At 47.6% G+C, this 288,358-nt stretch overlaps 1 protein-coding gene and 1 pseudogene across 1 annotated transcript; both read left to right on the forward strand.

Moving 5' to 3' along the window:
* The first annotated feature begins 59,623 nt into the window (after positions 1 to 59,623).
* Positions 59,624 to 240,916, forward strand: MVB12B (multivesicular body subunit 12B). The gene is made up of 10 exons (XM_030817828.1): positions 59,624 to 59,804; positions 73,433 to 73,555; positions 114,794 to 114,901; positions 120,299 to 120,395; positions 125,848 to 125,977; positions 129,356 to 129,478; positions 155,451 to 155,545; positions 215,071 to 215,126; positions 217,685 to 217,744; positions 237,066 to 240,916. The coding sequence occupies exons 1-10, from the start codon at positions 59,724 to 59,726 to the stop codon at positions 237,150 to 237,152; spliced, it is 960 nt and encodes a 319-aa protein (XP_030673688.1). The 5' UTR covers positions 59,624 to 59,723; the 3' UTR covers positions 237,153 to 240,916.
* On the forward strand, positions 160,469 to 160,546 carry LOC115836492 (annotated as a pseudogene).
* Positions 240,917 to 288,358: the final 47,442 nt, after the last annotated feature.

The following is a 288,358-nucleotide window of genomic DNA, read 5'->3' on the forward strand; positions in this document are numbered from 1 at the left end:
TCTACAGATGCTGTCTCCCTCATCTCCACACTTGCTTTTGCTGCAAAGTTACTCTCAGCAGGTGCTTGAACTGACGCAGTGAGTGTGGCTTTGGTAGCCTTTTCCCCTGGGGTCCTACGGGGGCCCAAGATCTCTGCCATGTGCTTCTCAGAGCAGGCTTTCTTTGCCTTGGAAAGTTCCAGGCCTTGAGGATCCTTCTCACTTTGTCTTATTCTGCAATCATGGGGCATGTCCCTGAAGTTTCATGCTCCCTCGGGGTTCCCCTTCTACCAGGAAGGCACTGTTTTTGTCTTGTGGTATCTCCCAGAGTGAGAGACAACAAAATCAGAACGTTCTGGCTATGCTGAAAGCATCCATTGAGCAAATATATCTTTCCCCATCTTTACTTCCTAAATCATATCATCTTCCCAGGAGATCTTCTCCATCATCCAGCATCGAACCAAGGCCTGCCTCCATCTGCCATTGTCCTACCTGACCCTCGTTTATTCAGTTCTATCTTTACAGTGCCTTTCCTTGGAAAAAGTGGTCCTCAAAGTGGGTCCCTAGGCAGTAACCCGAGCATCATCTGGGAATTAGTTAGAAATTCAAAATTCTCAAGCTCCACCCCAGACCTACTGAAGCAGAAACTCTGTGGGCAGGACCCAGCAATTAGTGTTTTATCAAGCCCCCCAGATGATTCTGATGCCTACTCAAGAACCCCTGCCTGAGAGCATCAGATGCTGATTAATTTGACCTGGGGTGGTGGTCAAGCATCACTACATTGAAAATATTCCCCAGGTGAATCTTATGTGCAGCCAGGGCAATGAACCACTGCTTCAGAGGGTCCTAATTCCTTAAGTTAATAGGCCATTTCTCAGGGACCAAGTAATACCTTGATCTCCAGCTACAGTGGTTCTAGCACCTTGAAACTCACCTAGTTAGTGATGCTTCCAGTATTTTATACTGATCTTCTTCTTAAATTTGTCTGGATTTTCTGTAACTCCTTGGATTAGATGCCCCAGTATCTAAGGGGAGGGTCATCATTTGCTCCAATGGTATGTGCTCACTCGCTCTTTCTCTTTCTCTCCCTTTCTCTCTCTTTCTTCTCTTTTTCCCTCTTTCTTCTCCCATTCTGTCTTTCCTCCCTCTCTCTGTCTCTCTCTCTCTTTGTGTGTGTGTGTCTGTATGTGTGTGTGTGTCTGTAAGAGGTTTCCTGGATATGGTTCCCTTGGGGAGAATCATTCTAGTCTCCTCTCTGAGACCTTGCTTCTCTTCCTTAGTGAATTTCTGTGGCCTCAATTACCGTTTCTGGTCTAGTAACAACTGAGACATGGCCCCTTCTCAAATGCTATGCCTACATTTATTTCCTTTTCCTGTAAGTCTATTCTGCCTTCAAGATCACATTTGCCATTTCATATCCATCCAGTCTGTTCCCAAGATCTCAATGTTTCTCTTCAGAAAATCTGTCTCTTCCTCCAGCTTAGTGGAGCTGTTTTTAATTCTGGTTCCTTTCTCCTACCGCGTCTGTTTTGATCATCTGAGGCATACTTTGCTCCAGACACCCTCATTTCCTGGACAACTTAATTCTCAGAGACAGAGTCCTTCAAGTACGAGCTTCCTTAGCTCTTTTTGTAATTTTTGGGATTTGCGATGTTACTGAGTTGTTCCTCTGTGAACCTAAGATGACAACACATCTCTTTATAACAGATTCTCTGTTCCTTCTTTACATTAATAAAATATGCTATTTTGACAGTGAAGCCTGGAGTTGAATCTCTAAATCCAAGGCCATGATTATTCCAGAGGCAACTGTAGACCATATGGTGGGGTGTGTGAACCCTAAGAGCCTGTGGGGAAGCCACATTAATTCCCAGCTCTCCTTAGCCCTGTACCACAAGGCAACATAGAAAGACGTAGGGTTTTTGGCAGCCTCCCTCCACTGTCTACCTCAGCCTCACACTAGCAATACAATGGTGCAGGCTCACACTTGGTATTGTAGGGCATGGAACTTGGGTGCAGTATAAATTGTACTGAAAAATCATAAAAGCGATAGGTAATCGTTCCTCCTCTTAATGTATCAAAGGTCTGTGTGGCAGGATATCAAAGAGATATCTGCACTCTCATGTTTATTGCACCACTATTCACAATAGTCAAGATTTAGAAGCAATCTAAGTGTCCATCAACAGACACCTGGACAAAGAACATATGGTACTTACATGCAACAGAGTACTATTCAGCCATGAAAAAGAATGAGATGCTGCCATTTGTAACAACATGGATGGAACTGGAGGACATAATGAAGTGTTAAGTGAAATAAGCCAGGTCCCTACTCGGGAGGCTGAGGTAGGAGAATGGCGTGAACCTGGGCGGCGGAGCTTGCAGTGAGCTGAGATCGTGGCCATTGCACTCCAGCATGGGTGACAAGAGTGAGACTCCATTTAAAAAAAAAAAAATAGGAATAAACCAGGCACAGAAAGACAAACTTCACATGTTCTCACTTATTTGTGGGAGCTAAAAATTAAGACAATTGAACTCACGGAGACAGAGAGTAGAAGGAGGGTTACCAGAGGCTGGGAAGGGTAGTGTAGGGGAGAGGAGGGATAGCTAATGTGTACAAAAATATAGACAACAGGATGATGACAGTCAATACAAATTTATTATACATCTTAAAATAATTAAAGGAGTATAGTTGAATTGTTTGTAACACTAAGGACAAATTCTTTTTTTTTTTTTTGAGACGGAGTCTCGCTCTGTCGCCCAGGCTGGAGTGCAGTGGCGCAGCCTCGGCTCACTGCAAGCTCCGCCTCTCAGGTTCACGCCATTCTCCTGCCTCAGCCTCTCCAAGTAGCTGGGACTACAGGCGCCCACCACCACGCCCGGCTAATTTTTTGTATTTTTAGTAGAGACGGGGTTTCACAGTGGTCTCGATCTCCTGACCTCGTGATCCGCCCACCTCGGCCTCCCAAAGTGCTGGGATTACAAGCGTGAGCCACCGCGCCCGGCCATGACAAATTCTTGAGGTGATGACTACCCCATTTACCCTAATGGGATTATTATGCATTATATGCCTGTATTAAAGTACCTCATCTACCCCATAAATATATATACCTACTATGTACTCATAAAAATTAAAAATTAAAGAAAAAGGTCTATGTGGTAGGCTGAATAATGATGTTTCTGTCCAAAGATGTTTATGGCTTAGTCTCCGGAGCCTGTGGCTATGGTAAAGGGATATTGAAGACGTGATGAAATTAAAGATCTTGAGATGGAAAGATTATGCTAGATGACCCCAGTGGGTCCTAAATGTAACCACCAGGGTCCTTCTAAGAGGAGGCAGGAGGCTCAGACTGAAGTAAAGTTGATATAACAACAGAACAGAGAGGGATGAGAAGATGCTACACTGTTGGCTTTGAAGGAGGAGGAAAGGATCACCAGCAAAGGAAGACAGAGGGCTTCTAGATGCTGCAAAAGGCACGGAAATTGACTCTCTCCTAGAGCCTCTGGAGCGAGCGTGACTATGCACCTTTATTTTCAACGTGACTATGCACCTTGATTTTGACCCAGTGAAACCCTTTTGGACTTCTGACCTCCAGAACAGCAAGATAAGGAGGTTGTGTTGTCTTAAGCCACTAAGTGTGGTAATTTGTTACAACAGCAGTCAGACACTAAAAGAGTCTATATATGGTTAAACTTTCTTTTCCCTATAATCAAAGCATACTGTCTGCAATGCCTGTCCACAGGGGCCCTAAGGCCTACTGGCATCTTCAGAGAACCTGGTGGCCCATGCTGAGGCAGGCACTGTTTTGCCCAGGGTGAGCTGCAGCAGCTCTTAGCCTAAGGCCTCAGGAACCAACTCAACCCACTTTTGCCAAGGCCTATGCCTGTATAAAAATAGCAGCTTGCCTGTAAAAATATAAAATAAAATGAAATAAAAATCTGATGGCCTGGTCCCCTCAAAAGCCTCAGTCCTTGAGTATTAATTTGCTCCCCACGTTCCACTGCTTGTTCACTAGGCACTAGGCCCAATGTTTCAGCTAGGAACACTATCCTGAAAGTGCAGACTTAGCCACCCTAACTGGGGCCGCCTTCCCCAAAGGATCCAGCCTGCCCCTGTACATTTATGGCTTATGGGGGGTGACCAGAATCAGTGCTTCCCATAGACAGCTGGCTCCTGAGAATGGAAGAGGAAGCAGCTGAGCCACCTAGACCCAGCTCCTGCCCTCAAGCTTCCCTACCAAGCACATCACCTCCCACTTCCAAAGGCAGAACCCGGGGAGCAGACAGAGAGGCCGGAGTGGTACCCAGAGGGACCCCTCTCCTCCTGGAAGGAAACACCGGAAGTGGGGAGATGAGTTACTCCCAGCATGCTCATTGAACACTGTGCACCAATCATGCCCAAAGCTCTACAGAATCTATCTCATTGAGTCTCCACAACGACCCTATGGAGATCAAGTCTATTCGCTTATCATTGAGTTCTACACTGAAACCCAGAGAAGTGAAGCAATTTGCAACAACTACTAAAATAATTTTGTGCTTCCAATCAACTAATTCAGCAAGCATCTCTGTTCTGCCATGTTCTTAAGTTGATCCCAATGGCCCTTCCTCCAGAAACAAGAGCAATGCTGTGGTTGAGTGCCCGTGAGCACTGGTGGGTAGAAAGGTTAGTTCTTCTTCCTCTGTTTCTCATTTGCTTGGAGCCCCCATTGATCTGCACCTGGTCTTCAATATTATCACCCATGTGAAGCTTTGCAAGGCACAGTGGGCCCAGACATCTCCCACAGGCCAATCCTGGGAAATTCTGGAAAGTCAGCCCCAAATGTGGCAACTAGAAACAAAATTTTGTTTTAGAAAAATAAATCTGACATTGTAACTCCCCTACTGAAAACCCCTCTATGGCACCACATTGCTCTTAGGGAAAGTTGCAACTGTTTAAAATGGCCCATGAGGTTCTGCCACATCTGGTACCTGTTCACCTTGCTAGTCTCATTTCAAGCCACCTCCTAGTTTCTTTTTTTAATTGAATTTTAAAATGTTTATCAAAGTACACGTATATGGTTTAGAGTCAAATAACAGCATGAACTTACAACAGAAACAATAGTCCCCACTATATCTTCAGTTTCCTCTCCCACAAGACAGCCACTTTACATGCTTTCACTGGTCTCTTCTGCTATTTACCTTTGTACTTCAAAATAATGATTTATACTGCTAGTTTCACATTTTTAAAGAAAAATCTGTTGACTTTCTAGTAAACAAGAAGAGTATTTAGTTATCTTACACCACACCACACATATCCCCCTCTTCCCATCCTTCCAACATAGTTACATCACAATTTTTGTTGAGTACTCAATATTTATATAAGAACTGTATAAATATTGATCATAGCTGAGCCATGTAATGTACTATTAATATATGCTTTTCTTGTACAATTTTTGTTTTTTCCAGAGTTAATAATTGCTTTGTTTTTATCATTTGCTAGTTTTCACCCCAGTTTTTCCCTTTGCCTTTCTGTGGGATCTCATTTCCTGGATCCCATGCTTTTCTCTTCCTTGATTTTCTCCCTCATTTAGCTGTAGGCATATGTCTTGTAGTAGCATCTTGAGAAGGAACACATAAAAGCTAACTTTACTTTTAATCTTGCATATCTGAAAATGTGTTTATTCTACTCTTAGGGACCATTAAATTATAGCTACATGAGCTTCAGAATTCTTGGTTGGAAATAGTTTTTTCTTATAATTTTTAAGTCTTTGTGTCATGTAGCTTCCAGGGTTGCTATTGGGAAGGTATACTGTTCTGGTTCCCAATTCTGTGTATGTAACTTTTTCCTTTCAGGAAGTTTCCAGGATCTTCTCTTTATACTTGGTGTTCTGAAATTTCACAACAATATGCCTAAGTGTGGGTCTTTTTTCACTGGGCTAGAGTGTTTCCTTCCTTCCATCCTTCCATCCTTCCTTCCTGCCTTCCTTCCTGCCTTTCTTTTTTCCTTTGAGACAGAGTCTCACTCTGTCACTCAGGCTGGAGTGCAGTGGCATGATCACGGCTCACTGCAGCTTCAACCACCTGGGCTCAGGCAAATCCTTCTGCCTCAGCCTCCCGAGTAGCTGGGCCCACTGGCACATGCCACCATGCCCAGCTACTTTTTAAATTATTTGTAGAGATGAGGTCTTATGTTGCCCAGGCTGGTCCTAAACTCCCGGGCTCAAGCAATCCTCTCACCCCAGCATCCCAAAGTATTGGGATTATAGGCAGGAGCCACTGTGCCTGGCCTGGAGTGTTACCTTTCAATCCTGAAATTCAAGTCCTTCAATTCTGCGAAATTTTCTTGTTTTTTTTTTTTTTGATAATGTCCTCCTTTTTGCTTTCCCTTCTCTTTTTGTAGAACACTTACTAGCATCATTCTAGAACCCCTGAATTGATTTATTTCTTCTGTCTTTCTTGGTCTCTGATAGTTGGATGTTGGACCTCCTGCATTGATTCTTTAATTTTCTCATACTTTATACCCTACTTAACAACAAATTTTCTTAGCTGGGCAACATGGTGAGACCCTGTCTCTGTAAAAAATACAGAAAAATTAGCCAGGCATGGTGGCACATGCCTGTGGCCCCAGGTACTTGAAAGGCTGAGGTGGAAGGCTCAATTGAGCCCAGGAGGTCCAGGCTACAATGAGCCATGATTGCACCACTACACTCCAGCCTGGGTAACAGAGCAAGACCGTCTCAAAACAACAAAACAAAGCAAGACCGTCTCAAAACAACAAAAAAAAATCTGTTTTTATTCTAACTTCTGAGTTATCTGAACTTTGTCTTCCAACCCTTTTGTGTTATCTCAACATTCCCTTAAAAAATATATATGTAACATTTAAATCTTATTTTATGACTGCAGTGCCTTCTTGTATCTTTCAGAGGATGCTATTTATGGGTGTTTATTTAAATGTATTGTCTCTTTTTCCTCCTAGTTGCCTTTTTCTATTTTCCGGAATCTTTGCTCTCTGGCTTGCATTATAGAGTTTTCCACAAATATCTGGCGACTCTTGACTGTCATTCATGTTTAAAAGTGTAGTGTAAGAAGCCGACTGGGGGCCGGGTGCAGTGGCTCATGCCTGTAATCTCAATACTTTGGGAGGCCAAGGCGGGTGGATCACCTGAGGTCAGGAGTTCAAGACCAGCCTGGCCAACATGGCGAAACCCCGTCTCTAGTAAAAATAAAAATAAAAAAAATTACCTGGGCATGGCGGTCCTTGCCTGTAGTCCCAGCTACGGGGGAGGCTGAGGTAGAAGAATCGCTTGAACCCGGGTTAAGATCACACTACTGCACTCCAGCCTGGGCAGTAGAGGGAGACTTCGTTTCAAAAAAAAAAAAAAAAAACAAGCTGTATGCACCTGGGTAGGGCCAAAGGGTGACCAGGCCAAGACTGGAGATTTCATTAGAGGATTTCAAATCTCAAATCGTGGTCTCCGTAGACCTTTTCCCCATGCCAGGTGGTTTCCCCAGAAAAGAATTCTCTAGTCTCCTGACATGGAGAGGGAGGGAGACATGGGAACAGCTTGAAGCCCAACTGCCCACATCCCATAAACAGCATAGGAGGCCAAAGTGGGAATCCCACTCTTTAATTCTTTAATTTGTTTTCCTCCCAGTTTTAGTCTGGGTCTCACTCTTTCCTTCGCGAATGCCCCAAATCCTGAGTCGCCTCCAGTCAGCTTCTCAAAGAGTCGACTTCTTGTCTTCTGCTGTGCTGGGAGGTATAGTTGGTCGCCTGGCTAAACGAGGCTTCAACCTGTCCTCTCCTGTCACTCCCTCTCTCTGCCCTGTGGTCCATGCCTGTGGTCCTAGCTACTCAAGAGGCTGAGACAGAAGGATTTGCCCGAGCCCAGAAGGTTGAGGCTGCAGTGAGCCATGATCCTGCCACTGCACTCCAGCCTGGGTGACAGAGTGAGAGTCTGTTTCAAATAGAGAAAGAAGTGCCAGGCTCCCATGTCTGAGCCTTTCCCAGATCCCCAGGTCCCAGGGGCTGGTTGTTTTGCTCCTGGCAGTCTCCCCTTCCTGCAGGCTGAGATGTCAGCTTTCTCTGCTTTGCAAGTCCCTTACCATCATCCATCTGCCCTCTAGCTTCCAAAATCTTGTGAAAATCTCCTGTCTGCTTTTGTCTCCTCTCTTGTTCTCTTTATTCTGTGGGTTTATACATTTTAAAATTCCACTAAAGTCCATTTTGGTGAGGTTTCAGGAATGAGTAGGAAAAACACATCTTCAACCAGCCATTTTATCTAACGTTCCTGACATTTCTCCACGGTTTTCTTCGTGTGAGCAGGATCAGCTTCCTCTCCAGTTCTCAAGCATGCCAGCGTCATCCTGCCTCTGTGCCTTTGTGTGTGCTGCCTCCCATCCTGGAACACGCTGCCCTCCTTTCACCTGCTCATCACCTGGCTCACAATGACTTACCAGACATGCGTCAGCTTAAAAGTCGCCCCTCAGAGAGGCTCCCCCAATCCCGGGCCTCCTGCCTACCTAAAGCGGTTCTAGTGACTACCTTGTCACACACCAGCGCTGCTGCTCCTGAATCTTCTGTGACCTATTCTTTCCCTCTCAGACTCAGGCGGTTTTCAGAAAGAGATAGAGAAGCCAGGAGGGCTTCCTTCCCGGAGCCCAGAGCGCCCTGAGGGAAGCCCCTCAGGCCTGGACCTAGTTTCACTCACCCTCTGCACCAATGCCTGGCTGCTGCCCTGAGTAGCTGAGCCCATCCCTGGGATCCCTTCCAACTGCTGGCCAAGAGCGAGAGGTCAGCTGAAACAAGGCCTTCTCTTTGTTCTCCCAGCCTCCCCAGGCATCCTGGATCTTTTCATTGCACTCTCTTTTTCTCTGTTCCTGTCACTCTCTGTGTGTCTCTCTCTATCTCTGTCTCAGTGTCTCTCTCCCTGGCTCTGTTTTCTCCTCTCCTCCTCCTCCCCACCCGCCTTCTCTTCTCCCATTCTCTCTCTTCTTTTCTGTCCACCCACCTCATTTCCCCTTTGTCTGTCTCCACGTTCCTCCCACGCCCTCCCTGGCTCTGGCTCTGAGGATCCCTCTCTCTCTCCCTGGCACCCATGCACTCAGAAGGCACCTCCGCCTCCTTCCACTGCCTCTCTTCAGGTGCATGGCTGCCAGGGCCTTCCTGCAGTGAGGCCCAGGTGTAGTGTGGCCCGGTGGCCGGACGGACGGCCTGCTGTCTCACACCCTTGTAAGGTTACTATTTATCTAGTGCAACCGAAGTTGGCGCACACATCTGGCGCCTGGTACTTAGTGCAATTATTTATGATTTCCACCAAGATTTAAAAGCTCATCGCCGGCCTTGTAATGCAGTAACTGATTGCGCTGCTAATGTAATTAAGAAAAGATTATGATGTCCACGTGGCGTACCAGATGGTGGCATTCATAGTAATCGGCGTGCACAACTGGCAGACAACTGCACAAGGGCAGCCGAGCGGAGGCAGCTGGAGACCAGCATCTTCCTCCAGTCACTCAGGAAGGAGAGGAGGCTGCTGGGAGTGCTGGACAGGGAAGGGTGGGGAGGGGAAGGGGAGGAGGAGAACCCAAGAGGAGAGGAGGGGTCCAGCTCCCCGATCTGTGGCTCCTAAGTGTGTTCTGTTATTGCACACACACACACATGCACTGATAAAGTTTTGCTCATACACATGCACTCAAAGGCACATGCAGACACACAGACATACACAGATCTCCATGAATAAGGGACTCTTGCCTTCGTGTATTCAAAAACTTAGACTAAGTGTCTAGTTGTGCTAAGCTCTGAAAATATATCAATAAATAAAACAGTGATTCCCTTCCTTGTGGAGCTCAACAGATTAGAGAAGGAAAACCCATTGAGCAAATAACCACAAAAATACATGAAAACTTGAATTTCATTTAATGTTACAGAGAGAGGTAGGTTGTGTTATGAGGGCTTCGTGGGGTGTTTGACTGGGTCGGGGAGTTCAGGGAAAGCTTCTCTGAGGAAATAACAACTGAGGTGTGATCTGAAGAATGAGTAAGAGCTAACAGGTGATAAGAGAAAGGAAAGGTGTTTCAGCAAAGGGAGGATGTGCAAAGGCCCTGGGGTTAGGGGGGACAGCACAGCTAACACACGAGTCTAAGAAAAATCCAAGGCAATCTTGAAGAAGAAAAACAAAACTGTATGCCAAGACTTCTAATAAAGCTATGGTAATGAAGGCAGTGTGGTATTGGTGCAAGGGTGGACAAACTGACCAAAGGAACAGAGGAGAAAGTCTGGAAACAGACCTACACATACATGATTCCTGTATGTATGACAAAGACAACACCATCATCCAATGGGAAAGGAGTGATCTTTTCAGTAAATGGTGCTGGGTCCATTGGATATCCATAAGAAAATAAGTGTGTCTTGACCCCTATCTCACATCACACACAAAAATCTATTCCAGATTATTGTAGAACTTTGCAAAGCTAAATGTGAAAGGTAAAACAATAAAGTTTTTTTTTTTTTGAGATGGAGTCTCGCTCTTTCGCCCAGGCTGGAATGCAGCAGCACAATCTCAGCTCACTACAACCTCCGCCTCCTGGGTTCAAGCAATTCTCCTGCCTCAGACTCCCGAGTAACTGGGATTGCAGGTGCATACCACCATACCCAGCTTATTTTTTATATTTTTAATAGAGATGGGGTTTCATCATGTTGGTAACGCTGGTCTCAAACTCCTGACCTCAAGTGATCCACCTGCCTCAGCCTCCCAAAGTGTTGGGATTACAGGCATGAGCCACCGTGCCCGGCCCAGCCAACAATAAGGCTTTTAGAAGAAAACATAGGAGAACAGCTCTATGACCTTGAAATAAGCAAACGTGTCCTAAACAAGTCACAAAAAGGCTATGTAAGAAAAAAATTTATAAATTGAACATATTAAAATTTAAAAATTCTATTCCTAAAAGATACCAGCAAGAGAGTGAAAAGCTAACGGAAAGAGTGGGAGAAGATGCTTACAACTCATTTAATGAAGAACTTAGATTCATAAGATGTAAAATTTGCTACAACTCAATAAGAAAAAGACAAACCACATTTTTTTAATGGGGGAAAAAAACTTTAACAGGCACCTCACAAAAGAAGATATTCAAAAGGCCAATACACATATGATAAGGTGTTTGACTTTAGTCATAAGAGAAATGCAAACCAACTAAAATTACAAGATGCCACTGCTACCCACCACGATAGTTAAAAAGACAAAATATCAAATATTAAAGAAGACATGGAGAACAAGAACTCCCATGCACTGTAGGTGGGTACTTTGGCAAATTCATTATCTACTAAAGCTGAATATATGCATAGCCATGGCCCAGCAGTTCCACTCCTTGGTATACACCACACTAAATGTTTATCATGGACATGTACTAAAGTGTCCATAGTTGTACTATCTATAATAGTCAAAAACTCAAAACTACCTAAATGCCCATAAATAATAGAATGAATAAATTTATCAAAATAGATAAATTGTGGTATATTCACACATTTAAATATTATACAAATAAGCAAATTACAAAAGGGTCTGATATCGTAGAACCTTGGAGAGACTTGGCCTCAAAGACGCCATGTGTAAGGGAAAGTGGGAGTGACACATGGGGCTTAAAACAAGAGGGTTGACTGAAGGCTGGTGGATAATGCTATCTACTCCTAGACCTCCCAACCCTACTCCTACACACAGAACACCCAGAACTCCAGTGTCTAGCCACCAGGCAAGAGGTCAGAGGGTTCCTCACTGGAGAAGGCCCCAGCAAAAAAGGCTACCTCATTCTAGCCTTACCTCATTTGGGGTCTTCGGCTCAACTACTCATGTACACAGGACTCCCAGTTAACTTTTCATTGCCTGCCTCTTAAATATAAACAGATAACCAAGATAAAATAGAGAAATCAAGTGTATAAACAGAAAACGTGACCCCAGAGGAAATCAAGATAACATGCAAAGTAGAAGAGTATTTCAAAAGAATCAAATTAGTGTGCTCGGAAAAATTAAAGATGAAAAACTTGTGACTAGACCGTACTGTCTATGAAAAAGGAACTATCAATAAGAAAGGACTCTGAGAAATCAAAAATTGAAGTGCTGAAGTGAACAATTCAATAGAATTAAAAGATAAATTTAAGGGATTTTCCCAGGAGGTAAGATCAAGATAAAGGAGGCAGAAAGCACAAGAAGAAAATAAGAAACATAAAGGATTTATTTAAGGGTTTCAATAGTTGACTAATAGTAGATTCAGAAAAAATTTTAAAAGGGGGCTTGGAGGAAGAATTAACAAAGATATAATACAAGAAATTTTCTCACAGCTGAAGAATACAAGTCTACAGAATAGACAGAACCACTGAATGCTCAACAAAGATAAATGCAAAGTAATCAACATACAGATACACTGCCATGAAATGTCAGAACACCAAAAATAGGCAATATAAAAAGCTTCAAGAAAGAAAAATATGTCATACATAAAGGATTAAGTACCAAAATGCCATAAATTTTTCAATAGTAGCATTGGATGCAATATTTTCAATATCATCAAAATTCTGAGAGAAATCATTTTCAACTGAATTTATATGCCCAGCCAAACTATTGATCAATGTGAGATTAAAAGAAGGAGTCTCACAAAGCTTACCTCCAGTGCACTCTTTTTAAAGGAAATTATTCGAGAATGTGCTCCAGCAAAATGAGGGAGTAAACCAAGGAAAAGGATACATGGTATCTAAGAAACAATGGGCCAACCCAGAAAAACAGCAAAGAGAAATCTCAGAAGAGAAGCAATGCACAGAGCCAAGGAGGAGCCAGACCACATTGGAGATGGAGTCTCTAGAAAGGGAGGGTATAATAAAATATGAAACTGGATGGGAAGGCTGGAAACAAATGAAAATATGATAATGGCAAATAGCACAAGGGGAAAAGGGCAGGTAGAAATTCCAGGTTGGGGGTTGGGGTGTGCAGAATCGTATTAAAAAAATAAAATACAATCATAATACTACTTGGCTCTTCAAAGGAACAGTATTTAAATAGTGTTTTTTGTGTGGAGGGGTATAAGCTATCACAGCAGGAATACAATGACTAATGAAAGATACATAATAAATCAAGAAACAGAAATGGAAGCATATTATTGCAAGTGATCAGACATACTGTAACTAGGAGCTGTAAAGGAGCTGAAAGTAGCTTCTAGGATGAGAACTAGGGATTCGGGTGGATGTGGGCAGAGATGTATTTTTTTTAACCAATGTATATAATACACTGATGTCTTTTTTACATGGCCTTTAACTCTGGTTGCAGGGTAGAACTCTGATTACAGGTGGTCAAGAACAGATTCAGGGAAACTGGTTAGGAGAGTATTGCAGCAGTACTGGCAGGAAACAAAGGTTTATTGGATTAGATTTGTGGTTGGTGGAGATGGGGACAAGATGATAGAAAAAATGCCATTAGGAGACCAAATTGACAGGCCTTGCTGGTGGGTTGGGTGAAGGGATGGTGAGAAAGATGGGGATCCAGGGAGGAGCCTAGTTTCCTGCGTGTGTATGTGGGTGGACAGTAGGGCCCTCCGCTGAGAATCCTGGTCAAGAATCAAGTTGTTAGGAGGAAGTAGTGGGCTCAGATGGAGACAGGTAGAGTTTAAGGTGCTTGGGAGGCATGGAGGAGAAGACGCTAGGCAGGAGGTTATAAACACAGCTCTGACTCCCATCACATATCCAGGGCTAGACAACAAGCCTGTTAATGCAGGTGAGCTCTCCTAGGAAGGGACTGAGGACGCCAGAGAGAAGTAGTTGATGGTGTAATGGTGACACTGGTCTCACATCAGATATATCCAGCACAGAGACCTGAACTGGTATAGATCTCAGCATAGTCACACAGTCACAACATCCTTACAGGCACATTTATAACTCAGACCCCCCAAGGATTAGCCCTTACTTTAATTTTTTTTTGTTTTCAAGACAGGGTCTCACTCTGTCACCCAGGTTGGAGTGCAGTGGTGCGACCACAATTCACTTCAGGCTCTACCTCCCCAGCCCAATCCATCCATCCACCTCAGCTTCCTCAGTAGCTGGGACTACAGGTGCATGCTACCACGCCCGGCTAGTTATTTTTTCTTTTAACTTTTTGTAGACACATGGTCTCACTATGTTGCCCAGGCTGGTCTCAAATTCCTGGGCTCAAGTGATTCACCCACCATGACTCCCCAAAGCACTAAGATTACAGGCATGAGCCACCGTGCCTGGCCTAATATTAAAATAAGATAGTTCAAGCACTCATCCTCATGCTGTGGAAGACCTCCTCCAATATTTCCATCCTTGGTTCCAGAAGACTCTCCTGAGTCAGATCACACTGTAGCTACCCTCAGCACAAGCTCCAGCCCCGAACTGTGGCCCTGACTTCCAACTTGGCTGATTGTACCCACATACCCACCCCATTTATTTTCCCCAAATGGCACCAACAAAGGTTGTTGTGTGTAGCAGACTTCTGCTAAAAATTTGGGACACAACATTTTTACAGGAAGCAAATTAAAACTCAGCATCAGGCATCATCATTTCTAGAAATTTATCAGCTGTAGCGCACCATAGGGAATTCTGTACTGGCCATGACTTTCCATGGAATCCCTCCCTCGCTCCCTATTAGGGTCCTCTTCATTCCCTCTGGCCTTTCCTCCCACCTCCCTTTGTCTTGTCTCTGCATCCTCCATCCCCTGCCTCCCAGGCTGACCCCAGAAATTATGCAAGAAATTCAGCTCTCTCTTTGTTCTCCCTCACCTTGCAGACCTTGTCAGGCCACTTACAACACCCAAGGGGGCCAACAATTTATTTCACAAAACAAAGAGCCATCTCTCATGAGATGAATGATGTCTGTCCCCTAGAATGGTAAACTGGCTGCTTCTGGCCATTCTTTATTTTTATTTTTTTTTTTATTTTTTCAGAGGCAGGGTCTCACTCTGTTGCCCAGGCTGGAGTGCAGTGGCATGACCATAGCTCACTGTAGCCTCTAACTCCTGGGCTCAAGTGATCCTCCCACCTCAGCCTCCCAAGTAGCTGGGACTATAGGCGTGTGCCACCACACCTGGCTAATTTCGTATTTTTTGTAGAGATGGGGGTCTTGCTATGTTGCCCAAACTACTGGTCTCAAACTACTGGGCTCAAGTAACCCCCCTGGGCCTCGGCCTCCCAAAGTGCTGGGATTATAGGCATGAGCCACCACACCCAGCCTGGCCACTCTCTGAAAGCACCCCTCACATACACTCATGTGCAGGCATGTACATTTACTTTTACATTTGCTCATGCGCACACATGCTTATAATTGTATGTACACACTCGTGCACACGTTCACACTTATACACACTTGGACATGCAGTTGGGCTAAAGGCTTTTCACAGTGAGCATCTAGGAGTAGATGGAAATCACCCGCTCAGGTTAACCCCACCCCCAGTGCGAGTGTGTGCATGCGTCTGTGCGTACACTGGCTCTCTGCTGCTTTACGCACTGAGCCGTATTAAGGGAGTCTGCTCCTGAACCCGTGCCTGTCACCTGGGGAAAGGTCTCTCCTCTGCCCAGCAGCTAGAATTGAGCTGGTGAGCCTGAGTTGGCTGGGACTGTGCTGGGGCTAAAACATGGCTCTGTCACAATGTCACAGAGGCGGCCTCACCCTGGCCCAATGTAACCACGGGAGTCATGAGCTGAGCAGGCCCAATGTAACCACAGGAGTCATGAGCTGAGCAGGCCCAATGTAACCACAGGAGTCATGAGGGAAAGGGAGGCAGGAGTGTCAGAGAAGCCGACAGGACAATGGGGGAAGAGGTCAGAGGGCTGGAACACGGGCTTTGAAGATGGAGGAAGAGGCCCCAAGCCAAGGAATACAGCAGCCCCTAAAAGCTGGAAAAGGCCTGGGAAGGCTTCCTGGAGCCTCCGGAAGGAACACAGCCCTGGCTTCCCCTTAATCTTAGCCCTGTAAAGCTCCTTTTAGACTTCTCCAGAACTGCGAGGGACTATATTTGTATTGTTTAAGCCACTAAGTCTGATGCCATTTGTTTTGGGTTGTTTGTTTGCTTGCTTGCTTGCTTGTTTGTTTTGAGACAGAATCTCACTCTGTCACCCAGGCTGAAGTGCAGTGGCACGATCTTGGCTCACTGCAACCTCCACCTCCCGGATTCAAGCGATCCTCCCACCTCAGCCTCCCGAGTAGCTGGGATTACAGGCACGTGCCACCAGGCCCAGCTAATTTTTGTATTTTTAGTAGAGACAGGTTTCACCATTTGGCCAGGCTGGTCTCGAACTCCTGACCTCAGGTGATCCACCCGCCTTGACCTCCCAAATGCTAGGATTACCAGGTGTGAGTCATCACACCCAGCCTGCTGCCATTTGTTACTGCAACATTAAGAAACTAGCGCAGGTGCCCTGAGGTGCTGCCAGCTCTTGGAGGCCAGAGATCAGGATAGGGTGAGGTCCTGGGAGGTGTTGCCTCCAGTGGGACTCAAGTTCAGGCCTCTCTGGGTCACTGCCCTGCAGCCATGTGGGGAGCTCGCAAAGACTAAGGAAAAAGGTTCTGCCCAGGCTGCCAGGGAGCAGGGGCTTTCCGGGACTGCATGGTGTGGCAGCAGGAGGAGTAGGAGGCTCTGGAGAAGGAGTTAGGCCTGATCATGAAGCAGCCCCTCCCCAGAGGCCACTCCTGCAGGAAGAGAAGCTGGAGGCCAGAGACCCGCTTTCTGGAACAGCGGCCGTGAGCCCCTGGGTCTGTGGCTGAGGAAGGGGCAAACGCTGCCACCCTACAGTCTCCCTTTGGAAGGGATTCCAGGTTCTTTAGGCTGATGATAGCCAAGCCCCCAGCCTCAGAGGGGAGCCAGTCAATCCCAGCTTGTGATAATTGCCAGACCAGGCAACTCAGATGCAGGTCTGCTCCAGCCATCTCTGGACCCCACGCCAGAGCAACTGTCCAGCAAGCACCAATGAGCATGTGTAGAGGGCAGCAAGGGACAGGAAGCCCAGACCCATCTGGGATTGCTACAATAAAGGGGATCCTCTTGGGCCCATGAATCATCCAGCCATGTTCCTGGACCTCCTGAATGGAAAATTCCAGAGCATCTTCAACCTTAGTTCCTCACACACTTGGATGAGATCCTAAGTGTCTCTCTTGACTGTGTGCTCATAATTCCAGCAGAACCCATGGTTCTCCTGGGTTGTGGCAGCACAGCCTCCAGTATAATCCCAAGAAATGACCCTGGATGAATGTCTTGAGTTCTGTAGTCCTCAGTCTCTTTCTCTGTGAAATGGATCATGTAATAGTTATCAACCTCACAGTGCTGTTGTAAGCATTAGGTGAAATAATGAGTATAAACTTCCCGGAATAAAGCACAAGAAAAGACCTCTTTTTAAAAAATCTTTTAAACAGTAGGGACCAAATTTCTGGGTCACATTCTGGCCCATCACCATCTGATGCCCACCAAGCACTGGCTATCCTAAGAAAGCGAGTACTCTGGGCCATCCAGAATTTTCTGGGTTTTGCAAATTATTAGACCCCAGCCCCCCACTGGCCACTTTTCCAACTCCACTTCCCTGTTGATAAAAGTTCTCAGAAATGGGTGGAGAATCCTAGAAATCCCTTCTAAGGATTTATCTGTGAATGCTAAAGGACAAGAGAGCAAGAATGGTGTTTATTATTTATTATGTATCATTAAATATATAAAATGGGCTTGCTGACTAAAATGTTATACATTGATATAAAGGTATTTATATATTTTCTGAAAATTATGATGATGTATCTGTATGGAAATAGAAATATGTTCATGATAAAAAACTCATTATTTAAAACTATTGTTAAATAATTATATATGTAACATATAATACATACATTTTGATTATGTGTGTTTATGTCAGATACACACAAATATCTTCGATTTATGCACACATCTTATATACATATATACATATATATAACTTATATTTTAAAACATGTATATGTGTATATCTGTGTGTGTGTGTATGAATCTATATACACAGAAAATGGAAAAATAAATAGACCAAAAGTTAGTGATTGAAATGGTTATTACTGATAAGTGGAATTTCAGATGGCTTTTATTTTCTTGTTTATAGCTTTATGCATTGTGTGAAAAAAATGCAATATGTATAAACTAGTCTTTTTCACAATGTTAAAACATTTTTACACAAACAAACAGTATTGACAATGTAATAAAATATCATGAAACCACCAATCAACTTAAGACATATGTTACTTTTACTGAGAGGAAAATTGGTTTATTTTTCAAAATATGTGATCCATGTCTTTGCTATTGCAAACAGTGCTGCAATTAACATATGCATGCATGTGTTTTTTTAATAGAATGATTTATACCTCTTTGGGTATATACCCAATAATGGGATTGCTGAGTCAAATGGTATTTCTGTCTTTAGGTCTTTGAGGAATTGCCACACTGTCTTCCACAATGGCTGAACTAATTTACACTCCCACCAACGGTGTATAAGCACTATTCACAATAGCAAATACATGGCATCAACATAAATGCCTACCAATAATAGACTGGATAAAGAAAATGTGGTACATATACATCATGGAATACTATGCAGCCATAAAAAAGAATGAGATACTGTCCTTTGCAGGGACATGGATGGAGCCAGAGGCCATTATCCTTAGCAAACTGACACAGAAACAGAAAACCAAATACCGCATCTTTTCACTTATAAGTGGGAGCTAAATGATGAGAACACATGGACACATAGAGGGGAAATGAAACAAAATGGGGCTTTTCAGACGATGGAGGATGGGAAGAGGGAGAGGATCAGGAAAAATAACTAATGGGTACTAGGCTTAATAACTAGGTGATGAAATAATCTGTACACCAAACCCCCATGACACAAGTTTACCTGTGTAATAAACCTGCACTTGTACCACTGAACTTAAAAGTTTTAGAGAAAAGTTTTCTATTATTATTCAAATAATAAGGAATATATAAAAACAAAGTCTCTAGTTCACCTCAATTTTATTGAATTATGAAATTTTATTGAAAAAACTTTAAAATGTAATATGAAAAACTGGAAAATATATACCATATTTTTGGAGGGAAAGGCCTAATGTAAAATGTCAATTCTCCCAACAGTAATGTATAAATGTAATGAATTACATTATAGTACCATTATAACTCGTTATAATGAGTTACATTATAATACCATCTGATTATAGAACCATTTCTAATTGGATGAAATGATAATAAAGTTCATGTAAAAGAATAAATGTCTAAGAATGGCCAAAAGAATTTAAAGGGAAATATCTTGCCTTGCCTTATAGATATTAAAATATACTATAAAGCCACTAGAATCCAACAACATGGTATTGGCATAGAATTAGTGGATTCACAGAAAAGTTTGGAACAGAATAAAGAACCCAGAAATATGTCCTAGTGTGAAAATTTAATACATAATAAATACTTTACCTCATTAAGAAAAAAATTAATAAATAATGCTAGCAAAAAGCAGCTATTTGTTTGTAAGAAAATGAAGTTGGATCCTTCAAACCATATAAAAATTTAAACTCCAATGGGTTAATAAGACTTAAATGTAAAAGCAAAACATAAAACCTTAGAAAAAAATTTAGGTGAATACGTGTATAATGCAGTGTGTAGGGGAGCATTTTTACCTATGACAAGAAACCTAGAATCTATAAAGAAATAATCATTTTTTGACTACATAAAATTTAATCTCATCCAGTTAATTTTTATTTCAGATTTTGCATTTTTTGGTTCTAGAACTCCCATTCGCTTATTTTTATAGTCTATTTCCAACTGAAGTTTTCTGTTTAATCATTCATTGCTAGTATATTTTTCTTCATGTCCTTGAGCATAGTTATAACAGCTACTTTTAAATTCTTGTCTCTTCATTCTAACATCTAGGTCACATTAAGGTTATTCTCCATTGATTGCCTTTTCTATTAATATGGCTCACATTTTGCCATTTCTTCATATGTCTAGTAGTTTTGGATTGTATCCTGGACACTGTCAATGATAAGTTGTAGAGACTCTGGATTTTATTATGTTCTTCTGAGTGTCGACTTTTTATTTTAGCAGGCAGTTAACTTGGCTGAACTCAAACTCCAAACTCTCCCCTCTGGTAGACAGCAGCTGAAAGCTCTGTTCAGTTATTTTAGCCACAGTTAGGATTCCAGGAGCCTCCCAAATGAATTCACAGTTCAGAAAACAGCCTGAAGTTTGGGTGGAGAATTCGGAACATGTCCTCCAGGGAGTTCTCCCTGGAATTTCCTCCTTTACTTTTCAATTTCTGTGGAAGTCCCAGATTCTGCCCTGTGATTCCTAAACAAGTAAGAATGCAGATTTCTAACCAACTTGTAACTGACTTACGTGGTGCTATGTGGGGCCCACAGGGCAGTGACCCAGGGAGGCCTGAACTTGATGGCAGCCAAGCCTCCGGCCTCGGAGCGGAGCCAGTCATGTAAAACGTAAAAATAAAAAACACCGTCATTCCCTTCTTACAAACGTCAGATGTTATAACTTCTGCCTGGTTTGGGTCACTTTTAGTGCCGCCACATAGCCTTTTGTCCAGAATTTATCATTGCTATCTGTGGGAGAGATTGTCTTTTACAAGGTACTCTGTCATTATTGGAAGTAAAACTCTCTGACCACATACAATTTAAACTTTTTTAGGCCGGGCACGGTGGCTCATGCCTGTAATCCCAGCACACTGGGAGACTGAGGCAGGCGGATCACCTGAGGTCAGGAGTTCAAGACCAGCCATGGCCAACATGGTGGAACCCCGTCTCTACTAAAAATACAAAACTTAGCTGGGTGTGGTGGGTGCCTGTAATCCCAGCTACTCAGGAGACTGAGGCAGGAGAATTGTTTGAACCCAGAGTCGGAGGTTGCGGTGAGCCAACATCACGCCACAGCACTGCAGCCTGGGCACCAGAGTGAGACTCTGTCTCAAAAAAATAAAAAATAAATAAATTTTACACATTTTTAAATGGCTAAATGTTCCCATAAACAAAGCTAAAAGACAAGCACTGAATTTGGGGAAAATATATTCGCAACGCCTACGACAGAGAAAGAGTTAATTTTTAGCTCTTACAAATTGTTAAGCAAAAGACAAAGCATCCAATAGAAAAATATTCCCAGGATATGAATAGGCTCAGAGAAGAGTAAACCCAAATGGCCAATAAACATATGGCTCAACCTCCTGGTACTCAGGGAAATGCAAATTAAAGTAACAACGAGGTAGCACTTCTCACCCATCATACTGGCAAAAATTCAAAAGAATGTTAACACCTACTACTGATGAGAGTGATAGGAAAAGTATATTTTCATACATTGCTGGTTCAAATGAGAGCTGACACTGCCTTTTTGGAAAGCAATATGGAACAAATGTATTTTAAAGATCTAAGTATACATAGGCTTCAACCCAACAATCCCACTCATAAGAAATTTGTCCCAGAAATAAACAAAAGCACTCAGATGTAGGAATATATAAAGGTGTTAATGTCACAATATTTGTAGTGGCCAAAGAGCTAGAAAGAATCTGTCAATAGAAAAGGGTTTAAATAATTACACGGTCATGCCATGGAACAAGATGCAACCATTAAAAAAAATAGATTCAGCCGGGTGCGGTGGCTCATGCCTGTAATCCCAGCACTTCGGGATGCTAAGGTGGGCAGATCACCTGAGGTCAGGAGTTCGAGACCAGCCTGGCTAACATGGTGAAACCCCATTTCTATTAAAAATACAAAAAATTATCTGGACATGGTGGTGTGCGCCTGTAATCCTAGCTACTCAGGAGGCTGAGGCAGAAGAATCGCTTGAACCTGGGAGGTGGAGGCTGCAGTGAGCCGAGATCGCGCCATTGCACTCCGGCTTGGGCAACAAGAGCGAAACTTTGTCTCAAAAAAAAAAAAAAAAAAAAAGAATAGATTCACTTGGATGGGTTTCCACAATGCATTGTTAGTTGAAAAAGTCAAGAAATATATGTAATGTGATCTATTTGGTCAAATAAAGATCAGCAAGCCCTATATGTATACGATGCACAGGCACATGGAAGATATGGGATACACGCCAGGTTATTAACTTTGGTTTGGGGAATATCAAGGAAAGACCAGGGAGATGGAAAAGAGGGTCAGACAAAACAAAAGTGTTTCAAAAGTTTCCGTGAAAACAGCAATGTATGTGATATATTTGTGGACAAACGTGGTATGAAAGCAGAGAAACAAAGGTGTTTGAGGGCCAGGCACAGTGGTTCATGCCTGTGATCCCAGCACTTTGGGAGGCCGAGGAGAGTGGATCGCCTGAGGTCAGGAGTTCAAGATCAGCCTGACCAACATGGCGAAACCCCGTCTCTACTAAAAATATAAAAATTAGCTGGGCATGGTGGCAGGTGCCTCTAATCCCAGCTACTCAGGAGGCTGAGGCAGGGAGAATTGCTTGAACCCAGGAGGTGGAGGTTGCAGTGAGCCAAAATCATGCCACTGCACTGCAGCCTGGGAGACAGAGCAAGACTCCGTCTCAAAAACAAAAAAAAAAGTAAAAGGTGTTTGAGCGTGATCAAAATGTCCATGGTGAGGTTTGGGGAATTATTAATTTGTTCTTAATACAATGTTATATACTTCTTTTTAACAACCTTTATATTTACGGTAGAGATGAGGCCTTGCTATGTTGCCCAGGTTGGTCTCCAACTCCTGGCCTCAAGTGATCCTCCCATCTTGGCCTCCCAAAAATGGGGAGAGTTTGAAGTTTGAGTTCAGCCAAGTTAACTGCCTGCTAAAATAAAAAGTTGACACTCAGAAGAACATAATAAAATCCAGAGTCTTTACAACTTATCACCTAGGCTGGAATGCAGTGGCGTGAACATAGCTCACTGCAGCCTCAAACTCCTGGGTTCAAAGGATCCTGCCTCAGCCTCCCAAATAGCTAGGAATACAGGCAAACGTCACCATGCCTGGCTAATTTTTTGTAGAGATGGAGTCTTGCTATGTTGCCCAAGCTGTTCTCAAACTCCTGGCCTCAAATGACCCTCTCACCTTGGCCTCCCAAAGTGCTGAGATTACAGGTATGAGCCACTGCACCTGGCCTTTAAATACTATTTTTTGAAAAATCTTTTAAGTATGTGTTAACTACATAAATAGAAAAATTAAAGGTATTTTTATCATGAAGAAAGATTTTTTTAACTCCAGAAGTATATAAAGTCAAAAGTGAAAACTAAAAGACCAACTCCATTTCCATTCTCCAGAGCTAATCACTTTTAACATTTTGATGAGGACACGTCCAGATTATATAGATTACATATACAGAATACATATATATGCATACTACATACATACACACACGCACGCTATATATAGATATATAAATCCTATTTTCTTTTTTAATAAAAAGTTCAGAAAAATAATAAGGGGGTGGGAGGAAACTTTGGGAGGTGATGAATATGTCTATGGCCTTGAGGATGATGGTTTCACACGTATATACTTATCCCTAAACGCATCAAGTTGTATAGATTAAATATGCACAGCTTTTTATACGTCAATCATGTCTCAATAAAGCAACGTTATAAAAAAACAAAAAGAGTCAAAAGAAGAACAGATGAAAATGTAGCCTGCTGGGAGTTTCAGAACCCGGGTTACAGAGTCTAACCTGCCCCTCCTCCACTGCGTCTCCTCCTGCCTCTGTATTCCTGACACAGGTGCCTGGGGCACTGTCACAGGAGGTCCTGGGCCCGGGACCTCCATCCTCATGCATTCTTCTTAAGGAAGAATTCCCCATTGAGAAGCCCTCCCTGACTACTTTTACTTAAATAGCTTCCCCGTTCCCACCCAGTCGAACTCTGTCAACCCAACTTAATTTTCTTCTCAGCACTTGTTTTGTTTCTGTCTCCCCTGCTGGAATGTAACTTGGTGCTCCTGTCAGCACCAAGTGTCCCTAAAAAAGGCGCCATCTCAGCAGCTGGAATGGTGCAGCACTGGCACAAGCACCCCCGGCTCAGTCAGACGAGGGGACCCCGTCGTCCCTGTGGCTTGAATACTTCTCCATACACCATGGATGGTGCTAGGACTTAATTCTGTTCTCCACAAATTCATATGCCGAAATTCTAATTCCCAGTAGGACAGTATTTGGAGATGGGGCCTTTGGGAGACAATTAAAGTGATAGCAGATATTATTGGATCAGTGTTGAACTTCTTGGGTTGACCATGGTACTGTGGTTATGTAGGAGAGTGTCCTTGCTTTTAGAAGATACTCTGAAGTATTTTGAAGTGAAATGTTGTGATGTCTGCAAATAACTCCCAAATGAGGCTGGATAGAGGAGAAAACCAATGTTACAAGATTTTAATAGGTTGGTGAAGCTAGGGGATAGTAACTATTCTTTTCTTTCCATTTTTTGGTGAAGTTGAACTTTTTCAAAATAAAAGTTGTGGGAAAGCTGGGTCCATGTCTGGTCACGGGCCAGCTCCCCACTGCTGCTGTGTTGATCCTCCCCATTCTCCCTCCTGATCCTTCTTCCCCACCCACCAGTCTGTTCTCACAGAGCTGCCCAAGAGATTGTCTTAAGACTTGCCATTCCCATGACTAATGCTTTCTTTCTTTTTTCTTTTTTTTGGATACAGAGTCTCACTCTGTTGCCCAGGCTGAGTGCAGTGGCACGATCTCAGCTCACTGCAACCTCCACCTGCTGGGTTCAAGTGATTCTCCTGCCTCAGCCTCCTGAGTAGCTGGGATTACAGGTGTGCGCCACCACACCTGGCTAATTTTTGTAGTTTTAGTAGAGATGGGGTTTCACCATGTTGGCGAGGCTGGTCTTGAACTCCCGACCTCTGGTGATCCACCTGCCTCAGCCTCCCAAAGTGCTGGGATTACAGGCGTGAGCCACCATGCCCGGCCCTCCTAAGGCTTTCTTGACTCCTAAAACAAAATCCAAATTCCCTACTGAGGTCGCTAAGTCCTTCCACGGTCTGGCCCCGCTGGCCTGCCATCCTCCACACTCATTGTACCCCAACCTCAGGGCCTTTGCACAGGCTGTTCCCTATGTCTGAACCCTCTGCCCACAGATTTTCATGTGGCTCTCTTTTTCTCATTATTCACACATCTGCTCAATGCCACCTCCATTGAGAAGCCCTCCCTGACTACTTTTACTTAAATAGCTTCCCCATTCCCACCCAGTCGAACTCTCTCTGTCAACCCAACTTAATTTTCTTCTCAGCACTTGTTTTGTTTCTGTCTCCCCTGCTGGAATGCAACATGCTCCCAAAGCAGAGGCTTTGTCTAGTCAATGATGTTCTCTTAGCACCGAGAACAAAGCCCAGCACATAGCAGGTACACAATTAACACATCTTGAATGAAGATATAGACAGTCACTGATACAAACACATATAAATGAATGTGCTTACACAAACACACACTGTCACACCGGAAGACACACAGCTGCTCAGTGAAGTACACGTAGAGAAATAACCACAGACACATCTGTGAACAGCACACAATTATGTAGCTCATATAAACACATAAACACACATTCATACAAGACATCCGGATGGACTCACGCACTAACACACACGAATCTTTACCTATACATCTACTAATCCACACACATACAAACATTGACACGCACAGTCACATATACCCAGACAAAAAAGCATGCTCACACAGCCACACACGTATGAAGAGCCAGGAGTACAGTCATGAACGGACACCTACACACACACACTCACCCTTGCCTGGCCTGGGACTGAAGCCCTTGCTAAACCTGGCTTGGGTGTGCACCACTGGGCCGCTCTGCAACCCTTGGCCGGGAGGACCCCAAACCTCCTGGCAGCACTCACCTCCCAGGATAAACGATCTGAGAAGGGGTGGAGGCTGCTAGGCACCCCTAGAATTATGACTGCTCTGAGGCTGCCGTTAGGAGAAGCAATGTCACCGAGGCCATTAGCTGCCTGGGCAGGGCCATAAAACACACCTAGCTCAGCACCCTCTCCTCCAGCCACGTCTGTGTCTGTGGTCACCCTGCCTACAGGGCAGTGCCGAATGCCAGAGACAGTGGCCTCTCATGGCCAGCTGCTAATGAGACGAGGTCAGCAGGAAAAAGCTCCCCAGTGACCCCAGGTGGCTAATCACCTGGCCAGTCGGCTGACGACCCTATGGGGTCAGGGCAGGCAGCAGGCAGTGGTTCTCAGCGAGGTAAGGCAAACCAGTCTACGCTCTGCCCAGAGCCAGCTGGAGCCAGCAGGGACTGGGGCTAGAGAGGGCTATGGCCACCAGGGGAGGGGCTGAGATGACACCTGGCCCCCCAGGTGGGCTCTGTCAGTGCTTGGAGCTCCCAAGGCACACTCAAGGCCAGACGCCAGGCAGCAAGCCAACCCCACAGCCCAGCAGCTGGCATAGCCGGAGCTGCTGCAGGCCCCCTGCCTGGTGTGCCGAGGATGCCAGTCTGAGCTCCTGAAGTCTTCTGGGAGCTGGATGTGCCCATTGCCCCAGCACCCATGTGGGAGACCCTGAGGAACCCTCCGTGGCCATCCTCCCCAGCTCCTGCTGATGGGGAGCCTTTGGGTGATGCCCCTGCTGGGCGCAGGAGTGGAGGGACAGCTTCCAGAGGGGTCCCTACCACACGTCTAAAAGCCTAGAAGCTGAAGAGAATGCAGTTTGTTCAGGAACTCAGTGACATAGCTGTGAAGAGGGACCAGCATGATGGAGGGCGGCGGTTGGAGGGGACATGGTGCATTCAGGGCTTGAGAGAAACCTAGGCTGGCTGGAAGGGGGTGGGGAGCTGAAGAACAGGTGATGCCCAAACCATGCAGCCCCAAGACAACGATTCGGGGCTTTAGCCTGAGAACACTGGGAGCCACAAATGGGTAAAGGAGTGATGTGATCTGATTTGACACAACGTCCCTGGCCGTCTCCTGCAGCACGTGGCCATTATTCCAATACAGAAGCGCAGAGGTGGACTGGGACAGGAAAAGGGGAGGAGACATCTTACATTGTGTCAGGGACTGTGCACCAGCAACCCATGTTTTGCCAAAAGAATGCTGCTTGCAACCGGTATTAAACCAAGAACCTGGATTCCATTCATTCATTCATTCATTCATTCACGCATGAATGCATTCTTGTATCTTCCATCATGTAGGCCTCATAGAGATAAGAAATAAACCAGCTCCTGCCATTCAGGGGTGTACTGTCCAGTAGAGGAGGAGGATAGGGAAGGGGCAGGAGCTGGAACCAGCATTTATGGAGCGCCTTCTGTATGCCTCACAATCACCCACTGAGGGAGGTACTTCCCAGGCCATTTTATAGACAAGGAAACTGAGACTCGGCGTGAAGCCACCGGTCCACATTCTCGCAAAGGGCTCCAGCCCTGGGGGCAGAAAAGTTTCAGAGTGACAGAGAGCAGCCTGAGCTCCTCCAAGGGTAATTTCAATCCTTGTCTTCAGGCCCAGCAAGGTTCTGAAGTTCCCAGGAAGGATGAGACCCTTGGGGATTGGTCTGAGGGCCCAGCGCTGCCTCCCCCTCAGCTGTGATTAATGCCTGACAGTCCCTCCACTTGCAGGGAACTCATCAGACTAATATTTCCTGATGTGAACTCCGTGTTGCCCTCGAATGAGAAATCCCAGCCCCTTCACGTTCCGTGCCCCAGATGAATGGGCTCCCGTCCCGGGTCCTGTGAATGATGCAGCCCACATCTGCAGAGGGAGGTCGATAAAGGCCCTTTATCAGCAGAACCACGGCTCCCCATGGCCAGCCATCGGACCCCAGCTCCCCTGTCACGCTGCTCCCCTGGAGCTGACCCTGGACTGCCTGCCAGAGACGGGGAGGCAAGGTCAGTGCCCAGCAGATGGGAAGAAAGGGCTCTGTAAAGGAGGGATAGGCCTTCTCCATCCCTCCAGTCCCAGCTATGCCTCCCATAGCTGGGACTCTGGGGGATCAGAGGGAAGGGGCGGGGTCTGCCAACATTTTGCAGTGAGCCCAAGGAGGGCGTGAGCATGTAGCCAGGCTAGGAGCAGATGCCTGCTGAAAGCAACCTAGAACCTCTGAAGTTCTGTGGAGTGGAAATGGAGGGTGTGGAACCAAGTGGTTCTAGGAACAGAAACACCAGTGGTTGGTCTAGTGGTAGGAGAAAGTAGAAACGATACCCAGTATCATTTATTGAGTGCTCAGCATGCGCTAGGCATGGTGCCAAACATCAGTATGCGTTGTTGCACCTGATCCTCACAGAGCCTCGTGTAAAAGGAGGTATGATCCCCTTTTACAGGAGAGAAAAGTGAGGCCTAGAGCAGTTAAATGATACTCGGAGTGGAGGTGTCAAGATTCAACCTTAGATTTCCCTAGCTTCCAAGCTGTGCTTTTAGCTATTCATCATTCAGACATTCAACTGCTATTTGTAAAATGGCATCTCTGTGCCTGGCATTGAACCAAGTGCTGGGAATACACAAGGCAAACATGGTCCCTGTCCTCCTGGAGCTTGCAGTCCTGTGGGGAGCTGACCTCCCACAAGGGGACAGTGGTGCTTCAGTGAGAATGTGGGTGAGGCCTGGGTGCTCAAGGAGAGTCTCGCCAAGGAGAGGGAAGCAGCTATCTTGCCCTTAGTGCAGTGCTTCCTAGGGAGAAGCCAGTCCAACCCCTAGTGTGGGTCCCGAGAACAAGTCCTCCTTGAGGTGGCCAAAGGTGGAAAGAATCCAGGGCTGAAAGTCAAAGCACTGAAGGCCAAAGCCAGGAAAAAGAGAGTAGTCATCCTACCCAGCAGGTGCCCATGGGCTGATAGCAGAAGTGGAGTTGGAGTGTGGATGGGACAGAATCAACCAGAAGGAAACCAGGGGTCTCCTGCTTGAAGGAGGCAGCCAGAGCTGTGTGGACCCTGGCTGTGGGGCAGCTTGGGCTGGCCTCCAGATGGAGACGGAGAGGATGGATGTCCACACCCGAAAGGGATCTCCCCACTGAGGGTGCCCCCCGCCCCGACAACAGGAGAAACCTGGAGTCAGGTACACAGCAGGTGATCCATCTGTGGGAGGCCCCGAGCCAGAGGCTCAGGAAGCAGGTGTGACTCAGGGGTGAGCTGGCATGCGTGATGAAGGCAGCTCAAGCCCTAGGTGAGCAGGGTGGGTTCCAGCTCAAGCTCCAGGCCCTGCAGGAAGAGGGACAAGAGTAAGAGCCAGATCTAAACGGACCCACAGCCAGAGCCGAGGGTGCTAAGAGTAACATTGAAGGTCACCTGCTGATGGTGCTGTGGCCAAGTGGCCACTCTCCAGTCAGTCAGGGTGGGCCTGGGGCTCCCACTGGGAAAGGCAGGGTAGGCAGAGCCACCCACCCACGCCTGGGGCTGCCAGGAGCTGGAAGGAGGGGGTGGGAAGAGCCTCAGTCCTGGCTGCGGAGGAGCTAGTCTCTCCCCTGCATTTTTCCTGTAGTTTGGCTCTAGGACCTCATCGTGTGCAGTTTCCTGTATTGTAAAGGATGGACACATCACGCCCTCTGACCTGCTCCCTCCCTGGGCCCCACCTGCGCAAGGCTCCACCCTATTTCTGAAGCTGCCTTGAACCTGACCCTCAATTCATCCTTGACCCTTACCCTGTCCCTGACCCCATTCCTGAGCCTCACTCCATCCTGAAATTTCTTCCATCTCTGGGCTTTAGCCCCTCCCTGTCTTTTCACCCCTTCCTCAGTCCACTCCTGTTCTAAGCCTCTCTCTTCCCGCATCTGGTTACCCCATTTCTGACTCCTGCCCCAACCCTGCCATCCCACACCAGATCCTTCCCCAACCTTCCCACCCACACAGCCTCTGGAATGGGGTCGGGATTCAGCAAGGCTCTGGGAAGAGAGAGGAAGGTATCTGTTGCTCATATGCCTTATAAATTATTTCAAAGCTGACTGGGCATGGTGGCTCGTGCCTATAATCCCAGCACTTTGGGAGGCCGAGGCAGGCACTTGAGGTCAGAAGTTCGAGGCCAGCCTGGTCAACATGGTGAAACCCTGTCTCTATTAAAAATACAAAAATTAGCCGGACAAGGTGGTGGGCGTCTGTAATCCCAGCTACTCGGGAGGCTGAGGCAGGAGAATCGCTTGAACCTGGGAGTTGGAGATTGCAGTGAGCCAAGATCATGCCACTGCACGCCAGCCTGGGTGACAGAGTAAGACCCTGTCTCAAAAAATAATGATTATTTCAAAGCTGAGAGGTTCCTGTTTTCTTTGGTTGGGGGTGGGGGGGCAAAAAAAAAACAGGTGGGAATTTCAAAATCTACTTTATAAAACAGGTGGGAATTTCAAAATGTCCTCATTAAAATGCCAGATATGGTATCAATCCACAGCTTGAGATATCAGAATAGTGGTCCCCCTTGTGCGAGGAGGGAGGATTGAGACTAGAGCAGGACATAGGGGAAGGGGGACTTCTGGGGGCGAGTGATGTGGTTTCTGGAGTTGGATGTTGGAAACACGGGTGTATTCAGTTGGTAAGATTCATCAAGCAATATATTTATTATTTGTGCACTTTTCGGTATCTATGCTATACTTCAAAACAAAGTTTTTCTGTAATGCTCTGTAGCCTGGGCAGATTGGACCCTCAGGGCAACAGAGCTGGCTGTTGGGTCCCTGTAGCAGTGGGGACATGCCACCCTGGGGGCCTTCAGAAAAGCATAGTCTGGTTCTCTGCTCCCAGGACAGTTTCATCCCAACAGGACGCTGACGAGGAGCCCCCGCCCCCCCTCTGCTCAGCCACACACCCCATTGTCCGCTGGGACCCTGCCTTGGTACCAGCTGCCTTTCCTACCCTAACAGCTGTATTTTTCAGGTACAATATGACAGGCTCAATCTATTCCTGTTATATATTTCCCAGTAAATGGACAAGGTGAAAACAGTGTCAGTTCAAATCACTATCATGACACTTAATTCTGATTTACTGTACCTTTTGCTGCAATCTTGAAAGTGCCTGCATCTGTGGTGAGCTGGATTGCCCAGCCAGGCCCCACGGGGTCGACGTTAAGATCAGCTTCAATAAAAGAATTTAGGGTAAGGCAGCCCCAGGTGGGTGGGGGGCAAGCTGGGGCCCAGAGGACCAGCCAGCGGAGACGCTGAAGCTGCTGCTCTTCCATACCTCCCTCCCTCGACTCTTTGTCCCCAGCCCTGTGTTTGCAACAGCTGGGAAATTTATGGAGGCTCCATAAACGGGTTTTACAGACAGCTGTTAGAGCGTGCGGAGCAAGGCTTGGCTGTCGGGGGACCCAGTCGCAGGCTTACAGCCAAGACACTTAAATATTATGGCCCCACATATATAAAAAGTGTGCTGCGCACGTCCTCGGCTGCCTCCCTCCTCCTGACCCAGGAGCACGGGGTCTGGCCAGAGAATAGCAATGCTCGCAGTTGCTGGCTCGGCAGAGACAGAATGCCCGCGGTAACCCCTTACCGCAGCCCCTGCAACCACCACCGGGAAACTCTGGCACGGCTGGGAGCAGAGAGACTCATCCAAACAGCAGTGCCAGCGCGTGCTGGCCCCCGCCTGCCCCTGCCCTCCCGGCCTACTGCACCAGGCTCAGCTCATCAAGTTCTCTTAGCCTCAGGGCCTTGCTCCAGCTGTTTCTACTGCCTTGAAAGCTCTCTTTCTTTCTCCCAATCCCCCAGCCTTTTCTTGGCCAATTCCTACCTACCCTTCCAGAACCTGGCCTAAATGGTGCTTTCTCAACGGCACGGTCACCACCCTTCAGAGTCAGGTCTCCTCTTAGAAATGCCCATAGCCCCCCCTGGACTTCTTCATAACATTTATGACAATTGTAATTAAATAATTATTGGTGTCATTATCCGTTTAATGTCTGTCTTCCCCACTGGACAATAAACTCCGTGAAAACAGGGACTCTATCTACATGTATCCCTACTGCCTTGTGCAGGGCCTGGCACTCGGTGAATATGCAATGAATGATGGCATGCCTGAATGAATGAATATGCAGAGATGAATTCCACACAACCCTCAGACAGAATACAGTGAAATGTGCTCAGTTCCTAAGAGCAGGAGAAGGATTCCTCAAAGAGAAAGCACTCTATAAGGGGGAATCCAGACAGGCTTCCAGGAAGAGGCGCCATCAGATCTCATAGTATAAGTAAAGCGCTTTCATTCAGAAGCCCCAACCATGAAGCTTAAAATGTGAGACAGTGAGTGAGTCCCTTAGTCTCGGTGAGCCTCAGCTTCCCATCTTTAAAATGGGACTAATGATGGTTCCTACATCATATGGTTATTGTGAAGGTCAAATGTACTTAGTACAGCACATGTAATAAAAGTTCCTTAAACTATATCACTAGTAAATATAGCTGGAGCTTGGTAACGCCAGGCAATGGGAACAACATGTATGAAGGTATTGATGAGGAATAAAAATCACTCTCTGCTGCCTCAGAAGCCATGGCTTGTATCTCAGAAATTCAGCCTGAGCTATTTGACCAGGGGAGAGTGTCTGACCTGATAAGAGCCAATCATAGGCGGCTGGTCAGTGACCTATGACCTAAGGTCAATGAGATTTCCTCTCATGGGTGATTGATTGAAGAGACATGAGAAGAATTGGCAGGAAGAGCAGAAACTGTAAGTTCCATGATGAAAATATCATGGCATAACAAAATAGAAATTAAGTAAATGCAGGGGTCAGAGAGAGCCAGTCCAGCCCATCTCAAGCCTTATGATGGAAGTCTTATTTTTTTCTGTTGGAGGAGGCAGCATAGTAGTGCAATTAAATTTGACTTCTCGCTCACAAGCGTACAAGCTGTGTGACCTTGGACAGAATACTTAACCTCTCTGAGCTTCATTTCCTTGTTTGTAACATAGGGATGATAAAAGCATTATCTCAGAAAGTTGTGTGGATTCAATGAAATAATGTGGTGGACTATATTACCATTCACTGGTATCCCCACCAAGACCAACCAGCCTGGTTTCAAAGATAATCGTGACTGCTTAAGACTTGGCACTACTCCAGGGCCTCTAATCTTTTGTGGATAGAAAACAGGCTGAGAGGCTGGGCGTGGTGGCTCATGCCTGTAATCCCAGAACTTTGGGAGGCCGAGGCAGGTGGATCACCTGAGGTCAGGAGTTCGAGACCAGCCTGGCCAACATGGTGAAACCCTGTCTCTACTAAAAATAAAAAATTAGCTGGGCGTGGTGGCGCGTGCCTGTAGTCCCAGCTACTCAGGAGGCTGAGGCAGGAGAATCACTTGAACCCAGGAGGCAGAGGTTGCAGTGAGCCGAGATTGTGCCACTGCACTCCAGCCTGGGTGACAGAGTGAGATTCCGTCTCAAAAAAAAAAAAAAAAAGAAAAGAAAAGAGGCTGAGAAATATGCCTAACCCTCAAACTGAATATATTCTCCAACATGGAGAAAGGATAGGTGGAGACTATGAAAATTGCCAATATTCAACCATTTTGGTTCACAAAAGTGGTCCCATAGAGTTCAACATTAGAAGAGGAAGGATCCCTCAGGATCGAAGAGCCCTGGAGAACACAGGACTAGGGCATTCCTCCTGGGAGACAGAATCAGGACCTGATCAAGGAACATTCCCCATGCCCAGTGAAGGAACACTTTGAAATGTGTGTCCGGCCTGATTTCAGAATTTCTCCAGTGCTCTGACTGCCATGTGTCTCCCATTCTGGTCCCTTCGAATAGAAGTGTTTAACTGAGCTTGCCCTGTTCCATTTTACCACAGCATATTGAGTCAGTGGGTGGGAGGTAGCTGGTCTTTTTGGTTCATAGATCTCTGAGCCAAAATGAGCCAGTTATTTCTTCTCCCTGATGAGTTTCAACTTGATCACAAGATCACACAAGATCCTGGACTTTGGGCTTCAGCCTGAACTAGTGGCTGGATGGAACTTTGGATCGCTTGCTTGGAGGTGAGCACGTTCTACATGTAGGAGGTAGAGGGAATTGAACATGTGGTGACCAGAAGAACAGGGCCAATCCAGATTTTTTTTGGCCACTAATGCCCCAGCCCCTTGAAGTCAGTCCTTGCCATGTAACTCATTTTGACCAACAAAATGTGAGTAGGAGTGACATGTCACTCTAAGCAGAAACTGCTAGAGTCAGTTTGTATTTGGCCACATTTTCTTTCCTACTAAAACAACAAACACATTCAGCAATGGTCCAGACAGAGAATGCTCCAGCGGCCTTGATTCTGGAAGAAAAAAAGTGAATTGCCAAACCCTAGCCAACTTGACCTGGACAGTAGCATGAGTGAGAAATAGACACTGTAAGATCCTGGGATTTTTGAGGTTGTTTGTTACTGCAACATAGCTCGGCTTATCCTGACTGATCCAATCACTCAGCACAGAGCCTGGCTCAAAATAGGTGCCATCATGACTTTTTCCCTATCTCTTGAAAGCCAGATTATCATATTAAAATTCCTGGAGACATACATAAAGTATGAGTTTGGTTTGGTAAAGAATTAAATGGAACCAGAGTGAAGCCTACATGGAGGGGAGTAGTTAACAATAAAAGTGAGAAACTGAGGCCGGGTATGGTGGCTTGTGCTTGTAATCCCAGCACTTTGGGAGGCTGAAGTGGGCTGACTGCTTGAGGCCAGAAGTTCGAGACCAGCCTGGGCAACAAAGCAACACTCCTTCTCTACAAAAAAAAAAAAAAAAAAAAAAAAAAAAAAAAATATATATATATATATATAAATTAGCTGGGAGAGGTGGCATGCACCTATAGTCCCAGCTACTGGGGAGGCTGAGGTGGGAGGATCACTTGAGCCCAGGAATTCAAGGCCACAGTGAGCTATGATCACACCCTTGCACTCCAGCCTGGGCAACAGAGACAGGCCTCCTCTCTAAAAAATAAAAATAAAGCGAGAAACAGAGGCCAGATTATCAAGAACTTGCAATAGAAGCCATATGTTTGGCTGAACTTATTTTGGAGAGGGTACAAGTAAAATCACCTTTACAATTCCAATGTTAATTTCCCTATCAGAAGAAAGAGTATCTTTCTTACCCTCTCACACCAAGTGAAATCTGAGCTCCCCAGCGGGAGTCAGTTGAGGTTACTGCTATCTCACAGAGAGGAGCAGAAAATCCAATCTGTCCACCAGAGGGAGGGCCTGTGTTCCTGGCTGCTGGCTTCTCTGCCTTTCAGTGTCACAGCTGAAAACAGACCCGCCCAAAGCAAGCAGCATAAAAGAAACAATTGATAGACCTCGCTAAGCTAAAATGTAAAACTTCTAAATGACCGCAGACACCATAAACAAGCTAAAAACAAGCTATAGCCTGGGAGAAAATATTTGCAATTTATATAACAGATAAGGGATTAGCATCCAGAATATATAAAGAATTCTAGCAAATCAATAAGAAAAAGACAAATGGCCCAATAGAACACTCAGCAAATGATAAAAAACAGTCGATTTATAGAAAAGGAAATTCAAATGGCCAATAAACTTGAAGAATGTTCAATTTCACTAGTAATCAAGGAAATAAAACATTAAGCGACCATGAACTATATTTCACTCATCAGATTGGAAAAAAGAAAGCATTAAAGCCTGATATGAAATGTTAGTGAGAGTGTGTGGAATTGGGGACTCTCGGATCCTGCTGGTCACGATGCAAATTCGTATCACCACTTTGAAGAACAAGAAATCCACTTGCCAGTATCTCCTCTGGAGAGAATGTTTGCACATGTACACAAGGAGACCTCTGTGAGGGTTTTTACTGAAGTACTTTCCACAAGAATAAAAAAATTGGAGACAGCCCAAATGTCTATCAACAGGGGATTTGCTGAATAAGCCATAGCATGGCCCTACTATGAAGTTTTATGCAACCATTTAAAAGAATGGGGTAAATCTATGACATCACCTGCAGAGATATTGTTGGGCAAATAAAGCAAGAGGCAAAAAATACTTAGAGTAGTACCTTTTATGTAGAGACAAAGAGGATGAGAAAAACACCCAAAGTAATTTTTTTAAATTTTGTATGGATATGGATGCATAAAAAATATTTGAAACAATGATTCAAAAGGAAATACGAGTAGCAATCTCTGAGACTTCGGGAAAGGACTTTGTGTGGTGGCGGTGGTGGTGGTGGTGGTGGTGATGATGGTGGTGCTGGTGGTTATGGTTGAGAGAGTGGCAGGAAAGAATTAAAGGGGACTTGAGCTTTATCAATATTTTTGCATTTTTTACAGAAGACAAAAAGGAGAAAGTATTTATTTATGAACTGCTTGTATAATTGAAAATTAATTATTCATAAAGAGAAAAACAGGCTGTCTGGCAGCTCGGTGAACCCCCTCCCACTGACAGAAAGACAGTGCAGAGCTAGGAGCACACACATCCCACCACTGATGGGGGACAGTCATTTTTCAGGGCACAGTGGAGGGAGAAACAGTGGGTTAGTCAGGACAAGCTAACTGCTGTAAATAACAACACCAACATCTCAGTGCTTTAACACAAGTTTTTCTCTCACTCACTTCACAAGTTAATGCAGGGTTGGGTGGAGGCTCTGTTCCACACAGTCACTCAGGTGCCCAGGCCCCTTCCATGTTATGGTTCTGTCATCTCATGGCGCTTTGCCTTTCAGGCCTAGAAGTAACCATACCTCACATTCTATTGGCCGGAACTGAGTCAAATGGTTTCACCTAACCGCAAAGGAGGCTGGGAAATGTAGTCTAGCTAAGTGCTAGGAAGAGGAAAATGGCTTGGTGATCGTATAGCAGTCTCTGCTACACTCAGCCCTGGTGGCTCCAGCTTCTATTTACACAGTTGTTTTAGGACATATCCCAGCCTGTCTTCTCACAATAAAATGGAACGGGGACCCATTACCTATAAGCCATCTAAAAATTCAGGTCTTAAACGTAAACTGCCCAATTCTCCTTGCTTGGCACCCTGCAAGTAAATGCCTTCCTTTCTCCCACTACAAACCTTGGTGTGGATATGTTGTCCTACTGTGCCAGGCAAGAGCACCCCAAATCAGTTTGGGAGTCACTCGACTCCCAACAGCCTCTCCCCCAACCTCCCTGTACCAAGCCATTTTCCCCAAGGCACCCTCAAGGGGTCAGTTTAGGAGGAGTTTCCAACTCTGACCATCCTCTGAGCCTAGACCCACCCTCCGTCCCCATCTCACTGTCTTGGTAGTGGAGGAAAAAGGAAATCCCTCCCCAACCCCCACGTCCAAATGAAATGCCCACCCTATTTGTATGCCCCGAAGACTACTTTCTCCAGGAGGAACGTTCACCTTTTGCTACACAGGGCAGGGGAATGCAAATTCCACTCAGAAGCAACAGGAAACTTGGAAAAAGTTCTGAGTGGGGCACTGATGTGACGAAATCCATGCCTCAGGAATTGGTGATGGGGCAGCAGTGAGGGGGGTGAACCAGGTTTGGAGATGATAACGGGGTCCTGCTGTGGTACTTGATGCGACAGGATCACTTAGGCAAGTCTGGGGCATAGGAAGAAGATGAAGAAACACTCAGCTCTCCTCAAGATGTGTCCTTGTAGCTCCCAGCGTCCGGAAATTAGGTCAGCTGAGGGGATGGACTTCCAGACACTGCCCAGTCTCTGACACAGGGCAGAGGAGCTAGGACAGGTGGGAGAAGCACTTGGCAGAGGAGGGAGCCCTGAGTGAGCCCCCATCTTTCTGAGAGGGAGCGGCTGGGCCATGGAACCAGAAGCAGTCCAGGGGAGGGGAAGTTGCATGCCAAGGCTATCTTGAGGGCAGGAATGTGGCCAGGGCAGGCAGGGCCAGGTTCATGAGTCGGTACCTGTGAAGTCACACACAAGCTCCAGTGGGCCCTGAGCTTGGTTTAATGCTCTGCTGTGGCTGTTCTGAAATTCTTAGCAATTTTATCTTTGAACTGTGTTCTGTAAGTAAAGATAATAGGGGCAATGGAGCATGCCGTGAACAGAGTAGATAACATGCAAAATGCACATCCCTGTTCCCCGTTCTCAATGGTTTCCATGCCCATGAGCATGGAATTCCAGTGGACCCGCCATGAGTGGGAGTCCAGTGACTCTCAAAGCAATCAGAAGGCAAGCGTGTTACTTCTGCGGCTAAGTGGGATGCTGAAAGCCCCAAGAGGCCACACTCCCTCTGCAAACCAGAACTTGCTTCAAACAGAAAGGAGGTGTTCTGAGAAACGGGAACTACCAAGCAACCCTAGCATATCCTTTCCTATCCATGATACTTCCCCGCATTAGCCAACCACTTAGCCAAAAACCATGATGGGAGCAAAGGAACAGATAGCGCCACCATCGTTCCTTTTCCTTTCAGACATTCCGTACTCATCTATAAGCTGGAGGTAGACAGTGTTAGGAGAGTGTGCGTATATCTAGAAGTGGAATAAAAGCAGGGAGTGAGTGTTGTGCAGTATTTCTACGTTCTGGTGAGGACAAAATGCATATGTCTGTGTGAGCTATGAAATACGTGTATTGGTGGCGGGTGCCTGTAATCCCAGCTACTCGGGAGACCGAGGCGGGAGAATTGCTTGAACACGGGAGTCAGAGGTTGCAGTGAGCAGAGATCTCGCCATTGCACTCCAGCCTGGGCAACAAGAGTGAAACTCCATCTCAAAAAAAAAAAGAAATACGCGTATAATTTAGGTGACTCTGCACATGAGTTAAACGCTCTAATGTTTGCATTTAAAACTGACTTTGTAAAATACAGAGTAAAATTTGTACTAATAATCTGAAATTATGTGTTTTTTATTTTTACTTAGAGTGACATTACATGGCAAACTGAAACCATTATAAGTCAAGAGAGAGACCACTGAGGAAAGGAGAAAACTTTTTATTTTAATATTTTGTTCGTGGCACTTTTCTCCTGCTTTTTGAACAGGGACTCGTTTTCATTTTGGAACTGGGCCCTGCAAATTATGTTGCCAGCCCCAAGGCATTTTTTTTTTTAAATGGAATCTCGCTCTGTTACCCAGGCTGGAGTGCAGTGGCACAATCTTGGCCCACTGCAACCTCTGTCTCCCAGGTTCAAGTGATTCTCCTGCCTCAGCCTCCTGAGTAGCTGGGATTACAGGTGCCCACCATCATGCTCAGCTAATTTTTGTATTTTTAGTAGAGATGGGGTATCACCACGTTGGCCAGTCTGGTTTCAAACTGCTAACCTCAAGTGATAAGCCCGCCTCAGCCTCCCAAAGTGCTGGGATTACATGGGTAAGCCACCTCGCCCAGCCTGGGAAAGCATTTTGACTTGCTTTATTCTTGACCAGGGATTTGAACTCTTCTGTAATATGGCTCTATCTCTGATCCTGGTAGCAAATTGTCCCATGGTTTAGAGCTAGGCTTGAGCCAGGCTGCCTTGATTCAAGTTCCGGCTCAGCTTTTGCTGGCTGTGTGATCTCAGGCAAGTTACTTGACCTCTCTGGCCTCTATTTTGCCATCTCTTGAATGGGGATTTCGGTAACAGTACCTACCTCCGAGGGTTGTTGAGAAGGCTGGATGAGTGAATACCTGCAAAGTGTTTGCACCGCCCTTGAGATCTCCAAATGGAACTCGGCTGTGTGAGCTATTATTGCAGCATTTTCCACAATTCCACTGCCCAGTGGAGGAAGCCCCCAGGTGCCATCTCCTCTTGTATCTTGGTGCCACCAGGAAATTGGGCCAAACTCAGGCTGAGGAAGGCGCTGTGGGAAATGCGGCCCTGGGCTTCATGTCTGCAGGGGTCCATGCTGCCTCCTGGGCTCTGTGCAAGGCTGTGAAGGTGATAGTGGGTCTGGGGTGGCACTGGGGGACATTGGGGGTCTCTTGGCCTCCACGTCTGAATTCATTTGCCAGGGCTGCCGTGACAAAGGACCACAGACTGTGGCTTACACAACAGGAATTTATTTCCTCAGAGTTCTGGAGGCTGGAAGTCCAAGTCAAGTTGCCAGCAGGGTTGGTTTTTCCTAAGGCCTCACTCGGCGTGGAGATGGCTGTCTTCTCCCTGTGTCTTCACGTTCTTCCTTCTGTGTGTGTCTGCGTCCAGATCTCCTCTTCTCCTAGGGACACCAGTCCTATTGGATTAGGGACCTCACCCCAGTGACCTCATTTCAACCTTCATTACCTCTTTAAAGGCCCTCCCTCCAAACACAGCACGTTCTGTGGTAGTGGGTGGGGGTTAGGACTTCAACACATGAATTTTGAGAAAGACACAATTTGGCCCACAACAATGTGAATGCGTGGCCATTCCTGGGCCCCTGTGACTGTGTGATTGCACACCTGCGCTTCTGTGTCAGAGTCTGTGTATCTGTCTGTCTGAGCGTCTGACCGTGGAGAACTCTGTCCTTGTGAATTTTTGGGGCTGGGACTCCTGGGTCTCGGCTGCCTTTGCTTATGAGACCTCAGCAGGGTTCTGCGTGGACTTGACCATGTCTGTAAGTTGGCATGCAATCCAGGATGTCAGAGGTCGGGGAGACTAGGACCTGTGAGAACAGGATCTGTCCCTGTCTGGGCCCCTGTGAATGTGGGTCCTATCACGCATCTGTCTATGATCTGAAATCCAGCCATCTCTGGGCATGTGGCTGTAAGGCAGAATTTGAAAGGAGAGGGGAAGCATCACATTAATTTGAGATTTGAAAGGAGACAGAGTGTTTACAAAAGCAGAGGAACAGCGGGTTAAACATCTGTTGACGATGATGGTGAGGACAGCAGCTGAGGCTGGGCCGGCTCCAGTGTGAGCTCTGTGGCATGTTGACATCTTTAAAACTGTCACAAAACCAGATACAGAAGCAAAACAGTGGGACTGAGGGAATCTGCTGATGGGTGCCGGGGCGGGCAGCGCAGGAAGCAGAAGGGTCTGGGAGGGGGACTTCATGAAGAGGCCTCTTTGTCTCGGGACCAGGGCAGCGCACAGCTGACCCCTCCAACACTGACCTCTTTCTCTCTCTCCACCCATTTTCTCTGCAGCTGAAACAAATCTGTGTGCCCCAAGGCCTGGGGCTGTCGGGTGGGCGTGGCCCTCCCTGCCAAGACGCCACCCAGACTGTGCTCGGGGCTCTACAGGAAGCTTCTGTGTTCCTCCCTACAAGCCTGCAAGGGGCAGAGGGCAATCATTATTCCCATTTAAGAGTTGAGGAGGCTAGGCACAGTAGCTCACACCTGTAATCCTAGCACTTTGGGAGGCCCAGGTGGGAGGATCATTTGAGCCCAGGCGTTCAAGACCAGCCTGGGCAACGTGGCAAAACCCCATCTCTACAAAAACACAAAAATTAGCTGGGCTTGGTGGTGCATACCTATAGTCTCAACTACTTGGGAGGCTGAGGCAGGAGGATTCCTTGAGCCCAGGATGTTGAGGCTGCAGTGAACTATGATTGCACCATTGCACTCCAGCCTGGGAGACAGAGACCCTGTCTCAAAAAAAACAAGGGAAACTAAGACCCAAAGAGACATGATGACTTGGTCAGGCTGTAGCACCTAGGATTTCAGTGAGGTCTAATTGCTCTAGTCGCCCAGGCTGGAGTGCAATGGCACAATCTCAGCTCACTGCAACCTCTGCCTCCTGGGTTCAAGCGATTCTCCTGCCTCAGCCTCCCCAGTAGCTGGGATTTCAGGCACCGGCCACTACACCCAGCTAATTTTTGTATTTTTTAGTAGAGACGGGGTTTCACCACGGTGGGCAGGCTGGTCTCGAACTCCTGACCTCAGGTGATCCACCTGCCTCCGCCTCCCAAAGTGCTGGGATTACAGGCATAAGCCACCATGCTCGGACTGTAATTTTTGTCTATTAACTCACACTAAGCAGGGCCTGTCTTCCCTGAGTCTCCTGTGAGCGCTGGGTTGCGTCTATAGAGCTGTTTGAAGCTTGCCTCCACGGGGATCCGAGATTTTCCTCTGGTCCCAGGTGAGATTGCTTACTAATTTCGCAGGGTAAATGCCAGTGGCTCCAGGCTTTATACTGGGGCATGCTGTAGCCCTGGACTCCCGTGTATTTTTTTCCATTCCTGGCCCAAGAGATTGGCAAGACTTTTTGCCTCCTTTGCAGACCACCAGGCAAAATTTTTCCCCACAAGTTTTGATAGGTAGAGCTGCTGTGTTTGTTTATTTGTAAGCATGGTACTTTCTAATTTCCACGCTATCAAGGCTTTGGGCCCCATCTATGAGTTTTGACAAGGAGCATTTTCCAACCCAAGCATCCTAATGGCCCTTGAACTTTTGGCTTTGACCTGTCATTGATTTACAAATCTTTTGTTTAATTTCCAAAGTTTCCTTTTTCTTCTGATCTTTTGTCAGTTCTAACAGATTTTTAGAGTGGATACTAACTAGAAAGGTTAGAGCTAGAGAGGTGTCTAGAGATGTTATTTTAGTTGAATGTTTAAATAAATTGACAATGCCTGATTATCAGCATGCAGGCCAGTTATGGAGCGGCCAGGTCAAATCCTTGCTCCAGGCCTGACTTAGCTGTGCCACTTGGATGCCCCACTCCACTGATGGTCTCAGGCCACTGGCTGCTCACTGGGAGGACAGTGGGAGCCGTGGGCAGAGTTGTTCTGTCCCTCTTCCTCTGTGGCTCCTGGCTCTGTGCACATAGCTCTGTTCCAGCCCATTGCATTCACAGGGCCCAAGGCTCCCAGCACCCTCCCTCTCCCCAGCAAGCCCCTCAACCTCGCATTCTGCTCACTGTCTCAACCCTGAATTTTCTCTTTCTCTGGTCCCTGGGGCTTCCTTTTTCTTGGCTAAGAACTCAACCATGCATTTATATTTTTTGGTTATATTTTATTGAGTATTGTAATGTATATAGAGCAGGAGGGGGGATTTCCCCTATTGGCAGTTATGGCCTGAATGTGTCCTCCCCAAATTCACATGTTGAAACCTGATCACCAAGGTGATGATATTAGAAGGTGGGGCCTTTGGGAGGTAATTAGGTCATGAGGGCTCCATCCTGTGACTGGGGTTAATGCCCTTATAAAAGAGGCACCAAAGAGCTGCCGTTCCCTTCTGCCATGTGAGCACACAGCAAAGAGCCACCTATGAAGCAGAGAGCCCTCACTGGAAACTGAATCTGCTGGCACCTTGATCTTGGACTTCCTGGTCTCTCGAATTGTAAGAAATAAATGTCTTTTGTTGTAAATTACCCTGTCTGAGGGATCTTGTTACAGCAGCCTGAATGGACTGAGACATTGGATCAGTGCATTGCATTAGTTAGAAGTCCCCGACACACTTAGCTACATGACTTTGAGCAAGATACATAACTTCTCTGAACCTCAGTTTCTTCGTGTATAAAATGAGTAGGTCCTACAATAAGAATATCTATATAATAGGTTTTGTGGGTTTTCTTAGGCAGAGTCTTGCTCTGTCACCCAGGCTGGATGGAGTATAGTGACGTGATCTGGGTTCACTTGGTTTACTGCAACCTCCGCCTCCCGGACTCAAGCGATTCTCCTGCCTCAGCCTTCTGAGTAGCTCGGATCACAGGTGCCCACCACTGCCCCTGGCTAATTTTTTTGTATTTTTAGTAGAGACGGAGTTTCACCATGTTGGCCAGGCTGGTCTCGAGCTCCTGACCTCAAGTTATCCGCCCACCTTGGCCTCCAAAGTGCTGGGATTACAGGCGTAAGCCACTGCGCCTGGCCCCAAAATAGGTTGTTATAAGGCTTGTGTAGACAGGTGTGCCAAGAGTTTAACATACATGGTGTCTGGAACAGGGTAGGTGCTCAGTAAGTGATAGGTGCTATTGTCATTCCTGCTTCTGTTTTACATATAAAGGTCTGGGGCTTAGAGAGATTGAGTAGCTTGCCTAAAGTCACACAGCTGGACAGTGGTATAATCCCTAGATGTTTGAGTTTTCCCAGACCAGGAGCCAGACATGGCAGTGAATAGGTCTTCAGAATGACCTGGGCCCCAGTCACTGTCTGAATACAACTTCATGAGAAACCCCAATTGGGAACTGCCTAGTAGAACCCAGCCAACTCCCAGATTTGTGAGCAAAGCAAATAATTCCTGTTATTGTAAGCCACTGTTTTAAGAAGGCTTACACAAAATAGATAACAGGAACAGCATCCTAATGCTTACAGGGCACAGTTATCTCCTCAGCAGATGCAAGGAAACACAGAGCTGCATCATTTGTTCATCCATCCTGTATTAGGCCATTCTTTCATTGCTATAAAGAAAAACCTGAAGGCCGGATATGGTGGCTCTTGCCTGTAATCTCAGCACTTTGGGAGGCTGAAGCGGACAGATCACCTGAGGTCAGGAGTTCAAGACCAGCCTGGCCAACATGGTGGAACCCCGTCTCTACAAAATTTAGCCAGGCATGATGGCTAGTGCCTGTAATCCCAGCTACTCTGGAGGCTGAGGCAGGAGAATCACTTGAACCTAGGAGGCAGAGGTTGCAGTGAGCTGAGATTGCGCCATTGCACTCCAGCCTGGCAGACTCCATCTCAAAAAAAAAAAAAAAAAAAAAAGAGGAAAAGAAAAAAGAAACAAAAAAACCTGAGACTGGGTAATTTATAAAGAAAAGAGGCTGAATTGGTTCACAGTTCCACAGGCTGTACAGAAAGCATGATGCTGGTATCTGCTCGGCTTCTGGGGAGGCCTCAGGAAACTTACAATCATGGCAGAAGGCAAAAGGGAAGCAGGCATGTCACATGGCCAGAGCAGGAAGAGAGACAGGGGAGAGGTGCTACACACTTTTAAATGACCAGATCTCATGAGAACTCACTCACTATCATGAGGACAGTACCACAAGGGGATGATACTAAAGCATTCATGAGAAATCCATCCCCATGATCCAATCACCTCCCACCAAACCCCCACTCCAATGCTGGGGGTTACAATTTGATATGCGATTTGTTGGAGAAAGAGATCCAAACCACATCACATCCACTCACTCAACAAACATTTATTAGCTCTTGTGTGCCCTTGGCTCTTTGCTAGGCACTGGGGATTCAATGGCAAATAAGACAGAAACACTGGAAAGACGGGAAATAAACAAAAATACCAGGTAGTGAGGCATCAAGATTAAAATAAAACTTGGTGAGATAGAATGACAAGTGGGGCTTTTCAACTTTTAGATGATCAGGGAAGTTTGCTCTGAGGAGGTGGCATTTAGGTTGAGGTGAGTGTTAAGAGGAAATATGATCTGGAAGCAGACTATTCCAGGCAGAATGCAGATGCCATTGGGGGAGTGAGCTTGGTGTGTTTGAGACTCCTTCAAGGGCCAGTGTGGCTGGAACAGGGTGGATGTGGGAGCCGAGGAAAGGAGGGGGTACCTGAGAGGTAGGCAGGGGCCACAACACAGAGTGCTTTGTAGACCACAGAAAAGATTCTAGATTTTCTTCTACATGCAATGGGAAGGCACCAGTGGGCATTTTTAGCGAGTGGTATATCAGTCAGAATGGGATAGGCCATGCTACAGTAAAAAATAAACCCTAGAATCTCCGTGGCTTGCTCCAATAGACATTTATTTCTCTGCTACATCACAGTCTACCAGGTTTCTGGAAGGTTTCTTCTGAATGGTAACCCAGGAGCCCAGGCTGCCTCCATCTTGTGGCTCCATCACCTTGTAGCTTCAAGGTCGCTCTGAGGTTATCTACGTGAGGGCAGGTAGAAAGGGAAGAGAGAACAGGGAAGCCCACGAGGTACTTAACTACTGTAGCCTGGGATTAATACACAGCACTTCTGCTCACATCTACATTGGCCAGAACCAGTCACATGGCCAACCTAACTGCAAGGGAGGCTGGGAAACATGAAGGAGCACACCAATATGCTCAAGGGCCCCAGAAGCCTCTACCACAGATGGCAATGTACTCTGATTATATTTTAATTGGCATTCTGGTTTCTGTGTGAGAAATTTAAATCGTCACTAGTGGGAGTTTCAGCCACATCAAGCTCTGAAATGACATCCTAACTCCTTCCCCTTTGGGTTTGTCATTTGTGGCCTTTTTTGCCAGGTAAATTTTACCTCCTGGAACAAAAAAGCAAATGCTGAAAGTTGTGTCCTAAAGGGACGTTCAGGTCAAAGCTGTAGTAAAGAGTTCAAAGTCAAATGTTGAATCAGGAGGCCCTGATTCTCAGACCTTGGGATTTCAGGGACTGGAAAATTCTAAAAACAATTTGGAAACCAACAAAGAGTTGCCTACAGAGAAGCCAACAAAGAGTTAGTCTGTCTCATAAGTATCTATGCTGTCACCATAATTTCATAAAATAAAGTCCATCTTAATACTTATCAGTTGGAAGGAAATAATAACACAATGAAGAACATTCCAGCCGGGCACAGTGGCCCATGCCTGTAATCCCAGCACTTTGGGAGGTGGAGGTGGACGATCACTTGAGCCCAGGAGTTCAAGACCAACCTGGGCAACATAGCAAGACCCCATCCATTAAAAAAAAAAAGAAAGAAAAAAGAAAAGGAAAGAAAATAACACTCTTTTCATTGAAGAGACATTTGACAAATTTACACATATCACACACACATGCACATGTACCACACACTTGCCAGATATTCACAGGTACTATACATTAGTTGGCCTTCTGGAATTGCCCATGAGAATTTTATCATCATTAAATAAGTGAATCTGTGCGATGACCCACTGTGGAAATACATGGAGTTGCCTGTGTGAGAAGCTGCTTGATGATAAATTACCACCTTTCATTCAAAGAATCACCCTAAAAACTTTCAATTTGGGAGTTATACTTAAAATCAGTTTGTCAGCCAGGCACAGTGGCATGCACCTGTAGTTCCAGCTCCTCGGGAGGCTGAGACAGGAGGATCACTTGAGGTCAGGAGTTCCAGGATGCAGTGTGTGATGACTGTGTCTGTGAATAGCCACTGCACTCCAGCCTGGGCAACATAGCAAGATCCTTTCTCTAAAGTAAAAAATAAATGAAATAAAATCATTTTGGCTTCTTTTACTGGGGCATCTTAATATTCACCTCGTGTCCCTCTCAATTGGTAGCCATCTAGGCCTCTTGTGTTAATAACTGCTTACCTATTTGTGGTGTCTTTCCCCTTGGTGCCCCCAAAGTGAATTTTGTGCATACCGTGTAGCTTCAGTTTTAAGCCAGAGTATTCCAAACATCATCCACTTACATTCAACATGTCCGGTCATTTTCATGCACTGTGGTAACACACAGACAGAAATGCAATTCTGTTTCTATCATGCCACATTGTCCCTATTTCTCATTTCCCTACTTGCATGTCCATCTCATTGACAAGCGCTGGTCTGTGAACTCATGTTTGGAGGCTATAGGGCTGGGTGTGCAACAGGAGCCAAAAGCCAAAGCCAAACACGGTGGTCTAGGAACTGTGGTTCTGAGAGTCAAGGGTGGCCACATGGGCAATGGGCAGAAGCCTGAGTGAAGACAAGAAGAGTAGGCACAGGCCTTAGTGCTTAGTGAGAGGCTATGGAGGACCTCGAAGGGTAAGCTAGGAGACCTAGGGATCTGTCAGGACCTGCAGGAGCTGGCCAGACTCCATTCACTTCTGGAGCCTTCCTTCACCAGGTCCCCTTGAGTCCCCATCCCTGCAGTCAGACTGGCTTCCCTGCCATCCCCGCACAAGACCTCTTTCTTATATTTTTGTGCCCTTTGCACATGACCTTCCTGCCTGAAGCATCTCCTTCCTGGGCCCCTGCCCCACCACTTCTGCTTGGCCAATGTGTATGTATTCTTCACAAGGAACATGCCTGTTCTTCTTCCACACAGCTAAAAATAAGTTTGGCGCTCAGTAGAGGCACCTTCTTTACTGTCCTAAGCCTTGAGGCTGACAGCTTGGAGGTGAGGCATAAGAGAAAAAGAGGAGGAAAAGATGGCACCCAGGTTATTGGCTGAACAACTGGAAAGATGGAGCTCCTGATGGACGGGATGGGGAAGACCGAGGGAGGAGAAGGTGTGAAAGGGATGACCAGAGCTGAGGTCTAGATGTGGGATGCCCATGAGCTATTCAAATGGACATGTCAGGTAGGCTGTTGGATATACATGTTTGGGGTTCAGGGAAGAGGACCAGGCTAAAGGCATCAATTTGAGAATCACTAGCATAAATGGATTTAAAAGAATTTTTGGATGAGATTATGTGGGATGTGGCTCCCACTGGCCCTCAGCCTGGGACACTAGATCCTTCCAACTGGGCGTGGTCCACCACTTGAGCCCCATGCCTTCCCCTCCCAGCTGTGCACCCTTCACACTGGCCCCAGCAAACCTCTCATCCTTCTGCGCCCTGCACATGTGGACAGCTTTCCTGGCTTGTCTGCCTATTGACTGCCCCTTGTTTCTCAAGGACTGGCTCATACCTTCTTTTTCTCTGTAGCTTCTTCCTGGAAGAGTGAATATTTCTATTCTTACTTTTCCCACAGCATTTTGACTGTATGTATTGATACCCTTGGCAAATGACCTCACACTATGTTATAATACCTGTGTTGTGGATAAATATTTTGAAAGAGTGTTTTCTCCTTGGCAATTCCTTCTAGCACCTTAACCTGGTTCTCATCCCTCTTTGAAAGTTAGGCTTCAGCCGAGTGTGGTGGCTCACACCTGCAATCCCAGCACTTTGGGAGGCCAAGGTGGGCAGATCACCTGAGGTCAGGAGTTCAAGACCAGCCTGGCCAACACGGTGGAACCCTGTCTCTACTAAAATACAAAAAATTAGCTGGGCATGGTGGTGGGTACCTGTAATCCCAGCTACTCAGGAGGCTGAGGCAAGAGAATCACTTGAATCTGGGAGACAGAGGTTGCACTGAGCCAAGATCACACCATTGCACTCCAGCCTGGGTAACAAGAGTGAAACTCCATCTCAAAAAAAAAAAAAAAGCTAGGCTTCATATCTCAAGGAAGAAGTGATACAAAAGAAAAACAAAAAATAAACAGCAAAACAAAAGGTTAATTTTGTAGCTTTGAGTTTTTACATTTCACTGCTAAAAATCTATGGCATCAAGAGAATGAGAAGACAAGCCACAGATTGGGAGAAAATATTTGCAAAAGATATAACTGATAAAATATGTAAAGAGCTCTTAAAACTAAACAATAAGAAAAAAAATTGATTTAAAAATGGACCAAAGGCCTTAACAGACGCCTCACCAAAGAAGATGATAAAATAAGCATATGGAAATATGCTTCACATCATATGTCAGCAGAGAAATGCAGATTGAAACAACAATGAGATACCACTATGCAGCTATTGGAATGGCCAAAATTCAGAACACCGACAATATCAAATGCTGACAAGGATGTAGAGCAACAGGAACTCTCATTCATTGCTAGTGGGAATGCAAAATGGTACAGCTACCTTGGAAGACAGTTTAGCAGTTTCTCGCAAAACTAGACCTACTCTTGGCATACAGTCCAGAAGTCAGGCTCCTTGGTATTTACTCAAAGGAGCTGAAAACATGTCCACACAAAAACCTCCATGTGATGTTTATAGCAGCTTTGTTCATAATTGCCAAAACTTGGAAACAATCAAGAAGCCCTTCAGTCAGTTAATGAATAAATCGTGACACATTCCAGTCAATGGAATATTGTTCAGCCCTAAAAAGAAATGAACTATCAAGCCATGAAAAGACATGGAGGAAACTTAAATGCATATCACTAAGTGAAAGAAGGCAATCTGAAAAGGCTACATATGTATTGTTGCCGGCATTGAATCCATAGCTGTACAGGTCTGCAGCAACCTCAATTCTTGCCTCCTCAGAAGAAAGAACACGACTGAGGGGCATAAGGCAGAAGCAGAGACAGAGGCAAGTTTTAGAGCAGAAGTGAAAGTTTATTAGAAAGCTTTAGAACAGGAATGAAAGGAAGTAAAGTACACTTGGAAGAGGGCCAAGCAGGCAACTTCAGAGATCAAGAGTGCGGTTTGACCTTTTGACTTGGGGTTTTATACGTGTGTGTACTTTCAGGGTCTTGCTTCCCTTATCCCCTGATTCTTCCCTTGGGGTGGGCTGTCCACATGCACAGTGGCCTGCTAGCGCTTGGGAGGGGAGCACACGCACTGTGTTTACTGGAGTTGTACTTAGTCTCGCTTGAGACGTTCCTCCCTTACCAGTCTAGCATTCCTAGAGGAAGATCATTTACCAGTTAAACTCTGCCATTTTGCCTCTTAATGCTTATGCTTGAGCCCACTCGCCCAGCTCCTGAGATCTTACTGGGAAGCTGCTGATCACCAATTTCAGGTGTTCTCTATTAGAAGACTACCTTTTCCTAGCAACGGATGTTACCAATTATTATTTTAGAGAGACAAGTCAACAACCACCTGACCATCACCTGATGGTCGCCTGACATTCCTGCTGTATGTGTGTGGGTGGGTGGGGGGAACCCTCTCCTGCCCTGCTCATGCCTGACCAGCTACCCACTGTAACAGTATGATTCCAACTAGATGATATTCTGGAAAACGCAAAAAGGTGAAGACAGTAAAAAGGTCAGTGGTTGCCAAGGGTCAGGAGGGAGAGAGGAATGAACAGGCAGAACACAGGATTTTTAGGGCAGTGAAACTATTCTGTGTGATACTCTAGTGGTGGACATATGTCATTATACATTTGTTCAAACCCATAGAATGTATACCATAAGAATGAACCCTAACGTAAACTATGGACTTTGGGCGACAATGCTGTTTTAACGTAGGTTCATCTGTTCTAAAAAATTTACCACTCTGGTGGGGGGTGTTGATAGTAGGGGAGGCACAAGGGGGCAGTAGGGTGGCAAGGGTGACAACTCTCTGTACTTTCTGTTCAACATTGCTGCGAACCTCAAACTGCTCTAAAAAATAAAGTCTATTAACAAAAAAATAGTTAAGACCAAAAAAAAAAAAAAAAAAAAAAGCCATGGCAGAGAAATAGTCTGAAAGACCATATGCTTTTGACTTTTTTTAAAAAAAAGAAGGCTTCCTGGAATGGGTGTGAATGTGAGGAAGGCTCGGAAGATAAAGCCAGAGGGTTTGGATGCTAATTGTGGGATGGGGTGAGCTTGGGATGGGGCGAGCTGGAGATGGCACAGCCATGCTCCTTGAGTTCCAGAACCAACTGAGGTGGGGGTAGGGGCTAGCAGAGGAGATAAGCAAACAGAATCATAACACAGCTTTGGGCCAATATATGGGTTGATTTTCCCAGGACCACCCATTTTCTTGGCAACCTGCTCTTCCTGCAGGAGCAGTTGTGTTCTTTAATGACCCTGACCCTCTAAATTGCCTTGATCAGGCCAGAGTGGTCACTGGTCATAGCTAGGCCCATTGGAATCTTTTCCCAGGATTTTTAAAGTGAATCTTGGACAGCCAATTTTTATTTAGTGGTAGAAGCAATAAGAGGATATAAAACTATCAGCAGTCTGATCCTGCCATGTGGAAGGAAAAGGTCTATAATGAGAGAATGAAGCTGAGATAAAGGAAGCTCTGGGTTTCTGGTTTCAGTTCTTCCTGAGTACACCTGCGGCCCTAACCTTCCTGAGGTTTGCCTGGCTCAGGGAAGTGGGCACATAGATGTGATGTGACCCTGCCCTCTGTCCCATTTTATTGGGTCCGGGGTAGTTCTGACCTTTACTGGGCCTGTCAGATCATCTCTCTGAAAGTCTGGAATTGGAGCTTAGAGATGCCTTGTCAATGTCTGCAGGCCACTGGGACTGATGTGATATAGACTGTGGGCTGAGAACACCATCATGGCAGCAATTGTTAGACTGTGGACAGGGAGGAGAAGAAGAGAAAAGTGGTGTGTTAGAAAGGGCAAAAAACAAAGGCAGACACAGGGAAAAGGGGAAACAGGAGGAAACACAGCCCCGGAAGAGGCCTGGAAATGTGTCTGCCGTACGAGACTGCTTCCGTGAGAGAATCCCAGTTTGTTCCATGAATTCTGTTTTATGCCTAACTGGGTTTGACAGCATTTCTGTTATGGAAAACCAAATGATCACTGAACAGCATCTGAATCTCCCTACAGCCTGTGAACATCTTGAGGGCAAAACTGACTCTGTTTATCTCTCTAAATCCAGAAGCTTGGCCCGGACTCCCAGTGAGACAGTGAAGAAACAACCATTGTCCTGAGAATCAGGGCTCTATCCAACACAATGTGCTTCAGGACTCTGGAAACCCTGCTCCAGAGTTTTGTAGGCCGGGTGCAGTGGCTCTCGCCTGCAACCCCAGTGCTGTGGGAGGCTGACGGGGTAGGATCGCTTTGGGCCAGGAGCTCAAGACCAGCCTGGGTAACACGGCGAGATCTCTGCCTCTAAAAACAAAAATCTAAAAATTAGCCAGGAGTTCAAGGCTGCAGTGAGCTAGGATTGCACCGCTGCACTTCAGTCTGGTCAGCAGAGTGAGATCCTGTCTCAAAACAAAAAATAAACAAAAAACAACAACAAAACAAAACAAAACAAAAAAACAACAAAAAAAGAGTTTTGTAGAGTGAAGTTCCAAGCATCGACTTTAGAGTCTAACACCTCCAACTCCTACTTTCCATGATATAACTTAGGAAAGCCACTTTATCTCTCTGAGCCCCAGTTTTTGTAGTTATAATATGGCAATCATACTCCCTGCTTTACAGGATCAATGTTGGTTATTGAGTGAAATAGTTTAGGCAGAAGGACCTAGCCCAGTGCCTGACACAGAAGAAACACTCTGTGAATGGCAGTGATCGTGATTTCTAACAGTTGCGGATAAGGACCGACATTAATTCAAGAATTATTTGTTGAGTGCCTGCTAAGTCCTAGAGTGGTAAATAAAAGAGACAGGGCTCCTCAGGTGCCTGCCCCTGTGAAGCTTACAATCTAAAGAAAGGAAGTCGCTTTTGCTGAATGCTGTCTTTGTACCAGCTCTCTGCGGCACAAAGGCCCTCTCTATTAGGGAAGGTGTTGAACGATCACAAGTTGGATCCGTTATTCTGTGGGGCCTCAGTGTCATAAAAGCAGGTCTGCATGTGTTTATGGCTTCTTCATTTCAACAGCACTGTTTGTGGGTATCCTCCGTTTATTTCTCACATCCATCCAGTCAAAGTCTTGTGAAAGAGAGCCTGCCACATTTACACACCTGTCCCACAAACATCTAATTCCACCTGCCTGCTTTCTGCTCCTACCAGCAGGTCAAAAACTGTGCAGATCAGGGAAAAGTTCTGTTTAGCCAGCAAGACTCATAACTGATGAGATTTTACCCTCACTCTTTCAAGGCAGAATCAATCCATTCTAGTTCCTGCAGATCAATACCAGAAAACAGCCCTAAGAGTAATGATGTATTTATTATCATAATTGAGAAAGCCCTTAAGGAGGGCCAAAAAGGAAAGAAGTGAGTGGTGGGGATCTGAGCTCCAGGAAGCTGCCTGAGTTGGCCCTGGACCTGTGCAGGTGAGGCCTGACAAGCACGAAGACCTGCTTCGCACGGATCTCCACACTTAACCCATCTCTTTCAGAACAAGTACTATTTGTGGCACTGAACACTTTCTGGGATCTTATCATGTATGAAATGCACTGACATTTTTTCCCCTGACTATAAAGGTCATATAGTTCATTATTAATTTTTTTTTCAAATTTAATTGCCTTCTTCCTTGATAATGAAAGAGTGATTTTTTTTTTTATTGGCCTGGAAATATGGCCAGTCTCAGGAAGTGACTGCCATTGACAAAGCCAATTTCCCATCCTCCCTTGCAGTGAGGAGGGGCAATGTGACCCATTTCTAGCCAATGGTATCTAAGCAGGCCTGGTGGGGAGTTTCGGAGAAAGTTTTTGCTGCCAGGCCAAGACATCTGAAGCTGGGGGAGCCATCCTGCACCCATGAGGCAATGATAGAAAAGACATCAAGCATGAGCAGAAAAGACATCAAGCTGAAGGCATCAAAGAAGTATGGATGGACATGTATTCTTAATGGCTTCATTCTTTCATAACAAGAAGACTGAAGATGATTACTGGCCAGTAAAATAAACATCTACTGTTCAAGCTACTGTTGGTTGGGTTTTCTGTTACTTGTATCTATATTCCTAAGTGATGCAAATATGCTAAAATAAAAAGTGATAATCTCTGTGTAAATCATTCCCAAGATGTAGCCACTGTTAAACAGTTAACATTGGGTATATATTTTTTTCAAGTATTTTATGCATATATGAATACATATAAATAATCACAAATACATATAAAATTGATGGGCTCATATAATAAATGCATTCTGTTCTAGAACCACTTTTTTACTTAACAAGATACCATGATATATTTCTATGTCGGTACAGCTTTTTTTAATGACTCAATCTACTGCTAGACATTTAGGCTATGTCCAATATTTTCCCATTACAAGCAATGCTGAAATAATTATCCTTGAACATACATCTGTGTGCACTTGTCTGATTGTTTACTGTGGATAAATTATTAGACATGGACAAAGGGTACACACATATTAAATGTTGACACATCTATCTAGAAAATGTTTATTGAGGGGCTAGTATGTGTGGCACATTTATGCTTAGTGAACAGAACAGATATGTCTCCTGTCTGGGTGGAGCTATTTGTATGCTGGGAAGACTGACAGTTGAACAGGTTAACAAATAGTGGATAGTTCCAAATTGTGATGAGTGATAAGCAGGAAATGAACTAGTGGGGTATGGAAATAAAAGGGACCTACTTAGATAGATGACCCGTGAAGGCCTCCAAGAGGGTGACATTTGAGCTGAGAGCCCAAGGATGAGAAGAGCCCAGACCCTATAAGACTGAAAAGAGTGCAGTAGGCAGAGTCACCCAGGGAAGAAAAGAGCTTTGATGTTTAAGGATCTACAAGGAAGCCAGTGTGGTTAGAATGGCTGAGAGGAGGATGGAGGGGAAGCTGGGTCCATATAGCATGGGACCTTGAAGGCTGTGCTGGAGCATTTAAATCTTATTTTATTTTATGGAAAGTCATTGGAGGGCTTTAAGCAAGGGAGCACCTGCTGCATTTTTATTATTTATTTATTTTATTATTTATTTATTGAGATAGGGTCTCACTCTATTGCCTAAGCTGGAGTACAGTGGCATGATCACAGATCACTGCAGCATCAACCTCCCAGGCCCAAGCAATCCTCCTACCTCAGCCTCCCGAGTAGCTGGAACTACAGGTGTGCCACACCATACAAGGCTAATTTTTGTTATTTTTCATAGAGATGGAGTTGCATCATGTTGCCCAGGCTGGTCTCAAACTCCTAGACTCAAGCAATCCTCCTATCTTGGCCTCCCAAAATGCAGGGATTATAGGTGTGAGCCACTGCACCCAGCCCTTGTTATTTTTTTATTTTTAAAAAGTATTTATTTATTTATTTAGAGACAGAGTCTCTCTGTCATCCAGGCTGGAATGCAATGGTACAATCATAGCTCACTATAGCCTCAAATTCCTGGGCTCAAGTGATCCTCCTGCCTCAGCTTCCCAAGTAACTAGGACTACAGGTGCACACCACCATGCCTGGCTAATTTATTATTTTTTGTGGAGATAGAGTCTCACTATGTTTATTGATCTCAAACTCCTGGCCTCAAGCGATCTTCCTGCTTCAGCATTCTCCAAATGCTGGGATTATAGGCATGAGCTGCCACACCTGGCCTATTATTATTTGTTAATGATTGCTCTGGTTGCTATTTTCCATTGTTTGGGTAGGGCAAAGCCAGGAGACCAGTAAGGAAATTACTAGAGTGGTCTAGGCCAGATAATATGGTTTGGAGTAGGGTGTATGGAAATATACAAATTTGTGTATCTTATTTGTATACATATATACAAATAGCTCAATAGATTAAAATGGATATTCCTATTATATACAATAGATATATAATATACAATGGATATACCTATTTTTATAGGAATAGTTATTTAAAAATATACACATTCCTAGCAAACTAACACAGGAACAGAAAACCAAGCACCACATGTTCTCACTCAGAAGCGGGAGTTGAACAATGAGAACACATGGACACAGGGAGGGGAACATCACACACCAGGGCCTGTCGGGGTGTGGAGGTAAGGGGAGGGAGAGCATTAGGATGAATGACTAACGCAAGCGGAGCTTAAAGCCTAGGTGATGGGTTGATGTGTGCCGTGAACCACCATGGCACATGTATACCTGTGTAGCAAGCCTTCATGTTCTGCACATGTATCCCAGAACTTAAAGTTATATATATATATACACACAAATAGATCAATGGATAAAAACAAAGCATTTATAAACAGAACTTAATATACGACAAAAGCGTGTATTCTTACACTAGTGGCCCATAGTTTCTTCTGAAGTTTTACATTATATTGTAGTATTTGTTAGAGCAATATTTTCTCATTATTCCTCCGTTTCAAAAATTTCATGGGTATTTCCTCATACTTATTTATCAAGATAAATGTCTTCTTTTTTGTTGTTGTTGTTTGTTTGATTGTTTGTTTTTGAGATAAGGTCTTGCTCTGTTGCCTAGGCTGGAGTGCAGTGGCATGATTATAGCCTACTGTAGCCTCAAATTCCTGGGTTCCAGCAATCCTCCCACCACAGCCTCCCAAGTAGCTGGGATCACAGGCACACACCACCATACCCGGCTCATTAAAAAAAAAATTTTTAGAGACAAGGTCTCACCATGTTGCCCAGTCTAGTCTCAAACTCCTGGGCCCAAACAATCTTCCCACCTCGGCCTCCCAAAGTACTGGGATTACACGCATGAGCCAACACACTCGGGCCAATCAAGGTAAATTTTAAAATAATTTGGTTGTGTTCCATCTCACTTCACCCCTCAGATCATAGTGGTTCCTTGATCTGAATTTTACTAAATTTATAAAGTGAGTTGGGGAGATACAGCATCTTTGCACTGTTGAGACTTCCTGCCCAGGGATTTGTTATATTTTTCCAACCATTAAGATCTTCTTTTATGTCCTTCAGTCAGGTTTTATAGTTTTCTTTCCATGGACCTTGACATTTCTTGTTAAGCTTATGCCTAGTATATGCCTTATAGTATTCATTGCTAATGTGAATATGCTTTTTTTCCATCATACTTCCTAAACAGAAATAACTGGTATTTAGTGTTGTATTTGGAGGTCTCTATAAGTAATACCTCCCTTGCTATCCTAAGTTTGGAACAAACTGGGGCATAGACACAGGAAAGAGACATAAGACAAAAATACTACCTTAATTTTTAATGAAGCTGACTGGAAAAAGTAGCTCTTGCTCTGTAGCTAAGTGGGCTTGCTATATTTCTCCCTGAATTGAGTAAATTTATTTCTATAGTGGCAGGTAGTGCAGGACAATAGTATCACTCTGTCCCTGAAACAGGTTCACTTACCCCACAGTGAGAGCGCATGGAAATATTTGCTCTCTGCAGTCACCCAAATCCAAAAAGAGAACTCAGAAACATCTATTCTTGTCCACTTTTTCCAAACTCACTCATCTTCCCTTAGAGTAGAGAGAGGCCAGGAGTCTTATTCTAATGGAAGTCCCTCTATATGGAAAAGAAGGCTTCTCCCTTCAGCACCATAAGACAGGGTAAGGAAGAGAAAAAAAAAGAAGAAGAAGAAAAAGAAGAGGAAGAAGAAGAAAAGAAGAAGAAGAAGAAAAGAAAAGAAGAAGAAGAAGAGGAAGAAGAAGAAAGAGGAGGAAGGAGAAGTCTCCTCCCTTAACATTTAGGAAAACCATTGATTTTGGTGTTTATCTTATAACTGACCACCTTACCAAAGTCTCTATGATTTTTAGTTGATTCTTTTTTATTTTTACTTTCTGGGAAACACTTAAATCATAAGCAAATAATGACAATTTTATCTCTTCCCTTCTAATATTTATATTTATTTATTTTTCTTATCTTATTGCATTGGCTTTATTCTATAGCCATTATAGCAGGCATCCTTTTGACTCTGACTTAAATGAGAATACCTTTGGTGTTTCACCATTAAATATGTTTGTTGATGGCTTCTGATAAACTTGGTCATGTTAAAAGTTTAAACTTTCTTGCTATAATAGTTTACTAAGAGTTTTTAGAAATTTATGGGTCATTAGTTTTGAAGTTTATAAAATACTTTTAAAGCATCTATCCCATTGATAATATCCTGTAATTTGTTTCCCTTTAACAATGCAATGAATTTACGGATTCCCTAATGTTGGATTTTTCTTGTGCCTCTGGAATAAATCTTGCTTGATCATGGTGGGTTTTGAGTTGCTTTAATAATAAACTGGATTCAAATGGCTAAAATTTTATTTAATAGTTTTACAACTATTATATACTTAAATGAGTTGGTCTATAGTGGAGGTTCACATATTGAAGATTTATCAGTGAGCTTTAGAAGGTGGTCCTGGCTCAGATGAGTTTGGGAAATGCCAGGTTAAACAAACCAGACAGGTTTCTTTACTCCTGGACTTCACAGAGGCCTTCCTTAATACACGAACACTTATCGTGATTCTCCAAAAGGTACACTATAAACGGCATGCAGCACTTTCTCAAGTTGCCTACAGAAGCCCATTTTCAAAAAACAAATATTAAATTCTCTGGGGACTCGTGTTCTAGGTTAGTCATCTGCAGTTCTTTTTGGTATTGTCTGTTGGATTTTGGTATCAGGGTTATGCTAAACTTGGGAAATGAAATAATTTTTGTTTCTTTTATTTATTTATTTTTTCCTGTGTAACAGTTTAAGTAACATAGGGATGATCTGTGCCCTGATGGGATGATAGGGCTTGCTGTAAAGCCATCTGAACCCATAACATTTCTGAGTAGTGAAGACACTGGGAATGCACACGTGCATTGCTTCCCTACAGGATGTTTCCCCCTGACAGCCCATTCTGCTTGGCACCCTTTCCTTTAGGATCAAACAGCTATTATGCAAAAGCCTAGAATGTGTGAAAATGAGACTCAATGCATTAGCAAATCGATGCTGATCACTCCTGCATGGTCCTCAGTTCCTAATGAATGCTCCAGCCTTCTGGCAAGAAACCTTTCAAATCTTGCACAAGCTGGCCTCTGCCTGGGGTGCCTGGCTGGGCCGCGTGGGAGGCATGGTTGGGTTAAGGCGCAGAGTCCACCTCTCCTACCAGCCACTCTAGCTGAGGGTCAAGCTCTGGACCCTCCCCCAACCATCCAGCTGCATTTTATCCTCGGCTTATGCCTTTCCCCAAGTACTGCAGAGTAGGACTCCTGCTAAAAACCTCTTCTTCTAGATGCTTGCCTGAGGCTGGCCCCATAAACCTGATTCTAGGCTTCTGGGGATAAATCATCTAACCAACATAAGGGGAGGCCTGAGAATTGCTAGGAAATTGGGGTTAGTTTGAGACGACTGGCTGAGCTCACCTTAGGTGAGCTGGGGGGTGGGGAAAGATGAGCTAGCTGAAGGATTCTAGGGTTCAGTGAAGCCTAGAATGGCTGGGTGGGCGGAGAGTCCTTAGAAGGGGCCAACTTCTAGCCTGAGGGCCTGGGGGCTTCCAGGGATCTGCAGCCGAGCGGAAGACTGGTCTTGCGTACAGCGAGGCCTACGAGAGCTAAGCGGGCTAAGGGTCCCTGGAAAAGACCAGCCTGGGGGCGGGGACCATCGATGCCCCAGGCTCCAGAGGCCGGGGGCTCCCGGGGGCCTGAGGCTGGACTGGGGTCGTCGGCGGGCTCAGGGAGGCCCGGGTGGGCGCACCGGGGCCCTGCCTGCGGCTGACGGGCTGGGCCGAGGGGGAGGCTGGGGAGGCGGGGTGCCGGCCGGGGCGGCGGCGCGGGCTCGGGACGCCAGGGCTCCCTCTCCCTCCTCCCGCCCGAGCCAGCCTCGGGCGCCGGGCGCCTCCCCAGATCCTGAACCAGCGCCAGCGCCGGGAGGCCCGGAGCCCGGCCCGCCGCCGCGGCCCGCGGAGGGAGCCGCCGCCGCCGCCACTGCCGTTGTCGCCGCCGCCGCCGCCGCCAGGCCGCGCCCCGCCCCTCCGCCGCCGCCGCTCCCGGTGAGGCTCGCGCTCGAGCTGCGGCGCCGGCTCCTGCCGCCTGGGCCCCGGGCCCGGCCCCTCCCGCGCCGCCCGGGCGATGAGAAGCTGCTTCTGCGTGAGACGGAGCCGCGACCCGCCGCCGCCGCAGCCACCGCCGCCGCCGCCCCAGCGGGGAACAGTTAAGTGAGGCCCGGGCGCCGCAGAGGCTCAGCTGAGCCGGCCCTGCAGCCGGGAGGGCGGGCGGGCGGGCGCGGGCCCCGGGCCGAGGGGCGGGCGGACGGGAGGAGCCGGGCCGCGCCGAGGCCTGCGGGCTCCGTGCCCGACCCGCGGCGGGGACAGGCCCGGGCGGCCTTTGCAGAGCCCCGAGCGCGCCGCGGCTGCCGGTGCCCGGGCTCGGCCCGGCGGCGAGAGGCGGGAGAAGCTGGGGGACCCGAGTGCCAGCAGCGCCCCCAAGGCCCGGGCAGGTGAGGGGCGCCGAGAGCCACCTCTGCCCGCCTGAGAGGGAGGCGGCCCACCTGGCACAGACTGGGGACAGTCAGTCGTTTGACCGGCCTGGCCTGGGGTCCTGCTCTCTGTGGTCACGTGGGTGCAGACCAACGTGCACCTGCCCCAGGGGCATCACTGCCTCTGTGACCTGGGCACAGCAGAGAGGACACCTAAACCCTTGGGCACCTGTCTGCAAGGTGACATGCTCAGCCTGGGTACCCGAGACCCCGAACACCCATCCAGGAACATGGTGGGCACGTCGAGCACCCTACAGTGACTCCAGCACCAGTGAGACGGGAGGAGCAGGGGCTGGGACAAGAGCTGAGGCATGGCACCGGAGGACATCACATCCTCAGAAGCAGGCAGCAGGGAACGGGGTAGACCCAAGAGCATCTTTTGTCCTCTTTGTTACCAACACACAACTGTTCTAAATCAGCAGCCCTTCTCACCATGAAAGATGAGACTCTTCTGCTCCCTGCCCCTCAACGCCTCTTGCACAAGGCACTGAAGAAGACCACAGGAGGGCAAAAGGCAAATGGCGGTTGCCCCTTCCCTGCTCCCTGCCCCCACCCAAGAACCAGAGCCCACTCCAATTGCTGCCACAAAAGCAGACAGCAGACCAGCTCCTCTTAGGCGCCTTTGTCTCTCGTGGTTCCTTCTCAGTATAATCTCATTGTACATTTCTCGACAGCTGGCTGGATCTCATCTCGTTTTAACAGGGCTAGGAAATCTTATCAGCGGCCCCAGGAAAGCTTAGAAAGTTAAAAGATAAGCTCTGTGAAGCCTTGACTAGCTGAAAAACTCAGTGTGCCAGGATGTTTAGTTACAGTAGATGGTGACATCTTTCTTGCTTGTTAGAAATCATGTGGGGTCCGTGGAGATACTGTACCACGCTCAGAATCTTTAAATAGGGCCTCTGAGAGATGAGGCTTCTGCTTGGGACCCGGGCTCCAAGCCCCATGGGAAGCAGTTGATGTGGCGATTACTGGTTCATTTGAACCTAAACTTATCTTCTGTGATCCACATTTTTCATTCCTTCCTTCTAGGCTTTAGGTAACACTACTAATTTAGGCTCAAGGCATTTTCCTTGCCCTGTCTCCATCCTGCTAGGGACCTTTTACCACTTCCAACTGGAATGTTGTGCCATGGTTATGTGCAGGGAGTTTAGAATTAGCCCTCAGCTTAAGTCTTGGCTTTCCTACTTACTTTGTGCCCTTGGACAAATTATTGAACTTTTCTGAGTTTCAGTTTCCTCATCTGTAGAGTGAAACTAATGATATAGTATTCATCTCATGGGATTATGGCATGATGTAAATGAAATTTTGCAAGAAAAGTCTAGCTCAGTGCCTGCTACATGGCAAGAAGTCAGTAAACGGTAGGGGTTATTCTGAGAGGTTTGTTAACGGATGAATGAGAGGAGTAGCTTATTTATGTATTTTTGGAGTTTCTTTCTGTCTGGTTTTTTTTTTTTTTTTGGTTTTTGTTTGTTTTTGAGACAGGGTCTCACTGTCACTCAGGCTGGAGTGCAGTGGCACCATCATGGCTCACTGCAGCCTTGAACTCCTGGGCTCAAGCGATTCTCTTACCTCAGCCTCCCAAGTATAGGTGCCCGCCACCAGGCTTGGCTATTTTTTAAATTATTATTATTTTTAGTAGAGATGGGGTCTTGCTATGTTGCCCAAGCTGGTCTTGAACACCAGAGCTTAAGTAATCCTCCCGCCTTGGCCTCCCAAATTCCTGGGATTACAGGCATGAGCCATCGCGCCTGGCCTATTATTTAGTCTTTAACAGGACAACCAGGAAGTGATGGCATAGTAGAAAGAACACTGGACTTGGATTTAGGAGCTTGAGTTTGACTCTCAGCCTACTTCCTGGACCCCAGGTGACCCTAGGCGAGTCACAGAACCTTTCTGAATCCCCATTTCCATAATGTAAAAGTGTCTTAAGAACAAAGCCTACCCTATAAAGCTAATCAGTCAAGAAGGCCGAAGGAGCTAATGTACGTGATTGCACTTGGCACTGCAGGAGGTGATGGTCCTCATGAAATTTAAGTGCGATTCAGCATCCAGCAGCAGATTGTGGTGTTTTTTTCAGGTGCAATGTTTATACAATTTGTTGCGGGGAGAGCTTAAGAAAAAGAACACAAGAATATCCTGTGTTTGTACATGTTACAGAACCACGCCACCATGTGAGCACACTGCTGGATGCCCTCTCAGGGCCTTGGAAGGGGTAAGGGAGAAGTGTAGTCTCTATCCATTTCATGGAGGATCTTCTCCTGGGGGGGATCAGAATCCAAATGGCATAGGCCCCTCTGTCTGAGTTTGCTGGAGGTGCTCCATACTCAAAGGGAGACACCCTTGCCACACTGCAAAATAATGATGGCGCTGGAGTCAAGCATGGGAAAAGTCGAAGGTGCTATTATGATGATGAAGATAACAAATGACTACATGGCTGGATGTGGTTAGGCTGAGCACACTGTGTTGCAGAGCCTCCTTTGCAGGCTGGGTTGTGGAGGGGAGGCCTGGGTGTCTTGAATGAGCTCCTTCTCCCCAGGCTGCTCTGGCTCTCACCGAGGCCCACCCTGACCGGCATTTCCCCAACCCACACCCCCTAACCCCAGCTCTCCTTGGCCTTCTGCTTGCTGGGCTGCCCTTGGGAATCGTGGCTTCCCTGCGCTGTCTGCACTAGTTGCAGTGGGTTTGCCAGAGTCAGGTCTCCTGTCTCCAGCTGCCTGGGAGGCAAAGCCACTGCACAGTGTGCTTGACATTATCTCCCTTGTTGGGGACATCCTGTGGGCATGCATTTGGTTTACTTGACACGCTTCTGGCAAGATGCAGAGCTTGTCCAGGCAGAAATGTGAGAGCCCTGTGGGCCTGGAGCCCAGGGGTTGCACATAGTAGCTTTGTAGCTCATAGTTCCCTTAGGACTGGAGGGCCATCTTGTTGGCCCTGTGGCAGGAGTCAACACGAGTTTGTTCTTTCTTTCTTTACACACACACACACTTAAAAAAAAACAGATTCTAATCAGCAGAGCAGAATATTCAAAAGAATACCCCCTGATCCTTTAGAAGAGAGAAATAAATGAGTTTGTAATGCACTAAATATGCCTGTGGTGTTGATGAAAATGCAGATTCCAGGACCTCATACTCAGACTTTATTGAATCAGAATCTCTGGGGAACGGGACCTGGAATCTGCAGGCTTAACAGACACCTTGAGTTATACTTCTGCTTACCGAAATTAGAGACCTACAGTTCTTGATGCTTTCTAAAAAAGTGTTAAATACACATAAAATTGACCATCCTGCTCATTTTTAAGTGCACAGATCGGTGGCATTATGCACATTCACACTGTGGTGCAACTAAACTCCAGAACTTTTCATCTTGCAAAACTGAAACTCTGTGCTCATAAGACAGCTTTCCATTTCCCCCTTTCCTCACCCCTGGCAGCCACCATCCTGCTTTGTGTTTCTGTGAGTTTGACTACCCTAGGTATTCATAGAAGTGGATTACACAGTATTTGTCTTTTTGTGACTGGCTTATTTAGTTTAGCATACTGTCCTCAAGGTTCATCATGTTGTAGCATATTTCAGAATCTCCTTCCTTTTTAAGGCTGAATAATACTCCATTGAATATGTGGACCATATTTTGTTCATTCATCCATAGATGGATGCTTGGGTTGCTTCTATCTTTTGGCTATTGTGAATAATGTTGCTCTGAACGTGGGTCTACAATTCTCTTTGAGACCCTGATTTAAAATCTTTTGTGTAGATACCCAGAAGTGGAATTGCTGGATCATATGGTAATTCTGTTTATAGTTTTCTGAGGAACCACCACACTGTTTTCCATAAAATAGTGGCTGTACCATTCTACATTCCCACCAGCAGTGTGTCAGAGTTTCCAATCTCTTCACATGCTTGTGAACAGTTATTTTGTTTGTATGTTTGTTTGTTTTTGGTAGTGGCCATCGTAATGAGTATAAGCAGCAGTGTGTCAGAGTTTCCAATCTCTTCACATGCTTGTGAACAGTTATTTTGTTTGTATGTTTGTTTGTTTTTGGTAGTGGCCATCGTAATGAGTATAAGGTGAGATGTCGTTTGGATTTGCATTTCCCTAGTGGCAAGTGATGTTGAGCATCCTTTTGGGTGCTGGTTGGCTATTCGTATATTGTCTTTGGAAAGACTTGTTATTCAAGTCCTTTGCCCATTTTTAAATTAAGGAATTTGTTTTTTTGTTGTTGAGTTGTAGGAGTTTTTTATAGATTCACGTATTAACTCCTCATCAGATACATGATTTGCAAATATTTCCTCCCATTCCATAGGTTGCCTTTTTACTCTGTTGATTGCCTTTTGCTGCAAATTCTTGATGCTTTCTACACATTATAATCCTGTAGAAACAATATTATTTGCTATTCCGGTTTTATAGGGATGGAAACTCAGGCCCAGTTTAGTTTAACTTGCCTAAGGTTATACAGTAAGTGTCAGAGCTGGAATTCAAGCTCGGGTCCCTTGGACTCCAAAGGGGGCACCCCTTCCATTCCTCTGCTCTGCCTGACGTTCCCCCCTTGGAGCTAATAGCATAAGGAGGCCCCATGGAGGTCTGAAGGAAGGGGTGTTGGTTGGAGAAATGTTCAGTTGCAGGTGGGGAAGTATGAACGGAAGGCTCGGGAATCTCTTCCGTTAGACCACTGGGGTGCCCCTTCCTGTAGCTCAACATCATTGCTTAGATCTTAGAAACAGCAGAGAAGTGCAGACAGGTTTTTTAGTTCAGTTTGATTGTGTTTTGTTTATTGGTTTTCTTAAGCATTTTATAAGCTTGTTTCAGAGCCCATCTGCTCCTCGCAGTTCCCCGAGCAGTCCCTGTGTGTTCATACCACGGTGCCTTTTTTTGAGGCTGTCTTCTGCTTGCAAGACTTTCACCACTCCACACACCCCCATCTTTCAGGGAGGCCAGTTCTTTGCTCACCTTTCCCTGCCTCACCAGGCGGAAGGAAGAGTCCCCTCCTTTGCAGTCCCTTTCTCTTGGGATATTTCCCACAGCCGGTGAGCTCCATGTCTTATTCATTGCTCTATCACCCAGCACGGTGGAGCTTCTCCTTGGCTGTGCACTCTCCAGTCTCAGTCCCAGCCTGAACCAATTAAATGAGAACCTGAGGATAGGGAATGGGAAAGCTGTGCTTCTACAAGCTCTCCGGGGCATTCTTCCTGCAGCCAGCCTGGGCACCCACTGACCCCTGACAGGCCCACATCCAGCCTGGCTGCACTGAGTTAGATCTAAATCTGGAACTCCCTGGAAGTGCTGCAGTCCCTTCCCCCCTCCTCTGCAAGTGACTCACCCCTGGGGTCATGGTGTGTGTCCTGTATGGAGGCATCAGTCACCCCAGACCCTGGGCTTTTACTGGAAGGGGTCTGACAGCTCTGCTGTTCCCCTGCCTCTTTATGTGCCCCTGCCCCTTTATGTGTCCCCACCCCTCTATGTGCCCTCTCCCCTTTAAGTGCCCTCCTTAATCCAGTGAAACTTGGCAATTTTGAGAGGATAGGAATTTTGTTTGTTTATCCTTCCCCCATTCATTCATAATCCATTTATTGAGCACCCACCATGAGCTGGGCATTGTGGTGGACATAACACACCTTTGAGTAACTTACGGTCTGCTAGGGAAAGCATGTTCTAGCCTTCTGAGAGGCAAGGCTGTGTGTGTATGTGTATGTGTGCACGAGTGCATGCGTGCACATACGTGTGCTAAGACTACATGCTTGCATGATGTCAGGATTCTGAGTGGTGGCACCTGTCTGGCTAGGCAATTGGAGAAGGTTTGAGGAGAATGGAAGATGTGACCCTGGTGGGTTTTTTTTGTTTTTGTTTTGTTTTGTTTTGTTTTTTGTTGTTGTTGTTTTTGAGACAGACTCTCACTCTGTCACCCAGGCTGGAGTGCAGTGGTGCGATCTTGGCTCACTGCAACCTCCACCATCCAGGTTCAAGTGATTCTTCTGCCTCAGCCTCCCGAGTAGGTGGGACTACAGGTGCGTGCCACCATGCCTGGCTAATTTTTGTATTTTTAGTAAAGACAGGATTTCACCATATGGGCCAGGCTGGTCTCGAACTCCTGACCTTGTGATCCGTCCGCCTCGGACTCCCAAAGTGCTGCGATTACAGGCGTGAGCCACTGCGCCTGGCTATGACCCTGGTTTTATTTATTTACTTACTTATTTATTTTTTTGAGATGGGGTCTGGCTCTGTTACCCAGGCTGGAGTGCAGTGGCACCATCTCAGCTCACTGCAACCTCCGCCTCCTGGGTTTAAGCGATTTTTGTGCCTCACTCTCTCGAGTAGCTGGGATTACAGGCACTCACCACCACACCCGGCTAATTTTTGTATTTTTAGTAGAGATGCGGTTTTGCCATGTTGGCCAGGCTGGTCTCAAACTCCTGACCTCAAGTGATCCGCCCGCCTTGGCCTCTCAAAGTGCTGGGATTACAGGCGTGAGCCACCACGCCCGTGTGTGACCCTGGTTTTAAATGGCGGGGTGGGTGTCTGCAGGGGAGGAACCTGGTGCCCTTGGCTGAACTATCAAGAGGAAGGAGGGGGAGACTGGAGGGCTGATTCTGAGGCTTTTCTCCATGGAAGATTACCTTTAGGTTCATTCCATCCATCCATCCATCTATCCATCCATCCATCCATCCATCCAACCATCCATTCATTCATCAAATACCTGATGAATACCTGCTCTCTTGTACTTAAACTTTGGACTGTAGACCAGCTGTTTTAGTGTCAGCTGGGAGCTTGTTAGAAATGCATGTTCTTAGACCAGCTCAGGCCTACTGAATCAGTATCTCAGGGGGTGGGGTTCAGGAATGTCCGTTTTAACAACCTCTCCTGGTGATTTTTGCACATGCTAAAGTTGGATAACTCCCACTCCAGAATGTGGACTTTCCATCTCATTACTGTAGCCTCAGTGCTTAGCCCGAGTGGCTCCGTACTCATCTGTGGACTCGCCGTTCACACGCCAGGCCCCCTTAGGGACCGGGAATGTAGGAGGATGCTTCAGGGGGAAGATGGCAAGGTCAGCTGAATTTGAGGTATTCCTGAGCCATGTGGGCAAAGACACGAGACAGACACCTCAGAGTCTCAGGAGAAAAGCCTGGGCTTGGAGGTATTTTGGAAGTCATTAGCATATAGGTAGAATGATTAGATGACCAAATATATGAAAAAACGTTCTCAAGACCCATGTGAAAGTCAGAGAGGGGTGCTGTGGCCTGGCTGGCCTGAAGACAGGTGTTCTGATGATTCTGGCAGGGGCCCCCATTTGCCTGGCACTGAAATTATATTAGTGTCTTTATGAGCACCGTGCCCTTCACGGCAAGCTGTGACTCTTATCACCAAACACTCAGGAACCATTGCTTTTGGGGCCCCCGGGATGGTTTATTTGTAGGCATCTGCCTTCTGTTGGGGTCCTTTTTTTCTCCTTTTCTACAGGGGACAGTATGACACCACCCAGCAAGACCTGATGGGAGTGGACACGGACTACCCTCATTTGCAGTAATCATGGGCAAGTAGGTGGTACCCACAGTGTACTGGAGAATGCCCTACCCTCCAGTAATGTTCCCTGGTTTGTGCAGAGTCAGGCCTGTATGGGGCAGAGCTTTGGCCAGGGCAGTGCTATAGAACTTGATCCTGAATTTATTTTTGGAAAGTGAATCCTGGAACCTACCATTGCACCATAAGGGTTGCAGCAATCTGAACCCTAGTCCTGCCTCATGGGGTTTATGCAAAATCTATGTTTGGTCATCAAATGGTTAATAGAAATCTAAGCATAAGCAGATTGAATAGACATGTGCATACACTGGATTCTTCTGTTGGGGGGAAAAGGAAGTGCTCACAATTGTTAGTTCCCTAGCTGGAAAATTCTTTGAGATCTAGGAGAGCTTAGAAAAATATTTGCCTTAGTTGCCCAACAACTTAGCAGCCCTCCTAGCAGCCAGTGACTTGTTGCCACCTGACTATGTCCAGCAGCATTTGTCAGAGTGATTTGACTCTGACTGGTCACCAGGTAATCTGTCCAAAGTTCAGAAGGCTTCAGGATGCCATCCTGAGGCTCCACAGTGACAGCCTCTCAGTCTGTGCACTGTCCCCCACGGGTGGCCCCAAAGCCAGCTGCCCATTTAACTGGGCACAGCATGGACACTGGCCTCAGCTCTCAGCCTTCTGAGGAGGTAGGTCTCTGCACCTTTCTGTAAGGAGGTGGCTGGGTTTGTGTGTGTGGTGTGCATTGGTGAGGCCTGGCCACAGGTTCCCTCCTTGGGGACAGGCAGTCCCTTGCCTGTCCTTCTGTCCCTTGCTTGTGATTTGCCAGCAGAAAGGTGTCAATAATCCTGGGGCACTAGAGGTGGGCATGGATTCCTACAGACCATCGCTGCCAATGGGAAACAGGCAAAGACCCTTTCTATGAAGGCCGGAGCAGCAGCTTTTACTGGGGGACAACCCATTTCCAGCAGCTACCTGCTCTTGTGGCGTTTCCTACGGCGAATGAAATGTTTATTCATTTCCCTTCCTCAGCCCTGTAAGCTGGTAGATATGAGCAGGCAGTTTTTGTCTTTGGTGCCCTTGACTTTGGATTTCAAGCAAGCTGATCACAAGTTTGCCCTTCTGTAGGGATGTAATTAAGCCACAGGTTTGTCATTTCAATTACAGTAGCCCAATTTAGCCTGCCCCCCTTTAATACTTTGAAATTACTCTCCTCAAAAGTAGTATGCCAGTCATGCCTTCAGCCCTGACCAGCAGCACTGGCTGGCGCCGCTTCTGAGCCGGCCTCACCACGGCAGGAGGCCGAGATGGCGGGAGGCTGGAACGTGGGCCCACTGCCCACGGCATCTGCTTTGAAGGCAGCGCCCCCTGCCCCCTGCAGTTGTTGCTCCCTGAAAGCACTTTAAACTCCTCAGCCCACACCCCGCCGCTGGAAGGGCCTCGGTGGAGAGAGGTCTGAGCTTTGTTAGTTGGGTTTTGATTTCAGTACAGGAGTTGATAAAACGAGATAAACCCCAGGCTCAGGAGGGCCGTGGAAATTAAACAGAGATGATATCAAAGTTCCCCTGAGTTTTCAACTGTGATACAGTAGCTCAGTTTTCTCCCACACTGGGGCCGGGAGGCACGCCTTTGATTCCGAAACAATGTTCAGCATCAGTTAAGCCCAGCACTGCTGACTTTCAGGGATTAAGCACACTGTTGTAGTAATTCTTTGATCAGCTACAAGGGAGCAGTGTGCCATCTGTATGAAGGGTCTTTATAGTTAAAGTTCATTTCTCCGTGAACCCGGGATGACAGCCTTGGCTAGGTGCTGCAGTGCTGGGAGCTGGGGCCTCCCCAAGCGCTATCTGCAGCACTGCAGGCAGAAGCTGGAAGCAGGCTTGCTCCTGGCTTTGTTGTGTGGTTTGCATGGTGCTCTTTGAGCATGGCATGGTGGAAAAAATCCTCCTAGCTTGGAAAACACTTTACCTTAACCCTCCCCAGCTTTCCCATTCCGTACACATGTGGGCGCACATACATGTATGTGTGTGCGCACGCGCGCGCACACACACACACACACACACACACACACACACTACTCTCCTGCCTTACAGAGGAAGTCTCTTGGGGCAGACAACACTGCCTGAACCGAGGCTCTGCAGCCCCCAGACTTGGAAATGATCTCACAGAGGCTGTACGCCCGCTTAGGGGAGAGGTCAGAATGGAACCATCTGGGACCTGATGACCTGCAAGGTGAAAGTAAGAGGACCTGCTCAAGGTCCAGTCTGAGTCCCTGGCATCCCACCACCTTTATTTCTTACCTAGCATGTATTGAGAATAGACTTAGATTGGCCCAATCCTATCGTTCTGAAAAATCTCAACATTTGTCTTGTCATCCAAAACACTGGGTCAACTTTGGGGGTTCCCTACAGAGACCTTCCTTGCAGCCACAGCTGGGATGGCACGTTTCCCCATTTTGCTTCTCCCTCCTCCCGATTGGCCCTGCAACTTCGTTGGTAATGGAGCCCCTGTGAGCTGTCGATCCTTCTCGCACCGTGCCATAGATCAACCTATTCCCTCCTGTGCGGTGCTCGGATCTCCCTCATTAGGCCTAAATTTACCTCCATCCTACACAAACATGGCCTTAGCTCATTTTTATTGTTGTACATTATTTATGAGGGGAATGTTGAATCTTGAAACTGAGGTGTGAGGAAAATTAATCCCATGTTACTTTTATCCTTCTGTACTTTTTTCCCCCTTGCTTGACTTATTGAGCTGTGGCTAGAGAAAGAAAAGCTTTGGCATTTTAAAATATAATTAGTGTTGAAACTGCTTTCTCAATTGGATGGGATGTCGGTGCCTCTCTGCCTAGTACGATGGAAAACAGACTAGACCTAGGGAGGAAGACCAGCCGTCCCATTCCTGGAAGGTGACCCGGCCACCTCCCAGGTTTGATGTGAGCTTCAACTGGGAAGGAGCCTGAGAAAGCTTCTTGAGAGCTGCAAAGCGCTGTCCAAATGCCAACAGACCTGTTAGTGTGTTTTGCGGGCAGTTTGGACTTTGAAATACAGATGGATGCTGGATGAGGAGCTGTTGATACGACCTGGGGTTGTTGCAAGTAGGCCTCCGGATTTGATGTGAGAGGGCCCGCATGAATGGCCTCCTCGAGTCCTTAGCCGCGGGGCCATCCTTCCTGGCTTGAGGCTCTGCGCGGCCTGGGAAACGTGGAGCGCTAGTTAATAAATGGCCTTTTGTTAGGAAGGTCAATTGAAGTGCCGGTAGAGACGCCGTTAAAGTAATTTGCAGTCAGAAAATATGTAATTCAGGGCAAGCGGCTTTGAGTGATGGCCCCTGCCATGGATATCTTGGGCGTTTCTCATTAAAAGCTGCCTTGGCTGGTGATGGCGCTTCCTCCATGAGTCGACCGCAGCCCGCGCGGCCCGGAGCCATTTGTCCATATTTCACAAAGGCCGCTTCCGTCCGGGGCACCGGGGCACAGCAGCTGGGGGGGAAGGAGAGAGAAGAGAGCTGGCGTTGGAGATGCTCTGCGCGCAGCTCTGCGGGGCCCTCTGGCAGGCCAGGCCCGGCTCCTTTGTCTGCCTCAGCCGGGGGCCGCCCGCAGCCATCTTTGAACCTTCTCCTGGGCCGCCGCAGGGCATTGTGGGAGCAGCATGGCTTCTTCCAGGGCCTGGTGACCCTCCTGCTGTTGAGAGCAGGCTCCAGGCAGAGGGCCATTGTCATCACAGTACTGGGGAGGATACTGTGACCAGGGGATGTGGCAATGAATCCACCAGCAAATAAGATATTGCTTATTCATGCTTACCCCCACTTCCCTCTCTCCTTTTTCTTTGTCACTTTCTCTCTCTCTGATAGTAGAGGCCATACTATCTTAAAAAAAAAAAAAAAAAAAAAAACTTACCTCACATGTTCTTTATTAAATTCACAGCGTGATATTTTAGCACTGGCAGAATTCGTACATTCTGTTAATGAGTTGTTAATTGCAAAGCATTCTTGGTAACCAACAGCAGGTACCAATATTTTGCAAACTGCAGCAATGTTATTTTCATGTTACCAATACTATGGGATTTTTCAAGTGCTGAGCCCTTTTGATCAGTGCCTGCTCTGGATCTGCAGGTGCAGATATTTAATTCTAAACCTTTACTGGGGACATGCATGTGTATTCACTCAATAAATATTTACTTAGTGCCTACTGTGTGCAGGAAGCTCTAAGCCCTGTGTTTTATGCAGATAAACCTGCCTGGTAAATGAAACTTGAAAATAGAAAATGATGCAGTGATGCAGTGTGATACCCCCTGCCCTGGCCGTTTAGAAGCTTATTTTCAGAAGAATTAGGTAAAGCATAACTTTGTTGAGCTTTGTTGTAAACAGAAGAGGAGACTGCAGCTGTGCCAGGCACTTCCTAGCCTTGATCGAGGACTCAGCTCCATTGCATTGACAAGTCTGTTTCCGGAGCTTTTTGTGGGTTCCACTGACTTCATGGGAGACTTGCATATGGCATTTTGATTGTTCCTATTTAGGAGGCTGCAGTCATTTTTAATGGCCTCTGCCTTTTCTGATTTTAGGCTAGAAGCAAGAATATTCCTCCTGCCTGTTTAGTGAGGTAGGGTGTTTGGTTTGTGTTAGAAGCAGTAACCAGCCTTGAGAGATCTGGCAGACCTACAGCCAGTGGAGTTTAATTGCTGCAGAAGGAGGTGGAATTTGACTTGCTCTTTTTCACTGCTTGTCCTTTTAAAAGTACTTAGGTTCATTTACATATGGTGTTGCCTCTTTTATTTGCTTTCTGGTGCACCGCCACTCCAGCTGCCCAGACCCAGTGCTCTCTATATTCTACCTGTCTCCTCTGGTCACATCAAGAGGCAGTCAGCAGCAGAATAATAATTCCATTTTCCCTCCCTTTCTCTCAAAGTGCCCAGCAAGAATTATGATCATTGTTAGTATTTGGCTTTGAGTAAGTGCCAACATGACCCGAGGGTAAAACACAACAAAGGGATTTGCCAGTCCTCTATGGAGTGACGCCTATCACATTTCTGACCAGTTACCTGGACTTGTGTGTCCCAAACCCCACCAGTTTTATGTGCTTTTCTTGAGCGCCTACTGTGTACCAGGGTCCTCTCCAGGTTTTTCATTTATATCTACTCTCTTTGACTCTCTTGGTCCTCACAGCAGCTCTGCAAGGGTCAGTATCATGACCTCATTTTATAGCTGAGAAAATGAAGGGTCCAGGAGGTTAAATTGCTTACTCAAAGTCACCAGCTAGTCAGTCATGGAGCCTGGACTCCAACACCATTCCTTCACCCGAGCCCAGAACACTTATTTCTATGTTTGCAACGTTCCTTGCTTCTTTGCAAAGCTCTGCGTGCTGAAGGCCTAAACTTGGCTGTGGGTTTGGAAGTCTAGGCCTCCGTAGGAGAGATTGCAGGGGAGAGAGAGGAAAGGTGTTGTTAGGCTTAGCCGTGTCTGACATGTCTTCAGAGCAGCTACTGGTATCTGTTCAGAAATCAAGCAGCTGGATGGCGGAGGTAAGAATGACGTGCTCTTGGGTTTGAGTCAAACTTACCTCCTGAGAATAGAGACAAGCTCTCAGCTCAGTGTTCAAAGCTAACTTGAGAAGAGTGGGAAACAGAGGTGATTTGAATTCTTGACATGGGGAAAGGGTCACATAGGGTCAGGACTCATTCAACCAGTTCAGGTATGTGAACCTTAGGGTATTTGCCCCAAGATTCTGGTTCTTTTTGAGACTTTATATTATTCACATAAATAATATGTTTGAATTTTGTATTTTCTTTTTCCTTTGCTGAACCAGGACCAGTCCACCATGCCTGAAGTCAAAGACCTCTCAGAAGCCTTGCCAGAAACGTCAATGGATCCCATCACGGGAGTCGGGGTGGTGGCTTCTCGGAACCGAGCCCCGACAGGCTATGACGTAGTAAGTCAAGATACTTGTTTGTACATTTTGCTCACTGATTCTATAAGTATTTATCTCCTGTGTCCAAGACCCTCTGGCCCTTGTGTGTAAGATGTGCTTCTTCCCTCTAGGAACTTAATCAAGGGAGGGCGTGGAGAGCATCCTGGTTTGGGAGCCAGAAGACCTGAGCCCATCTGGGCCGTTTCCTGGCCTTGACCACCTCTGTGATGATAATTTTCACCTTCTGTAAAATTAAGGAGTTAGATTCATTGATTTTCAGCTTCTGGTTGTGACATTTCATGAAAAGGATCCAGAGTCTATGAACGACTCCTGGTGGTTGTCATATATTGTCACACATGTGTAAATATTGTAAAGGCATTGTCCTACATCTGTGTAGCTCTTTGCAGTTTAAAACGTTTCCTACCCAGTAACTCATTTAGCTCTCATGGGCCTTTGGAAGGCTGGGAGGGCAAGTAGCTGTATCACCTCTTTGCTGATTAGGAGAACCCACACTCTGAGAAGTGAAGTAACAGAGTCCCAGTCCTTGGATATGGTGAATCATTAGGACCAGACCCCCTCCGAGTCCAGTGCTGTGGCTGACCACACCACCACAATTTAGTGGAGAACTTTCCTTGCTTTTCAGCAGACATCTGTGCTGGTGTTCAGTAGTCCTGATGATTGGAACTGGTTATTTTGTTGTTTCAGTAGGTAAATTCTGATTTGGGTGGAGCTTACAAAGTACAGAGGAACGTTAGGAGGGTTTAATTAACAGTGGATATTATCATGTGTTCTGAGATTCTAGGGTGGTCTTATGTTTACTTTCCTCACTTTGTTTGTGACGTTTTGTTCTTATTCACTGACAATGTGCACCAAGAATGCATAAGAGTGAAAGAACACGAATCTCATTAGCTAACACTGAAAACCTCCCACAGCAATTAGACTAGTCTCTGATGTCCTGCAGTGAGGAGGATGCGATGCCTGGTCCAGCAGAAGTTGCCCCAAGGCAGGGTTTCCCAACTTTGGCACTGTTGACATTTAGGGCAAGACAATCCGATAATTCTTTGCTATGCGTTTTCCTGCGCATCCTATGATGTTTAGCAGCATTCCTGGCCTCTCCTTAGTGAATACCAGTAGCACCTGTCCCTCCTCCCCCAGTGGTGACAACCCAAAATGTCTCCAGACATAGCCAGATGTCTCCAGGAGCAGGGGGTGGTTGGGCAGAATCAGCCCCCATTGAGAACTGCAATGGTCAAGGCAGATCTGTACTGGGTCAGCCAGTGCTGGGTCCTGGGTAAGGAAGGAGGAGCCTGTTCAAATGCTACACATCCCTTCTCCAACTGTCTGAAAGCTCATAAACATTTTAAAAGTGAAAAAGTGAAGGAAGCTTTTCCGACAAACATTTCAGTCTTACCTGCTGCTTGACTTCAAAGCATGGTTTGAATGTATAACTTTCCATAAAATAGAATCATTAGGTATGGCTTTGTGCCACGAAACTCTGGGGGAAGCTAATAAAAATGTTCCTGATTTGAGAAGCCAAAGTGTCTTTTGATGAATTAGGGATGAAGCAGCAAGTCATAAATCAAGGCAGGGACTGGGAGTTCCCGCTGTGGGAGAGGACGGGCTCAGGGGTCGCTCTCCTAGGAGGGCTCACAGGGAGCTTGAGCCCAGGGCAGGGGTCTCCCTATCTTCCCATGCCCTCTTTTGTTGATCTGTATCTTTAGCATTCTGTTTGTACCTTTAGGGTCATCCTGCTTGTTTGGCTAGTGGGTGGCAGATGGCCTTTGATAGTTTGGTTTTCTGGAAGTCTTGGTAAGTCTGACAGGAGCAGAATCTATCCCTATCATTTTCTCCTAACATCTAGCTCAGGGCAGAAGAGCGCAGTGTCAGATGAGTAAAATTAATAAGCACATTTCATGATTGTGCTGTGCCATGCATTTTAGTGGGAGGTGAGCAGGGCAAGGGGCTTGAGCTCATCTGCCCGGTAATTACCCAGCTCTGCAGGGCCGAGGTAGAGACTGCCTGGGCTCCCTCTGAAAGCCCTAACAGGGAGAGAGGTGGGAGTCCCCTCTTGGTATTGGCCTCTGGACTGTGTGCAGATAAGCATCTCGTTCCCCAGAGGTCTGGCCCCAAGTTCAAGGAAGGCGGGGAGGGCATGGTGAGAAGAGAGACTTCTCATTCCTTTTATCTGGAGTTTCATATTAAGTCAACATCCACACCAAAGTGCGAGGCGCTGTGTGGTGGCCAGGCTGCAGAGATGCTTAGACAGAACTCCAGCAGATGAGGAAGCCCTGCTGCGGATTGGGCCGAGACCTCTCTGTCTGTTGTAGCTGCTGTAGGATTAATTTCTCCCTGCGCACAGAGCCCGTTAAGTACTGCCACCATGCAGCCCTGGGAGTTCGGCACCAGATGGACTGGTGACCCTGAGTAGCACAACTGCTTTAAAATGAGCTTAGGTCCTATTGCTGCTTGAGGTAAAAGGTGCCAAATGTTCATTTATAAAAATTTAATTCAATAACTTCCCTTCTCTCTGGGTCAGGGGAGCCTTCTTAGACTAGGGGGCTGGGGATTATTTGCTAAACTTCTCAATTTATTGTTCCAATGTCTGCAGTCCTCTCTGACAGAGCCTCGCTTTTCTGTTCTGCACCCACACTATCTGGGAGTGACTGGTGCTTCTCTCCCCTTGCAGTCAGAGTTGGGGTGAGTCTCTTGCATCTTTGTGATGCCACATGCCCAGAGTAGTGACTATATGTCATAGATGACTAGTGTTTGCCAAAGGTAGTGCATGCTGTTTTATCCTGGGTGGATGGTCAGTTTTCGAAGAATTGTAATGCTATAAGAAGCACTTCCTGCTACAATGCCTGTGTGCAGAATGTAACCTTTGATTTACAAGCCACTCTGGGATGTTGCAGTGTCTAAAGGGCATCAAGCTGGACATTACTGAGAATCATTGTTGGGTGTGTTTCCAGCAATACACATTTTACCTTTCACCCACATTCCTTTGCCTTTCTAAATAAATGCTTATGGCCAAGCACGGTGGCTCACGCCTGTAATCCCTGCACTTTGGGAGGCCGAGGTGGGCAGATCACTTGAGGTCAGGAGTTCGAGACCAGCCTGGCCAACATGATGAAACCCCATCTCTACTAAAAATACAAAACATTAGCTGGGTGTGGTGGTGTGTGCCTGTAATCCCAGCTACTCATGAGACTGAGGCAGGACAATCGATTGAACCCAGAAGGCGGAGGTTGCAGTGAGCCGAGATTGTGCCACTGCGCTCCAGCCTGGGCAACAGAGTGAGACTCTGTCTCTAAATGAATAAATAAATGCCTACAACTCAGAGACTGAAGCTGCAACACTATATTTATGAGATGACTCTTTTTCCATAAAGGACATGTCTTCCTTTCCTTGAAAATATACTTTTATTGGTAAAAAAAAAAAAAAAAAAAAATAGCAACACAGAGAAAGTGAGACGAATGAAACACTCCAAAACATTTAAATTTTAAATTGTTTATCTATCCACCCCATTTTTTGAGTACCTACTGTGTGCCAGCTAGGAGCTGGGAAAACAGCAATGAGCAAAACACACACAGCTCCTGCCTTCGTGAAGCACACAGTCTGGAGGGGAAGACAGGCAATGATGGTTGCAAATAAATAAAAGATGAAACTGGGGGTAAGTGCTTTGAAGGGAAGTCCTTATAGATGATTTATCTTTCAGATCTAGTTTTCCAGATAATTCTGACAGCATGAACCCCTTGCATCCTGCTTCTAAAAATCACTGATCATTCCCTTCCTTCCATACCTGGAAGCCTGCTAGGTTTTGGAGCCTTTCCCAGGAGACTGCCTCAAAGGTGCTCACAGTTCTTCAGCGCCAGCTTTCTCCCCTGCCACCACATGGCACCTTTTTTGTTGGTGACATCTGCGAGGTTGTCCCATTGCTGGGTTCAGCTCCCTGCTCACCTGGCAGCCGCTGCTCTGGCCTTTCTGGCCTGTGTAGAGGTTGGACGCTGCTCTCCCTGCGTCTCCCCCTCCTCTGTGACCCTCCATGGTGTCTTAGTCCTTTTGTGTTGCCATAATGCAATCCCTAAGACTGAGTAGTTTATAAAGAGCAGGATTTATTTCTTACAGGTCTGGAGGCTGGGAAGTCTAAGGTGAAGGGCCTGCATCTGGCAAGGGCCTCATTGCTGCATCATCCCATGGCGGAAGTCGGAGGGGCAAGAGAGGGAGAGCGAGCAGGAGGGGGCCACACACATCCTTTAATCAGGAACCCACTCCCGGGATAAGGCTATCAATCTATTCATGAGGACAGAACCCTCAGGACCTGATCACTTCTCACAGGTCCCATCTCTCAACACTGTTGCACTGGGGATAAAGTTTCTAGCACATGAACATTGGGGGCACATTGAAAGCGTAGCATATGGCTTCCCGTAGAACAGCTGAGACCAAACTTACTTTTACTGAGACCTTTCTGGGACCTTGGGGATAATGGGAGTGAGATATTAAAACTCAGAGGATCTTGACGGCTGTGGTAGGGGTCCAGGTCCATGCTCAGACCTCTTCCTAGACAGCCCTGTGTCTTGCTGTTGGCTGCCTTCATCTTGCCTACCTCAGAAAAGCGTTGAGAGCTGCCACACCTTAGCAGCCAGGCTAAACTGCGTCCTGATCTCAGAGAGACTAGGAGATATTTTATTCTTTTTTCTTACTCCAATTTAAGACCTCCTCCATTCTCTTCTGGAGAAATCCCACCCAACACACAGGAGTCTTTCTGGCAAAGTAACCCTGAAGTGACAGATCAGCCTCAGGCTCCGTGACTCTTTCTGAAAGTCCAGGTAAGGGATTCCTAAGCTTTAGTGGGCCTCAGTCCCCTGGAGGGCCCTGCATCAGAGTTCCTGCCTGAAGGGTGCTTTCCACCTTCGGGCATATCTAGAAGAGCAAAGGCCTGATGATAATAAGCATAGGTTTCAGCGGCAGGCAAGGAGCCACTCCCCAGGAGGTCTCTCTGATAACCACATATAGGATAAAAATCCAAATTCTTTGGTTTGGCTTTCATGATTTCAGTGTATCTTACAGTCTCACTTCCTTCTACTCATCCTTTCTGCAGACCCATTGAACGGCTCACTTTCTCACATCCAGAATAAGCAGGAACTTTGTACCATTGTACCTTTAAACCCTCTTTTTTCATGTTTCTGAAATGTCTATACCCAGCCCCCCAACTTTTAAGTAAAACTTTTCTCATCCTTAAAATCCAGGTTACATAGCCCCTTAGTGAAACTTTTTCTGACCATTACTCATTCATTTATTTATTTGCTCATTGGTTTCACAAATGTTTACTGGCCACTTAGCTATTGTCCTAGGCACTGGAAATCCAGTATCCTAAGAAGGCCGGGCTCCGTCAGGTGAGAGGTGAGAGATGAGGATGGGCAGGTGGGTGAGACCAGATCATAGCCACGCTAAGGAGTTTGCTATTATTCTGAGGGTGGTGGGAGTCATTGGGAGATTTTAAGAAAAAGGAGGCTCTTAGCCAGATTTGTGTTTTCCCAAAATCACTTGGTTGGTACGGAAAACCCTTTGGGGGAGGATAAGCAGTGAGGCAGGTGGGCGTGTGTGGAGGCTGTGAATTCGCGCAGAGTGAGAGCTAGAGCCTGTGCCAGGCTATTGACAGTGGACATGTGAAGCATTACATGGATCCTGGGGCTGTGGGAATGCGGGACGTGGGAACCCAAATATGTATTCTTTGATGGCAAGAATGGGTTGAATGTTGGGAGGTGGGGGAGTGGGGAGGAAGGGGAAGGATGAGAGTGCCACAGGATGTCTTGCTGGCCGTGGGTAGATGCTGGTGTTCTCTGCTGGACAGGAACAGAGACAGCCAGGTTGGGTGGAGGTGGGAAGGAGACTCTTGGGTCAGTTTTGAACACCTTGAGTTTGAGCTGCTTGTATGACATCTAGCGGAGCCCTAGGGCTGAAGGTCTGGAGAGAGGTCTGGGCACCATCCTCATACAGCAAGGACTGCGGGCATAAGTGGGCTTGTCTAGGGACAGTTGTGGGACTAGAAGAGAGGATGTGCCATTTCAGACTCCACTACCATGGAGGGTCACTGCTTAAGGATGGGCAGAGGAGGAGGCACTCAAAAGGGGACTAAGCTTGAGCATCTGGAGAGGTAGGTGGAAAATTAAAGAAAACTAAGGGGAAAAGTGTATTTCTGTAAGAAGGTGTGGTGAGTAATGTTCAAAGTTGCCGAAGTGAAAGGAGCCTGTAGGGTGTCCATTAGGTTTAATGCAAGGAGATGGTTGTGAACTTGGTGGCAAGCTCAGAAGCATGGTTAGAGTGGACGTGCAGGGTAAGTGGGAGGTGACAACGAGAGGTTGAGAGTGCAGATGGCCTTTGAAGAGGGGAGGCCAGGGCATAGCGGGAGCTAGAGGATGCCATGACCCCAGCTAGAGGATACCATGACTCCCTTTGTTAAAGGTAGGAAAGTGTTGAATGTGTCTAGTTGCTGATGAGAAGGAACCAAAGAAAGGGAGGGGCATAGATACAGGAGAGAGGGGCTGGCTGATGAAGCAGGGCCCTCGAGGGGGCAGAGGAGTTGGGATCCAGAGCCCAGTCTGAGAGGGGCACCGGGTCATGTTTCTTTAGCCCTTGCCCTGTCCTGCCCCTGCGCACTGGGAAGCCAGCCTTGGGCTCGGCCTGTGCAGGCAGCACATGGGCCAGCTGCCCTGGAAGTCTCCACTTCCCCTTTTTTGCTGCTGCCCCCTCCCCCCATGTCTCTTTCTCTCAACACTATTTATTTCTGAAACTAATTAGACAAAAGAACCTTTTTTTAAAAAAACAACTGGACCTGTATAATTTATATATGCCAAAAATGTAGTAGGAATTTCCTGAATACTTGGAGTTTCAAATGCTCGAATGCAAATATGCGGGACTATGGGGGTCCTAGGAGAGGTCCGCTTCTCTCTGGGCCAGTGGGCTGGGTATAGGGAACATAGGGAGGGATAAGTTTAAAATCCCAAACCTCCAGATGAGGTCCTATTCTTTTACTTACTAAAGTAAGAGAAGGAAAAAGAATCTCAATGGTGTTACAGGTTCAAACAAGCTTGCATTTTTATATAGTGCTCAAGGAATTTAAAAAAATCACGTTATGAAAAACATGTGAAGATGGCAACTATATCTTGTTAAAAACATATGGCAGATATCAAGTGGAAATGTGGGACATCAGCATATCCCGTCTGAGCACAGCTGTCACATGGATTTTCAGAAAGCCGAAGCTGTGGTGGGGGCCTTTCAGGGGGCAGGAAAATTGCCGTCGTTCTCCATGGGCTGGAGGACAGCGGCAGCCCAAAGCCTCAGGCAGTTAGCTGCCCCTCCTGGAACTCTGCCTCCATGAAGCCAATGAGGAAACAAGGGCGGCAGCTTGTTCCTGCTGTCCCAGCTTCCTGAGCACAGAGCTTTGCTATCGTGGGGCTACTAACTGCAGAAATAACCACAGACTTTGAGTCCTGCCACACAGATGGGTTTATTTTCCAAACCAGAGCTTGTTTTGATAAAAGGCACCAGGTGTTCCTCCTTTTTGTTTTGTTAGAAAATACATTAAGCCGAGATTTACTGAAATGTGGAAAGTGGTTTTGTAACTAGCCCTGGGCCTTTGTTCCCTGTGGCCTGGATTAGCAAACCTCTTTTAAGGTCCTTTCCTCCACGTTCCCCTTTGTCCTGCCGCACCCTGGCCGCAAGGGAGCAGAGCTGTGGTCTGAGAGGATGCACGTGGCACACTTAGCACAGTGCTGGCATCCACGAGGTGTGCAGGAGGCAAACATCAGCTATTGTTAGGTGATCCCATTAGAAATAGTGGCTTAAATCACCTGGTTGCAGAGGAGCTGGTCTTGTCTTCTTCTAGGCTTCCCTTCCCTGCCAACCATGAACTTTTCGTTTTGACCCAAAGTTCCCGCTAATGACTTGTTCCGTAGTTGATTCATTTGGAAAGTGGTAGGGAACAGGCAGTGTTCTGGTACTTCCTTCTGTTCGCTAAAACTTTCTAATTTCCCTATTTAAAAAGCCTTCTAATAATGAAACGTCAATTAATTGGATGGATGAAAAAAGATGAGGCGCTTGCTTTAATTTTTCTTTTTTTTTCAGTTGAACTTTTTATCTTGAGATAATAGTAGACTCACATGCAGTTGTAGGAAGTACTACAGAGAGATCCTGTTTACCCTCCCCCCGCCCAGTGGTAAAGTCTTGCAGACTAGTACAATGTCACAAACAGGATGCTGACATTAATACAGTCAAGATACAGAACATTTCTGTTTTAAAATGTGCCCAGGTTTTTGTTTTTATTCATGTATGATGTGGCCAGTAAATTAGGAGAGAGTTGCCACTGGAAAGATTATTACTCACAGTTCCCAAGAGGAGCAGACAGGCCACACCCTGTAGGGCCACCTGGGGAAGCGCAGGTGGGGAAGCACAGGTGGGGAAGCATGGGGTGGGTCAGGAAGCACAGGGAGTCAGGGAGAAACGAGCCAGGAAGGGCAGTGTCAAGGAGGGTGAGCACACTTAGGACTGATTAAGTTTGAGTAATTTTGGCAGGTCCTGGGGTACATGGGTGAGTCCCTCATTGTCAGGTACCTGGCCCTGGGGTGATTTAGGGCAGGGAAATCATGTCCTGGACTGCAAGAGCCCATGAAAGCAGGCAGATGGAGATAAGAACTCAGCATTGGTTGGTTTGCATATCCAAGGCATGCACACAAGCAAGTCATTCACCTGGGAGGGGCAGTCCCTCCCTGCTTCTGCAAGACCTCAGGATATCAAAGCCTCATAAAATATAGAAAAAAACTGCCAAAATATAATTTCTATCACCATAAGGATCTTTCATGTTGTCCTTTTGTAGCATACTCACTTCCCTTATACTACCACCTTCTCCTTAACCCTTGATAGCCACTAATCTGTTCTCCATTTCTATAATTCTGGCATTTGAAGAATCTCATATAAATGGAATTATATAGTATGTCACCTTTTGGAATTGGCTTAAAAAAAAAACTCAGCATAATTCTCCTGAGATTCGTGCAGAGAGTGTATTGTGTGGGTTAATAGTTTATTTCTTTTTACTGATAAATAGTATTCCATGGTATGGATATCCCACAATTCGTTTAACCATTTACCCATTGAAGGACATCTTGGTTGTTTTCACTCTGGAGCCATTATGAATAAATACTCACATGAAGGCTTTCATGTGGCTGTGTTTTTATTCCTCTGGGATAAATATCCAGGAATGCATTTGCTGGGTCACGTGGTAGTTGCATGTTTAGTTTTTAAAGAAAATGTTAAACTACTTTTTGGTGTAGCTGTAATGAATATATGAGGATCCAGTTTCTCGACCTCTTTTCCAGCATTTGTTATTGTCAGTATTTTTTTGTTTTAGCCATTCTGACAGGTGCATAGTGATAATTCATTTGGTTTCACATTGTATTTCCCTAGTGCTTAATAAATGGTGTTGAACATCTTTTCATGTGCTTATTTGCCATCTATATGTCTTCGATGAAAATTTCTTCATGCCCTTTACTCATTTGCTAATTGGATTGTTTGTTTTTTTACTGTTGAGTGTTAAGAGCTCTTTGTGTATTCTAGCTATGAGTCCTTTGTTGGATATGTGGTTTCCAAATATTTTCTCCTAGTCTTTACCTGCCTTTTGATCTTAACAGGGCCTTTCACAGAGCAAATGTTTTTAATTTTGATGGAGTCCAATTTATTACTTTTTCTATCTGTGAATCATGTTTTGGTGTCAAGTCTAAGAACTCTCTGCCTAGCTCTAGATCCTGAAGATTATCTCCTGTTTTCTCCTACAACTTTTATAGTTTTACATTAACACTTAAGTCTGTGATCCATTTTTTCCTTAATTTTTGTATAAGACGTGAACTGAGTTCAAAGTTCCTTCTCCCCTGTTTGAAAGACTAATTGCTCTAGCATTATTTGCTGAAAAGGCAATCTTTCCTTTTGAATTGCTTTTGAACCTTTCTCAAAAATCAGCTGAGCTTATTGCGTGGTTTTCTACTTTCATTCTATGTGTCTATCCCTCTGCCAATACCACACAATAGTGATTACTGCAGCTGTATGATAAGTCTTGAAATTGGATACTGTATTAGTCCATTTTCTTTTGCTTATAACAGAATATGTGAAACTGGATAATTTATAAAGAAATGAAATTTATGTTTTACAGTTCTGGTGGCTGGGAAGTCCAAGTTCAAGAGGCACATCTGGTGAGGGCCTTCTTGCTTGGTGAAGATTCAGCAGAGTCTGAAAACAGTGCAGGTCATCTCATGGCGAGGAGGCTGAGGGTGCTAACATGCTAGCTCAGATCTCTTCCTCTTTTTATAAAGCCACCAATTCTGCTCCCATGATAACCAATCAATCCATTAATCCGATGAATGAGCCCTCATGATCCAATCACCTCTTAAAGGCCCCACCTCTCAATACTGCTACAATGGGGATTAAGTATCCACAGGATTTTTTGAGGGGACGTTCAAACCATAGCAGGTAGAATAATTCCTTCTACTTTATTCTCCTTTCCAAAATGATTTTAGCTATTCCAGTTATTTGTCCATATAAATCTTAAAATAATCTTGCCTATATCTACAAAAAACTTGTTGGAAAGCTGGGCGCGGTGGCTCAAGCACTTTGGGAGGCCGAGGCGGGCGGATCACGAGATCGAGACCACAGTGAAACCCCGTCTCTACTAAAAATACAAAAAATTAGCTGGGTGCAGTGGCAGGCGCCTGTAGTCCCAGCTACTCCAGGGGCTGAGGCAGGAGAATGGCGGGAACCTGGGAGGCAGAGGTTGCAGTGAGCTGAGATTGCACCACTGCACTCCAGCCAGGCGACAGTGCGAGACTCCGTCTCAAAAAAAAAAAAAAAAAAAACTTGTTGGGGTTTTAACGGGAATTGTTGTTAAATCTGCATATCAATTTGAGGAGGATTCACATCCCCACTATGTTGAGTATTCCAATTCATGAACATAGTATGTCTCTTCATTTATTAGTTCTTCTTTCATTTCTTTCACCAGCATTTTGCAGTTTTCAGCAAACAAGCTCTATAATGTTTTGGTAGATTTAAGCCTAAATACTTATTTTTAGATTTTGAGCAATTATAAATGGAATCGTACTTTTAATTTTGATGTTCACATGTTCATTGCTGTTATATAGAAATTCAGTTAATTTTTATTGGTTTATCTTACATCCTGTGACCTTGCTGCACTCACTATTAGTTCTAGGTTTTTGGTTTTGTTTTTTTCTTACGATTCCTTGTGATTTTCCACCTGGACAACAGTCTCATCCTTTTTTCTTTCCCATCTGTATGCCTTTTATTTCTTTTTCTTGCCTTATTGCAAAGGGTAGAACATTTAGCACCATGTTACCTGTGAGAGAGTAGACCTTCTTGCCTTATTGCTGATCATAGGTGGAAAACATTCAGTCTTTCACTCTTTTTTTTTTTTTTGAGACTGAGTCTTGCTTTGCTGCCTAAACTGGAGTGCAGTGGTGCGATCTCAGCTCACTGCAACCTTCACTTTCTGGGTTCAAGCAGTTCTCCTGCCTCAGCCCCCAAAGTAGCTGGGATTAACAGGCGTGCGCCACCATGCCCAGCTAATTTTTGTATTTTTAGTAGAGATGGGGTTTCACCATGTTGGCCAGGCTGTTCTCAAAGTCCTGACCTTGTGATCCACCTGCCTTGGCCTCCCAAAGTGCTGGGATTACAAGCTTGAGCCACCGTGCCTGGCCCCAGTCTTTCACTCTTAAGTATAATATTAGCTGAAGGTGTTTTGGTAGGTACTGTTTATCAAGTTGAGGGAGTTCCTTTCCATTCCTGTTTTTCTGAGAGTTTTTATCATGAATAGGTGTTGAATTTTGTCAGACGCCTTTCCTGCATCAATTGATATGATCATGCGATTTTTTTTTTCCTTTAAAGTTTGTTAACATGGTGGATTAAATAGATTGGTTTTTGAATATTAAACCAGCCGTGCATCCCTGGAATAAGTTTCACTTGGTCATGGTATATAATTCTTTTTGTTTGTTGCTGAATTCTCTTTGATAACAGATTGTTAAGAATTTTTTTTGGCTATTACAGATGTCTGAAAAAGAAAGAAAAAAAATGTTGTGTTTGTATTTATGAGGGCTATTGATCTGTAGTTTTCTTTTTGTATACTGTCTTTGTCTGGCTTGGTAATACTAGATTCATAAAATGAATTGGAAAGTGTTCCATCCTCTTCTGTTTTCTGGAAGAGACTGTGTAGAATTAGTATGAATTATTTTTTAGGTGTTTAGATGTGGAAGTCTGGGATCCTTACTCTGGCTTTGTTGGCATGGGTGGGTGTAGGGCCACAGTATTTTATGTGGCATTTGGCTAGAGTAGAGCAATTATTGTCTAAACGTTTTCTCTCTTGCTAGGCTGCCCCCTGACTAGAGAAAGCAGGCTTCTGTTGTTTTTGTTTGTTTGTTTCTTTGATTTTTGGTTTGTGTTTACTGCTGTTTCTGGGTTGCTGATTTCTTTAGCTTCAAGTCTGGGATATATGAGGCAGAAAGAAAACCACAGAACTCACCACCATGTTGTTCCCTGGGTCATGAGATCCCTAGCTGGTCAGACATATTATTTCACCTTTCAGAGTCTTCTTGTGTTTGTTTGGTATAATCTCCAGTTTTTTTAGTTGTGCTTACTGGGAAGATTAGGGAAAAGTATATTTACTCCATATTCCTGGAAGTGGAAGTACTGGCTTGCTTTAATTTTATGTTAATTCAGAGTTAGCCAGAGAATCTGTTTATTTCTAAGCCTGTCATAACTCTTTCCAAAACACTTATGTTTCAGCCTTAATATTATATATATAGGCAGGAAGTATGCTATTGTGTGCTTGTAAAATACTTGCTAGTTACTCCTTAAAGTATGGAAGACTCAAAATGCTTCGGAGCCATCTTTCTTAATTTTCATAGTCCAGATTTATAGTATTAAAAGGCTGTTTGCAGGAGGGATTATGCAAATCAGTAAGAGGAGATGTGGCTGGAGATGAGGATTGTGGCTGGTGAGCGGTATTGAAAGGTGGAGACCACTGAAGAAGAGAAAGAATCCATGAGATGTCTCCAGGAAGGGGAGATGAGACTGGAAGGAAGGATCTGTTCTGGTTCTTGAAGTAGGCAGACATCCAGGGAATCTGTCAACTCACTTCTGTCATTCATTCATTCATTCATGTCTTTGTATTGTTTTGTTTTAATAGCACAAGTGTTATACTGTATAAATATACTCTCACTGTAAAAGATTCAAGCAATAAAGCCCTGTCACCTTCCCTTTCCCAGAGGTAATTATCGTTAACAGTTTGGTCTGTATCCCTCCAATCCTTTTCCCACAAATCTGCAAATACCTATTTATAGAGAGAGGCCCTATAGTTTGATGGTGACCTTGGTTAAGTTACTTTACCTCTTAGTGCCTCAGTTGTCTTGTCTCAAATGTGAGGATTAATAGCAGGGCTTTCCTTATAGAATTGTGTTGAGGATTAAATTAGCTAATGTTTGTAATGTATTTAACAGTGACTGGCAGTAGCATGAGCGTTGTGGCTGTTACCTTAGTGTTATTATTATGTATTCTTATGCAGTACATAATGTGCCTTGACTTTTCTTTTTCCCTTAACATTATATGTAAAAAGTCTCTCCATGTCATGACATGTCACTCAGCCTCTATTCTTCTACTGGTATGTTTCCCTACTGTAGAATAACTTAATAACCACTGCACTGCTGATAAAAATTTAGATTTTTCTTTTTGGTCTGTGAAAAGCAATGCTGATGATGAGTATTCCCATTCATACATCTCTGGGTGTGTGCTGGTGGATCAAAGGATGTGTACCTTTTAAATTTCAGTAATTACTATACCAGGTAGCTTTTCAAAAATGCTTTACCAATTTATATATACTCCTAGTAAACAGTATACCCAAATAGCTATTTACCCTTGTCCATACCATTACCCTTTATTGTCAGTCTTTTTATTACTTTTCAAAACTAGGAGGTCATTTTGTGAATGTGCAGTTCTGTGATTAGCAATAAGGTTGAGCATCTTTTCATGTTTCTTGGCCATTTGCATTTGACTATCAGTTTCCAGTTTTTGTAGTTGGCTCATATGGCTGGCTTTCTCTTCCTGGTTTCTAGGCTTCCCTCATATATTCTGTGTATTGATTCTTTGCCTGTTATATATGTTACAGATATTTTTCTCTCGGACTGTCAATCTTTCAGCCTTGTTCATAGTATCACATTTTGTTGATACGTTTGTTCCTCTTATCAAAGTTTTGTTTTGTTTTTATGTAATCTGTCAATCTTTTTCTTTCTTTCTTTATGATTGTTATTATTTGTTTGGTCTTAATTCTTTAAAAGACCTGTCTAGATGCTAAAACTAGGAGGTGATATTTTTATGAGAAACAGTATATTTAGAGAGTCTCAGAGTATCTTCCACAAATACTTGTTAATTATAAAGGAATAAAAGTGGGGAAACCCAGCAGATACCACTGTAAGCGAGTGATCCAAGTTAACATTACCAGTAATGAGACAATTAGATGTCATGTGCCTGCTGATATGCTACACTGAGAAGGACACAGCATGTAAATGACCACATGGATATGAAAACATATATACACACATGCATGGGAATGCAATGTATACATATATAAATACAGAGAAAGAAGGGGAAGCAAACATAGTAATGTTAACATTTTAGGGAATCTGGGGACAGGGTATATAGGAATTCTTTGCATTATTTTTGTAGCCGATCTTGAAATCTGAAATTATTTTTACATAAAAACTTAAAAAAATTAGAAACAAAAAAGCCTGACTACCTCAGGATAATAGAAATATCATCGATTTTCAGCTAATATACCATCTATTTTATTGATTTGGCTTTTTAAACATCAGATTTTTATTTTGGAGTGGAGTATAAAGTGGAGTCTAACTTATTTTTTTCCAATTGTGTAGCCATTTTCCGAACACTGTCTTCTCCCTGTAGTTTTGATGAGCTGCAGTTGTCATACGCTAGAGGTCTTTGCATATGCACAGATTTACGCTGATTAGAACTCTCGTTTCCTATCCCACAGATGAAACCCACAGCAGCTTCTTTTTCCTTAATATAGGGCCCTTATGCAGGGAATACAGGACATGGGGGAAAAAGAAAGAAACTTTATTCCCACCTCCTTCTGACCGCTGATGACCTCAAGCCAGACCCCAGCTAGCAGATGAGGGGCTGATCCTGGAAGCCCTATCCTAGGGGTCTGCAGAAATGCTGGGTGGGCTTTGCCCTTCAGGCTGGGATGTGAGGCCCATGTGCATAGAGTTTGTAGTAGATATAACAGCAGCTACACTGCAGCAGGCCCAGGGCCAGGGGCATAAACAATACTCAGGTTAGGTCAAATCATACCATTAACAGCAAATCATGCCCTTAACATTCAACGCTACTTTTCTGCTTAAATTTAAAGTACTGTGTTATGAGGACGTTGCAACATCTTGCTTATAACTTAAGGCCTGCTGGCTTCAAATGATTTAGGAAGCAGCCTGCTGACCACAGGAAGAAATCTTGTTGTTGGGTGGCATTTGCTTGGGCCCCAAAGAGAGGGATTTTCCAGACTGTTTTTAGGCCGCATTCTCTTTAATGAATCAATTTAACCTATTCTTCCGCAATGGCTCACTGTTTCAGTGATCGCAGGTTTATAGCATTGTTTTTGAAGTTAGCAAATTGTTGATTTTCTAAAAACTGAGGTAAAGTTGCCAGTAACATAAAATTAACCATTTTATAGTGAACAATTTAGTGGCATTTAGTACATTAATAATGTTGAACAACCACCACCTCTATCTAGTTCCAAAACATTTTTATCACCCCAAAAGGAAATCCTGTACCCATTAAAAGTTGCTCCTTATTCTCCCTTGCCTGCCTTCCTCTGGCAACCACTAATCTGTGCTCTGTTGCTATGGGTTTGCCTATTCTGGATATTCCATATAAATGGAATCATATAAGATGTGACCTTGTTTGTTTGGCTTCTTTCACTTACAGTCATGTTTTCAAGGTTTTTAGAATATGTTTTAATGTCTGCTAGAACTATTTTGTTCCTTCTACTCTTTTTCAGAATTGTTTTGGTTACTACCACATATTATTTTTTCTAAAAGAACTTTAGATTCAACTTGTCAAATTGCACAAAATACTATGTTTTGATCCTCAGTGCAATTGCAGTGAGTAATAAGTTGACTTGAAGGGATTCGACATATTTGCAATACCGAGTTTTCCTATCTGGGAACATGATTTGGGTACTTAGGTCTTGTTTTAGTACTTCTTAGTTAAGTTTTAAAGTATCCCGCAGATGTTTTGTCATTTCTGTTATTGTATGTACGTGTTTGGTTTCTGTTGCGCATGGATTCTTTTTTTATAGCTTTATAATTGACATACAATAGACTGCGTATATTTAGAGTGTATGATTTGATGAGTTTTGGTGTATGTATGTAAATGCCTGGGAAACCATCATCACAGTTAAGATAATGAACATGTCCATCACCCCTAAAAGGTTCCTCCTACCCATTTACAATGCATCCCTGATTTAGTTTGGGCATTTGTCACCCCGAATCTCATGTTGAAATGTAATCCCCCATGGTAGAAGTAGGGCCTGGTGGGAGGTGATTGGATCATGAGGGTGGATTTCTCATGAATGGTTTAGCATTCCCCTCGGGTGCTGTCCTTGAGAGAGTTCTCAAGAGACCTGGTCATTTAAAAGTGTGTGGCACCTGCCTTCATTCTCTCACTCCTGCTCCTGCTCTGGCCATGTCACATGCCTGCTCCCACTTCACCTTCCTCCATGAGTAAAAGCTCCCTAAGGCCCCCCAGAAGCCAAGCAGATGCCGGCGCCATGCTTGTATAGGCTGCAGAACCGTGAGTCAATTAAACCTCTTGTCTTTATAAATTACCTAGTTTCAGATATTCCCTGAGACTAGCAATGCAAGAATGGCCTAATACAAGCCATCACTCCCCCAACCCCATTTCTAGGAAACCGTTGGTCTACTTACTTCCTGTCACTGTAGTCTAGGTTGCATTTTCTAGAACTTTATGTAAATTCTTTATTTTGTCTGGCTTTTTTTCTCTCAGAATAATGATCTTGAGATTCATTCGTATTGTTGAGTGTGTCCTTGTTTGTTTAATGAGTAGTACTCTGTTGTACACCTGTACGACAGTTTACCTGTTGAGAGTTGTTTGGCTTGTTTCCAGTTTGGGCTGTTAAAGTAAAGCTGCTGTGAACATGCATATACAAGTCTGTGTGTGGACATATGCATTCATTTCCTATGGATAAATACCTAGGGGTGGAAGGGTTGGATTGCACAGTAGATGTATGTTTAACTTTTAAAGAAACTGCCAAATTATTTTCCAAGTGGTTGTATCATTTTATATCCCAGCAGCTGAGCATTTGAGTGTCAATTCTTCCACATCCTTGCCAACACTTGAGATAGTCATTCTTTTAATTTGAATCATTCTAGTGGATGTGTATTTGTTTATGATTTTAGTTTGCATTTCTCTAACAAGTAATGATTTTGAGCTTTTCTTGCCATTAGTATAACTTCTTTGGTGAAGCATCTGTTCAAATTTTTAACTGCTTTTCATTGGGTTGTCTTATTCAGTTGAAAGGGTTCTTTGTATATTTTAAGTACAATTCCTTTGTTGGATATGTATGAACTATTTTCTCCCAGTCTGTAGCTTGCCTTTTCATTTTCTTAACAGTATTTTTGAAAAACAAAAGTTTTAAAATTTGATGAAGTCCAGTTTATTAATTTTTTTCTTTTGTAGTTAGTGATTTTTGCATTACATTTACTAAATCTTTGCTAGCCCTAAGGTCAAGATTTTTCCTTCTAATCCCTTCTGGAAGTTTTATGGTTTTAGTTGTTACATTTAGATCAATGATGTATTTCAAGTTAATGGTTATACGTGGTACGATATATGGATCAAATATCATTTTTTATATATAGCTGTCCAATTGTTCTAGTACTCTTTCTTTAAAAAATCATCTGTTCTTCATTGAGTTACTCTGGCACTTATGTCAAAAATCAACTGATCGTAGATGTATAGGCACATTGCTAGACTCTGTTTTATTCCATTGATCTGTAAGTCTGCCTATATGCCAAACCCATACTCTTTGATTACTGTAGCTTTATAATAATTCTTAACACCAGGTAGTCTTTTAACTTTATTCTTTTTCAAAGTTATTTTGGTCATTCTAGGTCCTTCAAATTTTAATACAAATTTAAGAATAAGCATGTCAATTTCTACAAAAAAAAAAGCCTGCTGGGATTTTGATTGGAGTTGTATTAAATGTGTGGGTCAATTCGCAGATAGTTGACATCTTAACAATATTAAGTCTTCAGATCCATGAATGTGGTACATCTCTTCATTTATGTAAGTCCTCTTTAATTTCTGTCAGCAGTCTTTCAGTTTTTAGTGTAAAGTCTGCAGATCTTTTGTCTAATCTTTTAGGCATTTCATATTTTTGATGCTATTGTAAATGGTATTTATTTTTACTTTAACTCCATTCTTGTTTATAGAAATACAATTGATTTTTGTAGATTGACTTGGTATTCTGCAACCCTGTTAAACTCACTTATTAGTTCTTATACCTTTTTTGAATATTTCTTACAACTTTCTATGTAGATAATGATGTTGTGTGTGAATAAAAACAATTTTACTTCTTCCTTTCCAGTCTGTATGCCTCTTATTTCTTTTTGTTGCCTCCCTGCACTGGCTAGAGCATCCAGTACACTATTGAGGAGAAGTAGTGAAATCAAGCATTCTTGCCTTTTTCCAAATCTTAGGGGGAAAGCATTCAGTGTTTTACCATTTAAATATGGCATTTGCTGTGGATTTTGAAATAGATACTATTTAACAGAAAGTACCCTTCCAGAGGGTTTTTAAATCATACATGGATATCGAATTTCATCACATGCTTTATCTGCTTTTATTGAAATTATCATATGGGTTTTCTCTTTTTAATTTTAATTTAATTTTATTTTTTTATGGAGACAGGGTCTCACTCTGTTGCCCAGGCTGGTATCCAGTCTCAGCCTCCCAGAGTGCTAGGATTACAGATGTGAGCCACTGTGCCCAGCCTGGGTTTTCTCTTTTAATAATTTAATATAATGAAATATACTGATTGATTTTTGAGTGTTAAACCAAACTTCCATTTCTGGAATAAATCCCCCATGGACATAATAAATTGCCCTTTTAATATATTATTAGATTCAATTTCCTAAAAGTTTGTTAAGAAATTTTATGTGTATGTTCGTAAGGAATATGGATTGGTCTGTGGTTTTCTTATAATATCTGGTTTTAGTATTAGGGTAATACTGGTCTCATATAATGAGCTGAGAAATGTTCCTTTCTTGCCTGTTTTCTGAAATATTTAATGTATATTTGGTATTATTTATTCTGTAAATATTTGCAGATTTTACCAGTGAGGCTCTCTGGGCCTGGATGTGGGAAGGTTTTTAAACAACAGTTCAATTTTTAAAATTGATATATTGTCATTCAGGTTATCTATTCTTAAATAAGCCTTGGTAGTTCGTGTCTGCTAAGGAATTTTTCATTTAATTTAATTTTTCCAATTCCTGGGCATAAAGCTGTTCAAAATATTTCCTTGTTATCCTTTTAATGCTTCTAAGATCTGGAGAACGTACTCTCTTTTATTCCCAATAATGGTAATTGGTGTCATCTCTCTTTTTTTCTTGCTCAGGCTGCCATCCTGGATCAAATAGTAGTTCTGTTTTTAGTTCTTTCCATTTTAGTTTTGGTTCTAGTCTTAGTTTTATCAATTTAATCAATCTTCTTAAAGAACCAGCTTTTGGTTTTATTGGCTTTTTCTATTGTTTTTGTTTTTAACTTTATTGTTTTCACTTTTTAAAATTTTTTCTTCTGCTTACTTTGGGTTAAATGTTCTAGTTTTTTAAGGTGGAAGTTTTGGTCACTGATTTGAGACCTTTCTTCTTTTCTAACATAAGCATTTAATGCTATGAATTTCCCTCCAAACTCTGAATTAGCTGCATCCCTCAGATTTTGTTATGTTGTATATAATTTTAATTCCATTCACAATGCTATCTAATTTCTCTTCTGATATCTTTTTTGACCCATAAATTATTTAGATATGTGGTTTTTTGTTTCCATGTATTTGGGGACTTCTAGATATGTATCTGTTACTAAGAATATATTCCATGTGGTCAGAGAACATAGCTTTATGGCTTACAATATCAGTCAGCACACTTTTCTGCAAAGGGCCAGATAATGTATATTTTAAGCTTTGTGAGCTATATGATCTCCATTGTATATTATTGTGTTTTCAACTCTTGAAAAAATATAAAACTATCGGTAATTTATAGTCTGTATGCAAACAGGCTACAGGCTGGATTTGGCCTGCAAGCTGTGATTCATTGACTTCAGCCTAGACTGTGATTCGTCTTAGTGAATGTTCCACACACACTTGAAAAGAATGTATATTCTTCTTTTGTTGCAGTTGAGTGTCCTACAGATGTCAGTTAGGTCAGTTTGGTTGATAGTATTGTTCAAGTTTTCTGTATTATTACTGATTCTCTGTCAATTTGTTGTATCAATTATTAAGAGAAGGGTATTAAAATCTCTGACTATAATTGTGGATTAGTCTATTTTTTCTCAGTGCTATAAGTTTTTGTTTCCTGTATTTTGGTGTTCAGTCATTAGTTGCATAAACATTAAGGAATGATATGTCCTCGTGATTAATTGACCCCTTCATCATTATTAAGTGACCCTTTTTATCTCTGTTAATATTCCTTTCTCTGAAATCTGCTTTGTCATATATTAGTATAGTCACTACAGCTTTCTTTTGATTTGTGTTGGCATGAAATATTCTTTTCCGTCCTTTTGCTTTGAACCTATCTGTGTGTTTAGGTTTGAAGTGGATTTCTTGTAGACATCGTATTATCTAGTCTGACAATTTCTTCCATTTAATTGGGGTGTTTAGCCCATTTACGTTTAACATGATTATTGATGTGGTTGGGTTTAAATGTACCAATCTTGCTTTTTGTTTAATTTATTTTTTCCCACCTGTTGTTTTTTCTCCTTTTCCTAATTTTCCAACATATTTTTATTAATTATTTTTATCTCATTTTATTTCCTCTGTTGGCTTACCAGTTCTATTTCTTTTTGTTGTTGTTGTTTCTCAGTAGTTGCTTTTGAGTTTATACCATGTATCTTTAACTTATCACAGTCTACTTTTAAGTAATACACAACTTCATGTGTAGTGTAAGAACAAGATGTTTATTGCTCCTCTTCTAGCCCTGGTGCTATTGTTGGCATACATTTTTTTCTACGTATGTCATAAATGCCACAATACATTGTTATCATTTTTGCTTTAAAATTTTATTATCTTATAAAAGACTTAAAAATAATAACATAGTCTTTTATAGTTATCCCTATGGTACTATTTCTAGTGTTCTTCATTGCTTTGTGTAGATCTGCATTTGTGTAGATCTGTATCTGATAAAATTTTCCTTCAGCCTGAGGAACTTTTTTGAACATTTCCCATAGTGTTGGTTTGTTGGTGGTGTATTCTCTCAGCTTTTGTTTATCTAAACAAAGTCTTTATTTTGTCTTTGTTTTTGAAGGATGTTTTCCTTGGGTATAGAAATCTAAGTTGGCATTTTCTTTCAGTACATCTTTAAAAGATGTTGCTACAAATACAAAAAATTAGCTGGGTGTGATGGTGCACACCTGTAATCCCAGCGGCTCAGGAGGTTCAGGTGGGAGAATCACCTGAGCTCGGGAAGTCACGTGCAGTGAGCTGTGATTGCATTACTGCACTCCAGCCTGAGCAACAGAGTGAAACTCTGAAAAAAAAAAAAAAAAATTGTTGCTCCATTATCTTATGGCTTGCATTGTTTCTTATGAGAAGTTTGCTGTCATTCTTACCTTTATTTCTCTGTACATAGAGGGTCTCAGGCTGTCTTTAAGATTTGCTCTTTATCACTGGTTTTAAGCATTTTGATTATGATATACCTTGGTGTAGTTTTCTTAATGTTTATTCTGCTTGAGGGTCATTGATCTTCTTGAATTTGTGGGTTTATCGTTTTCATCAAATTTTAAACATTTCTGTTTATTATTAAAGTATTTCTTGTTCAGTTCTCCCTTTCTGGGACTCCAGTGACATGTATATTGAACCACTTGATATTGTCCCACAGCTTAAATAGCTAGAAAAAACACATGGAAGGAAATAACAAAGATAAAATCAGAAATTAAAAGTAAGAGAAAAGAAGGGAGAGATGTTCATTAAGAATTGAGTCTTTGCAGAAAGCATAATAGATAAACTTCTGGCAAATCTAATAGTAAAATGAAATAATATAAAGATGAGGAAAATTTAGTTGGGAAAAGGAAAGTAACAATATAATTAAATTATAAAAGAAGATGATGTGTAGTTCTTATGTACAGCCATGTGTGACTAAAATTGAAAATCCTGATGAATTAGATAATTTCTACTGCTATCTAAGAAGAAATCCTAAAAAGCCTGTATCGAAGGAAGAAATTGGAAATGCTGTTAGAGAATTATTTACAACAAAAGCACTAGGCCCAAATTGCTTTAAAGTAACATTCTCTCAAATTATCAAGGAACGGTTAATTTTTGCATCATACAAACTATCCTAAAGCTTTGAAAAAAGATTGGACCCTTCTTCATTTGTTTTACAGAGCTAATTTTACCTTGACAATTGACCTTGTAAATGGTACTGTTTCCCCCACCTCATTTTATTTTTTAAAATGGTTATTGGTATGGTTTACATGTTTTGCATAAAGGAAAATTAATTTTTGACCAGATGTGGTGGCTCACACTTGTAATCCCAGCACTTTGGGAAGCTAAGGTGGGGGTATCACCTGATGGTCAGGAGTTTAAGACCAGCCTGGTCAACATAGTGAAACCCCAACTCTACTAAAAATACAAAAATTAGCTGAGTGTAGTGGCGGGTGCCTGTAATCCCAGCTACTCAGGAGGCTGAGGCAGGAGATTTGGTTTAACCTGGGAGGTAGAGGTTGCAGTGAGCCGAGATTACACCATTGCACTCTAGCCTGGGTGACAGAGTGAGACTTGGTCTCAAAAAAAAAAAAAAAAAGGAAAATTAATATTTAAAAAATATATTTCTCTTACATTCAACAACCTCATTGAATTACTGTTTCTAATTCCCTCTCTTGCTTCCTGGCTGTTCCATGACCCTTTAGATTATGGTTTAGGATGACAAATTTATGAGGTGTATATGATAGGAAATTATGTGATTACAAACTACTGTGTGTGTAGGGAGTGGCAGGTGATTGGAGAAGAAATGTAAGAAGTGATCGACCTGTGGACTAAGCAAATACACATTCACTCCGTTCTCCACACTTCTTTCTTAAGGCCTATTGGATTGTCTTCTAGTGCATCTCCCTAACTCCATTCTAACCTTCTCCAGTCTTCCCTGAACTGCTGCCAGTGGAAACTTTCCAAAAGATGAGGTTACTCACCTGCTTAGAATTGTCCTCTGGCTCTCTGTTTTTAGACTTGAAGGCAAATTCATTGTTTTACTTACCACAAAGCGCTGAGCACCTAGCACTCAGTAAGTGTTTATCTAATGGATGGACTTCACTGGCATCTGAAAGTTGTTTAGATTTGCTCCTTCCCTACTTTTCGTGTTCTCATTCTGCCCCCGCTCGCTGTTCCGCAGAGGTGCTGTGCCCATCCTTGCCTCTGTGCTTTCGTGTGTTCCCACCATTCCTCTCCCCGTGGAATTATGTTCTGGTTCTGTGTGTTTCGATAGCACCTTTTTCCTCCATTGCAGTGCTTACCACTCTTTAATTACAGTTTAATTACAGTTACCACTCTTTAATTACTTCCCTGTGTACTGAGCCCCATGAGGAGGAGGCCACGGAGCTGTGCCTTTCGCATAGCTGTACCTCCGGTACCCAGCACAGGGCCTGGTGCACACATTCTCCACCAGCATGCACAGGACGTTTATTGAATTGAATTAGCTCGCTCCTTTCTGTTTTGCCTTTCTGTGTCTGGGATATTGGATGCCAACATCCAGCTAAGTTATGTTTGTGTTAAACATGAATTGAAATGCAATTACAGCTGGCAATGTGGTTTGAGAGCTGAGTAATAGAGTAAATAAGAAGAGTGACTTAGGCATGAGGACCAGTTTATCTCCTTTCCTTTCTTGCCTCCTGTCATTGGGCATGACTCATGAACGGCACGAGTTCAACTTGTCTTCTCTTAAATCCCATCACTTTAACTCTTCCTGCCCTCTTTGTCTTGATGGGTCTCTTTCAGGGCCCCTTTGTTAAAACCAGCATGAAGCTCAGAGCCAGGCCTTGCAGTCTGAGTTGGCTGGAGCCAGAGGAGGCTGCACTCCCCACTCCAGGGCAGAGGTGGAGCCAGCACCATGGGTGGGAGTGTGCATGGGGCTGCTGAAGTGTTGGCTGGATCACTAGTTTTCACTACTAATCACATCCTGCTAGTGCCCTAGCTAAGGCAAATATGGTGTCTTTTATCAAAGATGTTGCCACTTTACCTTAGACCCATTGCTTTCATAGCCTTCTCGAACTGCATTCAGGAATTGTGTCTTAGGTTTGGACCCACCTTGAGGTTAATTGATTTGGCTTGATAGAAAAACTCCTCCCATCTTGTTCTTTTGTTTGTTTGTTTCGTTTTGTTTTGAGACGCTCTGTTGCCCAGGCTGGAGTGCAGTGGCGCAATCTCCACTCACTGCAAGCTCCGCCTCCCGGGTTCATGCCATTCTCCTGCCTCAGCCTCCCGAGTAGCTGGGACTACAGACGCCCGCCACCAGGCCTGGCTAATTTTTTGTATTTTTTAGTGGAGACGGGGTTTCACCGTGTTAGCCAGGATGGTCTCAATCTCCTGACCTCATGATCCACCGGCCTCAGCCTCCCAAAGTGCTGGGATTACAGGCGTGAGTCACCACGCCCGGCCTGTTTTTTGGGTTTTTTTTGAGAGGGAGTCTTGCTCTGTTGCCCAGGCTGGAGTGCAGTGGCGCGAACTTGGCTCACTGTAACCTCTGCCTCCCGGGTTCAAGCGATTCTCCCGCCTCAGCCTCCTGAGTAGCTGGGACTACAGGTGCCTGCCACCACATCCAGCTAATTTTTTTTTTATTTTATTTTTAATAGAGATGGGGTTTCAACGTGTTAGCCAGAATGGTCTCGATCTCCTGACCTCGTGATCCACCCACCTCGGCCTCCCAAAATGTCTTTTTTTTTTTTTTTCGAGAGACAGAGTCTCACTCTGTTGCCCAGGCTGGAGTGCAGTGGTGCAATCTTAGCTCACTGCAACCTTCATCTCCCAGGTTCAAGTGATTCTCCTGTCTCAGCCTCCCGAGTAGCTGGGATTACAGGCATCCACCATCATGCCCAGATAATTTTTGTATTTTTTGTATTTTTGTAGAGACAGGGTTTCACTATGTTGGCCAGGCTGGTCTCGAACTCCTGGCCTCAGATGATCCGCCTGCCTTGGCCTCCCAAAGTGCTAGGATTACAGGCATGAACCACCGCACCCGGCCTCCAGAATCTTTCAGACCGTGCAGTTGCTTATTAATATGCCTTTCTATTGTTTCTCTAAATCAGCTGGCATGCTCATTTTATAAACCCACTTTCCTGGGTCCAAAGGGAGATTTCATCAAACTTTAGAGATGGAGCAGAGGAAGAGGGAAGCTTTTATTTATTAGCAATTATTTATTAAGCCCCCACCACGGGCCTCTACTGGGTACTGCAAACAGTGGTGAATGGTCAGATGTAGCACTTGCCTGCATGGAATTTACAGACCCAGACTGAAGGATTAAAATGAAAACAGGGGTAGCAGAGATTGGAGCACCCTCCAGTGGCCCTCTTCCTTCCCAAGATTAATCCCGGTAGGTGAGTTCTCATTTCCACATCTTCCTGCTTGGCTTTTGCTTGGAACTCCCTCCCTCATTGTGCTATCAATCTCTCCCCCTTCTTCCTTTCCACAAAGACATGCCTCTGACCCCTCTGTTCTTAGCAGATGCTGCCTCCGCCACCCTCCCTTCATCTCACAAGCCCCTCCAGCTACCATCTTTGTATGCCCTACTCCCCAAAATCGTCCCTGCTTGCCATCTCCCCTTCATTATCCCCACTCACCCCTCAATTCCTAAATTGTCTAACTCAGTGGCTCTTTCCTAATCCGTATTCTTCTCGACCACATCTCAACTTTGGTTACTGTTGAACAATTTCCTCCTTCCTTAATATATTCGTTTTCTGAATGCAGAACTAGTACATGTTCATTATGGACTACGTAGAAGATGTTAAAAAGCACAAGGAAGAAAATAAAAGCGACCTGTAATCCTACAACTCGGGAAAACCATTGTCCACACTTTAACGGTCCTTTAGTCTGTGTGTGTGCGTGTTTTAGCGGTAATGAGATTCTATTTATATAAATTTTATAACCTGCTTATTATTGCATCATATTTTCTTATTGTATTTTTGCAGTATTTTCTTAGATCATCGGATATTCTTCTGTAGTCCTTCTTTCCTGAAATGCTGCATTCCTTCCATTTGATTTCAGCTGCATTCAGCTTTGTTCCTCTCTGAGCCCCATTCTTGTAGTAGCCTCTCCCTCACTGTGCACCCTGCCCAGTTCCCACCCAGCCTCCTGCACTGAGCACTCTTCTCTCACTTGGCATCCGGCCCTGCCAGGCGCCGAGCTTCTGACTCCACGCAGCCAGCCTGTGCTCTCTGTAGCACCGGGCCTCCATTTCCACCAGCCTGCTGGACAAGCCCACGAATCATGACTGGCTGACACCTCAACCTGAATATTCCCAAACCGAACTCCTCTTCTGTTTCCTTACCACTCCCGATAGAAGACCCAACCTACAACCACCCTTCTTCTGAATGTTCCCACGAGACAGAGGCCAGAATCCTTCCAAGGCTTCTCTGCCAGCCCTACCTGCCAGCACCCCATCAGGCATTTCTTCATCTTTTCATCCTCCTCTTCTGTCTCTGCTACCACCTGGATGAGGTCCTCACAATTCTTGACACGGGTAGTTTCTTCTAAGCAGTCTCTGGTGCCTCCCATTTCGACTCCAGGTTTCTCCTGTAAGCGCCGCTCTAAGAATTTCTCCTCCCTGCCCAGGGCTTTCCAGCCATGCTCCCCCTCTTGCTTCCTAGGATGGGGCAGGTCCTAAGACAGCACCTGCCCTGCAGCCTCCCAGGTTCCAGCTCCTCCCACCAAATCTCTGTGGTCGTATGGTCGGCTCTCTCTCTCTCACCTGCGTGGCCAGTGGTCCAGCCAACCCCAGTCTTCCCACATGTGCCAGGGAGGACCCACACCCTGGCCTTTTCCGTCCTTTCTTCTAGGGGTGTGCCTGCCCCTCTGCCCCTGCTTCGTTTCTGCCTGCTAGCACTTTATGATACATCCCACCTGAAGATGCCTTTGGTTCTGTTTATCCTCCCAGCAGCCTGCCTCTTCTCCTTCTTCTGCCTTATGCTTGCTTTTGAGAGCTCTCAGCACTTGGTGCTCCCTTAGAGCACTGAGGTGATTCTGTCTTACACTTCTGGTGACACCAAATATCCATACTGTGTCTGCCCGTGCACTAGTTGCTTCCACACACGGTATTTATTTCACACAATAACCCTGCCAAGTTACTATTGCAGTCTTGTTTTACAAGTAAGAAAGCAAAGCCTCTGAGAGCTCAAGGGTGTGGCTGAGCGGAGGTCAAACCCAGGTCCCCTGCCTCTGTGTGGCTGTCTTCCCTGCGCCCTCACTCCTGATTCAGCTCACCTGGGAGCCATCCTGGGAGGGAGGGGAGGGAGTGCCTGACATATCATAAATGCCTAGTGAATGTTTGCTGAAAGAAAAGGAAAGACTTGTGGCCTGAAGAGATGAATTGCAGCTTAGTGATGATGGCACATGCTGGGGAGGGCTCTATTTGATGCCAGGCCCGCCTGCATATCTAGGTGTGGAAGGGAAGCAGTGGTTTCCGATGCAACACTGATACTTAGCATTAAGTGATTACTGTGTACTGACCAAAGCACTTTCTTCGGTGCTGTAACTACAACTGTATGAGCTAGGACCTGTTGTTTCCATTTATAGAGACAAAAGCCGAGGCTCAAAGAGGTTAAGTAACACAGCCAAGGCCACACAGCCACTACTGGTTGGTGAATCCAGGATTTGAATCACATCTGTCTAGTATCAAGGCCCATGTTTTAAACTCTATGCTGCTGACCTGCAGGGCTGGTATTGGGTGATGTGGAGCAAACATTGTTATCCCAGATTCCAGCCAGGAAGGGGCTTTGGAGCCTGCCCTGCTTTGCTTTTTCTTCCTTCTCTGCTCAGCAGATGCACCCTCCATAATGAAATCACCTTGAACTCCTTGGATACCGTGGTAGAGAGAGGGTTGGAGAAACTTGTCTTTAAATTTTTTAAAAAAATATCGCATGACATTTAAAAAATTATCAAAGCTCATCTCAGAAAATCTAAATCATATAGAATTCTATCAACCAAAGAGTGAAAATATTACCTTTCTTTTTTCCTCTAATGCCAATACATCTCGTTGACAGTTTGCAAGTATCTTTCTAGACTTATGTTTTTCTTTTTACCAAAAAAGTATTTATTTTTAATTAAATAAGGAATAGAAGAATATCTTTTATCTGAAAAAATTAAATAATAACAGCCAAGGCTTAAGTACCTTTCAGCCACACCAGTTTGCTCATTTTTCTTCCTGACTTTTTTCTCTGCATTTATATGTAAATGACTTACAGAAATACATCGTTGTAATTTGTGTTTTTAATATAAATTAGATCATGCCATCAGCCCATGCTTTATTTTTATGAAAGATGTACACGTGTCCGGTAGATCTTTCTAGACTCGCGTTTGTAGACCTTCCATACTCTTGTTAACGGGTGTGTGATGCTCCGTGGTTGAGTGAGGGCCACAGGAGCTTTCTGCTGCTCAGCCTGTAGTTCTTTTACCTTCAGTTTTTCACTAAACAAAGCTTTTAGTGCATGCTTCCTTGTTAACGTTGTTGGATTTAGCAAATAAAAATACGGGCTGAACATTTTGAAAAAATTTTTAATTAAAAAAAGTATTTGTTGTTTGTCAGAAATTTAAATTTCACTGGGTGTCCTGTATTATCTGTAGCACCTCCATTCCTTATGCACATTTGTGAGATTTGAAATAAAAAGTTTCTTCTTCAGGTCTATTATCTGATTTTTAAAATTAAAAAGTTATGTTACAAAATATTCCAAATATATAGAAAAGTATAGAGAATAATGTAGCAAATGTCTACGTATCCACCATGCAGCTCTTCCAAGTCTTGATGTTTCACCAAATTTCTGTCAGATTTCTTTTTTAATAAAAGAAAGAAAACATTATTGATGCCCATGCCACCCCCAGGCCCATGCCTCCCTCCTTTCAGTCTCTACTGCTCTGAGTTTGGTGTTTTTCATTCCTAGGTATCTTTCCATGTTTTCACACTTTATATAGGTGATATTCTACATGGGATATACATCACACTTATATGTATTTTTCAACATGGTGTTTTTTTTGTTTGTTTTTTGTTTTTTTGGCAGATTTTCACTCTTGTTGCCCAGGCTAGAGTGCAGTGGCGCAATCTCAGCTCACTGCAACCTCCACCTTCCAGGTTCAAGTGATTCTTCTGCCTCAGCCTCCCGAGTAGCTGGGATCATAGGCATGTGCCACCACACCCAGCTAATTTTGTATTTTTAGTAGAGACGGGGTTTCTTCATGTTGGTCAGGCTAGTCTCGAACTCCTGATCTCAGGTGATCCACCCGCCTGGGCCTCCCAAAGTGCTGGGATTACAGGTGTGAGCCACCGTGCCCAGCCAACGTTTTTTTTTTTCTTAGCATTGTTCTTGAGATATTTTTCCTTGCTGATAGCTCTAGTTCATGTATTTTCAAGGGGTATAGATTTATATTCCATGAATATACTATAACTTATTCATTCTTCTGTTGGTGAGGATTTGGGTCATTTTCAATAATGCAATAGTGTAAACAATGTTGTAAATAATATCCTTTTGTCTTTATGCTAAGGATTTCTCTAGGGAACAAGTTAGGAATAGAATTGCCGGTCATTTTCGCCTTTCTGTATATAGACATGTGCCCTCTGAAGTGGCGTGCAGGTTCAGGTTTGTACTCCACTCATTTTTTTGGACATTTGCAGTTCGGTCAGTGATTTGCTGTGAATGGTCTAGCACTGCCATTTTGCTTGTGGGTGATGTCTTTTTCTTACTGCTTGGGAGGGGCTCTTTTTTTTTTTTTCCCCAGACCAAGTCTTGTTCTGTTGCCTAGGCTGGAGTGCAGTGGCACCATCTCGGCTCACTGCAGCCTCCGCCTCTGGGTTCAAGTGATTCTCCTGCCTCAGCCTCCCGAGTAGCTGGGATTGCAGGCACCCACCACTATGCCCAGCTAATTTTTGCATTTTTAGTAAAGACTGGGTTTCACCGTGTTGGCCAGGCTGGTCATGAACTCCTGACCTCAAGTGATCCACCCGCCTCGACCTCCCAAAGTACTGGGATTACAGGCGTGAGCCACCGCACCCGGCCTGGAGGGGTTTTTTATTTCCTTATTTTGGATGTTAATCCATTGTCACTGTGCACTGCTCCCAGCCTAAGGCTTATCTTTTTACTTTGTGTCTTGTGTCTTACAAAGGATCCCTTTGGGATCCCTAGGGATACTACAAAGTATCCAAGTTTTCAATTTTAGGGTAGTAAGATACATCAGCCTATTCTTTTATAGATGGTTTTGTACATGTCCATCTATTTCTTTAATAATTCTCTCTATTGGCCGGGCGCGGTGGCTCACGCTTGTAATCCCAGCACTTTGGGAGGCCGAGGCGGGCGGATCACGAGGTCAGGAGATCGAGACCACAGTGAAACCCCGTCTCTACTAAAAATGCAAAAAAATTAGCCGGGCGTGGTGGCGGGCGCCTGTAGTCCCAGCTACTCGGAGAGGCTGAGGCAGGAGAATGGCATGAACCCGGGAGGCAGAGCTTGCAGTGAGCCGAGATTGCACCACTGCACTCCAGCCTGGGCGACAGAGCGAGACTCCGTCTCAAAAAAAAAAAAAAAAAAAAAAAAATAATAATAATAATAATAATAATTCTCTCTATTTAAACATGAATATGCTCCACATTTTTTCTAAAAGTTTGGAAGTTTTGCTTTTCACATTTCATCTTTAATCCATCAAGAATTTGTTTTTGACAAATTGAGGTAGGGCTCAACTTAGTTTTTCCTCTGTAGTGACGATCAGGTGTCTGGGTACTATTGATTGACTAGTCCCTACTTCAGCCACTGATGTGTCACTGGCAGTGCCATGGTAGACCAGGTATCCTGTGGCTGAGAGGAGCCGGCCTTCCCCTGGGTGCCAACCAGCCGCAAGGCAACCTCTAGGCTGCTGATGCTGCTTTCTGCAGGCGTGTGGAGGTCCAGGGCTGTGTCATAGCTTGGCCGTTTGGGTGCAACAGAAACGGGAGCACTTCTGGCCCAGAGCCTCCTTCCTGATGACTTGGAACAGGGAGGACGTACCTGCTCCGATGCGGCCAGGTGCCCTGCCCACATGTATCTCCCATTTCCTGTCTCGTGGGCCCCCCACGGAACTGTCTTCCCTGCCTGGCTCCCTTCGGCCATCAGGAGGTGCAGAGCCAGGGCTCCTAATCCCTTCACCTCTTCAGGGGCTTTTGCTGGGAATCGGTACCTGCTTTCTGCCTCCCTGCGCAGCCTCAGGAAGCCGTCCACTCTGTGCCTGGCATGGCCAAGGCACCTGTGCCAAAGGTAGAATGAGGAAAGGGCTATCTTGTGTAGTCCTAGATGCACCAGGCTTCAGTCTTTGTGTATTTTTCCTACCGTGCATTCTTTTCATGGTTCAATGGTTCAATCAGCCATTTGGCAAATATCTGATTGTGTACTGTAAACAAGGCATGGGGCTAGATACTCAGAAAAATATTCCATGAATAAGATAAGATCTTTACTTTAAGGACCAGAGATAATAGTAAGTAGGTAACGTTTTTTTAGTGTCACCATGTGCCAGGCCTTATGCTAAGTACTTCTAGAAATACGAACAGCTTTATTGAGATATAATTCATATACCATAAAGTTCACTTTTTAAGAGTGTACAATCCATTGGTTTTTAGTATAGCCACAGAGTTGCACAACTATCACTGCCGCCTAATTTTGAACATTGTCATGACCTGCTAAAGAACCCTCCACTCATTAGCCATTCTCTCCATCAACTCTTCCTGCCCCCAGCCCCTGGCAGCACCAATCCATTTTCTGTCTCTAGGGATTTTCCATTTCTAGACTTTTCATGTAAACAAAATAATGTAATATGTGGTCTTTTGCGTGTATCTTATTTTATTTAGCAAACTCTTTTCAGGGTTCCTCTAAGTTGCATTATGTATCAGTATATCATTCCTTTTATGACCGAATACTATTTCATTGTATGGCTATGCCACATTTCTATCAGTTGATGAACGTTTGGATTAGTTCCTCATTTGGTAATTTAGAAAACATGCTGTCATGAACATTCACGTGCAAGTTTGTATGTAGACACTTGTTTTCATTTCTCTTGGGTATATACCTAGGAGTAGAATTGCTGGGTCATATGCTAACTCTATGTCTAACATTTTGAGGAACTTCCAGACTGTTTTCCAAAGTGGCTGCACCCTGTTACAATCCCACCAGAAGTGCAGAGGGCTCGCATTCGTCCACATCCTTGCCAACATTTGGATTGCCTGTCCTTTTAATTGTAGCTACCATAGTGGTTCTGAAGTGGTATCTCATTGTGGTTAAGTGCTTTTTGTGCTTTCTCTCATTTAATCCTTACAAATAATCCTATGAGGTAGGTATTATTTCTATTGTCATTTTTAGGTGAGGCTCAGAAAGTAAAAGAGTGACTTTGGAAAACCCTAGTATGTAAGTGGCAGAGCTGGGACTTGAACTCACATCTACCCAACTCCAGAAATCCAAGTTCTTGCCTGCTGGGATCATCACTGAGGCTGTAGAGTGGGGGATTCTTTCAGCCAGGCCCTAAATAATGAGATCATCTCAACAAGACAGATGCGAGAGGGTGAAACACGAGCAAAGGCAGGGAGGCAGGAAATGGCCGGGCACAGTTAGGAAAGACCTGTCTGAGGAAGGAGAACTAGAGTGGAAAGCGGGTACAGTATCAGGAGGCCCAGAGGGGCACAAGGCCAATAGGGCTGGGTGGTCCGCTGTGTCCCTGTGCCCTGTGAGTGGAGAGGACCACCTGGAGACTGAGGTAGATGCATTTGTCTCAGGGAACAGGTTTATGTTTTTCATTTCCTTTGCTAAAAAAAAGAGACATTTCAGCTGAAGGTATAAGAAAATGATGCAAATAAAATCAGAACCAAAAAACAACTGAGAGTTCCTGCGCTCTTCACTGGATTAGTCAAATGCCTCTTCCTTTCACTTTATATTTGTAGAATGCATCTTGAGCACACCACCTGTTAGGGAGTCCACGGATGGTTAGATAGGCTCCTTGCCTGTGCTGTGCCCACACTGCTCTTATTGAGTTTAAGTGGCTCACAGTTGGCCGCTGTCTGGCCTGGGCCAAGTGTGTGTGTTTCCACTGCTGATGATCTAACATACCCAGAGGCCTTTGAACTTCATTCTTGTTCATCGTGTCAGCCAGATATTTCCTTTGGAATGTCTGCAGGATTTCCTGGCCCCTTTCATTGCTTTCTGTCTGCTGAATACACCTTTGAATTGCGGGTGGGCTCTCTTGAAACACCGGGGTGTAAACAGATTGATGAAATTGGTGGTTAGCTTGTCTTTTGAGGGTTTCTCTTTGGCAAGGAGCACTCAATTCCAACGCTGAAAAACCTCTGACGGTTGAAATGATTGACTGCGCGGCTCCTCTTTAGGTGGCCTAGTTGGATAGCTGATTTACAAAGTGCTTCTCAAGTTTAAATCCAGCGGATTTTTATTTTTTACCCCATCAAATGAAGTATTTACAATTATTTTTCTTATAAAAGCTATATATGCTCGTTACCAAAAAAGCAGAAATACAGGGGAAAAAAAAGAACATTAAAAATACTCATAATCTCAACTGTGCAGAGCCAAACGGTGGTTAATGTTTTGCTTTATATTTGCCTAGATCCTTTTCTATACAGATAATTGTTTTGAAAACAAAATAAAGGATTGTGCTTTATAAACCATGTTGTAACGTACTCTATCTCCTGAACTTTCCGTGTTAGTGTGTGTATGTGTACAAAGTTGTTTCAAATGGCTGTTGAATCTTCTAGTGTGAGGATGTTCTCTAATCATTAGAAATTTATCATCTCCCACTCTTGCCTTTATAAACTGAGCCCCAATTAACATGTCAATAACGCTCATCCCATCTTACCAGGCTCCAGTTACAGAGCCCCACTTTCTGTCCCTTTAATATGACAACCTTATTTCTACCCTAGGGTCTTCACAGTAGCTGCCTCCCAGGCCTCCGGCCCCCAAATCTTTCAGGGATTAAGGGAGTCCCTTAAACCAGGGAGGCTGCTTACATTTAACCTCAGCGGTCGCTTTACAGTGAGCATGCCTTACAGACCAGCCGCAGGTAGCCAGTCGCACTGTCCAGTGGGCTGTTCAGGGCTTCCTGAACACACATCATCCTCTGTGACTGCTGCACAGTGGCCCAGAATGTGACCTCTGAACTCAAGCTAGAGAAAGCAATCAGAGACCTGGGCTATGTGAGACAGGGGTGGGGGCCAGGTCCCAAAGGGTTTGTAGAGCCCTGTGTCGATTCTGCGGCACTGGCAGCCACCATCGCAGGGACTCCCTGGGTGCTGCAGCTCCGCCCCCAGCCGTCTGCATGTTCAGTTTTGGTGGACTGTAGCAGTGGGGAAGGCTGGAATCAGCTGGACTTGCAGCTTTGGACATTGTCACCCACTTGGGAACACACTAACAAGCTAACTAGGAGTGAGATTGTGTTGCATTGCTAGTCATATCCCTGATGGCAGCAATAGCGACAGCTTACCTAAAAGAAATAATGAATTATCATACTATCTTCCATGAGATATTTCCCCAGCTCTCTTTCAAAGTTAAAATTTGCTTTTACTTTAACAAAGTGATGCCTGCGTGCACAGTTTAAAAAATCAGAGTGCTCATAAGAAAATATAGCAGCCCCTGCCCTGTCTCCCCACCTTCACCTTTTTATTTCCCAGAGGCATTTACTTTCCACTTTTTAAGATTTTTTTTCCCTCTGGTACTTTATCTCCATGTTTCTAAATAATTTTATTATATTGCTTATTTCTTGATTATTTTCTTCTCTTAGAATCTCCTCCCATTAGGCAGTATCACAAATTTTGGTGGATTAATGTTCAGTGTTCACATAGATTACAATGCAGACATTGGGTACCACTGAATCAAGTAACATATTAGGAGTATGTGTTCTTTCTCATACAACCTTTTATTTTTTCTTGGAATTAATCAAACTTGTTTCATTCATTTGAGGAGTTGTCCAGGTGCCTATTGATTTTCACAGGACGTTCTTAAAATGTCTTTTAATTTTTAAATTGATTCCTTTTTTTTTTTTTTTTGTCAAATAGCCTTAGGTGCATTGTTTTCATTGTTCTAAATGCTCTAAGGCAGTTGTCACATGCCCATCCCTATTTCTTTCCAACGAGAAAGTACAGTTCTAAATGCTCTCCCCTCCACATCCCCTCCTCCCCAGAGGTTGCTGCCCTGACGTCTCTTCCTTTCCCCGTCTGGGCCTGGGCGTGCTGCTGTCGCCTGGCTGCTGTGCTGTGTGGGTTCTGTTTCCTGGAGTTTATGGTTTCCCCTTTATTGATTTAATGCTTGGTTCCGCTGATGCATCCTCCAGTAGCTTCCTCAGAAAGGGCCCCTGGGAGATAAACTTTTTAAGTCCTTGCACATCGACAAAGGTCTTTATTCTACCCTCACACTTAATCGATAGTGGGCTTAGGTGTGGAATTCCAGAGTTCCTCAGAATTTTGAAGACATTGTTACCTTGTCTTTTAGTTTCCAGTGTTGCAGTTGGGAAGTCTGATGCAAAATGATTCCCGTCCCTTTGTATGTGACCCATTATTTTTCTCTGCAAGTATTTAAGGTGGTTTCTTTATCCCCAGTGTGGTGGGACTCTCGGTTCTTTCGTTTTGGGGTGGGTCTATTTCATCCACTTTGTAGAAACACTCAGGACCTCTTTAACACAGAGGCTCCCCCTCCCCTCCGGTTTTTATTTTAAAAGTTCTTTCTCGAACGTTTTGTTAGCTGGATGTTGTCTTGACCCTTCAGTTTTCATTCCTATAATTGATCTCTTCATCTCTGTACTTTACCTTCTGGAAGATTTCCTCAGCTTTCTCTTCCAGTGTTTACAGTTTCTAATCTCTTTATGTTGTCCTCAAATTGTTCCTTTTTAAAAAGGTTTTCATAATACTCCGTTCTTGTTTGGTATTTGCAGTCTATTCACTCGTCCCTCTGAGGATTTAATTACAGACTGGGTTCTCTGTCCTGAGCCGGCACTGTTTCCCCTATTCTCTGTGCTACCTTCAAGTTCACTTTTTTCTATTTTGGCCCTTCTGTCATGTCTGAGCCTGTCCCCAGTGCCTGGTGACCCTTTGTTGTGGGTTGGGATTTAAGATGGAGGCACCAGCTCATGGGCTGGAGCCCTGTGGGTTGGGGGCCTGCTGGCTGGTGTGCTACACAGTGGGACGACGAGCAGGGAGCTGGCTCAGGGATCGTGGGCTGGTCCACCCTGGCGCTCTGCAGAGACAAAGCTCTCAGTGTCCAATGTACAGGGGAGGCGGCTGGAAGCAAGAAGGAGCGTAAGCGCGGGTGGCAGGGAGGGGCCTGCCATTGCCATTCAGTGTGTACGCTTGGTTACTCAATTACCCTCATTTGCACTCTGAAGTTGCACCTCCTCCCCCACCTCCTCCTGACCTCCAACCTCCTTCCCCACCTGCCGGGGTTGTGGAGTCCTGAGCCGTGCTGGGTTCCTTCCTGCAGAAGATACACCTGAAACTGGGGTGGGCACCTGGGAGTCTAACCACTTTGTTTATGAACCTTGTTTCAGTCCACCCGATTCAGCCCTAAACTTGTACTTGCTCCCCCGCCCCCACCCCAGTGGTGTCTGGTGATTCTGGATCCTGGGGCTCTGCTCAGTATCAGCTCCCATGGGCCCCTTAGGTCACAACTCCCACCCCCCGCACTTGCTAAATCTCTTGCCTTCTGCCTTCCGCAGTGCCAGGCCTTTGTGCTGCCTCTCCCCTCTCGCTCTTCATTGTGGAGGCTTCTGCACTGTCCATTTGATTGTTGTTTTAGAAGAATCCTGGCAGGAAGAGAGATAAACCATGTGTACATTCCGCCACTGCCTGGCCCTAGGACCCTCCTGCTCCTCCTCAGAGACGGCTCCTACTCCCGGGGAAGAAATGCTAGGAGAGAGGTTGTGAGAATGTGTGAGTGTGAGTGTGCAAGAGCATGTGTGTGCGTGCACGTGTGCACATGTGTATGCGAGGCCCTGTAACAGACTCTGAAGGTTCTGCAGTCAGCAGACATATCGAATTGTCTTGAGAGCAAGGCAGCAAACACACAAGAGAACCAAAAGAGTAGGTGGCTTCAGTGCTGAAATGGGTATGTGCCTCAGAGTGGTGATTTTGAAGGGGATTCACTCAGCTCAATGGATTAAATCCTGGAAATTTCATTTGAAAAACTTCCCATTACCTTACTTGGGTAGCTGACAGGGTATGTGGCTTTTCACACTGCCCTGATTGCAGAGTCGACTCGTTCATTTATTCTTTCAACAAGGTTTGATGGAGCCCATCCGTGTCAGGCATTGTGCTTGGCACAAGGGATAAAATGGCAAGCAGAACAGGCACTGCCGTTGTCCTTGTGAAGCTTATAGTCCAGGGTGGGATAGCAGCGGGAGGGCAGATGTTCCTCGTACAAGTATATCATTTGTGTTTGGAAAGACCAGATTTGTTCCCAGAGATTGGCACAGAGCCCCGGGACAACTGAGGACTTTTTGAATCCCGATGTAGCCTGACATCACTTTCCAGACTTGGTTCGCTGTCAGAGCAGATGTCCCCTTTTTTGGTTTAGAAACATTCGCGCTGTCTTTGGAGTGCTCATGCACTAAGGCGGGCACTTTTCATGTTCGTGGTCTCCTCTGCCCCTGGCAGTGATGCCTGCAGGGAAAGGCAGCATGTCCACCTTGCAGAGGAGGACAGGACTGGTTTAAGCTATTGGGCCTGAAATTCAAGTCTGCCTCTGAATTCCATGCTGCTCATGCTGCACGCAAAGCCTTTGGTCCTCCACCCCACACCCCACCTCCCCCCAGCTTCCTAATGCTGGGACCTGAGGCTGACTGCTGAGTTTGTAAGCTTCTGCAGTGCCACCAGGTGGGCGTGGGCACCGTCAAGTAGACCCTGCCTTGAGTCAGGTGTGCAGGTTCCTCTTGGCACTGTGACTTCAGCCGCATAGATGGATCATTTATCTTGCAGATCATTAGCTCTCCTGACTTGGGCTGGGAAGAATTTAGGTTATTAGGCACCTTTATGTGACTGGGTTGGGAAGACGCCTCTGGGTACATCTTGTTGCTATAGGAAAGACAGGCCAGAAATGCACCCCTTGTTCCACCAGGTCTGCCTTCCCAGTGCTCTCAAGGAGCCAGGAACCCACATCTCACTCCTCACCCAGTACCTGGTCCTGTGGGTCCCTGAACCATCCAGCCCTCTGGGACCATTCCAGAGCCCTTCTCTGCCTAGCACCGCCTTCCTTGGAGGTTAGGGGAGTCTCTCTCTCTCTTTCTCTCTCTCTCTGTCTCTCTCTCTCTCTCTTCCCACCTCACCTCCCTGGGCCCCTCGTGATGCCTTTACACACTTCCACCTCATTGCAAATGAGTTTGGGGCCAGGTCAAAGCTGGGCCTTTGGTCATCCTTTTTTAATGCTTCGCAGACAAAGACTGGGGGGCTCTAACTGCCCAAACAGTGAAGCGTGGGCTCAAACAGAGGGGCCCACATTGCCGGCTTCCCCCATTACGTTTTCATTTCTCACTCTGAAAAAGGACAGCTCTCACAGTGTGGTGGGTGGAGAGAACCATCACTGGCAAGCCCTGGAGACCTTTCTAGCCTCGGGTTAGAATGCACAGCACCCCTCTGCGGCACTTCCAGATATCCAAACAAGCCCTTCTAGACGCCCTTGTCTCTTGGAAGGTTAAAGACACAGCTCCCTGTCTTCCAAGGCAGCCTGTGGTTCCACAGCCTTGGAGTGTCCTGCAGACAGTTTCTGTTTTTGAAAGTTTTTCAGAAATTATGCATTTATTATAGGGAGACCATGTAGGTTCCCTTATTCCCTTTGTATAGAGCATCTTTTATTTTTACATTTTAGTGGTTCTGAAATTGGGATGCATCTTAAAATAGACGCATGTGTTTGGATATGGTACTATGCCTTTTTTGTGTGAAGGGGTGTTCCCCAAATGACTGCATCCTAGGATTGAGGAAATACAGTAAAATTGCATTGGGAGACAAAAATCTTTCAAACCATGTAATCCATGGGAGAAAACAAGCATAGGGGGTCCTTGGTGTGGAGGAGCTGAGACCACTGCCTTAAATCTCATATTTCCCTAGGAACTCTATGTGTGACCATTATGGGGAAAAATGCTGACAAGGCCTGACCCCCATTCCATCCTGTTTCTATCTGTGGGGGTAACATACTTGGAGCAAACAGTTCCTAAAATTATCCCCATACCATTCCTCCTTCAGCTTTCAGGTCAAATATATTTGCATCTTTATCATAAGGGCTTTTCTTTTCCTGTTGTTATATTTGCTAATTTACAATTGTTTGGTTTGAAAAACAAGGATTTTTTCTTTTGCCTCCTGGCCTTTTGGTTTTTCTGAGGCAGCCTCAGAGAGTATGGCTGTGGTGGGCTCCAGGAATGTCCTGGGGAGCCTGAGCCCACTGGGCTGGGGTCCTGGCTCCCGCCTCCTCCCTGAGCGTGTGACAGGCAGAGGCCATCCATGTGCTGTGGGGCCCACCATGCTCTGTGCAGAGCCTGCAGTCAGTGTGTGGGATGGGGCTGAATCAGGGCAGTTTTGTGTGAAGAATGGAGGCACTTCCAGCAGTTTGTCAAGATGGGCAAGAGCTTGTCAGGTCAAGGACTGGATCCCAAAGTCTAAAGCTCAAAAGGACAACCCAGAAGGAGTCAGAAAGTGAACTGCTCAGAGACCTCCTGCAGAGTTTATCCCAAAACGGGCACTGTTCCTCAGTCTTCCTGGATGTCCCCCTTCGCCGTGCTTAAAGGAAGGTGTGCAAGGTTGATTCATACTCTCAGAGGGAGGCCGAGTCAGAAAACAGACCAATACCTGACCAGCGATTCACAGAGCAGTCTGGAAAGAAATAGGAGGAAAGCACCACCCTCTTTTAGCCGTCTCCTCCTCCTCTCCCATCTCCTTTGCACTCTCTCCCACAAAGCCTGGTCTTTCATGCAAATATCCCCCAGCCCAGCCCCAGTCTAGGTCACAGGGGCTTTGATACTGAGCTCAAGCCTGGCTGGCGTCATTCTCAGACGCTTCCTAGTAGAGAATTTCTACAGCTGCAGGTGAGAAAATGGCTTCTTAGTGAGACTAGAAACAAGGAACCAAGTGAGTCTTCTTTTGTTTTTCTATCCTGATCCAGTTTCTCACCTTGAACCCCACTCTCAGGGCTTGTACCAAGAGGACGCAGGGTGGAGTGAAATGTTTCTGTCCTCCCTTCCTGCCCCAGCCTCCAGTAGAATCCCATTGACTGAAGCACCCAGCCAGCCTGGGGCCCTAGAGCAGGAGGCTGTGTCACCCTCGCTGCAGGCAGCGCCCCCTCAGGTGGCTCTTCACACCCACTGGACTCCTTTCTTCACCCTGTACCATCCCCCCGTGTAAGTGGTAATAGCCGCTTAATGTGCTGACTTACACAATCCCTTCTTGGTCCATTACGACAAAAGTTGCTCTTTTCTCATTAGAACCATTTTTGTCAGGGTGTGTTTAATCAATGTCTTCCCCAGGGACAGTATTTTTAGAGGTTGTATTTTTCACACTCTCCCTTTTCCCCTTTTGGAAAATCTCATCCCAGTGCCTAGTGAAATGAGCTAATGAGATGCCGGGAGATCCCAGGCTGGTGTTAATTGGAACAGGCATGGAAGAAGTGGCCCACGCACACCTTCAGTTCCTTCCTGCCTTACCTGCGATCCTTTTCTCTGTCTCTCCGGTATAGGTTGCACAGACAGCAGATGGTGTGGATGCTGACCTCTGGAAAGACGGCTTATTTAAATCCAAGGTTACCAGATACCTGTGTTTCACAAGATCATTTTCCAAAGAAAATGTAAGTCTAGTCGTAGTTTCCATTTGCTGAGTGAGCACAAGTAATTTACATTCCTGTTTGGAATTTCCTCATTTTGTTGTTGTTGTGGTTTATTTTCATTGCCATATTAATTTATCTGTGGTTTTAGTGAACTGGGTAGAATCAGCAGCCAGCACTGTGTTTCATTTATTAACAGTATTATTAACCACGTACCCAAGTGTACCGTGAATTCCATTAAATTGTGTTCTCAAAAGGAAACCAGGAAATTTCTCTCCCAGCTCTCATTTGCCTACCTTTCCTCCAAGCAACAAATCACAGGATAGTGCGGCAGTGAGAGTTCTCCAGTGGAGCGGGATTTAATGCCGGCCAGCAAAGGCAGCATGGCTCAGGGAGGGCGCCTGTGACCCCACTCCATGCCCTTGCTTCCACAGTGACGTTTCCTCGCTCTTTGAGTCTCTGTGTGACATATCACATTTCGTTATTTTTGTAGGTATCGACTCATGTAGATTTCTCTGACTATGCTTTAAAAAAAAAAAAAATACTTGCACCTGTAAATTAGGAAACTTTAAAGACACCTACTAAGGTTTTTTTTTTTTTAAACATCTAATAAGATATTTTAATAGATGGCTTAGAAAAAAAGGAAATAGCTTTGGTGAGTATCTGCTCTATACAAGGCCTGCCCTGGGTACCTCATTCTGTCCCCAGATAATCTCTACAAGTGGAAGTTCCTTTCCATTGAAGAAACCGAGATCTAAAAGGGAACATGCTTGTTCAAGGTTACTTCTCTTCCCCAGCCCCAAACAGGGAGCAGTTGGGATTTTCATTTTCAGGGCTAACATTTTATTTTTGGCCATATGTTATTGTCTCTTTGTCATGTAAATTTTTATTTTGGGGAATATTTTTATTGATTTATTTGTATAAATTGTATTATAAAAGTAATATTTATTTGCAGTTAAAAAAAAAAACTGAGCCCAGACAACAAACATCTTTATTCAACAGCATGAAAGGGGGAAAGCATTAGTCCTCCTCTCTGCCACCTGGCCCCGCAGGCCCAGGGTCCCATCACAGGGTCCTTGCGTGTCCCCTTGGTGTTTTCTGAATATCAACCATCATGTGGCTCTCTGGCTTGCACTCTTTTCTGCCACCCATTCCTGTTGTTTGTGGTTAATTCTTTGGTAGGATAATTATTCTGAACATACGTGGGACTGGGAGAAAAGTCATTGCTTTATTTTTTTCCCCCTAATTACTAGAGCAATATATGCTCATTGAAGTACAGAGTTTATAATGGAGTCGGGGAAAATCTTGACACAAAAGTCTGGAAATCTTTTCAATTCAGGATTTTGAGTGTATTTTAAATACCAGGAGGGTGGCAGGGCTAAAGAGTGGACAAGGGCACTGAGATCTTATAATGAGTCCCTGCAGGTCCCCCAGCTCACTGAGCAGCCTGAGGCACCCAGGAGTGGGCTGAAGGCTGAGTAGAGGCTTCAGTTAAAAATGAGTAGAGGCCGAAGAGGCTTCAGTTAAAAATGGCTTGAGGACAGCCATGATGTCTGTGATCATTTTTTAATTTTGTTTTCATTGCATTTTCCCCCAAAGACTATGGGGTGTTGGTACCTAGGCTAGCAGAGTCCCTGCATCCCTTGGAGTGGGGACAGTGACAGGTCTGAATGTGACAAAGAGAAGTCACTGGGGCTTGTTAGCATTGGGTGTCATGGGTAAGTGTATTAAAGAAAACCCATTGATTTCGTCAACATGTGTTGAACATTAAAAAGATATTTATTGGGCGTGATGAAGGGATGTAAGAAGAGGACAAGGGCAGTGTGAAAAGCCTCTGCCTCGCTTTTGAAGCAGTGTGGGAGATAGGTGCATGGTGCATATTGTTTTGGGAAAAAGAATGAATGGATCCAATAGTGGGATCCAAATGATCGAGTTCTAGCAGTTGGCAGGGGCCCACTTGCCAGCCCAGGAGTGGAGGAGGAATCAGAATATTTTAATCTGTTACAGCCAGTCTATGCTGGCCCTGTAGTCCAAACCAAGACTTTGCAGAGCATCATTTTTTACAACTGTAAAGGAGGGATGTGGGGTCTCAAGACTGGACAGATTTTTAATTAGCTGACTTGAGACTCCCAATGTAGGAATTTTGGGATACTCCTTTGGAACCTAAATTCCTTTCTCCCAGTAATGCTGTTAATACAGAAACCTGGCTTTGGAGTGACATTGCTTCCTGGGGAAGGATCGAGATTAATTGCACTTTTCATGCCCTGTACTTTCTGCATTACCTGTAATAATAATGTACATAGATTAGGTAGGGAGGATATTAAACAGAAGGATTTATGAACATTTGAATATTAAGTTGGTTATCTGTGGCTACCTTAAATGCAAGGTTGTCAAAAATAATTACAGTATACTAGCAAATACTGGCTACCAGAGACAATATAAATACCCTGAGTCAGTGCATATTGGGCTTTTGGCATGAATCATTTGCTCAACAAGGATTGGGAATACGTTCTTCATATTTATGAGGAGGAAATGAAAGAGAGCACAGATGGGGGAGGGGAGAGGAACAGGCAAAATTAATGGTGTCGCAGACCCACTGTATTAAACCCAGTACAGTGGCAGCCCCGTGTGAGGAGGGACCACACTTGGGCTGTGGGGAGCTCTGACAGTGCAGCCTCCCATTTTGTATGCATGCAAGGGTTTTTTGATGCTTTGTTTTTAATGGCCACACCACTGATGTTCAGGTTTTATGATCAGGGACATTTGTAGAGTGTGTGGAGGGTGAGGTCACTAAGTGGTTTGCAGTTGACTTCTGTAAAACCCAACTTGTCAAGCAGAAGACATTTGAGAAGGATATTGATGAATGCCCATCCATCTGTGGGGCAGGAAAACATGCCTAGTTGTTAATTTCTCAATGCAGAAAGCAGTGATGACATGGAAAAGCAACTGCCATGAAAAAAAATTATGATAGATTAGACCAGGCAATTCTGAAAGCAGCTGATGTTTGCAAGTTAGGTTAACAGTTCAAACCCTACCTACACGGTCAGAGATTTATTCTGTGTTCTGAGAGTCCCACTTACCACTCACTAGGCTGCACTGTACATTGTCTTCCCAAGGCCCAGCTACCTGGAATGTCAGAATATCAAATTGTTGGCAAATATGATAGTTCTGAGAGGAAGAAACAGTTTCCTGATGGCAGTGCCATAAAAACACTGGTCATAGGTTACACTTGCTGCTTTGACCTTCCTAGTTAAATTCTAATAATTTGTTTCATTTGTGTACTTTTGGTTCATAATATTTATTAGTGTATATCAATACTTTTGATATTTTTAATCATATAGTTTAGATTTGACATCTCAGCAAACCCAACTTGATATGTGTGTGTGTATATATATATATGAAACGAAGTCTTCCTCTGTCGCCCAGGCTGGAGTGCAATGGCGCAATCTCAGCTCACTGCAGCCTCCACCTCCTGGATTCAAGCGATTCTCCTGCCTCAGCCTCCCAAGTAGCTGGGACTACAGGCGCCCACCACCACGCCCAGCTAATTTTTGTATTTTTTTAAGTAGAGACAGGGTTTCACCATGTTGCCCAGGCTGGTATCAAACTCCTGACCTCAAGTGATCCACCTGCCTTGGCCTCCCAAAGTGCTGGGATTACAGGCATGAGCCACCATGCCTGGCAGATTTTTTGTTTTTGTTTTTCTTTTGAGACAGAGTCTCACTCTATTGCCCAGGCTGAAGTACAGTGGCATGATCTTGGCTCACTGCAGCCTCAACCTCCCAGGCTCCAACAGTCCTCCTTCTTCAGCTTCCTGAGTAGCTGGGACTACATGCATGAGTGCCACCACACCCAGCCAATTTTTTTAATTTGTAGAGATGGGGTTTCACCATGTTTCCCAGGCTGGTCTCAAACTCCTGAGCTCAAGCTACCTGCCCGCTTTGGCCTCCCAAAGTGTTAGGATTACAGGTGTGAGCAACAGTGCCCGGCCTCCAGTTTGATTTCTGACTCTGGCCCGGTTGAAAAATGTACACCTGAAATTAATTTATTCAGCAAGTAATTACTGAGCACCTGCTGTGTGGCAAAAACCATGCTAGGCTTGTATTTATAGTAGGAACGGAGATAGTTTTGGTCTTCATGGTTCTTAAACTCTAGAAGCAAGACAGATATTAAACAAATAACCCCACAAATTGATAGGGAGGGAAAAAGAGAGTGCCAAGAGGGAACATAACACAGTTTAGATGCTAAGAACTCCCTGCTTGGCTTTCAGAGACGTGACACAGTACAGGTGGAGGTGGGATCTTGGCTCCCATGTGCAGAGATGGAAGTAGCAGCCCTTCTTCTCTAAGCAAGATGGAACAACAGCCTGAGAAGTTGCTGTCCAGGGCAGAGTGATGGCTGACCAACTAGATGCTTGTCCAAGGATGCTGAACAAGTAAACGGAGAGCATGTTCACACTGGGCTTCGGGGATGAGGCACTTCTGCAAAGTGGGCACATGGAGTGCATTGCTAGTATCCTAACAGGAGAGATTTGGGATTTGAGCCCATCATTCTTTCCTTAACTGGCTCTGACTAGAGAGGGGGAACTAAGCTGCAAATTACTCTGAAGATTTTAGTGAAATCTCCAAAGTGGCCCCACATATTTAAGTTGCAGGATAGATATCTTTAGAGTTCATTTCCAGCTTGAAATGCGGGCTGCAAGTGCCGGCGTGTTTGCAAAGAATTCTCTCTCGCAATTACAGAATGGTGTACTGTCTTCGATTTTTGTAACTGGTATTTGTACACCAGTTACCGAAACTGCGCACTGTGGACCCCATATACTACCACTAAACAGAAACTTTAGGAGGCCCTTGTGCGTGTCATTTTAGAAGATGTGTAATATTGAGGCAGCAGGGCTTTCACTCTGTATTAGTTTATGATTCTTGGGATTTTGCAAAATGTATCTAGCAACTGAAATGTGTGTCAGTATGCAGACTGGTGATCACTTAGGAGTGTGATTGGTTCCCTATTAGGTTTAGATGCAGCTGTTTCCTACGAGTGCTTCAGGAATTTGCTCTTCCTAAAACCTCCTGGCCTTGAGATCTGATGCTCAGGGCTGAATGGCATCCTGGTCCCGGGATGTGTGTGCACAGCTGCCCTCTGCTGGGTTATGTCTAAAGCATCTCCTGTGTTGCTCCTGCCTCACCAAGGCCGTGTCTGAGTTGAGTGGCTTTGAGGTTCCGCAGATGAAACTCCTTCCTGAGGGCCACACGAGTCCCTGCGTAACCACTGGGGAACATTAACTGTCACCTACTCTAATTAACCTGCTGTCATAAAGCTGCACAAGTCATTGTGTTAAATATGCATCTGGAAGCCAAAATGGCAAACCCACCACAGGCCTGTTCAGATTAATAGTCTGTATCTCTTTTCTTTCTTCCCAAGAGTCATCTGGGGAACGTGTTAGTAGATATGAAGCTCATTGACATCAAGGACACACTGCCTGTGGGCTTCATCCCAATTCAGGAGACGGTGGACACACGTGAGTCATCCTTTAGTAGCACTCATCACAATGAGGGTTTTCTTCCTCCAGGTATATTTGTAGGTGTTTTTTTATGTGCATTTTTCTTCAGAAACACTTTTGGAGGCCTTACTGTGTGCCCATGAACAAACCCTGCTGCTTTTGATGTGTGTCTGGCTGGGTTCTCCAAGGAGTTTGCAGAGTATTCTGGGTAGCGGCATGTAAATGAGCAGAACGTGCCTTTCTTTTAGAATGGTGCTCCCTGCTGAATCGGCTCACTGGGGAATGAAATGGTGAAACTAGATATAGTTTGTCTTTAGTCCTTCCTCTGGTGTTGCTGAAGCCAAGCTTGGCACAAGACCCAGAAGAAAGCGGAAAGAAAACAATCAAAAGACACCCAGAGAAGAAAGACACCCAAAGAAAACAATCAAAAGACACAAGGCCAATAATGTGCCCATTCGGGGCTCATAGAGCAAACAAGAAAAGTGAGAATCCAAAAGACTGCAAATTAAAGTTCATAGGTTCGAATTGGAGTGAATATTCTGACCACTGAGCAGGTCCAGGCAGAAGTGAATCACTGAGGAATCGGCAGCGTCTTCAGGGTGCTGGAGCCCTTGGAACTTCTTGACCCACACGTGGGTTATTAAGTGGTGCTGGAAAAGCTCTGGTGATTTGGCTTCCTTGTTTTGGTGTAATTTAACTTACCTTGTTTCATTTTTAATCACTGGTCAGCCAACTTTATGGTATTTACAACAGTGAAGCAGTGAATACAAAACAAATACAGAGAATCCTTTCATTACAACTCAGGGTTCATTTATTAAATTCTCTGTCTCATTTTCTGTCTCATACTTTATTCTTTCATAATTAGCCCCACTTTGGTCCCACTGTTTTTTGCTGTTTTCTTGCTAGCACTTCGTATGGTATGAACTAGAGTTTCTATCTCTATGCAGATCCCCCCAACTGTTATTTTCATGAAACCAGCAGACCCCATTGTATAGCATATTTTTATTTACCTGATGGTCTCTTCACGTTTCAACATTGGATTGCTTTTTGCCACTTATTATTTTATGTATTGCCTGATAATCATAACAGCTGATATTTACTATGCATTTACTGTATGCTCACCCCTGTGATAAATGCTTTGCCTCCCTGATTTCATTTAATCTTCAGAAGACCCCTCTTTAGAGATGGACTTTATTATACCCATTTCAGATATGAGAAAAATGAAGCACACTGACTCCTTAGGGATTAAAGAACTTAGCCAAGGTCATGCATCTGGAACTGGAGGAATAACTAGAATGCTCACCTACGTCTTACTCCAGCCACACTTTTAACCACAGTGGCACACTGGAAGAGCATGTGTATAAGCACCTTTTACAGATATGTTTTATATTAATGTATAGAGTTTTTAAAAATTAAGATATAACTCACATACCATGCAATTCACCTATTTAACATGCACAGTTCAGTGGCTTTTAGTAAATGCACAGTTGTGCAAACGTTATTGCACATTGTATCACCCCCAAAACCCATTTTCAGGATATCACCCCTGTACCCCTTAGCAATCACTCTCTAATTTCTCTCCAACCCTTACCTCCCCACTCCCTGCCAGCCCTAGGCAACCACTGATCTACTTTCTATATAGATTTGCCTACTCCGGACATTTCATATAAATGGAATCATACAGCGTGTGGTCTTTTGTGACCGGCTTCTCTCACTTAGCATAATGTTTTCAAGGTTGGCCTATGTTGTAGGATAGATCATTACTTTATTCCTTCTTATCACCAAATAATATAACATTATATGGAAATACCACATTTTGGTTATCCATTCAACTGATGGATATCTGAGTTGTTTGTACTTTTTGGCTGTTAGGAATGAGGCTGCTATGAACATTCATGTACAAGTTTTTGTTGGGCTTATGTTTTCGTTTCTGTTGGATATCTACCTAGTCATGGAATTGCTGGGTCATATGGTAACTTGATATTTTTGAGGAACTACCAAATGATGTTTCAAAGGAGCTCCACTGTTTTTTATTCCCACCAGCAGTGTCCGTAGATTCCAATTCCTCCACATCTTCACCAGCACTTTGTTATTGTCTGTCTCTTTGATTCTGGTCATCTTAGTGGGTGTGAAATGGAATCTCCTCGTGCTTTCTGTTTGCCCTTCTCTGATTGCAAACGATGTTGAGCATCTTTTTCTGTGCTTGTTGGCCATTTGTATTATCTCCTCTGCCTAGGATCTACAGTTTTCTCCAAAACTTGCATCACTTTCCTCCTTTTCCCCTGTGTTTTTCACAGTTTGAAAATTTGCATTGATGTTCGTTTTTTGACAGTCAGTTGACTTCGAATGTCTTTATATTGATGTGCTGTGGAGCCGCAACGGGTTTTCCATTCTGCATTTTCCTCTAGGTTAGTTGGACCAGTTCACTGAGGCTCTGTCCTGTCTGGGGGCCAGCTGCTGTGGGGCCCAGGGGTCCTGGTTGGGAAGTTTCTCCCCTGTGACTGGGAGTACACAGGTTGCTGTCCCAAGTGTGGACTCTGAGATGGGTCCTGGGCCCAATGCCAGGTGCCTTGTCACACAGGAGGGTGGGCAGCAGGGAGTCTCTTCATTTCTGGTTCTAGCAACATTTCCTGGAGCTTTTACCCAGGGAACAGAGGAGCCCAAGCTGACCATATAAGCCTTGTGGTCAGCTCTGTATCATTTGAGAGTATTCAAGGCCCTGATTTTATGAAGTCAGCCAAAAACAGGAGACTCCTGTAATTCATTTAAAATATAGTTTGCTGTAATCCATATAGCACTGAAAAGCTGGAAGACTGTTTGTTTTAGTAAAGTGCTGTGTACTTTCTCTGTGTTCATTAGCATGACTGAACACATTTCTATTGACTATGTATAATATGTTTACTTAAAATTAGGCCTGCTTAAGCATGTGTAATTAGTGGCTCCATCTCTTAACCCCGAGTTTGCTGCAGACGGAGGAATGGAGCCAAGAGCAGCGTGGCAACAGCAAGTGAAACACCCGGCGTTAGTTTTCTTTGTGTAAAGGTCTCTCCTCTTCACGCTTTCTAAGGCCGATCTGATCAGCTGATAATCTTTGAAGTTGCAGAGTTGCTGTGAACAGCGCCCCCAACTCCCCAGGTTGCTGTCCCAAGTGTGGACTCTGAGGTTGGGTCTTGTCACACAGGAGGGTGGGCAGCAGAGGCCTCTTCATTTCCAGTTCTAGGATCATTTCCTAGATGTTTAGCAATGTTTAGGGTCTGGATTCAGAATGTCGTTTCTCTCCGCTCATAGATCTGCTCTACCCCTCAGTTTCTGTGCCTGAGGAATGCACAAAGTTATCTGACTCTTTAAAAAACAACCCTACCCCCCTAAAAATATAATAACAAAACAATTCCACTGATTTTCTTGTCCCCCTCCCCATTCCGGCCCCTATAAGAAAGCCCGGGCAGGACTGTACTTCCCCTCATTCTGTTCCTCCATTTGAGTGTGCTGTTGAATGTCTTACTTCCTGCCACAGAATTGCAAGGTCTTGAAACCCAATACCAAGCACAGGCATAAATTACACACTAGAGGCTTACTTGTCAATAATGACGGTAAGATCCTACACAGCTGTTCTTTACTGAGCACTTACTGTGTGACAGGCAATGGGCTAAGTGGATCATATGTGTTGGCACAGTGCATCCAACCCACATCCCTGTGGGGTGGGTTTCATTAACTCCCTTTTACAGTTTACCAAGACTCAGGGAAATTAAGTAACTTGCCTAAGGTCACAGTGCCAGAAAATGTTGGTGTTGGGATTTCAACCCAGATCTGTCTGACTCATGTATTAAATCGGTGCAGTTGGTTGAAACTCAGGTTTAAAAGCACAAATACACACACCTCCCGTTGGTCAGCACTGGAGGTTGCTAGAACACCAACTCCTTACTCTAAGGCTTGATAAGTAAGAGAAAAGAATCACGTGCTTATCCTTTTTTTCTATACAAAACTTATTTCAGGGAGACCAAATAGTTGATGAAGGAAAGTTATTTTTTATATATAGAAGGATTCTAGCTAAAAAATGCAGAAGGCGGCCAGGCGCGGTGGCTCACGCCTGTAATCCCAGCACTTTGGGAGGCCAAGGAGGGTGGATCATGAGGTCAGGAGTTCAAGACCAGCCTGACAAACATGGTGAAACCCATCTCTACTAAAAATACAAAAATGAGCCAAGCGTGGTGACACACATCTGTAATCCCAGCTACTCAGGAGGCTGGGGCAGGAGAATCACTTGAACCCAGGAGGTGGAGGTTGCAGTGAGCCAAGATCATGCCACTGCACTCCAGCCTGGGTGACAGAGTGAGACTCCATCTCAAAAAAAAAAAAAAAAAAAAAAGAGCAGAAGGAATGACAGAGTTCGAAAATCACCATTGTGAACCTTTAATAAAACATGGATCTTAGCAACAGTCATCAGAGGGTGAGAAAGTGCTCAGAGGATGGCAGTTGGGGAACTGTGTGACCAAGGTCCTGGGCCGACACCAGCAGAGCTCAGCAAGAATGGCCCAGCCAGACTCCAGGCCTCACTATATGACAGCCTAGACTTACACGTACCCCCGGACAGCATGCATGCCTAAAAAACCTAACCTGAGTCTAATCGAGGCTTTAGCTCTGCCAGCCTACAGGAGGCACAGGGGAGTGACCCGATTTCTCCAACCTGTTAGTGCCCCGAAGAAAAGGGAGCAGGAGTGGTTGTTCCAGAGTCAAATGGTCTGGGAGGCCTGACACCCAGAGGTAGTGCCTCGGCATCCTGGGGATCCAGATGCAGACAGACTGGAGAAAACGTGGATGTAGGCTCTCTATTGGATGATACTCAGGAATTCTGTTCGTTTTGTTAGGAGTGATGGTGGCATGGTGGTCTTTAAAGAACAGTGTCCTGGATGCCTACTGAGGTATTGATGGTGACATAACGTGGTGTTGTCAGGGATTCATTTTAAATATCCAGCAAAACTGCAGGGGCGGGAGGAGAGGAAACCAGCTTGTCCATTGTGCACAGCATTAACACTGGGTGATGGGAACACGTGGATTCATTCCACTGTTCCCTCTCTTTGGGGTATGTTTGAAGATTTCTATAATAAAAAGCAGAAAAGAAAAGAAGTCCGTGTGGTGAAATGTGTTAATGCTCAGGGCGTCAGTGTGCAGGATTCTGACGGCTGAGCAGCGAGCAGATTGTGGTTATGGCTCTTAGAAGCCACCCAGATTTACTGCAGGGTGTGTGGTCCCCTTCTCAGCAAGAGGTGTCTGGGTTGGGTCCTGCATGCAGAGCAGGGTGACTGCAGCCCCGGGGAAGGCAGGCGGCAGAGCCCAGCCCTTCTGTCCAGCAGCCTAGGTGACCTGCCACTTCTGCTGCCAGGAATAGGGCATGACAGGGGATGTGGTTTTCAGAATAGAGATGCTGGTATCTCTGGAAAACTCATACCTTTTCTGTTGTCCTTTCCTTCAGAGGAAGTGGCTTTTAGGAAGAAGAGGCTGTGCATTAAATTTATTCCACGGGATTCAACGGAAGCCGCCATTTGTGACATTCGGATCATGGGCCGGACCAAGCAGGCCCCGCCTCAGTACACGTTTATTGGGTGAGTCTTAATGACAGGACTCTCAGCTGCTGCTCTTCCCTGAGAGCACTCAGGCCACTGCCGGCAATGAGGTCCAAGAGAGTTCCATGCAGCCCCCCAGGCTCTCAGCCGTGGGCCTCTGTCAGCCCAGTGCTCCTGGCTGCCCTTCCTGCTCAGCTGCGGTCTCTCCACGCCTCAGCTCGCACTGCTGACTCCACCTTAGGGCCTTTCCTCCCCTGCCCTTCTGCACATTCAGCCTTGAAGCTCCTCTGGGTCCTTCCCTGACACCCTGTGATGCCACCGGCCTCAGCTCTCCACACTCATTATTCACCCTAGGAAAGGTCACAGGGACCTATTTTGTACCACGGGGCCAAGGCCACTGGATGTGGTTATAAGTGAGGCAAAGGCCGTGCTGTCACAGAGCTGATGTTCTAAAAGAGACAGACGAGCAATAAACAAGAAAATAAATGAGATAATTCCAGACAGTGAAGAAAGTGAAACACAATGATGGAGTGGGGGTCTCTTCCGTGAGGGGGTCAGGAAGGTGACAGTTGAGCAGAGACCTGAATGTCAGGAAACCAGCCATGCACAGATGTGAAGGCAGAGCCTTCGAGGCAGAGCGGAAGCAGAAGGAGAGAAGTGGGAATGAGCATGGCACATTCTGGGAGCAGAACACAGCCCTGTGTAGCTGGAAGAGCCAGAGGGAATGTTGGGACAAGGGCGAGGGTTGGCAGGACCTCCTAGGACGTGGCCTGGAGTTTATTCCAAGCACACTGGAAAGTCAGTGGAGGGCTCCAAGTCAGGAAGAAACATAAATATTACACAGCTGCATGATAATTCCCCAGTAAGCAGAGAACTGCTGAGGCCTGGGCCCATTTGTGTCTTGTTCCTCTGGTAGCCTCAGCACTGAGCATGGGCCTGGCTCTGTTGCGGCTCCATAAATACTTAGTACAATGAAATCCCAGGGTTTCACTTAGGGCTCTGTTGATTGTAAGTGACAGGAAACCCAACCCAGTTTGGCTTGAGCAAAAGGAATAATTTATTGGCTGGCATCACAGAAGAGTTGGGGAGGCAGGACTGGCACACCTGGAAGCAGAAGCTTGAAGACCGGCACTGAGTTCTGGTTTCCCTGTCTCCCCCTGGCTCTGGTGCTGGGCTCTGTTCTGACATGTTTCCCCCTCGAGGAGGCCCTGGTGCTACAGTAGCTCCACCTGCTTTTCATCCAGGTTCAAGTCCAGAGGCCAAGGGCAAGTTTGTGTTCCTGATAGTTCAAAAGAAGTTCTAGAATTTAGTCTCATTGGTCTTGATTGATCCAGGTAGGGTCATGTGCACCCTGGGCTGGTCACTGTTTTCTGAAAAATTCTTCCATTGACCAGGCCTGAGCAGGAAGTAGGATCAGCTCCATTGGAACTCAAGGATTAACCATGAGTGGTGCTGCTCCTAAAATATGGAGGGGAAGTCAAAAGTCAGAAAGGGGGTGAGTGGATGCCAGCTGTCCAGAAGGAAATAGATGTTCACCTTCTTCAGTCAACTGAAATCCAGGTGTGCACTTTACTCGGTGTGGCAGATGGTTTACAGCCCCCTCAGCCATGTGCCTCTTCCCTGGCCAGGCCTGGCAGGGGCCATGTGTCTCCCTGTGGGCTCCCAGAGACACCCTGTCCTCCTCGGCTTCTGAGGCCAGCCTCCTGGCTCAGGCCTGTACTCTGCTTTACTCTTGTTCATTTGAGCCCAGAGCTGCCTTTTTATCAGCCAGGGCCTTTCCTGATAGCCTAGACCCGGTGAGACAGCAGATGAGCCCTTGTGGCATTTGCTTGAAGCATTCAGGGAGCAGGTACCACAGAAATGCAGAGTTTCACCTCGGTGGGTCTTCAGCTCTGGCATCTGAATGCTCTGTGTCAAGATCATGTGGTTAAGAAGGACTCTGTGATCATTCCCTTCCTACACACTCAAAAATCCTGTTTTGCAACATGGTTTACACTAATTATGTAAACAGGAGTGGGAAATAGTTAGAATAAACATACATCAGGCACCTCAGAAGCATCCATTTACATACAAATGGCAGAAACCAGCAATTTAGTAATGAACTTTTCAATCTAATTTCAGTTGCTATGTGTATCTTTAACTACAAACTATCCTGTTGTAAAATGATTCCATTTTTAACCGATTTAAATAATTTTAAGGAATAGATATTTACCAGTATGTACCTTGATAAAACCAAAGCCTTTTTTCCTTTATATCACTTTGGAAATATTGCTATAGTTTTGTTTCACCTCGGGCCAACAGTTCTCTTCCAGAGGAAGACAATTCCAGTGTTATTTTTAAGCAAGGAAAGAGAAGTCAGTATTCAGAACTCTAAGTCACTTATTTTTAAAAGCGGGCACAGTTCCACATGTTACTTTGCAAGGGCTTGGGATTGTCAGTTGGGGAATATAGAAACCTCACATTCCAAACAGCACCTCCAAAGCCTGGCAGCTGGAGGCCACGGCCCAGAGGTGGAGAATTCAGTGCAGCTCACTGGAATCACTCATCTAAGAAGACAGGATTGCGGTTTTACATGGTTCCTGTGGTGTTCTGAGAAGCTTATGAGGGGTTCCCACAGAATAAGGCTTTTTCCATTTTTTGAAGAGATTATATTCCTCTACATCAGGTCCCAAAGACGCAGTTCTGTGGGGCAACTGCGAAGTTGGAAACTGAATGTGGTGAAAATGATCCTGTCACTATTCCTAGGAGTGTGGCTGTCTCCTCAGTGCTCACGAGTGTGTGGTGTAGTAGGGGGCAGGGCTGTTGGTGACTGTGCAAGGGAGGTCACAGGAGAGCTTATGAGGTGTCTGGGAGGCCCCTTGGTGTCCACTCCTAGTTGTGTGGTTCATGGGGCCTCGAGTTTTGTAGTTTGAAGATGACTCCCAAACTGACCCTGAGAATGAGTCCAACGGCAGGTGACACCCAGCTGCAAGAGGCTGTATCCTGAGATGGGAGTGTGTTATAGAGTAGGGGGCTAATTCTTCTCATGGTTAAAAACCAGCATCTCCCTATCTGTCTCTCCTCACTGCACAAAGGACTTGATGTGGATTATCACATCACACTCTACAAGGAAATGGCAAAACAAAAAGAAGTTTGGAGAAGCAAGGAAAGTACCTGTTGGAGTAGGAAGGCAAGCTCGGGGAGGGTGATGCAGGCGGCCTTGTCCCAAAGGCCTGCCTAGATGGAACAGGTCACCCTTGTGTGAACTATGACATCCAGAGCACAAAGGAGGCGGTGGAACCCATTTCACATGGAGAGCGAGAATTGATTCCCTGGTGTTTGAGGCCATGCCTCTTTTAAATGAATAGGTTTGCTCTGTCACTCAGGTAAATGCTTTGTGCTAACCAGAGCCCTGAATATTTCTCTTTTTTCCTAAAGGGAACTGAACAGCATGGGGATCTGGTATCGAATGGGCAGAGTACCAAGAAATCATGACTCATCTCAACCCACAACGCCTTCCCAGTCATCAGCTGCCTCCACCCCAGCCCCCAACCTTCCCAGGTGAGGCCTTGTCGGGGTGTCTTGCGTTGTCCTGTGGTCTTGGGTCCCTGCACAACATTTTAGAACACCGTCACTTAGTGTCTGCTGAAATAGTGCAAAGTACAGCTGAATAATTGTAGAAGCAATATATCTTTAGAGGAGATTTTTAAAAATCCACTTGGAAATCTTTGCATTACATGAATGCAAAGGCCATTCTGTAGTCTATTTTGTGCGTGTTCTGCAGACTCCTAAAATTGCAGATTACGCCACTTAAAATTGGCTTGCTATTCAAAAGAGCTGCTAGCTACACACAGACACGTGCTGTGTAGCCATGGGGTTGGGGTCACTGGACTTAAGGTTAAATTCCTTCTCTGTCTTGGCCAGCAACTCATTTGAAACCCAGGAGGGTAGGTGAGTTCTTATATTCTTCATTTTCATATAATTTCTTTTTCCAATGAGCTATAAAGTAAGAAATGGGTAGTTTGGGTATGAGAGAATAGTGAGGAGTTTTTCAGGAAATGCTAGTTTTAACAATTGTCTCCGCAGAGAAACTTGGGTGAGCCAGCTGTTTGCTCTTCAACTGATTTCAGTCGTAACAGGTAGTAACAGTCTCTACACTTTCTGCAAAAAGAATCCTGTCAAATAAAAATCCTGTGCAGCACTAGGAGTAAACTGAGGGCAAGGAACAAACAGCACTGATGGATTAAGCTTGAGAAAGGGATTGCAAAAGTAAATAAAACAAGAACGGTGAGGCAGCAACACTTAGGGATTGATGTAACATAAATGAGAATGGATCTCCAAGCTTCCACGTGGGTGAATAGAGATGAACAAAATCTGTCAGGAACCGGACAGAAGAGTCGCCAGTGGGTCTTCCTGGACCCTCCACAATACAGCCTGCCCTCTGGGACATCCCACCAGCTCTCTGTACTCTGTTCCTCTGTGCCAAGCCTCCATCTCACTTGGAAGAATGTGCTGTAATGAGGCTCCAAAGCCCTGAGGACTCTGTCCTGTGGGACATGCCCCATAAAGACAATCTGGTCTTTCTCATGACAGTTTCGCAAACCAAGAGTGGTATTTAAACTTAAGTACCCCTGGAATTGCCTGAAACTTTAGAAGTAGTTTTCAATTTCATTTGGCATAAAAAGATGGGAATCTCTAATAAGCCTCCCAGAGTTGCAGGGTGAACAGTTGAGTCTCTTTGTTGGGTTCAGGAGTGTACCGCCCATCAGCACTTGTTCCTCGTTTGTGAGCCAGAGCGCTGTCAGCTCCGCCCTGGAGGGCACTGCTGAGGGTCACTGTCTCCTGTGCTCAAGGCTATATCAGGTGTGTCACCTGTGCTGGGGAGTCAGCTAAGTCCATCACCTGTGTGTCAGGGTCCTCCATCACCTGTGCTGAGGCCCATCACCTGTACTCAGCTCAAGTGTGGGCTCCTTGCAGAGGCTGGAGAGCCCCCACAGGAGCAATTGCCCTGAAGTTGTTACAGCTGCTCCCTGCTGACATCATGTGGTCTAGAAGGGCCCAGAAATGGGCACCACCTCAGGCAGGTTTTGACTTTCTGTGGATAAAGAAAGAACACCAGTTCTCTCAGATAAAGCAGAGAGAGCTCTCAGAAGCCTGCTGGTCACTGTGAGAGCAAAGTCACTTCCACCTGAAGCAAGACGGCCGAGAACACTGAGCCACCAGCAGCCTGGTGAGTTTGGAGGGTAGTGCATCAGAACCAAGTGTTTATAAGGCTTACGTATTTTATCACCTCTGCTGTACAGTTTATGGTTTACAATGGCTGCAAGGAAATTGGATCAGTTTTGTTTTACTTGCCAAATAAAACAAATGTCAAAATAGTCAATATAAAATGTATTCTAATTTGGCTAAGTCAGCCAGTATGCAGCAGGATAATTGAATGTTCATTAATGCTTCCAAGTAAAAACCGTTTGTCTGTCCCAAGTTCTCCTGTGCGGTAGTTTACAGGTAGGATGCACACCTATGTGAGCCTCATCCATCAGGGTTTTTTGGTTTTTGTGGGATTTTTTTTGTGTTGTTTTCCTATCCAGTATCTTTATTTTAAAATGAAATGTTGATTATTCATTCAAATTTTCCATTGAAGACCTAGGAAAGGATGAGTATGCTGTTTTATTCCTTGAGGCTTCAGGTTTCTACACTCTCCAGAGGAGGAATCTGATGGGGAGCAGTGGCTGGGGCTTGTGCTCCGGGTGCTGGGGGTCTGCCAGGAGCCCCTCAGTGGGGCCTGCAGGGCTGCACACCAGCTCCGGGATTTCCTGTCTTCCCTCTCCCGGGGCCAGAGCCCCGGACATTAAGCTGCACTAGCAGCCTCCTCCTCCCCTGGCTTCTATGCCTTTGCTCCCAGTGCTCCCTGCACATGAGGTGTGTTTGACAGGTCTCGCGCAGAGGGCTCCTCTCCCAGGAAGCCCTCCCGGAGGCTCTTGGGCTGGGCCTGTGCTGGGTCTTCTTCTCTGAACGCTTCCGGGGTATCTCGAGTCCGTGTGGTGGTGTGGGCACGTGGTGAGCCTACAAGGAGCTCCAACGGCGCCCACCTGAATCCAGGCACGAATTCAGTTTCACCATAAATGCGTCACTGGCAACTCCTCCAGACGACTCCCTGGTCCCTGAGCACTGCGTGAGTCTTTTCCGATGGCGAGAGTAATCCAGGCTTGTAGAAAACTGGCAGAATGTAGAAAGAATGAAAAAACAGGAATTCCATTTCCCACGAGCAAATGCTTATAACCTTTTGTTATATTTCCCTCAAGTCTTTTTCTTGTGTACTTTTTACATAGGTGATATCATATCGTGTAATAGCAAGTCCTCATCTTGCTACTGTTTTCTCAGGTAGCCTTAACCGTAAACCTGAGAACCACGTCCAGTGCGGTCTTTGTGTGGCGTGGATCGAGCCGCTGGGAGCGCGGTAACGCAGCGCCCTCTACTGCCCAGCCGTGGCGGTGGCGGGGAATGCGGTTCTGAGCCCTGGCCCAGGCCAGGGAGGACCGAGGAAGGGGTGGGTCACAGATCTTGCTGCCTTCTTGAGTCTGTATTCTTCTCCAAAGACAAAACCATGTACTCCGCCTCCACTTCTTGTGTCATTACTCAGATTTCAAAGAATTTCCTGCCAGTTTTTGGAATGCCATTCATTCCCAGCTTTATTTCAGATAAAGGTGGATCTTTGCACCGTCTGTAGGCCATCACCTGAGGACCTCGTGGTTCTAGCAGCACTGCCTTCTCTGTCCAAAATCAGGAACTGCCTCTAGAAGCAGGAGCTTCCCGCAGAAGCTCTGTTATTGCAGAAAATGCTGTGGTGTCACCGGCTTTGGAGTTGTCCTTTTGGAGCAGGCAGGTCCCCAGGGAGAGGGATGCTCCTGGGCTATATCCAGTGAGTTGGTGGCTAAGGCGGTAGAAGGTGGCTTGGCAGAGCTCCTCTCCCTCATACAGTGACGCTTTATCTCACACACAGACATCGCCACACACATCTCTTCACTGTCTTCTAGTGAAGAAGGGCAGCCACTTCTTATGGGACCCAGAGCCTCTCCATATCTCTGGCCGCAGGCGCTCCATCCCCTGCCTGCCTGTGTCATGCACGTCGATCAACAGGAGAGAGCTGGTCTGGGGACGGAGGCACAGTCCCATCTCTGTGGCCCTCTTTGGGGCTGGGCCCAGCTTTGTGAGTCAGCCTCGGGCATGCGAGCAGATGGGGGGTTTCTGATTCGGCTCTGTGCTGCTGTCTGGGGCAGGGGGGCCAAGAGAGGAAACACCTTCCTGGCCTCTATCAGAGCAGCCCCTCCACCGTCTCTCACATGCAGGGTGTCACCTGTTCCTGCTGGGAAGAAAAGGTTCCACTGCTGCTGGGACAGAGGTTGGGAAGAGCCCCAGGAGACAGGTGGGCTCACAATCGCTGGAGCACCAGAAGTCCCCAGTGTGATAAGGGAATGGCTCTGTGTCGATCCAGGAGGAGGCCCCTGGTGGGCTGCTGCCCTCTAGCTCAGCAAGCAGCAGAACCATGGCTTGATAAAGACATCAGAGGCATGCTTATCAAATTTGCAGATGATGCAGAGTCATTAGGGTGAGCTGACGTGCTGAATGACAGAATCAATAGTCTGCATCTCTTCTACAGCCAGAACAACCTGCTGGAGTCAGGGAGGCGATGGGCGCAGGCGGAGAGGGCCCCCGAGGTTCAAAAATCCATCACACAGGAGCCAAACTGAGGCCTGGCTTAGCAGCTGAGTGTGTGAAATGGCGGGGGTCGGAGCGTGGGTGTGTGGAGTGCAGCCTGGTGTGCACAGCGGGAAGCCCTGAGTGGAGTCCTGCTCCTGGGGCATGTCCACTGCCTCACACCACCAGGCAGAGGTTACCTGAATCCAGTGTCAAGTTTGAGGAATCCAGTTTGGACCTGAGTAGAGACAGGCCAGCCCGCTGCAGATGTCTTAAGGGTCAATAGCAGAAGAGAAAGTAGAAGTGTTTCCAGGTGGGGATGGGGGGTGGCGAGTTGGCTGGGGGCTCCAGAAGGCAGAATTAGGTCAGGTGGACTGAAGTTACAAGGAGGTAGATTTAGGCTTAACACTTTAAAAAAATCAGTAAAGACAGCTTCCCCAAGGTGAAAATTCTGTGGCATCAAGAAGCTGACCTGAGGGGTGATGTGCTCCCAGATGCTAGGGGTGGTCAGGCAGCATTTGGATCCTTCAGACCGCAGGAGAATTAGAGCAATCAGTGTTTCTTAAGCCTTATTTAAGAAACGTGCCTATTCCCTCTCCCCACCTACAGAAGTTCAGGTTCGGCAGACCTACGTGTTAGGGCCACAGACACCTTGCCCAGAGAACTTCAGGGCCCTCCAGTGGGCAGGGAGGGCACAGAGCAGCGGGCCTTGGTTTCAGAGGTTCTCAAGCCGCCATCGATGCTGCTTCTGTATCTGACTTGCAGCCATTGCCTTCCTCCACTCACCAGTGCCGAGGTCAGAGGAGGAGGCATGGATAGTGGAGAGTTGCTGCTGTGCAGCCTCCCTGAGAGGGAAGGCTCAGAGGGGACTCCCACAACGTCCGGGGCCCTCCCTTGGCGATGTGGACGCCATGTCTCCGTCCAGGGTAGGCAGGCATGAGCTGACGACGAGTGGTATTCTGTCCCTTTCAGAGTCTGTCAGAAACATGTAGTCTGGCCTCCAGGTGGCTAGGATTTTCGGGACATCTCGTGTTTATGTGACCATCCATCCTGCGGGGGCTCTCCTAGAAAATCTGCAACGTGTGGTTCCAGTAGCCTTGCCCCACCCTTCCCGCTGACCTGGGCGGTCCTCACCATGGTCCTGAGGGAGAAGCTGCTGCCCAAACTCTCCTCCCCACAGACCCCAGGCCATGCACACATCCTGTGACCTTTCCCTAACACTGTCTCTCTTGGGGGAAAGGGTTATTTTCCCACCCGAAGCCACAGAGCATTTCTCAGCCATTGAGTTCTGACCGGCAGCCCCCCCTGTGAAGTGCAGCTCCCAGGAGCCTCTCGGCATGTCAGCCAGGCCTGTGTTGCCCGTAGGGGGTGACGTGGTGCTCGCTATTGCAGTCATCTTCCTGTAATTTGTCAGCTCCCCGCAAGTTGTCAGTCACACATTCGGAAGTATGTTTCTTAGTGACAGACATAATTGTACTTAACTTTTTGCATGGATGTTATCAATCTGTGACAGATACTCTGGGAAATGGGGCATTTTGATTGCAGAAGATCTGTCACATGCATTTAGTCTTCCTCTCAGGGACACCATGATTCAGTCACAACTTTTGCATGTCGATGTCAGGTTTTGAGAACATAGATCCTTGCTGACCTCAAAAATCGTTCCATCACTCCGATCCCAGGGCTGTCATTGGAAAGGTTAATGGCCCTTCCTAGAGGAGAGGAAAAATCATGCCGTAGTGATCTAGAATTCAGGCCGTGCTGCCCGGGCTTGTCCCTATCACATCGTTGTCAGAAGCCCATGAGCGTGCCACGCTCCGTCCTGGCCTCTCCAACCCTGCCTTCCCTCTGGACATGGGGATCAACTCCACTACTTTCTGATTAACTCGCAGAGTAAGTCAGCAGTGGGGGTGGAGCCTTAGTTCACCAGCTAGGGCCTTGTCGTCCACACTGACAGCCCCAAATCCTTTGGCTGCCTTCCGTCCATTTTCAATTGTAAGATGGCCCTTGTACCCCAGATGACATGTCGCCTGTCCTGTTGTTGCAGGACTTGAACGAAAGGCCCAGAATCGCACAGATCAGGGAGGCTGAGTTTTCCTTTTCCTGTTGAGGTGTTTACCTACCCGTTCAGAGTGGCAAAAGGCTTGGCGCTGAAGGCATTTGCCTGTGAGAAGTTTCTCCCTAGGGTTCAGTAGGGGAAGGCTCAGTGCAGAGGATCGGAGTTGAAATCTGTGGTTTCCTGTAAGGTGCATCATTTATGAGAGGGGTTCTGTGTATCCCAGGTGATTCCGATGACTCTTTTTGTCCCCTAGTAATAAATTGTGACATGGATTTTCAGCTCCACTTCCATAGTGGCAAGAAATGGTTTGGGGGCAGGTGAGCTAAGCAATGGAGCACTCTATCCTGGTCCCATCAAAAGAGGGCTTGGGGCGCTGGGTGTGGTGGCTCATGCCTGTAATCCTAGCACTTTGGGAGGCTGAGACGGGAGGATCACTTGAGTTCAGAAGTTCAAAACAAGTCTGCGCAACATGGCAAAACCCCGTCTCTACAAAAAAATCAAATACAAAAATTAGCTGGGTGTGGTGGCACAAGCCTGTGGTCCTAGCTACTCAGGAGGCTGAGTGAGAGGATCACTTGAGCCCAGAGGTCAAGGCTGCAGTGAGCTGTGATCATGATTCCTCCATTGCATTCCAGCCTGGGCGACAGTGCAAGACCCTATCTTAAAAAAAAAAAAAAATGGAAGAAGACGATGAGGGCTTGGCCCCTGCTTTTCTGGCATGGGGGCCTTCAGACACTTCTGCAGGTCATGTCCAGGCATAACCATGGGTCTGGCTTCACTTGGAAAAATTAGATTTCCTCTTCCTTCACACTAAAGCCACACACGCTTTTTGTTTGTTTACCTCTAAAGACAGAACACACATTTTCATTGCCTTTTAAGATGAAGACTGTAGCACAGGGTTCTTTACACAGGGAGCACAGACATCAGCACGGGGGTGTGAATGATCCCACTGCGCAAGTGGCACCTTCCAGCCGAAAGGACCAGCAGCCAGCCCTGTCTCAGAGACGAGCCCTCTGGAGGGGTCGAACCTGAACACTAAATCAAAGATGGATCCGGGGTAGGCTTCTGGGGCTCAGGTATTATTTCTGTAAATAGCCTGCATTTACATTCTTTGCCTTTAACTTTAAAGTCCACGGTGGCCTGATAACTGCACTGGGGTTTTCAGACATGCATATGTGTTCCTTTTTCCTCAATCCAGAACCTTCACTGGCTTCCTGTTATCTGACCGCCCCCCCACACATCCTCTCACATTAATTAGGCGAGTCTCCTTTTGGCTCCGGGGCACACCATTCTTATTCCAAAAGCATCTCTGCTCTGGCCCTCACCATGCACCTCAGTTTGTACCAGCCCCTTGCCTCCTGGAAGAGTTAGACTGGACTCCAGAATGCTTAGGATTGGCCCTGGCCAGCCCCGCCCCAGGCCTGTAGTAGCCCACACCAGTGCTAGAAAGCCTGGCCCGCGTCGTTTCCCTTCTTCTCCTCCAGTTGCCTGCGTCATACGGCTTGGCATCTCACAGTTCCCTGTCATTGCTGCGTGTATTTCTGTTTGATCTTACTGACTAGATTTGCTGCTTACTGATGACAGAGATCCTCATGTTTTCCTTTTTCTTCTTTAAAGCCTCAAAAGAGGCTAGTCACACAGAAATAGCAATGATGATCGTATTGCATCACCATTCATCAAATCTGAGCAAGTACTTTCAACCATGTCATCTCATTCCATGCTCACAGTAAGTGCTCAGTGGAAAATGTGTGGCCCCAAGATGGTAAAGAACTCTGAATTCCAGGTGGCTGACATGTGTTAGGCACCCAGAAAGTATTTATTGGATGCATAAAGTGAGTTAGTTTAATACATAGGACTGGACATCATATTTTATGCATCGCCCCTTCCATCCGTCCATCCATCCAGCAGAGACTTATCATGCATTTATTAGGTGTGAGGTACTGTTCAAAGGCTTTACAAATAACTCCTTTAAATCTTTTTTTGTTTGTTTTTTTTGAGACAGAGTCTCACTGTTGCCCAGGCTGGAGTGCAGTGGTGCTATCTCGGCTCACTGCAACCTCTGCCTCCTGGGTTCAAGCAATTCTCTCACCTCAGCCTCCCAAGTAGCTAGGACTACAAACGTACGCCACCATGCCTAGCTAATTTTTTGTATTTTTAGTAGAGACGGGATTTCACCATATTGGCCAGGCTGGTCTTGAACTCCTGACCTCAAGTGATCCACCTGCCTCGACCTCCCAAAGTGCTAGGATTACAGGCGTGAGCCTCCACACCCGGCCAACTCGTTTAATTCTAATAATAGCTCTGTGAGTCAGTTACTATTATCAGCCCAGGTTTAAGTTGAGGCAACTGAGATCGAGGAGGTCAAATCCCTTGCCCAAGGTCAGGGCTAGGATCTGCACCCAAGCAGGCAGGCTACCGTTAGTGTGCAGACTGTCATGAGGCCCCCGGCCATGAAGCCTTTCATCAGGGAACCAAGCATGTGCCTGGAGGGGCTGGTGGGTAGGTGGGGTGCCCATTCAGGTGGCCCCGCCATCTTCCTGTACTGCTTCTCCAGGCTCCTGACCAGCAGCTGGTGAATGAGGACTTCCCAGGGCGTGTGGGTGGGGAACTCGTCCCGCAGAAGCCCCTCTGGTCGGAAACCGCCTAAGCAGTCTTAGGGAGACGTGTGAACTTTGGCTGGTGTCCAGCACACTTGCACTGTGGTCGCCGATTGAAGGAACATGTGGAGGCCGCCCCGGGAGGTCCTGGCACCACCATCCCTCCCTCGCTTTGAAGCGGACGTTTAAGCAGGGTTACGAGCAGTGTGGTTGATTCTGGTGATCATGAGAGTGGCATGAAAGAGACCTACAGAGCGAGATTATTTGAATATCTTCAAAATGCTCGTGAACAGAGCGGTGGCCACTCTTGGACCAGTATCAAACTTAGTTTTGGTGTCAGAGTAATTTTGAAGGGGAAATTTCATTAGAATGCAGTTCAGTATTGTTAGATATGAATGATGAGTTTAGGCTGAGCAATACACTTTTTGATATTAATTTTTAATACAGCTTCTTGGGAAGTCAGAGCTTCTATTTAATGAAGAATTGACGATTCGTCAGTTCAGCCCCCGCCTTGGAGCTGGCTTTGGCGTTCGCACTCTCATGTCAGATTTTTGACAAGGTATTTGCTGCTTGTAAATGTGTTATCTTTGTAATTTTGGTGACTTTCTGAGTGTCTTATTTTTCTCAGTGGTCATGGTGGTTATGTGTGCATTTTTGTTGTTATCGTCCTGAGAAGCAGGGTTAGAAATGGGAAATTATTCCCTTCTGATTCCAGCTCACAAGTGTGCAAGGGCTCTTTGTGCAGTTGGTTTCAGCGCCAGGGTTTGGAGAAAGGCTTTTTTCAGGATTATGAAAATAGTTTTCTGTGTGTCAGAACAGATTTATCAGTTCACTTTAGGGTCGGTTTTGTGAACCAGACCGTTTAGAGGAGGCTATTTTACCTTTTATCAGAGTGGAAGCTGACAGTCTATTTGCAGGTAGCTCTGTGGAATGTTTCACCTGGGTCTCTCAGTGTAAATCTAGTTGCCAGATAAAGTAAAAATGGGCGTTAAACCAGCAATATTTCCCAGGATTTTACTACCACCTCCCACCCCCCGCCCCAACTATGCTGCTCTATTTCAATGCAGAGTTTCAATTATTAATTGGGATATTTAATAAAATCCTTTGCTTGCAGTTACTTTTAAAAGGCCTTTTGAGTTCGTCTGGGTTTGGTTTTTGCCAGTGGGTAGGGTAGAATTCAATCTGAATATCCTTCATGAGCAGCAGATGTTTTGTTTCCAGTTGAATAATAATGTAATTATTATTATTAGAATAAATGCAGTTATTATTATCATCATTATTATTTCAGCTGTAATTTTCTGGGCATCTTGTGCCAGGCATTGTGTAAACATTTTATATATATATATATATATATATATATATATATATATATGCACACACATATACACACACAGATATATATGTAGTTTTAATCTTTATAACCATGTTGTGAGGTGAATAATTGTGTCCTCATTTTATTTTGTTTTGGTTTTGTGGTTTTTTTTTTTTTTTTTTTTGAGACGAAGTCTTGCTCCGTCACCCAGCCTACAGTGTTGAGAAGACTGAAGCTTGGAGAGATCATGACTCATCCAAAGGCAAAGAGTTAGGATTTAGAGGGGTTGTGAGCAGAGGAGAGGTCTCACCGTAACGCCCTGCCTGCCTTCAAGGAGCCTCAGGGCTTCCTGATTGAACGCTAACCCTCTGCCGTGAGCTGGACCTTGCATCCAGCCTGTAGCCCACATTCCACCTCCTCCTCACTCATGGCTGTATTTTGCTAAACAAATTGTTTTCCACAGCTTTTGAGTTGGATTGGGCAGGGAGGAGACAAGTGTTGCCTTTGGCTCTTTGATAGAGGATGTGCTGCATTCAGTCCAGACTGCAGCTTGCCCTGCGCTCTCACGCACACAGCCCTTTATGAATCTGACTTTGGCAGTCCCCCTACTCTTGAATTTTTGAAAAGCGGATATTTTAGTAGGCTGGAAGAAGATGAAAAGCTAGCGGTGCCCATATGTTCCTTGTTTTTAAAAGTAAGGTCAGCGAGGTTTAGAGACTCTTTAAATATTTCAGTTTATAAGATTAGACTAGATCATCTGGAATGGAAGTGTGGTGCCCCTGGTCCCAGACTTGGCTTTTTTCTTCATTTCTTTTATATGGGAGGTAGGTGTTTTGGCATTGCAAGGTTCAAGTGTAATAAAACTTAAATGTAGTGAATAAATACCATGATTTGGAGTGTTGCTGTGGCTATGAAAGTTAGTTTCCTTTCTTCATCTTTTTTTTTTTTTATTAAGTAATCAGTGACTTGACAAATAGCAGATTGGTACAAGGATTGTAACTTAAGAAACTGAAAACTCCCATGCTTTAAAGGAGTATAGGCTTTGACATTTTTCTGCGGAAGCATTTTCTTCACTCATTTAAATCTTCCTAGGCTGAGATTAAGCATTCATCCGGAAATGTACACTTGAATAGTTTGAAATTCAACACAAGTGTATATGTTTAGTGAAGACATTTTCTCTTGGGTTATCAGTGGTCAGTGATTGTAGTGGTGGTTTTGCTTGACCCCAGGGTATTTACAGAAGCCTAGGATCTGAGCAAATATCTAGCCCAACCCCAAGTTGGGACTAGATCTCACTTACTGGTACAGCACACCTAATGTTTTATGCCTCTCACCCAAAAAGCGTTTTTACGGCCAGGATGTGCCCATGGTCACCAACAGTAACTGCTGGGAGACATGTCAGGGAGAGGTAGCTGTGGTCACTGCCTTGTACAACAGCCAAAAGCCCAAAGCAGGAGGGACCCAACCCTTCTCCCAGCACACAACGAGTGGGAGCTCTGTGTGCTGGCCGGCATTTCCCGTCACGTTCAATAGGACACGTTCACTCTTCATACTTCTTCAGTTCTAAATTTCAGAAGTAATTTGTCACTTTAGAGGAGGGCGTCATTAATAACCATTATTTAGAACTGTCGAGTCTTCCTCTCTGTCTGTGAGTGTCTGAGTTAAGCATCCCCAAAACTGGCCTTGTTGGTGGCAAGCAGTGCCCCCACATTGACAGATCGAGACTACCCCACCCCCACCTACGCCCTCGCAACCCAGTGCTTCCCCGTCTGCCTTTAATCACCGCGAGGGGGGCGACAGGGAATGGCTACGGCATGTCCTCCTGGAATTCATTAGCGTTATTACCAAAGACCGTGTTGTAAATTGAGATTTTTTTAACTGCTAGGAAAAAATTTCTCCTTAACTATTTCATTTTATTGTACTTAAAAAAAAGAAAGAAAGATTTTTCTCGTCAAACTTTTGGAGCAGAATAGTTCAGAAACCCACTTCAGATCCCACCGGGTGTGGACCCTGAGTTGTAAATGAAGCTGAAATCGCATCTGGTTACCCTTGAGCTCTGGGGTGAGGGCCAAGGAAGAACCCCCAAACCTTCCGATGGGTGGTTAAGAAAAAGAATTGCCATTCAATATATGTTAATGCGCATTGTTATTCTTTAACATTAAAATTCCACTAAAGTACTAATAATTACTGTTAATATCTTTCGGTGGAAACTTACAGTAAAGGAGCAGTAGTGGAAACAGTATTTAAGGGCGAGCTGCCGGCATGATAAGAATGCAAATAAGCGTTATTAGCCTAATGATTTTGCCGTCGCCGTGGTTGTGCAGCAGCAGTGTTGTGAATATGTCATCTAGCACCCGTGAATTTGGAAAGTGTGTCAAAACACAACTTCAATTAGTTTGCTCTAATTATGGCTCTGGAGAGTTTGTAACTACATCACTCCTCATTAAAAGAGATTTTCTTATATGGATTAATGTAATATACAAAGGAAAGTTTCAAAGTTCCCGATGCCATTCGCTCCCCCGACGAATGAGCCAGGGGCAGGCCTGATGGATCCGGATCCGGGGTCTGTGCCTGCAGTGGGCCCAGGCAGGGGGCTGGGGAGGCTCCCTCCTTCTGCCTGGCCATCCACTTCCTGCTGAAAGTGGCCACTGCAAATGGAGCCTTTTCCACAAGAGGGGAAGTGAACCCATCGCAGGCTTTTAAGGAGAAATGGCTAACCTGAAACTACCAGGATGTCCCTCCTTCTCGGCTTCTCGGTGAAGGCTGGAAGCAGAAAGGTCTCTGGACCTACCGTAGTCCAGTCCCATGTGCGCACTCAGCCCTTGGCCATGTCCTGGGTCCTTCGGGGAGATTATATGGGAAAATGTGTTGTTTTTGGTCATGTAGAATCACATGGTATCTATGAAATGTTAGTAAAAGTCTTTTCAGATAGCAAAGGCATACATTAAGGAAACGTAATCACCAAGCTGATGTATAGTTCTAAATGCTATCATTGAGCCTTGGCCATCTTGAAAGAAGGAGAGTTCACGTTTTTTTGTCCTGTTGCGGACGTTCCCCTCCCCAAGGACACCTGTCCCGCAGCGCCCACCCTCTCGAGTCCCACTCTGCAGGGTTTTGATGGCCACCTTGTCACTTTGCCTCAAATTGGCCTTGTGGGACTGTTCCTTGAGCTTTGCTGGCCCCACCTCCACCATTCTGCTGAGCCCCTGGCCACAGCGGCATCATGACTTCCATTGTGGGGGGCTCAGTGATGCATTTTGAACCCAAGAGTTAAATTTTAGAATGCCGGTTGAGGAGGCCTGGGTTTTGGTTTTCCTTTGATTTAGCCACACGGTGCAGATGATCCAAAATACAGCCTTGAAAACATTTTTGTGGGCCTTTGAGTGTTCTCTTTGTCATCACTTTTGGTGAGTAACTCTGTGTGTGTGTGTGTGTGTGTGTATGTGTGTGTGTGTGTGTGTGTGTGTGTCCCTTGGGCCTTCTTTACACCACTCACAGGCAGTGTTACTTTGAGTGAGTTTTATCACTCTCTGAGCCTATTTCTTCCTCTGTGAAATGGGGATAAAAATGCCTCCTTTGCAGGATTTGTCATGAGAATTAATGGGGGGACACAGCACCACCCTGATGCCCAGTGAGCACCCATGCATGCTGGCTTTCTGTCTGTGTCCAGGATTCAATGCAGAACTTAGCCTAAGCATGAGCAGGGCATCCCCTTAGACCTTTCCTTTGCCACCACATGGCTCCCACCTGCTGCAGTTACAACTCCAGTCACCAGCACCCCCTCCAGCGCCTCACAGCATCAGAGACCGGGCACAGGCATCCTCCCCTGCGGAGCTGGGACTAGAACGGCTGTGCTCACAGGTGAGCAGCTGGGAAGGGGTTAAGATAGTAATTGTGTAAGTCTTCCAGGCTTTCTCCCAGTTCTGCGATAATTTGATGAAGAACTTCACCCTAATTAAATATTCAAATTAGGAATAAGTGTCAATATGGCTTCCCATTGCCTGGAATGATGATTAATTGTATTCAAAACTCTAGTGGCCCACTGTAATCTAAACCTAACCGTTGTTCTTGATTATTTCTGCACCACACTTGCCATGTTTTTGTTTTAAGATTTAAACTAGTAATTGATTTGCCATATGCCGTCAAGCTGCACGTACTTTATGCATTTAGGAACTTAGGGAGTTTGGAATTGTGATTTCCTTCGTCTTCCAGTGGCAGCTTTTTTTTCCCCTTGTCCAATGCAGAGTGATTTGGTTTTGTGTGTGTGTGCGCGCGTGCGCGTGTGTGTGTGTTGCTCATGAGGAAAACCCATTCTACAGTCAGCCTGGTAGGTTGGTGTTACATTGATCATGGCAAATGGGCTTCCTCAATGGAAAATGAACAGGTCTGTGTTTGCACTTACCTCGTGCCCTGTGTCATCTTGGTAAAGCAACATGGCATGTGGAAAGAGCATGAATGCACATCCTAGCCCAGCCATTTTCTTCAGCTGTGTGACTTTGGGTGAGTTACTTAACCTCTCTGAACCATTTTTCCCCCATGTATAGGGTACTACTTCCCTTGCTGGATTGTTTACATTAGAGATGTGTATGAAGCATGAGGAACAGTGCAAGTGCCCAGTGGGTAGTAACTGCCATAGTCCTAAATAATTACAGGAGCGAAAATTCCAGAAACAAAGCCTTCACGCAGGCCTCCCTGGAAAGCCACTCCTAGCCATGCAAGTCAAATCCCATTTCCTACCTCTCTGACTCCCAGAGCCTGCGTTGCCCATCCTTGGCTTTGTGACATCTCTTGGGCCACTGTCTAGACTCTTGAATTACTATTTCATTGCTCAGGCCTCTTCTCCCCAGCCACAGTCTTTAATTTTTGCAGGTTGGACCACGGCTCCCACGTCCCCGGATACCTCCCAGGGCCTAACAGAGTGCCTGGCCTGTAGTAGACTCTCAACAGATGTTTGTTATTTTGGATATTTCTTTTGAGATGGAGTCTTACTCTGTCGCCCAGGCTGGAGTGCAATGGCGTGATCTCTGCTCACTGCAACCTCCGCCTCCCAGGTTCAAGCAATTCTCCTGCCTCAGCCTCCTGAGAAGCTGGGATTACAGGCGCGCACCACCGCACCCAGCTAATTTTTGTATTTTTTAGTAGAAATGGGGTTTCACCATGTTGTTCAGGCTGGTCTTGAACTCCTGACCTCGTGATCCGCCCGCCTCGGCCTCCCAAAGTGCTGTGATTACAGGCGTGAGCCACCACACCCAGTTATTTCTTTTTCATGCCACTGTTTTAAAATCGAAGCATATAACCGTATTGTCCTTTATGGCCTATCTTTTGATATTCAGAGCTTTTACTTTGTGATATAGGAGATTAATGTTTGTGTTTCAGTTGACTTATAGATAAATTCCTAAAGGGGAAGATACAAGTTTCATTTGGTTTCTTAAACTGTCTCAGTGCCAGGCAGTGCCTAGCACACAGTAGGAGCACAGTAAAGTGCGCTGAGTCAGTCGCCACATCCTAATTATAGCGGCCTTGTGTGCCTGTTGATACTGGTCCAGCTCCCCTGGGATGGGCTTGTGTTCATTGAGTAATACTTGGAATTAAGTTTTAGGTCTGGGCATAGAAGGTTTATAAGATAGTGACTATAACTGTAGAGGAAATAGGTCTGTTTCAAGTTTTACAAAACCTTACTTGTCTTGGCTGGTGTCAATTACAAAACGGAACAAAAAAGAGACTCATCAGACTGTGAGAAATGATAGTAAACTTTGCGCATGGTGGTTTCTCCCTGAGGTTGGCTCCAAAATCAATATGAAAAGAAAAATCACCACAACTAAAAATATCTTAGAGCCTAGAGTGATTAAAATAACTGACTTTCTGTTTTAGTGGAACCAAGTTACAAGAAAGAATTACAGTATCTCCGCACATCTCTGGGTCTTCACAGATCTCAATCGTAATTCAGAGCCTCACTTGGGAAACACAGGGGACTTGGAGCAGGAATCCTGGCTGTGAAGTCATTGAGGAGGATTCGAGTGTTAGTCGGGCCCTTCCAGCTGAAAATGATTCATTTTAATTACCTTCCAGGGCGATCCGATACCTGAGCATATGGTCTTTAAGAAATAAGGTTCCCCAAACTGTCAGCAAGTGTGGGCAATGGTCAGGGACCTCTTTCTGACACCGTTGACCAGCCTTGGAGAGCGGGCGCTCTAGAAGGTGCTTATTAAAATGCCAGCAGGTGCAGCAAAGGTCCCCTTCCGTGTGACTCCCGCACCCTGCTTGTGCCAGGTGTTTTATAAGAGCCTTTTTCTTCATTAAATGGCATTCATTAAGCACGTCCTTACACCTGGCACAGAAGCTGTGCGTCACAGATGACTTCTTCCCAGTGGTGTTTGCAGGAATAAAGTGGAATTTCATTTAGCCATTTGCTGTGTTCTTCTTCCCCTTCCTATCTTAACTTGATTTTTGTTGCTTTTCATATTTCTTCTGCTGTCCCCACAATCCATTCCTCTCCTTTGTACATGACCTCTGGTCTTTGTCCACCAGCAGACACATTATATAGAAAAGGTGTCCCTTCAGCACCAAGCACCACCACGCTGGATGCTTTCATACGTGTGTCTCTTCTACTCTCCCAACCACATTGAGAAGCATTCCCCTAGTTTTTGCCATCTTTTTTTCTGATTAAAAGAAATAATTTCTCATCGAAAAAAATTAACATTTAAAAAATATGGGAAAGCAGTGGGGAGAATCCACACTCCCACTTTAGAGGCTTCTGTCATCAATACCATGAGCCTCTCCTGCCCCTCAGTCACCTCTAAGTTTCTCCCTCCATCCCTTTGCTGTACTGTAGCTTAGCTGTGTGTGCCCACGGAAAAAAGATTGTCTTATGGGATTGTTTATAATACATCATTCTGCAACTTTGTTTTTGCTTGGCTGGTTTTTTGGTTTTGTTTTACTTAACAGCCAGTCTTTGGGAGTTGGCCATTTTTACAGAAAAACCTCTGGCTCTCTTCATCTATTCGTTCTGTCCTACTTTAGTATTATATGAAAATTCCACATTTTATTAGCCTCCTCTTATTGATGGTCATTGGGCTGCTCCCAGTTCATTGCCATGACAAATGCCGCCCCAAGGCCCTGGTTCCTGTCCTTTCCTTCCACAGCTGAGATCATATTCCATACACAGATCCCAAGCTTCTCACTCCAACCCTCTCCACAAAGCCTGTAAACATCATTTTATGTCTGCATAATATTCTGAGTCAGACACCGTAATATTATTTCCAGTTTTTGAGTAGACTGTCGTAATTAAGAGCATGAATTGTGTAATTGGCCCCATCAGCATTCAAATCCAAGCTCCTGCACACTGTGTGTTCAAGTCCAAGCTGTAGCCAGCAGAGAGGCAAGCTGTGGAGCCTCTCTCAGACACCTGTGGAGTAGGGGTGCTCTCAGCACCTCGCCGTAGGGTTGGGTTAGGGGTCATAAGATGCATATGACAGGCACACGCTGTAAACAAGTCAACTGATGATATTTTTAAATTTTCTTAAATAGGTCATTTCCCACATTTCAGGTTCTTTCCTCAAATTTCAAAAAGGGAAGAATAAATGCTGGTCCTTTTGTCCCATTACTTCCCCTTTCTTATTAAATTCGAATCATCTGGAATGTATTATTAAGTGTTTCTCCTAGAGAAGGTGACATGAGTAATCTTCTGTTGTTGTCTTCCTGCACAAAAGACAACTTAAAGTAGTACAAAATTGCTGAATCACAACTATTTTCACCTTCAAAACTCTGTGGCTGCATCGTCTTCCAGCATTTAGTATGGCAGAGGAAAAGTCTGAAGTCACCATCAGTATTTGCCAGGATGTATCCTCTTTTCATTGTATTTTCTGGAATCCTGTGAACCCCATTGGTTGTGTGTGTGTGTGTGTGTGTGTGCGCGTGGTGTGGGTGTGTGTGTATAAGGGTTGGGAGATCAAAGTGGCAGCTGCCTCTGACTATGAGCGCGCCTCTGCCTTGCAAGTCACCACTCTCTCGACGCTGCCCTTTGACAGTCTGGGGGGACAGCAGGCACTGCAGCTGCCTGGGCAGAACCGTCTTCATTATATGTGGCCACTGGGTCCACAAGATTAATGGTAACATTTTAAAAATTCACACAGACCTGGAATCAGCGCTAGAAAATACAGATTTAAATTAACAAGGAAAAAGCAGAATCCCATCAAAGGAAATAAATCGTGCTGGCAACTATTGTCACATAATAAAATGTATTCTATAACTGAAGGGCTTTTATATGGAGCTGTCTGCAGCTTAGTGGCCATGTTAATTGAATAAGGTGCCTGAGACTGACTTGGGGGAAAAAATGAAATTCCCCTCAACATGTATTTAGCTGGAGCTGTCATCGTTGGCAGCGTGTACTTGCTGACCTATTTGTTACAGAACAGCCAGTCCCCCCTGCAGAGAGATGTGATGGCCACCAGAAGCAGCAGGGTGAGCCCTGTCTCCTTCGGGCAGTTCCGTGGGTGGGGGAAGGGGAGGATAGCTTGGTAACGCTCCCCGAAGATTTAGGGACTGTTCCAGTTACAATTCTCCAGTGACCAAACAGATTTTGGAATAATAATCCATCATTGGAGTCAAGTGGCAGAAATGGTTGTCCTCTGATGGACAGCCCTTGCTCCAGGGGTGCAAGACCTACTGGGGAAGGTGCCAAAAGGCCTTTACCTCCCGGCGCTGTCCTAAGTAGAGACAGTTTCTTGAGCCTTTGAGTCTCCTTCTCCTTAGTCTGCTGGGGAGCTTTACGAACTCTCCTAAAATCTAAACTCATGGATCTGCCTACAGAGTGGTCAACTTTGGGGCCCACTAAAATGACTCCACTGAAACTGCTGTCCATTAGTGCACCAGCCACCATCATTCTCATGGACCTCTCAGGTTTTTTTTTTTTTCTTAATTTTTATCTATTTATTTTGAGACCGGATTATAAAACTGGCTAATTTTTGGTTTTTTTTGTTTGTTTGTTTTTTGGTCGAGACGGGGTTTCACCATGATGCCCAGGCTGGTCTCAAACTCCTGGGTTCAAGCGACCCACTTGCCTCGGCCTCCCAAAGTCCTGGGATTACAGGCATGAGCTCCCACTCCCAGCCAACCTCGCGGTTTTGTTTGATGCTGTCGAGCACCTACTCATTCTTATAACTGCCTTGGCTGGGAGCTGCAGAAGAGGTGAGCGTCCGATGCCAGTGGCCTAGTGCAGCTCCTGGTCTCTTCCTTCCTCCCTCCTCCAGGTACAGGGTTGTGATCGGGGCCTTCCTTCCATCTCTTCTTGGACAGTTCAACCTCTTTATTCTCATGAACCAGAGGCCTTTGTATGGGAAAGAAGCCAAAGAGTGTTGGGTTAACTGACCACAATTCCAAGCATAAAAATAAGGACTTCCTGTCTATGGATGCTCGTCCATAGACACTGCATGCTATGGTCATAGGCATAGGCACTGACCAATAAAGAGTCTTCTAAAATATTTTAAAAGACAGCCAAATATTTCATGAAACAGTGGTACCACGATTTTTTAACCAGTCCTCCATTGTTTGATGGTTCATCTGATTCTAGTTTTTGGCTTTCTAAGCAGTGCCGTGATGAATTTATTGTTCACCTAAAAATATCATGAATCAGAAATAGTTGCATTTTCCAAGCCATTAACCAACCCAGTTGTGGGGATGAGAAGGAGAGAAGTGACAAGGCTTCCTGGAAGTTTCCCAAAACTATCCCTAATTACATACAAGTCAGAATCAGATCAACAAGTAGTAGGTAATCTTAGAGGATTTCCCTAATATTTGTTAAGTGCTCACTGTGCTGGGCATTGTTCTCACCCGTGGGGATGTGGGAAGAAAAGGCGTGGTGGAGATCATGTTCTAGTGACATGAAAACAAGTCAGACAGCCCGGTGGAGTGGGAAGGGCACCACAGGGAGGAGGCAGGTGTTATAAGAGCGTGGCGGGGGTGCCTCCTCAGAAGGGTGGCCTGACTGGGGAGGGAAGCCAGCCGCTGAGATTTGGGGCCAGTGGCAAGTGCAAAGGCCCTGAGGCAGGAACAAGAGCAGGGGCTGGAGGAACAAAAGCGGCTACTGAGGTTGGCGGACGTGAATGCAGGGAGGGTGGACAAGACGTGGTCAGAGAGGAGGGATGGGCCGGAGCTGGAGCTGGCAGCACCTCTCAGCCATGGGCGGGTTTGGATTTCATCCTGATGCAGAGGAAAGGCCCCTTGGGTTCTGTTGTGGTGCTGCACGGAGGCCCTCATGAGCCAGACTCTAAAATAATGCGAGGGTGGCAAGAATGGGGAGAGTGGGAGTAGACTGAAGCTCGCGTACTTGCATGTGCTCATGCATGCCTGGTTCCGTGCTGTCAACCCTGCCTGCATGGTGGCCCTCTGTGCCCTGGGAGGCAACACACCCCTGCCAAAGGCCATGTGGCTCCCTGGTGCTGGTGCTGGGATTTGAACCCACATCCAGCGAACTTGGGGGCACCGCCCTCAACCACTACAACTGGTTTGCCTCCCTGGGTGTGCGATTGGGCCATTGGTCATCCAGCTCTGTATATTTCACTGTAACCTGTCGGGATCACTGAGCTAGTGAGCGGCAGAGGTGTCATGTCCCTGGCATCACTGATTTCAAAAGGGCCTTCAGGAGGGACCCTGTGGCCCTGATAGAGTAGTCTCATTTTATATACCCGATAGTGAAGCTGAATTGGGGTAACTCTAACATAGCGATAACCACCTCCGGAGGACACATGGACTGACCTCTTCATTCATACCTAGCTTTCCCTTCATCAACTTTACCTCTCAGGGCCTCAGTTGCCTATTCTGTTAAATGAGACTAATTACTCCTATCTAAAAAGGTTGTTGAGGGGATGAGGCCGGGTGATATATTGAGGACCCCCAGCCCAGGTCCTGGCAGGTGGGGCTCCACCCCACACTGGGGAACTGGAATCTCATCTCGCCTGAGACCCAGCTGATGGCAGAGGCTTCGTCTTTGTCTCTCACTTTCAGGCTAATCTGACACCAAAGCACCCCTGGGCCACTTCTCCTTCAGCAGGTGACTTGTCCTGTTTAACCACAGGTAATCTGTCCCTGGGGCCCAAACTGTTCATTCTCGTTAATGGGAAGCCTCGATGTGCCTTTCTGTCCTGTCCCCATGTCCCCTGCTTCCTGTGTCCAGGAACAGTGGAAGCGGAAATGCAGGGGAAGCTATTTGCCGTGTAGGGAGGAGCCCTTCTCCCTAAAGCTTTCTCTGCCCAGGGGGTCTTCCCACCTGCTGCTCTCTGACTGCCGTCCCTTACCCACTCCCGTCAGCTGGAGTATTCAGTAACCTGATTTCAATTCAGCAGATCCCTACTGAGCAGTTATTCTGCAAAAAATACAGCAGCCTCTGACTTGAATTCTCTTTTAATTTCACATTTGCTGCATCAGGCATACATTGTCCATCGTATATGAACAGAAACCTTTTTTTTCCCTCTTATAAATTCCTGGTTGCTGCTGCTGCTGATTTCTTCTTACCCGTACCTGGTTTTCTCCATATTGGAGAGAGGTGAGATTCAGGGCATCAGACAGAGACCCCTGGAGTCTAACTGGGAAAATACACACAGGGAGAAATGAAATGATAGAGACTAACAGCAGTTCATGTTAAAAAAGAAACCCAGGAGTTTTAGTGAGCGAACTACAACACTTGATTTGGTCAACAAATGGTCAGTAATTGTCTACCCTGTGACAAAAAATTGTCCCAGAAAATGAAGTACAAAATTGATGATATTTGGCCCTGCTCTTGAGGAGGTCACAATCACATTAGAGGACAGGTTTATATCAGATGACCAAAGTGTATTGTGATACCTGGAGTGGGGTGAGAGAAGACACTCAGGCATCCAATCCAGTCTGGGGCAAGCCCAGGAAAAGGCCTTTTCCAAAGAGGGGATGGTTGGGTGGGATCTTGAAGTATGAATAGGAGTTTGGAGAGTCGGGAAGGAAGAATGGAGATTCCTAGGAAGAGGGAGTGACATGGATAAAGAATCAGGCCATGAGAAAAACAAGGCCTGTTCAGAGATTAACAAGACTTCCACTCTTCCTGGAGGAGAGGGGAAGTAAGTAGTGGCAAGAGGCAGAATCTGGAAGGTGGGCTGGTGTGCTGGGGATGTGGAAGTGTGCGGAGTGAGAAGACAGCTAAGCCAGCACCCTTGGAAACAGCAACCTTGCAAAAGTTGGAGATGAAGTAGGAGTTGACGGGGTGGGGGTTAGTGGGCAAAAAGAATCATCTCCAACGAGGGAAGAGAACCTGGGGCTGGGGGTGAGTTGCAGGGCGAGCCAGGCAAAATCTGAGGCCCTGGAGGGACAAGAAAGTTTGGTCCCGGACATCAGCATTGCATGGGGCAGCTGAAGAGCCGGGCCCCTTGATTTCTCTGTTGTTCATATACTTTTTTGTTATTGTTATTGCTCATATATTTCTTTTAAGTCCTAAATTTCCCCAAAACTGTCCATTTAGAGGGTCTGTGGCAAGTCATGTCGACAGGAATGAAGTCTCTGCACAAAGTAGGTAGTGAATAATTGTAGGCTCATGATCATTTGCTGCTACCATTCCCATCCACATTGGCGTCTTAGTTTTATTTCCTCACTCTCCCACAGACGGGCAAGCTTTTGAAATTGTAAATTGGATCTTGGCACATTTCTGCTTAAAAATGCTTCCAGAGAAAGGCAGAACCCATGCTGGGCTCCACGTGGCCTGGCCCCACTCTCTTCCTGGCCTTCTAGGCCTGGCCACCCTGGCTTCCTCCTAAGTCTGGAGGAGGTCAGACTCCCCACAGAGCCTCGAGTGCTCACCCCTCCTCCCTGCCGCATCTCTCTGATTTCTGCCTACTTCAGTTCCCACCTCCATGTCCCTTCCTCCAGGAAGCCTTCCAGGGAGTCTCCTCCTACCCTGCCCTTCATAGCACTTGAGTCTTCCCGCCTTCCATAGGAAATGATCACACTTGTAACCAAGTGTTCAGGTAACTTTATGGATATTTTCGTGTCCCCTTCCTGTCCTGCCACCACTGAGTCCCCCACAGATCTGTGTTTGATGCATATTTGACCACCCAACAGCTCAGCTGGCCCCATTTTCTCCTCTGCCTCCTGGCTGGCCTCTTTGCCATCATCCATGTCCACCTGGCTCCCAAAGTTCTGCTAATGCTTCTGCCTCCTCTGTGAGCCTCCCTGAATGCTTCTAGCCCCTGGAGTGTTTACCGCACTGCACAGATCGCTCTGCATCCTTAGTTAGGTTGTGTGCACCTTTTTAGGGCTTTGGAGGCTTAGAAATCTTAGTCTGGCAGCCATGAAGCAAAATACTTTCCCGGCTCCTGGAAATTCCCTCATTGGTATAGTGAGTGCAGTTATAACACCTACCCTAGATCCTTTTAGTCACACACACAAGGCCCTGTGCTCAGAAGGGCCCCACCGTGGGTTTAATGCTCTGCTGTTGCCATCTTGAAATTCTTGATAGCATTTGAATAAGGACCCCATGTTTTCAACACGCACTGGGCCGCGCATATTGTGTAGCTGCTCCCATACCTGCCTCAAGGGGCGTTGTGAGGAGCCTTAGGAGGATGTGTGGCACCTGCATTCCCAGGGCTGGCACCTGGTGACACTCTCAGCAGGGTCACCTGTCATCATTTTAGTTCTGCTCAACCACAACCACAGTCGATAATTCACTCTTCTGTTTGCTCAGCTTCATTGACTAAGTGTTGTGGTCAGAGACATTGATCAACTGCTGAAAACCCTTCTGCAGCTGCTCCTCACCCTCGCAGGGTTCCCAGACCTGGCCAGTCTTCAGATTCACTGCTGGAGCTTGTTAAAAATAGATTTCTGGGCTGCACCCGGCCAGGCCCACTGAATTGGACTCCCCAGGGTCAGGGCCTGTGAGTCTGTGTTGTAGCAAGTTCCCAGGTGACGACTGACGCCTTCATTAATGCCATGATGGGAATTTAGGAACCTCCATCCTAGGAGTTTGAACCCACGCCTCTTGCAAGGGTGTTTGGCACCCTTTCCATCTGGCCCTGCCTGCATTTCTAGCTCTGCTTCCGACACGTGCCTAACCCTATGGGGAAGTGCTGGCTCTCTCTGACTCCCTGGTGGGTGCCTTTCACTCCCATAACGTGCTGAGGGGTCCTGAAGCCCCGTTCCCTTTAACAGAATATATTGTTCCTTCTTTTCATGCTTACCAGCACTCAGTTTTTCTTGTTCTCTGAGCACATGTCACGTTGCACTGTGATTTGTTTCTGCTTTATTCCCTGCAGCCTGAGCTGAGGGAGCTCACCTCTGTACCCTTAGTTAGCAGCAGTAACAAAGAATATTCAGGTTCCTTCCATGCACACCAGTGCACCCGGTGGACATGCTTACAGTGCATGTGTCTGCTGGTTCCCTGAAGCCCTGAGCATACAGTTGGTGCTTGATTCAGCCTGGCTGGGCCGTGGCTGAGTGTCTGCCATGAGCTCTCACTCTGTGGCTGGCAGACCCAATGCCTTCACAGCCCTTGTGCTCATCTTGCCCCTGGAAAGCTCCTTCTGGTTCCAGCTCAATCCTGGACCTGTGGGAACATCCCCTCCCTGGAGAGCCTTTCCTCCCAGGAGTCTTTTTTTTGAGACAGAGTTTTGCTCTGTTGCCCATGCTAGGGTGCAATGGCATGATCTTGGCTCACTGCAACCTCCGCCTCCCAGGTTCAAGCGATTCTCCCACCTCAGCTTCCCAAGTAGCTGGGATTAGTAGAGACAGGGTTTCACCATGTTGGCCAGGCTGGTGTCAAACCCCCAACCTCAGGTGATCTACTCACCTCTGCCTCCCAGAGTGCTGGGATTACAAGCGTGAGCCACCGTGCCCGGCCCTCCCAGGAGTGTTTATGCACAGCAGTCATTCTAGAAGGTCACACATGTGCTGTGTGAAAAAGGCACCCAGTAATTGACCACTTACTTTATGTGATAAGTGTTCCCTCCACCAGTCTCTTCCTCTTCGGAAATGTCCGGGTGTGGCCACAGGTTAGGCTCCTGAGCTATCGCAACACAGCCCCCAGTCATCCCACCAAGAGGTTTTGTTGTTGTTTTTTTCCCCCAGTCCTGTTGGGTTTTAAATATTTTCCTATTCGTTTAATTTTTCTTTTCAGCATTCACTACAGGCAGCTGGTGACCATACCAAATGGATTGTTTTCTTTTGACTAAATGCTCACTTAGGCTGTGTTTCTTTGTAAGCTTTAATGACTAACACCTGAGCCATCAAAGACCGTGCTGTATCTTTCTGGAAGGTGCTTTCCTGAGCACCTACAGTGTGCGCTGCCTGAGGGGGAACACACAGACATCGCAGTTGAGAGCGATGTGCCATTCTGATTTCCAGAGGTCATTAGTCTCCTGGACTCGTATGGCAATAATAATTCCCAACACCTCTGTTTACAAAGTGCTTCATGCGCAGTGATCCTCAGCAGCCCTGCGGTGTAGGAATGGAAGCATTTGCATGACTCCTGGAATAAACCAAGGCTGGTGTTCGGCGCCTGGGTGTTACAGTCCCGCTGGTGCATTTTGCCCAGTGGGCAGAGATCTGGATCAAACTGCCACCCTGTAGAGTCCCTTGGGCCTGCTGTAAGGCTTGGGACACACTTTCTTCCTCTTGGTTGTCCTTTCTAGTATGGAAAAAAAGGGTGGCTGCTGATGTCTAGAAACTTCCAAATTCCTTGAGAGGACTTGAGCCCAGTGGAGGAGTTATGCTTGATTGAGAAGGAGGCGCTGGCCACCAGAAGCACCCACCCCGCCCGCTGATCTGTGCTGCATTTCAGCTGTTGATGGCGTTTGGTGCCTCCTGAGTCTTGGGGAATGCTCCTTGTAACCTCCTTTCTCTCCTCCTTCTCTTCCTCAGGCACATCTCTCTAACACTTCCTGCCACCTTCCGAGGCAGGAACAGCACCCGGACGGACTACGAGTATCAGCACTCCAATTTGTATGCCATATCAGGTATGTGGAGCCACTGCTGCAGGCCAGCTACTGAGTCTGTGTCCCGGGCACCACCTCCTTCCACGCGTTCTCTGTTTTCTCGTGGGATCTGTCTTACCTCTCTTTTCTTCCCTGCAGGGGGCCTGTTCCCTGCAGGGACCAGGCCTTCCCTTTCCTTTGTATCACCACGGCACTTAGAGAAGGGCCAAATACTCAGCATGTTTTGAAACTAATGATGAAAAACAATGTGTAGATTTCACAGGCTTGAAGGGAGGTTTCCAGAGAATACTCGCCACATTGTTCACCTGCCAGACCCGGGCAGGCTTCCCACGGGGCCTCGGGAGCAGCACCGAGCTGAGCCCTGGTCGGCTCACCCATATCCAAGTCTGTCCTCACCTGTCATTTCTCACAGCCAGGTTTGTGGCCAGCGGGTACACTGGCGGTCTCCCCTCACACCCCTGGAGCATGAGTCTGTGGTTTCTGAACTCGGCCTTGAAATTGATAATGTTACCTTGGCAGGAACTTCATCAGTCCTAGTTTTCCTTTTCACCTTCACCCAGGGAGGGGAAAACTTACAAGCCTTATTACAGAATTGAGATTCATTAGGTGCTTGGCAGCGCAGGTGACTTGCTAAGAGCCGAGGAAACCCACAAACTCGCCTCCGATTATCCTGGGCCGCCAGTGAGGGGTGTTTGTGTATAAGGGGAAAGTGGCAAATCGGTGCCACTTACCAGCACACACCCTTAGTGGTGAGTGACATTTTGAACACAGGAACATGGCATTCATTCATGTACCATAATGAATTGGTTATTTAAAAGGTAATCTTTTTTCTAAAAATTGCAACTACAGGTTACTAAATAGATGAAATAGAACAATGGCATAATTCTTGTCAGTATTAGTTTTTCTCGTTATGATCACTCCCTAATAGGTTTGGAAGTATAAGCAAAAACCAGTTGTTCCATTTCTGGGTGACATTCCTGCTGAGAAGGGGAGGAACAGGATGTTCTTAAGCCCCCGTCCCTGGCTCCACTGCAGGAGCCAGGCTCTCCAAGGGGAGAGGGAACATGTTTGTCTAAGAACAGCATCTCCAGGGAGAATTTCTTTTGTGCTGTGGCTATTTCAGCAGAGTCGACAAGGAGCATAACAAGTGTGGAAAGATGACCTATTTTGTAGAAAAGCTGAATATTTCCCCAGATGCTTAGTGGCATAGAGGTGCAGAATAGGCCTGTGGAATCCAGCAGGGCACCCCCATTCAGAATGCAAACAAGGGAAGCTCCATCAAAACAGATGACTTTTTTTCTGCAGCTCGCAAATCTTTTTCCAGCCACAGCGTTTGGCTACACCCACTTTACCTGTGTTCTCTGATGGCTTTCCCAGCTGTTGGCGTTTCTGCAGGAAAGAGCCACAGAGTGAAATCTCCTATGGTTTGGCAGGAACACTGCTGTCTGCCTCTGGACCTCTGCTTCCTCGCCCCGCAGCTTTGATGAGGTGTTGTCTGGGTTCATTTCAGCTGTTAGTTTAGCAATACCAAGGTAACAGCCTCAAGACACAGGGGAAGCCATTCAGAAACTTCCTGTTACATTTATGTAAGTGGCAGTCAATTGGATTTTATCTTCCAAACAGGTAGTTGAGGCTACAGCCCACGGCAGCAGGCAGTTTCAGGCCTCCTCAGCGGCTGCAAGCACCAAATTGCTCTGCCAGGGGTCCAGGACCGCTTTGTTGTGTTGCTGCCAGAAATACCCTGCAGGACCTGCTGGCTCCATAAGGCCTGCAAGCTCAGCACTGGGCAACTATGGTGCAACTGGGAAGCCTGCCCACCCACCCACTGGCAGCCTGCCTGCGAGTCGTTCTGGCTAGAAGGGAGCAGAGACCACCCCCCTTACCCCCATATGAACAGTATTTGGCACTGAGTGGCCTATCTCAGTTTGGTATTGTGAAGTTAGGGTTTCCAATGGTTTCTTCCAAAAACAGTTAAGGCAAAGTGTGCCCCAGGCCCTAGCCCTTGCCCAGTACCGATGCTTGATAGCTGGAGTTCTGCTGATAATGAAATGAATCATCAAACCGTTCTGCCTCTTAACTGGCCCTGGCACAGGTTCACTGCAGACTTCAGGAGCTGAGCCTTTGGTGCAGACTCCTGGTGTGCTCTGTGTCCCTCCTGAAGACATTCGATTACTGCTCCCTTAGTGTTCCATCCCTTCCTAAGATAAGTAGGTTTCAAAACAGTGTAATTAGAAATTTGAAAAACAGCCCACACTTAATGTGTATGTATGGTTGTTAAAGTATATTAACTTTTAAATGTTTTCTCAGTGGCATACCTGCTAGTAGATCCCTTTTCCTGTATCTTTCACTAAGACAGTTGGCTCCCATCATGCCTGCTAAGGGTGAGACGTGGCAAAGAGTTGCAAGAGACACCAGTGGAGATGATACGTAGTCCCATCCCTGGCACAAAACAGTGTTCTTGACGTGGTCATGGAAGGAAGGAAGAGATGAAGGGAAGCATTTAGCCTCCTGTCTGCCTTGCACAGGAGTACCCTCCCAAACCCCTGGGCCAGGTAGTCATCCTGATTTTGCTGCTTGAATGCCTGTGGTGTCTGGGACCACCACCTCCTACCAGCCCACCCATCCCTGTGAGGTCCTTCCTTGTTAAGCGGGGCCCTGTCTTCCTGTTCTGTCACATCCACCCAGCAATTTCAGATACTGTGCATTCTGCCGGCCAAAATTTGCCAGCCGTTCTACACTGTCCGGTTGTATCTCTCTCTTGCCCACAGAAGTGGGGTGAGGAGTTCTTTCTAACTCAGTGCTGAAATCCTGAGATGCTTGTGGCCCACGCGCTGCTCTCTTGTACCCTAATCCAAACAGCCACAAAGCCAGCATCTGTCCTCACACTTATCCTAGCAGTATCTCCTAGAAAATACAGATGTGCAAAAAGATTTATCCACAAGGATAAGCACCGCCACTTCTCAAAAGTAATACTTCAAGACAGGGGTGGGAGGTGCATAGATCTTAAATGCCCCAAACAAAGACGAATGCTTAAATTACAAAACATCCATACAGTAGCCTTAACTTTTCAGCCATCTAGAAGTGATGACTTAGATTAAAAGATATATATGAATATTGTTAAGTAGAAAGAAAAACAGGTAACAAGTCAGAATGTGCAGAGTGATCTCATTTTAACAATTACGTCTAAGCTGGGAGTGGTGGTGCATGCCTGTAGTCCCAACTGCTCGGGAGACTGAGGAGGGAAGATCCCTTGAGGCCAGGAGTTCAAGGCTATAATGCGCTATTATGATGGCCTTTGGAAATAGCCGTGCACTCCTGCCTGGGGAACATGGATCTTGTCTCTTTAAAAAAATTAATTTTTTAAAATTAACAAAAAATACATCTAAAGGTCTGGAAAGGTCCACACCTTAGTGTTTATGGTGCTTTTCTTGGGACTTTCCTCTTTTTTTGGCCTCTTTGCAGTTACTCATTTTCCATAATAGCACATGTTGCTTTTGTAGTAAGAAAAAATACAGACCTGATGTGAGTGTGGCATGTCCTTGGTAAACCCTGCCAGCCTGCAGGATCACCATTTTCTCCTGAGCACTCATGAGCCTATGCTTTCAAAGTTTACTGCAGAGCACTTCCAGACCACAGATCAATAATTTTCTTATTGTCCTTTTTAGAAAATGTGATTTTTTTCCTTGTTATGCAGTCCCCTGAAATCACCTGTTCAGTCGAGTTCCTCAGAGATCACTGTCTGTAATTCCAGCACCATCCTTTATGTCCTGCGGCCCTCTGGATGTGGACTGGGTGGGCAGGCAGCTGGCTGCTTGAGCCACCTCCCTGCCTTCCTTACTCTTCACGTCCCCCGTCATTGTGTCACTCTGTAGGGTTTGAATATGGTTTTCCCTAAAAGGATAAAATGATGGTCGCTTGGCTTGGCTCACTCTGTTATCCATCTGGGTTAGGGTCGGCAAACTAAAGCCCATGGCCCAATCCCATCCACGGCCTGTTTTGTGTGACCTGCAAGCCAAGGATGGTTTTAATATTTTTAAATAGTTGGACAAAAATGAGTAATATTTAGGGACATGTGAAAATTATATGAAAATCTTTAGTGTTTGTAAATAAAGTTTTATTGCAACACAGCCATGCCCAGTCCTTTACAAATGGTCCATAGCTGCTTCACATTCCAATGGCAGAGTTAGGTGTGTGCAGCCAACACCGGATGGCCAACAAATCCTAAATATTTACTCTCTGGCCCTTTACAGAAAACATCTGCCAACCCCCAGTTAGGGTCATCACTCCTAAGCCATGGGTGCTATTCATCCTTACTCTTTCTTGCTCTAAACAAAATATTTAAAAACAACCTTTTTTGATGGTTCTTACCTTGCTGACTGTAGATTTCCTGGCGCTGGTCTCACTGGTGTGACCCCTGTAGCTTTGTGCCTTTGGTTTTTCGAACATGCCTTTAAGATCTTACCTCTTTGGAGGGCCTTCTTCCGGGTCATGTTGATTTATCTAAGTTCTACTCCAACCCCACCCCTGAGTTTCCTGGTCAGGACTCTTAGTGGCTGTCACTTTTCTTAAGAACATCTTATCTTTCCTGAAAAGTCTTCTATTTTAGTCCCAAATGGTGGCACCCTACCTTTTTTTTTCTTGGAATTTTTTATATGTTTAGATGTCTACCCATTCACTCATTTCTCTTTCATCTATTCCAGAAGGATTTAAGGTAGCTCCAAAAATACATGCGGCCAAATGAAAATGGAAGTGAGGAAACACAAGTGAATGGAAATAGGATAGAAAGTACGTGTGGCTGTGTGCAGGGGATATCTAGATTAGGTTCTGAGGCAGAGGGCTGTCCCTTAGGGATAAGAGAGAAACAAGCTAGTTGCTTGGGAAGAACTGAACTATTCTCTTAAGCCCGAAGAGCTGTCCTTCCTCATAAACATGGCCCCATGGGTCAGCGCTGACTCCCACATATGCATTCCTTAGAAAGCTGAACAAAATGAGCAAAAAACCTCTACCGCCAAAATGAGTGCTTTTGTTTTCTTCATTTCTTTAGTTCTGCACTTTCCCACATTATTGCTACATGAGTGTTAATCCTATGGATACATGTTAAAGCTAGTAGACGTCTCAGACAACACTGGACATGAATGAGAGAAATATAAATATTTACCACCTTGCGGGGGGAGGAGGGCTCCATAAAATGCTGTAAACAACGTAACAATTGCTTTTCAATGATTATAACTGTAAGTTTGATAAGAACAACATATATATATATATATATCCATGTATTGGGGGATATATATATATATATCCATGTATTGGGGGATATATATATATATATATATCCATGTATTGGGGGATATATATATATATATATCCATGTATTGGGGGATATATATATATATCCATGTATTGGGGGGACACCTACTTGTTTGAAATGAACTTAAAATGTCTGAAAGTCGAGTGAGATGTTTCTTAAGAAATGTTCTTGTGGTGGGCGTCAGGCACCTTATGGGGCTGGAGACCTCAGGGAATGTCAGGAAAGACAGATCTTCCCCGACCCCCTGCCCAAACCTGCTGCTCACAGCTGCACCAGAGGCTTCCTGTAAGGAGAGGGGCCACCAAGGAGAGCGCAGTGCGGCTTTTCTAACCTAGGAGGGTTTTTTGTCCTATGGCAGGTTTTGCCTAACAAACGGGACCGTGGGATGGGAAACGATACCATCCTATTCTTTTGTCGTGTTTGTTGCTTTAATCTGATTTCTATCTCCAAGTGCACAGTTTTTAACCATAGCTTATTTTTCTTTTTTGAAAAAAATTGGCATAGTAAAATTAAGCAAATACCTATTAAAGCTGGCATATAATAAGACCAAAAAATCTCAAACACCCCATGAATGCAGGGTGAACCACAATGCAGAAACTCCGCAAAGCCACACAGTGCGGTGAGCTGCGGGGCTAGGATTGCTTTCCTCTTTAGGACCTAGACAGGTTGGCTCACTGACATCTTCATTTATCCATCAGCATTAGGCTGACTATAAAAGTGAAGGGGGCACACAATTGTCCCAGGACAGAAGCCGTAACCTGAATCTGTCCTGGCAGACTGGGGTGTATTGGCCACTCTGCCTTCAGCTTTTTTTCTTTTTTTTTTTTTTCGGTTTCCTTTTTGATTGCTGGAAAAGGCAGCTTATTGCCCTCCACAGCTGTTTGCTTTTTAAAAACCAGCCCCCCTTTCAGGATGTTTAACACCAGGAAAGATGTCGGTGTGGTCAAGTCAGTGTCCATCATCACATCAGTTTGGATCATGGCCCCTTGTACAGAGAGAAGGAGGATTTTATCTGTAACTCAGAACCGTGGGTGAGCCATGTAGCTCTGACATTGGAGTAGGAAAGCACAAAGCAATTAAAAATAATTAATGATTTCTGAATATCAGCCTTCTCCATGCAGTTTTAATCTAGTCCTCATTTAAATTGGAAGATGGACATTTAATTATCAGTATTATGAAATTCATGATTTATATATTTCATCCAACTGGATAAAATTTCTACCACCAGCTTTTCATCTTATGATGAAAAAAATGTGTATCTTACAATGTGATCATTTAAAAACTCATCTACAGCATACCAAACAATTCCAAACATATTTTCCTTTCATTTGCAGTGATTACATGATTTCTGCCTCTCAATTAGGAAAAAAAAAAAACTCGCCCGGAAAATTGAAAATAAACTTAATACTTTAATGATCAGGAAGCACTGCAGGGTTGGGAAAATGAAGGGTAAAAGACTCAAACAATAGGGTGCTTGAGAAGCGCTGTTCTCTCCTGTGTCAGGTGTGCTAACACAACTGTTTGGCATGTTGTAATGTTCATGGTTTGATGCCGCAGAATTTGCATCCATATTCTGGGTGTGCCGTGTGCCTGTGGTTCTCCTTTTCCCTGTGCTCGGGTGAGTGTGTGTCTCTGTGCTCGGGTCAGTGTGTGGGCGGAGTGTGTTCCTGATAATCACCAAGGAATGAAAGAGCCACTATCTTCTGGTGCAAGCCCCTGAGTAGTGTTAGCCTCTGCTTTCACAGGGGTCCCTGTGGCCTTTGTCTTCAGTGGATATGTTCTCGTGGCTCGGGGTGGCATTGCATTTCTGACCCCGGCTTCCCTGAGATTCTTCGCTCCACAGAGGATTTTCATAATCACTGACAACTGGCTCAAGCGGTGGTGGGTGAGCGTATGGGAGGGTTGCCCCAGATCTGAGACAGGAACATCAGTTTGGCACAGCCACTGATAATAGCATATGGGAAAATTCTTGAATGAAGTGAAAAGATATTTATAATAATTGTGCTTGAACCAAGGAGGAAAGAAGTCATTTTAAAGACAGATACATTTTTATCATCACCTATAAGAACCATCACCTATAAGAACGCTTGTTTATCCATCTCCTCTTGCCCTGACTGACAACAAAATCAAGTATAAAGAAAAATAGAATAAGAAAAAGAAGAAATGAATGGGAGCGGATGGGGAATTGATCGCATGGTGTATTTGTATATCCTGATGTAAAAGGTGCGGCTGACAGGTGGCCAGGTTTGCTCTGTACACAACCATGTGTGTGCTGTCAGGCGCACGCACACTGCCTTGTTTCGATTGATGAATTGCCTGCTTTCTTGATTAAACCTTCCGTCACTTAAGAAACAAAAAGCCTGTGTTTAGATGGCAGAGTGGGACATGTCAAAAAAATCTGTCTCCTTTACCTTTGTGCAGATGTTGGGCACAGACTGTAACATGTATTATTAAAATGAATGTGGCATTTACTGTGCATTATTCCTTTCCTGGGAGAAAGGACTGTAAATTATATGCTAATAATAAGCTTTAACCCTTTCGAAATGCAAAAGATTTAAGAGTGCAAATATTCATGTAGGCCTGGCTAATTGGATGTGCTTTTCTACATCCACCACGGTGGCTGTGTCACTGAAGTTAATGAACAGCGTGTGCAGGCAGACACACAGGGCACTTGGGGAACTCCTGCCTCCTGGAGGTTTTCTGCAGTGCGAGTGCCTCCTCCAGGACTTCACAGAGAGATAGACCCTGAGAACCCTGAGCTGGGCTCTGGGTCATCTTACTCCAGATGAAGTCCATGGTCAGGATCAGTTCCCCAGCAGGTCCTCTGGAGCTGAGTGTTAAGCATGGTCCTCTCTTCACACGCCTGCATTCTGACTTATGGGGCTGGGCCCGGGCCTTCTGGGCTGCAGTCTGGCAGGGATCAGGCTTTGGTGCCCAGCCCTTACTTGACTCTCTTCCTTGACCAGGCTTTTCTAGCCTCAGCCCAGTTGCCCAGGTAGCTGACTCATCTCTCCAAAGACCTCCTTGGGCCCCTTGCTTCTCAGATCACACCTTTGCCCCACCACAGCCTGACTGCATTCATTCAGACCTCAGACCTCACCTGCTTGGTGTTGGGGCTGTCAACAACCAGCCCCACCCATGTCCCACCAGCCTGGGTCGCTCCCTGCGTCCTCCTTGCCTCTGCCTTGCGCTATGCTTGCCCCGCCACTCCAGCAGCTCAGATTTCACCACCTTCTCTTCTCTCTGTCCCTGGCTCTGGCTCTGAAGGCCGCTCCCAAGCTGCCTCTCCACCAGGTTTTTCTGATTCCCCTCCCGCTGCTGATGCTCTCTCCTGGTTTACCCCACACTACTCTGTGTTGGAGAGTTTTCACCTGTGAACACTTTGCGAGGGCAGAGATCATATTTAGAGAGGATGGAGGCTCCCCTCTTTTTTTTTTTTTCAATTGAGGAGGATGTAGGTAAACAAAGGCAAAGACAAGAGCAAGATTGTTCACTCCATTCACTCATCAGTCACCGAGAGCTGCCCTGTCCTGTGCTCCTGAGGGCAAGCCTGCTGACCTGATAGGGCATTTGGGGTTGGAAGCATAGGGTCAGAGTCTTGGCTCTGACACATACTGGCCATCATACATGCTGCTGTGAGCAGTTGCCAAGGTTGCGCACTGCACAAAATATGTGACTAGCATCCTGTAAAGCTGTATAAGGACCCTGCACAATGCTACTTTGGGCAATGCTAGTATTCATACCTTTAAAACAATGCAGCAATGCCTGTTTCCTTCCTGGATCGTTGTGAAGATCTAGGGTATGTAAGAACATTTTATAAACCAGGAAGCAGTGTAGGAATGTCACTTCTCTCCTTTTTCACCTCCCCTGCAGGGATGTGATCCGAGAAAGAACCCAAAGATTTGTTGAGAATTATCACATGGGACACGCTGGCTTGGGCCCAGCATGGTCTTCATCTTCTTAGCCGTGTGCTCCCTTATATAATTTTGATATATAAGATTACTTCTCAGAGTACTCAGAGGAAATTTCTTCCTCAGTCCAGAGAAACTTGCAATAAAAGGCGCTCTGGCATGGCTCAGCTCAGTACCCCCTGGAAGTCGAGACATTCTGTCACGCATCACCACTTAGAAGTGGGCTATTTTCCGTGGCAAGCAGCCCACGATCCCTTTCTCAAGAAGGTGACAGAATGATGGCTTGGGGGCAGGAAGGAGAGAAGTGCTTGGCAGCGTGAGGCTGAGACTTCTATAAAATCTTCCAATGTACCTTTGGTTTTTTGGAGGAAAAGTGCCTGGGGGGCTGATTTTGGCTCTAGGCTTTCATTTCTGCTTTTCCTGTGCCCCATGGGTAGGAAGAAGTTAAGACTTTTTCCAGTTAAGTCATCATGAAAAATAAAAATATTACTAGGTGACAGATACTTCAGTGCTCTTAAATCGGCGGCCACCTTCCCACTGTGCTTTCCTTCTCTTTTTGGTTTTTAAGCATGGCAGAGCTTAGGCGGCACTGGTTTAATGGGCCACATCCCTTTCTTAACTTGGAAAAGGGTTAAATCTGTGGTCCAGGCAGCCGAGGGCAGCTGGATGAAGCAGGGTGGGAGCCCAAACAGCTGGGTGCAGGCCCTGTCTCTCCCACCGACTGGCCGAGTGAGGCCAGCAGAGCACCCAGCCTTTCTGGATCTAAATTCCACATCTCTCCATATCAGCAATTGCAGTAACAATGTCGATCATTTGAACATAGCAATAGGTCGGCTCATTCTTATGGGATGCTTCCTGTGCACCAGGCATTGCCTGGTGTCTAAGGTGGAGGTGGTAATGCCTACCTCCCAGGACTTAAAGCTATGTGGGAAGGAGGCTTGTATGTTCTGCAGCTTGAGATGCCCCAGGCCTTGCAGTGGCCAGCAAATGTGCGTTTACTGCCCCTGGACTTCACAGGCATTCTGTCCAAACACTGCCTTGACTGTAAGGTTCCTAAACACATGCACACAGAAAAACCAACTTTCTGACACCTTTCTCCCTGTATGTTTACCTTCTTTGTCTAGTTTTTCAGCAGAAATATGCCCCCGTTTCTCCCTGATAATTCCCTTCCTTAGAGACAGCATAATTGTAGACCTGGCCAGAGAAATGCTGAAAACAAAGGGAACCCCCTTGAGCCCAGCCCTTCACCTGCTCTTAGCACTTCTTCAGAGGTTTACTCTGGAGTGAATGAAGTAGTGTGGTGACCAGACACTCCTGCCTAGAGGCATCTTATACCAAATTAGCCTTTTGTTTCTTTCTCTACCTCTGTCTCAAAATAATAAACTCTCAGCTGAGAGGGGAAAATGATGAAGGCAACTTCTTTCGTTGAAACACATTTAGTTGTTTTTGCTTCATTAAAATGGACTGAATTAATTAAATGAATTTACTGAATAATACCCAGCCTTCCTCTTACTTACCCTGTGTAAGGTGTGTCACATGCACTTGCCATGCATTATGTTATTTAATCCCAACAAATCCTTAACCAAGAAAATCTTTTACAGATGGGGAAACTGAGGTCTTGAGAGCTTGTGATCAGCTCAAAGTTACACCTATGGTATGTGGCAGGGCTGAGATTCAGACCCAGGGCTGTGACTGCAGACTCTGAGCTTGAAACCACGGTACCGAGGATGCTTCTTTAGTGCAGGTTGCGTGTGACCATTTCCCTCCCCTCATCAAATTGAAGGTTGGAAATGGCACACAGACCTGGAGTGAATCGTGCTAGGACTAACTTGGTGTACTGGGCCTCAGCACTGTTTAAACTCTCACATGGGCCCCTGGACAATCATCTCTGGGACCTCATCAGAGTGAAGCCTGTGACACTTGGCTGATGGCAATGCCGGATCCAAAGGACAAAAGGAATAGGGGGTGTGGTCCCGTCACTCTTGCTGGGCAAAACGGTGAAGATGGGGAGCCCAAGGCCTCCTTACTTAAAGTTAAATGACCTTGGGCAAGGAACTGAACCCTTCTGTGCCTTTGTCTCCTTACCTGTAAAATGGGGGTGATGGTGACTTATGGTGAAGCTTAGAACCATGCCTGAGACACAGAAAGTGCTATTGATGTGTTGCTGTGATTGTTGGTATCCACAGCCCTGCCCTCCCAGCCCCTTCTCAGATCCTTTCCCAGCCAGGAAAGGGGATACACCAGGTACCTTAAAGAACCTCTGCCTTCATAGTGGGGGCTGCACTGGCCTTGCTGCTATAAACATGTGTCTGGGGGAGCCCAGGGCACTGGGATGTCTTTTCGTCGTGGCCTTCTCTTAGCCTATAGTGATGGTGGGCAGCCCAAGCCCATCGTTTCACTTATTGGGTCTGACCCCCGAGTGTTCTTCTCCCCTACTCTAGCTCTCCTGTTCCGTGAGTCCCTGTACCCTGCCCATGGGCAGGGCTCTAGTTTGAACTGATAGTCACCTGTGTGCTGCCCTGCCTTTCCTGCTTGGAAGCTTCACTCTCTAGATTGGGCCTCCTAAGAGCCATCCTCTCCTAAACCCAAGCCCAAGGTTACTGAGCCAGTACAGCCCGTGAGCATTCCTTGTGAGTATTCCCTGTGAGTGCTCCAGAAAAACCCTCACCTGTGACCCAGTCATTCCCAGCCCCAGCTTCCACTCCTGCCTGCTTCCAGCCCCCTGAGTCCTCCAGCTGCCAGTGTTGCCGAGCTCAAGCATCTCTGAGTTAAGACAATAGTGGCAGGGCATTGGATTCTGGGTTGGGGTAAACTCTCGATGGCCTGCTAAGGATGGACACAGGCGGTGCCAGAACTTGGGGAGAAGTTGAACAGTCGCACAAGCTTTGGTGATGAGATTTATCTTTCAGCTCTTACACAGTATGAGGGTCCCCCTTTTTTGTCAGAACAAATGCATTTAACTGCTGACGTTAGGACAAAAGAAATTCTGATCTTTTTTAGAACAACGAAGGCACCTGTCTTGTTTGGACAGAGTACCTGAATCCAACTACGGTCACACAGTTGGTGTTTGTGCCCTGAATACTGAATGGCTTTTTCCCTCTTTTTATTAATGGCCAGTGATAGTCCTAAATGCATTTATGTTTAAAAAAAAATCTTCAGTCCTGCAGCCTGGAGTTTGGATGGAATATATTTATCACCTATCCCAGAGAATGAGGCTTCTGATTCCCCAGATTTGTCTCACAATTGTCTGTGAGACAATGAATGATGCAGAACTCTCCTCCAAGGTTGAGATCCTTTGTTAGAGAGCAGTTTCTTACGCCTGACTTGTTTTATAGCATGAACGATCTCATGATCCACTGGCGAGGCAACATCCATAATTTTGAATGAGAGAGTAAAGCTTGCCTCGGTGGCCCTAAGCATCGCTTCTAGTGACACACTTAGAAGTCCTTAATCGCTTGCTACCTAGAGACAATAAACTCACCCGTCTTTATGTTCCATTGCCTGTGTGTTTACCTGAAATATGCCCTGCGCAGCAAAACGCCAGTTTCACTCCTGTGAGAAGGTCCTTGGCTCATGAATTACACGGCCCTCACTCACCCCTATTTTGCCAAAGGTGGTTGTGCCTTTTGTAGGCCCAAGACGTAGCCTCTTTGGCCAGGAAACCCCTGGCTGTTTATGCTTCTGGTAAAACTCTGGCCATTTGCTTGGTTTTCCGAGTTCTAAGAAAGGAGATCCATCTCTGGTCATCATGTGGAGTTCAGGGTTCGTTCTGGAGGGCGGGATGATGACGTCTCCTTCACTGGTGTGTGCCTGATGCCCAATGCCCAGCCCAGGGCCTGGCATACAGGAGATGTTCCATGACATTCGATGTTTCGTTGATTCTGAGAGGACCTGGGTCTTAGAACCGGTTCACCCTTTTGTATACACCCTTTCCAGCTACATTACTTTAGACAGTTTGTATAACATTGCAGTCTGTTTTCTTTTTTTTGTAATTTTGAATTATATTTTCTCTTCTGAATTTGAGGATTAGAGATAATGTACATGAAATACCCAGTGCCTAGTACCAAGAGGGCACTCCAGAAGCGGAGCTGCCATAACTGCCGTAAATACTGTTATTCCAGGGAATTGCTGCCTATTATACCAGAAAGCACTGGTCTCATTCACCCTGCAGTGTGACCTTACCTAAAAGTCCAGCCAGGGATGGAGAGGGTGCAGCTGACAGAGGGAGCTCATGCATGGTGGGACCTGGCATGGCTCAGGGAAACGTTTGGCATAATAGAAGGCAAACCCTCCCTTCTGGTTCAGAAATGTGTAATTGCTGGAGATGTTAGCTTGCTACTGGGTAAAATTATTTTAAAGAGAGAACTTCTCAACATTTAAATCAGCCTCAATTTTCCGTGTTCCTTTTCATCAAGTCAGCTCTGGTTTGAGAAGGGATCATATCGGCACTCAACCCTTTAAATGATTTTCCTTCTTTGCCTTTCTTTTTCTTTCTCTTTGGCCTTGGCTCCTTCCTTTCCAACCACTACCCTCCCAGAAACTCTTATTTTAGCCAAAAAAAAAAAAAAAAAGTTTCTTTCCTTGCTCCAGAATCACACCACCCACCGAGCACATCATCTGGAAGTCCCCTGTTCCCGAGCTCACTTGCTGCCATGCCGGCGGCCCCCAGGGGCTCAAAGGCCACAGGGGCACACCATCTTTTCTCGGGGCCGGAGAGAGTAGATTAGACAACATCCTCAGATGTCCTGTCTCATGGCAGGTCACTGCCACCGTGAAGGGTGTGGCTGTAGATGCGGGGGGACTGCTTGTTTCTTCAGGCTACATTTTCTAAAAAGAGATCATACCTTTTCTTTGGATTTAATGAGGACAGACATTTTAATCAGAGGTTAGTCATTCATTTTTGCAAACTATTGTTTTGATTCATCATTTTTGCAGATAATTAAATGGTTCAGTTGGCACAGTATGTCTACTTTATTAAAACAGGTAATTTTGGGGAAAAAAAGAGATGCTATTTTTTGGATCACTGCACAAGAATTGCTTTTATCTTCATCTTTGAGCATAGTTTCTGGTTATTTTGCCAGGAGGCTCTCTCGTGTTCAGGCATTTGGGGTCCTTTCTGGTCTGGAGGGGCTTGCCCTTTGATGATTGGGATGTTAGCAGACACGCCCTTTGAAACGGGAGCTGAAGAGTAAATTCTGTGCAGCCACCTTTTAGGAACACTCTTAGGTTTTAATTGGACTGGGAAAAAGAACCTACAAGTTATGAACTTTGCAGAGCAGCAGTTCTTATGCTAAAAACAGATTAATTGTAGCCCTCGCAGTGGGTGGAGTTTCAAAGTCAATTACTGCTTGTCCTATTATAATTTACACACATAGGATTTGAAAAAGTCTGCCACTTAGTATAAAAGTGAAAAGGTTACGTGTACTAGTTTGAGTATACCTATGACTTTTCATCTGTAAATGCTTTAGCTACATGTATGTGTATGTATGCAACTTGTAGCCGTGGAGCTGTAACTACATCTGTGAGCAAGATTCCTTATGAAGAGTAACCTTTAAGGTCTGGTTCTTTAAATCCATAGTGGCTCAGCATATAGTCCTTTGTCTGGCAGTCTAATCCACTTGTGGGCACAGTGGCTGGCCCCTGCAGAGCCTAAGGGGCACCCCACTCATGGGTCATGAACTAGTAAGGGAATGTCCCTTCCGGGGTCAATTTTTTAAAAACAAATTGCTCACAACATTTGCTTTCTTTAATTTTTTCCATGTTTGTGTCCTGAATCAGTTAATTCACTCATTAAAAGGATTTATTTTAGATGGACCAATTAAAACTTTGGAAGCTAATTTTTTGCTGAGCAGAGCAGACCTCTGAAAACACAATTTATAACATGGCTTTTGCCCTTCCACAGAGAGCTGTCTTATGGTACTGTAACCTCTGGTGCTTGTAGAAGTACAAAATTGCTGTTCTTTGTCCTCCAGCTCTGGGGCTGAGCTGCCGTGTGAGTGGGTTTCTCGAGCCTTCCCATTGTTTTAGGGTGAACAGGCAAGCCTGAAAACTCCAGCCCAGCCCAGGAGTGGCATGCTGTATTTGTTTGCTTGCATAAACTCCATAGTTTAATTTTTTTTAATAGGAAGCTGCTATGTAGTTCGGATATTTAAACAGTTATTAACCGAATGACAATTAACAGATTGCATAGACAGATTTTCTTTTGAAAACCTCTGAAATTGAGTACAGTTTGCAAAACTATCACAGCATAGTAATGACAATGAATTTTGATTTCACGGAACTGATATTAGACTCCTTATTAAACTATGTGCATCTGCTTTTAATTTACTCCAAATAATTGGAAAATGCAATGAAGCTTTCCAATTAAAGCACGGCTTTATGCTGTTTAATAATACCCCCATAATATTATAGCTTATGAAGTGACAGGTGAGTTGGTGTATGAATAAAACATAAAGGCAGCAATAAGGGACAGAAAACCGGAGACAGTTGTGGGGATTTTAAATGCTGGATGTAATTTGCATATATTAATCTCTTCTTTTCAGCCTTATCAGGCGTTCTTCAGTATTTGAAGTTAAAATAGCGTTGACAGGCGGGAGTACGCTTAGTTTTTTCAAGGATTTATTACTTGTATAATTTCTGATCTTTAATAAGCAGATATGACTGATCCTCATAGTTCTATAGAAATCAGTTAATTGTTCCAGATGGCGTGTACTGATTATGCAAAATTACTTTTCACACCATTTTTTTTGTGATGGAGTTTGGAGTAAAATTAAATTTTTTATAGCCTTCTTATCATGCTGTTTTACAGTGGTTTTTCCACAGAAGTTGAATTTAATCTACTATATTACATTGACCAGCACAGTTATTCTAATGTAGCATTTTGTGATTTGACAAAGAATAATAGAACACATTGCTCATTGTTCATTACTGTGTCCCTAATAAAAAGGAACTCCTGTGTATAGAACATAGCTGTTATTTATGAAGAATGCCTAATTCATACAGTTAAAAATGCAAAATTGTATTATGAAGTAGTTCCTTTTGGGGAGAGAATATCTGGGAAAAGCAAATGGAAATAGGCTTGTTGCTACAGATTTTACATGCTAAGGGAGGAGCCTTCTTTCAATGACCAGCATGTTTAAATTGTGCTACTTTCTCCTTTGAAAAAGGAAAAACCCAGATAATCTCATTGTATTAAGAGAGGTGTCACTGGTTGACTTGTCTTGATTTACATAATCCCAAAAGTCTTTCATAATTGAATAGCATTTATAAAAGGTGGTTACACTTTAGTGTAAAGTATCCAAAAAAAAAAGTCTAAAAGGTGTCAATGATAATTCGTCTCTAACATTTTCCAAAGTGTCTGTTTATCACCAAGGCCCTTGTGTTGGTGTCAGATCCAAATCCAGGTGGTGTGTACCCCTAGGTAACATTCATGTAGGCTGATCCTCGTCCAGGTTCTCAGATAACACTCTCTTTATGGCTCAGCTGCTAGTGGGATATGAAGTACTCAGCCGACTCACTCTAAAACGGGACTGAGGGGCTGTCACCTTGATGCAGGAGTGGATGCAGTTTCCTTCCTTTGGGAGGACCTCTTCCCAGGACACAGTGGGGTAGGGGTGGGGGGAGAGAGCTCTCTGTTGCATCAGAAATCCTGTTTGGATATGCGATATTTTAAATATAGCAGTAAATCCATAGAAAAATATTTCTCTGTATATAGTCTGAAGTTTGACCTGTTTACAAAAGAGCCCATCACGTATTAAGTCTTATCAGGACTTGTGTAGACTTAGGACTTATCTTTCTATTTTAAGTAGAGTCGAATCTCATGTATGATACTCATTCGATCGCTACAGGGTCCATCTGCTTGCTCCCGATAGTTCTGGTCCCCCTCATCTGCCATTCCACAGGCTTGAGAACGCGTCCTTGTTTGAACAGACTTGAGGAGGATTTGGATCTGTTTAAAGGGTTCGATTCCCTTGGCCCTGGGGGAATCAGACTTTTTTTTTTTTATTTTAATACACTTCCACCAGCAACACTGATTGCTCTTTATACAGGGGGCCCTGGAGTGGTAGCAGGCCTGCATTGATGCCTCTGAGCAGGCTCCGGGGAAACAAAGACAAGCCACAGAAAGTGGCAGACCTGGGAGCTCTGAGAGCGCTGGGCAGGGAGCTCACAGGGTCTGCTGGGGGTGGGGGCGCTGGGCAGGGAGCTCACAGGGTCTGCTGGGGGTGGGGGCGCTAGGCAGGGAGCTCACAGGGTCTGCTGGGGATGCGGGCGCTGGGTGCAGCGTGAGAGTTGCTCTCTGGGAGTCTGGGGTCTCCATAGGGACCTGAAACACAGATTCTGATAGAAACCCAGATGTTAGCACTGCCAGTACCACACAGATTGTACCGTGTACATTGTACTATATTCTGGTCTTCAGAATATTTTTGGTTAAACTCTATTTTGTATCTACTCTGGTCTTGAAGGACATTTCACAGTAAGCCTCCTAATAGTACTAGAATGACTGATTAAACCGAACATGAAGAAATGTGACTCAGAGTCTAGAGCACGCCCACATGTACAGTACCAACTCAATTCTGTATTCACTTTACCTCTAGAACTTCAGAAACTTGAAACCTTTCACATACCCTCTTCTGTAAACTCAAAATGTATTTTTGTGAAAATGAAAATTATATGAAAAAGAATGCATAAATCAGATGATTAAAAATATTTGTTCTAATGCAGTAATAATTTGGTAGTAATGCTTTCATCAGTATAGCTTAAGGCTACATTAAGTGGACAGACTTTATATGGATTCTCTAATTTTAATCTTCAAAATGCTATCTAATGTCTCATTAAGACTTGCATATAATGTATCTTAAGTACAGTCATTAAATATAGTTTAGGGAGATTTATGTTCAGATATTGCTTAAAGATGTTTTAATAGGCCCATTTACTCTGATGATATTAATGAGCTCTTAATACAGACTAAGCTTCTAAAACTAGTGGTAAAGACTCCCAGCCTGAACACAACAACTTGGAATTAATGCCTGGTTTGGACAGATGCCTGAGGGTGAGTCCTGCAGACACTCGAGGGTCAGCGCGAGCCCCTTGCTGGATGGAGCCTTGTGTTTCAGAAAGAGGCCTCCTGTAACGGGCTCTGGCTGCTGACTCCAGAGCACCCATTCTTCGGCCAGCCTGAGTACCGTCTTTTTTCTCCCCCAAACTGTGCACAGGACATGTGCTAACTAGGCCGAAGTACCTCTCCAAGGTTATTTGAGAGGCACTGACAGCCTTGGCGGTGGCACTGGGGCCTGTGAGGGGTTAAAGGAGGCTGTTGCTGAACTTCCTGTGGAAGCATCTGCCAGGTAAGGTGTGCACAGTCTGGCATCGTTACGTGAAACGGCTTCCCTCTGCCATGAGTGAACTGTAAAAGGTCACATGGGTGTGCTTTCATCTTTCAAGCATTCGTCCTAGCTGAAATACACGTAATAAAGTAGTCCTGCTAATTCAACATCAGAAAGAAAAAGAAAGCCCAACAGGAACCTCCGTGAGCCCCTCACACGCGTGAAACAGTTGTTCTCCAGGCCCCACTTCTAACCATGTAGCAAAAAAAATCTGTTTTGGTATTTCCCTCTTTCAGAGAAATATTGAAAAGTACATTTTTTTTTTGTTTCAATTATTTTAAGGGAGGAAAAAAAAGAACCCGTGAGTTCAGAGACTTTTCTAATTACTAAATTGGTTTGTTATAAAAAGATAATAGCAAATTTCTTCTTTTCATAATTGGACATTTCTTCCCTGTAGGCTAATGCAGGCACAGCCCGTGCATGCACAGTAAGTTATGCTTTTGAAAAGCCATAACTAGCTAATAACAGCTACAGTGTCATCAGAGAGTAATGGTGTGCTGATTAGCATAATTAATGACAAATGGTGGTGCGGAATTGGTGGATTGGTTTAGCGGATGATGAATGCGGCGAGGCCTGGGCTGGGGCCTGCCAACTAGGCCACGCTGGCTGTCAGCCCTTCTGTTCTCCCAATGCAGCCCTCATTAGTCACGATGGGAGGTGCCAGTTTGTATTCCGTTTGGAGCACAGAAAACTTAATAATCCAAGCAAATGTGGCTATCCCCTTTTCCTCTGTATTTACTCACAAAACCCTCTCACTCATTCCCATTGTGGCTGAACCATTAAGACACAGCTATTTCCAGATTCCTCTGTGAGGCTTGAAGGCAAAACAAAAGGGAGCGTAATAGAGAGAGGCACGGATCTCAGAGCTTTCATCTGACCATCGATGAATTACTCCCACTAGGAAGACTTCTGTTTGGTGAACCCTGTTTATCTGTGTACTTTATAAGGGGAAAAGAGATGAACTCAGTAAGCGATACATTCTGTCCTAAAATAAGACTAGCACATTTATCTTTGACTTGATTAATCAGACCTAATTTGCATTCGCAAATGAGACTGATAAAAATGGATTTACCTTTTAACCTTTAGAGGAGGAAAGGTATTTCTCTGCAAGATTTCTGGGGCTATCGTTTCTTAACCGATAAGAAGCCACTCCTTTATCAATAAAGATGAAAATCCGCAATTTGCATTAGTGAATGGGACTAATTATTATATAGTTAATTAGCATCTGGAAATGAGGATTATCTTAATTACAAAGCACAATTTCCCTAATAGCTACAAAACTGTAAGTTTGATCTGTGTGTAAATTGGTAACTATTATTATGTAATTAGTGATAACATTAATAGTGTAGAATATTTAGATGTAATTTGCATATGCAAATGTGATTCACCTGAGCCAAACAAGTGGACCATTAATGATTAGAGCATGATGTAGTTGACTGAAAGTTCTAGATAGCTGAGTGGTAACTATTATGCAGAATATCTATATTATATAGTGGTAGAGTCAGCAAGGACCTTTTATATTTAGGTGGTCAGGGTGGATTTTGCTTTAAGAATTAGTAGCTGCTGGGTTTAATAATGGAGCTAACTGCTTAGAGAAATAGCTAGCCCATAATCATTTCCTTGACTTTGATTTTTTCATGCTTCCTTATATCCCTTGAATCTGAGATGTACTTTCCCTATGCACCTTATCAATTCTGAATTTTGGATCTGTCTTACAATTGATGTGTACTTTTAAAGCAGTAACACACATAACGAATAATGGTGCAGCTTACAGTTCTTCAGGGGAGAATCAGACCTTTCTGAATTTTATCTGCAGGGCCCTAGAGGCTCTTCCCATCAGAACTGGTTCTTTGTATCTTCTGGGGTTCTATCTACTTCCTCCCTCAGGCTGACATATGCTTCCCAAAGCCAGGTACTCATGGTGGGGTGGATTTTAGAGTAGACATGGATGGCCTTTTAAAAACTGTCATTCATAATAGCTTATCAGTGGTTATCATTGTTCAGAATGGGAGTAAAATCAGTGTATTGATCGGTCTTTGCTTGGTTATCATGCCAGTAACAAACACCCCTCCAGATCACAGTGGCTTACAGTATCACCATTTTGTAACATCGAACTTGGAAATGTAAATTGGAACTTGAGTGACATATATCACCATGTCACTCAAGTTCCAATTTGGTGACTATGGATTGGATGGAACCCTGCTCCTTGTGTCTTTGCACTCTGGGACCCAGGCTGAAAGAGCAGCTCCCATCTGTAACTTGCTATTTTTATAGTAGAGGGAAGAGTGAGACCTGGAAGAAACAACCAGTGGCTCTTAAAGCTTCTGGCCATAGTGGCAAGGCCTACAGCCGACCAACATGAGTGGGGCAGAAGTGTATCCTCTTCCCCCAGCGTACCTTTCACACGGCAGTGGACAGATGGTCATACTCTTACAGGGAAGTGGGAACACATACCCGGTAATGGTGACACTACCCACTGGAGGAAGCTATTTTGAGTTTAAAATGTGAGTGTTTGCTGTAAAATATACTGGAAAAAAATAAGTGAATCTGAGACATCAGACACCTTCCTAGAGTCTAGAAAACACTGGCCGATAATGTCTGTAGCTTTTCCCTGTGCAGAATTTTATCTTCAACCCATCAAGAGCTTGTGTCCTCCTGGGGTGTTTGGGAGAGCTCAGGGATTTTGATGGGTGTTCAGCACAATGGACGTAGCACTACTCTCTGGGGTTTAAGCCCCATTTTGACCATTTCCAAACATGGACCGTGATTCCTTTCTCTGGAACTCAGTTTGCCTAGCTGCAAAATGAAGCTGTTGGACAGGGTGGACCTCCTGTCCCTCTATCCTTCCACCAATCCTTTGAACACTCATTGAGGGCCAGGCACCGTGCAGGGGCTAGAACAGGTGCCTTGAGAGGTTTTGCCTCAGGACAGGAGGGATTGAGGTTCCAACTGAGCATGACCCGCCCGTCATTTCCGGTAAGAACCTGATAAAAAGTTTGTTCCTACTAGACCAAACAGTTCATTGATATTTCTTCCTCTTTTAAAAAATCAAAAAAAACAAACACAAAGCTTTTCTTACCTGAATGATAAAAGTTACATGTTCGTTGTAGAAAAGTTACAAAATATATGAAAACATTGGAAAGAAAATAAATATCACTTACAACCCCATTACCCAGAGAAACAGTATTTCAGTGTATGTCCTTTTAACACTTTTTCTGTGCCATATATTTACATTTTAAAGTGTATGTCTACCTAACTGTCCATTCTGGGTTCTTTTTAAGTCAGATTTATTGAGATATATTTACATGTAATAAAATCCAGGCTTTTTATGTGCACATTTCAGTGACTTTTGACCAATGTCAAACTGCATGACAGCCGCCTCCAGAAACAAGATACAGAATATAGCCAGGAGTCTCATAAGTTCACTTATCTCCATTTCCGGCCCTTCCCTCCCCATCACCAGTCCCTGGCAGTCACTTGCCTGCCCAGTGCTATCATGTACATGGAATCATACAATATGTAGCTTTGTGTGTCTCCCAGCATAATATTTTTGAGAGTCTTCCATGTTGTTGCATGTATCAGGAATTTGTTCCTTTCTAACACTCCAGGTGTCCGTTCTGCTTTGAGACCTGGTCATGCACCTCGTTCCTTGTCATTAGGTCAGGTGGTCCTCAGGCTGGGATTAATGGTTGTATCAACCTCCGTCTTATGGATACAATGTACTTTAGCTAGCCAGTCCTCGGTGGCTGGGTTTTTACATTATCTTCATTTCTAAAAGTTATACTTCAGTGAATGTTCCTTTAGATAAAATATATAAACACATGTTTAATTATTTTGACATATAATGACAAATTCTCCCCTGTAATGGTTGAATTTGTTTACACTTCTGCATATATGAAAGAGGTTTGTTTTTTTGGTTTTCCACACAAGACTTGCTAACTGGTAATTTTTTTTTTAATTTTTATCAATTTGGAAGGTGAAAGGGTATTTTATTGTTAATTTACATTTCTTTGATGACTGCTAAGGGTGCCTGTGTTGAGCCACTCGTGTTCCTCGAGACCTTTGCCTGTCTGTCCGCAGCGTCTCTTCCATTGCAGTCTTACTTTTGTTCATGGAGTTGCAGGAGCTCCTCATGCAACAAGGCCTTCTTTTGCTCTCACATTACTACCGCTTGTTTCCAGTTTCTGCTTTGTACTTTCATTTCACGTTTCCTTTATGTTTTGTGTCTTTGCCGTCACGTTTTAGAAAAGCCTTCTTGGTTTTCTGGTATATTCTAGTACCTTCATTTTTTTTAACATTTAAATCTAAAGTTCTGCTGTGATTTGTTTTGATGTGTGACGAGATAAGAATCTATGTTTTTCCAAATTATTTATTATTGTCCCAGCATCACTTGTTAAATAATCTTCTTTTAACCAGCTCATTTGGAAAACAATCCTATAATAACCTCTTACTGTGATGTATGTTGTGGCCTGTGTTGTGTTCCATTGAGTTGAATGCGTATTCCAATGGGAGGGTCACGCTTTTAATAATTATAAATGTATGTATTTTAATTTCTTATCTTACTGTTCTTTGTAGTTATTTTTCAGAATGTTCCAGGTAATAATAACTTTTTTACCCAGTAGAAATTTAGAATCACTTTAAGTTCCAAGGAAAATACTTTCAGGATTTTGATTGAAAAAAATATTGAAGTTATAAATCAGTTTGGGGAGAGTGGTCATTTAGAAAAATATCCAATCTTTCCTTCCGGAGATATAACTCTCTATTTATTCAAATGTCTTTATATATTATTCAGTAACATATTATAGTTTTCTTTGCTTTCTGTTAATATAATTCCTAGGTTTCAAATTTTGTTGCATTGCCCATTATGTTGGTTTTGGTTTTGTTTCTTTTTGAGTCACGGTGTCACTCTGTCACCCAGGCTGGAGTGCAGTGGTATGATCTTGGCTCACTACAACCTCCGCCTCCCGGGTTCAAGCAATTCTCCTGCCTCAGCCTCCCAAGTAGCTGGGACTACAGGCGCCCACCGCCACGCTTGGCTAATTGTTGTATTTTTAGTAAAGACAGGGTTTCACCATGTTGGCCAGGCTGGTCTTGAACTCCTAGCCTCAAGTGATCCTCCCCCTCGGCCTCCCAATGTGCTGGGATTACAGGCGTGAGCCACCGCACCCAGCCTGCATTTCCCGTTATGTTTTCATTGGTGATTAAATATTTAATTTAATATTGTTGGCTCTTTTTTTTTCTTCTTAAGAGATGGGGGTTCTCACTCTGTTGGCCAGGGTGGTCTTAAACTCCTGGCCTCAAACAATCCTCCCGCCTCAGCCTCTCAAAGTGCCGCGATTACAGGCTTCTGCCACTCCACCTGGCCCTGTTGTTTTTTTTAATCTTCATTTGGTAACTGGCCACCTCTCTGTATGCTTGTTATTTCCAATAGCCTCCAGTTTATTTACTTGGATTTTCTTGGAGGACAACATCATCTGCAAATACAAATCATTTTGTCTCTTTGGTAACATTTATAACCCATTGGTTTTCTTGCTTTGTATTTTTGGCTAAAACATTGAAAGCAGTGGCAGTAGTTTTCATTCTTACCTGGTTCCTGACTTTAATGGGAATGCTTCTAGTGTCCCACAGTTAAGTCTGATATAGATTGGGAATTTGGAAGAGAGAGGGCTTGATTGTGTTAAAGGACCCATTCTCTCTTCCTATTTTCCAAAGAGTTTTTTTTTTTTAATAAATTCAGGCACTAATTTGAGTTTCATATAAAAAAATTTGGAATATTTTAATGTAGTATAATATTTTTTCTCTCTTATTGACAGATAGATTATTTTGTTTTGATGATTTAGCATTTAGAAAGTTATTGTTATATTTCTGAAATCAATATTATGGTGCATTCTTCTTTAAATATAGTACTAGATTTGAGCCACTGCTATTTAAGTTAGGATTTGGGCATTTATATAAGTAAGATTAGGCTTTTTGCTTATCAAAATGTTTGTGTGATCTAAGTTTTTTTCAAATATAAAAATATTTCTAAAATATTAAAATGGCTGTTCATTTTGGGGAAAAAAGAACACCAGAAAAAAAAAACCTGTCTGAGCTAAGTGGACCTGGAAGCTAGGGGCATTTCGAGGAGATGGACAACTATTTCAGTTTCTTTCACCATTAGTGATTTTTTTCAGCTTTCTACTTTTTCTTGAGTCAGTTTTATCATCTGTATTTTTTGAAAGAAAATATAGCCATTTCACCTAAATTTCATCTAAATTTTAAAGTTTATTGGTACAAAATTTTACCTAAGAGTTTGTATTTATCTTAAAATTAATATACCTATAGTCATATATATCCTAATGTTATTTTTCTCTCTTTTTCTTCGTTGATTATTTGCTTTATTTATCTTTCCAAATAACTGCTTTTTAAATTTATAAAGCCATTAGACTTTTGCTTTATACTATTTAATAAATTTTTATCTGTATTAGTTCTTTTTTTTAAACTTCCTTTTTTTTTTTTTTTTTTCCTTTGAGACAATGTCTCACTCTGTTGCCCAGGCTGGAGTGCAATGGTGCCATCTTGGCTCACTGCAACCGCTGCCTCCCAGGTTCAAGTGATTCTCCTGCCTCAGCCTCCTGAGTAGCTAGGACTACAGGTGCGCACCACCGCACCTGGCTAATTTTTGTATTTTTAGTAGAGATGGGGTTTCACCATGTTGGCCAGGCTGGTCTCCAACTCCTGACCTCAGGTGACCCACCTGCCTCAGCCTCCCAAAGGGCTGGGATTACAAGCATGAGCCACCGCCCCCAGCCACCTTTTTTTTTTTTTTTTTTTTTAACTTTTTTCTATTTATTTTAGTTTTTTTAATAGCTTCCCTTGAATGGTTCCTTCATTTGTTTTCTGTCCTTTTTTGATTTTTAATGAAAGTATTTAAGGTTATATAAATATTATTGTATATTGCTTTGGTGGCATTCTGTAGCTTTCATATATAATATTTATTTATAAATACATACTTTCAGTTTTGATTATCCCTTTGACTCAAGTGTTAGAAAAGACATTTCTAAGTAATTTTTGAAACCTTAATTTCTACTTTTATTATGTAATTATCAGAGAATATGACCTCTATAATTTTTTGTTTTTTCAAGTGTATTTAGTCTTTGCAGTCTAATATATATATCAGTTTTACTGAATGCTTCATTGATACTTGAAAACACATCTTCCCTGCATCACAGTGTTTGAGATACACACACCCCCACCACCAACGTTTTTTGGTCAAGTAGGATGGATGGGTATGTATACCCCCATATAGATATATATACCCCCATATAGATATATACATTCATTCATTCTATTTGACCAGACAATGGTAGCTTTTGTTTTGCACAGTTCTTCTCATGTCAGTATCATTTTGATCATTGGTTTTATTTTGTATGTTTCTGTGCAGTGTTATTGAGGCCATGAAGGTTTATGACGGTTAAAGGTCTATTGTGTATTTTACTCTTCATCAAAATAGAATTCCCCTTTTGTCGCATCTCACATTTTTGGCCGTAAGTTCCATGGTGCTCCTGTCCCTTGTGGCCCTGGCTCTGAGTGCTGCCCCTCCTTCCTCTGCTCTGGCCGGGTGAGGCTTCTCCTCTGGGGGTTTTCCACCTTTGCTGTGGTTGTCTCTTCCACCACAGAGAGCCCTCTTGTTCCCCACCACACCCCTGCCAGCCTCCGACCTGTCTGTGTCTCCAGCTCCTCCCAGAAGCCCTCCCTGGCAGCTCCTGTCCTCCTCTGCTGGATCCTGTGAGCACCACAGCCTCCTGTGCACCCTGAGCTATGCCTCTCAAGGCCCTCCACCAGCTCATCCCCTGCTGTGGGCACAAGCCCTGCTTTCAGAGTTTCCCTGCCCAGTGAATGAATGCCCCTTGAGAGACCACACATATGCTGCAAGTCCAGCCCTGCTCAGAACCTTTCTTTGCCAAATAATCACCTTGTTATTAAAGAGCTGATTGTTCTACTAGACTCTTCTATTCTTATGGTTCACCATGAAACACCAGTTAATTCACTTTTTAAAAATTACGTCAAGAGCCTTGTTTGGCTGTTTTGTGTTGCTATAAAGAAATACCTGAGACCGGGTAATTTATAAAGAAAAGAGATTTAATTGGCTCACAGTTCTGCAGACTATATAGGAAGCTCCAGCATCTGCTCCTGGTGAGGGCCTCAGGAAGCTTCCAATCATGGCGGAAGGCAAAGGGGAAGCCAGTGTATCACATGGCAAGAGCGGGAGCAAGAGAAAGAAGCGGGAGGTCCCAGGCCCTTTCAAACAACCAGATCTCGGTGAATTAATGGGGCAAGAACTCACTTATTACCAAAGGGATGGTGCTGAACCATTCATGAGGGATCTGCCCCCCTGATCCAGTCACCTCCTACCAGGCTCCCCGCCTCCAACATTGGGAATCACATGTCAACGTGAAATTTGGAGGGGACAAACTGCCAAACCATATCAAGCCTCATCCCAGAACTTTGATCATTGGAAGTGCTTATTTGAAACCTTCCCATCTTCCCTGGTGATACTCCAGGGGCCCACACCAGAGTGCTAGGCAGCGTGGCATAGAAGGAAGGGCAGGGGTTTTAGAGACTGGCTGCCTCCCTGGCTGGACATGATCCCATAACTTGCCAATGCTCCTGTCAGCTGCCCAGCTCCTTGCACCTGTCTCTCAAGGGGCATTCGTTCACTGGGCAGTTACCGAGGAAACTCCCATGTGCCTAGCCCTGGGGCCTGGACTGGCAGAGAGCCCCGGGCAGTGAGTGGGAGCTCAGAGCACATGGGGCCCCCACACACCAACTGGAGGCGACCTGCCACCATACAAATACAACCTGCAGAAGTCGGATGTGCTGGTCCCTCTGTTGAGAAGGCTCAGTGGCCACAAGCACGTATTGCAGTCCACAGAACCATCCTGGCAGATGGCGACGGCTGTAGAGAAGAACCTCAGACCCTTTCCCTCGCAGGTTTGCTGTCTGACAGACAGGTCTGGCCTCCCTGGTTTCCTGTCATTAATGTGGTTTCGGATGAGAGTGACCCCCCACGGCACCTCCTTGCTAAGGCTCATTTCCAGAGGAAGGCAGAGAGTCATTCTTCATGGTTAAGAATAAGGACAGCCTTTAATTTCAGCAAATCTAGCCACTTCCTTTCTGCCCAGAGGCATAGGAATATTTCTGAACCTGGACAGGGCTGGCCTGGGCCCAGTATGTTCTGAGTCCCGTGGGCAGGTATGCTTAGGCTGGGGTGACTGTTACATCATTACCTGCAGCGAGAGACTGGCTTTTCCTCTCCTGACTGGCCTTACCATGGAAAAGCAAGTGACTTTTGTGTCCGTTTGGTTTCAGGAATAATAATCAATGTTTATTTAACTAAGTCACCTTCATATATAAACTCATTTAATCCTTGAAACCACTCCACTTCCCATTTTGCAAATAAGGAACCGAGATTCAGAGAAGTTAAGTGACTTTCCCAACGTCACACAGCAAATCAAGGCAGTGGCCCATGGGTGCCTTCATTGTGCCTCCTACGGAATTCTGTAGTAGGCTTTCTCGCTCCTCCACTCTTAGTTTTAAGTTGCTGTCTCATTTCCTAGGCTGAGCACTCCATGAGAGATGCCCTTGGCCTCCTCACATCTAGCATCAGAGTTAACCGTGAGAGCTCTGCAGTCAAGTTCATGTCGCAGTCTGGTCTCGCCTGTGCCCAAAGCCTGGGAGGGCCCATCAGGTGATGAGTCCTGCTGCTCCCTGCACTGTGCAGAGCAGAGCCCCTGGCCCTCCCTGGGAAGGACGGTCTGGCTTCCGGGCGGGCGGTGGGCAAGCTCCACTTCCTCTCATTAGGCAGCCTAATGGATGGCCGGCTGAGCTTGCAGATCTGTCCAGGGACTAGTGGACTTTTACCGCCTGCTCCCAGAGCAGCCTGGGAAGCCAGCCCCCATTGGGGTGGCACAGATGGCAAGCCCAAATGACAAAGTAAACTCCAATATGTCTTGGAGACATTGTCAGCCGAAGCTTATTTGTCATGTCACGGCAGCCTTGTGGACCAGGGACGCACTCCCTCCCCGGCCCTGCTCCATCTCCACGTCAGGATTATTTACAGGAAGCTGCATTTGATAGGGCAGGTGGGGAGGGCATAGAGATGGAGGGGTGCCAGAACAGACGTTGGTCATTTTCTCATGTTTGGGAAATGAATAACACTCACTTACCTAGCATTTATAGAGTGCTTCACCCAAACTCTCTTCAAGTCTCATAGCAACCCAAAGAGGTGTCGATATAATTAATCCCAGTTAATAGACTCAGAAACCAAGTCATGGAGAGCTCAGTCAACTTGCCCAGTCACACAGCTAATGAGAGCTGGGATTCCGGCTCAGGCTGGTGCAGTGGAGGCTGAAAGGGCGCTTGCTGCTTGCTCAGGGCTGGGTTTTGGGAGGCAGATCAAGCAGGAGGAATGACACCCTGTATCCCAGGGATGTCCTGCAGCCCTGCAGGTGCAGACCAGCTGTGCCACCCAGCCCAAAAGGGGACACATTAAGGCAGGGAAGCGGCACTGTTTGGCCTGTCTCCCATGGTGACTGGGCCCTGCGGTGAGTGGCTGTGTTTGTTTCTGTGCTGGACAGCAAGGTCACATACTCCACCCTAGGTGGCATCTCTGCATCACCAGAAGAGCAGGGGTCAGAGGAGGAGGAAGAGGCTTGGCAGGCTAAGTATGCCCAGCCTTGCCTTTCACACCACGACTGCCATAGGGAGTCAGACCCTTCACCATCTGGGCCTCAGCGTCTTTGACTGTAGAAACAAAAATGGAGGCATGAAAAGCCTTTTCAGAGAATTGCAGTGAAGATGAAATGAGATAAAGCTTGCAAAATGGCCCTGCCCACAGTAGGTGCTCACCACTGTAGAGAATGGCTGGGAAGCAGTGCAGAGGGGACTCTCTCAAGGGCCTAGGCCTTTTGCTGCACCTCCAGGTGGAGGAGGGGGTCAGGGACAGGTCAGGGGTACTTAGTAGAGAGTCTCGAGCAAATGATCCCGAGAGCTGCAGCCCATCCAGGCTCTGAGCAGGAACCCTGGAGACCAGAGACAGCAAGGCTCTGTGAGAACTGGGTTCAAGCCCAGGGGAGTGGTCAAGGCTGCATCTCCCTATCCCCAGCTCCGAAAGCAGTAGGAGTTCAAACCCACCAGGACAGGGGAGCCAAAAAGCTGAACAGAGGGATGAGGCACTGCAGGAGCTCCGTGGTGGGACACGACCCTCCCACTACCTTCCAGAGGCAGGAAGAGAGGAGGCACAAGGGTCCTGGGTGGGTGCCTGGGACTCATGTCATCTGGTGGGGGTTTATTTATCTTTCTGATTTAGCTTTAAAGATGCCCCTGAACCCACAGCCTCTGGTCACAGGTAAGCAATGAAAAGCCAGGTGGAATATGAAGAGCAGATTAGGTTAGCCGTGTGACTGATCCCAAGCTGTTTGCCGAGTCTCTGTGTAAATTTCATGCAGGTTGTCTGATTGAGGACACCTGGAATGCCGCGGGCTTGGTGGTTATGAAAGTCCCACTGTTTCATTCCTTAGCCCCGCTCACCAGTTATGTGCAAGTTGAACGGTACCATCAACCCCATTCCCAGCAGCCCCTGTGCATGTGGGAGGCAGGGGGTCCTTGTGTCATGCACCAGCAGATGCACCTACTTCTTCCCTAGGAGATGAAAAAAGGAAGAATGTGAGTCTGTGCCTTCAGCTCATGCGTGTGCTCACGTGCAGGCACGCGCAACCAGGGCTCCCAGGGAGAATGTGCATTTTAAACAATAGACCCAGCCTAACTCCTGGTGTTCAGGTGGAGGCCATTCAGCCAGCCCTGAGCCCCAACTACTTGCAGGTCATTCTACTTGAATCTGGGACACAAAAGGTGAAGACACGGCCCTGCCTTGGAGCCTGGGAGGCTTTCCCTCCTCAGCTCGGGCCAGCACTGGGGACTCAGCTCCAGACGTGTGCAGACTCTGCAGGCCCACCGGGTTGCCTGGGAGCTGGGGAAATGTGTTCCCTGTTAGAGTGCCGTCCATTTGGTGATTTGGGGGCAGCCAGTGCAACACATTCGGCAGGGCCTCAGGTCGTTTGGCCAGACTGGAAATTGGTTCTATCCCAAATATTGCTGGAAATAACAAGGCAGCTGTTCAGCCTCTCTGTTCTCAGTTAGTAAGTGAGAAAAATGTGTGAGCCCAGCAGAGGAAAAAAGAGTTGTCAGAGCCCATTTCCCCTATGCCTTTGATCTTGCTGACGTGTATGTTTGGGTGTTGGGGGTGGGGTGATTTGGGAGTTTGGGTGAGTTTTTTGGCTGAAGTAATTGGGATGTCTTAGGAAGCGGGGAAGGAAGGGAAGTTCCAGGGTAATTGCTAACTGATGCCAGAAAGAAAAAAAAAAATGAAATGCTTAGGCACTTCGTGGCTCTTTGTTTTCCAGCCATTTCTGCAAATTGCAGTCTAGTTCTTTCTCAGAAATAAGTGACCTGCTAATACAGGGTGGGGGATAGTGGCTGTAGGACAATGGAGTTTAATTTTTAAAAGCTCTGGACTCAAGTCCCAGCTCTGCCCCCGAGACAAGCCCCTCACCTTCTTTGAGCTTCAAGTCAGTCTTCTGTCAAGAGGGGCTGAAAATGCCTGCCTCCCGGGATTGTGGTAAGGACTAATTAAGAGAAGTCTCGCTGAAAGTGCTTTGTCAGCTGCGAAATATGTGAGGAAGATAAAATCCCTATTTCTTCAAGTTCAGCAGGTTTTTAGTGAGCATCTATTTTTGCCAGAAAACCCCACAGAGGTGCCACCTCCCTGTGAGCATCCCCACCCACCCCAGTGCATTGTCAAGGACACATGAACTTGTCAACTGGGCGAGCAAGCAGGGGAGGGGTGAAAGGTCCAGCTGCAAGCAGGGAAGCAGCTGAGGGCCTGGAGCAGACCAGGGCCTGGCTGGGCAGAAGGGACTCCCAGAGTTCAGGAGTGTTGCTGTTTGCCCCTTCTCCCTTCTCAAGTTTGGAGTTTTGTTTCATACCTGAGGTTGAAGGTCCTAGTGACTTATTTCTGCATGTGTGGACTGTAGAGGAATCCGTTGCCAACAGCAGTGGCCAGTATATCACCGGCTGTTTCCTGGAAGAGGTGTTCATCACACAGGCTTGGCCTCTGCTTGCCCATGAGGCTCTTGCAGTTTCTTTCTTCTCACCATGCCCCTTCTCACATGTGCATAACTCATACATGCACACGATCTCGCATGCGTTATGTGGCACATGATACACTCACGTGTGTGCACATGTGTGCACACTCTCACACGTGTGCATACATACCATGTGCATGGTCTTGCATGTGACACAGCCTCACGTGCATATATGCACACATGACACGTGTGCGTGCTCACATGTGTGCACACATGACATATACACAGGTGGCCTCCCCCCTCTCTGGATCATCAAGGATACCATCCAGATTACCTTCCAGGGCTGGGACAAGGGCTCACCAGGCCCCGACAGGGCAAAAGACAATGAGAGAGGCAAGATGGAAGTCTGGTGTCCCATCAGGGAAAGTCTAAGTGAGAAACAGACGCGGTAAAGCAGAGAGCACCGGGAGACAGGAGAGGCATGGACCTCGGAGTCAGTGCCACCACCACCCGCTAGCACCTCCCTTTGGTCCCTTCAGCATTTTAAAACCTGCTTTCTGTACTGAGAAATAGGCTTTCTTCTTTTATTTTCAAACTTCAAAGATCAGTTTTGAAATAAAGTGTTTTCTGATGAAATTCCAAAGGTTTTACACATGTGTGAAAGGAGAAGTTTGGCTGTTAAAATGTGTTCACCCTGCCCCTCGCTGCCCTGACCCACCAAGGTCCCACCATGCCTCCACTTTGTTCTCCTAAATGCTGCACCAGCTCACAACCATCAATAGTGTGTTGTTCCAGCCTCTTTCCTTCATCCCCCTAATTCATTTTTGTTCAGCTAGAGCCTAGTGGGGCAGAATTGACTTTTTTGCTAATGGGAAGAAATCTTTCCTGTGTAGGCACTGTTTACCACTCTGCAGCTAATGTCATCGAGCCTCGGGCTCAGTAAGTGGGACACCCAAGTGGCCTGGGGCTGGACGAGTAGAAAGGTGGCCCCTGGTCTTAGCCAAAGGAATGCCCTATTTAAGCGTCAGGATACATTTGCAGTGGCCAGGGGTACGGGCCTTGCATTTTTTAACCCCTGCGTGGCTTTAGCCCCATAAAGACCCAACTAAATAAGCGAGGTGGAGGTGAATGTTTTCCTCTTCTTTTTCATTTTACTTTTGTTAAGCACTGCATAATGCGCATGCCACGTAATACAGTGAATAGCCTTCTGGCAGGGGTTAATGACCATAATTGAGTTTTGTTTTTTTTTTTTAACCAGCCAGGAAAATGCTTCCTTAATCAATGTTCTTTAAATGCTTTGACACATGGTAACGACGCACCCCAGAGATGCACATGCCTCTCTCCACCAGACTCCGCTGATAGGAATACTGGGCAGCCCTTTCTTCCCTTCCCTACTGTGAGCCTGTGGGTGCACAGGGCAGCCACTCCGGGGATGAGCGAGCATGCGCCATGATGGTGATTCCAGGAAGGATCTTGAACCGCATCCTGGCAGGGCTACCTGGGCCAAAACCCTATTTGTAGGCCCCTTAAAGGTGAGCGGGCTTCAGCTCCCTCCCCAGTAAGACCCGCAACACCCTGCAAGCTGGCTAGAGATGAATTTTATTTTATTTTATTTTATTTTATTTTAGATAGAGTCTTACTCTGTCGCCCAGGCTGGAGTGCAGTGGTGTGATCTCAGCTCCCTGCCACCTCTGCCTCTCGGGTTCAAGTGATTCTCCTGCCTCAGCCTCCCGAGTAGATGGGACAACAGGCGCATGCCACCACGCCCAGCTAATTTTTGTATTTTTAGTAGAGACAGGGTTTCACCATGTTGGTCAGGATGGTCTCGATCGCTTGACCTCGTGATCCACCCACCTCGGCCTCCCACAGTGCTGGGATTACAGGTGTGAGCCACCGTGCCTGGCCCTTATTTTATTTATTTTGAGACAGGGTCTTTCTCTGTTGCCCAGGTTGGAGTGCAGTGGCAAGATCATCACTCACTGCAACATCGACCTCCCAGGCTCAAGTGATCCTCCCACCTCAGCCTCCTGAGAAACTGGAACCACAGGCGCGTGCCACCATGCCCAGCTGATTTTTTTGATATTTTGTAGAGATGGGGTCTTGCCATGTTGCCCAGGCTGGTCTTGAACTCCTGGGCTCAAGTGATCCACCTGCCTCAGCCTCCCAAAGTGTTGGAATTGCAGGCGTGCACCACCAAGCCTGACTGAAGTGGGTATTTGAGCCTCTAATGCTCCCTGTTACAGTTTTGCTGTCATGGTGGTTCTGAGACAATAAACTTTGATAGGTTGTTTTCTTACCTTCTTTCTTTTTTTTTTTTTTTTTTTTTTTTGAGACGGAGTCTTGCTCTTTCACCCAGGCTGGAGTGCGATGGTGCGATACCAGCTCCACTCCCAGGTTCAAGCAGTTTTCCTGCCACAGCCTCCCAAGTAGCTGGGATCACAGGCACCCGACACCAGGCCCAGCTAATTTTGTATTTTTAGTAGAGACGGAGTTTCACCATGTTGGACCTGGCTGGTCTCAAACTCCTGACCTTAGGTGATTCGCCCACCTCGGCCTCCCAAAGTGCTGGGATTGCAGGCATGAGCCACCACGCCCAGCCTGATAGGTCATCTTGAACATCTCTTCCCAATACAGTAATTAGACCTTAAATGTTTTTGTTGGATACTTACCCCCAAGATATTCCCAAATCTCCAAATTTAAAAATAGCTCTTTAGCACACGATTTCTCCCACAGAATGTAGTAACGTAGACATGAAACAGTCAGGTGAACTTGTTAGAACTAACGGTTCTATAAATAAAAACTGACATCATTCATAAAGTTATTTAAATAAATTTTGTCACCAAAATTTATATGTTACGTCATTGCTAATAATGATTTTAACTGTGAGTTTTCTTTTTGTAAAAAAGAATTGAGCCAAGCCCCAGGGTTTTTTTTAACAAGCTGACGGGATACTTGGCTGGGCTTCTCATCCTGCCGCTTCCTGCTTCCAGCTCAGATACTCGGAATATGGTAGAAGCCTGACTGAATCATGAAGACTGAAAGTCTTCTCAGTGAGAAGGAAAGTGAGAGTGAGAGAGGAAAGGATCAGTTACTCTTTGGCCACCGTGAACGCGCAGCCTCCTGTTCCTCCTGGGATATGGGGTCTGAGGCATCTCCTTCCTAGAGGCTACGTCCATCTGCATTGCAGGGTGTTCTGTGCAAGAGCCGTGCTCCCCTCGAGTTTCTTCAACTGAGCTAGTAATTGCTTCACCAGCAGCAGGCTGCTGATAGCACCCCTGCTTAACTTCAGTTTATAAAAGAAAAGGAAAAGTAAGCATCTTACAATTCTGGAACCTCCTTTCCTCTTGGGAGTCTACATATGGGCCCCAGCTTCGTCCTGAAGCACTGTCAAGAATCCTGTGCCGTCTACTCACGCCCTCACCCCACGAGTTTAACCAGATCTTCAGCTCTCACCAGAGTTTCCTCCACAGTCAGAAGCCCTTGCACTAGGCTCGCAAACCCTGTCTCATTTCCACATCGCATGTGTGGCAGGCTCATTCCTCCCAGAGTAGAGCTGAGCTGCGCCCTCGGCCCACCCTCCCCTTTTTAATCGATGTCAGCTCCTTCCCTTACCCACACCCTGGCCGAGTCTCTGCCCTTTCTTAGACCTTTGGGATCCCTTCTTCCCTCCATCACCAACATTAGCAGTTGGCTCTTGGGTGGGATCAGTTTTTTAAAATAAAGAGACGAAGTGTCACTTCAAGGGAGGTACTGCTTTTGCAGGAGAAAAGTGGGGCACCTCTCAGCCAGGCTGAAATCTGGGAGCTGCGTCTGACTGGCTCGCTCACTGGCCCAACTCCCCACTGAGGCACGCCTGCTCCAGGAACCCCGGTGTGTGCCAAGTTCAGTGACACATGTTTATGTCATGACCTTCAGGACTTCCACCAATCCTAGCCACCATGAATGTTATTTTTTAAATTATTTTATTGTATTTTAGATTTGGGGCTACCTGTTATGTTGTGTACTGGTAGAGATTGGGCTTCTAGTGTACCCATCAGATGTTGGAGTCTCAGGTCCCAGAGTCAGATTTCAGGTGCAAGGACACAGCTGCCAGTACTTCCATTTTCTCCGCATTTTGTCACACCTCAGACAACACTTAGGTTGAGACTGAACGGAAATAGGGAAGTGTCGCCTGTCGTTCTACTGAGGGAGAACGGGTGGTGTGTGTTTGGGATTTTACAGGCAGAGCATTTAAAGCCCACCTTGTGTTTTCTGAACCTTAGGCACAAATGAAATCACGGCTTGGTGCTTGTCCAATAGCCTTGCTAGAGTCAAGCTGAGAGCCCCTCTCCACCAAAACCAGATAATAAAAACGAGCAAAAAGCTTGTGCTTTCAAAGTATGTCTGGCAAAAGATGTCTCACAATAAAGACTGAGCAGAAAGCGAATAGCCATTCTCACCATCTCCTTGAGCTGCTGGAGCCCACAGTCAGTAGCCCTGCACTCTCCCTCACCACAGGGCAACCTTGACTTTTGATTGTCGGGTCCCTGCCAGGTCTCCGCTCAAACAGTTTTTCCACTGACCCAATAAATGATTATGTAATAGTCAGGAGACCCCATTCAAACAACACCTGGTTCTGTTACTCGCCCACCAGGTCACACTGAGCAAGCGGGTAAACCTCTCTGTGCCCAGGCTCAGCCTCACCAGGCCCAGGGTAGAGACCAGGACAAATGAGATAATGGGTGTGAAACCCCTAGGGACCCTATTAGGCACCACACCACACGTTTGTGTGTGTCTGAGAAACCTATTATTTCTAAGCTGTTCGGGGGCCCCTGGGCTGCTCCTTTGCGGGGGGCTTTCTGACCCCTGGCCAGAGCCAACATCCTCACTCGACACTGGCTCTTAACTTTGCCTGCCTCCTGGGTTTCTTTTTTCCCTGAGGGTCTGATCTTTTGGATTCACGTGATATTCTTCTTCCCCTGGGGCTTTAGGGAAAGTATTTTTCCCTAAAGAACAGGCCCCGGGTGTCCTGTTGGGCCTTGCGTTTCATGGTGGTTCCCCCTCATTCCAGCCTGCAGTTTGTCCCGCCTGGTTGCGACAGCAGCCCTGGCTTATTGGTATCTTTCTAGGCTGCTAGGTTCCATTGAAATGTGTCCTTCTGATACTTTATTGTGACCAGAGTCCCTTGAAAAAATCCAGGGCAGATTTTCAAATGGCTGGAAGTCATTACTCAGGGAAGCACAGAAAGGTTCAAGGAAGGAAATCAAGAATGCAGCACAAGTTAGAAATACTGTGTTCCTTAGCTTCAAAATAGGAAGAGCTCACTTTGAGTCAGGTAGGGAGAGAGACCGAAAAAACGCCCTCTATGTGGAATCCAGAAAAGGCATTCACAATGCATTTGAATTTATTCTCTTTCTTTCTATTACTGAAAGTCAATACCTTAGAAACCCTGAGTGCTGCGAAAACTCACTGAAGACGTAGAGATGGATGACCAGGGATCTCTCAGGGTTCCTTTCATCCTGCAAGTTTTAAGGGCTCGGATCACAGCAGGTCTGGACCTAAGAGAACCCCCAGGCTGGGTTACATACTAAGGAAAAAGTAATCAGTTGGCAAGTAGGTTACCTGCCTGTGCTTTGGCACCAGTATTTCTTGATGCCTTGCCATAAACTCAGAGTGTCACGAGCCTGGCCTGCTGAGTGGTCCCACTGCAGGCCTCCCCTTGACTGACACGTGGCTCCCTTGCCTCTCCGAGCCATAAAACGGGCCAATTGTGTTTTCCTTAGGGGACTGTGACCCACAGGGACAGTCTAGCATGGTGCTCAGCACAAAGTCCAAGGCCGTCTCCAAGACACAGCTGCATCACTGCCTGATGACCAGTGCTGCATCACTGCCTGACCCCAGCACAGTTAGTCCTTCTGGGTAATGGAGAACCCTGTTGCTGCAGAAAAGCTTCACAGAACTGTGCCCGTGAGACCACGAGACCCTCACCCCAGCAGCACGCGGGCACCCAGCCCACAGCAGCATTTCTCATGGTGCCATTGTGCCTGCAGTCCCAGAGCCAAAGGCTCGGGAGGCTTGGGGCTAAGGATGTGTATTTTCACGCGCAGCCCAGGTGACTGTGGCATGCCTGCGGGTTTGAGATCTTTGGAGCAGAAGGATGCCTCTTCTGGATGTGGGGCAGCTTGGAGGACGCAGTTTTTCTAGTGGCCTCTCACCTGCACCCATCCTTGCCTGCCCTGCTCACCTGGACCTGCCACTCTCCCACAGGGGCCGCTTGTCTCACAGCCAGAATCACCAGCTCCAGCCCACCCATCTCGAGGGATAGAAGGGGCTCCGGGGCTCAGTGATGGTTTTCACAGGCAGGTTTCTTGAGTGGAGCCACTCTTGTTGGGAAGCAGCTTCCCCTGCGATTTGGGGCATGTGCTTTGGACTTTGAATTTGGGGCTCCCATTTGAAACCACATTTCCCCAGCCATGGGCTCTGCAGTGTCTTATAACTCAGTCTTAGTGGCTCTAGAGGATGTCTGCCTGTCTTCTTGAGGGGGCCCCTAAAGGTCCCCAAATCAGTTGGCTGTGTGCCCCCTGGCCGCTGGGCCTACAACACTCCGCCCAACCGCTCTTGCTGGCTGTAGTTCTTTTCACACCTCCTCAGGAGGGTGGACAAGGCTCCATCACCATGCAGGTGACCGGCACTCACTGCACAATGAGGCAACTTCGCTGCCGCCTTGCTGGACACATCCCTGGGAAGGTCACAGGCACTCGGGTCTCATTTTCTCTGTCTGAAAAAGGAAAGCATTCCACAACATAAGTCGCCAAACTAACTTCTGGCTCATATCTTCCCATATTATTTGATTTGTTTATCCTCAGAATTCTAACGTCTCTGCTTCAGCTCACATCCAGCTGTGCTCTTGGTCGTGCCAGGAGATGCCCCCAGATGCTCTGCTTCTGCTGCACTTCCCATCTATTGCAGAAGCATCTGCTTGGACTCCATTTCTTTCTCTATCCCTGGTGTAGAGATGTGGAGCCAGGAGCAGCCAAGCAGCTAATGGCAGGCCAGAGGGGTGGGCATCGCCTCTCCCTGACCGGGGTCTGGAGAAGGGAGGGCCAAAGGGTGGATTTAGGCCTCAGCACGTTGGGGAAATGATGCTGGGGGTGGTGGCGGGCAGTGGAGGTGGGGAGGAGGGCAAGTTCCAGAGTGATCGCCAGATGGAATGAGAAGGCTCCCTGGATTCAACCCTGGCTCCACCTCTGCTGGCCAGGTGCTCCTGGGGATGTTCCTTAACTGCTCTTTGCCTGAGTGGCCTCTGTAAAATAGGAATAATAATAATAATAAAATAATAATAATAATAATAATAATATACACACATCCCTCATGGGGTTGCCTTGAGGATTAAATCAGTCAATACACAGAAAGCCCCAAGACTACAACCTGGCGCAGAGCAAGCATTTGAAAAACGTGAGTCACCACCACCACCCTCTTTGGGATTTACAGGACTGGTGACTGTTATGAGGTCTGGGGACAGGTCCCTGTTCTTCCCAGGCCCTAGGACCAGACATCCAGGTGGGTGGTAGAGCTATTCACGGGGATCAGGAAAACAGAAACTGGAACCTCATAAGGAAGAGAAGTCCACCCATTCTTCATTTTCTGTGGAGGCCAGGAGTGATGCCTTGATCCAGTTCCATTGTCCCCATCTGGGCCTGTGCATGGCCGTCAGCACCCCCACAACCCCCAAAGGCTGTCCCTGGTGGCTTCTACGGGGATTGCTGTCTATTGTCTTTGAATCACGCTGCTGGAGAGTAGCTTGCATAGATTCCCAAGTTTGTAATTAAAACAATCGAGAAACAATTTTCACTATATAAAAAAAAAAAAGAGCTAAACAGAAAGTCTCTTTTAAGCAGATGTTGTGCTGTGAGCCATGTAGAAAAATTATTTTATCATCAACCCAGCCCGCCTATCTCAAGGCTTGAAAGAAACTAAGGGAACATCTTTTCTACTAACCCAGCGTTTTTAGCTCCTAATATCATTTCACATTTAAAGGTGACAGCAATATCTTTAACGTTTTTCTATTGGATTAATAACATTTAATGTTCAAAGCAATAAAGCGAAATGTTTTCGTGAGGGTGCTTTATATCACTAGTGGAAAATCCAAGTTTAAAAAAAAAAAGACCACACACACAAAGTAATAGACGTGGAGAGCCGTAAACCCAGAAAGAGAACCCAGGCGTGGAGGTGGGAGCCTGGGCGTGGAGGTGGGCTCCTGGGGTGGGTAGGCGGGTGGGTGTCCAAGGCCCTGAGCCTCGACTGGCCAGCTAGTGCTGGGAGGGGGTCAGCGCCCGTGGGGGTGAGAGCATGGGGGCCCTCGCCCACCTGCCAGCCATTCATCTCCACCCAGCAGCGGAATATGACAATGTTAGCATTTTTCATTTCCCTGACGTTACCATTAATAAAGCAATGATCCAAAAGAGGCTTCGCTGAGTCTGTGCTTTATGCTCCCATCACTCACGACTAGATAATTTCACACAGGATCGTTTTAAAATTAAATGACGATAAAAACGCTCTGCTGTTCTGTGTTCACCAGTTCATAGAAGTCTATCAAGTCATTAATGTGTCATGACAAACTGCTCGATAGATACAAGAGTAATTAATTATTTGAATAAATAACAAGTTGAACTTGGAGCTTTGAACCACAATGACATACGCATCCCATTAGGGGCGTCTTGGAGCCTCCGCAGGGCACCGGTACGAAGAGTTAAAATGCAGGCCAGGGTATTGGAAGTGATGAAAACCAATTTCGTAAACACAGGGTAATATTTTACAGGGAGAAAGCCGAAGTGTCACATTTCTGTGCCCACATGAGGTTCAGTGTTAAAAGTTCCCTGGCAGCGGCCATTCCAAGACACCACTTGATCAGAGATGATTTCAGAGAACAATTATACAGATTTTCATAATCACCATTAATCTCTGCATATTTTTCAAGATAATTACAGCAATTATTATTTAGATTTCTCTTTTATATGCCCATTGTAGAAAGGAACAAGTGCTTATTATACTGGATAGTTCAGAGAACCTTGGATGAGAATTCTTTGTCATCTCTGCGCTCGCTATTTCAACTCACGTTGCCTCTGAAAGTTCATCAGCTGCAGAAATTAGAAAAATACCAGCAGGCCCTGTTATTAAATCTTAAGGTTGAGCTGAGACCATGGTTAGAGTGGCTGGCTGAATTGTTCGTTTGTGGGACTGCTGAGCTCAGGTGGAATTACTGTCAGGTGGCAGGAGATGCCCCTGACAGGTACAGGCAGAGATGGGTGGCCACCTCACACCCATTTCCCCTGATAGGCTTACAGAGTGAACTCACAACCAGTATTTAGAGGATACATTTTCGTGACATGCCCTTTAAAGATTAATATTAGATCTGAAATCTGGGTAATTGATGACATTCTGCCTCATAGACACAGCGACCAGACAGAAGGCAGCTCAGCACATCCCTGCTATTTCCAGATCAAAGCGCATGTCAGTTCGGCATCAGCCCCGTCTCACGCTGCACCTTCTGCCTCATCTCCCCACTGTCCTGTGGGCTGGTGCATTGGAACTGAGTCCTGGGCTGGTGGGTGTGGTGTGTGCTGCTTTCAAGAGAAGCCCTTTCCCAGGGAAATGGTTCTTGACAGTCCTGCTGGTTGGAAACACACCTCTGTGTAGGTTGGTGTGTGTCTTCCTGCCTCCCATCCCCAAGAGGCTTGAGTTATAAGGGCTCCCATCCTCTCACACGCACCATGAGGACTGTCAGCTGCATCCAGCTCAGCTAGATGATACGAGTAGCTATGTGAGGGGTAGGAAAACCAGGTATTCGGTTTTGAACTGAGAAGTCCAGTATTTCTGCTTGCTATAAGATGAGAAAAATACAAGGCATAGAAGTGCCCTTTTTCTCCGTAAATTAAGTTTTATTATGAAGAGATGAGCTGGTTCGAATGCACTCAAGTGGTACCAACTCACACAAAATAGAAGTGGGGTTTGATTGCTACCGACGCTCTGTGGCAGGTCTCTCTTTATTTGGTCTATCCCTGGCCACCATGGTGACTCATCTTTTGGAATCAGCTGGTGGCTCTAAGGAGGAAGAAGCCTGGGGCCCTCTCAATAGCCTCTCCCAGGTGGCTGTCCCCAGAGGGGTTACCCCCCAGCCTGAGCTCCAAAGCTTCCATCCCCAATTCTCTGGGTTCTCTTGAGGGTGCTCAGGTCCTGGGGAACTTGGTCCCACTAATGAAGGTCAGAAGATCCGTGTGCTGTGGTACCAAGTGTCATATTTTATACCATTTTTTTAACCCATAGGGAATCTTTTTGAAATCTTAAGCAAAATTTATAACAAGGTTATAGCTTTCCAGTTTGCACAATACTCAAGCCTACTATCCTCGTCACTCCCGTACTTGGGCAGATAAATGACTGATTAAATCATGGAATCCGAGTAAGAAGTTGGAATGTCCCTGTTGCATAGAGTCCTAAAGAATCCCCATTGTGAAGCAGCTTTCTTCTGGGCACACGATTTTATTCACTCATCTGTCCATCACCTCGTCCAGGTCTTGGCTACTGAGGGTTCCCCCGCCTACAGGCCCTGGGCCAACAGGGACCATGGTTCCCTCATGGAGCTCATAATCAGGGGAAGACATCCAGGCAGATGATCGGAGCACAGTCATCCACTATGATGGGTGGTAGCTCAGGAGGCAGCCCAGGGGGTAATGTTTCTGCCCTTTGAGGAGTTCACAAGCAGGTAAATAGGAAAGGGCTCACCAGGCTGAGCCCACAGCAAGGAGAAAGGCCTATCACAGATGGAAGGCTTGACTCAGTAGGAAGTGGTTAGCAGGCCAGAATAGCTAAATCCTAAAGTGTAGGGAGCAGAGTGGCAGGGAGGAGAAAGCAGCTAGGGAACAAAGCTAGGTTGGGATCAACCCGGAAGGGCCTGGACTGTGGCATTTGACATGACCCTATAAGCTTTAGGAAGCATTGAAGTTTTTAAGTAAAGGAATGGCACACAAGGTCTGCACTGGAAAGAGAACTCCAGTGATATTGACGTGGGAATATTTGTCTTGGCCATGAATGGCATCTGCTGGGAGAGGGCCCGGAGGACACTCCCTAACATCCCTTAACTCTATGGAGCTTGCCTTCACTTTCACACCTTTTCGATTATATTTTCTCCACTTCCATCTTAGATGGCTTCTTCTGGTCACATGGCAAGGTGTTACCCTCTCTTCCTTCACATGGCGGAAGGCAGTGGTTTTAGGAGATCACCATGTCCACCCAGCTCTGCCCTTGACCAGCTTTGCGGCCCTGACAAGTTCCTTCCCTTCTGGGCTTCCGACTCCTGCGGGGCATGGGAATGCCAGTGCCAGGGCCATTGTGAGGTTTAAACGAGAACACCTGTAACTCCCAGCATGCTTTGCTTCCCTTAGATGCTCTCTTATGCTGGTATTGGCTTCAGACACCCAGAGCATCCAAGATACCTTCTCTCTTCTTGCCCTTTGGTTTCAGGGGAGGAAAGGGAAGGCCCAGGACCTGCTTTTACCTTTGAAGATCATTTTTGAGAAGACTTTATGAGTAGAATCTGGGTGAGGGCTATAGAAATCAGCGGTCATGTAGGATGGACCAACTTAGTGAGTTTTATACATTGCATCCTCGGGTTTAAATCCAGGTTCTCAAATTACCAATACACATTTAATACTTGGGGTGACTCAGCATTTGTGAGAATGAAGACAATCAGAGCTGGATCTTAAACATCTTTTAGCCCAGGGCTTCTCAAACCTAGTTGCACATTGGAATCACCGGGGAGCTTTGAAAAAATGCTGATCCTCAGAGCCCACCCCTCAGACCAATTGAATCAGAACCCCTGGGGTTGGGGGTGGCAGGCAGCAACAATCTTTTCAAACTCACCAGTGAGCACCAGGATGAGTCACTGATCTAGCCCAACCCTTTTACTCTCAGATGGGGGCACAGACTTGATTGCCCAAAAGCTGGGCCCCCTGATGCCAAGGCCAGTTCTCTTCCCATCGTTACTTATTCAATAGGTTTCTTTGGATGCCGTTATATGCTAGATGCTGTTCTAGGAGCTGGGGGTGCAGCTGTCATGGAGCTTATCCTCTAAATACACGAGTGGTCTCCAGATTGGTGGGGGCAGGGGGTGGAGGGAGCACATTGAAACTGGGTCCTTCCAGCAGTGTGTCAAGAGTCTTTCTCAGCCTCTGCACATCATTGGGGTGGTAATGATAATAATGGCTAACACATGCTGAACATTTATTTTAGATGTGTTATCTTTCTGAATCCTTGCATCTCCCCTAGAATAATCAGCCCCATTTCCAGAGGCTCAATAAGTGTGTTTCATGGGTGCAGAGCTAGTGCCTGGTGGGCCTGGCATTTGAACCTAGGGCTGTCTGACACCAAAGCCCTTTCTGTTAACTGACTTTATTCTAAGGCAGCCAGTATAAAGATACAAAGAGAGCAGTTTCTAGAGAAATCTATCTGAATTTCCTCTCAAAGATGTAGCCCCTCCATCAGTTAGTTTTTGTTGCATAACAAACCACCCTAAAACTTAGGGCTTAAACCAACCAACATTTATAATTTCTCATGGCTCTGTGGGTCAGTGGGTGATTATGCTGGTATGGGTCAACCTGGCTGGGGCTGGATGGCCTGGGATGGCCTGGCTGCAGCCAGATGGCCTGGGATAGCCTGAGATGGCCTCACTCCCTTGTCTGTAGTTGGCAGGCTGGCTGCTCCAGGGATGCCTTACCTGGGGATGCTCGTGTCTGCTCCACGTGATCTCTCATGCTCCAGGAGGCTTCTCTGAGCCTGTGTACTTGGCCAACCCAGCACTCCAAAGCAAGGGAAATCTAACCTGGGCTCACAAGCATGTTTACGTCTCTGCTGGTGTCATAACTGCTAATGTCCCATTCACCAAAGCAAGTCACATGGCCAAGCCCAGATTCAAGGGGTGAAGAAATAGATTACACCTCTTGATGGGAGAAATGACAAATCATATTGCTAAGGGGCACACATACACGGATAGTGAGATTTGCCACCATTTTTGCCATCTAGCACTGCAAACCGCACCAAAGAAGCCTTCCGGCCCTGACAGGTGCCAGGAGTTGTTAAGGAGGAAAAAAGTGTTGTATTGTTGGATTTATTTACGTATACTTTAGAGCACTTTCTATGGTGCCCTAGAGATGCATGCTTTATAATTAAGTAACTCTGGTGTTTGTGATCATTTCTATTACAAATTGGATATCAGCCCTGGGATAGACCTATAATAACCTTCTGTATGCCACTCACTTTTGTGGGAAATCAGATTTTTTTTTTTTTTTTTTTGAGACAAGATCTGGCTCTGTCGCCCAGGCTAGAGTGCAGTGGTGCAATCTCAGCTCACTGCAACCTCCACCTCCTGGGTTCAAGTGATCCTCCTGCTTCAGCCTCCCAAGTAGTTGGGACCACAGGCGTGTGCCATGATGCCTGGCTAATTTTTGGATTTTTTTTTTAGTAGAGACAGGGTTTCACCATGTTGCCGAGGCTGGTCTTGAACTCCTGAACTCAGGTGATCTGCCTACCTCGGCCTCCCAAAGTGCTGGAATTACAGGTGTGAGCCACCGCGCCCAGCCGGAAATCAGATTTGAAGTAATTTAAACTGAACATCACCTTTTCTGGGGCTGTAATGTGGGGACTCCCCCGGGTGTTGTAGATCCTATCCTTTACTTCAGTATCCTGTACCTTGTGTAATATCCCTTGTTTGATGTTTTCTCATAATGAGATTTGTTATGCATTTTGGCAAGAATCCTCCTGAAGCCATCGATAGAGTCTCACTCTCAGGGCATCCTGTTGGGAGACCCACGGTGCTGGTGTGACCCAGTACTGGTGAAGTTAGCTTCGATCACCTGGCGAAGGTGCTGTGTGGCAGGTTTCTTCACTGTAAAGTTACTGCTTTTACCTTTGTAATTAGTAGGTAATTTGTGGGGAATACTGTAGGCCTATATGAATAACTTGTTCCTCATCAGATTTTCACCTGCCACTTTTAGCATCCACTGATTTTTATAACTCTGCCATTTCTCCAGTATATAAGGAAGAGGTTTCCCTTATCCTCAGCCAGTTTATTTCTTTATATTGGTATGGACTAGGGTATTCTTACTCATAGTTGTCATTTTTTGTTTTGATGCTCAAATGGATTCATATTTAGCCAATGGGAACCCCTTCGGGCTGGCTTTCATGCCCTTCTGCTGTGTTCCCATGATTCTTTGAGAACCTCTTTACTTTCTGGCACAACAAGATGTTCCTGGCCTTTACCCTTCCTGCCCAGCACTGAATCAGCCACTTCTCCCAAGAGCTCCTGTCTCTTTTAGAGGAGATGCTAGAAAGCAGAGTCTGGGTATGAGGAGTGCCCATTGCCTCTGAGCTGCCATTGCCTCAGCAGAGGGAAATGTACACACACGTGTGTGTAGAGAGAAATATATGTACACATATACATGTAAGTGTACACACAGATGTGCGCTTATGTATCTGTCTACAGCTACATATTAAAACCGAATTTATAATGATACATCTGATTTTGATCCAATATCACAGAGTACATTCTGATCTTCCCGTTGTTTTTGCCAGCTTGGAACGTTAACATTCCTCAGCTCTGTCCCAGGCCTGCCTCTCTCACCATGTTCCAGAATATTTATCTTCTCTCATGGCCTCAATTATCACCATGCTGGTTACTTCCAAACTCACCCTCACATCCCCGCCCACCAGGCCTCATTTCTGGATCTCTACCCGGCAGCCCTCACCCACCCATCTCTGATTCGCGGTCGTGATGTTCTAACCAGTGTTGATCAGTTGCCTCCCCTGGGCTGTCTCCCAAGCCCCTCAAACTGGACACATGCTCAGTGGGACCCATGAGTTCATCTGTGCTGTTTTTCCACTGGCCCCCATGCCCCGTCAGTACCTGGCATTTCATTCTCCCAGCTCTTTAGGCCAGGATCCTGTAGTCACCCTTGATTCCGCCTTGCCCCTCTGCAGGCAGTGGCTCGGTCTCTTGATTCTTCCATCTAAATGTCCCTTGGTCTTCCCCAGCCACTCCATTCTTACTGCCGCTGCCCTCATCCGGGCCACCAGCGTCCCTCGCCTGGTTCAGTGTCAGAACTTCCTCCCTGGTGTTCCTGCTCCAGCCTCACTCCCTGCAATTCATTCTCCTCTCCATAGCCAGGGAGACGTTGTTAAAACCTAAATCTCCCCATCTCTCTCTCCAGCTCAAAGACCCTTTGGTGGCTCCCCGGGGACCCCATGATACCCTTCAGGCCACTGAGAATGGCCATCAGGACTTCTGGCGGGCTGGTTCTTGGTTGTCCCTGGACCCTACTTCTATGCAACAGTTAAAAAGGCTAAGACAGAGCTCTAGGAATTGATGTGGAAACCTCTCTGACAGTCAAGTGAAAAAAAGTAAATTGCAAAACAGTTACTTATGCTGTGATGCTATTTTTATTAAAAACACAAATATATACAAAACAAAATTCTGGCCAGCTGTAGTGGCTCATGCCTCTAATCCCAGCTACTTGGGAGGCTGAGGCAGGAAGACCCCTTGAGCCCAGGAGTTCGGGGCTACAGAGAGCTATGATGGCACCACTGCACTCCGGCCTGGGTGATAGAGCAAGAACCCATGTATAAACAATAAAAAAATAAAATTCTGTCTTTTTTCTATACATGCAAACACGCAGGTGAATGCATAGGAGACAGGCCGGCAGGACCCCAGGCACTTTGTACAGACCACTACCAAGGCTTGCTCTGAGAAAGGCCCAGGGATCAGTGGCTCTGGATTCAAGGGGTGCTTTGACTTAGCTATCCTATTGGAATGGTTTCCTTAGAAAATATATTCATGTGCTGAAGTATTAAAGAGTACAACTTAAAAAAATATAGATGGGTTGGTTTTGAGAAGGTAAAAAGAGCCCTGGCAGGGAAAGCGCGTCTTCCAAGCCTGAGGTTCCCTGCTCCACAACCGGGGGGTGTATGTGATACTCAGCCTGGGGGACAGGCGTGCTCAGCAGTCACAGGCCATGCCTGTCAGGCCCTTGCTGTCAGTTACCCTCCGTTGCTGCAGATCACACTGCCTGTTTTAGAGCATGCCTTCTTCCAGAGGATGTGGTCGCCACTAGTGGTAACATATCTGCATTGGACCTTGGTTCTGCGTTTTGTTCTGCATCTACAAAGCTCCTTTGGTCTCGAGCTCACTGAGGAGTTTCTGTGTTTGTCACTATGGGCAGCAGGTGTGTGCACTGACCCAGTGGCCCCTCAACCACCAGGGCACCTTTGTACTCACGTGGAAAAGTATCAGAGTTGCGTTTTATCTTTACCTTGAGCAAAATGCAGTTGATCCCTGCCCCAAGCCATTAAATATTTATAACCTTTAAAAAAACGTTTCTTTAATGTCTCTGAGCCTCTCTTTTCTAAACTGTGGAAGAAAGAAAATAACAATACCTGGATTGCTGTGATGTTTAAATGAGATAAAAACATAAGGCCCTAGGTACAAACTAACTGCTCAGTAACTGTTAGCCACTAGTATTAGTACTAGTGAGTGTTAGTGTTATTTCTGCTGTACAGAGGAAAATACCCTTTTGCGATAGACCCCTTTCTGCCTGCTTTCCCATAAAAACAGGAGTGCAGCCGTATTAAATTACATAACCCAGGAGCTGTGAGCCCCAATCCAAAGACGTTTGGAGGGACAAAAGCAATGTTTGCTGAGGAGTGACTCATTGGGTCCCGCAGACCGTGGCTTTCCGTGATGTCTGCCATCTCTGGTATTGCAAGTCAGGCTCGACTTGGAAGCAAGATCCAAGCTTCTGAGGCTCAGTGAGAATGTTCTTGTTGTTGTGTGTCGAGTTTCTCGTGTGTGTGTGGACTGTAGGGCAGCTGCCCTCCCTCTGTGCTCCCATAGCTTTCAGACAACTGCCCTGGACCTGCATGAGGTTCTGCAGCCCAGCACTGCACCCTGGGCCCTGGAGGGAGGGACTGCCCTGAAGGAGGAGGTGGGTGGGCTGGTGGCCCTAGATTCCTCCCAGGACACTGGGGATACAGAGGAATGAAGCGGGCCCCTCAATTACAGTCTTCTGTGTAGAGACGGGGAGCCTAGGAGGAGTCAGTGCTGTGTATGTGTGTGTATGTGTGTGTGTGTAATCCAGATTGCTCATGCCAAATAGAACCTCAGAGAATGTTCGTTTGTGGCATGAGGGCACCCCGGTCTGGGTGCCCAATGAGTGACTCCTTGGCAGACATTGCTTCCGTCCCACCAAACATCTTTGGATTGGGTATCACAGCCCATGGATTGTGTAATTTAATATGGCTGCACTTACATTCTTATGTGAAAGCAGGTAGAAAAAGGTCAACCGTGAAAGGGTATTTCCCTTTGTACAGCAGTAATAACACTAACACTAATACGAATGGCTAACAGTTACTGAGCAGTTAGTTCGTACCTAGGGCTTTATGTTTTTATCTTGTTTGAATGTCATTGCAGTCCAGGTATTATTATTTTCTCTCTTCTACAGCTGAGGAAAGAGAGGCTCAGAGAGATTAAACACTTGTGCCAAATTACAGAACTAGTTAGAGGTGGGGCCTGGTCCGAACTCATTTCCTGCAGAAACAGCTGCTTTCGACATAAAACCGCAGCCTTGCCCCCATTTTCCGAGTGGCTGCTGTGGTCGGGCTGTTCTTTCCCATTGCTGTCTGATCCCTCAGCGGTGCTGCGGAGTGGGCACAATTATCCTCATATGACAGATGAAAATCTGACTCTGAGGTTAAGTGACTTGCCCAAAGCCACACGGCTAACAAGCACTGGGCCCAGCTCGGCGCTCACACGTGTCTGACTCCGGCACCTGTGCTCCGTCCTCCCGTGCTGCCTCTCACACAGGGGACTCGGGAGGCTCCGGCAGTGGCTGATAAATGACTCCTTTTGGCTTATGAATAATATGGCAAAACAAATTACTTTGGGGATCTAGAAGGAAGTTGTTGGCCCTGTGTAAACTCAATTGGAATGTCACTGAGCAGACAGCTCTAGAGGCATCTACAAATATCTTCCAAGGAATATCCCCAAAGTGAAATCACCAAGAAAGCAAAACAGGCTGTGTTTTGGTTTGCAAATGAGTTTTGAGAAATGGCCTTGAGATCTTGAGTTGTTGACATTTTCCCCGTCACAAATTGTAAAGGACTTTTGAAACGCCACAGGAAAGGGGAGAAGAAAGGCTTGGGGTTGCTGATTATTTACAGCTCGAAGCCCCGAGCAGGTACAAGAATTAAAGGCCTCCCACCACTCCAATTGCATTTAATTTTATTCCGAAAATGACTACCTGCCAATAAGCCTCATTGTTCACCAGCATCTCTGCCAGTACTTTGAGGTACTGTTACCCGAGTTCACTTAACACCGCTTGACAACTTTAGGCAGATAACAATTGAAATGCTGGTAATGGAGTCTTTTTTTTTTTTTAATTTTTACATTTTTACCACATGACTTTATGACTCTCTTTATCAAGCGTGTTGAAATTAATCCATGTGTTGATTGGAGTATTTCCTCATCCCTGCTGCGTATTGACACGTTGGGGAGGGATAAGGGTTGGCGGCTCTGAACAGCTAGGTATTCCAGGGCAACGGGTGGTCCTAAGTCCGGAGCCCTTGGAGTTGGTCAGTGGTGAGTTTGTGTTGAGCCTGCAGAAGTCTGAGGTGTGTTTGGACGGGAGAATCAAGGGATGGCTCTGGAGGACTGCCTTGGCAGGTAAAATTATAGTTCCCATACGAAGGGAGGATGCAGGAGCTATAATCCCTTATCGTTGCCAGGCAAAGTTCCTACAGATTCATGGCAGAGCTGTCTGTGCAAGCAGGAATCCAATTTTATGTCTAAACAAATGCAGCATGCAGATTGGACTGACTGCTTCCCCGAGAATAGCAAAGACAGGCATTCAGGTCAGCTAGCAAAAAAAAAAAAAACCCACCATCCCCTTTTTCCTTCTTTAAAATAGGAGGTGGGATTAATACAGTAGCAGATTAGAGCTTTATTTGTTTAAACCTTGCAGAATCTGTAAGCATTCACAATCCCCTTGACTTGTAGTGCCTGATTGTAAAAAGAACAGTTGAATGAGCTCATTGTTTTCTGGTTTTTTTCTTTAATGTATTTTACAAACACTCTGGTGACAGGCCTGACAGGCTGATTTCTATGTACTCGCACTTCAGTTTGGGATTACAGCATTAATAACAGAGTTCCATGCATCGTGCCATTTTTAAGCATGATCGTTATGATAAAGGGCATATACTTAATTACAGGCCTGCTTAATTACAGCTCTGTTGAAGCTCGTTTGTTTAGGAGAATGCTAATTGTGCCACAGAGCCAGCGGCACATCCTTGCTTTCATCTGCTGGAGGTAGCTCGATGCTGTGGATCAGCATTTTGTTAAAACTGCCACCAAAAATAAAAAAATTTTTTAAAAAACAACAAGAAGAAAGCACTGGCCTAGTACTGAAAGGAAACCTGCCCCAGCACATGGCTTTTGGTAAGAGCAGAAGCCAGGGTTAGGTGACCAGCCCTCCCTACACGGTGGGTGCTTTATCTCTGTTGTCTTATTTCATTTTTCTTAACCCTCACCGCAGCCCGCAGAGACAGCTGTAGTATTATGCCCACCTTACAGACAGGGCAAGTAAGGCTCAGAGAGGTGGGGTGGCCTGTGCACAGCCGCACGTCTGCACCTGCTGAGCTGCAGCAAAAACTCAGGTCTGCCAAGCTCCAAGCCCCTCCTTCCCTGCCATAGCCCCCCATAGCCCCAGTGCAGGTTACACTCTGGGTTTGAATCCTGGCTCCAGCCAAGCCTCATAACTCCTCTAAGCCTTGCAAGTGGTGTATTAGTTCATTCTTGCATTACTATAAAGAAATACCTGAAACTGGGTAATTTATAAGAAAAGAGGTTTAATTGACTCATGGTTCTGCAGGCTGTACAGGAAGCATGGCAACATTTGCTTCTGGGGAGCCCTCAGGAAGCTTCCAATCATGGTGGAGGTAAATCCAGAACAGGCTCATCACATGGCCAGAGCAGGAGCAAGAATGCCAGAGCAGGAACAAGAAAGCCACAGAGAGGAAGGTGCCACATGCCTTTAAACAACCAGATCTCGCGAGGACTCATTTGCTATCACAAGGACAGCACCAAGGGGATGCTGCTAAACCATCCACAAGAAGTCCTCTCCCCACATAACTCAGTCATCTCCCGCCAGGCCCCGCCTCCAATACCGGGGATTACAACTGGACATGAGATTTGGGTGGGGACACAGATTCAAACCACATTAAGTGGTAATGTTGAGGCTTGAGTTATTTGATGCATGTTCACCACCTTGTGTATGGGCAGTAAGCACGGATTTCCTTTCCTTTTCTATTTTGTAGAACTGGGCTTGGAGAGAACTTCTTTACCTCCCAGGTTTGTTGCGGGTGGGGGGCTTTGTCATGGCACACTGAGAGCTCCAGGGCCTGGAGAGAGGGCCGCTGTATACCTAGATGTCATCTTTGGCTCTGCCAAGGAAAGGGCAGGTGCTGTCCCTGCATCTGGGTTGTGACTGCAGACTGGTCAGGCAGTGTCGGCGGGAGAAGCCCCATCCAAGCCCTTAGGCTGCATGGGAGGAGCAGGTCAGGGGTGAAAATGTGTGTCTCATTCCCAGCTCTGCCTCTATCCAGCTCCTCGAACAGCATGTCACCCTGCATGGGACTCAGAAATAGACTAAATGCTAGAACATCACAGTCTCTCTGCTCTAAAATAATAACAAAGACAAAATGCTGGTTTCAGCTAGGGAAAAAGAAAGGAAGAAAGTAAACGTGGCTCCCCAGGAGAAGCCAGGACGGAGATGATTCATGAACATTCTTTTGGAACGCATGAAGAATGCATGCCGTTGATTTTAAGAATTATGTTTTGCAAACCTCTAGGTATTTTAAAATATGAAAAGGCTACCCAGATGAGAGGAGACATGGATGTTATGGAATTAAGAGGGGATTTAGCAGTCCCACAGATCAGCTTTCTACCCAACACACAAAATCCCTCCCTAGCTCCCCAGCAAGTCGCTGTCGGCGTCTAGCCCCTTATGCTGTGACCACCATGAAAACATGTGCAGACATTTGATAATGTTCACCTCAAGTCTTCTCTTATCTGAACTCCCACTTTTGCTGCAGTTCTCATGTGCTGGACACCATACGGGGCTCTGGGGGTGCTGGGCAGGGTGCTAGGATGAACAGAAATGAACAGGATTGTGCCTTCCTGGGCCATCGAACCTGATGGCTGCTTCTCCTTTCCCTCACGTGGTCTGGCTTCAGGTTCCCTCACCACTCTGACCTCCTTGAAGGCCCCCGGGATGACCCTCTGGGAAGGTGGTCCTGGCTCTGAGTGCCCCACTCAAGCTCCAAGTAGACCAGGGTGAGTGACTCCTCATCCAAGCACCAGGACTGCGGCACTCTAACCTTATGATGCTCCATTTAAATAGTCAGATCACGTCAATTGACTTACTCACCTACAGCCGCCTTCTTTCCTGTTTCCTGCTGTTATTCCACGCCTCTTCCATTCCATCCAACACAGTTGGGTTTTTGGACCTACACTACGAGACTCTTCACCGGTCTCTAGTGAACTCCTTCCATTACATTTGGCCCACGATCACAACTTTTTGAGACTTTACTGGTTTTCACTCTGTTATCTGGTTTATAGACTGCCCACCTCGGCTTCCCATCAGGCATGCATTAGATGAGCATACCCTGTGTGTCTTCATTTGAGTCACTGATCATGCCCTGGGCACCTTTCACAGGGGTCACTCAAGGTTAGCATTGGTCTCTTAATCAGCTTCTTGAATGTGTGGTTCAACAAGTTATGGATTCTGCTAACCTCCACAGTAGCCAGCTGTATTTATCCATCTTGTGTACATAGATAACATGAGAAAATTTGTAAGATGCTTTGCTGAAATCCATATTATTTCAGCCTGCTTTAATCTTTGATATACTAGACTTTCTAAAATAAGTGGGATTTGGTGGGCAGATTATCTGCTTAGCAGAGTCTTGCTGGTCCTGGTGGCACTTGCTTCTCTTTGGAGCCTCCCTGTGCTGGTGAGAGGGGCACTGTGAGAGCCCCGCTCCTCTCGATTCAGCTCCCACTGTGAGCTTCAGCCCATGGGATCCTATCACCTCTTCTTTCTTTCCTCTGAGTTTGTTAAAATCTGTTTTCTAGGCCATGTGTGGTGGCTCACCCCTGTGATCCCAACACTTTGGGAAGTCGGGCTGGGAAAGTCACTTGAGGCCAGAAGTTCGAGACCAGCCTGGACAGCATAGTGAGACCCCCATCTCTACAAAAAATAAAAGTGTGTTTTCTAGAAGAACATAGGGAGCATCTGACTATGCCCCTCCTTCTGCCGTGAACTCTCAGACGGTGGTGGTCTGTCCTGAGGCTCCCGTCTCTGTCGCTTGACCAGACAGCTCCTCCTTGCAGTCAGGATTAGGTCGGAGCAGGTCTCCTCATCTCTGCTGCTGGTCCAGTCAGGAGCGTGTGGGCCGAGGGGTGGAGCGAGGCCGTCAAAGTCCTGAGGGCCCCCCTTGCTGCTGCCTCTTCCGCCTCAGACATTTCAAGAATGTGTCTTCCTTCCCTCCCAGTGGCTGCTGTGGGGCATCCCGCAATGATCTCACATCTCATCTTTGCCTCCTCACTAAGGTGTTACCGCTGAGCCTACCTGAGGGCCAGAAGGTGCCCTCACCCAGACACCTCGACGCCTTCATGTGGAGCAGGTTGGCCATGGGCCCCACCAACTCCCTAGGGTGCCCCAGAAGGTCTGGGAGGGAAGGCTTCACCTCTGGAGGGCAGGTGTGAAGAGGGCCTGCAGATGAACGGGAAGTGCCTCTGAGGGACTTCAGGGCCCACTGGGAGGCGGGGTGAGCACCCTGCCCACTCCCTGCAGTCTCTCAGTGGCTAAGTGAGGGCCTTGTCCTAATCATATGTGGGTGCGTGTATGCATATGCATACGTATGCACTTACAATGGAAATATATAATTTATACCTTACATATTATATATACAAAATGTAAATCTGCTGGGCATGGTGGCTCACGCCTGTAATCCCAACACTTTGGGAGGCTGAGGCGGGCGAATCAGGAAGTCAGGAGATTGAGACCATCCTGGCTAACACAGTGAAACCCTGTCTCCACTAAAAATACAAAAAAATTAGCCAGGTATGGTGGCGGGTGCCTGTAGTCCCAGCTACTTGGGAGGCTGAGGCAGGAGAATGACGTGAACCCGGGAGGAGAAGCTTGCAGTGAGCCAAGATCGCACCACTGCACTCCAGCCTGGGCGACAGAGCGAGACTCCGTCTCAAAAAAAAAAAAAAAATGTAAATCTATAATCTATGTAAAAGGTATATTTTTACATAATATATGTGATATATATATATTTGTGTGTTAGGCTGTTCTTATGTTGCTATAAAGGAATACCTGAGACTGGGTCATTGATAAAGAACAGAGATTGAATTGGCTCTTGGCCCACGGTTCTACAGGCTGTGCAGGAATCATGGCACTGGCATCTGCTTCTTGGGAAGCCCCAGGAAGCTTCCAGTCATGGTGGAAGGTGAAGGGAGAACAGGCGTATCACATGGCCAGAGCAGGAGTGAGAGAGAGGGCCAGGGGAGGTGCCATGCACTTAACCAGATCTCGTGAGAATCACTACCGTGAGAACAGCACCAAGCCATGAGGGATCCACCTCCGTGACCCAAATGCCTCCCACCAGGTCATCTCCAACATTGGGGATTACATTTTAACATGAGACTTGTCAGGGACATACATCTAAACTATGTCAATATATATACCAAAAAAATGCTATTGTTGATATCTAAGTTTTACAAGTGTACCGTCCGTTTTCATACTGCTATGAAGAAATACCTAAGACTTCATAATGTATAAAGAGAGAGGTTTAATGGACTCACAGTTCCACATGGCTGGGGAGACCTCACAATCATGGCGGAAGGCAAAGGAGGAGCAAAGGCATGTCTTACATGGCAGCAGGCAAGACAGCATGTGCAGGGGAAACTCCCCTTTATAAAACCATCAGATCTCATGAGACTTACTCACTCTCATGAGAATAGCATGGCAAAAACCCGCCCCTATGATTCAATTACCTCCCACTGGGTCCCTTCCATGACTCATGGGGATTATAGGAGCTACAATTCAAGATGATATTTGGGTGGGGACATAGCCAAACCACATCAACAAGTTACTTTTTTCTCCTTGATTTGTATTTAAAGCCCTCAACTCAAAGCAGCCAGCCTGGGCAAACTCATTCTTCCTCATCTCCTCTGCTGACTAGCAAGGCAAGAGCGCAGCAAGACAGGAGGCCTGGCTACTGTGGTCAGAAAGCCAGGCTTACGGGACCACCTGTTTTCTAGATCCTTCTCTTTCAAAGACATGACCATCAGTTGGAAAGAGAAAGAAACACACGCTCCTTGTGGGAGCAGGGAGAAACTGCTTAATGGATGAGGGGTTTGGCTTTGGAGCAATGGAAATGTTTTGGAACTAGATGGTGGTGATGATTGCACACCATTGTGAATGTTCTAAACGCCACTGAATTGTTCACTTTAAAGTGGTTAATTTTATATGAATTTTTTAAAACATTTCCCTCCCTGCTTAGATCTTCCCAGTTCCTAGAAGTGATTCCCAGGCTTCTTCCATCCATGGCTTTCATTTCCAGCAGCAGCAGGCAGGGGTGGCAGTGAGCAGGGTCCCCAGGTCCTGAGAGAGGTTAGGCACTTGCCCCAGGCTGGAGCCCCCTACCCGGTTCCCCAGATCCCCGTGCATGGGAACAGCAGCCCTCCCTGTCCAGCACAGCCCCTGAGCCTCCAGGCCCTGCACCTGGGCTGGGGACCTGGAATGCAGAGGTGACTCGCACATGCACCTACCAGAAGAGGAGAGGAGACACGGGCCTGGCCAGACCCCGGGGAGGGCCTCGGGGAAGGCGTCCTGCAGGAGAGGCACTCAGAAGACTGGAAAGGACAGTTGAGGCACAAGCATAGAAGGAGGAAGGGATGGGTAAGCCGGGAAGAGGGTCAGGTACAAGGGGCCAGGGCCTTCAATGCCAGTCGAGACCCCCATCTTGGAAATCCTGCCCTTCTCTGTCCATTGGAGGCACAGGCAGTACCGACAGCCTCTGACTAGGGAGGCCTCCCATGGGAGGAGCCCCCCTTCCTCTCTGCCAGTACTCCCCAGTACTTCCCAGCCCCCTCAGTTCCTGGTGTAATCAGGTCTTTGCACATCCCCTTACCACACAGGATCCCTAGACATACAGTGACATGTAGATAGAAACAACTGTCACCAGTGAGAGGCAGTTCTTCACCCCCAAATACTAATAAGGTCTTTAAAACATCAGAGGCACAAAGCCTAAGGAATGAATGGCGAGTGGGTTCTGCAGGGGAGCGATTGCCAGGGCCTATGCACAGTACCTGGGCATGCAGGGAGGACTCTGCTGTGGACCCTGCTGTCTGTCTAGCAGGCAAGAGAAGCCGTGGAAGAGGTGGGTGTGGGCAGAGAGCAGGAAGTGAGGACCATGACGGGTGAAGAGTGGGCTTCGGGACTTTACTGGGGAGGTCAAGTAGCCTGTACTATCCAGAGCTTTGGGGCCACTGCTGCCTACCTTTGTGACCCCAGCAAGCACCGACTTCTCGGAGCCTCTGCTTCCCAATCTCAAATGATCAGAAGTATTATGAGTGCCCGGCCCATCTCAGCAGCACTGGGAAGGGCATGGAAGTCAGGTCGGGCAGATGGTGGTGGGAGCTGGCACACCTCTTCCTGGATATCTGGTGGGACTCGACTCTGCCCCTCTCTAGAAGGCTTTGTGGCTCTTCGAGGCTCCTTTATTCACTGCTGAACTTTTTCATCTGTGAAGCAGCACACACGCATAGGTACTCAGAGTTCACGTGCAGGTCTGCACACGGGATGTACTGAACGAGATTGAGGCCTGAATGCGGGATGTACTGAATGAGATTGTTTGGGGCCTTCCCCTCACCCCACTTTCTGGGGAAGTGTTGCCTGTTCGGGCCATTTGTCCTGTCTCTTCCGGCAGCTCACAGCAGGTTGCCAAGCACCACCTGAAATGGGAGAAGGCCTCTGACCAGGAGTCTCTGTCTAAGTCCAGCAGCCACACTGGACAGCGGCCCTTCTAAGAGAGGAGGGCGCAAGGAATGCAGCGACTGCCGCCACTTGTGCTCTGTCTTTTTCTTCATGCTGATCCAAGAAGGTTTCGTTTCTTTCCTTCCCTAAAATAAAGCGTGAGCAGAGTTCTATGATGTTTTATTCCTGTATAAACATAGCATGAGCCATTCGGCTTTTCTTGCTGATTGGGAGGATCTGTCCCAGGTTTCTTCTCTTATGTCCTTTCCTCTTGCTTTGCTGCTTTCTGCTTCTGCTACTTTTCTTTGTTAGGACTGAGAAAAAAAAATATGACCACTGAAGGTTCCAGAGAAGTCATCATTCCCGGAAACACTGGGGGAAGCAAAGATTGTTGGTCCCGGGAGCGCACAGCCCAACGCTGCCCCCACACTCTACCTGGCTTCCATGGTGCTCACTCCATTTCTCCCTGAAACCACAATTTACTGCATAGCCACCACCTCAGGGTGCAGCCACCCCTGACTTCGGGGCTCCGTGTCCCTGCGCTCATGACCAGGCCCCTTACAACTGCGGCTGCATGTTCCCGACTCTTCCCAGACCTAAGGAAGAAGCTGACACTGGAGAGGCCCCTACCACTGTCCCAGCAGCCACATGGCTGCCGCATTGGCTCTGTGAATGCCAGTATCACGTCTCATCCAGTGTGACCTGTTCCTCAATGTGGCAGGATTTCCAGTCCTGGTGTGGCACCAGAGTCCTCCTCTCTGAGGTTATAATTCGTAGAGAAGCACTCACTTACGGAGGCACACCCTGGGTCATTTTTGTCTGTGTGCTTTTGACAGCGATCCCCTGGGACAGGGTGGAGGGAGGGGCGGCCACAGAAAAGGAACCATGCCCCTGGGCCCCTGGTTTCTCCGTCGTTGCGTCCCCGTTCCATGCCCTTTTTCTCGCGTCCTGTAAAAATTGAGCACACTGGTGAGCCTCGAGTCAGCCCTTGACGCCCTGGGTCTGAGTGACTGAGAGTCAGCGACAGCCACTCTTGCCCCCACCTGCCAAGCACCCGCTCTGTGCCAGCACTGGCCAGGTGCCCCACACACTCCACTTCTGATGCACAGGCACCCTGTCATGTAGGCGGCGCTATCTTTTTAAATGTGACTTCAGTTTTTCGTCTTTCAGCTTCAGTTGCTCATCTGCAGTCAGCAGCTGGGATTTGAACCCAGCCAATCTGACTCCTGAGCTCCTGTCTCTTCCCACTTAGACTTTCCCCGGAGCCCAACAGCACCTTAGAGCATGTCTAATGCACGTGCTTACTACCTTCATCTCATTGCAGCCTGTCCCTGCCAGCTGTGTCACCTTCATCCGGCTGCCAGCCCCTGGTGACTCTCCCGTTACAGATCAGAGACCAGACTCCAGGGGTGGAGAGTGGGGGTTCTAGCCCAGCTGCTCTCTGCTCCTAGAGCTCTTGTCTACACAACTGCCTGGTGCTCAGGGGATGATGAGGCGCCTGCCTCTCTCAGTACGTTGTGTGTCCCGGCAGCAGGGGTGGGACCTGTCCTCTTTCACAGCTCCTGCACATCTGTGCTGGATGTCACCTGGCTCCATCCAGTGACGGATTCATATTCTCTGTTTCAACGTCTTCAGTTGCTGGACAACTAAACGCCATCTTCAATACCTTTAATGCCATCTTTTTTTTTCTTCTTTTGCAGCAATGGATGGTGTGCCTTTTATGATTTCAGAGAAGTTTTCTTGTGTTCCAGAAAGTGTAAGTTTTATGCATGATCGCCCTTCCCCTCTGCCACCCCCTAGCCTGAGGTCCCTCCATCCTGATTTACATGGCACGCAGGGCTGTTCTGGCAGCACTCACCCTCCTTCCCCTACCGGAATCTTGGCTGCCTGTGTGTCCTCTCTCCCGCTGGAAGCTGAACCCCGCAACCCAGTGACCGGAACTCCTGAGGTTGGGGGTGGGTCGTGTGCATCTCTGGCCCTATCAGCCAGTGCCCCATGTAGTAGATGTTGGAAAAATGAAGAAAACAACAGCTGGAGGATGGGAAAGTAGCAAGAGGCTGTCAGACAAGCTCAGGTGCACCCAGCCTTTGTCATGCCGCACGTGATTAACCCGACCTGAGCTTCCCTGGTTGTGAATGTTCTTTGTCTCCCAAGTCCAACTTAGTTAAAAGTTTTGTTCGTTCTTACTTAAGGATGACAATTTCCTGTAGAAAGGAGGCTGCCTCGTTTTCCCATTGTCATAGCTGCATTCTGCACTCTGACACGGGGGCCGCCATGCAGATGTGGTGCCTCTAGCTGTGGTCTCCTGCCCACGCCAGTCCAGCATGGGCCGCACCATCCACATCAGCACTCTGGCACAAGCCAGGCTCACGCCATCTTTTTATCAGAGGGAGCGAGGGAGCTGGCTGCGACCGAAGGCCGACTTCAGACTGTGAGGGGCGGCCACCCTGCATGGCAGTGGGGTCTCTGCCTCTCACGGCTAGGGTCGGCCCTCCAATGGCGCCAGCCCCTGAGGTGGCAGTGGCCCCCTCCCAGCTGCGCAGGCTTGCCCCACGCTGGCTCAGCAAACCCGTTTCTGGTTTTGATCCTTTCTGCAGAAGTTGGCCTTGAGTAGCTAATAAACATGAAGGCCCCAGCTTGGGCACAGCTAAAGAATCCTTCAGTGTTTTTCTTGGATCCAGCTTAAAACCACCCGGCTTGCGATTTGACCTGCTCTGTAGTTTCCATTTTCGTGAAATAGAATAGGCCTCCTCTGAACCCTTCTGGTAAGCAGCTTAATCTTGAAAACTGCTCGTGACGTGACATTCGGAGCTCCAGTAACTTCAGCCGACTCCACGGGGCCGCGTTGCCATGGCGACGCTGGCGCCTCTCCCGCCGTTCCCTGGGAGAGGCTGCTCTGTCCTGCTCACCAGCTCCAGTTGGGAGAATTTAGTGGGGTGGTTAGAGCCTAATGACACAGCAGCTGCACCTCTGCTGGGTCCCGGGCATCGCGGGCAGGCGGCCCCGCTCTCGCGTCCCTCGTTCTGGCAGCACAGAGAGCACCACACTGTTCCGTGGCTACTGGCAGAGCAGCCGCGAGCGGAATGTGTGACTCGGTGGCCCCGTCCCAAGATCGCCCTCGCGAATGTGCTGCTGCCGGGCGCTGCCGCCTCGGCCACGGCTCCAAGGACACACACCCGGCCAGGCCTGGTGCCCTGCGCTCCCTGCTTTTCTCAGTGCAGCGCCCCGCAGCCCGGCCACGGGGGCCGCCGCTTTTAATGGATGAGGGAATGAGGAAAGGATTTAACCCGCAGCTGCCTCGCCAGGAGGCGCTGAGACTGGTTTTGAGTCTGGATCCTCAGACTCCAGAGCCGGCCTCGCAGGAAACCCCTGCTGGCTTCGCGGAGGCTCCAGCTCCACTCCCATCCCTGAGCTACCGCCCTTCAGGACCATGAGGGCCCTGGGGTTCTGTCAAAGGCCCTCAGGTTTAGCCTGGGCCCCAGGAGGCTGGGCCAGGGACCCCTCTGGGGAACACAGAACACTCATGTGCCCAGCAGGGACTCAGACCAGGAGCTACATGGACTGGACGCCCTCTGCCCTCCGAGCCTCTGAGTCCAGGCTTCTGTGGGCCTCTAGCTCACTCACTGCCATGTGTATTTGATTTTTCATGCTGTCTGTTGAAAAGCCAGCATTTTTTTTAAGTCTCCAATCTTCATGAAATTATAAAAACTCTCATTAATATGCAATGTTATCATTTTTTCCACATCGATTTCTCAAACGATAATTGATGGGCAGTTGTTTCATTTACCTGGCATTTCCAAAGACCTAGAATCCCCCCAGCTCCTACCCTGGATTCCCCTAAGGAACTCTTCCTCCCTGGAGTTCCTTAAACCTCCTGCCTTACCCAGACACAGTGGCTGGGCGGCCTCCGGGGAGAGCTTGGGCACCTCCGGTTTATAGCTGCAGTGAGAAAGAGCAAACCTTGCCTGCGTGTTCTGCTGGCAGGGGGAGAAGACAGGTGAAGCAGGCCAGCCACGGTCAGTCTTCCAGGAGACCTGGGTCCCCCTGGGTGCCACAGACCACAACTAGGCAAAGGTCCCACAGCACAGGGGCCAGCGCCTTGAGGGCCACATTCCTGCAGCAGGCTCTATCGTCACTTCTCCTGCCACCCCCACGCATGACCGAGAGTCCCACTGACTGTCCTCCTGTGGAAAGTGGGTAGAGAAACGCTAGATCACACCGTGGCTTGAGGTGTTACCATTGTCATGCATAAAAGTAAGTGTAGGAGGAGCATTTTCCAGCTATTTAAAATGGCAACTTCATCTTTGTTTTCAGATGCAGCCCTTTGATCTCCTGGGAATCACCATCAAATCTCTAGCAGAAATCGAAAAAGAGGTAAGCAAGCCGTCAGGGCAGGGGAGGGCAGGCCTGGGCCATTGCCTGCACACCAGCGTCTCTCATGTTTCCCTAGGGATCCACTCCAAGAGAGAGACAGGTAGAGGTGTTCCGTTCTCTTCTAAAACACTTTCGTTTCGCCCAAATGTGTTTCTTAGATAAAGCAACTCAATTCTAATGTATTTCCTCCTTCCAGTCAAATATGACCCCCATCTTGTCTTTTCTAAGTCAGAATGTTTTATGTGACAGACGGAGCCTCAGTCCTCCTTTTTTAAAAGAAGTCTCAGCTTTGGGAAGGTGGAGGTTGGAGGACAGGCACCAGGTTGACTTTTCTTCCTCCGTTTGTTTTGTTTTATTTGCCACCAGGAGGGGTTTCGGGAAGTGACTGAGCCTCTCCACGATTTAGGGGCAGGTCAGGGTACCCTCCACTGTGCCTCATAAGCTGGAACGCATCTGGCAGCCTGGTTTCAAACAGTTCACACATTTTCCTAATAAAAAAAGGAAGAAGCCCAGGACTGGTGTGCGGATGATAACGCTGAGGGAAGGGAGTTGAGTCAGACCACCAGGGCCCTCCTGTTTCCCTCAGACAGCACGGGGTGTGTGGCTTCTCTTCTGTAGAGCGGGTGGTTAAGCAGTCACAAGCCACAGCCAGCTCTCCTCCGAGAGGAACATTCATCTCAAAGATGGAAATGGTAGAACCATTTCAATATTCTCCATTCCTTGGGGTTTTCTCTTGTGTACCCAGCTAGCAGAAGCCGGCTGCATTATTGAAAGATGGCTGAAATCAAGCAAAATTGAATCAATGTAGTACAACAAATTTCTAAACCTGTCATAGCAAAAACAAGACAAAAAAGTCCCCCTTTGTCTTTGATTTTCAGTAAATCATAAAAGCCAACCTGATTGTCATACATAGATTTTTTTTTTCTTTTTTTGATAACTCAGGGAAAAAATGGCTGGCTGGGACATTAGAAACGTAGGTGTGCATAAAATTTCACACCTGCCCTTCTCAAAGCAGGGGAGCTGTGGGTGGCTGTAAAGTCCACCTGCTTATGGACACCCCATTTGCATGGGGCCCTGCGTAGGGTGCAGCCCAGGGGATGTGAGGAAGGCCTCAGAGGAGCTGCTGCTGCCACAGGTGGTCACCAGGGCAGAGGTTACACTGACATTATCTCCAGACCAGCCCACTCTGCTGTGGACGGGGGCAAGTCACATACCCGCTGTTTACCGTGGGGTCACGGCAGAACCTGTCTCACGGGGTGCTTTGTGATGCCAAATGGATATAGGTGGGACGTGCTGGCAGCAAGGGCCCCAGCGTCGAGCCATCTCCCCTCCCGTTCTGCTCTGGCCTGCCTGTGGGCCTAACAGTAGCACCGTTTAAGCACCTGCTGTGTGCTCAGCCTGGGGCCTGAGGCTTTACATACACGATCATTGTTTCCTACCCCGGGATTCCTCCCTGTGTCACGGGGAGAAATGGAGACTCCGAGAGGTGGAGTAACTGGCCCAAGACAAGATGGAGACCCAGTGTGTCATGCTCCAAATCCTCTCCACTGTGACGGAAAGTGGCGGCTCTGTGTCCTTCCAAGGGGGCTCTCTAGGCTGGTGGGGACAATGGGGCCTGGGAGGCCAGTCAGTCTAGTTCCTGACCCTGGGTGGGCCTTTGAGGTACTGGGGTAGGGTGAAGTGGGTGAGGGTCCCAATGTGGGGTCCAGGGCATGTGGTGGGAACCCTGCAAACCTTATTCTCTTCCCCACTCTAAGGACTGAAATCTGTGATTCATTACAATGTAGTGTCTCAATGTTGGGCGCTCCGAGTCACAGTGTGGGCACCCCCAGGAGGTGCAGAGCCAGGGGTGGGGGCACACCCCGGAGTCAGTGCCTGGCTAGAAACTCAGATCTTCCACTGACTTTTCTGAGCCAACATTTCTTTTTCTGCACAATCAGGATAGTAATAATAGTGCTTAGTCCAGAGTCTATGTGGGTATAACTGCAAAGGTCCACTGAATGGCCTGGACCAGTGCCTGCCTCAGTGCTGCTGGCTACCACCGTTATCACAGCCACCACCGTCACCATCGTTGCCGCTCTCCTTGTCCACAGAGAAGGGCGTGAGTCGGCACAGGACCACCCATTCCGCTGTCCCGCTGCTCTGTTGCTGGAGCCGAAAGCTCCATCCCTGTGGACCAAGGCCAGCTGTATTTCTTGGTTTTAGTGACGAGTTAAAAAAAAAAAAAACAGGTCTGGGCCAGGTGTGGTGGCTCATGCCTATAATCCCAGCACTTTGGAAGGCTGAGGCAGGCAGATCACCTGAGGTCAGGAGTTTGAGACCAGCCTGGCCAACATGGTAAAACCTTGTCTCTACTAAAAACACACAAAAAAGGCCGGGCGCGGTGGCTCAAGCCTGTAATCCCAGCACTTTGGGAGGCCGAGGTGGGCGGATCACGAGGTCAGGAGATCGAGACCATCCTGGCTAACACGGTGAAACCCCGTCTCTACTAAAAATACACAAAATTAGCCGGGCGTGTTGGCGGGCGCCTGTAGTCCCAGCTACTCGGGAGGCTGAGGCAGGAGAATGGCGTGAACCCCGGGAGGCGGAGCTTGCAGTGAGCCGAGATCGCGCCACTGCACTCCAGCCTGGGGGACAGAGCAAGACTCCGTCTCAAAAAAAAAAAAAAAAAAAAAAAAAAAAAAAAAAAAAAACACACAAAAAAAATAGCCAGGCGTGGTGGAGCACACCTGTAGTCCCAGCTACTCAGGAGGCTGAAGCAGGAGAATCACTTGAGCCCAGGAGACGGAGGTTGCAGTGAGCGGAGATTGCACCATTGCACTCCAGCCTGGGCAACAGGGTGAGACTCCGTCTCAAAAAAAAATAATAATAATAACAAAACAGGTCTGTATTTGCTATTGAAGTAAATTAAAGTCGATGTAAAGAAATGTGGGGGAATGGGGAGAGGTTAGAACCTTAAACAGGGCAGAAAACCATAACAAGTATCACTGCAGTGGAGAGCACCACAGAGTTTTTCATTTAACCTGAGGATTTAAAAGTTCCTTATACCAGCCATCTGCATGCACAGCCATTCGCGTAACGTTGATGTCCACACTCTGGCCAACGGGCTCCTTCCGCAGCCGTGGCAAAGGCTTTTCTCCACAAATAAACCTGAAGTTGCTTCTTTTAGCCACTGAGCTCAGCATTGCTCGTGGGAGTTGGGGGCTCAAGGAGAAGTGGTGCCTGGAGCCAGAGTGACTGGCTGTCACTCTCGGACTCTGCAGGTTTGGCCCTGGAGTGGGCTGAGTGTTCCCTGGGTCGGGATGAGTTTGATTTTGTGCCTTCCATTTATAACAGGTCTGGCTGCCCTTAGTGAGGGGCGTGGGGGTGGAGAAGTCTCTGCTCAGAAATTTGCTTTGCTCACTGTAAACCTTTGTGTTTTATACCATTAAACCAAAAAAAAAAAAAAAAAAGAATAAATACAAGTGGGAGACTGCTTTCAGGTTCAGGGCACAGACCTTTGACTATGCCTCCCGCTCGTCCAGAACAGCTCCCCAGGCTCGCCCAGGATTCCCAGACAGGGTAGAGAGCCTGGCATCCAGGGAGAGGCTGCTCTGTGCTGGGCAGGTGCTTCCCTTCACGATCCCTCTGCACCCCGTGGGAGGAAGTGGGGTCCACCCATTTACAGAAGTCTGGACTCAAGAAGTTAAGCAACTGGCCAGATTCCCACAGCAGCAACCCAGAGCTGAACAGGGGGTGCTGAGTGTGACCCTGGCTGAATACATGACTGTCTTCATCTACTAAAGAGTGCTCCCAACTTGAAGGGAAATAGAAGTGTGAGCACTGTCCTGTCCTTCCAGAACTGGGGCCAGTGTCCCTCTTGGCAGCGTTAACTGTCCTCACCATGCCCTGCCTGAGGGATGTTTCTGAATTGAAGCCGAAGCACAGTTGCCACCATTCGGCTTCAGGGACGGTCACCCTCCAACAAACTGTGTGACCCTGTGTACCCTGAGCATGGAGGTTAGGGACATGGGCAGCCACAGGGAGCTCCCCAGAGCCAGCCAAGCAGAGCTGCCTTCACCCCCACAAGGACACAGATGGCCTGGCCCAGGAGCTGCCCAGCACTGATTGACAAACAGGGTGTCACCTGGTTGTGGGTGGGTGTCCCTCAGCCCCCAGCATCCTGAGGAGCCCCAGGGAGCATGCGCTGCAGGGCCGGGACAGCCAGGCCACCCTGGAGAACTGGAAGGGGAATGAGCCCATTCAGATGCCGGTGTCTGCAGGGACCCTCATGGGCTGTGTAGGCAGTGGACAGGACACAGCCTCCCAGTGTGGATGCCTGGGATAGGGGAGAAATTTGCCGTACACGCTTGGCTCTGGGGCATGTTCCCAGGCCCCCTCACCCCAAAGTGGAGGACAGGCCTGCTCATCCCAGCCCAGCGCACGGCACAGTGCAGCGGTCAGGGCACCCGGTAGCTGGAGGAGCGTAGTTAGAGGTGGCTGACCTGCTCTTCACCGGGGTCTCCCCAGGAGTTGTGGTACCTGATGCACTTGGGTGAAATTTCACGAAAAACACCCAAGGACAGTTATGTTTTAAAGTTAGAATCAATGTATGCGCCATTGAGCAAATTTTGAAGAAAAGGATCTTTGGAAAGACAGAAAACCTCTCACGTTTCGGACGTGCTCCGTAATGGCGTGGGTGGCTGAAAGTGAAGGAAGCCGTGATTCATAGAGAAATTCCAACTCAAACGCTGTCACCCTGCTGGCTCCCCATGACAGAGCAGTGGCCTTCTGCCTGGCCGTCTTCCAGCAGCCATGTGCTCCTGCCACCTCTGTCACCCCGCACCCAGAGCAGGGCCTTTGCCGTCCTCCCAGGGCCCGCTTACATGAGTCCCGGCATGAGGAAGTGAGTTTTTACCTCATCGTCCCTCAGCCAGGGAGGTGACCAGGGGCTGGTCAGCAGCAGCCTCCTGGCCACCGTGGGCGGTTTTCTGGTCCTGGCCCCACCTGTCTGTGCCTTGTCCCCTCCCCTCCAGTTTGGCTCTGCAGGAGGGCAGTGGGTGACCCAGTGGGGCTGTTATCCCAGTTGAAGCCCTTATGGTTCTCCAGACAAAAGGCTGTGTCCCAGAGCCTGGGAAGTGTAATTTCGCAGCCAGCGCCCATGATGAAGCATCTTCTCTGGGCGTAAGGAGATGGGTGTATAAATATTCTCTGTCTCTGCCGCTCTTTATCTCCCTGGTAAGCAGTTGCCCCATTTCTCCAGCTGATGGATTCCCCATCGCAACCAGGGTGGGAGCTGCCTGGCTCTGCAGTCCAGGCAGCAGCTTCTAAAATAATCCTCATGTCTTGGTTACCTGTGTATCCTCCCTCCCCACCCACGGTCCCGCCCTGGCATCCGTGGAAGACCTCACCATCCCGGCCAGGAGGCAGCAGCCTTGGGTGTAGTTTTCATGCTGCGTGTGTAACGACCCGCAAGCCTTGTGAGAACAGGAGTGAACCATTCCTGCAATGACAGGGCACCGGGCAGTGGAGAAGTCCGGAGCGACTTCCAGCCCCATGCGGAGCCGTTTCTACCAGCTGCCAACCTCAGCAGAAACCATAGTGCTCCCCATTCCCTTCCAGGGGTGCCACCGTCAGAACCGTGGCAGAGGAAGCACTCATTAGCCTGCCGCGCTCCTGGCGGAGCAACAGCCTCCATTTTCATTCGACTTTAAAGCCGAAAGATGAGGGAGGGTCTAATTAGTAAAGGGATGCTCTAATATTAATCACCCCCTTAAAATTGACAAGGGAGGCAGTTCATTTAACCACTTAATTGCTGCAGGTTTTTATGGGCTGCTGTTTGCAGACATATTTAATGAAGAAGTTATAAATCTAAGGGAGCTTACAATTTTAATTTTATACCTAAATATTTTCCTTGTTCTCATGTTTGTAGTCAATCCTCAAGAGTGTAGTCACGTGGAATGTTCTTTAAATGAACATATTTGCTAACTGGCGTGATTTCAGTTTTTAAAACATTGGTTCCAGCAATTAGGCATTTTTTTCAGTTCCCAAATGACTAGAGAAATTCGTCTTGATTATAATTGCTCTTAGCCACGCATATCTAATTTGTGTCTTTTTAAGTGTTAATTAGTAAACAGTTTGAGCTGACATCTTTATGTGTTTGTACGTTGAAAAATGGGGCTTATTGCTTATTTAGCTTGGGGCCGATTCCACTAGCATTTACGTCACGATACTGAGGTGGAATTAACGAAAATGCATTTGGCGGCATGAGGTAAAAAGGATTTTTGAATTCAACTTTTAGATGTCCGCATTGCGTGGGCTTCTGCGGGTCTCTTCAAATATACAAGGTTAGCGTAGATTTGGGACCTATATCCCGCAGGAATAAAGTGAAGCAGATTTTTGTATCAATAATGAAATGGCAGCCTCCCAATTTTATAAAAGCAAAATGTTCCTATTCCTGCACAATTGTTCATTCTTTCTACTTTTGGAAAGCTTTCCTGGTGCTTATTAAATGTTGAAGAATTTTGTGGCGCGAACTGGTGCAGCCTGAAAAATGTGCGGTCCCTTTGCACCATCTAGTGGTCAGATCTTAAACTGCAGCAGGAAATAAGGTGCCTTTTCTCTGCCTATGAGATTCAACATTTCACCGCCCAGAATCCTTGTTATTTCTTTATTTTTCAGTTAGGAAGCTGAAATGTTTGGGGAAATAAATCTGCCTACTTCAGATATTAAAAGATAAATAAGAAGAAACCAACCTATTCTGCTCCCTTTAATATATTGCTAAAAGACACAAAACTATCACCCAAATTCCTACAGAGCTGTCACACTGAGCTAATTCCTGCCCAAAACAAAGAAACCCTACGAATTAGCAAAGTAGATGGCCTTGCAGAAACCATGAGAGAAGTCTGAGGCTTCTTTTCAAATACAGGATATAGCTTGGGACCACCGCTTCATAGACTCTACAAGCGTCTGAACACAGCGCAGGAATCAGTTTTATGCCACAGACAAGATCCCATAAATTGTTGAGGTTCTTTTGGGCAGTTTATCATTCTAAGCAGCTCCCCTGCCGATCAAAATTGATTTTTTAAATATTTAGTGTTTCCTGAGTACCAAGGTTGTCCATGTTTATAAAAATGCAAACATTACAGGACCATGTAAAAGGTGAACCTCCCCCTCCGTCCACTCCTGCAGCACGTGTACACACACGCGCGCGCACACGCGCACACACACGCACACATGTTCAGCAGGCTCGTGCAGTACCGCCGGCCACGACCTGCCTCTGCACTATCTAGTATGTCTTACACGTCTTCGCATGTTCCTTTCCAGATCAGCCTTACCCTTTTTAATGACTATATGTTGTTCCCTTTTATGATTATGCCATAATTTATCTAAGCAATCCACTATTGACTGACTTTTGAGGTGCTTCCAATTATTCACTATTACACCGCTGCAAGATTTCCTCGTACACGTGCCCTGGCTCCCCTGGGTCTTTCCCTGGAAGAGGATGTATGTTACCATTTGCCTTTCGAACAGGGCGGGGCTACTGGAAGTCCCACCAGTGGTGCCTGAGTGGACCTTTCCTCACATCCTTATTCTCGCTAAGACTCACTGGGACCTTAATGTGCCCCTCCATTTAATTAATAATCTTTGCTTATTTTGGCCAGGTGCAGTGGCTCACACCTGTAATCCTCACACTTTGGGAGGCCAAGGTGGGAGGATCACTTGGGCCCAGGAGTTTGAAACTAGCCTGGACAACATAGCACGACGCCCTCCCTACAAAAATAAAAAAGTTATCCAGGCACAGTGGCTCATGCCTTTATTCCCAGCTACTCAGGAGGAGGCTGATGTGGGAGGATCACTTGAGCCCAGGAAGTTGAGGCTGCAGTGAGCTATGATTGTGCCGCTGCACTCCAGCCTGGGTGACAGAGAGAGACCCTGTCTCTTAAAAAAAAAAAAAAAAATTTGACCACTCTTGAAGTTGAACAACTTTTCAGATGCTTATGAGCCACCGTGTTCTCACCTGAGCCTTTTCTGCTTGCTGTCTGCTCAGTTGTTTTCTGTCAGCTTCTGTAGCTTTTGCATTGATTTTAAAGAGCTCTTTGTTTTAAAGAGAGCAAACTTTATAAGTTCAAATACACACACTTTAATCAGTGTCTTTTCACCTTGTAAATGATGTGTTCTGCTATACAAAAGTTTCAAAATGTTCGTGGGCAATTTTCTCTTTATTTGGGCTTTGTGTCATAGTTAGATTATGAAAACATTCACCCCTATTTTCCCTTATTATTTTATATATTAAAATATTAAATACTTTTCAACTACTTAATCCATCTGAAATGTATTAGAAGGTAAGAACTACAGACAGCTTTATTTTACCCTAAAACGTTAGCCAGTTTTCTTAATATTGGTGATCTTTCTTTGACTCTTAAATGCCACTTTTATCATATGTAAGTGGACCAGTGGACGTTTTTCTTGATTCTGTTCTGCTCTGTTATTGTTTTTATATTAGTGCCACACTATTTTGAATCTTATCACTTTATAGTAAGTTTTAATATAGGGTAGGGTTAGTTCTCTTTTTACCCCAGAACTTTACTAATTTTATTCACAGGACTATTCTTCCAGTTGAACTTTAGAATCTTGGGGGAAGAAGGAAGTTCCAAAAAGCCCACTCTCGATTTTTATTTGAACTGCATTGAGCACATGTTTGAATAGAATAGCAATTGGAATCTTAGATGATGCCTCTTGTAAGCCCAGGTCTTGATCCTTTCTCTTTAGGTCGTTCCTAGGTACTTTCTGTCTTTGTGGTTCTTGTGAACGAGATCTTTTTTCTCATTCTATTTTCTGCCACTTATATGTAAAGAAACCATTGACTTTTGTGTATTATTTCTGGAGCTAGATATCCCTCTGGCTTCTTTTACTGTTTCTGATGGCTTTCCAGCTGCGTTTCATCGGTTCCCCAGGCAGGCAGTTACGTCGCCTGTGAATGCTGAGGCCTCCATCCTGGCAAGGTTGTTCCTCTTCCTGTGTGCCATTGTCCAACACCTCGGCAGGGACTTGCAGGTCCCCAGGCCTCCTTATGTCATCCGTATTGTAAATGGAAGTTTGTGGTTTCAATGTTAACCCACAGTGCTGCGTTTTGACTTGCTATTTATAGACACTGTCTCTCTTTTTTTTTTTCATGTTAAAGCGTTAGCCATCTATTTCTATTTTCCTGAATGTTTTTATCAGAAATGGATGGTGGCTTTTGACTAAGGTCTTTTAATCATCCATTGAGATGATCCTATTTTTTCTCCCCAGGCATATTAATATGGTGGATCGTATTAATAGAGTTCCTAATTCCAAGAGTCTTGGAGGCCCCCTTCCCCACTGCCCTTTTAGGTCTTCTCAGCAGCCAGTGCCCTAGCAGCCGCCACCACCACACAGCTTGTTCCTGTGGTGGCCCAAGGCATTCATCATATGAATAAGAGAACCGGGCTGAGCCTGCAGAAATAAAGTGAAGCAGAGATGATGTTTGCCAGGCAGAACCACCTGCCCCGGTTATCGCCGTGAGTCATACCCGCTCATGCAGAATTGAAGTCAAGGTGAACATCTCGCCTTTTTGCGCATCCTTCAGAGGAGGATTTTCCTACCCTTTTCTTATGGTCTCTGGAAACTTTTGCATCTCTAGTTTTAGGTAAAGTAATGCCTACAAAGATGAACAAGTGGAAAGCTACCTGGCATGTATGTAAAAATAAGCATCAAGACAAAGGGTGGGGAGGGCCCCTTTCCAGAGCACCTCATGGCTCTCATTTTCCACCCAGTAACCAGTGCTGGCAATCAGTGTGGTTTTAAATCCCTTCTACAAACAATCTAGAAGAGGAGAAATACAAGGACTCGCTTTTTAGGTGATATTCAGGTGAATTCTAAAATGCTGACTCAGTGACCAGGGAGCCCCCCCCCAGGGTTGTTTGCAGACACCGAAATAGCATTTAGGCCGGGCCCGGCGGCTCACACCTGTAATCCTAGCCCTTTGCCAGACCAAGATGGTGGACTGCTGGAGCCCACGAGTTTGAGATCAGCCTGGACAACATGGTAAAACCCCATCTCTACAGAAAAAAACACTAATTAGCCAAGTGTGGTGGTGCATGCCTGTGGTCCCATCTACTGGGGAGGCCAAGGTTTGAGGATCACTTGAGCCCAGGAGGTCAAGGCTGCAGTAAGCTGAGATCAAGCCACTGCACTCCAGCCTGGGTAACCAGAGTGAGATCCTGTCTCAAAAAAAAAAAAAAAGAGAAGAAATAGCATTTATTCAGTGGCCAGGGCATCTGACGGTACACAGCCCTGCCCAGAGCTTCCACCCAGAGCAGCACAGCGGGACATGCAGATGCCACAGGGAACGAGGGGCTGGGGAGAGCGAGGAATGATTTTTGTCTCTGTTCGTCATGCAGCCGTCTTCATTTCCACCACAAAATGTGCTTTCTCCCATTTTTGAAATACATAGTTTTCTGTATCTTTCAATAGTCACAGGTACGAGAAACGTTTTGCTCTCTTGCTTGCTCTGCCCCCATCATCCTTTACATGCACACACAAGACACAGTTACTGTGGTGAGATGGCAGTGGACACTCTTCCCAGCCGGGCGCTGTGTAGGGAGTGCGGGGGACTGTGGCAAACTGGAGAGCACAGGCCTCTGGAAAGGAGGCCACCTCCACCCACCACCCACCTGTGAGACTGAGGGTTTACTGGGTGAGAATGAGGGTCTGGAATTGTCGTATCTCCCTATGTTTTTTTCAATAACATCTAGATAAATATTGGCATCCTATGCAAAGTCTTTCCACTTTTCAGTGTTTATGACTATTGTGAAACACCGCACAGGCCAGCACTGTGTGAACCTGCAGCTCGTACACTGCCTGCATAGAGAAACAGACCAAATCACTAGACTTAGACTCAGTTTCATCATCCGCAGGCGTGACATGCTGCTGTGGATGGGCCCTGGGCTTGGTACTTGACATGCATGAGTTACTGTACCATGGGATGGGCTGTCACTCAGTCATGCCCAGAGGCCCCAGGGCTGTGCAGGCACAGTGCTGCTGCCACAAGGACTAGAAACCAGGATGACCTTCTACCTGCCCAAGAACTGAGCCCCTAAACTAGCTGCTTTCTCTCCTTTGCATTGAGCTATGCCCAGAGCCTGATGTGTCTCTTCACTCACCGACTTGTCCACCCACCCACCCACTTACCCACCCATCCATCCACCCAGTTACCCAGCCATCCATCTACCCATCCATCCACCTATGCGTCCACCCATCCACATATCAACCCATCCACTCAGCCACCTGCCTATCCACCCATCCATCCATACCCACGCACTCACTCACCCACCCACCGCTACCCACCCACTGTTCACTCATTCCTGCATTCATTCTAGGCCATGATCTCTACTGGGCTCTGGAGCTACAGCTGAGGCTCCGCAGCTGCCCTGAGCGTGAGGAGGGTATAGAAAGTGTTGTTGTGGTCCGTTCTCCTCCGGGAAGGAACACGCTTCCCAGAGCAAGTGCCCCTTTAGTGGTCCTTAAGGACACGTAGGACTTTGCCACTTGAGAGAGGAAGAGTGTTCCTGACAGAACTGGCTGGGAGAGGAGAGGGAACCACGCAGGGGAAAGACCTCTCCCCAGGATGTGGGGCTCAGGGCTCTGCATCAGGGTGGGGAGCTGGGAGTCACTTGCCCTGCTCCTGGACACAGGCCAGATCCTGGGTGGAAGGTGCTTTGTGAGATAGGGTGCCCTGAAGGTGAGGGCGCTCTCCAGACCCTGAGCCCAGGGGACAGGCAGCCTAGGGCAGGGTGTCCCTCAGAGACAGACCCTCAGCATTGTCATCACCCAGTGGGAGACCCAGGCTTGGAGGAGACAGGAGGGGCTGGGTACCGATGAGGACTGACAGAATGACTGGGATGCGGACTAATAGAGAGGAAGGGACTGGACTGGCAGATGGCCATGCATTTATTCAGTGACCCGGGCTGGGTGCTGTGCTGGGCAGTGAGGACACAGTAGTGCCCAGACATACAGGCTTCTGCTTCTGGAGCTCTTGGCTCCAGGGAGCAGGGGCTGAACTGGCTGGAAGTGGGGGGCCCTAGAACCACGTGGAGCCAGTGGGGCCCTTATTGCACCCCCTGGTTTAGGGTGAGACCCCCCCCCTCAAGCTGGATCTGGGGCTTCCTGCTTCTGGGTTGCAGCTCCCAGGTTAGAGCTCATGGACCATCTGGACGGGCTGTTAGGAAAACAGAAGTGGCTTCCTAAAGGGTCTGCGCGAGCCCTCACCCACCCCTCTGCCCACACCCCGCAGTGTGGTCATTGAAGGCCTCTCCCAGCTGTGCCCTGACCCCGAGGCCTTGGTCAGGTGGTGCAGCCTCATAGGACCTCGGCTCACTCCCCAGTAGTGGCAAGAAGGTTCTGTCTTGCCGGACTACTTGGCTCCCCACTCCTGACCACAGGGGTCACAGCCCTGAGCTCCAGGCCCAGCTACAGGGCCTCGCTCTCAAAGAGAGCATTGAACAAGGAATCCGCCTCATCTCCGGGGCATGAGGTGGGCATCCTGGCTTCCCCCTACCCCCAAGGCCCACCTGCTCGTGAGCAGCCTTCCTCCCGGTGAAGCACTTTCTCGCGCTTTATGGAGCTGGGGCTTCCCGCCGGGTATGCAGCCTCTCCAGTGTCTCTAGAACCATGGCCCAGGTAGGAAGCAAGGACTTCATCCGGCCCCACAGCTGCTGGAAGAAGACGTGCAGAGTTTCCAAACCGAACAGTTGCTCAGAGTCACCTGGGGTCCTTGTCAAAACGCCCACACCCACTGAAGTACTGCCTGGGGAGGGGCCCCGGAATATGGCTTAGAAAGCAGCGGGTGGCCCACCCTCATCTCGCAGAAGAGGCCTGCAGGATGGGGCTGTGGGGCCCTGAAGGCCCCTCCCAGGAATGCAGTGCTTCAGGCCTTGCCATATGATGTGGGCACTGTGCTGGGCCCTGCCTCTCTCCTCCTGCAGTGTTTTAGAAGCCAGGGCTGCATTCCTCATCTTCAGGAAACAGATGAGGACATGGAGCCCCTCGTGTGAGGAAGCTGAGGCTTTAGGATTTTAGAAACAGGAAGAGCCTGTATCATGGCCAAGGCCGTGGGAGCACCTGAGATGGAGGAGGATGACTGGAGTGCTGAGCTTGGAGAAGCAGACAGGTGGGGCTGCTGTGCAGAATCTCCCCCACCTCTCCCTGCCTGTGCTAGAGCCAGGCCCATCCGTCTGCCCAAGCCCACCCATCAGTGTCTGTCCACCCCTGCACCATACTCTTCTCGTTGGCCCCAGCCTTGGCCCCTTTAGTTCCCTCCCACCCGTCCTCACCTGGCCTGGCCCCGCCCCTGCCCTCTGGACTACACCATTCCAGGCCCTACCGTGATTCACCTGTGAGCTCACTAGTTCATGTCTGTTCATCTGGCCCCCATGCTGGAGTTGCACCCCAGGAGAGGTAGGTGCCAATGCCTGCCGTAATGCAGGTTTCCCAGCCAGCCCAGCACCTGCCCCCTGCGCCTCTCTGGGCCCAGCTCACTCTGGGACCTCAGGAAGTCAGATCCTTTCTTGGCCTTCACTTTCCTCCTCTGCAAAGCTCGAGTGCTGGGAACAGCCCCTTACTGCCTTTTCTTGTCTGGGGCCCTCTGGAGTGTTCAGTATGAGACCTGGTGTGGGAAGGAGGGAGGAGGCTGGAGGGGCAGTGCACTTGCCTTCCCCTCTGGTGATTAGTGCAATTAATACTGAAATCACCTAAGTGTTTTCAAAAAATGCTGGTGTCCCCGTGCTGGTTAAACCAGGACCACTCCTGCCAACCACAGGTGGGGGCCATGCATCACTGTGGTTAAAGCCTTTGGTTCTGATGCGTAACCAGGGCTAATTCTTTTCACTCTCAAGGCACTTGCACACGAACCGTCCTAGTTGTGAGTAGACAAGTAGGTTCTATTGCCCCCTCTTTGCCTCGAAGCTGGGGCTGAAGTGACTTTGCCTCCCAGGTGCTGCTGGAAGCTGCAGTTGGCACCTCCTATCGCAGGACTTGTAGAAAAGTCTTTTATGAGACTTCTAGAAGCTTTTAGAGAAAAGGCTTTTAGAAGCTGAGACTCTCGCACCATGGCCTGAGACGCCTGCTTCCATCAGTGGTAGGGTCCCCGGGAACCCTGGCAGAACCCCTGACAGTGACATCTCTTTCCCGAGAGAGGCCCCAGGCCCGGGCTGCCCAGCTGCTGCAGTGGCGGCCTGTGCCCACCAGAGGGCGCAGGCCCGATGCTGCGCAGCTGGACCGGGCTGTGCGGACCAAATGCTTTTTAATTGAAAATTTTTTTAATTCAAAAAGGATTTGCTGTTTGTTCGCGAGTGCAGGTTTTCCTTATGCAGGAGACTAATGTCTTGAGTAAACAGATCCGGGCCCAAATCCACCTTCAAAGGTACTCGCTGTTTGCCCAAGGGAGTGAAAGGGCTTGCAGAAGCGGCCCCGTCTCCTGGGTAAACACGGCGGGAGGAGCGGGCAGGGACCGCGTCTGCGGGAAGGTGGCCGCAGCCAGAGGGGATTATGTCGCGGGACATATGTTGAAATTTCATTTGGGGAGTTAGGGAAAACAAGAAGGGGGGGTGGGTGGCGCTTTTCTCCAGCCAAGATAACCTAAAAAGGGAAAAAATCCCGAGGGAGAGAGGGTGGGGACGCAATCTGTGCGCCCTCCCGGGGACCCGCGTGGTGCAGGCAGGAAGGGGCGCCTTCTCCGCCCTCCCCCAGCCCGCGGGCCGGGAGATAAGAGCCCAGCCCGGAAGGCCCAGCCATGCCCTCCCCGTGACCCTGTCCCCACTCCTGGCCACAGAGACTGGGACAGCGGCACAGGGTCCCCACAACAGCCCCTCTGCCCAGCCAGTTGCTCACACAGGGGTGGAAGCGTCCTGCTCCCCCACTCACCATCCAGAAAGCCCCCGCCAGGCCCGGGCCTAGGCCCTCTGGCTGTGGACACTCGGGCTGGGGCTGCAACCGCCCTTCACCTGCTCTCTCTGGCCGGCCAGCCCTCAGCACTCCCTGCCACCCCCAGGAACCCGGCCCAGCAGATACAGCAAGGCCTACTGAAGAAGCAGAAGGGCGCGGCCCAGGACGCCTCCCCCAGCGCCTCCACTGCCCTGCAGAAAGCTGGCTGGGCTTTCTCCCTCTCATCTGAGAGGCTTCACCTTTGCAGGCATCTCCCTGGCATGGCCTTGGAGCATCCAAAGTGGAGCGCCTCCAAGCCATGTCCCACCCCCTCCCCCAGTTCTTCTCCTCACCCCCCCTCCCCGCGCCAGTCCTTCCCCAGCTCCTCTCTGCACAGCATGTGGTCTCTGGCCCTTCCCTGTCTGCCCATCCATGTCCACACCCATTCCCAGGTCCCAGTGATTGGGTCGTAGAATTGTCTAAACTGGTCCCCAGACCAGCAGCATGGGGTTACCTGGGAGCTATTTGAAATGCAGATTCTCAGGCCTGGCCCCAGACCTACCCAGTCAGAATCTGGTGTGCGTTCAGCGTTGAAAAGCCTGCTGCATGTTCTCTCCCGAGCCGGGGCTGATGGCCTAACTATCCACGCCGTAGGCCCTCAGCCCTGCTGTCCCCACAGGCATGTGTGCCCGTGGCGCTCTCCTCTGCACCTTGGTACCTACTGCCCTAGGTGCTATCAATGCCCTTCCCCAGTCAGGCCCCGAATCTGCTTTCAAGATGTGAATGCCCCCTGCCCCGCGAAGCCCTCCTTGCCCTCTCCAGTGGTCCCCACGCCCCGTGCATGTGCCCTCGGAGGTGGCCTTCATGCTGGGCTGTGCTGGGCATACCCTCCCCCTCCTCTGCTACTTTGGGAGCCCCGCGCAGGGTGGATGTCAGTGGGGGCTGTGAAGCCAGCCAGGGAATGAATTTGCCGCTGTGCATGTGCCCAGGCGGCCACCAGGTGGCAGTGTCCTCCCAGACTCTGGCAGAGCCCCCCTCCTCAGCCTCCCGGAGCCTGAGTCTCCTGACTGAGGCCTGTGCCTGGTGGTTGGCTGGCGAGCAGGAAAGTGAGAGGGCTGGAGTGACAGGGCTGGAGTGAGGGCTGGAGTGACAGAGCTGGAGTGAGAGGGCTGGAGTGAGGGCTGGAGTGACAGAGCTGGAGTGAGAGGGCTGGGGTGAGGGCTGGGGTGAGAGAGCTGGGGTGAGAGGGCTGGGGTGAGAGGGCTGGAGTGAGAGGGCTGGAGTGAGGGCTGGGGTGAGAGGGCTGGGGTGAGAGGGCTGGGGTGAGAGGGCTGGGGTGAGAGGGCTGGAGTGAGAGGGCTGGAGTGAGAGGCTGGAGTGAGGGCTGGGGTGAGAGGGCTGGAGTGAGAGGGCTGGAGTGAGGGCTGGGGTGAGAGGGCTGGGGTGAGGGCTGGAGTGAGGGCTGGAGTGAGGGCTGGAGTGAGGGCTGGGGTGAGGGCTGGGGTGAGAGGGCTGGAGTGAGAGGGCTGGAGTGAGAGGGCTGGGGTGAGAGGGCTGGGGTGAGAGGGCTGGAGTGAGGGCTGGGGTGAGAGCTGGAGTGAGAGGGCTGGAGAGAGAGCTGGAGAGAGGTGGAGAGAGGCTGGGGTGAGAGGGCTGGAGTGAGAGGGCTGGAGTGAGAGGCTGGAGTGAGAGGCTGGAGTGAGGGCTGGGGGGGGGGGGGGCTGGGGTGAGAGGGCTGGGTGAGGGGGGGTGAGGGGCTGGGGTGAGAGGGCTGGGTGTGAGGGCTGGAGTGAGAGGGCTGGGTGAGAGGGCTGGGAGTGAGAGGGCTGGGAGTGAGAGGGCTGGGTGGAGGGGTGGGGGTGAGAGGGGGGGGGGGGGGGGGGGGGGGGGGGGGGGGGGGGGGGGGGGGGGGGGGGGGGGGGGGGGGGGGGGGGGGGGGGGGGGGGGGGGGGGGGGGGGGGAGGGCTGGGTGAGAGGGCTGGAGTGAGGGCTGGGGTGAGAGGGCTGGAGTGAGAGGGCTGGGAGGGGGGTGAGAGGGCTGGGGTGAGAGGGCTGGGGTGAGAGGGCTGGGAGTGAGAGGGCTGGGGTGAGAGGGCTGGGAGTGAGAGGGCTGGGTGAGAGGGGGTGAGGGCTGGGTGAGAGGGCTGGGGGGGGGGGGGGGGGGGGGGGGGGGGGGGGGGGGGGGGGGGGGGGGGGGGGGGGGGGGGGGGGGGGGGGGGGGGGGAGGGCTGGGGTGAGAGGGCTGGAGTGAGGGCTGGGGTGAGAGGGCTGGGTGAGGGCTGGGGTGAGAGGGCTGGGGGGGGGGGGGGGGGGGGGGGGGGGGGGGGGGGTGGGGTGAGAGGGCTGGGGTGAGAGGGCTGGGGTGAGAGGGCTGGGGTGAGAGAGCTGGAGTGAGAGCTGGGGTGAGAGCGCTGGAGTGAGAGGGCTGGGGTGAGAGGGCTGGGGTGAGAGGGCTGGGGCTGCGTGGTGGGTTCTCTGGAGCAGCCAGATGCTCAGTTATTGCTTGCTCAGTGCTAGGGCAGGGCGGGCCCTGAGCTGCCATCACTCATTCCATCCTCCGGGCAGGCCTGGACGTGGGCGCATCACCCCACCTGAGAGATGAGTTCACTGAGGGCAGGAGAGGAGAGGAGCCTGCCTGAGTCGCCCTGAAGCCTCGGGTCCTTACTTCTGCACCCTGCCAGGCAGCAGATGCTGTGAACAGGGCTCCCTTCGGCTCGGGGGCCACACATCTGCTCAGCCCACCGTGCACACGGGGACAGAAACAGCCTCAGCCCCAGCTGAGACCTGGGTCTGTCCGTCTGTCCCGGGTCAGCCTGGGGACTGTGGAGCAGTGGCAGCCGTGGACATAGCGCTAGTCTGTGGCCATGGACACGGTGCTGGGCTATGACTTGCTGGCTGCCACAGCCTCCCCAGCAGTTTTCCACTTTAAGGGGAAAAGGCCTCCAATGCTCCTTCATGATTGGATGGCTTTTGGGCCCCACTCTGCCCCTGAAGCCTCAGCCCTGCAGCCCTCCTCACTCATCAGGGCCCTTGGGAGGGCTCCTTGCTGCAGGCGGCTCGCTCTGGGCAGCAGGGAGGGCTGGGCAGGCCTGGAAGGCCGCCTGCTGGTGGGCAGGGAGTGGGCACCCCAGGGCCCTCCCTGGGGCTGGGTGCAGTGCTCGGCCTCCTGCTGGGGCGGTGTGACCCCTGCCGTGTTCCTGAGGGCCTCCCTTCCTGGCCTGCCCGCCTACAGGTGTCCCCCAAGGGGCTGCAGCTCCTGGTCAGCTCACCCATAGGGCAGCTCCACTTCCATCTGCTCTCTGCAGGGGAGCCCTTCTTACCACAATTCTACTGCTAAAACTATTTTAAATACTTAAAATGCTTGAAAATCACTGATCTAATCTAAGCTCCTGCTTCCTAAAATCCATGTGACCACGAGGCTGCCTTGACGTAGGGTTCCAGGCCATTCCCCATACCGCACCCAGCCCCAACGCCTTGCATCTGTGTCCAGCCAGGCAGCTGCCAGCCCATTTCTGTGGCTGGGGTGCCCCGTGCCTGCTCTGCCCACGTGCCCTGCCTTATGTTTGGGCACCAAGACCTCACCTGGCCTCTAAGTGAACTACAGGTGCTCGCAGCCCCCTCAGAGGTACTTACCCCTTCTCTAAATTTCCATCAGACTTGGAACGCGTTTTGGTGAGCCAGGGTCGGTTAGGTGAGCTGGGGTGTCTGGCGTGAGGCTTAACTCCTGCCACCACACGGGAGCAGCAGGGCTGAGCCGTGGAGGAAGGTCCCCTCCCTGGGCAGCCGCCCTGGCCCCAATGTGGCCTGTCGGGAATCCTCAACAGGGGTGCCTCTGAGGACTCTGTGAGGAAGGCATGGGGAGGGTGTGGATGGTGCCAGGGACAGCAGTGGAAGCCCCTCCCATGACCCTGGGCACCACCTGGTATTGGTCCTTGCTTTAGCGGAGCCAGCATATCAGGGGTCCCCAGAACCTGGCAGCTGAGACCAGCCTCAGCCAGGTTTGGGGTTGAGAATCTTCCCTCACCAGCAGGGGCACGAAAACTGTCCTGCTGGGCGGGAGGCCATGACACTCAGCACGGGCCTGGCAGGTGGGTGGCACCGTGGTTTTACACACTGCTGGCGTGAGGCCTGGCCTCACGGGGAACAGGCAGGGACTGTGGAGCGTACCAGTCTTCACCACAGGCGTGTCCACGCACACACGCCACATGCACAGTTCGGGGGCCCACGAGGGCTAACAGAGAGCAGGCTCTGGCTGGCACCGGCCTGGCCAGCTGCGCTATGTCAAGATGCCCCACGAGGCGGCCCAGGCCTCTGCCTGCTCTTGATCTGAGGCTGTGGAGGGGTTTCCCTGGTGTCCCATGGACTGACTGTGTCTCTCTGTCCCCACCCGCCCCTGCAGTACGAGTACAGCTTCCGCACAGAGCAGAGCGCAGCCGCCAGGCTCCCGCCCAGCCCCACCAGGTGTCAGCAGATCCCGCAGTCCTGAGGAGCCAGCGGCCACCTGCGGGGAGAACACCACCGCCCAGACTACTGACGGCAGGGGCTGCCGCCCCCGCCTCCTCCTGCCGCCTCCGCCAGCCCTCCCTCCCACACTGCCCCAGCAGGGCTGGCCCGGAGACTGGGCAGCTAAGTGGGCGTGTCCCGTCTTCAGCTGGCCTGACTGACACCCCGGCCTCCCTGGGGACGTTGTTCATAACCATGACTAATCTGTGTGTGCTGTAGTGACCAGCGGCTCCTAACGTGTCTGTGTGATGACCAGTTGTCCTCCAAAAACCTCACTCACCACGGAGTCACCCTGAGGGCCCCAGGCAGTTGTCCTGGCCGCCCAGTGACGCCCACCGGCTCCCTCCACTCCCTCCTGTCACCTACCAGGGCAGACCCCACTAAGCCGTTGAGTCCCTTCCCAGAAGACCCTGGGGGCCGGCAGCTTTGCCTGGGACTCTCCAGGGTCGCTGATCCTCCCCGGCCCAGGGCTGCCAGGAGCAAGTTCCTCTCTGCAGGATCTCACAGCAACCCTGAGAAGACGTGGGAGGAAGAAGCCAGTGGCCCCGGGGTGGACCCTGCCCTTTGGACATCCCATGGACTTGTCACCCAGTCGCATGGAAGTTGGGGAGCAGCACCCCTGCCCCCGGTGGAGGGGTTGTTGCTTTCTGGGGAGGAGGACGGTTGACGGCCCTGCTTGGATCCACCACCAGGACGCTGTGCTCGGCCCTGGCGCGCCTCCCTCAAGGGCTCATCTGCGCAACAACCACATGCCAACGATAGCTCCAGGTGCCTCAGCCCCGTGCCCTGACCCGGGGACCACACGGACGCCCTCTGAGACGTGCTGGCCCTAGGAGGATACAGGCACATGGGCACCCAGCACCTCTCAGAGCCAGGCGTGTCTTGACGGTATCTGCTGACGGGAACAAGTCATTCTGAAAGGTCCCTCTGACCCAGGTCACCAAATCTGGGCCAGAACTGGCACTTCTCCTGAGTGCCCACTGGTGCTGGCGTCCTCACAGTGCCGGGCGCCAAGTTCAGCCCAGGCGCGTTTGCCTAGGCAGTGGCGGCTGCCATCCCTCGGGGCCCAGGCCCTCACCTGAAGGGCTGCCTTACTCTGTGGTGTCAGGCACTGGGCTGTGTCCTCATTCCTCAGAGTATGGGGACCTGACATCTTTGGGTCCCCAAGAGTTGGCTCTTGGATGTGGGGGCTTGATGCCGCGGTTGGGGGCTGCACTATCTGGGTCCGTGGAAGCCTCTCCCTCAGCGGGGACAGCCTCCCGCTGCGGGTCCTGGGCAGCCCACAGTAGTGCTAGCTGAGGCCCAGAGGAATGGGAGGAAAGGGAGGCAGCGCCGGCCAGCCCAGCTGGCCAAGAGGGGGGCGGGGCCGGAAATACCTCATGCCCCTGCACCAGCTCCCCGCCCCCCGTCTCCAGGCCCCAGGCCCCTGTGTGGACCCATCTTCCTCCTCTGCCACCCTGATCTTCACTCGGATACCTCTTGATTTCTGTGGATTAGGGAAGCAGCCACTTCTCCCTCCCTGAGACCCGAGGACGCCCGTGGTGGGGGTGGCCTTCTCAGGCCTCCTGGGTGGCACAGCGGCAGGACCTTGTCATAGGACTGATGCTGAGCAGGGAGGGGGCTGCCAGGCTGGCTGCCGATGCTCCGTTCACATAAGCCAGTGTGGTTCTGAGGACCTGAGGAGCCCTGTGGCGCCCACAGAGGGCACCTATGTCTGCCGTGGCTTCTCGGGTGGTGCCCTGGGTGACTCCCGGCAGGTGGGGGCAGCAGGAGGGCAGAGGGCAGAGCTCTGGCCACTTGTGCCCACTTCATTAGGGTTTGTGAACTTTGTCCTTCACCTCTTTTCATGCCCTGGTTGTGAGATTGCCTCTGACAGGTAACGCCAGGGGCCCTTCACTCCGCTGCCATGACTGGGAAGAAGCCTGTGGCAGCTCCGCTGGACCCCAGAAGGCTCAGAGGCAGTGGTGTGGGAGCCCTGTCTCCAAGGACACAGAACAAGCAGTGAGGGCGGCTGCAGGAGAGGAAGGGGCTCCCCCAGCCCCCACTGACGCCGCTGCGGGCCCCTGTCAAGCTTGGGTCCCAGCCAGGTGCCCCCGCATGCCCTCCTGCAGTTGCTGGGTGGACAGGGCCACGAGGAAGAGGACAAACTCTTGGACTCAGGCGAGCTGGAGCCATCTTCTCCATAGCATTACGGACTTAGCATAAGAGTAAATGACTGTGAACGTCGTAGTAAACGGCAGCTTAAGATAGGTAAGCAGAGACTGGGTTAAGGACGAGTTGGTGTTTGTGGTAGCTTTTAGGCTGCTCCTAACCCACCATTTATTGCCTTCTGAGAGGTGGGTGAGGACAAGCGTGTGCCTGTGTGTATGTGTGTATGTGTGTGCGCGCACACGCGTGCGTGTAAGCCCACCTGAGTGGGGCTCCTGCAGGAGAACTGAGGCGTGAAACTCTGGCTCAAACCTAGGTATTGAGAGCATTTCTGTCTTTTGGGAGAGTACTTTTCTCCACGAGCCCTCTGGCCACTGTGGGAGGGAAGGACAAGGGTTCCCTTGGAAATGTGAAGGGTCTTGGCCTCATCCCTCAGGTCCCCTCACAGCACTTCCCACTACTGCTCCTGTCCCTGCTGGCAGCCTCTGTCCCTCCAGAATGGCTAACCAGAGCACACTGTCCCCACCACCTCCCCTTTCTCTCTGGAAAGTTGAAGTATCTCCAAAGGCCTTGGAAATGGCACAAAGGTGACAAGGAGCAGGTGCTTTGCTGCAGGCTCCCTTGCAAATGTATAATTAAGGCCTTTCTTCCCACCCCAAGTCCAAGAACAAATGCCAGCCACATCCTCCACCACTTGGAGAGATGAGAACCCAGTGGGATCGTATAAAGGAATCGCAGGTCGGCGGGAGGACAAGAGGGACTCCCGTGTTCTAAGCACCTGTTCCCGGCCAGGCTCTAGGCCAGGCTCTCTAAGCACATTTCTCCTTTCATTCCCCCTAAAAACAGAGTGATCTGGAAATAGATGTTCTCTGCTCCTTGTTAGAGTTGAAGAGGCTGAGACTTGGCCGGCTGCTAAGCGGCAGAGGCAGGGGTCAGCCCCCAGCCCCCGGGCCAGCCATCCCGTCGCAAGCCCGTGCTGGGGCTGCCCTTTCTGTTTCCAGTCCAGTCACGGACTTCCCGGCCACCACTGGGCCCTGCCGGTCACCAGGCCACTGTGCAGTGGGCGCTGAGCATGGTCAGGAGTGGCCTGCCCATACTCCTCCACCAAGATGAGGGCCCTCCAGAGCCTGCAGGCATCTGTGGGGAATCCCAGCCTGCAGGTTCTTGGAGAACCAGGTGAGCCTGAGGATGAAAGCAAAGGAAGGCCTTGAGGAAGCAGCCCCCGGGCCTGGCAGCCACGCAGCGGCTGAGCTCATGAACTCAGTTCACAGCCTGCCTTGCCCCCGGAGGCCGCGCCAGGCGCTCACCCCTGAGCCCACAGCCCCTGCTTGGGCTGCCTGGCACCCTCAGGGCGGCCCGGCCTCCTCCTGCCACTCCGAGCACATGTCCGGGGGTTGCCACCAGAGACAGCTTTGTTCTCCCAGCCAAGGCCGTGGAGCTGCTGTGTGACTGTGTCAGGCCTGGACAAGGCCCTTAGGGATGATGTCCCCGCTGCATATTTATTCAAGGTGACTCTTGTACTTGGCAAGGGAAGTCCACTGTGTGATTGTCTGTATTCTTAATATAATTTGTTAAATAAACGTTTGTTTTAACCTGTTTCCCCAGTTTGCTGTCGTGGTGTCTGAAGCCAGCAGAGGTCAGTATCCCTCAGGGCAAGCCCCCAGCTCTCTCTCCCCCAGCAGGGCTCTTGTCACCGCCTGGCCTGTCAGCCTTCTAGAAAGGACTGGTGGGCTTCTTTGCCCCTCGTTTAGTTGAGACCACCTGGTTACAAGTCAGTGGGATTCTGGAGGATGCAGAAAGCCCCGCTGTTATCTGGTGGCAGCCCTCGGGGTGCTCCTGGAAGGAGAAAAGCCCCAGTTGGCGTGAAGGCCGGAGCAGCTGCTGCAAGGTGGCCCCGGCGGGGAGGGCCGGGGTGCTCGGTGATTTTCACCTCCTGCTCGCCCGGAGCCCTTGTCTGGGGGCGCACAGCACATTGCAGTCTGGGTGGTTTCAATCCTGTCCTGACTGCTCGCCTGCTTGTGAGAGGCCACTCCAGGCACCAGCTAAGGAGGCTGCAGGGCCCAGGGACAGGCGCAGCACTCCTTGTGAGGAGCCAGCATTTCAGGTTTCACCATCAAAGCTCTTTGCCTCCTCTTAGCATGCTGTGTGCGTCTGGGCCAGACACCAGTCCGCCTGCAGCCCGTTCACACCAGACTCGGACAGGAAGGAGCTGGAGCACAGCCACCTTAGCTCAGCGCTCACCTCAGGGGCACCAGCCCTGCCTCCTCCACATCCCAGACCCCCGCCCCGGGATGTCTCAGGTCTTTGTCCCACAGTGGGAGAGGAAAAGCAGCCCAGGGGATCCCATAAGAAACCCGTGGTGCAGACAGAACAGCTGATGCTGGGTTCCAGCTTGGGCCTTGCCACTTCCTGACCACGTGGCCATCGACAGGTCACCCGCACCCTGTATCTGGCCAAAGGGACACAGTTCCCCTCCCTCAATGGCTTGCCCTGGGAAGATGGAATGAGGACCCAGGCAGGGCATTTAGCACACAGCAGAGACATTTAGCACGCACGTGCCAGGTCTTTCTGGGGGGCCTTGATTCTATGTTACTATCCACAAAACGTACAGAGTCCCTCCGCTATGCTGGGTCTGAAGGCACCGAGGAAGTACAAATGGTGGTCTTTGGTATGGAGGACAAGGCCTCAAGTACCGCGTGGAAAGACAGAGCAATGCCCAGGGCCCCAGGGCTGCACGGAGCCGAAATCTACTACACTGGCCTTAGCCAAGGCGGTAGTGACCAGCTCAGGAGGAGACCCATGGTGCCCAAGGCAGGTGCAGCCCAGCCTCAGAGGGCCAGCCCGGCAGCCGCTGTTCCTCCTCTGCACTTCCCACGGGCCCCATGCGCCTGAGCCGACGTCTCCCCCTGCGCCTCCAGCTGCTGGTTCCCAGCCTGACCACCATCTCAACCCTAATGCCCCGGGGCTTTCTCTTCCCATCTGCGTCCCCGCCGGCAGCTCCCTGCAGCCTTTCTCTGTGCTTGGCTCTGTCGCTGGTCAGTCACTCCAAGTTCCAGCCACATAGTTCCAGCAGCCACCTAGAGGTGTCTATGTGGAGGTCCCATACTCAACGCTGACCTCAGCACGTGCCGAGCTGAATGAACCATCCTATCTCAAGCCCTAAACGGCCTCTCCTTCTCCAAACCTCCCATCTCTGGGATAACTCCACCATCTCCCCCTAGAGTTACCCACGCCCCCACCTGGAGCCCTTTGGGATCGCTCCATCTGCAGCTGGACAGTTCTAACTGTTTTCAAACCCGGCCACTATATTCTCTTGTTGCTGCCGTGGTGTTAGTTCTGGCCTCAAGCCCTCTCATTTGGATCGCAGCATCAGCCTCCTAGTCACACCTGCCTCCCACATCGCCCTGTGCCCTGTCCCCTGTCATTCATACCCCACGCAGCCCAGATCCAGCCAACAGGACTCCTCCACTTACTCTGCCCTCATTACCCTAGGAATGAATGCTGAGTCTGCACGATTCTGTGCCCCTCTCTCCGGGGCCTGGCTCACCTCCCACTGATGCCCCTGCTGAATTATTTGCAGTTCCCCAAGCCGTTACCGCTCATATGCCTCCCTACCTTTGCACATGCTATTCCCTCTGCCTAGAATGCTTTTCCCCCATTTTTCTGACTGGAAAACTCCTATTCATCCTTCAAGACCCTGTTCCTGCACCTCCTCTGTGATGTCCATCCTGATGTCTCGGAGGCAAAGGTAATCAATGATTCTCCTGTTCAAGCTGCCTGTGCCTTGCACGGGGGACCACATGTCGCTGCATTGCAGCCACCTGTACCTCTCATTAGATTATGTGCTCCTGGAAGAAGGGATCCATGTCTCTTTTTTTTTTTTTTTTTTTTTTTTGAGATGGAGTCTCACTCTGTCGCCTAGGCTGGAGTGCAGTGGCGCAATCTCGGCTCACTGCAACCTCCGCCACCCGGGTTCAAGCGATTCTTCTGCCTCAGCTTCCCAAGTAGCTGGGACTGCAGGCACCCACCACCACACCTGGCTAATTTTTGTATTTTTAGTAGAGACGGGGTTTCACCATATTGGCCAGGCTGGCCCCAAACTCCTGATCTGGTGATCCACCTGCCTCGGCCTCCCAAAGTGCTGGGATTATAGGCATAAGCCACCGCGTCCAGCCCCATGTCTCATTTATTATGCCCTCCCCCACCATTGTATACCTGGAACGCCCAGCGCAGGCCTAGAAAAATAGTGGACATCAGCAAATGCTCTCTGGATGAATTCCTTAGAGTGGATGAAGTAGACAGATGAACTAGACTCAATTGCTGAGGAGCCCCAGAAGGACAGACACCAGCAATACAGGGCCTGTGATGCCCAGCGGCAGGCCTCCCTGGACACACCCTGATGCTGGCCCCAGAGAGATCAGACAAGGATATGAAAGCTGAGCCTTGTCTGGTTCATCTCTGAAGCTGCAGGACCCAACACAGGGCCTGGCTGCAAGCTGGCATCAGTCCATGGTGATGATGGTGGGACAGGAAGGTGAACTGCCATGGGCTGCTGTGTCTCTTTCTAGAACCCAGCTCTGGGGGATGTCAGAGAAAGGGAGGAGGTGGATGGGTCACAAGACCCAACACTAAAATGGCCAGGGGCTTGGATCTCATCTCAGGGACTGGAGAACTTCAGAGATAAGTTGATTCCAAACTAGATATGGATAATGCACATAAAAAAAAATTAGGAGCATGGCTTGCTTCATGGACATGGGCATCAGAAGCCTCAGTAAAGTCTTTTTTTTTTTTTGAAACGGAGTTTATCTCTTGTTGCCTAGGCTGGAGTGCATTGGCGTGATCTCGGCTCACTGCATGCAATCTCCGCCTCCTGGGTTCAAGCAATTCTGCTGCCTCAGCCTCCTGAGTAGCTGGGATTTCAGGTGCCTGCCACCTCATCTGGCTAATTTTGTATTTTTAGTAGGGATTTACCATGTTAGCCAGGCTGTTCTTGAACTCCTGACCTCAGGTGATCCACCCACCTTGGCCTCCCAAAGTGCTTCGATTACAAGCATGAGCCACTGTGCCTGGCCAAGAAGCCTCAATAAAGTCTTGAGCAGAGTGAAAGGTGGTCGGGTGGCTAGACGACAGATGGCAGAGGTCGGTTTTCTGGCTATGCCCATTCATCCCTCCCACGTTGCCCTAGGTGGGTCATTTTCATCCATCTGCAGGTTGGGGAGGGGTGTCAGCAGAGGGCAGCACAGGCAGGCAGCTGCCTGGCCCTGAGTCCCCTCCTCCCTTCACCCCACACCTTGGGTCATGTTGCTGCAGAGACACAGGTCTTGGGAATGGTGGTGCAGGGGCAGAGGTCTGGGAAGGCCCTGAGGGCTGGACTCCTGATGGGGAGGGCACATGGGCAGAGGTTGGCACAGGTTGGACCACCCAAGACACATCCATCCCCAGCTCCTCATCTTTCTCTGGAGCGGGCACAGGGTTCTCAACTTCAGCTCCACATTAGAACCTTCCGAGAGTGGGTTAGAATTCCTGTGCCCAGACCCACACCCAGACCAATCAAACAAGAATCTCTCTCTGCAGGAGGGACCAAGGAGTCAGTAGTGTTCAAGCTTCCCAGGTGATTTCAATGTGCAGCTGAAAGTAAGAACTCAATTCTGGCCAGACTCGGTGGCTCACGCCTGTAATCCCAGCACTTTGGGAAGCTGAGGCGGGTGGATCACGAGGTCAGGAGTTCAAGACCAGCCTGGCCAAGATGTGAAACCCCATCTCTACTAAAAATACAAAAATTAGCCAGGCGCAGTGGCAGGTGCCTGTAATCCCAGCTACTCAGGAGGCTGAGGCCGGAGAATTGCTTGAACCCAGGAGGCAGAGGTTGCAGTGAGCCGAGATTGCACCAGTGTACTCTAGCCTGGGCAACAGAGCAAGACTCCATCTAAAAAAAAAAACTCAGTTCTGAGCTTCCACCACTTCCCCGTTACATGATACCAGCCAGTGGAGCTGAGTCCCAGGGAACTGTGAATTCCCAGGGGCAGATGGAAGAACAGACATCAGAAGAGCTCATCCACCAAGGGAAGACAAGAAGCTGAGCAACCCACACCAGCAGAAGCAGAAGTCATAGACGAGCCAGAGCATGAGTTGAATATAAACAAAAGGCATCCTCCAAGAGATGTGGGAGAACCCTGGGAACATTGGGCAGGGAGAAGTTGTTTGGAATAAGAGCCTGTCAGTTTTGAAATACTGACAGACCTACAGAGACAAAAACAGATAAGCCAGTAATTGCACTTGAAGATTTTAACACACCTCTCTCAGAAACTGCAGTCAAATTGCCAAAATATGAGCAAAGATATAAAATGTTTGAACAACCCGATTAACAAGCAGAGAACTTTCAACCTGGCATAGATCCCATATCCTTTCAGAATCAACTAAGAACTAAGCCACTAAACAAACCTCAATAAATTCCAAAGAGCCAACATCATATCTAAAACCATCTCTGATCATACAATAAAAAAATAAGAAATGTAAAGCAAAATGATAGCTTTTTAAAACCACATGATTGGAAAATGCACTACAATTAAATAAGAGGAAGCCATAAGAGAAATTATTAACATCCTAGAGGAAAATAATAATGAAATCACTACATATCAAAATTTATGGGAGGCCAAGCATGATGGTTCACATGTACTGTAATCCCAGTAGTCCGGGAGGCCAAGGCAGGAGCATCACTTGAGGCCAGGAGTTTGAGACCAGCCTGGGCAACATAGTGAGACCCTGTCTCTACAAAAAAAGTAAAAAATAGCCAGGCATGGTGGTGTGCTCCTGTAGTCCCAGCTACTTGGAAGGCTGAGGCAGGAGGACTGCTTAAGCCCAGGAGTTTTAGGTTACAGTGAGCTATGATTGCACAACTGCACTCCACTATTCTGGATGACAGAAAGCCCATCTCTAAAAAATAAAAATAAAAAAATTGTGGGATACGATTGAAGCGGTAGAGACAATGAAATTTACAGTTTAAATTTATCCAAAAGCAAGAAAGATTGAACATAAACAAGCTACGCTTTTAACTGAAGAAGATAGGAAAAGAGCAACAAGTAAATGCAAAGAAATAAGAAATAATGATAATAAAAAGAATCGATGAAATCAAGTAAACAGAAATTATGAACAAAGTCAAAATTTGGTTCTTTGAAAAGACTAAAAGAGACAAACTTCAGACAAGGAGAAAGAAGAGGCAAATAAGAATTAAAACAAAAGATAACTGCAGATATAACAGTTAACTAACAAGAATATTATTAGTAACCATGTATTAATTACCAAATACCTGGAAAAATACAAAATGTCAAAATTGGTATAAGAAAACTAAACACCCTGGCACGGTGGCTCACACCTGTAATCCCGGCACTTTGGGAGGCTGAGGTGGGTGGATCACCTGAGGTCGGGAGTTCGAGACCAGCTTGACCAACATGGAGAAACCCCGTCTGTACTAAAAATACCAAATTAGCTGGGCGTGGTGGCGCATGCCTGTAATCCCAGCTACTCAGGAGGCTGAGGCAGGAGAATCGCTTGAACCTGGGAGGCAGCGGCAGAGGCAGAGGCTGTGGTAAGCCGAGATCGCGCCATTGCACTCCAGCCTGGGCAACAAGAGTGAAACTCCGTCTCAAAAAAAAAAAACATAGTCTAACTTTCAATCTTTTCCTTTATGATCGTTCTTTCTGTATCTCGTTTAAAAATATTTGCCTATCCTCCCAAACCCTTTAAAAAAAATGGCTTTTTTTCCTGCCAGTACCTTCCCCGGAAGATGAGTGAGGAAGGGTTTCTGGAGGAGGCAAGGTATGCCCTGAGCTCTAGAGGGGGCTAGACTGCGATGCGTTTCCCAGGGAAGGTAAGCAAATGTCAAGGGGGGAGGTATTTCATTGTTCACTGGGCATCAGCAAACGTTTATGGAGGACAGCAGGGGTAGCCTTATGTGTGTCATCACCACAGTCCTGAAGTTAGGGATGCCCCGTTTAGCAGATAAGGAAACTGAGGCTCCAGAGAGCGCTCAGAAGCACACAGTCAGACAGGGGCACCTCAGGGCCTCCAGCCCAGGCATGTCCAACTCCACTGCCGATACTGGCGCGGCCTGGATTATGCACACCTGGAAGGAGGTGTCCTGTCCTGTGGGGTTAAGGTGAGGATGGCTCATGAGGTCAGACAGGCGCAGTTCAGGGCCCAGCTTAGTCACCTCCCTTGATGTGCCCCTGGGGCTCTGGGATAACAACAGCCAGCAGCCACCAGGGCTTTCTGGAGGAGGAATTGAGCAAACCCATTACATACTTGGCCTGGGGCAAGGTACATGGCAGGGGTGGGGGATGCAGCAGAGGGCGTTTGGCCACGGGGAAGCCCCACCAGGCCCCTCCACGGGCAGGAAGGGGGACTGAGGGTCTGAGGTCGTGTGAGCTGCCTCCCCCCACCTGTCCCCTGGCATTGTGCAGAGACTCAGGAGGATCCTTGCAATCTGCTTCCAGGCTGAGCACCCACTCCAGTTCGCTCAAGAGAGCTTCCCGCTGGGGAAGAGGGATGATGTGGGGCCAGGTCTCCAGCACCTCACCTCACTGACTTGGGGGCGCTCCCTAGGGTGGGTCCTGGCAGGGGCCGAGACCACCTCACCTCCGGCAGGCCCAGGAAGAGGCACTTCGCAGCGAGGCAAAGCCCCTTGGAGTCCCATTGCCCAGCGAGAGGGCCCCAGGAGGTCTCTGGCCTGCTTTCTCCCCTGGAACCCGAGGGTCCTGGCACCTCTCTTTCTAGGTTGCCGGGCAGGGTGGACCTCCCGAGCCGCCCTGCACGATGCCCCTCCCACCGTGCCGCCCGCCCCGGACCCCGCCCCCAAACACGGGTTCTCGCGCGGTCCGTCCGCGCGAGGGCGCTCGGCTCCCCGGCCCTCGCTGGGCCCTGCGGGAACGCCCCGGCCGCGCGCTGGGGATGCTCGGACCCCAGCAAACACCAGGCGGAGCTCCGCGGACTGGCGGCAAATCAATCCCTCCGCACCGCGCTACGGACGTGTGTTTGGAAGGAGGCTGGCCCGCCGCGCGAGTCCCCGCCGCGCCCCGCCGGGCTCCCACCCCCTGCGGCGTCCGGACCCCGTGGACCCGGGGTGGCTCCCGTAGACTGCGGGGCCGGGCCCGGCCGCGCTCGCCTTGCTCGGGAATGCGAGTCGGCCGGAGAGGCCAGAGCAAGCCCCCCAGCTCCACCCGCCCTTAAAGGGTGGGCTTGGGCAGTCACATCAGGAGCCTCAACATTCGCATCCGGAAAATGGGGAGGTCAACAGTCCCTCCTTTAAAAGGTTTCTGAGAAAGTTAAGATGTATCACTATTGCCCAGCTTCCAGGCCTTAGGCAAGCCACCTGTGCCCCTCCCTGAGCCTCAATTTCCCCCTCCGAAAAATGGGGATAAGAAAAGTCCTCCCCTCAGAGGGCCATTGTATAATAAGATGAGCTTGGCCCACGCTCCTGGGTACCCCCTGAGCTCTCAGTAAATGGAGCTATTGGGGTTATGCCCGCTCAGCAGAGGCCCCACCTGCAGTCCCAAGCCTGTGCCCCAAATCCCACGGGTTGTCATTTAGGGACCAGGCCCCCCAGTTTGGGAGCTGGTGGCTTAGAGTGGGTGCTCCCTTTGGTCCCTGGCTGGAGTGGGGGACTCGCTGTGCAGCCACAGGTGTCTGGGCAGGAGGCTTGGCGGCGACGCCCCTCCCCTGGCTGCCCTTCAGGGCCCGCTCTGGTTGAGTCACACGGCAAAAACACTCCGCTTTTTGACACCATCCAGAAAATGAAAATGTCCCAGGCGCCTAATCCTTCCCTTCCTTTTGGCAACTTAAACTGCCCTGAAACACAGCCAACATATTGAACGCAGTGTGAGCGTCCACGCCAGAGTGTAGGCCTCCCGCAAGGCCAGCCTTGGGGACTCATGGAGCAAAGCCGCGTTCCTCTGTCAGACTCTGCCTTGCTAGGTATGGAGTGACCCTGGCCCCCACCAGCCGGCATCTCAGCCGCCTTCAAACCCGCCGACCTGAGGGGCACGCCAGGAACTCTGACTTCCTTCCCAGCCAGGGCTGTGCCGCCCCCGCTCCCCCCCAGAAAAATATTTGAAATGGTCTTTGACTGAAATGAGATTAATCCTCAGTTCCCTGACAGTGTCTTTGGGCATGTGTTTTTATAACCTCCCTTTCAAATGAGAACCATTTGTCGCCGGGAAGCTGGGGAGGCCCTGCCCCAACTGCTGGGCCAGACATCACCGGCACCTGATTGAATGTCACGGACAGTGCGAGGGGTCAGGGCTGAGGTGAGGGCCGTGTACTCAGGGCCAACTGTCCTCTGCTGGTCTCTGGCTGGGTCCCCATCTCCAGCCAGTGGCATAAACTAGAGGATATAAATTCCAACCCGGATTCCCCTACCACCACAATATGCCCTTGAGCCGGTGGCTTTGCCTCTCTGAGCCTCACTTTTCTCATCTGTAAAATGGGGGAGATGATGGTCCCGTCACCCAGGTGATGGACACAGCCTAGTGCCTGAAGACAACCCAACCTTGATGTTTGACAAGGCTTTTGAACACAACCTCAGCTCCCTCGGAACTCCTGGTGGGAGGGCAGAGTACCCCCAGGCTGGGGCCTTCCAAGGGCCACAAACGTTCATCTTAAATGTGGTTTGAGTCTCCTACTCTTCCAGACTTGCCCCTAAATGAGAGGCCATCTCTGCAAAGAACCCGAGTTGCTGATGCTTGCCTAGGGAGAGAGCTGTGCGTAGAGGTGCCACCATGCAGGCTCTTTAATTAACTCTGAGCCTGGCTCGGTGGCCTCCTCTCCCGGCACAATCCCCCGCCACCCCCACCACTCCAGGTCCTGTTTGAAGTCTGTAACACCCCCGCTCCCCCCCCCTTCCTGCCGTCCCTGCTTGCTGAAGCAACTACAGCCCCTTAGGGCTCAGCTGGGAGGGATTTATTGGAGAATTTCAATCATGGGGTCTTGGCTCAAACTTGTTGCTTCCTCAAAAATCTCCCCAGAAGTTGCCTACATGTGAAACTGAGGCTTGAAGGAAGGACTCGGATGATCTCAGGGTTCGGAACTCCACCTGGGCCTGTCAGAGAATTCATAGACCCTCACTTGGAGGAAGAGAGCACAGAACAGCAAGAAAGATGCAGGTTCCTGGGACGATGTGGAGGTAACGGGCTTGCTTCGCTTTTAAGGAGCTGCCTAGAAATAGTGTTTCAGCTTTGACCACCACTCCCACCCCCAACCACGACACTTGAGTGCAGGTGTCTGATCTCTGCGGTGTAAGCCGCTATTGGTCTTAGGGTGGGAAAGTGTGGGATGGAATCCAGGTTGAGAGTCCTGAATGGTAGAATCAGGGACCAAAGCCACGCTGATGTGCCATTTTTCTTAAATCGTGTGGCTTCCCTCCCCAAAGGCATTCCCTGGGCAGCTTTCAGGCTAAGGAGCCCACGCCCTTCCACCGGAGCCCAGCCAAGAAGGGTCCGGGACAGAGGCTCCATGCATGCTTCATTTTCCTCCCCCTCTGGGCAGGGCTGACTCATTCCATTTCTCAGAACGATCTTTGCAATGATGGATAAGCTGAGGCCCCAAATGCCGTGACTCTGGAGAGAAAAACCATCTTTCGCAGTTTCACATAAGCCTCCCACTTCTTTCTTAACAAGTGCCGAAAGCGGCACAAACAGAAACACCCCGGGCTGCCATGACCAAGGAGATGACTACATCAGGCTGCAGGGCTCGGGAATAGGAACTAGCCGGCCGTGCGGCCCCAGGGCGAGGTGTCCGATTCCCTCCCAGGATGCTCAGCCAACTGCGCTTTGAAGCCGTGGCTGAGGCTGCCGCACGGGGGAGGAGTGGGACCAGGGGCCGGGCCTCCCCTGCACGATGTCCACAGATTCCCTGAGATAAAGGAACCGCAGCTTCATCCAACTTGTGCTGAATCGCTCTTTTCAAAAGCCTTTTCAGATGGTTTCACTTCTCTGCCCGCTTTGTTGAAAGATGTAAAAATTTCAAACCACCACAAAGTAAACGTTTCAAAACCCTCTCTTTTCAAAATCAGTCACATTTTCAAAAATCTCTTGAATTCCATCCCCCGCGCCCCACTTCTTTTGCTGTCTTTGGAGTGTTTTTCATTAATTTAGAAGCAGTCCAGGTAAAGCTGGTGTTTTCGAGCCGTGTTTTACGGGCGGGAAGTAACTTTGTTATTTAGGAGATGTATTAGATAAGTCGATGTCTTGTCAAAATCAAGCAGGTTTTCTTTATTAGGGTGAAATCGTAATGAACTCATCTGCTTCTAATATTTATAAAGAGAAGAGAGGCCATTAATTCTACTGCTTGTGAATAAAACCATCTGTGATTTCTTTCCATTTGATGGGTTTTGGTTTTAATATACATTTTTCACAAATAAGCGCAGAGATTTTTTGGTGAAAATGTCACATTCAGAATCTCATAAAGAAAGAATGCAAAGAGGGGAAAACTAAATGTTTTGTTAGCTAAGTAATTTCTCACCTTGCAGAGCGGGGAACACTTGAGCCAGCGTTAGCACATTAGGTGATAGAATCACCGTTCCCCGCTAATGCAATCCATGACATGTGACAAGGCAAACCTCGTCCGTTTTGAAGTTTGTTTTCCTTCGGGAATTACACAGTTCGTTTAACCTAATCTGTCCTGACACTTGAATTATAATATTATGAGCTTCTTCAGGGAAGTAAAACAGTAGTTGCCTGCTTAAAAGCAAAGCAGAAGTTAATAAAGTGGGCAAAATGTCAAGGAAAAAGGGCTAATCGAATCATGGTGTCATTCTCTAGAGAAAATATAGTCAAGTTGTATTTTTTTTTCCAGTGGAAATCTTGGACGCCTAATGACATATTTCTGTCCAGGAAGAAATTTGAACTCTGAAGCCGAACTTGATTAAACCCCAAACCGAGAGACCTTGCCCAATGGGACCACTCCAGGACTTTGACTTCTGGGTGTCGGAGCTTAATTAAAATATTCATCCAGCTGCTCTCCACTCACCAAGGGGGCCCAGAGGAATTAAACCAATAAGCTTAATTCTATTAGTTCACCTGCCTGTGTACATAGAGATGCGGAAGACCATTTACTGATTCAGAAAAAAAATCATCAGACCCACCCTATAAATTCAGCGTGGGCAGCCGTCACAGCAACAGCAGCACAGTCCCCCCAGCAAACATAACATTCAGCAATCTCGACTCCTGTCTCCAAACACACACAGCTATTTTTAAGACTCTTCCAAGAAAACAAAAATGCTAAACGGGTCAATATAAGGATTGATGTGCACGCGTGTGTATGTTATGATTTATGTGTCATTTATGATAACATGTAACATTTACTTTGTGCCACAATGCCGAGCCTTTCTCATTCATGTCTCAAGGAAACTGTCACTTCCACTCTAAAAGTCAACACTCTCATTACCCCCACTTGACAGGTGAGAAAACTGAGGCTCTGTGAGATGAAATGACTTGAAGCCCAGAATTCTCAGACCACAGAGTCGGCCGAGCATTTAACCTCTAGTAATGAGGGCTCTACTGAAATCTGGATCTTTGTTTTACATTTGAATTGATGTCGTGTCTGCCATGCACACACCTAGTATAACATTTGGAAGGTACAGAAGCTGTAAAGTGAAAAGTCACCCTCACATCATCCCCACCTCAGCTGCCTGTTCCCTCCCCTGGCAGCCACCGCAGACAATTTGTCTCTCCGTCTCGAGTGGAGGCTTATACCAGCCAATGTGGGTATGTCTCTTTTTGTAAAAACAGATACGGAGCATAACAGGTACGCTGTTCTGCAGCTTGCTTTTTTCATTTAATAATATATCTTGGGAGAGTTCTCCATCTCGTTCCTTTGAAGACTACACATCATTCCATTCAATAGAAAGAGCACATTGGCCCCTATGGGATTGTCCATATTCAACCATTTTTGACCAGCAAAAAAAAAAAAAAAAAAAAAAAAGGCAATTTCACATGATTCTGCCTATATACCATAATTGTTTACCGAATCTCCTATGATGGGCGTTTGGTTAGGTGGTTTCACATCTTCTGCCCTTATAAACAGTGCCGTGATGAGTATCATTTGCACACACTAGTGAGTAATATCTGTAGGATAAATTCCTAGAAGTGCCACTGCCTCTGTGACCCTGGGTAAGTCAAGATCCTTACCTTAACCCTGAGTGTGAAACAAAGCGGCCGCATTAGATGATTTCTGAAGCCCCTGGCAGGCCCTATTGTTCTGCAAAACTGTACTTCTCACATTTGTAATTCTATATCATAGCTAGAGATTACTCACCACGACCTTGTGAATATAACCACAGCTCAAGCTCAGGGTCCCCCAAATCACTGTGGAAACAGATGTTTTCCACCAAACGCTAACTCCCTGCTGGCCATATTTGTCAACCAGAGAATGAGACATTTCCCGGTGATCAATACAAATGAAATAGAAATCTATCCTGGGCGGCGGCAGCAAGGCTTGCTTTTTAATAAGGGAACCTCCAGAGGATATTGCATTCCTATGACGACGGCCGACAGAGCTTGATTTTTAGTGTCAGAAGCTGTTTAATGCAAAGGTCTGTGGCCGGGGCCTGGCCAGGCGGTGGGTGGGGGGGTTCGGGCTGGAACCAAGTTGGTCCTGAAAGGCTGTTGCAGAAGCCTGCCTGCCGCCCCAGCCCACTGCCCATCCACAGCCTGCTGTGGGCCACCTGTTCACGAAGGCAGCCACATTTGCCAGCTGGGCTACGGTGGAACCGGCCAGGCCAGACAGCTAGCCAAAGATGATCCGTAGCCACAGATCTGGTTATTTACGGCTTGCCTGTGGTCCCCAGTGACCGGGCAGCTCTCGGATGACAGCAGTTCATCTTAAACAAGACCAGGTACTTGGGCAGAGGTGGCAGGGAGCGCAAAAGACCGTACTGATAGTCTCTTTTCTGGCTGTAAATTTATCTGGTAACGGAGTGACTCGGAGACACCCTGCATTACTTATGGTTTGTGAAGTCTTGAGAAGGGTTAGCTACAAACTGCCCGAGACAAACTAGGATGTTCTGAAAACACAATTCTCGCCCAAACAGCCGAGACAATTCTGGGTTCCATCTCTTGATTCTTCTGCCTCTTTTAAAATTATCTGCCGATACAGACCAGGGCTGGGAAAGACAGCAGAAACAGGAAAACAGCTGGCATGGAAAGGAGATGGGATCGGCAGTGATTTATTTCCAGGGATGTGATATTTTTAGGTTATAGTTGTTGTTATGTGTGTGCAATAAATCATATTTTAAAGTATCTGTTAATAGTGTGTTTTATTCTCGAGGAGGTAATTATTTTTGAAAAAATTATTTCAAGTGGGTGGGTTGTTTCCTGAAGTTCAATCCTCAGGTTTTATCAAGAGATGTGACAATGAGAACATGACAAGAAGTGTTTCCACTGGGAAATTTCGCTACTTAGAAAAGGTCTTGTCCTCGTAAAAAAAAAAGTAGAAGAAAAACAAGAAAGGGAGCCTTAGAGGTTATTGCTTAAAATACTTTGTTTGCATATATGTAAATGTATTTAGGCCTTTGGCTTTTTAACCACCAAATTCATGTTTAGGAATTTTAAGCGCCACAATAAGCTTTTTTCCTGAGTTTCCAAAGGCAGCTCTCAAAATTGCATCTACCAAAGCCTTTAGAATCAGGTACAGAGGTCCCCGGAGGAAGGTCTTGGGGAATGATTACAACATTCCTCTGTGCGACACGGTAACACCCGACCCGGCTCGTGTGCGCTCTCAGACCCTCTGTTGAAAGCAACTAACTAGGCTGCGGCTTAAAACTAATCTTGTCCTCGGCTGCCTGGCAAGAGGTCAGCAGGCGAGTAGTCCAGAAGATGATCCCCAGCCAGATCTGAAGGGCTCTGAGAATATAACAAGTTGTAAAATGGCAGGGGAAGGGGGAGAGAGAAAGAAAGAAAAAGAATAAAGGCAAAATTAATTTTCACAATTAAGTATATTCTTTTTTTTCCATGTAGTTAATTTCCAGCCGCTCACATTTATTGCACATTAATTATGCATACGGCTTTTGTGCAACTTAAAAAGTGAGGAACGTGATCCTTATTCTTTTATGGAGGCTCCGGCTGCCGTGCTGGAGGCCTCCGCAGCTTCGGGTCAGAGGGACAGGAGCTGAGTACCCCTCTGTGAGCAGCCAGTGGTGGGGCCACCTCACCCCCAGCCAGTGCCAGGGATCGTGGATTCCCCCACCTCGACTTTTTTAAAAGTGTTTCCTACAGCAGGGGTGGTGATTGGGGGCCGAGGGAGCCTGGACGATTGGCTGGATGTGTTTCTGGGCCGAATCTTGGGGGAAGGACCCTGAACTAACCCCTGACCAGCCTCCCCATCAGCTTGCCCTGGCCGGTTTCGGTGTTCAAGCCCACTGGCCCAGGCCTGGGTGTGAAAACAGTAATGTGATGAATAAGGCCTTGGCCGGGAGGCACTGGGGGCACATGTCCTTCCTCCAAGCCCCTCTGTGTGCCACAGGACGCCAAAGAGGTGGGAGTATTAACTGGGCTGTGAGATGCTTCCCCTAGTCCCAGCCTCAGACTCCTGATCAGCCCCTAAAGGCCTCAGGAAGGGCTGGGCAGGTGGCCCCTCTGCCAACATGCTGTGTGACAGTAGCCCAGTGCCACAGCCTCTCTGTGCCTTCTCCGAATCTGCATGCAAGTTCCTCTGGACACCAGCAGGCACATACCTCTCTCCCTGGGAGGGCTCCTTGAACCTGACCCCCCCTGCATCCAGCTCAGAACCCGCCAAAGGGGACCCTCCCATGTAAACAGATGTCAGGGTTCACCACTTGGTACATCCACAGTGTGGGGCACAGACAGCCCCTTCACCGGCTGCCCGAACTTCAGCCAAAGGCATAGACCCAGGAACCGGAGACCCCTCATCCCATCCACGGAGAGACCCTACGGGACTCAAGCACAGTTGTCCACATTGGACCAGGACCCTTGAGCTCTGCTCAGCACTAGGCTCCCTGTGCCCCCGGAAGCAGGCTCTTCCTCCTGAGCCCAGGAGCCAGATCACTTCTTCAGGACGGAGCTCCCACCTGAGCCAGGCTGGGTGACTTCCTACGCAGATCCTAAGCAGACAGAGTCGGGACCCTAACCCAGCCTCACTGCCCCCGCTGCTGTGGGCATTTGGCTAAGGTGGCTCCCCATCTCTGGTCCAGTTCCTCATCTGAACATGGGATTCAGAATTGGACACAGAGTTGGGTGGAGCATTGTCTCCGAAGCACCCAGCCCAGTCTGAGTGCCCAGGAGATGCCCCGAGGGGTGGGCACAGAGACCCATTTTACAGCTGAGGAAACAGATTTACAGAGGCAGGGTGCCCTGCGCAGCCTGGAGGTGACAGGGCCAGATGTGTGAAGGCTCCTGTGCTGTCCTGGGTCCAGCCACTGTCAGCCCACCAGGGTTTAGAACCCAACCCCTGCTCCATCCACTGATGGTGAGACGAGAAGTTAGAAGAGGAAACTCACACAACTGGTCCCCCTCTCCCGTGGGGCGGCTTTTGCGGCAGGCTTCCTGAGCCTTCCACACCAAATAGGTGGCCGCTCCCACTCCTCGTCCGAGCTCCCCATGTTCACAGCCACAAACCGGCCACCGGGCATCAGCTTCAGAAACAAAGACTGCAGCGAGCAGAGCCAAGTTCCCTCCCACCAGCCAGGCCCTGCAGCCGTAACAGATCTCATCACAGCCAGCAGGCAGAGCTTCATAACCAGGGACCTGACGACAGCCCTGGCCGCCACCCCAACCCCTGACCCAACCGTGGGAGGGGGGCAGGGGCCTGGGCCACCCCCTTTTCTCTCTCTCTTTTTTTTTTTTTAAATAACAACTGTTCTCCCAATGGTCCTGCTGGGATAAACGGTAAAACATCTCTCCTGTTCTCTTCTGGAATCCTGCAGTGACTCGAGGACAAACTTGAAAAATAAAATTGTCATCATAAAGAAATCAACCGAGCATAATAATAAACAACATGTTTAACATTTATTACTCTGTGTTCTGACAAACTAAAATGTGAAAACATGCCAAAATTTGGCTTTCATAAAACAATTTCTCATCAAGTTCTTTCCTTTGACAGAATGCCTCTGTTTTCATTCCTAGCTGGTGAGATCCGCTTCAAACACAGTAGCATTTCCAGAAACGGATCTTGGGTTTGAGACTTGTATGATCCCCAAAGCATCTCTCTGACTCTGTTAGATTTCCTCTGATTGACAATATTCTCTCCTAGTGACAATATCCTGGCTTTCCTAGTAAACAGTAGTGAGCAGTCGGGTCACACGGGGATGGGGTGGGTGTCACCATCATTCAGAAACAGGAAACCTTACAAGGCAGCCAGTCATGGCCACCAGAACCCCGCTTTTTTTTCTCACTGTGGCAAAATACAGATCATACAACATTCGCCCGCTTAACCATATTTAAAAGTACAGTTTGGTGGCATTAAGTACCTTCACGTTGTTGTACAATCATCGCCCCATTCATTTCTAGAACTCATTTCATCTTGCAAAACTGAAACTCCGTCCCCACTAAATAAGAACGCCCCACTCCTCCGTCCCCCAGCCCTTGGCAAGCTCCATTCCATTTTCTGCCTCTATGAACTTAACTTCTCTAGATGCCTCATATAACTGCATTCATTCTGCATTGTCTTTTTGTAACTGGCTTATTTCACTTAGTATAACATCCTCCAGGTTCACCGTGTTGTAGCATGTGTTGTAATTTCGCCCCTTTTTAAGGCTGAATAATGTTCTGTTCCCAAAGCCCTATTTCTAACTTTACACAGAGCACAGACCCACATTCTGACATGAGAACACCCCAGATCTGCTCTTAGCACATCCATACATGCACCAAAATGCACCCTCGCCCCCTCCAGTCTCTGTGCACATATGAGGACCACCCTCCTGGACCTGTGAGATCCTTGGTTACACCCACAGATAAATGCAGTCACCCCATAGCCTCCATCTGCAGCTCTCACCTGGGCACGCCCCCGTGCACAGCCCCCATCAGAAGGAGTCATGGGAGATTTTGCAGATTCTTGGGGACATCGTAGCTGGAATATCCAGGGCCCCATCTCAGCCTTGGGTCGAGGTGGGGGGATTTTGGCTCTGCTGTCCCTGTCTCCATGTCCCTTCCACAGGGTAAAGAAAAGGGTTGCTCAGCACCTGGGAAGGCTCCACATCTCCCCACCCAAGCTTAGCTTCCGTGACCCCAAGGGGAGCTGAGGACTTGGTCGGGGGGAACCCCAATCAGCCCCAGTCTCACAGAGATTTGAGCCCAGATCCAATCTGCCTGCCAAGGCCCACCCCCCTCTCCTCCGGATGGGGCAGAACTGGAAAAACAGGACCCTCTATGCCCAGGAGCATGAAGGGGAACCCAGGGGTGGCCTCTGGCCTGGGACGTGTTCCCTGTGCACATCCCGAGCACCTACTGTGTACTAGCGTGGTGCTCTGCTTCCCTGGAGATCTCAAACTTTGGAATAGGAGTGTCATTCCATCTTCCTCCAGCTGCCCCGCAGGGGGACCAAGCTCAAAGGGAGCTTTGCGATCAGTAATACAACACAGTACCTCCTCATCTAACAAAGGTGTCAACGCTTACGCCTTGACTACTTCTCAAAATCCCTCCCTCTCAAATCACTGTTAATTTTCTTCAGATGATAATGGTGTTGTGGTTAGAGAATATCCTCATTCTTAGAAATGCACACGAAAGTATTTAGGGATGATGCCTGGAACTTACTTTCAAATGTACAGCAAAAAATACATAGCTCTAGAGATGTATCTACACAGACAGATAAAGCAAGTGTGTGACGTGGTTACATGTCGGCTCTAGGAGGGGCTCTGAGAGTGTTCCTTGTTCTTCCTTCAACTCTTCTGTATGTTTGGATATTTTCACCATACAAATTTGGGAGGAAAAACCCCTTGCCCTCATCACGCCCGTCCTTTGATTATCCCCTCTCCCTCTGCACGCTGTCATCATGAAGTGACCAGGAAGTCCAAGAGGATTTGTCAACAGTAGGACGTGGAAAGAACGTTCTGCCGGGTACACAGGCAGGAATATGCAACTTCCTGCCTCCCAGCAGAGGCATCGTGTGGCTCAGCCCCAAGCCGCTGAAGGAGTTCTTTAGGACGGGAGCAGGAAGCTGCTCCAGGGTGGCTTCCCCACCACACGCCATCCCCAGGGACCTAGAGAGAAACAGGAGGGCTGTCCTCAGACACTGAACAAGGTCTGTCCCCAGCCCTCTCTTCATGGACTAGCTGTGCTCTGCGGTGTCCCAAACAGCTGTGAAGTGTGTGGCACAGAACCCATTGCTCATCAGAACCAGAAACCGGCTGGGTGAGGTGGCTTATGCCAGTAATCCCAGCACTTTAGGAGGCCGAGGTGGGTGGATCACTGGAGGTCAGGAGTTTGAGACCAGCCTGACCAATATGGTAAAACTCCGTCTCTACTAAAAACACAAAAATTAGCCAGGTGTGGTGGCATGTGCCTGTAGTCCCAGCTACTCAGGAGGCTGAGGCAGGAGAATCGCTTGAACACGGGAGGCAGAGGTTGCAGTGAGCCGAAACCACGACACTACACTCCAGCCTGGGTGAGAGAGCGAGACTCTCTCTCAAAAGAAAAAAAAAAAAAAAAAAAAGAACCAGAAACCCTGCCATGAATGCAGGACCACATCTCTTTCACTCTTGCTGTCTCCCCCAGCACCAACCCAGGGCCTGACACACAGTGGACACTCAGAGTAAATTAAAGCTTATAGCCAATGTTCTCTCTTTTACAAGTTAGAACAAATTTCAGGTCATTCCTCATAGCCTGCCAGCTTTAGAGATAAGAGGTGAACGGCATGCAGTGAGTGGGACCCCGGCCACCCCTGACCTGGGTGGCTGCAGCTGGGGATGAGCGAGTCGTAGCCGGGAAGAGGCTGAGGAGCCTGGCGGAAAAGCCTCAGGTGCTGGAGGCTGGGATCAGGGCAGGCGGAAGGCAACTGGGGTCAGAAGATGGAGAGCAGGCCAGAGCCAGGGCAGAGCTGCCTTTGACCCTAGGACAACTTCCAAGTGAGGACCCTGGGACTGGGACCAGGCAGCCTCTCCCTGGCCGTTCCACGTCTGCTGGCCAGGAAGGAGGGCCTTCCCGGACAAGGAGGAAGTGCTGGAGAGGGTGTTTGTTTTAATCATCGGAGATCAAAGGCAAGTGCCACCGGGCTGGTGGTCCTCCTGGGGTAGCCAGGCCCTTTCCTCTCCTCCTGCCCCAGAGTGGCCAACTCCACACCCCTCGTTCCTTCCAGAGCTGCTGCCCAGGACAGCCGGGGCTCGGGGAGACCTCTGGACACTGCATCCTTCCAGGGCATAGAGAATGAGGTAGGGATAGGTGTCCAGAGACCTTAGAGCTGAGGCCTTGCTGACTTTATGGCTGTGACCTCACAGAGAGCCCAGTCATGGGTAAGAGAAACGAGCTAGGGATGGTGCAGCTAGAAAAGTGCCGTGTCCAGGGGGGGCCAGCTAAGGCTCCCCCACCTTCAGGAAGGCCAGTGGTTGAGAGCAGGGCCCAGGGATGACAGATTCGGTCCGATTTTGCCTCTGATCGATCAGTGAGCCACCTAGTTCTCAGAGCCTCTGTTTGCTCTTCTGGAAAAGAGGCACACGGGTGCTACTGCCATGAATAGCATTTGTCAAATACTTGGCTCAGAGCCTGACGCGGAGTGAGTGCTCCGTGAGCAGCCAGCATTCTTGTCATCAGTGTTGTTAGCCTGTGTGCCCTCATGATGCGAGGGACCTCCTGGCTGCTGCGATTTGCTGAGATGCATTTAAGGTTTTGCTTCTACTGGGGGACCAGCAGAACCTGCGTGATGGGCAAGTGGGTCTGGATATCAAGCCCCGCAAAGTGACCTAGGCCAGTGACACCCCACCAGGGCCTGCCATCTCCCTGCCCCACACACCTGGGTGCCCCAGGAGGTGGGCTGCTCTGTATTGCCTGAGGACAGAGGCCGGCGACTTTGTCCCTGCCTCTGTTTGCCATGAAAGAGCAAAACCACCACAGGGTTCAAAGGAAAAGAGGAAAACCCAGTAACTCGTCCCAGACGGTCTGTCCGCTTTATCAAAGCTGATTTCAGGGAGCAAAGTTCCCACCAGGAGAGGCCACAGCCTCATTAGAGAGTTCTGGGAATGATGAAAAGCCAGGCCGCCGTGCACATCTCTGGGACAATTAGGCCTTGTCCCTCTGCCTTCAAAGGCAATCTCACTGTCTCTGTGCGTGTGTGCGCATGTGAGAGGGTATGACAGTATCTCCGTGGGTCTCTCTTCTTCCTCTGAGTATTTCTTTTTGGCTCTCCCTGTCTTTTTCTGTTCTCTGTCTTTTCCACCTATCCTTTAACCCCTCTCAGTACCCAGGCACTCTGCATGTTTGAGATGATCCTTCTTCTGCCCACTGGGTACCTAGACGTCTAGATGTCCCAGACCAGACAAAACCTGCCCCAGGGGACCTCTCCCTCATGTCCTCAGAGGAGGCCCCAGACACTGCCCTCCGCCACCAGACACCCAGCTTAGCCAAGAGATGGGAATGGTGCAATCACTTCCACGGATTCCTTCCTCTGAACTCTAATTCTCCCCATCATGAGGACAGAATGCAAACTATTCCCCCACAGCAAACTCCGGTTTCCGGATGGCTCTGTTGGATGCAGCAGGGTCTGAGCGGAGATTCTTCTCCAAATCCCGACCAGCAGCCTCCCCCCACCCCCAACCCTATGGAATGTTTCTTACCCACCGCAGGAGTTATAAGCAAGGCAGTAACACATTCCTCCACACCCTGGATGCTGCCAGGGCCTTAGGTCGAGAGATGTTCTACTGTCCAGAGACACAGACCCATTTTGGGGATCCTACCCCAAACCGATCCACGCCCCAAATGCACGCAACGCAGGCCGGCCCGGGCCTGCCCACGCTGCCAGCACCCTGGCCCCCGGCACCATGAAACGTTCCTAGAACAGACAACACCATGCGTGAGATGCAGATTCTTACATCAGGCAATTATTGGAGGGGATCGGCCTGTTCCTTTAAGTGAGAAGGCAAATTCTACATACTTGTTTTTGTCATAACACCAGAGGAAGCGGGCGCAATATTTTCGAAATTAGAAACAGCCTTGGATCTCTGCCCCTCACTGATGGTACTCGGGTATTAATCCATTAAGGCAATCAAAAGAGCTTAAATAAAAGTCTGAAGCCTGCAATATACATGTCAATGAACAAGCGGTAAAACTTCCTGAAAAGGTGATTTCAAAGCCATATTGCCCACGCTTGGCAAATTGCATATTTAATTATTTTGTCAGTCCCTCTTTCTCCTCTAATCTTTGGAGAAAATGCCTTTGACCATGCGAAACCAGTTAGGATAATTAAGGTACGATGGAATTAGGTGTCGGCTGATTTCTCAGAAAGATGCCATCCTCTAACCTGGTATGAGATGTGTGCAGGCCCCAGAAGGCAGACGGCATTGTAATGTCTCCCTTTCTATAGAAAGATCAAAGGTCTTTTGCCCCTTTCAAGATGTTTGTAGAATTTGTTTCCCAATTATCCCACATTTGCGCGCTGGGACATCCTAGTTAACTCTTTGATGGCACCTCTGGAATTGGGCAGTAATTGACATCAAGCCGCACCTCCCGGCTCCAGGCTGCGGGCTGAGATTTCGATCTTGGGTCTGTGTTCAGAGAGGGAAGAAGATGAACGCGAGATAGAAATGGGGTGCAGGTTTAGGCTTTTCGTCCCTTTGGTTCCAGCCCCACTCTGCGCTCAGTGATTTGGACTCCCCCCATCAGTTCAGACTTGGTGAGCACTGGGAAACTCCTCCCGCTCTGACTCTGGTGTCAACTGGGCCTCAGATTTGGCCTTTGCAAAATTTTACCATTTTTAAAGCAAAGCAAGAATGCCTTTGAAGACCATTCTGGAAAGCAAATATATTGAATACATGATTTTCCCACAGAAGAATGTTTCTCCTGGTCCGGGAAGATGTTAAAAAAAAAAAAAAAGCCATCAAATATTTGGGGAAAGTGATAAAACGTGGTCAAGATTTGAAGTTCTAGTCATGGCATTTTTTTAAAAGCCCATCCGTCTGCACACTGATAGTTATGGTATTTTGAAACTAAATGGGATTGGAATAGCACACCGAGGTAGACGGTCAAATGTTAAAATATTTTAAAGAAAATCTCATATAAAGACTTTTTCTAGTGTGTGTTTTATTTACTTTTCATGTTTCCTTTTTTCATGTTCTGTTGATCTATCTCGACTCTGCAAATATTTTTTCCTGATTGCTTCGTTCAAACAATTTGTCTTCAACATCTTTGTCTTAGCTTAAGAAAGAGAGTTGCAAAGAGAGAAAGAAAAAGAAAAGCCTTCTGAATCTCTTTATATGCAAATACAATGACTTCCTTGGAAATAATTTTTTGAAAAAGCTCACAACAATTTGAAAAATGAAATACCATTGATCCAGGGAACCATATTCCCAAGGCTACTCCAGGAAATTTCTCTGATATTTTGTCTTATTCCGTCCATTTTAACCCTTAAAAATTCACCTGTGTCTTACAAGTTTTAAATTGAGGCGATGAGGCCCCAGAGGCATCAGAAGGAAAAGTTTCCCTTACAATGCCTCCTGTTTTCCGTATCCTTCCAGAGAAACCGGAGATCACAGAGGCTGCCTGCCGGCACTGCTACGTTCTCTACAAACAGCAAACTCGAAAATGCCGTATTTCCCCGATAAATAATTCCCATTCTAAGGGATTCCACCCCCCATTCCAAGTCCCCTCCAAAAATATATATTGAAAGAAAAAAATCACAAGGAAACACATTTTCTACTCTTTGCAGCAGAAAAGGGCTGGTAACGGCTTTTCGGTGTCTGCATAAGCTGAGAGCAAGTGGCTCTAACCTGGGTTTCTGCTGCCAGAGAAGGGGCCTGGAAGGTTCTCCCTGTGAGGAGATGGGGCAGCCCTACTGGGACGCTGGGTAGGATTGCCAGACTTAGCAAATAAAAATACAGGACATCCCATTAAATTTGAATTTCCAACGAACCAGGAATATACATATATATATATATATATATATATATATATATATATATAATTTTTTTTTTTTTTGAAACGGAATCTCGCTCTGTTGCCCAGGCTGGAGTGCAGTGGCATGATCATGGCTCTCTGCAACCTCCTGGGGTCAAGCGATTCTCCTGCCTCAGGCTCCCGAATAGCTGGGATTACAGGCACCTGCTACCACGCCTGACTAATTTTTGTATTTTTAGTAGAGACAGGGTTTCACCATTTTGACCAGGCTGATCTCGAACTCCTGACCTCAGGTAATCCCCCTGCCTTGGCCTCCCAAAGTGCTGGGATCACAGGTGTGAACCACCACGCCCAACCAGGAATAATTTTGTTTTTTTAAGCGTAAGTATGTCCCAAAGGTTGCATGGGACATACTTATACTAAAAACTTATTCCTTGTTCATATGAAATTCACCTGCCCTGGTGTATGCCATCTGGCAACCCTAGCCTTGGGTTCCAAACAGGGTCCAGCAGGCTGAACAGGGACATCCCAGTTTTCCACCTCAAAGCAAAATTGAGTCCATGAAGAAAAGAGTGCTTTGTGCTGGGCTGGGAACAATGCTTGCCTGGCCATCAGCTTGCTGTGTGACAAACTCGTCCCATCTCCTTTCTGAACCCCAGTTTTCCCATCTGTGAATTGGGGGTTGGGTGAGATCTGAGGCCTGCAGGAGGGAAGGAAGCCGCCCAGCTCTGACAGCCCTGAGCAAGTCTTTCTGGGTCTCACTGGCTCCTCTCTTTGCAAGCCTCCCGGATTACTGACCCCGCCCCTGCTTTATGATAAGGAAGCTGAGGCTCCAAGAGATGACGTGCCTGGCTGGGTCACCCAACAAGCACACAGACAAAAACACTCAGAAATGTCAGTTGGATTTTTTTGTTAAGCACCAAACCGTTCACTGCAGGGAGAATCGGGACTTTGTAGGTTTCCTTGCTGTTTGCTTTACAGTTTACTACTGTGTGTTTTGATGACCTAGGGTAGAGGATACATTTTTGGGAACTTTGGCCATTCAAAGTCGGGACTTGTGGGCCTGGCTCTCCCCGGCCAGCTTGGGTCCAGGCCCCTGAGATGTGGGGCTTCCCAGACCTCTCACCTCCTGCACTGAGCTTGGGGAAATGGCCTCAGAGGCTTCTATGAGACCTCAGACTGCCGGCCCTACTGGGGTGGCCTAGCCCCTGCTCCACACAGCAGGGCTGGGCGGGCACAGGGTTCTACTAATTCAGATCGTGTTCTCAGAGGAGAACACCACTTCTCAAGGGAGTGTCCCCATTCCCGCTGCACACAAACCACATCCCTGCCCCGGGTGCTGGTATTGCCCTCCTAGCTAAAACCCAGTTAGGGGCTGCCATCCTGTTTCTTACAGCTCCTCAGAGGGTGGGTCTCCTACTCTCTCAGCCCCAACCCCTCCTTCAGCCAGTTCTTTTTCCTATCCTCCTCAACTCGCTCCTGCTGTAGGAGAAAGCTTTTCGGTCCTGCTGGGCCTCCAGGGAGACAGGGAACAGCTGGTCAGCATCTGGTGCTCTCCATTAGCCAGGGCCCCTGCCCCCTGGGCCTTCCGCTCCCCGGGCAGAATAATCCTGCTTCCTCTAACCTTTTGGCTGGGTCCCCTGCTCCGGGGCTTTCATCATGTCCTTCATACCTCTGAAGCCACTCCAGGCTCCCTGGCCCTCCTGTGGCTTCTGTTGGGCCAGGCCAGGCGGGCCAGCCAGGGCAGGGGCAGAGGGCGAATGACCCTCTCCCCTCCCAGCCCAGAGAAGAGGGGGGTGCGGGCAGCCATGTCTGGGGAAGGAGGCAGATGTCACAGCTGTGCCAGGTTCCTCCTACCGCAGGGTGAGCCTGAGCTTGTCTTCTGGAAAATGCGGACCGATACCCTTTCCCCAAGGTTTGGTAAGAGGACGCCATGTGGTGGTTCGGGTAGAGCCCCCTGCCTCTGTTCCAGGCCACCCTGAACTTCTCTTCCCCCATTGGATGACCTCGGAGAAATGACCTCACCTCTCGAACCTCAGCTGTTTCACCTGTAAAGGGGTAGTTAGGAAGATTCCAGAGATAAGGTCCTAATGAGCCTGGCCCTGACCCCCAGCGAGAGCTGTGAGGGGCTCATATTTTCAGCGACATTATCGCTGTTTTATTATTAGTCATTCCAGGCCAGGAATGTGCACGCCCAGGGGCTCAGCTGTCCAGCTTTGCTCGACCCTAGAGTCCTGAATTCTGAGCCTGTTGGATTCTGCTGCAGCCTGCTTCTGCCTAGGGAAGGAGGGGCCTGTAAACACGGCCAGGTTAGCACTTCCTCCTCAACACTTCCAAAATCCATTTGGGGATCTCCTCTTTCCAGAAGCTTCCGAGGCCCCAGGGAGATGTCTCTGCCAGCCACAGGGCCACAGGAGGGCTGACTCCAGTGGCCCTCTCCCTTCTCTCCCTAGCTTGGGTTCCTTTGTGCCACCCCGTGAGCGGGGTGTGTGTGCCCCAAGCCGACATGGTCACCTACAGATGAGGCCTGGGTGGGCTGAACCGTCCACACTCAGCATTTACAGACTTGAATGAAAACCGAGCTCACAGAAGCTCCAGCCACCATCCTGGCCTCAGGTCACGTCCCTCAGAGACCCACCACTGTGAAGGTGTCCCAGAAATGCCAGTTGTCTTTTGTCCAAAGATAGCATAAGCTGTCTTTGATTTAGAAGGGATCACCCGGTTCTCAGAGGCACCTCATTCTGGAAAGAGCTGGAGAGGCCATCTTGTTTGTCTCCTGCTACTGACCTGGGCCGTCCCCCATCCTCCTCCCCGCAGCCTCTGTGAACCCCCAGACCCCAAGTCTTGCTCTGCAGCTCACAGGGCTAGGAATGGGCCCTTGTTGGCATCCACGACTCCCCCTGCCACAAAGCACATCTGCACAGACACCCAGCACGCACCTCACGATTCACTTGGTGATAAAAATTGGAAAGAATCCCAAAGAGAGAGATTTGTATTAAATGCAAGCTTCTCATTATTCCTTTAGTCATCTTTTTTCTAGTGACTGAGCTGCAACATATTTTCCTAGCAATTATTTTTAACATCTCGAAAACTGCCCTTAAGATATGCAAAACACACTCACTTAAGAGAGGCAAGTTCCCTTTTCCCTCTATCTCAGTTATTACGAAAATAGGAAGTTAAATTTGTTCATAATCACATTTCCGCAGCAGATCATAACAGGGGTCACGCCTCCAAAATGAACAAGGAAAGAAAACCAAGAAACAAACAAGAGAACGTCTTGGCGTGTTTGCGATTCCTGCCAGGGCGTGTAGGTTTGAGGGTGGGAGTTTCCTGGCGTCAAACAGCAGTGAGCCCCAGGCTCCCCCAGGATCCTTCAGGGTCTGTAAGTGGGTCAAGGAGTTTAGAGTCAGACCTTACCTGCAGGCGTCCCGAGGGGCAGGCTGGGCTCAGGAGCTGACCGTGCCAGGGCTGGGCCACAGAAGGTGAAGGCGCGGTGCGTGGAGGCCCTTTGTGGACAGGTGCATGGGCCCATCTCTCTCCAAGGCGCTACCTGCGGTTTACTGGACGTTTATTAGAAGCTCACACAATATCATGAAGCACCTGCAGGCAATAAAATCCCTTACATGTGTGAGGCCTTGAGGAAATTAACGGCTCCTCCCTGGGGATGCATATTTTGTGAAGATGTTTATTGCAGATGAAGCGCTCCCGGGGTGGGACATTAACAAGTTGTAGAGTGATAAAAGGATTTTTATCCTTTCTCAGTGACAGAAGTAGGAAGAAGGCTTTAACGGAATCTATAAAAGACCTGCTTCCTAATGAATTTTCTTAACTCTTTATTAATGGGGCTGGCTGTGTGGAGTCGGGGTCCGTGGTGTGCTGCCCCGTTGGACAAGGGGGGATGGAGGGGGAGAAGGGGCACGGGGCCCAGATGCTGGATTGAGAGCACATGAGAGGGCTCCGAGTGAGAATCCCAGGCCCAGAAGTCCATCCGTGAGTGTGCTCCAGTGATAAAGGCACTGCCCCAGGAAACTCATTTGGAGGGCCCTCGGGGTGATGGAGTGAGTCAGGCCAAAAGGCAGGTTCCGAGCCCCGCTTTTTAACCCCCTGTGTCCCGCTCCAGCCTGCAGGCCATTACTGAGATGAAAGCCGGGAGAATGCCTTTGGACCACGACTGCGGAATCTAATTGAATTATATAAACGCAGTTAAACGTCTGCTTCAGAGAGGCAGGGCTCACTTTCAAGATTGGATGCTTCAGGAGTTAATGGGCTATTTGAACAATATAGGCCGAGAGCCGAACACAGGTGGGCTGTGTTAATAACTTTATTTAGACTTGCTTTTTTTTTCCCTTTGAGGCGCACAAGCCTTCCATTAATGCATTCATTAGAGTTTATGGGCAGGCTCTGGTTTTCTCCTAATGACACTGTCCAGACCCGGCTCCCAGCTAATTGAGGCCAGCTGCCCGGCTGCCCCGCCCCAGCCTCAGGACCCGGTGTCACCGGGATTAGCTATGGGGCTGGGGCTGGAGCAGTGGGGGAGGAGTCCTGCTTGCCCTCTCCAGTAGGTACAGGAGGGGAGGGGCCGAGGGACACCCCAGCACCACTCGGGCTGGTGAAGGAGCCCAGATGGGTGGGCTGCCATCCCCACGCCCCTTGGGACAGCCTCTGCCACCACCACTGTGGCCCCCTCCTGGTCCTCCTCCCCTTTGCAGTCACACTGATGTTCCAAGAGACAAATCCAACCCTGTCACACCCTGCTGAACAGCCCGCTGTGGCTCCCCACTGCTCTCAGAAGAAAATGCAGACTCCGTCTCTCCATACAGCATTCTCCTCGTGGGCTCCAGTCTCCTCTCTTGCCGGATCCTGGTTCCAGATGCATCCCCACCTCCCTCCTCTCTTTGTTGTTGGCCAACAGCCAGCAATGCCTCACTTTAACCCACATGGACCCATTCTTTCCCAAACCTACAAGGCCCAATTCGAATGCGTCCTCCTCCAGGAAGCCTTCCTTTTCTGCCTGAATTGGAATCCTATGAATGTGTGTAATGTCTTATTGTTTGCCTCTCCTTCCACTAGGCCATGAATACCTTGAGGGCAGGATCTGAGTTTGTTATTAGTATTAAAATAACAATAACGCAGCTGGGCGCACAGTGGCTCACGCTGTAATCCCAGCACTTTGGGGGGCTGAGGCGGGCAGATCACTTGAGGTCAGGAGTTCGAGACCAGCCTAGCCAACATAGCAAAACCCCATCGCTGCTAAAAATACAAAAATTAGCCAGGCATGGTGGCAGGCTCCTGTAATCCTAGCCACTCAGGTGGCTGAGGCAGGAGAATCGCTTGAACCAGGGAGGCGGAGGTTGCAGTGAGCCGAGATTGCACCACTACACTCCAGCCTGGGCGACAGAGTGAGACTCCGTCTCAAAAATGAATAAAATAAAAATAATAATACACGAGTGATCAGGTCCCCACATATGAAGCATTTACTACATGCCAGTTGCTTTATAAGCATTGGCTTATTAAACTGCCACAGCACCCGGAAGGGACGTTTTATTATCCCCATTTCACAGGTGAGGAAACTGGTGCTCAGAGACAGAACATTACTTGCTCAAGGACACCTGGCTCTACCACTTCCCAGCCGAGTGACCTCCCTTCCCCTCCCTGATGACTGCGTCTGTATGTCTGTACTGTGAGATTGTAGCAGTGGTGCGTGGGCATCGGTCCATGTCAGTTTGCAAGAGCTGCTGGTTACATTTTCAAGAATTAATGTTACAAGCTGGTTGTTAAACACAGCCTTTGTTAAACATGTAAATTATGTAAACTTAAATAGATGATATTCAAATCAAAGGTAATAAACACTCCAAACTCATCCATTCCTATACATTTACTTCATTTTCCTATCATCTATGCCCTTGAGCTCATGTCTACTGTATCTGTGTTGGAAATGCCACGTGATGGCAGCTGTGGCATCTCCACATCTGTGCCTAACTCCACGTCCAGTAACATCATGTTCATAGCTTGAAATCAGCCATAGCAGTCAAACTCCACAAATCAGGGCTTTGTTCCTCCAGAGAGCAGGTTGTGAGACATGTAGCAGCACGTTACTAGGTTATAGAGAAACGCCAAGAAAGAACTCCGCCCACAGCTCTGAGCACAGTGCCAGGTATACACTAAGCACTCAATAAAAGCTTGTTTTGGTGAAGATTATGAGTGATGGATGACAACAATGCCAGTGACGTCATGCTCCCCATATCCCCGCCCCCAAACCACTCCTACCAGTCCAGGCCTCTATCCTGAGCTCCAGAGCCCCATGGGCCCGCTTCCTAGACACCCAAAATAGAATCTCCCCCTTGAGGGCCCCTGGGTCAGAGAATGGCATCTTCATCCCCCACGGCCCTGCCAGCAGCCTGGGCAGCCATCTTGCCTCCTCCACCGTTTCTTGTCCGCACTGGGGTCGTTCCCTCTCACTGTTGCCCATCTCACTCCCTCCCTCCAGCCTGCCCTCCTCCAGACAGGCAATGCCACCATCCCCAAGCATGAATCTGACCCTGTTATCCTTCCCTGGGTCCTGGTCACCTCTGGAAGGTCTGGGCTCCTCGGCCGTCATCTGAGGCTCTGCCCAGCCTCCTGCTGCCGCCTAGGAGTACACAGCCCCATCGCCTGCCCATCCCTCGGGTGCACTCTGCCCCAGCCACGCCAAACTGCTCACATTGATGGACGGCATTTCTTCCAGATGCTATTCCAGGTACTGGGGATACAGGATGGACAAGACAAAATCCTTGTTCTCTTGAAGTTTTCATTTTAGTAGCTTAAAACAAATTTTAATTTAAAAAGCAGCGTGTGTGTGTGTGTGTGTGCATTGTGTGTGTCTAATATCAGGTGGCATTGTTAGGTTGGTACAAAAGTAATTGAGTTTTTTGACATTACTTTTAATGGCAAAAAAGGCATTACTTTTGTACCAACCTAATAGCATAGAGAAAAATAAGCAGGATAAAGACCAAGACAGTCACCGTGGGAGTTGCTGTGTTATATGGGAGTCAAGAACAACCTTATTCATTGGTGACCTTTGGGCAGAGACCTGAAGAAAGGGACGGTATGGACCTCCAGGCAGAAGGAGCAGCCAGTGCAAAGACCCCGAGCTGAGACTGTTTTTCTATCTAAGGAAGAGCAATGGCTGGAATGGAGTGACCAGGTAAATTCAGAGAAACACAGGGGCCAGATTTTGTAGGGTGTGATTGTTCATGCTGAGGACTTTGGAATTTATCTGGAGTGAGCTAAGAAGCCATTAGTGGGTTTTCAGCAGGGGAGTGATGTGACAGACACATTTCAAAAGCTTCACTCTGGCTGCCGTGCTGATTTGGAAGTCCTGGGCAGACCCCGGGACACAGGCTAGGAGGTGGCTACAATTATCTTCCAATGAGAGATGACGATTCTTCTTTCTGGTCTTTGGCTCATGGTATCCCCTTATCCTAGAATGACCCCCCACTTCTCCTCATTATATAAGACTAAATCCAGGCTCACCTCTCCAGGAAGCCACCTCTGATCTCCCCTACCCAGGTTGGGTCAGGTGGCCTCCTGTGTGCTCCCATAGGCCCATGCACGCCCGTCTCACTGCACTGAAAGGCCTGTTTACCCACCTGGTTCCCCAATAGCCAGAGAGCAACTTGAGGACAGAGGCTGGGAATCTCTGTCTCCAGGACCAGCACATGATCAGGCACAGAAGAGATGCTCAGAGAGCCCGGGGGTGGTGGTTCATGCCTATAATCCCAGCACTTTGGGAGGCCAAGGCGGGTGGATCACTGGAAGTCAGGAGTTCAAGACCAGTCTGGCCAACTAGGTGAAACCCCATCTCTACTAAAAATAATAATGAAAAAACATAGCCAGGCATGGTGGCATGCACCTGTAATCCCAGCTACTCAGGAGGCTGAGACACAAGAATTGCTTGAATCTGGGAGGTGGAAATTGTAGTGAGCTGAGATCACAGCACTGCACTCCAGCCTGGGCGACAGAGTGAGACTCCATCTCAAAAAAAAAAACAAAAAAAAAAACAAAAAAAAGAAAAGATGCTCAGTGAACATGTGTTGACATGAGCTAAAAGATATGGTGATATTATGAGAGTGAATGTCCTTCCACAAATACTTGTCAAAGGTAAGCTTCTACAGGGTGCCAGAGATTCCATCCCAAACAAAACAAACATGGTCCCTGCTCTTGTGACTCTCCCACTCTAGGGTTGGGGAACTTCCAGCAGCTAGGGGTGGCCAGCGTAGCAAAAGAGGGGTGAAGAATAGTAAGAGCTGAGGCAGAGTAAATCATGCTGTACCTTTAATGTCATGCTAGAGAAGTTGCAATTTATCCTGTGATCACTGAGAAACTGTTGAAAGCACGTGGCATAGTCAAATGTTCTTAAAAGATGACCCTAAAATGGCACCAGGCCCAGATGATTCTATCAGTTCTCTCAATGAATAGCATACATGTAATTTATGCTTTTCCAAAGATGAGAAGTTTCACTTATAATTTTGTGAGTTTAGTACAAATCTAATCCCATAACCCAACAAAGACAGTTTTATAAATCCCATAGATGACTAATCTCGTCTATAAACAGCGATGAGGAAACACAAAATCAAATGTTATCACAGAGAAAGTAGCAAAACATTAAAAATATTGACTGGGCACAGTGGCTCATGCCTATAATCCCAGCACTTTGAGAAGCTGAGGTGGGCAGATCGCTCGAGCCCAGGAGTTCGAGACCAGCCTGGGCTACATGGCAAAACCCTGTCTCTACAAAAAATACAAAAATTAACCAGGTGTGGTAGTGTGCAGCTGTAATCCCAGCTACTCAGGAGGCTAAGGTGGGAGGATTGCTTGAGCCCAGGAGGTCAAGGATGTAGTGAGCTGTGATCATGCCACTGCACTTCAGCCTGGATGACAGAGTGAGACCCCATCTCAAAAGAAAAAGAAAAAAATATTAAAAATCTAATACACCATTCTAGGAATACAGGTTCAGATGAGGAAAGTCTGTTTATATTATCCATCTCGCTTAATGCCCATTCTCAATCTAAATATTATGCAGGCTTTGTACTTAAAAGTGAACGCCAGCTGGGCATGGTGACCACACCTGTAATCCCAGCACTTTGGGAGGCCAAGACGGGTGGATCACTTGAGGTCAGGAGTTCGAGACCAGCCTGGCCAACGTGGTGAAACTCCACCTCTACTAAAAATACACAAATTAGCTGGGCATAGCGGTGCACACCTGTTGTCCCAGGTACTCGGGAGGCTGAGGCAGGAGAATCACTTGAACCCGGGAGGTGGAGGCTGCAGTGAGCTGAGATTGTGCCACTGCACTCCAGCCTGGGCAACAAGAGGGAGACTCTGTCTCAAAGAAAAAAAAAAAAAAGAGTGAACATCGTGGCAGGTATATGACCCAGACCTGGCTGCTGACAAGGGTGCCTGTGTGACACAGCATTGCCCCGGGTATGCTGGATGCTGGCGCACTGTCCTCCTCCTTTTGTCTTCATGACACAAACACATTTACATATGGCAGTCCCCCTTTATTCTTGGAGGATAAAGTCCAAACCCCCCCAGTGGATGCCTGGAACCTCAGATAGTTCCAAACCCTAGTTGTACTATTTTTTTTCCTGCACATACATACTTAGGATAAAGTTTAATTTACAAATCAAGCACAGTATACTTGCACTTGGGGGCCATTATTAAGTAAAATAAGGGTGACTTAAACACGAGCATTGTGAAATCGCTACATGAGACAGCTACTAAGTGACTAGCGGGCAGGTAGTGAAGGCAGGTGGCAGAGGCCGTGTGGATCTGCTGGACCAAGAGATAATTCACATCCCGGGTGGGAAAGAGCAGCATGGCGCGAGGTTTCATTATGCAACTGAGAACACTGCGCAATTTAAAACTTAGGAATTTGGCCGGGCATGGTGGCTCACATCTGTAATCCCAGCACTTTGGGAGGCCGAGGTGGATGGATCACCTGAGGCCAGGAATTCAAGACCAGCCTGGCCAACATGGCGAAACACCGTCTCTACCAAAAATACAAAAATTAGCCTGGCATGGTGGTGCATGCCTGTCATTCAGCTACTCGGGAGGCTGAGGCAGGACGGGAGACAGAGGTTGCCGTGAGCCAAGATCACACCACTGCACTCCAGCCTGGGCGAGAGAGTGAGACTCCATCTCAAAAAACAAACAAACTAAATAAATAAAATTTAGGAATGGTTTATTTCTGGAATTTTCCATTTAATATTTTTGAACCACAGTTGATCATGGGTAACTGAAACCACAGAAAGTAAAACTGTGGCTAAGGAGAAGCTGCTGTCCTTATCTGGTTATGGCCACCCCTGGGTGTAGAGGGTGGTCCTCAGCCACACAGGAGGTTTTGCTGGTTCCAGGACCATAGACTGTAACCCACCAGCTCAGATAATCATGACAGAAAGTGACCTAGTAGGAAGTACAATAATGGAAAAATAAGTATCGCTACTTTCAGATGAAGATGTCATTTGTCTGTAAAATCCAAAATAATCATTTAGAAATTATTAAGACTAAAAAAGGGGTTTGGCAAAATGGCTAGTAGTTCGAAAAGCAGAAATAAGTAAGTTTTCTATGTTTTAATAACAAGCAGTTTGAAAATATAATGGGGGAAATCCCACTTATAAAGACAATTAAAAAGTATTAAATGGGCCAGGCACAGTGGCTCGCGCCTGTAATCCCAGCACTTTGGGAGGCTGAGGTGGGCAGATGGCTTGAGCCCAGGAGTTCAAGACCAGCCTGGGCAACATAAGGAGACCCTATCTCTACAAAAAAGCTTAAAAAATTAGCCGCACATGGTGGTGCACGCCTGTGGTCTCAGCTACTTGGGAGGCTGAGGTAGGAGGATCTCTTGAGCCCGGAAGGTTGAGGCTGCAGTGAGTCATGATCACACCACTGCACTCCAGCCTGGGCAACAGAGCGAAACCCTGTCTCAAAAAAAAAAAAAAAAAAAAAAGGTTCTAAATGCATAACCAGAAATGTACAGGACCTATAAGACTAACACTAAAAAACTTTACTGAGGGATATAGAAAAACTTTTTTTTTTTTTTTTTTTTTTTTTTGAGACAGAGTCTCGCCCTGTCGCCCAGGCTGGAGTGCAGTGGTACGATACAGCTCACTGCAGCCTCTGCCTCCCGTGTTCAAGCGATTCTCCTGCCTCAGCCTCCTGAGCAGCTGGGATTACAGGTGAGCGCCACCAAGGCCAGCTAATTTTTGTATTTTTGATAAAGACGGGGTTTCACCGTGTTGGCCAGGCTGGTCTTGAACTCCTGACCTAGTGATCCGCCCGCCTTGGCCTCCCGAAGTGCAGGCATGAGCCACCGCGCCCAGCCCAGAAAAGCTTTTAAATCACTGGGGAGAAGTTTTCTAAAACTGAGCATTTTTCTGGTATGAGAAGATTGATTAGTATAAAAAGGTCCATCTTCTCCAAAGTAATGAACAGATTTAACACCAGTACAAACAAAATATCAGTGGAATTTTATTTTTCAGCTTAAATAATTCTAAAGTTCATCTGGAAATACAAATGTATTAGAATTACCAAGAATTTTTTTGAAAAGAAGGGTTTATAAGAAGTTTGCCTATAACAAAACATGTTATAAAGCTATAGAAATTAAATCAGGAAGATACTGATAGAGAAAGAGACAAATGTGTCAATAAGAAAGAACTGGCCAGGCATGGTGGCTCACACCTGTAATCCCAGCACTTTGGGAGGCCGAGGCAGGCGGATCACCTGAGGTCAGGAGTTTGAAACCAGCCTGGCCAACATGGTGAAACCCGTCTCTACTAAAAATACAAAAATTAGCCAGGCGCAGTGGTGGGTGCCTGTAATCCCAGCTACTTGGGAGGCTGAGGCAGGAGACTCACTTGAACCCGGGAGGTGGAGGTTGCAGTGAGCAGAGGTTGTGCCATCGTACTTTAGCCTGGGCAACAGAGTGAGACTCCATCTCAAAATAAAAAAAAATAAATAAAAAAAGATAGACCCAAAGACAATGGAAATTGAGTATAATAAAGGATAGTTTTCAACTCAATAGGGAAATAATAGAATGCTTAATAAATAATGCAGAAACATCAGGGGAAGCATTGGGAAAAATAAAGTTAAATCCCTACCTTATGTGAAAATAAATTCCAGATAGATTAAAGGTGTAAGTTTTTAGGGGGATATTTTTTAATTGCCAGAAAAAATATTGGTGAATAGTTATACAATATTGAGTGTGGGAAAGATATTTCTAAATATTACTCCAAAAACAAAAACAAGAAAAAAGTTTTAATTGCTATGTTTACATTATTAAATTGTAAGTATTAAATAATATTTTTATTATTTTTCCATACAACTATTACATATTTGGCATCTTAAAATATTGCAGTGAGCAAACTAGAAGAGGTAAATTCTAAATTGAGGAGAGGAAAGGTATTTGCTAGATATATGGCAGAAAAAAGTGATTATATTTACATATAGATATCTCTTACCAATCTAAAATTTAGTGCTAATTTGACAGAGGCAGTTCACAAAAGAGGAAATAAAAATGATCCATATCTGGCCAGGCACGGTGGCTCATGCCTATAATCTCAGCACTTTGGGAGGCAGAGGTGGGTGGGTCACTTGAGGTCAGGAGTTCTAGACCAGCCTGGCCAACATGGTGAAACCCCATCTCTACCAAAAATACAAAAATTAGCCTTGTGTGGTGGTGCATGCCTGTAGTCCCAGCTACTCGGGAGGCTGAGTCAGGAGAATGGCTTGAACCCGGGAGGCAGGGGTTGCGGTGAGCTGAGATTGCGCCACTACACTCCAGCCTGAGTGACAGAGCCAGACTCCACCTAAAAAAAAAAAAAAAAAAATCCATTAAGTATAAGAAAAGATGTCCAACCTCACAAATAATCAAAGAAAGGCAAATTAATACACAAAGATAGTATGTTTTGCTTATCAAACTGATCAAGATTCAAAAAAATGCTAACACCCAGTGCTGGTGAGTTTGTGGGGAAAGAGGCACTCTCACACACTGCTGGTAGTGGAGTAAATTGCTGCAGCCTCCTGGAAGAGGCATCATACATGAACAGCCCTTAAAATACTCAGCCCCTCTGACCCAGCATTTCCACCTCTTGGAATGTATTGTGGAGAAATAAATAAGATACATGCACAAAAGAATTCAATGAAGCACTGTTTATAAATAGGTAAAGAATTGGATACAAGCTAAACATTTAGGGAAATGGTTAAATTGTCGCACACCCATTCTAAACAGTATTAAAAAGAATGAGGGAGAAGAATCTCTGGGTGCTGACCTGAGCGATCTCCAGACTATAGTTGGGTAAGAAAAGAAAATGCCAACACTAGGTATAGCATGTTTGAAGCTGTGAAATATACTTACAAACATTTATGTTCATAAACATTCTGAAAACATGCCCAAAACGTTACATTGCGGAGAATATAGCTTTTTGTGTTTTTTTGAGGTTTTATATGGTGCTTGTATTACTATTTATTTAAAAATGTTAAAACAAAAAAGTTATGCTACATATGTGCATTTATTTTCACATTGGAGACCTGTCAAAAATAATCAGTTAACTAAACAGTGCAAATAATATGATACCATCTTTAAAAAAAAAAAAAGAAAAAGAAATAGGCCAGGCGCTGTGGCTCATGCCTGTAATCCCAGCACTTTGGGAGGCCCAGGGGGGCAGATCACCTGAGGTCAAGAGTTTGAGACCAGCCTGGACAACACAGTGAAACCCCATCTCTACTAAAAATACAAAAATTAGCCGAGCATGGTGGCGTGTGCCTGTAATCCCAGCTACTCAGGATCTGAGGCAGGAGAATCACTTGAACTCGGGAGGTGGAGGTTGTAGTGAGCAGAGATCATGCCACCACACTCCAGCCTGGCAACAGAGCGAGACTCCGTCTCAAAAAAAAAAAAAAAAAAAAGAAATAAATACACACACGAATATCTATGTGTATGTGTATATTTCTTACCTGTACCTGGCTTATCCATTGCCCCATTCCACTCTTGCACACAAAATTGGGGCATAATAAATATTTGTTGAATACATTTAAGTGCATATTTCTGGAGTATACACATTCGTATCTTAAATGGTGCTGGTCCCTACATGAGAAGATTATGGATGGTTTTTATATTCTTCTATTTGTTGTTTTTTCCCTAAAGTTTCCCTAATAAATATATATCATGTGTCTTACTTTCCTGTTTCCATTATAAAAAAAAAGAAACATTATTTCTCTATGAAATGGATGACTAATGAACTGGTTAACAGGCTGTGAGGTTGAGGGTCTAGTGACATTGTGGAGGTTGGGGGGCCACTGTCTGCCCAGAACATGCCACCACCGAAGACCCCTTCTCGAGTGCTTCCCTGCAGTTCTCTTGTCCATTCTGAACAATAGCAGACTCACCTGGAAGCTTACAAAAAACATTTATTGCCAGGCCCTAGCCCAGGCTGGCTGACTCCCTGGAGGTGGCCGTGGGCAGTGTGGTCTGAAGATCCAAAGTCATATTTCACCCGTCTCCCTTGAACCCTATGCCCCCTGACTAAGCGTCTCACTCTTCCTGGAACAGGCCTGGCCCCTCGCACCTTGGCACGGCAGCTCCCCAGTCTGGGGCATCCTCCCCATTTTGCCCCCCAACACATTTCTACCCGTGGTCACCAACCCCAGGTGTGTCTTCAGAGACACACTCACACCCCCATAAACAAGGGGTTCTGGAAATAGCCTGCCACTGTCCCGCACCCCAAATCCTGGGGTCTCCGGATCAACTCCCCACCCTGCCTGGACTCCCATCACCCTCCTAGCTCTATTCTCGGCCGATCTCCTGTGGCCCTAAAGCTGCAACTGGTGCTCCGAGTCCGTTCTGGGGACAGGATGCTGGAGGGGAACACTCTAGAACCACCCCCTCTTACATATGTGGTTCCTGATGCCCAGGGAGGCAGGTGCTACCCTGACCACACCCTCACACCCTGCAACTGCTGGCTCTCAAAGGATTCTTACACATTAATAAGAAATCGTCACGCACCCATTAGAATAACGCCAGTCCTCCCCGCTCCCCTAAGAAGTGCATGGCTGGAGGCTTCCAAATCTGCCCAGAGCTTCAGCTCACCCAGGAGCCTCATCTTGGAATCTGGGGAGGAGGGGTCCTGGCTTGGTCCTGGCCCTTAAACTCGGGCTTTCCTCCCTTGCCCTTCCCCTGATGCCCTGCATGAAGGGTCTCAAAACCTCTCAACCTCTTAGCATCCTTCTCACCACGCCTCACTCCCAGCAGGTGAGGGCTGAGGCCTGGATGTCCTGGTGACAGGAAGTCCAGATGAAAGAGTGACATTTCCTTTGACAATTGCCCTCCCCAGAGGAGGGGTGACTGAAGGGCCCTGGGGTCTGCGTGGCGCGTCCTGGACATGCCTCTTTGCAAACCCACAGCTCCCTGGAGCATGGCCGTTTGCCCCTGGTTTTCCCATCTCTACCAGACATCCCCTACCCCCAGGCTCAGCCACCCATGTGGGAGGTGGGAGGGTGCCCTGCAGTGGGCATGGCCAGAGAACACTTCAGGGGGGCATGGTTGGTCCCCCTGGGACGTGACTCTACATCGGCACAGGCATCCCTGGGGTGGGTTTGGCATCTGATTCCTCCTGAGACTCCAGTTCCTGCCCCTGCTGAACGTGGGGTGAGAGTGAAGGGAAGATTGAGGGAGAGGGCAAAGGGATGCAGTAGTGCTGAGGTGAGCCTGTGCCCTGAGTGAGGTGGCCCCATCCAAGGCCTGGCCTCTGCTGAAGTCTGGCTCCTCAGCCACATGCCCCCAACCTTTCTGCTCCTCAGTTTCTTCCTCTGTGAAGGGGACATAGGGATGGTGTATTAGTCTCTTCTCACACTGCTGTTAAAGACATACCAGAAACTGGGCAATTTACAAAAAAAAAAGAGGTTTAATGGACTTATAGTTCCACATGGCTAGGGAGGCCTCACAATCATGGTGGAAGGCAAGGAAGAGTGAGTCACGTCTTATATGGATGGCAGCAGGCAAAGAGAGAGAGAGCGTGTGCAGGGAAACTCCCCCTTATAAAACCATCAGGTCTTGGCTGGGCGCGGTGGCTCACGCCTGTAATCCCAGCACTTTGGGAGGCCGAGGCAGGTGGATCACGAGGTCAGGAGATTGAGACCATTCTGGCTAACACAGTGAAACCCCGTCTCTACTAAAAATACAAAAAATTAGCCGGGCATGGTGGCAGGCGCCTGTAGTCCCAGCTACTCGGGAGGCTGAGGCAGGAGAATGGTGTGAACTCAGGAGGCAGAGTTTGCAGTGGGCCGAGATCATGCTGCTGCACTCCAGCCTGGGTGACAGAGCAAGACTCCATCTCAAAACACAAAAACAAAAACAAACAAACAAAAAAACCCATCAGGTCTCGCAAGACTTATTCACTATCACAAGAACAGCACAGGAAAGACCTGCTCCCATGATTCGATTACCTCCCACCAGTCCCTCCCATGACACGTGGGAATTTGAGATTTGGGTGGGGCATAGCCAAACCATAACAGGTGGTGGCTGCGTCGCTGGGTTGCTGCATGAGTTAAGCAGGATGTCCATGGAAATGTGCAACCCGTGCTGGCCCTTGGGGAGTGCTCAGTGCACAGGAGCGCCCTTTCCCACCCATCCCTTCCTCCTCCCTCCCCTCCTGCCTTCCCTTGGTCATCTTTTATAATTATAGCAATAATATCCAGGAGCTGTAGCAGTAGTTTGCAGTATTTGAAGCCCACTCGGGGTCCTCTCTCGTCTCCTGCCCTGGAGGCCTTCCCTGGGAGCCTGTTGGGCTGGGAGGGTGGGAATGGTCTGGAACAGAGCAGCCCCTGGCACTGAGCCCTGGAGATGATGGATGAAGGATCCTCGGAGTTTGGTGGGAGACAGAAAATCGAATGGAAAGGAGGATGGTCTAGGCCCAGGTGGGGCAGCTGCTAAGCCCCATGTACCTTGGTTTCTCTATCCCTGGTCCCTGTGGCAGAATCTTGCTGCCTGCCCTTTGTGCCATGCCCCCTTCAGCTGAGCCATGCAGAGAGGGGACCTCACCAGGGCCCTCCTGTCTTCCCCTTGGCCCCTCCTCCGCCCTCATCCCTCCCCACCCAGAGCCAGCCTGCTACCCTCACCAAGGTGGCCAGGGTCTTCAGGTGAGAATCTCCATGGCCTCTTAGGGCCCCAAACAGAAGTCCATCCCTTCACCTCATCACAGGACCCACCGGCAGCCTGTCACTGGCCACCCTCCCCTCGTCCCTGGCCCTTGCTGCCCCACTCAGGCTCTGTCCCCTCTCCTCTCCTACCAAAGCTTCCACAGCCTCCCAGTTCCAAGGTGCACCTGGATCCTGTCTAGAGGTAGGGGCCAGCTGTGTCTGTCTAGAAATAATTTCTAGCCATGTGAATTCTTACATATTTTAAGTAATTAAATTTGAAATCTATTGCAACATGTTCTAGGGTGAGGTGGGTGCTGGAGAAGAAGGCGGAAGGGAAAGACTCGGCCCAGGCCTTGCTGTCTGGTCCGGGGGAGCTAAAGCCTGAGCTTCTGTTTCCTTCTATTAGGCTGTGATGGGCTCAGGTAATCGACACTCCAGAGGCCAGCAGAACAGATGTGTGGAGTAGAGGTACTTCTAGGATGTGGGCACACAGTGGACTGGTGGGCGGGGCGGGGTGACGAGCTGGCATGCAACCCAGCCCTTCCCTGGACCAGATGTCTCTAATGTGCGGGTGGGGAAACCGAGGCACAGACAAGGCGAGTCACTGGCCTGCCACACAGCTCAGGAGCTGGACTTCAGCAGAGACCAGGCCTTGGATGGGGCCGCCTCACCCAGGGCACAGGCTCACCTCTGCACCACTGCATCCCTTTGCCCTCTTGCTCAATCTTCCCTTCACTGTCCCCCACATTCAGCAGGGGCGGGCGCTGGAGTCTCAGGAGGAATCAGATGCCAAACCCCCCCCAGGGATGCCTGTGCCGATGTAGAGTCACGTCCGAGGGGGACCAACCATGCCCCCCTGGAGTGTTCTCTGGCCGTGCCCACTGCAGGGCACCCTCCCACCTCCCACATGTGTGGCTGAGCCTGGGGGTAGGGGGTGTCTAGTAGAGATGGGAAAACCAGGGGCAGACAGCCTCTGCTCCAGGAAGCTGTGGGTTTGCAAAGCAGTGTCCAGGGCAAGCCACGCAGACCCCAGGGCCCTTCAGCCACCCCTCCCCAGCCAATGTCCCCCTTTCCTCTGGCCTTCCTGTCACCAGGACGTCCAGGGCTCAGCCCTTACCTGCTGGGAGTGAGGTGTGGCAAGGAGAAGGCTGAGAGGGTAGGAGGTTTTGAGACCCTTCATGCAGGGGGTCAGGGGAAGGGCCAAGTTCAAGGGCCAGGACCAGACTCCTGGACTGCTAAGACGTAAAGGTGGGACAGGAGCCCCTGTCCCGAGTCAGGCTGGCTTGTCTCCATTCATTCATTCAGTCAGTCATTAGACATCTCTTGATCCCCACAGTCTGCCCAGCTCTGGGCTGGGGACTCATATATAAATGGCAGTGGGTGGGAGGAACACTTAGGGCTGGGGCTTAGGACAAGTCAAAATCCATGAACAAGGGATGCAGCAGAGGGAACGTCCTCTGCCACCCTTTTCATTGGATTCAGACTCTGAGCAGAGCCAGAGACCTGCCCATTCCACAGGCACCGGAGTTGGCTGCCCAGCCTCCACATAGGTGCACGGGGTGGTGGCAGCAGCTGGCAGGAGGTGGGCAGCTGCTCTGGGGGAGGTGTGGGTGCCAGGCAGAGGGTGCACACCCACGAACAAAGAGGCGCACCAGTGCGCACTACAGGGGTTGGGAGCGTGGGGTGAGGTGAGGTGGGGTGGGGCAGCAGCTGCCTCTCCAGCCTCCCAGTCCCTCTCTTGCTGAGCGATGGGCAGGGCTGATAGCAGCGGATGTTGGGCCAGCCGAGGGGGCTCACTGCCCCCCCACAAGAGTTCTTTATCGGCAGGATGCGCCGTTGCCAGGGAGCTGGCTCCAGGCCCTGCTCTAGCCGTTGCTGGGAGGATTATCAGAAAGATTTGAGTCTTTTTAATTAAATCCAAGCGAATGCAATTCTGTGCCTGCACGGAGAAGCCCATTCAGGATCCTGTCACTGCCTCTGATAGCTTTGTCTCAAAGTCCCTGCTATCAGGCCACCAATCTGGCCACGAAGCGGCTGCCCCCATCCCCAGCCTGACAGCGGTGGGTACCCGGGGAGCCAACACGTAGGAGATCCCTTCTGCCCTGCTGGGTGCTGGCCTCAGAACTCCAGGGAAACTTTGCCCGGGGCCAGGCTAGAAAGTCACAACCCTTCACTCAGCTTTAAAAGTTGGTCTTACCAGCCACAGCACCCAAGCACATGCCCTTTGAGCTTTCACGTGGTGCCAGGTGTTGTGCCCTGGCTCATGGATTCCTCAGGCTGCAACCCTATAGGGAAGCTTCTGCTACCATCCCCACTTTACAGATTTGAGAAAACAGAGCCCTAGAGGGACAAATTCACTCAGCCAGGTCCACACAGGTAGTAAGTGGCAGAACCAGGATTTAAACTGAAGTCTTTCTGATTCCAAAGTCTCCACTCTTTTTTTTTTTTTTTTTTTTTTTTTTTGAGACAGTCTCGCTCTGTCACCCAGGCTGGAATGTGATGGTGCAATACTGGCTCACTACAACCTCTGCCTCCTGGGTTCAAGCGATTCTCCTGCCTCAGCCTCCCAAGTAGCTGGGATTACAGGTGCCCGCCATCACGCCTAATTTTTGTATTTTTAGTAGAAACAGGTTTTGCCATGTTGGCCAGGCTGGTCTTGAACTACTGACCTCAGGTGATCCACTCTCCTCGGCCTCCCAAAGTACTGGGGTTACAGGCATGAGCCACCGTGCCTAGCTTTAATTCCACTCTTAAAGTATGCATGTCTACTAGTTTGAGGGCCAGCCTGGGCCTCCCCAACCATTCCAGCCACCCTCTCGCCAAGGCCCCTGGGCTCCATCCAGCAGTCCCACCACTTGTGGTCATCACTCCAACGATAACAACAGCCAGCACATTCCAAGTACCCACCAGGCACCAGGCACCTTTCCCCTTGCCTCATTCAGGCCTCACTGAGCCTCCGGAGGCAGCATCAGCCTCTGCCCCACTCCTGGATGCAGAAACAGAAGCTCTGAGAGGGCTGAGTCAGTTGCCCAACATCACAAAGTCAGGGACAGGTCCCCCCTCCCAGGTTTTCCTGGTTCGAAGCTGGCATTCCGGGCCTCTCTTGTCCCACAGGAGGCAAAAGCCCGTGGCTGGCACAGCCTGGGAATGGGAGGCAAGTCAGGGTCAGGGCTCAGGGGCTCGGAGTTGGTTCATGCTGCGGCCAGAGGACAAATTAACTCGATAAATAACATAGATATGGCAGGGGGCGGGGTGCACTCCTTTTAGAAAACTCGGCGGCTCGGGGCACCCATGCCTGTGTGCGGGCTTTATGGAGCTAAGTTTTCATCGCAGGCCCCACATCCTGGCCGCAGCCTTCCCGCAGAGGAGGACGCGTGTTCTTTTTAATTAAACCTGTCTGTTATCACGGCAGATTGCTACGAAGGGAGGCCCATTAGCGGCGCGGCAGCTGCTGGGAAACCGCTTGCCACACTGGACACACGGGCCCTGAAACTCTCGACGGGGCCGGCATCCCTGCCCCTGCCCCTGCCCCTGCCCCTGCCCCTGCCCCTGCCCCTGCCGCAACACCAGCGAGGAGCTCTGGGCAGGGCCTCTCACACCCAGCCCCACTATGCACCAGGAGACAGCTGCCACCCAGAGCTCCCACTATGCAGGGGAGCCTCCCACCCCAGGAACACAGCTCTGGGGACAGAGAAACCTGGATGGGATCCTGGCTCAGCCACTTGTTGGCAATGTGGTCCCAGAACAGTACCTCAGCTCCTTGGTAATGATGAGGCACAGCTCACACCGACCCACCCTGCTTCATGTGCACAATCCGACGACCTCCACAAAGTCTCACGAAGTGGGGACTGTTGTCCTCATTTTACAGATAGGGAAACTGAGGTTCAGGAACAACTGACCGGGTTACGCCGCTTGAATATGGCTGAGCTAGGATTTCAATGGACCACAGGCTCAGTTTCCCGAGCTAGTTAACGGAGATAATGGTCTTCACCTGGGAGTGGGGGTGGGGGTGGGGGAATTATTAATAAATAAGGCAGTGAAGGGCATGGAGTGAGTGTCCATAAATGGCTGCAATTTTTATATGAACGTTGTAATTTAAGCACATGACTGGCCCTTAGCCCCATTTTCCAGATGAGGAAACTGAGGCTGTGGCCCTCAGTCCCCTGTAATCCCCCCTCCTACATCACCCCACACATGGCCATGCCAGCAGCCTCCCCACCACCTTTCCTAATCTTTTGCCTGTCTCTTCTCCACTGGGCACCAGAACAACTTCTCATTCTCTCGTCAAAATAATGTGGATTTGGGCCCAGCGCAGTTGCCACGCCTGTAATCCTAGCACTTTTGGAGGCCGAGATGGGAGGATTGCTTGAGGCCAGGAGTTCGAGACCAGCCTGGGCAACATGGTGAAACTCCATCTCTACAAAAAAATTAAAAATTAGCTGGGCGTGGTGCGTGTACTTATAGCCCCAGCTACTCAGGAGGCTCGGGATTTCTTGAGCCTGGGAGGCCGAAGCTGCAGTAAGCAGTGATCTCCAGCCTGGATGACAGAGGGAGACCCTGCCTCAAAAATAATAAGGCCGGGCGTGGTGGCTCATGCCTGTAATCCCAGCACTTTGGGAGGCCGAGGCGGGCAGAGCACTTGAGGAGTTCAAGACCAGCCTGGCTAACATGGTGAAACCCTGTCTCTACTAAAAATACAAAAATTAGCCAGATGTGGTGGTAGGTGCCTGTAATCCCAGCTACTTGGGAGGCTGAAACAGGAGAATCGCTTGAATCCTGGAGGCAGGGGTTGCAGTGAGCCGAGATCCCGCCATTGCACTCCAGCCTGGGTGACAGAGCAAGATTCTGTCTCCAAAAAAAAAAAAAAAGAACATGGAAATCACCCATAATGCATTATTATTATCTGTTGGGGTTCATTTCTTTCTGTCCTTTCCCTATTCACCCATTCATTCATTCATTCACTGAGCATAGACTGAGCGAGCCCCTACTTGTGCCAGGCCCTGTACGTGGTGCTGGGGAAGCTGTGGTGGACAAGACTCACCTGGTCCCGACCCTTGGGAGCCTGACGCTGATGGGAGAGATGGATACTAAACAGGCAAGCACATGGGCGATATTGAACCCCACATATAACTGCCACACTGCTCACTCAATGGCCTTCAACAGGGGCACTGACCCAGCTGGGATCAGGGAAGGCTCCTGGGGGAAGTGCCATTACATCTGAGCCTGGAGAGGCATTGATTTTGCCTGCACATCTACATACCTCTGAGGTTGGAGATATTTTTCTAGAACTTCTGGCCATGTCTCTCCTCGGTGCTCGTTACAGCCTCAGGGCACCTGCACTTTGCTGCCCCTCGAACCCTTTCCGTGCCTCCGCTCCTTGCACTGGCTGTGTCCACTGTCTAGGATGTCCTCCCCTCTCTTCCTGGGCCTGTTGATGAACTTCTATTCACCCTTCAAAGCCCAGAGCGCTTGTTTCCTCCCCCCTCCTCACGGGAAGTCTTCCCAAATGCCCATCCTAGAATGGCAGGGTTAGTCACTCTTCTTTTTCAATCCCTCAATACTTTTTTGTTTTTTTGAGACAGTTTCACTCCTGTCACCCAGGCTGGAGTGCAGTGGCGCAATCCTGGCTCACTACAACCTCCACTTCCCGGGATCCTACCTCAGCCTCCTGAGTAGCTGGGATTACGGGCACGTGCCACCATGCCTGGCTAATTCTTTTGTATTTTTAGCACAGATGGGGTTTCACCATGTTGACCAGGCTGGTCTTGAACTCCTGACCTCAAGTGGTCCACCCACCTCGGCCTCCCACAGTGCTGGGATTACAGGCATGAACCACTGCTCCCAGCCGTTCAATCCCCCAAAACTTTTGACTATAGCTGGGTTGTGTCTCTCCCACTGGTCTGGGCCTCCAGGGCCCAGCTCAGGGCACTGCCCCTTAGAGTGGGCAATGAGGGAGGAAGACCTTTTCCGCGGGGTGCCCTGGGATACTATAGGGCTATAAAACCAGCTGGGTTCATTTGGCTTGGCAGTGAGGACTTGCCATTAGCTCTGGCCCCCATCTGCCTCCAGGGGCATGACAGCAGGTGCAGGCAGGCTGCTCCGTGCACGTTCCTGAACCCTAACTTGCTCCAGGTAGGGGTGGAGTGGCTACACCACAGAGGCCCTTCCATGGACCAGCCCCTCGTGCCTGGCTTCACCCGTGTCAGGCCTGCTACTCCCCCAGGCGGGAGGGAGTGTGCAGCAGCCTGGGCACTTTGGTGCCCCCATCCTCAGTGGTGAGGGTCTAGGTGAATTAAGCTCCATGTGGGAGACAGGTCACTCTAATGGCCTAAATTTAATGGCTTCACATACTTGACCAGTAACCATGTGGTCCCTCCCTCCCTGAGTCTTCCCCCACCATGTGGCTTTCTTTGACCAACAGGATGTTTGCAAATGTGACACAAACAGAGGTTTGGGCATTGCTAGCCAACTCCACTTGCCCCTGCGGCACTAGGATCACTTGCTTTGCCCGTCTCACCATGGGCCTATGTCTAGGCAACCTGCTGGAGGATGTGGGGGACACGGGGAGGAAAGCCGAGGTGCCCGGCTAAGGCTGCCCACAACCAGCCAGTCCCCAGACAAACTGCCAGCTGACCACACATGCCTGTGTGAGCCCAGCCAAGATCAGCCAAACCCATAGACACATAAGATACGATGTATGGTTAGTTGGAAACCACTAAGTTTTAGAATTGTTACCCAGCAATAGTTGGCTGATACACTCCATCTCTATGGTGGCACATAATACAGCCATTGAAAAGAATGAGGCATCAGGAGGCTGAGGTGAGAG

The sequence above is a fragment of the Nomascus leucogenys genome, chromosome 8 (genome assembly GCF_006542625.1).
Source record: "Nomascus leucogenys isolate Asia chromosome 8, Asia_NLE_v1, whole genome shotgun sequence".
Taxonomy (NCBI): Eukaryota; Metazoa; Chordata; class Mammalia; order Primates; family Hylobatidae; genus Nomascus; species Nomascus leucogenys.

What these genes read in the sequence shown, in the direction of transcription:
- MVB12B (XM_030817828.1), top strand. Translation starts at nt 59,724, where the DNA reads ATGAGAAGCTGCTTCTGCGTGAGACGGAGCCGCGACCCGCCGCCGCCG. An exon ending in CCCCGACAGGCTATGACGTA is followed by an intron (nt 73,556 to 114,793) that starts GTAAGTCAAGAT and finishes TCTCCGGTATAG; the next exon opens with GTTGCACAGACAGCAGATGG. An exon ending in GATCATTTTCCAAAGAAAAT is followed by an intron (nt 114,902 to 120,298) that starts GTAAGTCTAGTC and finishes TTTCTTCCCAAG; the next exon opens with AGTCATCTGGGGAACGTGTT.